The sequence below is a fragment of the Pagrus major genome, chromosome 17 (assembly GCF_040436345.1).
Source record: "Pagrus major chromosome 17, Pma_NU_1.0".
Taxonomy (NCBI): Eukaryota; Metazoa; Chordata; class Actinopteri; order Spariformes; family Sparidae; genus Pagrus; species Pagrus major.
In genome coordinates this window covers 24,335,352-24,609,317 of record NC_133231.1, presented here as the reverse complement: position 1 = coordinate 24,609,317, position 273,966 = coordinate 24,335,352, and the positions used below count along the sequence as shown (strand labels likewise).

The 273,966-nt window shown below is 42.2% G+C and overlaps 7 protein-coding genes across 11 annotated transcripts; 4 read left to right on the top strand and 3 right to left on the bottom strand.

The window, feature by feature from the left end:
• Positions 1–534: 534 nt before the first annotated feature.
• etfb (electron transfer flavoprotein subunit beta) lies at positions 535–6,593 on the bottom strand. The gene is made up of 7 exons (XM_073485292.1): positions 6,459–6,593; positions 4,302–4,460; positions 3,518–3,676; positions 3,337–3,399; positions 2,739–2,897; positions 2,266–2,481; positions 535–1,182 (listed from the first exon to the last, which is right to left on the bottom strand). Exons 1-6 carry the CDS (start codon positions 6,510–6,512, stop codon positions 2,311–2,313), a joined length of 765 nt encoding a protein of 254 aa, XP_073341393.1. The 5' UTR covers positions 6,513–6,593; the 3' UTR covers positions 535–1,182; positions 2,266–2,310.
• A 1,924-nt stretch (positions 6,594–8,517) lies between these two features.
• On the top strand, positions 8,518–25,769 carry usf2l (upstream transcription factor 2, c-fos interacting-like). 2 transcript variants are annotated; one of them, XM_073485141.1, is made up of 11 exons: positions 8,518–8,742; positions 9,245–9,285; positions 9,899–10,005; positions 11,191–11,310; positions 11,609–11,762; positions 15,556–15,643; positions 18,888–18,926; positions 22,012–22,070; positions 22,446–22,540; positions 22,632–22,760; positions 23,633–25,769. In XM_073485141.1, the coding sequence occupies exons 1-11, from the start codon at positions 8,708–8,710 to the stop codon at positions 23,720–23,722; spliced, it is 957 nt and encodes a 318-aa protein (XP_073341242.1). In that variant the 5' UTR covers positions 8,518–8,707; the 3' UTR covers positions 23,723–25,769. The 2 variants fall into 2 exon arrangements, with proteins under 2 accessions (XP_073341242.1, XP_073341243.1); XM_073485142.1 differs by lacking the exon at positions 18,888–18,926 and having other exon boundaries at positions 8,521–8,742.
• An 8,693-nt stretch (positions 25,770–34,462) lies between these two features.
• hamp (hepcidin antimicrobial peptide) lies at positions 34,463–35,512 on the top strand. The gene is made up of 3 exons (XM_073485901.1): positions 34,463–34,756; positions 34,857–34,934; positions 35,101–35,512. The coding sequence occupies exons 1-3, from the start codon at positions 34,670–34,672 to the stop codon at positions 35,206–35,208; spliced, it is 273 nt and encodes a 90-aa protein (XP_073342002.1). The 5' UTR covers positions 34,463–34,669; the 3' UTR covers positions 35,209–35,512.
• Positions 35,513–87,471: 51,959 nt separating this feature from the next.
• iglon5 (IgLON family member 5) lies at positions 87,472–195,508 on the top strand. Its single transcript, XM_073485764.1, has 8 exons — positions 87,472–87,532; positions 177,566–177,644; positions 182,095–182,327; positions 184,053–184,172; positions 190,652–190,783; positions 191,071–191,191; positions 192,455–192,606; positions 195,405–195,508. The coding sequence occupies exons 1-8, from the start codon at positions 87,472–87,474 to the stop codon at positions 195,506–195,508; spliced, it is 1,002 nt and encodes a 333-aa protein (XP_073341865.1).
• A 16,931-nt stretch (positions 195,509–212,439) lies between these two features.
• LOC141012159 (free fatty acid receptor 2) lies at positions 212,440–215,576 on the bottom strand. The gene is made up of 2 exons (XM_073485563.1): positions 215,548–215,576; positions 212,440–214,915 (listed from the first exon to the last, which is right to left on the bottom strand). The coding sequence occupies exon 2, from the start codon at positions 214,671–214,673 to the stop codon at positions 213,651–213,653; it is 1,023 nt and encodes a 340-aa protein (XP_073341664.1). The 5' UTR covers positions 214,674–214,915; positions 215,548–215,576; the 3' UTR covers positions 212,440–213,650.
• Positions 215,577–234,099: 18,523 nt separating this feature from the next.
• On the bottom strand, positions 234,100–249,416 carry LOC141012095 (uncharacterized). Its single transcript, XM_073485486.1, has 9 exons — positions 249,335–249,416; positions 249,082–249,139; positions 243,612–243,959; positions 242,175–242,441; positions 239,866–240,153; positions 239,336–239,449; positions 239,120–239,181; positions 237,054–238,958; positions 234,100–236,630 (listed from the first exon to the last, which is right to left on the bottom strand). Exons 2-9 carry the CDS (start codon positions 249,119–249,121, stop codon positions 236,601–236,603), a joined length of 3,054 nt encoding a protein of 1,017 aa, XP_073341587.1. The 5' UTR covers positions 249,122–249,139; positions 249,335–249,416; the 3' UTR covers positions 234,100–236,600.
• LOC141012096 (uncharacterized) lies at positions 248,927–261,399 on the top strand. Of its 4 annotated transcripts, XM_073485489.1 has the most exons (7): positions 248,927–249,060; positions 249,453–249,550; positions 254,761–254,820; positions 255,495–255,860; positions 258,664–258,903; positions 260,624–260,720; positions 261,026–261,399. In XM_073485489.1, exons 3-7 carry the CDS (start codon positions 254,769–254,771, stop codon positions 261,081–261,083), a joined length of 813 nt encoding a protein of 270 aa, XP_073341590.1. In that variant the 5' UTR covers positions 248,927–249,060; positions 249,453–249,550; positions 254,761–254,768; the 3' UTR covers positions 261,084–261,399. The 4 variants fall into 4 exon arrangements, with proteins under 4 accessions (XP_073341590.1, XP_073341591.1, XP_073341589.1 ...); XM_073485490.1 differs by having other exon boundaries at positions 248,927–249,550; XM_073485488.1 differs by lacking the exons at positions 248,927–249,060; positions 249,453–249,550 and adding an exon at positions 253,993–254,250 and having other exon boundaries at positions 254,764–254,820.
• Positions 261,400–273,966: the final 12,567 nt, after the last annotated feature.

The window sequence follows — 273,966 nt, the reverse complement described above, 5'->3', positions numbered from 1 at the left end:
TCCACCAAACCACGTTTTGCAAGAGAACTAATGATTATTTTCATTGGCGATCATTTTCTTGATTAATCAATTACTTGTTTGGTGAAAGAAATATCACAAAATGGTGAAGAAAAGTGTTTCCCAAAGCCCAAGATGACGTCCTCAAATGTCTTGTTTCATTCAGGACCCAAAGACATTTAGTCTAAAGTCATAGAGGAGTAAAGAAACAGAAAATATTCCCATTTAAGAAGCTGGAATCAGAGAATTTTGACTTTGTTTCCTGAAATAATTACTCAAAATGATTAATCGATTATCAAAATAGTTCTAGTAGTGACTAGTAATCTAGTAATAGCTCTAAATAACACCATGTTTTGGTCCTTAAACCTCCTGCCATGTTCCAATCATCATAGTTCTCACAGTTACAGGAATAGCTGCATTTATCTAGGGGATTTTAAATGTGTGCTGTAATGTATTGTTACTGGCAGACTACATTACCTGAGGGAAATGTTTATTGTAAGGTTAAATCAAAAGAAATGCCAAAAGAACAGTCACAGGTGTGTTTAGATATGAAAAAGACTGTATGCTTTATTGTCATGGTAATGTTCTGTACAATCAACAGAGAATTGAGGCGCTTACGGTAAAATTCAGATTTTTGATCATCTCCCCTCACTCATACTGAGAGACACCATCCCTGAAACCCAGTTACACTTACACGAACTATACAAATTACCTGTAGACTTGACACTAATCCTGAAGTTTATAATCATCTGAACATGTCTGGGTCCATATTTACATATATCATTTACAAAAACTGCACCTCTTGACACGTGCGACCACAGATATACAAGATTAAAGAGCTGAGCCAAGCTGCTGTTGGTAAACTGTATAGTACAGTGTCTTACAAAAGACAGGACGATTCTTGGTTTGAATTGTTGCATAAAGACTGCTTGTCTACAGTTCCATTAGTAGCCTGTGATGCAGATGATCCAGTGGTGTAAGTTAAAATGCACATAAAAGACGAGATGATCCTTTTTGGGGTTGTCTGGGTCTGCTGCAGGACGGTGTTTCTCAGTACTCCTCCTCTCCTGTCAGTACCTCCCTGCATATCCTCAGGAGTCACAGTCTCAAACAGAGGGATTAGACCGATACGTAAGCTCGTCCTCCGGGTGTGCTCAGGTAATACAGTCGAGTTATTCAGTAGTCCTGCAAGGAGAGAAGAGAACAAAGATATGCAATTCAAGACAAGAGTCGCAATTAAAATCTTTAATTAGTTTTGCTTCCCTCACCACAAGACACATAATACTCCTCGGCAAAGCAATTAATTAGTATTTCTACAATATAAAGGACGTAACATTGATATTCAAAGCAAACAATTCTATCATTTATCACAAGACGTAAATTTATTGCATACATACAAGAGCCTGAAACTTATCAAGTCATATTAATTAAGAGGCAGATATAGGTTTATAGAGAATAGTGAATTTTTTTAAGTATTTCCTACAAATTTTTCAGGAATGATTCACTGTCATAAAAATTATGAAGACTTAGTTTAAAAGATCAAACATTTTCAAGTAATGGAATTTGTTTGAGCTGCATCGATAACAATAAGAAAATTAGTTGCTAACTATCTGGATAATTAATTCATCGTTTCAGTCACTTTTCAAGCCAAAATGTCAAATATTTGCTGGTTCCAGCCTTTTAGATTTAAGGATTTGCTGCTTTTCTTTGTCATCTATGATAGTAAATAAAGATTCTTTGGATTTTGGACTGTGAGTTGGACAAAAGAAGCAATTTGAGGAAGTCTCAGGGAAATTGTGATGAGCATTTTTCACTTTTTTTTGGACATTTTATAAACGAAAAGATCAAGTGATCAATCGTAAGTGCCTCTACTGGCACTAACTAACAAAGGCATAAAATTACCCCCAAAAACTATTTAGATAATCGATCCACCAAACGAGTCATTTTCAAAGCAAAAACAACAAACAGTCTCCGGTTCCAGCTTCTCTGGTGTGAGGACTTACTGCTTTTATCATTTTTCTGTAAATTGAATAACTGTTTTGGACTGTTGGTTGGACAAAACAAGACATTTAAGGACACTGTGACCTCTAAGAACTTATTTCTGAAATCTCTCACCTGAACTATTAATTGATTAATCGATTACAGATTAATTGTTCATTAAAATATACATTAGCTGTAGCCCTAGCTGACATAAATCATGACAAATTGTTTGGTACCGAATCTCAGGGAGATGTAAAGGTGTATCTAGTGTCGGTCAGTGATACTCACCCTTCTGCTAAGTTCTGCGCTTCCCTCCTTTCGCTCCTCAAGCCTCTACACTGTCCCCGTCTCCTTCAGTTTGCCCACCAGGTCGTCCACCGTCTCCACCTTCACCCCAGCCTGTCTCTGTGGGGGCTCATCCACTCTCAGTACCTCCAACCGTGATGTGAGGTCCACCCCTAAGTCTGCAGGCTTCACGTTAGCGATCTTCTTCTTCTTGGCTTTCTAAAAGAAGGAAAACAAAACGACATATTTTGTACTACTTTTTAGTATCATTAACAGTCTGAGAACTGTTTGTTTTAAATCAGTACTTGTCAAGCTAACAATTATGAAAACTGAATGCTGTATAAAGTCAAAAGTTTGTATATACTGTGTTAACTTATCTGGGCTCTATGACTTTTTTGCAGTCTCATTTTCCGACTACAAATTTAAATCCATTCCTTAAAACAAGACCATTTCATGCCTTCTTCCCTGCTACCTACCATGATATTAGGCAGGGTGGCATATCGGGGGGTGTTGAGTCGAAGGTCTGCGGTAACCACTGCAGGTGTGTTGATCTTAATAGTTTCCAGCCCACCATCGATCTCCCTCACCACTTTAACCTTGTCTCCTTCCAATGACACCTCTGATGCAAAAGTACCCTGCAATATAAAGATACAATTAAATGTCATAACAGTCCATCTGGAAAACAGGAAAACATCTTCCAACATGACCATTTCTAACCCTACTCAACCTGTACACTGTGGGATAACATATTAAAGTGCTCCATCTACTGGCCAGCCTTTGGAACTTCACCTCAACTGTCCAAGCAGCCTTTGACCTGCTGTTGCTGATCTGCGCAGGATCACTGTAGCTAATACTGACTGAAACTAGTCTCTGCTAACTTTGATAAGGCGGTCAGGACAGGGGGATAGCCTGATTCCAGCACTGCTGTGTCACACATTTGAATCTTGGAAAAACAAATAGAAAAAGTAGAAACTGTAGTAATCTACTTGTGACAGTGATCACTAAGGAGTCAGAACATTTTAGCAATGTTAGCTTGGCCTTGTTCAGAAAAACTGCATTAAAGTTAGAACTTACCTGAGGCCAGTCCAGTAAGGCTGCTGTCATCTGGCCTGTCTGATTGCAGTCATCATCGATGGCCTGTGAAAGCAACACAAGTCATTCAATGAAGATAACATCACATGAGAGCAGGAAGTTTGATCTGATTTTAGCTTAAAGCTAGAGAGTTAAATTAATTAATTAATTAATTTTTTTTTACCTGTTTGCCAAGGATGACGAGTTGAGCCTCCTCCTTCTTGGCCAAAGCAGCCATGATCTTGGAGACCTGCAGGGGTCCCAGGGTTTCATAGTCTTTCCCCGTCACTTCCACATGAATGCCACGGTCTGCTCCCATGGCAAGGGCAGTACGGATGGTCTCCTAAGTAAGGGAGAAACACGGGTCAAAAAAAACTGGGAGGAAGTAGAGATATTGGGTGGCGCTGCTCCTCAATTAAAATGTGCTACAAGTCAAAAAGGATTCAAACATTTGTCTCGGTTCCAATAAATGTTACAATAACTACTCTATTAATACGTCAGTGTGTCATACTTCCTTCTCATGTTGGCTCACCTCTGATTATCACAGTATGGAAGATTTAAAATTCTGACCTGAAATCCTGGTTATACGTTACTAGTTGTTGTAACTAGTCTCAGTTTACATGCATGGGATTCCTATGATTTATCTGAAATGTAATATAAGTAAGTGTAGGCGAGGATTGACAGTTATTATCATTAAATTATTTGTATAATGACATATGCAACACAGGTAATTATTACTCTTCAGTTGTTTTTATATGATTCATTTTTTAGTCAGTAAATGTGACTTTATATCAACATTTAAATAACAGCAGGATTTCCCTAGAACATAACAAGAGATAGAAAAAAATGCTAAAAGATTGATTATATTGAACCCCACTAAATGTGGACCACCTGCTACACCACATTGTCTTTCTCTAGGACATTGCTTAATAAGACAGGGGTGGGAAGTCTGGCCCAATCCCACCCACCTGTGCTTGCTGTGGCCCGCAGCTGACAGCCACCACCTCCTTAATAAGCTTCTTCTCCTTCAGCTTGACCGCCTCCTCCACAGCGATCTCACAGAAGGGGTTCATTGAGTGCTTGACGCCATCCGTCACCACGCTGCTGTTGTCTGGCTTCACACGAATCTGAGAAAGAAAGAAGACCGCAGGACAGAGTCATTACAGGGGTGCCAGGTGACAGTCAATCCAGATAGCCTGGATTCAAGGGCAAACTGTCAGGAAGTCTGCCAGCCAAGTGTCTAAAGGTGAAAAAGTTAGTGATGCATGTTTAAACACAAACCCTGTTGCTGGCAAATATGACTTCACTTTTGGATGATTTGCATCTTCTCTTTTATTGCTCTGCCATGTTAACTAGTGAAAATGATAGAGAGGAACTTACCCTAAGGGTGGAAACAAGGTCTGGTGTTAAAGGAGCACTGATACACTACATGATCAGAAGTATCCAGACCCCTAGACAGAGTGTGTGGATATTTAATTCCAAATACCACGGTCATCGACTATTCAAGATCGACTCGATTTTGGAACATGGCTGGAGGGATTTAACCCATTCACAAGAGTCACAAGAGCAACACTGAGGTCTGGCACTGGCTCTGGTGTTGCAGATAAGGCCCGGTTTACAGCTCAGATTTATATTCATAGAAAGGCATTTGATGTGGTTATGGTCAGAGCTCTGTGCCAGGCCAGTCAACATCATCCACACTAAACTGTAAAAATCATCTTTAAGCACATGGGAACTGTTGAGTTGACACAGAAAAAAGGTTTCCCCTAACTGTTGTCACACAGTTGAAAACGGTCTGTTTATTGGGATTGTATGATATAGCTTTGAGATAACCTTGAAACTGAACTAAGGAATAGGGGTCGACTGATGCAGCTTGTTCAGGGCCGATACCGATATCAATTATTGGAAATCAAGGAGACTGAAAAGTACAATTTACTAAAGTACTGTTCTTAAGTACAATTGTGAGGTACTTTAATTCCAATGTGCCCATTTTCTGCTACTTGATGATTTTACTTACTAGTTACTTTGCACATTCAGATTATTCAGTGTTTATAGGCTATTAATTGTGACGTGTTACCAATCAGAATTTGTTGTATGTGGGACATTGTGTAAGAGGATGTTGCATCAGAGTCAAAGTAGCCTATTTTTAAATTAGTTTATTTTATCAGCAATCTGACAGAAAAATCACTGATACCACTGATTAGAAAACTCTGAATATCGGCCTGATATTCAGCCAGGGCCGACAATTGGTCTACCCCTACTAAGGAACCTAGTGAAAAACCACTCAATACTGCTGCAGACCGAAGAACACAACAGTATATTTACAGAGGATATAGTGTACCTGTATCATACAACGTTATATATGCAGAACACCTAATTTAAAATATGTATTCTTGCATTGAGTGTGATCAGTATGTAAAACACAACACTGAGAATATCAATCAAAATCCCAATAAATAGCCAAACAGAGACAGAAGGCTGAATTTGACATAAAAATGCAAAATGTGTAATTTCAAAACCACATAAAAGCAACTTTTCCTAACACAGTTTGGTCATATCTCTGCTAATGTTTGCAGCAGAGATAAGTCAGTAGTGAGCACTGAAACTATGGATCCTGCTGGAGGCAGCTGAAGCAGGAGTGTTCTTGCTGTTACATGAAACAGCTGATTATTGTGTTGTGCTTCACCTCTATGAGACGGCATAAAGACAGAGGTAATAATTGCGTAACTGCACCGTACACCATTGTCTGACAGACACATTTAAAATGGGGAAAAGCCTCTTTGATAGCAACAAGGACATGCCAGAAATGAGGTTACACAACTTGAAAACATCAGCCAGAGAGCACTTCAGGTAACTTTGCACATATCAGAATTGAGGCGTTGCTAACCATAGTATAAATATATATTCATCAAGCATAGTGTAAAGTGACCATATAGGTTTAGCTGACAGATCTGTAAAATATATGAACAGTTTGTAGCTGTTCATTCGCTCCTGTGCCACAGCCAGCTGGCGTCAACAGCAGGCTAACGCTAGCTAGCAGGACCCAGAAAGTCAAGTGAGGGAGGACAGGAAAAAAAACATTTAAAAACGTTAATAAACCCATTGAAACATTAGAAGGACATTACCTTCACTGCGTAGTCAATGACACGCTTAACTCCGACGAGAACACGGCCAGACATTGTAGCTGAAACGTTTAACTACACAGTAGTAGACAGCTAACTCAAGAGTCACCGCAATGAACCTTCACCCAAGGAGGAGAGGTCGGACTTATTTTAGGGTGATTCCAGGGGAGGGAGCTCAGGGGACCGCCTACCGTTCCAGCCAATGAGAAGCTGATATCGGGGAACGCTCTCTACAGTGATTGGCTGAGACGCGCTTGAAGCCGTTGTTAGATTCAGCGGAATGTAGTCGGCGACGTGGGTTCAGCGAGTAAATGACAAAAATAAAACTTATTTAGGATTTCTTACAAGGCGTCTTAACTCTGTATGAGCGCACACAGTCGATTGTCGGATTTAAATTGCACAAACTGAGGGAATAGCAACAAATCACCTGGAATAATGTGGTGCTCCTCATATCTGAGTCGTAAACAAAGGCCGGCGAAGAAACGTTCCGCTTTCTGTAGGGTAAAGTTCACGGCACACAGGATGATGTAATGAGGGTCGATTGTCATTTGAGCCTCAAATGACATCTGTCAAAGCATGATTTGAAAACATATGATCGCAGTTTATGACTTTACGATTTAATTCTTAGTCATATGTGGCTAATCCTACAAAGACAGGGAACATGTATTGATGAAGAGTTGAAGCTGCATATGGATCAATCATAATATCTTCTGTTTTAATGTTTATTGTATGTTAAAACGCATTTATTTCTTTTTCTCTCCACATCATTTGCTTATACATTGTGCCTGATTACTTAATTGTTTTTCCTTTTCTTGTTTGTAGGTAAATTGTTTTTGTATTTTGATTTTGAACCAGAGAGGGAAAGAGAGAAATAGTTGGATATGTATGGGATCATCTGCAAGTTGCCCTTTTTCACCTATGTGGCCACATAAACCTAATATTGTCACGCTGGACCAGTGGCCTATGCCATTTTGTATTGCAAGACAAGCCCACACAGTTTTCTTCCAGTTACCATAATCTAATTTCAAATTAGGGAAGGAGAGGAACATTAATCTGAAATGACTTGCTGTAATAAAACAACAATAATGAAATAATAATAAAAAATAGTGGCCTTTAGCTAGTAAATTAGTACCAAAACTTACTTGGTACATTCAGCTAAAATGTATCCAGTCTCTAAAGAGTCCTGCAATAAGTCTTGAACTCTTTAGGCCACATACACGTTAGCATTTGAAGGTTTGAGGGAAGACATTTTAATCAGAAGAGAAAGATCTTCATTGACATTTGATAATTTTTTATGCCTAAACAAACTAAATGAACAAACTCTCTTTGTTTTCATGACTTAATAAACAAACTGACCTTAAAGGACAACACAGTTAAATACTGTTTTACTTTGTTTATATGTGGCGGACCCTGCCACCTTTCTAGCTTCAAACGGTGTTCTGGGGACCTTATTTTCCTCTGTGAACAGCGTGTTTATTCAGTCATGGAAAAAATAAATATGTCTGAGTTTGTGTTGTTACTTCATTAATATCATGAACTACACAGTGCCCCTTTGTGTGTTGCTGGGAGATGTGCCTTTTTCTGGATAAAGTCAAATCTGATAACTAATAAACTTTTCAAAAGTAACATTACAAAATAGTGGAGAAACACTGTTGAACAATAAAGGAAACGAGAAGTAAAACAACTACAAGACAGACCTTAGCATCGAAATGAACTTCTGCATCTTGCATGGTTATTTTGGTTATAGCTAATATGCTATGCTCATATTTCTTTTCTTTTTTTTTCCCAATTCTGAGCCAGACCGTGAAGCCACCTTTCACCCCTCTTAAATTTACTTGTGCATCATTCATGCCAGCCCCAGGACACCAACAAATTATCACTGTTTCTGCCTTTAATTTGAACTTATTGTGAGAGTGTTTGCTCCTTCACACTTTCTCCTCAGATGACCATCATGGCAGATGTGAATTCAGCCGGTAATGTTTCACGGTGTCGCGGTCACTGAAGTCGTGGTCTCCCCCCGTGTGTGTGTGTGTGTGTGCAGCAAATCCCTCAGCGGCGCGGCTGGCGGAGCGGAGTCACCTCGGATCACCCGGCGGCAGTTTCACAGCGGCCTCCATTTTAACTCCGACACCGAGCCGCACCTCACGTGTCCTGGGCTGTCTCTCTCACATGACCCGAGTGTTTGTTCCCGTGATCACCACTTCCATCTCCGTCTGCGACACCGAATATCACTTTTTTTTATTGAAACACTGATGGATATGCTTGAACAGAGTCTGGACAACGCAAGGTAACTTGAGAGTCGGCCAAAATGGCTAACTGACACTCGCTAGCAACAACATGCTATTTCGGATAGCTAGTTTACGACGACAACCGAGGCCTGACCTTAAAGAAAAAAAAACCGGTTGTTAAAACGAATTCAGTGTTAAGACTGCGGATAAGTTAGCAAGTGAAGTGGAGGGACTTGTGAACTGGATAGTTGTAACCGAGAAGACTGATTTCCATTCGCGATAAACATGATTATAATCAGCTAATGACAGCACAACAGCTAAAGGTAGCTTAAGCTAGCTTTTAAAACACAAACAATCGAGCTGTCATCTGCAGTAGGTGATCTGAGGATAGTAGCGATGTTGTGTTTTTCTTTTTTTACATTCCCATTGTTTTGTTGCTTGACTGGCTTCTTGCACAAGTTTGCCATCAGTTACGAGAAAGTTTAGGGTCACAAATTGGATTTATTTTTTAACATGTTAGCTTGTGGCGTATGTTTTTAATTTATGCTGTCTGATTTGCAGCCACGAAAAGCAAGAAGAAGAGGTTGTCCAGACATCTGAAGGTAAGGATTTATTCAGCAAGCTGTCGCTGACCTGTACAACATTGATATGTGTATTTTGTATTATAAAATACGCACAGTGTGATTGGTTTTAAAGGGGCTGTGTAGCCTCGAAGATTAATTTTAAACTCACAATAATTGGTTAATATGCACAATGTTAATGAGGTACAAATACAAACTCAAAAATATTTATTTTTTCCATAACTGAATATACAAGCTGTTCTCAGAGGAAAATAAGGTACCCAGAACACTGTTTGTAGCTAGAAAGGTGGCAGGGTCCGCCACATATAAACAAAGTAAAACGGTATGAAATTGTGTTGTCCTTTTAAGGTCAGTTTGTTTATTCAGATTATTCAAAACAAAGAGCGTTGTTTGTTTTATTTAGTTTGTTTTGACATAATAAAAAAATCAGTCAATAAAGATCTTTCTCTTCTTGTTAAAATGTCTTCCACAAAACTTCATACTGCACCTTTAACTAAACACAAATTGCTTTATCTCATAAGTAAGATGTGTAACAACAAGCTCTTCAGCTGAACCCAGGGCTTGATATCTGTCTTTATTATTATTTTTCCCCCCATTCTCACAACTGGCTTTTGTGTCCTCTTTTCCCCCCGAGACGGAACAGGAGAAGAGCAGACAGCTGTTACAATAGCCAGTGTTCAGCAGGCTGCAGCGTTTGGTGACCATAACATACAGTACCAGTTCCGCACTGAAGGCGGTCAGGTAAGTCACTAATGGCACTGGAATTGTACGCTACTTATGATTGTTGTTTTTTTTTTTCTTTCTTTTTACTGTCTTTTTCAGACAGACACTAAGTGCCCTTAATGGCATGTCTGTTCAGCACTCACAAGAGAAAGCAGAACAGCCGAGAATTACTTTAGATGTCAGGTTGAACAAATGTCCAAGGGGTGTTTGCGCAAAGACGTAATTAGCAGCCGACAGAGCTTTAAATTACGTATTGATAAATGTGGCTGAAAGGGTTTGGTTGCATGCTGGGAGCATCGTGACAGTGGGAGATAATGATTGCCAGTAAACAACATTTCACGCCACACAGAGTACTCTTTGTGATTTGGGCTTTTTCATACTGCGGCCACCTCACTGTAAGGTAAGGCTGCGTTTTCTTTTCATGTTATCATGTGATTTTTCTGGATGCTTTGGCTCTCTGCCCTTTTACAAAGACAAGTCAGGAGGATAGCAGGCTCTGAATTGCCTTAAGTTATGCTTGTGTGGTTTTATTTTTCTAGTCCCATGATTGACCGGTGACAATGGTGTGTTCTTCCCATCTACTAATGTGGTATTCACACCTGCGGTGGTCAGCGATGGACACTGGGACAGTGATGCAGATACATTTTAAAAAAGGAGAAGGACAGTCAAGTTGGTTTATCCTTATTTGGATGATTTAAACTGGAGGGGGTTAAGGCAGTGATCCATGTGGCTCATTAGGCGCAAACAGGACTAGTGTGTGAGCGATCATGTGATTCCAGTCTGGTCTGGGATTGGCATGGGGCTGCTGTCACATGTCAGTCAGGAGGAGAGTCACATGATGGAGGAATACAAATACTGATTCTTGGAATAAACAAGCTCATTTTCTTGACTTGTTTTCAAATTGAATCAAGCACATTCTGAAGCATAAGCATATTACATCCCACACAATATGCTTGTGCTTCAGAATGTGCCTGAATTGAGATCAACGCGCTCGCTGCGATTAGGACTATAGTGTGAGATACAGGGCTCGGCTGAACTGAAGCAACAGATATGATAAACAAATCGACAAGTCGGGTAAGGTTTTGATCTGGGCACGGTTTGCTTGTCACAGGGATTATAGTAAATTACATAAAAGCTCGGTGTTTCATTCACTTTTCCTGTGTTTCATTCACTTTTCCTTGTGTTCGTATCTCCACCTCACAGGTGACGTATCGTGTTGTTCAGGTGACTGACCAGCACCTTGATGGAAGAGATGACGGGGGAGGAGCAGTGAGTGTCGTCTCCACAGCCGCCTTCACTGGGGCTCCTCAGGCCGTGGCTCAGGTACAGAACTCTCCCTCTTTTTTATGAATCATTGCGAATCCAAGAAAACAAGACCAAATGTATTTATTTGCAGTATAGTGATGGCTTGACTGACCTTTCTGTTATCTTTGCTAACAAGATCGCTGCTACTTCTTTTACTTCCCTTTATCCCAGCTGTCAAACAGCACTGGGTCTCACTTGGGGGTCTAGAGGGGACACCAGTATCGAGTCTGACAGAGACTGAGGTGTACGTTCACCTACTGTGACTGCTCCGTTGCTACTTGTTCAACCTCTCCTCTGTCCCTCTTATCCATCACAGGCTGTGATCCAAAACCCTTTCAGTAATGGAGGAAGCCCAGCAGGAGAGGCAGTGGGAGGCGAGACGCGCTTCGCTTACTTCCCCGCAACTGCGGTGAGCGACGGGACTGTGTCTGTGCAGGCCGCCACAGATCCCACACTCACACAGGCAGGGGGTGAGTCAGCTCTCACGCTTAATTTGGGTTGAAACTTAATACAGTGCTGCGGGGCTAATTTAGCCATTATTTTGAGCGACAAACAACGAGGATACTTAAGGAGTAGCATAATGAGAGAAAAACAGCTCTTTTCTCAGTAGTTATAAATGAACCATGATCCTGCAGTTTTGGCTGATGTGAAAGAAAGTAAGACCATAGAAGTACTGCAGATGGTAAATTATTTAATTAAATTATGCTGCCCTTTTTGCCTGGTACTGTGATTGAAATACGGTTTGTGATACAGGTGGACAGCTCCTCAGCTTTTTTGTAGACTAAGGTTTTGCTCACTTTTGAATAATGAAACATTTTCTATCATACAAATCAAGCAACACTTTTTGTTCAATATAAGATAAGATCTCATTAATACGTCAAAAACATGTTTGCCATGGATGAAATATGCTTCCTCTAACAGACAAGTAAAATATTATCTAAGGCCAAAATGAAATTAGTCATGCTGATCATATTTACTGTTTGCTTCATGTCACATGTCCACCCACTGTGCTTCTCTTCCTCTTTACTGTCATATGTCCTCGTCTGGCTGTACTAACTGTCCTTGTGGTTAAACGGTGGTGATCCAGAGGAGGCTGGTGGGCTCTGTGTGCCTGTCAGTGAGGGTGGTTGATGCTGGGTTGATCTGGAGAGCAGAATGTAGCCCTCTGGCTCTGTTACACACAGCCAGCATCTGCTCGATTGGCAGTTTGAGGAGTGGATCATCGGTGTCCTCTGATGGTTTTAGAGGGAGAGTGTAGAGTGTGGACAAGTGGTTACTGGAGGAACTTGTAATTCATCACCCAGTGTTTCTGCTGGTGTCTGTGCTTTCTGCCGCACTGTTGGCCCAGACGAGAGCTCTGCACAGGCATGAAAATGAGAGCTAACCGAGATCTGTACCTGCATCTTAAGACCCACTTCTCACCCAGTCTGATCTGATGTTACATTTTAGATTTTCCTTTTTAAAACTGAGGGAAATGCTTATGGCCATAAATCACTGCAACTAACGGTTATTTTCATTAGCGATTAATCTGCTGATTATGTTCCTAATTATTTCTTTAGTTTATAACATTTTAAAACTGGAAAATTTTGCCATTCACAAGTTGTCAGATCCATTGCAATATTTATTTTTATTTGCTTGTTTTGTCCGACCAACTATCCAGAAGCTAAAGATATTCAATTTACTGTCATATACTATATGAATCCTCTCATTCAAGAAACCGAAAACGTTTTGTTTCACAAAATAGTTGCAAGTATACAATGAGTCGATTGACAGAATATTGGACTCATTGCAGCTCTGAATGAGGCATGCACAGGGTAAAGCAGAGCTGTTCACAAACAAATGTAGCTTATAATAGCTGATTAACGTTGTTTGTCACATGTTTGTGACAGTGACGCTACACAAATTTCATCTAAGTACCTGCACACAGCACTTAAGCATTTTCCTAGTAATATACCATCTACCTGTTGTAAAGCTCGTGTTTCTAAGTTTTAGCATGATGAACCTGGCCCATAAATCCAGAACATCTTTAACAGATGAACATCACAGTTCAGTTCTAAGTGCTCTATCGTAGGCAACTGGACGCCACCGGCCTTCGTGTGGGTTTCTAGGGCTAGGCGAGCCCAGGTGTGAATGGTTGTTAAGCAGTCTGGGGAGGGAACTCAGTACTGAGTACTCAGTGAGTATTCAGTACTCAGAAACTCAGAGCTCACACATGTCCTTAACGACTCTGTAAGGACACAAATCTATTACTGAGACTTGTCAGGCTAATGCAGCACATCCACACACTCCGCCTGTGTCCCTCTCTCTCACTGAGTGTTGTGTGTTGTACTTGTATCACATGACAAATACCCAGACAAGTCAGACGCCCTTAAGGCCATTGAGCAGCATCAATTGACGCACCTCATAACTTGCATGTTACACTCTAGACGCAGCAGAAGAAAACTACAAAAACAGCTGTGTTTTGTGGCTTGTTTTTTTTGTTTTTTTCCGCCCTTCTGCTGATGCCACCGAAGGAGAAGAGGACCATGAGGTTTCGTTACTGTGGCTAGCAGCTGATGCCAGGGCCGTTCGGGAGGAAGTGGGTTGTTGTCTTCATCCTCAGTGAGCCTGGGGCAGTTTAAGCAGGCATGACATACTGGCTGAGGAGTGCACTGTAGGGTGTAGATGGAGAGTGCTTTACAAGCTGTCATCTCCTATGAGGTGAGGGATAGTGGAGGATAACAGCATGGGGCTCTGGCAAAGAACCACAATCCAACAAGACTGGATGGATCCAGGGTTTGGAAGTGCTTGACCTTTCTGTGAAATATAAGTGTTGTTCTAGTGTGAGCATCATTGTTTTTGGTTTTCAGCAATATTTTTCCACCAGAAAGAGCCTCTTTGTCAGAAGGAGCAATTCAGTTCAAACAGATTTAAACTTGGATTTCATATGCCAATAAATCTAGAAGGTGTCACCTTTTCAACTGAATCATAGAGATTGCGGTATCTAATATTATGTTACTTCAGTTGCCAAACTAGGTCAAATTTTCTTTAATTGATAGTCGGCTGCCTTAACAATCAGTTGTCTGGTAATCAGTGTTATATGAAATATGTTGGATGTTTTTCCATTACAAAACTGTTTTGATCACTGTCTTGATCTTTGTTCGACACAGAATTGAGGAATTTAAAGAACAGATAAAGTGAACACCAAGTTACTGGATTGATAAACGAAACAACACAAAATAATGACTTCATTTTAATTGCGGAGCTCCCGTCTGTCGCTATTCAACAACTGTCCGAAATGGCTAAAATGTAATAGTATCAGTTTGTATAGAATACCTTTTTGTTTTTTGTTTGTTTGTTTTGTTAACTTACAAATGGCTTTATATTGATTTATTTGAAAAGCAAGTATTTGTAATTTGTAACAACATACTTTTTGATGTATTTGTGCCATATTGTGTTTTAATAGTGCAAATAGAGAAATTGACAGACTAGTTCAAGTCTGGCTTTAGTCTACGGAGCATTTCAAAACTGAGAAAAACAAATACATTTCATGTATCGTGATAGTGATTAAATAGATTGTAATATTGTTTTTTTTGCCCAGATCGCCCGCCCCTATATGAATCCAAAAGTTTAATGTTTCTTGCTGCAAGAAGACACTTTTTCACAAAAATGTGGTAAAACCAGGCTGCTGTGCAGTCCCTCGTCACAAGTTGTTGTTATTTTTTTCTGCAAAGGGATAAACTATAGGCTGTTTAGATGTGAAACTCCATTCGTGTGTTATGTCTCTGTCGAGGAGTTACATGCTCTGTTATCTGGTGTTACTGGAGATGGTTTTGTGTGAAGGGACCTTTAATTTTTGGGCTGATTTATTGGAAATGGCAGTAAACTGTTGGAGACCCACAGGAACAAGATGAGGGCTTGTAGCAGTGCTGAAAGGCACAGTTTGCCTTAAAGTGGAGTGTGTGCATTTTTCTCTCCATTTTATATTTTATGTTTTGTTGTGAATGTCTCTGGAGCTTGGAAAAAGGAGGCTTGGCAGTTTTTCTGCCTGCGTTGATTGTGCATGAGAGGGCTTCCTGCAGTGTAAACATTGTTTTGTGTGTGCCTGTGAGGATTTGGGGGTTTGATGAGTTTTCTTATTTATTTATTTTTTTACAGTGAATACACTCACTCACACTTATTTGTTGTGAGATATTTCATTAGAGCAACAAGAGTCTTTCATGCTCATGTTTCCCTTTAGTCTTTTTCGTCATTGCTAACTGATGACTGTTGTGCGCCCCACAGGTCAGTTTTATGTGATGATGACCCCCCCTGATGTCATTCAGACTGGCACGCCACGAACCATCGCCCCACGCACACAGCCCTACCCTGCGTGAGTATCAGCTCTATCAGCTGCTGTTTGGGAAAAGGACACAGCATTGATATGAGACAGAATTTTCTGAAAACAAACTCAAGGCTGGTCAGTTCTTTTTCAACATTCTTGTTATCCTCCATGTAAATGCCACTTCAGAAAGGATATCTGGTGATTTTAGATGTTCAAAGGTGGAGTTTGGCTCGACTTCAAAAGTGGCCCCGATGGCTTTTTAATGTTGAGTGTTCAGAGTCATTCACAACGATTAATTAATTTTCATTAATTTCAATCAGGGCATTTTCACCAAGGCTTTTACTGGGGACTCACAAATACTTTGGCTGATAATACATAAATATTATCAGCTGTTAATTGGCTATGATGACAGTATAGCTGATAAACAGAACCAATAATACAAAGCCAAATTCCTTTCATTGACTCAACAAGCGCAGCATCTACACACACAACATGCACCTTTTTTTAGAGTTGCTGATCTGCCAATCAACACGAAGAAGAAGCACAGCACGCTGTTGTGGCACTCATGTTATCAAAACGCTGCACCTGGGTAGAACCATGCAGTGTAGACGAGAGATCTAAACATGTCGGCGCCAGTGTAGATGTTATTTACAGCTTCAGGAGAAGGCGACATGATTGCAATTTGCCAAATATGTTCTGCCAGGTTTCTGAGAGGAGGGAAAAAGTTTTTAACGCGATAAATCTTATTAGAGCTGTGGAATTTTAAATCATCCATGTCTGCTCACTACATCTTTGCCTTTTCTTACTCTCAGCTGTGCATAAACTACAGGTTAGGAAACTTATTTTCAAATAAATAAAATGAAATTATCAGTTCTCTGAGAAAATGAATCTATATCGTGCACCCCTAGCTTTAAACAATTTAAATAACACACATTTGAGTTTGTCAGTGTGGATCTGTTCCTGCGACGCTCCAGAGCAAATCTACACGAGCTTGACACATACTGCTTTTGCCGCTTTTCACCCAAACCCGACTGAGATACACAACATTTAAATGAACATCTACACGTATTGAGTGAACAAAGCATGCCGAGTTCACCTGAATCTAAATGCTAATGCTGGAGGAGGCTGCGAAAGTGGAGGGAGTCGGATTGCTGTTAAATGGGGCAGGGATGTGGTGTTAAGCAGAGAGAAAGAGCAGCATAACCTGTTTATATGGCCCACCTAGTTTTTCAATCAATCAGGTTGATCAATAATTGGATGTTATATGGTGATAAGGCTATAAAAACAACTTCAAAGCCTATTTAATCTACCATGAGGCTCAGTTTATGTAACATAAAGTGCCAATATGGTTGTTGTTGTTTTTAACTTTCACCGCATGCTGCGAGTCTTCCCAGGGAGTCTTCTAATCTCTCTGCTGAGTTTGCTTTAAATCAATTTTATGGCGATGATCTGTATTTCAGCCCATCTCAGCTGGCCTGCTTTCTCCTTCTCCAAAATCTTCTGATGTTATTTATCTCTAAAATTCACCACATGCATCATTATAATCATGCACCAAAAAGGGATTAATCTCAGACTCTCTCCAACTGTTAGCCACATGCTGGTGATTGCTGTTATTAAGATAATCAGCAGGCTCACCTGAGCAAAGACAAACTGAGTTGTCATCTTAATTGCATGATACCAGCCTGGCTCTACGGATAGTTGTTCAAAAAAATTAATTCCAACCAGTTTTATCTCAGATTCAGGGTTCACTTGAGTGCCAAACACTTGAGCTCAGAGATGCAGTTTTCTATCAGCTCATGTAACCAGTTACAGGTTACCTGGAAAAAGAGCCTTGAGAAATCAGCTTCAGATTCACTTCAAAAGTTTTCGTAAATAGTGTTGATTTAATTGTCCATCTTAATGTGCACACACAGGCTTGCACAACTGCATATGGTCCGTATATGGATGAGGCCTGTTGTTAATGATACAGTCAATCAAAACTATTGAAACTGACATGGTACCAAATAGGGCTGCACAATAGATTGTTTCAGCATTAACATCGCAATGTACGCATGTGCCACAGTCACATCGCAGGATGTGCAGTGTCAATTAAGGCAAATTGACTCAAATACGTCGTGCTACAACTCGCATGGTTCTCATTTAAAAGAGACGTCCGTCTAATATTGCATAATTTAGTCTGATTTAATGGATCTTGGATGCATGGTTGTGAGCCTAGATGCTTCTTGACCAATTTATCAAACAAAGCATGGCCTTATTTGTTTGTTTTTGATAAAATGCACTCCCCTACAAAATCAACCCGTCATTCTAGAATAATTATGTTTTTCCAAATAGAGCTCTTCGGGTTATTTGGAGGAAATTTCTGTATTTTTCATATTGCAATATAAAGTGCAGAAAACCAAAATATCAAAATGTAATTTTTTATAATTTTTTTATCAATATCATGCAGCCCTAGTTACGAATGACATCGCAACAACCAAGCCCACTTACAAGCTTTTACGAAACAACCTGCCCTCAAAAAGTCTATGTGTGGGAAACACCGTGTAACTGTGTTTGTTCCTTGTTTGTTAAAAGTCAAAGCATAGCTGTTTGCTTGTTGAACACATGACCCTTTGTCAAATTGAGTCAGCACCGACCTAACTGAACATTCCTCCAATTAGCACCAGGCTTATACTTAACCTTAAACACGTGAAACTGTCAGGACACACTACTAACGCTGCTTGTTTTAGGTGGCACATAAGCTCAGTGTTCTTTCTTGTTATGAAGGTTATTAAAACACACACAAACCAGAAACGAGCACCACACTAGTATTAACTGTCTTCCTTTCATCTGTCAGTTTGGCTTTATATAATGTTTGGATCGACAACAAGGATGTTGACTGCGTCTGTGATTTTCAAGAACTTTGGATTTCTTAAAGATTTAAGCTCCTTTGTTGTGGGCAGCATTACGGGGAGTTCTACATCTGCCCTAATTTTGGCAGCAGCTCTGCCGTTTCTCATCTAGCTTGATATTCACAACGTTACTACACGCTGCTTTCCAGTCATGAGTAAAGAACAAGCTTTGTTGTGGTGTACGTCTGCATTTCCATGTGTTTGAAAGTGAATTGTTTTCTCATCTCTCTGGATGCCTATCTGCAATCTGTGTGTTTCTATTTATTTCCCCTTCCATGAATAATGTATGATTTTTGACACAAGCCTCAGAGTTATATTTAAGTTTCAGCTAACTAACAGTGACATTATCATTGGCATGTGAGTGAAATGAATGAAAACTTCAACACCCTATCTGCCATTCGCAGAGATGAAAACGAGCTGCTGCAGCATGAAGGTTTAAACTGGTGAGGACAGTTTCCACATTTCTCCCACACTCTCCCCCCTCCCCCTTTTGTTTTGTTTTTACAGCAAATGAACTAATCAAATGAGCTCACAAGAAGAGAGAAGAAGCACACAAACCTCAGCTTTCCTCTCCTCCCCTTCCCTCTCAGAAGTCCCTGGTGATTCTTCCCTGCTCTTGATGTGTGAGACACAGATGTAGCGTTTCTTCAGTGCTGACCCTGATCCATTGTTGTTAGTCGTGCTCGTGGCAAATGTATTTCTCCATTAGGACTTGGAAATTAGGTCATTGTTCTCCATCTGGAAGCAAATGGCTTGCTCCACACTTTTATTTTAGTATTGTTTTCAATGTGTCATCTGTCGTTGTTGTTGTTTTAAGTTTTGTTCTAGTTTAGCCTAGTTTCGAATAAGGTAGTTTTCAAACTAATTCATTGTTTTTTCTAGGTCTGTGGAAGGTGTAGGTGTACATATTTGGCAGGGGCTTTGGGAATCCCTATGCAGGGAAATTTTAAATTTTTCAAAAAAGAAAAAATGCCTCTTCACATAATTTTATTTGTGAATAGATTTATTGGACAGGGCAGCTTAGAGAGATAACAGGAACGTTTTTATATACTGGAATTAATATTGGGACAAATGAGCAATGGGTGGTCACTATCACTGTATCTTAACCGAAAATGTATTTGCACAAAGGCAGTTAACGGTCACCAAGTCTTATCTTTGTCCGTATCAGCCACTGAGAGAATATCAAGCTCAAACTGCAGTCATTTGTATCTCAACGTACCCTTAACTGACTCATTAGCGGGGTGTCCATCAGTGTATTTTTGCATTTTGAAGTATCGCATTAGAAGTGGTTAATGGAAATGGCTACATTTTAAAAAAACTTGCTCGCTTGATTTCTTTTGTGCCTTTTTTGACTGAAAGTTATTGCGCTTTATAGAAGATGGAAGCACCTTCTCTGAATAAGTTCTGACGTATCAAACATTTATTTCACATGACTGATAAGCTCTTTCCGCTCCATCTGAAGAGATGAAAAATAGTGGCAGGTTAAAAGAGTTTCCTCATCGCTCGACACAGATTAATGTAACCTTCCGCACTTGAATACTAGAGTCCGACTGATACTATTTTCGGGGCCGCTATCGATATAAGGAGGTGAAATTTCAGATAGATATATCGGCCACTATACACACGTTTTTTGTGGTTATCAAACAGTTGTGACAAAGATACAGTATGTAATGAAAGCAGAATATTTTACAGTTTAACAATAAATTTTAACATCTTATATGACACTGTGCATTGAAACAGTAAACTTAAGTCGAAATGTGATGATTATTCATTATAACGAGCATCTTTTTCTGCATTTTAATCTCCAAAAAGAATGTTTTTATATGTGCGTATATCGGGCATTAAGTAGGCCGATACTGATATATCTGTGATAGGCCAGTATAGATATATCGGTTGGGCACTAAATAAAGCATGAAACAAACAGAAATGTCATATTTCCATAATGGTTTTCTACATTGCTTTTCACAGTTTGAGGTGTGACAGGCGCTATTTTAATTATGCTATCTTACGCCTTCTTCTGCAATGTTGTAAGATTTTCCAAATTGAGTTAGCACCACCTGCTTCTTCTGAACCAACTCCTAAATAAGCGCATAACTGTAGTGAAATGAAACGGGCATTTATTTGCATTTTATTGAAATTCCGTTTAAATTTGCGATTAATCTGGATGGAAACCTGGCTTTCGTCCAGGCTCGGGCTTGGTGTAATACTGTAGCCTAATGATAGGGGAGGGAAGAAGGAGTGACAATTGCATTTCTCTTTCGAGAATCAATATTAGATTTGTACAAACGTAGTCCTCCTCTACATCCATGCCTCAGATGATATGAATAAAGCACTTCAGCAGTGGGGTTGTGTACTGCTAATGTTCTGGATCTCTCCGGCAACAATAACTCTCGGGAGCACTTAGATGAGGTGTACCTCTAAGTTGTGAAAGAGGAAGAAAAACGACGTTCCTGTAGGCCTGTACATTTAGTTATTCATACAGTCATCCACATTTTTTTTTTTTTACACTCTGCCGAAGAGCACTGTTGGGCTGAATCCATTATACAGCTGAAATCCCATTAAGATGCGTTGAGATACAAGAGAGACTGCAGTTTGGTTTGGCTGACTATCTCAAACGGAGATATCAGCAGTCGAGTTGTGTTGATGGGTCACAAATTCACTGCTGCAGAATAAAGATGTGTCGTAGAGGGACAGACGAGAAACAAGAGTGACCTTACAGGACGTTATCAACTTCATGCAAAGCTGTAACCAGAAATGCACCCAATAAAAAATGGTAAAAACTCTTCTCACAAGATTTTCTTTAGCAAAGATGCACCGTTTTTTTTTAGTTCTTTTGGTTGTTTATGATTAATTTGAAACGGGGTGAGTGAAGTGTTAGTGTCTTTTCCATTAGTGGGACATAACTTGTTTGAAATTCAGTTGGCCACCTATATAATACGTGAGCGTACTGTTGGCCTGTTCATGTCGTGGTGGGTGGTTGGATAAGTGTCCCTGTCACGTCTCAGGGACTTAATTAACACAATACCTCAGGGAAGACACAGAGACAAGACACAGTTGTGTCATTAGCGTACGCCCAGACTCCAATAGACAGCATCTGGTTTTCTACAGTGTTGTAATTTTACAGCATAATAAAGCAGAGAGCTCGCTTCAGGCCACACCTGGGAAGCGGATGGCCAACAAGAATACAAAGGTTGGACGGGTCTCAGAATTCCAGTCAAAGCGGCCCAGCTTCAGGCCCTTGAGGGACTGCATATGCAGCCTCATATGGCCGTGCATCTCTCAGTATTTCTACCAAAGGCTCTACACAACTTCAGAGGCTCCTTTTTTAAATGGCACAGCGGCAGTGGCAACGTCTGTGATTACAAAAGACTCGAATTTAATGATAAGAGTGATGAATAGTTTTTAATAGGCACAGGATTAGGTGAATTTTTGGGGGGCTTGGTTTGGTTTTGTGCTTGATTGTTGGGTAGTCAGAGATGGGCGATATTGTAGTGTATGAAAAGTGGGTTTTTTTCTTTCCGTCTGCAGGAAAATGGACGGACCGCGAACACCCAGAGATGAAAGAAGAAGAGCGCAACATAATGAAGGTGGGTAATTAGCAATGATTGTGGCTTTTGATTTGAGCAGACAGTGCAACACAATGCGCTGTGGTGCCTAAATGGAGCATTTTTGTTGAAAGAAAATCACCAAGCCCTGTCAAAATAGTCTATTAAGAATAGATGTTTACGGACTGACCATTAGAGGTTGCTGTTGAGCTGTCAAAGTCAGGCAGTGGTTGGTACCTGCAGTGCAAACCACTGAAATGATGAGATCTAGGAAATAAAAATCTGTTTTCTTTAAACTGAAATTACCTCTGATCTCTCACTCTATGAAAAGAAAAACAAATCAGAAACTGCTGCTTGTATTTATATATATATAATATAAATAATCTTTTTAATCTGTCTTTTTAAACATTCCATCAGTTGAGAGGCGGCGGAGAGATAAGATCAACAACTGGATTGTCACACTTTCCAAGATCATCCCAGACTGCAGTATGGACAGCACCAAGACTGGAGCAGTAAGCAGTCTCACTTGCCTCAGCACTGCTGCTGACTTTTTACAGGAGTTTCGGTTTCAAACGTTCACGATTCAACTCCATGTCCTTCCAGAGCAAAGGAGGCATCCTGTCTAAAGCGTGCGACTACATCCGAGAGCTGAGGCAAAGCAACCAGCGGCTGCAGGAGAGTCTGAAGGAAGTGGAGAGGATACAAGTGGACAATGAGCTGTGCAGGCAGCAGGTATGAATATCAGTTGGCCTCAAGTGAAGTTTCCAGGGCTTCAATAATGGGCGGAGAAGGTCTATGAATGGTAATGTCAAAAACATTCCTCTGAGGTGCCCGGGTGTAGCAGATAAATAAAGTTATGTATAATAAGGCGGCCATCGTGGGCTGCATATGTGTCTATGAAGATTGCCGCTGCATTGAATAGATTAGTTTGCTTTGGGAATGCATTGCAACATCCTTTCACTTAAGTCTCAGAAGCATGAAATCCACCTTGCCCCGTACGCATCTTCATTTCTCAAAAACAAAACCCCTGAGACCAGAGTCTGTATAGCTGATCATCTCAGCCTGACAAAGAGGATAAAAGAGTTTGCACTCATAGAACGAGAGGTTTTACCTGAAATCACTGTTTGAGAGACTGTGGGAATACTATACACAGGGGTTGTGAGAGCTAACTGCATGCTAATGCAGCCAAAGTATTGTGAAGTATTGCAGCCCTGAAGCTGCCACATCTCCCCATTGAATCCCAGGCCTCCAAAGCACTCAGCAATGTATTCTTATTCTGATGCTCAAAGCTCAATATCCTTTCCTCAGTCCCTCAGTGGGGAGTCAGGGAATTGGGGAGTCACCCAGGAGAAATGTAGCAGAGATGACATACCTCAGGATTTGATAATCCAGTCGGTTGTGGACAGAGATGTCTTTGAATAGGCCTGCACATACTACTACTTTAATCCCAGGGATTGAATGGCCCTGTGTGTACATTACACACAGCCAGCAGTCTCAGTCTTCAAACGAAAAAGTTTGGTCAGTAAACTCAAAGCTATATTAAGCTGTCACAGGGATGAAGATGTTGATAATGAGATTTTTTCTTTCCATTCTTTGTTCTTAAGATTGAAGAGCTGAAGAATGAGAATGCTTTGCTCCGAGCGCAACTCCAGCAGCACGGCATCGAGATGGTTGGAGAGACGCCACCGCAGTGAAGCAGAGACAGAATGAACAGGGAGGGGCACCACCACCCAGACATCCAACCGATAGGGTGGAAAAACAACAAGGACTTGTGAAGAATCACTTTCTTTTTAGTGAATGTATCCTCTCCTGGGTTCCCAGGGCGCGATCCCTTCACCGGCCAATTGTGGCTGTACTTGACTGTTCCAATCCTATTGAGATAACCACCCGTAACAACTCAGCAGAAATGTGCTCGGAGAAAAGATGGCCACTCACCACCATCAGAGTGCTTTTCTCGCACTAGCTGTGAAAGAGAAGCGCTTCTGAACGCCTCCCTTGTTTTGTATTTATGTAGCCTCACTCATGGACTATGATGTTTGTCATTTTATTTTGTCCCCCGTCAGTTTATTTTCCTCCCAGATTATTCATTTTGACTTAGTCGATGCTTTTATTCTGTTTGTGGTTTTGAGTTCTGTATTAATATGTTGTTTTTAGCTGCTTTAATTTATTAGTCCGCTTGCTGACAGAAGCCTGGATGGAGACCAGTTACATTGAAGCTCACGCACCCCAGAGAAGCAGACTGAATTTTAAGTGAGAAAACATCAAAGTATGCAAAACATTATGATTCTACAGACAGAAATATTTTGACACACATAGTTTACCTAGACCCAAAGACAAACAAGGAGCTGTGCTGGCCTGTGCTTCTGGGCTGATTTATATAAATATGACTTCTCATGTTTTAATACAGATGTTACAGAACGTTAGAGCAGATTATCTCGGGGAGTAAACAATCAATAACTCATTAACTTTCTGCGGGCCCTATTTTGTCATGACGTGTGCAATCTTGGAGATTGATTTGAAAAAAGAAGTGGTATACTTGAATTGTTGGGCATTTGCTTAACCAGAAAGAAATAACTCAAAAGTCAACAGAATCATGTGGAAAGAAACAACTGTTCAAATGCAATGAAATCACAGAATGACATGTACATGTGTGGAACATGTAGACTATTGACAAACCTGCTGGGTTGCGGACTAGAGAGGAGAGGGGTGCAAATTCCAACTTTTGCCAAACTATCTATAGATACTGTGTGTTTTATTTCCAGCTCTTGTTCATGTGTGATTTTCCCGGTGACTCACTTTGTGTAAGAATAATCCCCACATGTTTCATTTCTAGCTGTTTGCTCTATTTTGGTATTGCAACACTTCAAATGGAGCTCAACGCACAAGGGAGGAAGGCACCCCGGAGAGAGCGGTACTGAAAGACTATGCTAACTATGGAAAAGGAGAACACCGAAATCCTGTGTTGCACTTCTTAGTTGAGCAAGACTTGTTCTCCATGAAAAGACGGAATAGTTGGAAAGTGGGGAAACTTAGAAATTATCCTGCATATTTCTCCACCCACTCAGGCGAACAATAAGTAAACTGTAATTGGTTGTACAAACAGCAGAAGCCAATATTAACATTGTTGATGATTTTGTGAATGAATATACATGATGTATTTTTTTGTTCCCCTCCGGGCGATGTGAGTGAAGAGAGATATCAAGCTTCGGAGCCACTTATTAGAGCAGGATTGCTTCTCCCTGTGTCAACAGCTCAGGATCCAGCAAAGCAAAACCAACACTCAGACCCCTGGCAAAATCAGGCAGACTATCACATTTTAATATCTCAGACTGTGCAAGTTAACAGCTTGTGCTTTGGAAGCGCTGTTCTGCTACTACTGCTAGATTCAAACCTGATAGTGCAAGTGTCTGATCTATCAAACGAGGCTCCTAGCCAAAGTTGAATGATAGATGTTTTTGCAGCAGAATCTTTTTTTTTTTTTTTTTTACACCTCGGTGCGAGGAGAGCAGAAAATGTGAATGTGAAGACATGAATAATGCTTTGGAAGACGGATGTTTGCAAATGAAAGGTCACTCGTGGCTAATTCTTTTTTTTTTTCTTCCCACGTTTCTTTTTTGAAATGGCAAAAGAAAGAAAAAAGGACTCCTTTTCTCTCTGTAGCAGCCTCACTGTTCTCAGGTTAGATTGTAAGACATCTTTTCTAAGTAAAATGGTGGAAATAAAACTTTCACTAGCTAATAATCTTCGTGGACTTGTTCTTCTGCTGAGCGTGGACATGTACAAAAATCCATACTTCATTACTTCTGTAAAGTTGGTTTGCAGTCCCTCGTGTGTTTGTCTATCAGTTAGAAGCTGATAGAGTTTTCATGTATTTGAGTGAAATTTGTGTGGGCCTTACATTAGGTTTTGGCTCACAGCTTCTGAATTGTAGTGTGTTAAATCATCTTAACATTTTCATCACCTATTTCCTCCTAAACACGCCATTGTGAATGTCTGAACACTGTTTAATTCAGCCTTTACCAAATTCATTTATTTGATATTGAAGCCCCTGATACTCGGTGTCAAATCAAAGGCTATTCTCTGACCTTCTGTGGAACTTCTGTGTTGTGCTGGAAGCCGGTCGTTAGCTTATGTTAGAAGACTGCATTTCTAAATTACCATTAGCTAGTGTTGCTCTCTGTCGGCGTAGCGGAGAACGTGCATAAAGTCACATCCTTTAGACTGTTGTGGAAAATCCGACTTGAGTCCTTCAAAAGAAATCCACAGTCCAGCAGCATTAAACAACTGAAACAAACCGTCCACAGGCTTGTAGACAACCTGTTGCAATCACACGTTACAATATGCTCACATATGGCCAATTAAAAAAAAAAGTGATGAATGTTAATGGCTACAAGTTGTTACGCAGAGCCCTTTGAATATCTGTGACTCAATTTGCATTTGAAGTTTCAGCACCTTCTTCTAATTAAGTTCTGCCCGTTCAAACCGGTGGGTAAAAACACAGATGAAAATACAAATACAGAAATCTGCCACAACAACCACAGGGGATGCATGATGTTCGGGTTTTTTTGCAGATATATCTGATATGCTGACATTTTCTCATTTTGGCTGATTGCAGATAACAATATATGCACATATGTTTCTCCATCGAATGCCAGAGAACATCAAGTCTCTCCTGAATTGGAATTAACATATTTTAATGCCTGTTGTTCAGTGATGCATAAATACCCAAAAGTCATACTTCAGCATACAATCTGCAAGGTATAGCCTGAACTAAAGTTATCAAATGTATGTGGTGGAGTAAAAAGTACAATATTTTAGTGGAGAGGAAGCTTAAAGTAGCAGAAAGCGGAAATACTTATTTAAAGTACAAGTATCTCAAAATTGTACATAAGTACAGTTACATTCCACCACTTCTACTCTGTTTGTGACAGCCCCTGCTAGATGCAGGCATACAATGCTTTTCCAAATGTACACATTCACCAGGTAAAATAAGAAAACTACAGACGGATGGCGTCAACATGCCGACATTATCTCGGATCCCTAACCACATGCGTTCTAACTTTGGCAAAAAAAACGATTGAGAAAATAAGTTTTCCTTTAAGATGAGGTCAGAAAATCTTACAAACAGAAAAATCTGACTTCTCTATCGGTGTGGCCTATTTGAGATTAGCTGCCATACTTCAGATTTAGATCAAATACTCTACTCTGAAGGGTGCAGGAACAAAATGATGACCTTTTACACCTATAGATGGCTTTACAGCAACATGATAAATTCAAAATTGCCACAAATAAAGAGTCCTGAGCCTTACAGATCTCCAATGCTCCTGGACATGCTCAGCCTATCAGCATTATTCACTATGTATTTTAATGTAATCCCAGATGTAGCATTTTTAAACATCCTCTGTTATTAAAACAACACATTTGGAGGATTATGCAACCTTGGAGAGAGTACGCGCCCCCTGCGTACCCTTAAGTTCAAACAATCGATTGATCAACACAGAAGTAAAATTAAAACCAGTGAGTGGCTGGACCACAGAGGGCACCTTGGGTGAGAGAGATCAATGGTGGATTAAAGGAGCATCCGAGCTCTCAGTGAGATTGAGTTTGAGGCATTTAAGCATCACTCTGCTGCTCTTCAAGAGGGAGCAGCCACGATTTGGATAATTCAAGCGCAGACTGGGATGCTGTACACGTCCAAACAGTCAGACTATTTATACCTTAAAGACTCTCTATCCATCAGTTTTCATTAAACTGACACTGTGTGTTAGATTTGCCTCGGCTCTGTCTTGCCTCCCCCCCCTCCCGCTCCATTGTCTCCAGGCTTGTCAGCTGCCATTCGAACACACAAACACGCGCCCACAGCTAGCCTGGCTGGCGTCTGTGTGTCCCTGTCTCTGTTTGGCTGATCTCTGATCCCACGTACCTCTCTGATTGGGACATACGTTCTCTGTCTGTCTGTCTGCCTGCCTCTTTCACCCCAAACCTGCAGAAACTCTGCAGAGTTGAAATGAAGTCAGTCTGGAAAGGGAACGGCACGCAGAAATGCAGGTTTCTTTCTCTTAACAAATGTAATATGAAGTGTGCACTAAGGGAATGTCACTTTTTACCTCTCGGTGCAGTTAATTCACTTAAAATTAATTGATGTATTAATTGGAAGAGGGAAGTATATACGCTATGAGCGATAAATTGTTATTGCTGAAATTACACTTAATGGATTTGAAACAGTGGTTTATGTCTGGTCAGTTGTGAGCAGATGTTTTCACGTTTGCCTGGAGGGCAAGGACAAATCCGCCTGATGTAAAATCCTTTATGTGAATTGGAAAATATTTTAATTTGTGTTACGGCACGTCCACCAAAGCACACGGCTGACTGATTTTTCATTGGAGTCACACTGGCCAGCGCATTCTGCTGGAAAGCCACAGCTTCATGTCCTGCAGGCTGGTCTTACCTTTGTGCTTTTGGAGCTACAGGAGCACACAGTCAGGAAGCATGCATTGTCCGCTGCCTCCGCCTGTTTCACACCAACCCCCCTTTCTCTCTCTCAGGTTGTTATTTGTCAAAAATGGCTGACAGAGGGAGTCTTATTCCACCTGACATACAATGCTCCTCATGCCTTGTACACCACACCGACTCTGATTTCTTCCTGGGCCTACATTAATAACTACACAGCTACTACACTGCTCCTGTCTCGCTCATAATGGTATCAGCACAAAGGTTTGCATTCCGCTGCTGTCAGGAGACGGGCGGGGGTTCAGGAATGAGCTCAGATTTTTTCCGGAGCAGCCGTGGTCTCGGATTCTTCGGTATTTTGATCAAACTGACAGGCAAATTCTGTTTGCATATGTTTAAAGTCAGGTTTTGACTCCACACATAGGAAGAAACAGTGGGGAGTGCGGAAACTAATGTTTACTAAAATATCTATACTGTTTCTGATCATTACTGTGTTTTATTTAAGACTTTCTGACCACAAATGTCAGATGAAAGAAGCAGAAGTTGGTATTTATTTATATCTTTAAGTGAACTTCTTTAAAGCAAGGTTATGTAACTACAGTATTTTACCTTAAAAACACATCTTCAAAATCATTTTGATGGTGCATTCACTTGTAATAGGGTGAATGGGGTCCCACTCTACGCCCCATTCGCTCTCACTTGGGTTGGGCGGGTAGGATCTCCCGGGTGAAGTGCATAACGCTCATGGCACCAAGTCACAAATCTCCATTTTTGAAATCAAACGGAGAAACACTCGACTGGAGGATCCATGGTTTAGGATTATGCAGTATCGTGGGTGCTGATCAAACTGACCCACAAACAAGAGGAACAACAAGGCCTGTTGGTCTAACTTGATATGAAAAAACTCTGCGAAAGTGCCCTCCTGGATGCCTCTATCGTACATAAAAAATAATAAAATACAGCTGGTGCCCTTTTGCCCCTGCCCCTTAAACATCCTGAGTCCGCCACTGCTGATTAACATAATATTTTGCAGCGAATACGAAAATGTCACTGTATCTGATGTCACTGTTTCTGATCATTACTGTGTGTTATTAAAGACCTTCTGAACACAAATGTCAAATAACAGATACGGATGTTAGACGCTACAGCAGAAGTTATCTTATTTATTTATATCATGAAAAAGACCTTTTAATTATCTCAGTGAGGCCTGTTCACGACATTAAATTGCTGATACCCTGTAAAATTAAGACTAAACAATGGTCGAGAAAGGGTTGTGGCATCACAGCACTGTGATTTAACAACTTTTACGGCAGTAAGAACATCATGTAAAGCAGCTGAATAAGAACAGTAAGAGGAAACAACAAGGCCTGAGGTCCTGATTAATGTTATATAGCAGCGAATGCACATTGGAAATGTCACTGTTTGTTTCCTAACCACACAGCAACATCAGACACAGCTCAGATTTAACTTCTAGATGCATTTAATTCTTAGTGAGACGTGTTCAGTCCATTAAATTGTTGATGCCCTGTACAACAACCAGATTAACAGTAATCCATATTTTAAAAAAAACTAAAAACGATTTAACAACTGTTCAGGCATCAATCAAATGGAGAAACACTCGACTTGGAGGCCACAGTTTAAATTATAAACATTTATGACCACGGCCAATCAGCTATTGGCAGACAACTCCGGGTGGGCTTTTATATTGACATGACAAATATCCAGCGCATTACACGATATTGCTAAAAGTGTATTAGACTGACAGTCGGCTATATTTCAGCTGTAGACCATTCACCAAGAGAGTAAACAAAAACAGCAGCCTTTCCAATAAAATATATTTCCAGGCCATCTATAAGGAACAAAATGCAAAAAAGCTCATTTATACTTCGAGCCATCGTCTCAAGTGGGCTGCTGTTTATGTGCACTGTTTACTGGCCTTCCTTAAAGTTTTATTGAAATAAAAATTCAAGAGTCCAGAGTTAAACAAACAGATACAGGAATCCAGTTGATTTCGTTAAAGATTCATTCATTGTTTTCTTATCTTTGCCAATTTCTATGTTTCCATCTTAAACAGATGCTTCCGGGAAATTCTTTAACATTGTGAAGTATAGTGTGTCTCAACATTTTCACTGATTTGTCAAGGAATAATGCATAGATATTGAGGAAAAAGAAAAAAAAAACTGTTGACAGGTGGCTGGTGTCTCTGAGTGAGTACAAGTTGATGTGGGTGTGAATAAAAAAAATCCAGATACAGCAGGTTCATATAAGTTGTATTTGTCAAACTGAGATCGAAGAAGGTGGACCCAAATGCAGGAGACGCCAGGCAGGCAGATCAGTGGAGGAACTTTATTTACCACAGTTAACATCAGCAACAAGAAACTGAACAGACCCGGCAAACACAACAATGACTGAACTAACGATGGGACTGAAATACAAACTAGACTAAACAGGGGCATGAGGCGCAGGTGAAGAGACGGGTGGAGGCACAGGTGTGGAGAATGATGTGAAGAAACAAAAGAGCAGGAAAGGAGCTGATAGGAACAGGGCCGGGCTAATGAAGCTGATGCAGGGCAGGTGTGGAGGGAAAGGCATGCTGGTGGAGGAGAGCAGACACAAGAACACAGGAGGGAAACGGAGCAAAATGCTGCATTCATGTTCTCCTCAGCTGGTCCGGCATGTTTTTCCTTACGTGCGTCAAGTTGGAACAAAACAACACACTGAGAGCTGTTTCCAGTAATTGAGTGACGAGGAGGAGCGATGGAAAAGGATTATGTAAGTCATGAAATATGTTTCACAATTACCATTAACCAATGTTTACTTTTGTCCACCATGTTTCATGAGTTTTCCCGTTCGGAAATGCGTTTTTCTGATTAGTCTGACCCCACATGAACGCACTAAAGGAGACAGAAAACGGCACCATGACAGTATTTGATATTGGATTAGGCTTGACTAATTTGACTGGTACAGTAGAGCCTTGGCAGAGGTGCCATTAAAGAGTCTCTGATTTGAGCAAGGAACATTGACGATCAAGATGAGTGCCTTAACATTGTTTATTTTATCTATTACAGATTTATTTTGAGTCATGATTTATCATTTGTGTTTTCTTTGACTCTCTTTCCTGTAAAACCCTACTTTTTGAGAAAAGGTGCCACATAAACATGCTTTAATCTTATCATTTTTCAGAGGAACTTTGGCTTATACTCAATAATATCCTGGAAGTTCCATTAATAAAGTGTAACATTCCTCTAATTCCTCTAATCCACACAAACCTGGGGAATTCCCCACAGTCACCAAAGTGCAGAAACCCATTAACCTGAGCGCCATACTGCCCCCTGAGTCTGAAATCTGACACTGCAGTGTTTAACCCATTCAGAAGCAGTACATTTTCAGAGGTCATCACTATTAAATGTTCCTGTGTTTATTTACAAGTGGATGTGTCTGTGATGTACCAACACTGGCTCTTGGTGTCCTAGATCTGAGGGAAGTTGTAAACACTTGAGGCGACAGTCTGGCAACTGTTTTGGTGCAGGGGAGCATTGTGTGTGTGTGTGTGTGTGTGTGTGTGTGTGTGTGTGTCAAGCTGACAGAAGATGAATATGTTGAATGTCTTGCAGCTCCATATAAAGCAGGTAGAGACAGAGAGGGGGAGGGGCGAATGGGGTGAGAAATGGACGAGGACAGGAACAGGGGACGATGATGAAACAGGGGACAGACGGGGGCAATGCCCTCGACCGGGAGAAAAAGGTGGAGTGGCGCCTGCAGAGGTGAACCTGCCCGCCACGCTGGTGCCTGGCTTTGTTTGGCCAGAAGATTCCTGCTGATAGCCTTGGAGTCTGTTAGGAGACACGCATGCTCAGTAGGAGCACAGGCCAAAACATGCATGCTCAGAAAACCCAGATCCATAAGCTCCTTTTTAAAAATTTCTTTAAATCAGTTTTGTTTCGTCTCCTCCTTCTCTCATGTGCGAACCTGGATGTAATATTTTTGTCCTGGCTCAGTCAACCAGTGGCATATTCACATTTCTCACAGGCTGAGTCACGCTTAGTGAAACATGCCAAACGAAAATGACATGTGTTCATCAAGAGCGGACATAATGTTCTCGCTCACATGGCCCCTTTCTGTCGCCCAGTCACGGAAACGCACACTATGACACACACGCGCGCACACACACACACACAAAGCAAGACAATGTGATGCTCTCTTTTCATATTTGGGAAAAAAAAGCGGTGGGTAGGATCCAACAAATGTGGAGCCATTCGTGGTTGTATTTGTTGACTCTGATGTTGTGGTCACCCAAAGCAAGCAGCAGGGTTATCAGTGAACGAGACAGACTGACGCAGGGGTCCCTGCATGTTGTTTCACTAATTGAGTCAGCGTGGGCAATTTGTACAGACTTTGAAGATATAATGAGAATTCAAATGGCCCCCGATTTTATCAGCTTGCTCAGTACATCGTTTATCAGTTTGTACCTTTTTTTTTATTTTGCCTTTTTCGTTATTTCATTTCCACCATTATTGATTTTTGTGTTTATTCACAGCCTGATGTTGCTCTGGAAGAGTTTTCTTACACTGACAGGTTAATTAATCTAAAGCTGTTTATCGCAGCTTCAGTGATAAGGAGGGAAATAATTCTTACTATTTTAGAGTTTTGCTACGGCATGTAATTGTTAACAGTCTGGATTATTATCATGTCATTGTCTTTTAAAGGTGCACTGTGTAGCTTTGGGAAAGAAACTGTAATCAGAAGATAAAGATCCTAAACAAACTAAATAAAGTCTCTTTGTTTTGAATAAACTGATTAAACAAACTGACCTTTAAAGGACAACACGACTTTATACTGTTTTATTTTGTTTATATGTGGCGGACCCTGCCACCTTTTCTAGCTTCAGTGTTCTGGGGACCTTATTTTCCTCCTGAGAACAGCTTGTTTATTCAGTTATGGAAAAAATAAATATTTGAGTTAGTATTATTACCTCATTTATATTGTAAATATTAAAATTCTTCCAAAACTACACAGTGCCCCCTTTGCATTCACACAGCTGTAAACAGTGTTTAAAATGCATGCTGTGTGGCAGGAAATAAGCAATGATAATAAATAAAATGAATATTAATACATATATGTAATGATATACAACAGATTTCTTTTCTTTTTTTTTAAGAACAATGCAACTCGTTGCCATCCAGACTTAATAAACCTCATCAGATTACTTTATATTCGTCTTTATCTAATGCATATTGAAACACCTTGACTCTCAAATGGAGGATTTTAATCCTGGCTACTATTCCGGTGCTCTCAAAGGGATTTAATTTGGTTCAACTGCAGGTTCCTGTGTATTATGCAAAAACTGAATGTGTTGAAAATGAGGGGCTAATTATTCCATTTGAGAGGTTGTAATTACATCCTTTAGACTGAGCAATGGATATTCCAAGTGGCTGCCTCTCCTTTAGTGAAGGATTTCCTGGGTCGAAACAAGTGCAGCTCAGTGAGCCGTGCGATAGATTGACCCATAGCAGTCTTGGCCTTTTGCTGTGGGAATCTCCAGCTTCCAGTTTGTTCCAGGAAAAGTCACTTTTTCTTTTTTCTTTTTTTTTTTTTAAAGCTGAATCTCTGAAGTGCGGCCTCACTACGGATTACATATTGCTCTCATATACTGTAAAAATGATGGTCTCCTCTCTCCGGCAGCAGCAGCTTGTTCATGTGTGGAATTATGTGTTCTGTCTGCAGAGAGTAATTTAATTTAAAAGTTCATAGTTGGTTTGATGTTGTTGAACAGACAGCGGGGCCCACAATCAAAAATAGATCAGAGAATTTCCACCAGTGTTGCGGCACAACTGCGAAGTGCAGGAATGAGGGGGTCAAAACTTCCCCAGTAGAGTTAGGTAACCGCTGCCAGGAATGGGCCGGGCCTCCTGCAATGATGAAGCAACACTGAGCCAAAGTGTGTATAAATACAGGAAGGCTCTGCAGACTAAAACCATTAGACAGCTGAAGGACTCTAAAGAGCTGACAAGGGTCACCAGAAGATCTGAAGAAACCCACTTGCCCTGACAATCACCATCCATCACTGGAGCTGAAGAACAAATTGAAGATATTGTGGCGCTCTTCGGTGGCCCGACACCCATGAGAAAAAAGACCCATCAGCTCTAATCTTCAAAGGATTTAATAACTAAACCGTTTAACCCACCTGAAAAATGAAGGCATTCAGCATTGCAGTTGCAGTGACACTCGTGCTCGCCTTTATTTGCATTCTGGAGAGCTCTGCCGTCCCATTGAACGGGGTAAGAATTTGACTTAAACTCACTTCATTTGCTTATTAGCTATAAATGTTTTGTCAGGATGCTAAGATGTGGCTCCTAAATGTGCATAATTCATTAACAGGTGCAAGAGCTGGAGGAGGCAGGGAGCAATGACACTCCAGTTGCGGCACATCAAGAAATGTCAATGGAATCGTGGATGGTATGTTCAATTGACTGAATGAATTAAGCCAATTACCGTGAGCAAATTAAAATTTAAGTGGATGTGTTTTCCCTGTGGAGTACCCCGGTGCTCTTCTCCACACAAGGAGAGGATGAAATGCTGGAGATGAACGCCATCACGCTCATGTCTCTTGTCTTCCGCACAGATGCCGAGTCGCGTCAGGGAGAAGCGTCAGAGCCACATCTCCATGTGCTACTGGTGCTGCAACTGCTGCAGGGCCAACAAGGGCTGCGGTTACTGCTGCAAGTTCTGAAGACTCCCGCGACGACCACAAAACTATAATTTATTACGCTTCTTATCCTAGACCCGAGAAACGACCTTTTTCTTGACCTTTCTCCAATGCATTGACTGTGCTACACTGTTTTGTCTCATTTTTACGAGGTGTGAAAAAACGAAGAGCTTTTCTTTGTATTTATTTTGTATGTTTTAATACTTAAGTCTTTTTTTAAGCTCAATGATATGTAAATTTGTTTCTAAAAATAATCCAGATGTGACTGTTTCTTCATCTAAATTGAGTTGATCTTTGATGCTGAATAAATCATGAACATTCAAAGTAACTGCAAAGGTGTTTTGTTGTTAATGAGGCAAAATTTAAAAGCAATACTTTCTTTTTATTGAATAGGTGTGAACTGAAAAACAAAAGTATAAAGATCATCTGGGCACATGTTAAATATTATAACTGATAGAGTCATAGTAAGATATTAAGTGCTTAAAGACAGTTTAAGAACTATACATTGTAATTATCATTGTGTGATTGTTGCAGTTACTCGTGCCCAAGTCAATGTTTTTTTATAATCCAGAATCACAAATTACCAAATCAAACAAAACAAATCAAGAGGCTTTAAATATGTACAGCATATAAATGAGCATCCTCCCCCTCCAAGAAAAACCCTTTAACAGGGAGAAGATCTCAGGTTGAGGAACCGAAAAGAGACTCAAGGGCGGTCAGACATGCAATAGATGTCAGAAATAGGTAGATAGTCTGATGGATGTCAGATTGTATAACATAAGTGAGGAGTGTGGATCCAGGAAGACGCTGAGCTGCTTCAGGTGTCGTCAGATAGGTAAGACCCGAGCCACACGATCTCCTCTCAACCGTGGAGAGCCGGAAGGAGGACAGACCACGCAAACACAGAGGAGGCAGCGCAGCATTCACACTGATAGAGACAGACAAACACACAGAGGGGAGATGGAGACATAATCACATGCAGACTGGGGAGAGAAGAGGAGAGGCTGCAAGTGGAAGATGTGAATGCAGCATCCAAACCCTTCAGAAAGCCTCAGGGGTGACACATTTTTGTAGGCAAAATCACTGTCCTGGTTCTCCTTGACAAAAAGTCTATAGGATTTTGGATTATTGCAGATAAACTCTGTGGCAAACAGAAGTTTATGATTTGATATGACTTTTCTTCAACAAGACAATCTTCACAGATTAACACAATTTTCAGGATTTTTAAAAGCATGAATGCAATCAACACAAGCAAAAAGCTAATGTTGGGCTGTAAATGAACTACATCGGGGTCACATGACTTCAATGTCGTCGCCACCAAACGTCTGACTACACTTTACTATAAATTGTTTGATCAACGAGTTTTAAAGTTCGGCGTGATGACGTTTAACATTCCTGATAACCTCTGTCGTCTAATTTAGCCACTTTTAAAGTCACCTCAATGCTTCATGACTCATATGTGGGTTATTTACTGATGCATTTTATATCGTAGAACAAAACATGGAAATCTCTCCAGCTTGTGTTAAGCATAGACCTTATTTCAGGCATCTGAATGAAAACCCATTCAAAAAACACATTGACGTCAAGACCTGGAAAATGCTGACTCATTCCTGCAGCGCTCTACTGGTTTTACATCTTCAGATACTACAGTTTATTACCACTTCAAAATTCAATATGCCTTGAAATAGTTGACAACGTAGGTTTCATTTACACTGGGGCTGCTGGGAACAATATTTTGTCCCCATCACTTTTTAAAAGCACAAATAGCTTCCATAGAGATGTTAACTAGCAGCTGAGAGCCGGCAGTTGAAACTAAATGCTGCTGGTGAGAAATGATGATAACATTTCAATCCAGGAACTAATTTGTACAGGATAATATACAACAGCCTACAACATGTGCAGGAAAACTGTTGTTGTTCATTAGATAATCATCAGCGTATACTGTCACATCTGAATGTAGTATATTAAACCTATACAGAGCTATACTTTCAAAAGCAGTTTCTAATGTTTCCTCCCTTTTTCACCTTGAGCATTGTGCAGTTTGGTTTGCTGTAAATAAGGCTGCTGTACTTATTTTTGAAAAATGTGTAGCCAACTTGTCAGGGATTGAATAACTTGTGGCCTTGTGCTCAGAATGAGTCATGAACATAGTGTCCTATGCTCTGACCTCATACTAATCCCCTCGTCACATGTTTAATTTGACTATTTTCCATCCGAGTCCTTATGTCCCCACCACTTTTCAACCCAAACTGACGTGCTTGGTTGACATAATACATTTCAAGTCTTATAATAATCAAACAATAATGTATAACTGTCATATACCATTAGCTCCTGTTCTTCTGTTCTCTATCACTGACAAATCCTTTACACAACAATGATTCAACCGATATAATTTATAAAGCATCAACAGTCTTGTAGGTTTTTCCTCTGTGGACATTTTTCACTGCTTCGATTTGTCATGATTTGATGAAAGGACATAAATTCTCATACAATCTCTCAATTTTATATTTTCAGCTGTCTCGCATCTAAGAGTTGTTTCGTGACTGCATTCTTCCTGAAAGAAAAAATACCTTGAAATGCTCAGGAAGTGACACATTTCATGTTTCCCGGAGTTTTGGTGTGGTATAATAATTAGAAGTGTTAATGTCAGCAGAAGGAATTTCACAATCAAGGCCAGCGGGGTCAACTCCTAAGCCGGTGCTGTATCATCACTTAACATATCGACATAAAGAGCACATTGTGATCAGCTCAACTTGATTTTTATTCGCAGCGGTGTCGCAGTCCTATTGTTTAAGACTTGCTATCTTTTTTTTTTTTGTTTTGGGCTGATTTTCAAAATCCCTCTGGTCTGATTACCTGTGTGCAGGGTGAGGAGACTGACTCCTGATTGAGGAGTGGAAGCAGCTTGGGGCTTTCACCTCCCAGCCAATCATGGTGTGACGACGCCCTTTTTTGTGAAGGCTTAAAAGAGGTGGGAACTGGCACCCAGGTGGTTCTCACACTCATTCTGGATCTGTCCCTGACTCACTGAGAACCTCATAGATTGCCAGCCAGAAACTCTGGTCTGTTTAGGACCTATCGTGTTTTCTTGGCTGCCCCACGTCATTCTAGTGAAGGAAACTGTGTTTATTCTTGAACCCCTTGAAACGCAATCCCCTATACACCTTCAGTTTTGACATTTTATTTCACTGAGGCTTGTAGGAGCACATTTCAGTTTGATCATACCCTCAAGAGGCGATGCCTGTAAAAGCACTTTACCACCAGTACCGCCACAACAGGGTCTGGTATCAATATCACACTGTAAAAACACTGTATACATGGAAACTTTAACTACATGTGCAGTTTCATACTTCCTGTCTGCTCTGTGAGACGCTCCTTCAGTATCTGTGTGAAACATATTAGTGGAAAATTCAACAAAGTACTGGAGTCCTCTGATTAGTATCGACAGCGTGCCCTCGGCTTCCTCAGCTAGTTATTGCAGCTACAACTGGTGAGAAACTAATCAGTTAACTCAAAAATGTAGCCCTCACTATTCCACTTCAGTGAGCGTGATATCTACCACTGAGCCCCGGCAAATCATTTTGAAGCCAGAGAAAAGAAAAACGCGATTGTGTTTTTAGGAGGGGTTCTTTCACCGAAGCAACGGGCGGCACAGATTGAATTCCCTCTCTGGATTACCAATCGAAAAATGATTTCAATTCGCGGACTGTCAGATTTAACAGTCACAGGGCTGATCACATGAATGAGTAGCATGTAACCCTCCTTTTCAACATGTACTCATCAGTGAATCAATATTTTTCTCTCTGACAGATGATGACAGGTTGTGTGTGTGTGTGTGTGGCATTGTATCGGTTACATTCCTGCTTTTTTTTATTAAGTAACTGCTGAGGGCAAAAACTATTTTCAGCTGTCAGTCCGGAGTATCAAGAGACATTGTTACATACACGTATTGTTGGTGCGTCAATTCAAGGTGTCGAACAGATACCTCTGGTTGTCACAATGCCACTCCCTGTATATTAGACAGAGAAAATGTGTTATGTGTGTGTGTGTGAGAGAGAGAGTGTTTGAGTATGTCTGTTGATATAAAGACAGTGAACAGCTGAACAATTAAAGGGAAGTGAACAAATAGAAACTAAAACTCCTGCCACATGAAAAATGACAGTTGAGAGAAATATTATGAAGGATCAAGTTCTCATGGGCCAAGTGCTGCGACTGTGAATGGGAGGTATAGAAATAGTATTTCTAGAAGTTCTTAACCCCCAGATTCCCACAATTTTATAGATATTTGGTTTAAGTCATGCGCCACCTATTGGCTGGCAAAGTTCATTGTCCCTTTCTTTTCTTGTTAGAACAATAAACTTGTTATATTATGATATGTTTTTATATTATAAAGATAAATTATATATTGTTTAAATGAGGAATGTTTCCTGTATTTCCATTTTCTGCTACTTTGAACCACCACTCCTCTACATTTTGGAGGCAAATATTAACTACATTAATGTGATAACTTTAGTTACTAGTTACTTTGAAGATTACACGCTGCATCAGAGCCACAGCAGGGCCTTTTTCAATCTATTTATTTTACAGGCAATCAATTCGCTACATGAATAATTTAGTTTTACTTGTACTTCGGCCACCGACACCGACCCAGAAGTTACTGTGAACACTGTGATTGGTCGTACATGAACTGGCAGTCTGAGAGCACCGTCACACATACGCAAAATCGGTTGAAGATTCGCCTCCTGTTCACTGCCATTATATGCACACAAAGGGGCAAATAGAACATTTGCATCTGGTGGCGAAGCAAATTCACATCTTGGCTTTGCTACCCTCTGACAGGAGAAGTCACCACAGCAACCAACAGCAAAATCGTGTGTGTAGTTGTCCCCTCAAGCGCACTATAAAAGACAGTGCAGGAGTTCAGTATCACATCGTGCCCACAGAAGGAGCTGGGCGAGGAAGGCGACTGCAGCTGAGGGAAGAGGTGTCTTGATGGGTGGGACAAGCGGGTGATGGAGAAAGGAGGGAAAGTCCGAGGGCATCTGGTGGATGGAAGAAAAATGGCAATGAAGGGTCCTACATAACAGGCAATGTGGCTGGAGAGGAGGAACAGAGAGACAAACTGTGACAACTAAAAATACTTTGCTAAGATTAGAGAATATCACGGTCGTAGTTGGAGTAATGACTCGTGCGAATGGTCATCTCTGCATCACAATGTTCGTTTCCACTGATAAAACTATTAAAATCATGATGACGTGACATTTGTCGGGGTGTGTGCCAAACAAAAAGGTTTTTATTACATCAGGGAATCAAGATTTGTAGGACAGGGCATCTCTGCAGCGCTACATTACTTCATTATAATCATGTTTTGTCAGACACGCACAGCTTTATCAAAAAATTGCAACTTCTGCAATTTGTATATTGCATTTGGCCATATTGCAGACACACATACACACACACATGCACACACACACCTAGATACAAACACACATGGAGAAAATTTGCAGCAATCAGTCAGTTTTGACAATTATTTTCATAATAATCAAGGCCTAATGACGGGTGATTATTTTATAAATTGCAGTGTCTTCTGTGTATTGTCATGTCATCAAAATTGCCATGCACACTCAAGAGGATGATTGCTACTGACACCCATCAACATTTATTATAATCCGACAGCAGCCATTTGTAAGTGTGGCTGTCACTCCTTTCACATGGTTGATTCATGTATAAATATTTTCTTTTAAAAACCCTGGCCTGATTAAATGTCTTTGAACGTACGTATAAATAGGAACAGTTACATCATCCCTCTTTTAAAAATTAGCTGAGAGATTGTCGTCAATGTGGTGTGAATGGAAACTACACCCCTGTCTCTATCCTGAGGGGATTTTATGTCAGGAAAACATGTTTAAGAGCACTCACCAATCACAATTACATTTTGTCAACTGGAACTTGAGTAGCAAAATGGTTTGTTGTTGAATACGTTGCAAAATACTACATCAAATAAGGAGCCACTTCAGAGAGAAATAGCCCTATTTTAAGGACAAACAAATAAGTGACTATGAGCAACATGCTTGTAAAATTGTAAGCCTGTCCTCATCAGAAAAACGACCAAAAGGACATTTTACCTGTTTGCAAAGAAAATTCAACTCTTTCTTTTTATAATCTTCTTTTGCTTTTATTCATTCATCTGTTTATTTGTTGTTTTTTGCTGCCTCCGTTGTCTGTTATCAGTGTTCGTTTGTTAGTCCTGTCATGTCTCCACGTGTACCTAGTTACGTCTTGTCTTGTCTCACTTGTTATGTCTTGTTTCACGAAATAGACGGAAACGTAAAAGAAAAACTACCATATACTGTGAAAGCAGCTTATTACGACCCATATTTACATTTGTTGTTAGCGGCGACCTCTAGTGGACATAGTAATTATTACGACAGCAAAGGAGGAAGTCAGGCAAAGTAGTATGAAGTGGGACATAGTCAGCATTGGGGAAATTGGTCAAACAAACACAAGACTTTCACTCAGAGACAAGAGGTGGCAAAAGTACACATTCTTTACTCAAGTAGAAGTACAGATACTAAAAAACACTCTTGAGTACATTTCAGAGCCTGTGCTTTCTTCTTCTACTTTTACCAAAGTATAAGAGTAAAAAGTATCCCTCTGAAGGACATCTCTACTGGCCATTTCTGTGCTAACTGAACCTCACGTCATATTAATATAATTCAAAGACTATTTAACTTAAAGGTGGAATCAGTTGGATTTGGCGATCCAGTTGATTGTTGAGCCAGGATGTCAAATACCGACATTGTGGGTCGGTAAATCGTGGTAAATAATTGATAATGAAATCAAAGTAACAGGTCTGTTTTGAAAAAGTAAGGAGAAGTATGATGTGAAAATGTATGGAGTAAAAGTGAAAAGTTGTTGAAGTATTTGTACTTTGTTCCTTCCCACCTCTGCAAGAGACCGCTGTTCTTGTCCCGTGTGAAGGCGATGTTAACGGTAAGTTATTTCAACTTACTAACGTAGTTACCTACGTAACAGCATGTTCGTAACTGAAGCCAAACAGCAATGTATTCCTAAACCTAACCAAGCAGTTTTCTTGTCTAAACTTATCCCAACCGTGAGTGTACGAGGAATTTCTGGTATGCCTGTTTTTTGGGAAGCTGCAAGGGTCCTGATGTTTTGGGAACACTGATTTGTTTTAGGAGTCATTGGCAATTGGCCTATTCAGTCATTTTGGTGTCAGGATGTGTTGTTTATTTATATGCCTGATAAAAAAAATACTAAAGACTAAAGAGCTACTTAAACCTGTCTCTCGAGTTATTTTTATCCGGAACTGTGACCTTGTCAAATGTTACTTTAGCCCAAAGCAAGAGTTATTCTAGAAATGAACTCGCTGCCAACAGCAGACTGCTGCACATCAATGTGTACTTCTCAGTACTCAACAACAGAGGCAGAGAAGCGAGAGCTCGGTCCAAGCCCTCGTTCATCCAATAAACTAATCTGAGCTGCTTAATGAACCCAGGACTTGGTCTCTAATGTGTCCAAGATATTCAAATACCAGAGAGGAGAAAAAAAAGTCATCAAAAGAAAATCAACATCGTTGAGGGCGAATACAACTTCAATAAGAATTTTTAATGATACAACAAGAATGAATGCCATCGGCATAACAAGCACAATGTTCCCTGTGTTATATCATCAATGATAGCTTAGCGGTTCCACTCCAGGCAAGTTTGTTTATTGGGTTTCATTCAAATTAAAGTTACCTCAATGAGCGTGATAATGTGTGTGTGTGTGTGTGTGTGGAGGAGGAAGAAGCAGTGAAGAGTTCAGTCTGGGAAAAATCAACAGGCAGACATGAATGGCTCAACCAACATACAACTTAAACAATCAAGCAGACACGTGTGGATGACATCCCCTGTCCTTTAAACCGGGAAGTTAATGAGCGAATGAGAAACAGCTGTGCAGGCAGGTGGTCAATCACAAAGACAGACTGGTGACAGGTGAAACTTAGTGAGGGTGCCTAGTGGACAGGTGGGGCATGAGAGGAAAATTGAACAGCACACACCACAGGCTCAACCAGACTGAATGTGGCGTTGAACCGATCAGCATCCTTCGAGGAACGAGAGAAAACAACAGTGGCGGCTCCACCAGAGGTTAGTGTAGCTGCTAAAACATCAGTTATATCAAAATTGGACAGAGCAGCACCGAAGGCTTCTCTCAATGGAAAATGTTTCTTTACTCTTTCTTTCGATCCTCTTTGAATTATACCATGAATTACACATATGATGTTTGTCAATTTAAAAAAAAAAAAATGCAACTAAGAACGTTGCAGTTCTTGACCTTAAGGTAGCTTACTGAACTGACTGAGTCTACTAAAGCACAGCTGCAGCTGTCAGCATGGCCAGGATTGTAGTTATTTTCACCTTTTTAATACTTTTTCTTTGCCAAGGTGACGGCCTTGTCGGTGACATGTATTGTAAGAAACTATGTGGCTCACTGAGCAGTTTCACACAAAACTGAGTTGTACTTCACTATCTTTGTCAAAACTGCGTCGTTCTTGATTTTCTGAATTGTCTTTGAAATGGGCGAACATGTACTTCATGTTACAATTCAAACAGGATTAACAAATATCTGACTCTCACCATATTTTTCTGACAAAGTCCTGGGGGTAACGACAAGGGGAGGGGCTTTGCCTCTCTACAGGTTTTTGAGTGTTTGTCCAGTTGTAATTGGTTTAGTCTGCGAGCAGATTCATTTTAATTATGCAGATTAAACCACCTGAGTAATGAGCGTGTTGGTGTATGCAGTTTATATTTCCAGTTCCTCTTTGTGATGCGTCCCTGACAAAGCCTGACAATAGGCCTTTCTCACTTTCCCCTTTTGACATAGCAGAAAAAGAGAAAAATAAAATATTTATTAACATTCATGAAGGCTGCATACTGCTTCACAGAGGTCCTTGTAGCCTATTGGCTCTGTTTTATTCAAGTGTTTCAGTGAGCCATGATAGTGTGATAGCAAGCCAGCACGGTCAAGACAAGGACCTTTAAACTGACGCAGCTAGAAATCAATAATTTCATTATTTACACCTGTTTTTTTTCTAATTCTTTTCTAAGTCTGAAAATGTCTTCCAAGGAAAATGTCTAAAATATCCTTGTGATTTAAAGTTCTTCTATCGAGTTTATCGGGTGACTAATAGTACATCAAATCAAGTCAGTTATGTATATATAACGCCAACTCAAGTTATCTCAGGACACTTTTCATACAGAGCATATCAAGGTTATACTCTTTAGTTTTCAGAGACCCAACACCATGAGCAAACATTTGGTGAGGAAAACTTTGTTTTTTTTCAATTGTTGATCAAGCACCTGCAAAACATTTCTGGATATGCATGCCTCTCAGCAATTTAGCCCCAACACAAAAGAATGAAACATGTGAAAAATGTCTAATACATGCAGCCTTCTTTTGTCTGAATTTGAAGGACACAACCACAGTGAATCCTCCACAGCCGTCAGGGTCTCACCATCCATTGTGCCGAGTCAGTTGTGTCATGGTGCAAAAAAAACATAGTACAAGAACAAATTTAAAACTGCAATATGTCAGAATTCTAGTTGAAAACATTTTAAAATGGTCTTAAATGAATGATTAATTAACAAAAGGTGAAAAAACAACAGTGTTGATGTTATGGCGTCTATGTATCGTGTTGCTGAGATATCTAGCCTACTAAAATTAGAATGCTAACTAGCTAACCCCCGTAACGTCTCTTGTGGTAACTTAACACTCCCCTGGTGTCCCGAGCTTTTTGTTTTCTTTTTAAAAAAGCTCAATACTTTGATGGCTGAATCTGCAGGAAACGTACGGTACAATACAATCGCCCTCTCATTCTAGGTCACACAAACAGTGATGCAATTTCAGTCAGATTATTGTACAGTTTGGATACAAAAATCATATTTTAAAATCTTTTCATCTTTCTCCTCGCCATTTTTTAAATGTGAGCTGAATGTGATAGGTGTCGTCAGTGGGCATTCAGCTTGAACTAAAAGACTATCATCTGCTTCAAACTACCTTTAACTCAAATCCATTTTCCACAATTTAATTCAGCTATATTTTACACTTGTGATATTGCCGGCAGTATCAAGAAGGTGACTATTTGTCATAATTATGGATCTGTGCTGTGCAGCCTTTGGATAGACCCACACAGTGTGTGTGTGTGTGTGTGTGTGTGTGTGTGTGTGTGTGTGTGTGTACAGTATGTATGTGTGTGTTAGAGGAATGCTGGGATGACCTCAGGGCTCCCGAGACCTGGTGTGATTTAAAAAGACAGGGATGGGAATAGACACAGCCGCTCTCTCACTCTCTTCCCGTCCTCCATTGATCGCAGGCTTGCTCAAAGGCCGAGGAGAGAACATGTTAATCGACTCCTTGGCTGCTGAGAAACATCCTCCCCCCTGCCCAAGCTTTTGGAGAACATTTAGAAGCCCGATACCGCTATTGACCAACGGCCATCATTGAGATTCCACCACCTCCACTAACAGAAAGGATCTTCTCCCTGCTGCCCATATCACTGCTCCTCACACCCTGTATAATGCATCACACCGTACCATTTGCATTTAGATCGCCCCTTTTTTCTTGCTTTGCACATTGTGTGTCGGGATCCGAGTCGATACCGCGGTGGGCTCCTAAGGAGAATGGATGGAGATGGTAATGAAGGCGAACCACCAACACAAACACGCCGCCCGGCCGTTCCCTTGCCCGGCGCCGTGCAGCACCTGGAGTCGTTAGTTTTAATTAGCGGAGGGGAGTGATAGGAGCTCCTCACGCCTCCCACCCACCCATCCCCTCTGGGGGAGAGCAGCTGAATACTGATGCTCCCTCACACTGCTGCATATTTTTTTTTCTCGTTTTTTTTTCTTTTGTTATTGGAGTTTAATTGATATAACAGATCCAAAATCACTCAATGTAGCGCAGTGATTACATACACTTAGATTTTAATCAAAAGAGATTGTTTGTTTGGAAGGAGAAATCTATAATCAGGTCAACACATTGATGAGCTCAGTTGGATTGGTTAATTAAAGATGATGTTTTTTCCTATTCTGGTGCCAATCGCTGGGATAGAATACCTCGGCTGCACTGCACTTTTTTCGTGTGAAGTCTTTGTGGAAACCTGCATTGGCTCATGGACAGAGAAAATGTCAGCTGACGGAGAACGGCGTATGATTTATCAAGTGGGCAGCGCTCCACAGATATTTCATGGCATTAACCTCCTGACACTTGCAGAAAGTTGAGCGGTAGATTCCAGCATCTTTAAACATCGCCTCCCCTCTCTCACCCTGCTCTCAACACTGATAAGACCCGTAGTCACCTACACTGCCCTGACACTCCACCCACACACTGCACACCGCCTTGTTAGCTGAAGTAGAGCCAAAGCAAGTGCACTGTCCTCTAAATTCAGGCAAAAGCATTGAGATTAGCCAGTAGGCACTGATAATGTCTCGTGATATTTCAGAAGACAGTATTGCAAATCTCCTGTTTGTCTCATATTACAGTTCCGATGATGGCTCCTCCAAGCTTTATCTATTTCATTCTTATTCAAAGCTGCATTTAGAGGATTTGGTTCCTGATAGAATCGCTCTGCTCCATCCCTCCCTCCTCTCCGCTAAGGCATATTCCATGATTTACATTACCTATCAAATCTTCCAGTCTCTTTCTGTCAAATACTCAACATAGCATTCCAGCCTTACTGGAATAGCTCAGGCTCTACCTCATCCTCGCAATGCATGTATTACCAGACTGAGGAGGGAGACGGGGGGAGAGCCTCTGTGGAGGTTTTGACGGACTTATTTCTGAAAAATAAGTCCAGTGTTTTGGAAACCTGTAACACTCTGGCAGTCCCATTGGTATGCAAAGTCCTATCTCGGTTCAGACATGTGGAACTTTTTTTCATTTTGCAAGGCTTCTTGAGTCCCAGCCAAAGTGCGGAAATGTATACAGTGTACAAGTGCATTGCAAAACTATTGTATGCTCCCATTTCCCGCCTGCACCGGGATGTGAGGCAACTTGTGTGGGTAAAGTAATGCATCTGAGGTGAAGCATAGCCATCGGGCCTGACTTCTGAACTGACTATAGCCCTCGGCAATATTCTCTCTTGGATTGTGACCATGTACACACTGTACACACACATATATACACACACCAGCATGGGCATACTGCGCTCTGACATCACACAGCATCCTTTAAATGTCTCAGTGCTTCCCAAAACCTGTAGAAAATTGTGTCCCCTCACCTGCAATATTGCACATAGCCATGTGTTGAAATCTGCATAAATCATGTCAGTGTTAGTCAGACTTATATTACCCCTGGGAGGCCTATGTGTTTGAGAGCTGCGCAGTACCCCCTGGTCCACGTTGATTATATCAAACAATATGCAGCATGACTGGAATACATAAGGAGAGCGGGCACGTCTCCCCCCATGGCTGAACGGTGCAAGAAGCCGCTTTATCTCAGGGCTCAGTTTAATACGGCAGACTTCGGAGGAGCCACCCTGGGGTGGATAGATAGGGCTTGTCATTGTTTTACTGGCTCACACTCCACTATGGAGCTGTATATGCTCCCCTGTGTGCCTCTAGTCGATGTTACGGTGCTACAAAATCATACAGCATGGATTTGTCATTCCAGCTTTCACACACGTTTCATCACCTCCCAGTCAATGAGCACCGAGACGCTAAAGTGGATGTCGTTTAGTGTCCCTGCATAAATGTAACTGTTTCAGATCAGTGTGAAAGATAAAAAAAATGAGAGATAATGAGGTTTCACGGCCCTACCTCAAAGAGATGCTTTATCAATTGGTGCATGTTAATACTCTATTGTAAAAGATTGTACCTGTATCAAAGGATCATAAAGAGCTCAACAGCGAGGTTCCAGAAGTGAAAATCTCATTCCATAATCTGTAACCATCCAAGATAGACTCACCAAGAACTATGATATTGTGACCCCGTCAACCCAATCACCAAAAAAATGTTAGCAAAGTAAGTTTCGGCAAAACCTGATATCCGATATATCAAAACTTGATGTTACACTATGATGCAACTTAATTTTTCTTTAGGTTCAATTCAAAAGACACAAAGAGAGACAAAAAAAATGACTACAAGGAGACACAAAACCAAATTGGTCACATACTGGACATGAACCTCGGCCTCTGGAGGGAAAGTGTCCATTTTCAGCCTTTAAAGCAGCAGCAGGTCACTGACCTGGCTGCTGTATCTGATGTGTTGGGAGTGAGACCAGGCTGCAGTGGAATAAATGAATTGGAAAATTCACTTCCAGAACTGGAGCTTCAAAAAGTGGGAGGCCACTGTCGAGCTCTATTGCACAAACTGGGAAAGCGTGTCCAGAGTTGAGTTGTCAAATTAGTCCTGGATTTATGTAACAAACTAATACATGTAATGCACATTGCTCTGAGATCACGCATCAGTGCATTTTCATGTAATACCATAAGGCCTTTGATGACTTACTTAATCCGTTCACACTCTCTAAAGGTCTTTCTCCTCCTCTGTCTCTCCCTCAGCCTTCATTCACATCCATCACCACGAATGGCCGGTGGCCTGAAACAAGCCTGCCCTCATATAATGGATGGTTCCGATTAGCCGCCTCTGTGTATATGCTCGGCAGAGGCACGGCAAGTTGTGCGCTGTGAGGCTGGTGATTTGTAAGGTCTCATGTGGCGGTACAGTGGGGACGGATATTAGCAGGCTGTTTGGAGTCCCAGGAGAGCTATGTTTCCTGCTGACGCCATCACATCTGTAGGCAAATATGCGCGTGTGTCTACTGCCTCACGGGCTCCAATGCCACGGCTCCTGCACAAATAACTTCCTCCCGGACTTAAAAATGAGCTTTGGGTTGCACCATCCATCGATCCGGCGTTCCTCCTCCCGCTCCCCTCCCCCACTGTTGGCAAGGCCCTCTTTCGAGGCACTTCACTTCGTATTCTTCAGCTTGCTTCGCCGTTACATAAACTGCCCTGTGTTATTTTCTTTTTTTTTTGGTGAAAAACGCAATTTCATTTCAGTTCAATTCAGATAGCGGCAAAGAAAGTCGGGATGTGTATTAAAGAAAGAAAAACAAAACATGATGGGGCGTTTTCTCTCAAAAGCAGCAGAAGTGGGGAAAAAAAGGGAAATTATTTTATCGGAAAATGGGTCAGTCAACGACGTGAAGACGCATGAATATATTTTGGTAAATAGTGCATACGCTGACTTGTGGCCAGCTGAATGTTTGCGAAACTCGTCTCTCGTGGCGCGGACTCTCTAAGGATGTTTCCGACCAAAGCATTATGAGAGAGTAGTGAAGTGCATTTGAAGCGACTGCTGGAGGAAAATCATCCTTAATTAAGAAACTCTTTGTCTGGTTCCTGCGCTGTGCTCTCATATGCATACGCCTCCCAAATTCCTTACATCCTCTTATGTAATTCTGAACTGATTCCCTAAGAGAAGGCCTTAGAGGGATTTTCTAAGCACCTCTTGAAAGCAACACGTTAATGATAACAACACGGCATTATTTGTTTTTCATGTCACCTCGGAGGGATTTCAAGGAAGGTGTTTTCTGTTTGTTCCCCGAGCAGCTTAATCCAAGCTTTGTTGTATGCATTATGTGTGTGTGTGTGTGTGTGTGTGTGATGACTTAGCACTTTCATGACAATTACAATGATCAATAAACTTGTTAGAACAGCTGTCTTATCATTCTCGGTCCTGAGGGGAAGGCTCTCATCAAAAACTGATCACACTGACAACACACACAGGGCAAAGGCCTCCTAAAGGTGCCTCTTTTCCCCTCTGGGTAGAAATCGGGTGAAGACGCCGACTTGAAGAGGAGTTATTTATTAGACACACACGCGCATCTCCGCATCCTGCTGAGTCAGCTCTTTTGTGGGGCGCTCCGGAGCATAAATCAGCAAACCCGGGCTTCATTCCCCAGTCATCCATCCCTGCTCCTGGCCCTCTGAGGGGCTGCAGTATGCGTCTGTCCCCCACCCACACCCAGGCATTTCCACGGCATGCACTGCACTACCGGAGCCAAACGGGCTACCACACGGCACAGCTGGGGGGGTCCCCTCGGTCCTCAAATGTGACTTCCCCCCTCGAAAAACACCCCGTCTGTGCTTACCACCACATGACGAGCTAAATGGAGAGGAACGGAGTTTTGGGAAGGGGAGCAGAGATGCACCCAGCTGTTCCCACAGTTTAAGGAATTGTGCCAATCCTGGGTCGAGTTATTTTACCTTGTTAATCCGCTGCAATCACACCTATCCTCCAAGTGCTCATCCACCTTAGCCCGCTTCCCATCCTGGATGAGTCCTCTTCCAACCAATCACAGGCAGGGGCAGGATCAGAGGGGTTGCCTGGGGTGAGACTGGCCCCTGCTAGAATCTGATTGGCCGCTCCTGGTTCCCCCCACATCAGAGTCAGAAGGTCGGAGGTTGTTAGCTTGTTAGTATCATGGATGGATTATTGAACAGCTGCAGGGTAGAGCGTCTATGTGAACAGACTGAACATTTCATGGTGGAAAGTCAGTCAAATAACCATAAAGAGACTCAAAATGACCACAGGGAGAAACAAAACAAAATAATGCTCTCATGTTGCTTGTCATCATTTTGCCTCTCATTCCTTCTACATGTCCAGGAGCCTGGGAAGTATTAAATCATGTGCAGTACATTATTGCCACAAACAAGGGCTTTAAATTGGTTTAATTGGTTGGTTTGTTGACTCCAGTTTTGAAGCCTCGAGTTCGGCATTATAGCTGATGTGATCATATCTGGATGAGATGGTGGAGCTGACTGTGATACAATCCACTAGTCCACACAAGACAGCCATGCCATTAAACATAGCCTGCTTTATTGTCCATTTTACTTTAAATGGGAACATCATTTAGTGAATAACATCAGGATATATTCAAGAAGACTTGAAACTAGTGATTAAGGCCATGAACTCATTAGGAAACGGATTACTGATGTAATAAATAAATCATTTTCTCATAAGCTCACATACAATTAGTCTTCTTTTCAAAAGCAGTGGTGTCGCCCAGCGGTCGCGTTAATCGAACTCACTCACTAATTGTTTTTTAACAATGACGGAAAATCGGAAGGCTGCGCCATTTTGACAGATAATAAGACCGAGGACGACCTGAAAAATGAAAAAAGTAGTATTTGTACTTTGTTATTTCCCACCTTTGGGTTCACCATATTTTATTTATTTTACAAGGGTGCCCTCCTTTCTTTGAATCTGAACCTTGTCTGGCCCCCACATCCAGAAGTTTCTGATCTCGGGCTGCACCGATGCTGTCGAGGCCAAACCTGAAACATTGACTAACTATGAAGAAAAAACACCACGCTCAGAAAGTCTTTTCATTTTCTCATCTTCTGGAGAAACAGTTTGTGGTGAGATAAGATCCCTGGGGGGGGGGGAGCCTGTATAAAAAGTCACTTCCTGCTCCTCCTGTTTTATGCTCACCATTATTCTAGCAGAGCTGATAAAGTATCGACTTCTGAGCTTGTAAACCATTACGACCTTTAGCTGTTTTTCTGTAGACTATCACGGCGAGACAACACAAAGCCACCGACAATTTACAAGTGACTGTTTACTTCTGGCGGATGCTACAACAGAATAATAAAATATGCATTAGTAACACCAAATGATTTCATACATAATTATGTTTAATTAGAATGCTGAGAACGGCACCGGTTACTTTCATTTCAGCGTTTCCTTTGGAATACAAAGACGCTTTGCCATTTATAAAAACTGAGAAATGTCAGCCAGCTTGGGACGGCAGTAAATGGATTCCTTACCATCCAACTAGTTCCTTTAAGATGTAATTCATCAATGAATCATAAGGAACACTGTTATGACTCTGTGCCTCTTTATTCTGTCGCATCCTGGGTGCTTGGGGTATTTTTATGGAGAACTTCATTTCTCAAATGTAATATCTCTTTCTTCTCCGCCTTCTGAGCCGCCCTTAAAACATAAATCCACTCCAGACTAGCGTGCTCCGCAGTCCGCAACGATTCCGCCGTCTCGCAGATTAAGGCAGAGTGATCCAAACAACTTGGCAACACTCTCCCTGACACTGCACTGATTTGCAAACTGATTACCATGTAAGAAGAAAAAAAACACTGCAGTGGATCTGAAGAGGTGTCAGGGAATTTTTTTTTTTCTCTAAAAAAAGAAGCAAATAACACAAAGTGGGAAAGAGGTAGTAGGCAGCCGAGGAGGGGGTGGGGGAGGAAAAAGAGGGGGGAGGAGGGTGAGGGAATGAAAAAGGAGGCTACAATAGCACTGATTGTGATGGTGCATCCCGCGAGATGGGGAGAAAATGGGGAGTGACAGAAGAAGATGGGGTTAGCAGCTTTAAGACAAGATAAAAAAAAAAAGTGGGAATGAGGAGGGAAGGGAGGACGGGAGAGCTTCAACTCCCTCATCCGTCCAGAAAAGTATCAAGCTAAGACGAGAGATTTTTTGAATGTGTGCTTTGAAGAAGGAAGCCTCCATAAACAAGAGGTAAAGGTACACTGGGGTGAGACAAGGTCGAAGGCACAGCACTGCCAAAGATAAATGTCATGGAAAAGACCGTGATCCCATGTTGCTGTGGGGGGGAGTCTTACATCTGTGTGTGTGTGTTTGTGTTTGTGTGCTCAGCCATAAGCCTGCAGCCGGCCTCTCGATATGGGGGCCCGGGCCACAGTCCAGAGAGCTCAGGTAATTTGACGGATCGTGCCACTCAGGCTGGTGATGCTTGCAGCTCTCCCTTGCTATGGATTGTTTCCCCAAGCTTGTTTGGGCAGGCTGGCATGCCAACATAAGATGAATAGCGGCTCCTTCTCCCGGCCTGCCTGTCTCTGATCCGTCCTCGCTGCTCCAAGGTCAGCCAGCCACAGAGTTGTGGAGAATGGGAATGTAGGCTTGGGAGGGCTGGCTGGCTGGCTGGCTGGAGGAGAGGGGAGAGAGAGGTGGACGGGGGCAGAGGTGGGTGGAAAGAGTGTGTGTGTGTGTGTGTGTGTGAGAGAGAGAGAGGGAAGACAGATGTCAGGGAGTCTACAAGCAAGGTACATGACTTGGGTCTGAGCAGGTCTGCCTGTGCCCTCTGTGTGTCCTGTGTTTGTGTGTGTGTTTTTGTGTGCGCCAAAGAATAAATGGATGTGAGAGAAAACATCAAACGTCATCAGCGTGCTGCAGAGACGGTGCCTGCAAACACACGGCCCGCCCGGCTCACCTGCTGTTCTGTGCGTTGGTCTCGCTTTGGTTTCCGCAGCCACATGGAATGAAACCAGGCACCGGCTACATGTGTTTGAAGATGAATCATTATCAACCTTGATGTATTACTTAAAAGGAGGGATGCTGTATGTTTGTCTGTGTACATGCAGTGTTTGTTCGTTTGCTTCCAGCGTTCTGAGGAAAGATTCGACTTTTATCATCTTGAGAACATTTTTTCCGAGCCAAGACCGAATGTTGATACTGGACAACTCAGCATAAACAAGGTTTAATGCAACTCTGCCGTCGTTAAATGATGTTTATACGTGACTTATTTGTGTTGCCAAAATATATTTAGAGGGAAATGTAACTGCTGCTGGTTTCCACGAGTTCTGCTTCCCTCCTGCGTTCCTGTGCTCCTCCTCAGTATGCCCTCTGTCCACATCACGGTTGGTCCCCCTAAAAGTTAAATATTGTAAAGGAACTGACATCTCAAAGCAACATTATGTAGAAATTTTGTGCGATTTGGCGCCCCCTACAGTTTGTGAGTGGAACACCACTGTCGTAAATACAAATCCCAGATCTGTCACAATTTGTCAGACCTGTAATGTAGGTGCTAAATACAAACAAAAAATTGTTGTCATGACAGTGTTATGTGTTGAGAACTTGTATGTTGGAGTAAACACGTATGTAACGCTGTGATCCTACCCTCTCACTGAAGTTACATAGTGCAGAGTGAGAGACACCACTCGCCCTATTACAAGACACTGTCAAATGTAAAAATGTTTCATAATGTTGCTTTTACCAAGTGCTCTCAGTGCGTAAACAAAACAGCATTTCATCTATATTCATTCAGGAGTGGTGGACCACCACAGTTAGAAAATTACTGCCACAGCTCGATAAAACAGGAAATTGAATGTTATAATCTAGATAACAAAACAAACACAAACACAAACAAGCATTAGGCCCAGTAGCCCTTTAATTATGATCAAATAAACTAAATATATAAAATATTAGTGCTGCAATCACTCATAGCACTAGAAACAAAAAGACCAACAGGGATGGATGAGGAACAAATAACAACAATCACCCCCTGCTACCAACGAGACGATTACAGAAGAAACACTGCATGAGCGTATAAACATTAATAACATTAGATATTTGACTGCACCGATCTACGTTCAAGATGTAACTCAACATTTTAGAAATACTTTGAATGGTTGATTTAATGTCCTGACGACCTTTGAGATGCTCTATAAATTAAATAATGTTAAGAATATAGAAACTACAGATGGCTAAGGTACAGAAAGATTATGGTTATAGTTTAAAAGAGACTTACAAAAATCCCCAACAACTCAAACGATGGTCTTTGGATTAGAGGTTTGACTTGATATGGGTTGTTGTAAGTGCAAGTGGAGATCTGGGCTCGGATGGTGAAGGTTAGACCAGAACTAAAAGCTTTCAAACACTCTATAAAATAAAAATATATTAAAGATCCAGTGTGTAAAATTTAGGGGCAGTAATTGAATGTAATATTCCTAATTATGTTTTCATTAGTATACAATCACCTGAAGCTAAGAGTCGTGTTTTATTGCTACATAAAAATGAACTTTTGATATCAACAGATCCTCCTCTGAAGCTGTGATTGGACTCTGTGCTTTGAGCCACCTCATTCCTCGTCTCTAGCTGGGAGAGGAGAACCAGATGTGACTCGCAGTGTGAGAGACTTCGGAGACATGACTGGCTGACAAGGTTTTGATTTTTCCTTCGAGAATCAAAGAGCGAGGGCTTCTCTCTAAGCATAAAACTAGAAGATATAGCATTTTACCCACCAGCAGTCGCCTTAATAAACCAGAATGCAATGCAGTGTTTCAGTACGTAGGCCATTTTTGATGTGTGGCTGCGTCTCTGTTTTCCTCTGTTACCTGACATCAAATCTCCTCTTCTGGTTTGTTTTAAACTTGCTGTCGGCTATCGCAGTTACTCTCTACACCCACCTGTTTTGGTGTGTGTTTGTGCGTAGCATCTGTGTGTTTGCATTTGCGAGGCGCGTGTGTGTACATGTGAGCGTGTGTATTTGAGTGTCAGTGTGCTTACGTGAGCCTCATGAGTGTACTGTATAAATGTCACTAGATCATCTCTTTGTGGATGCGGCTGAGTAAGTATAGCTCAGAAAAATCAATTTTGCGCCCCATAAGAGCAATATAAAATCACATAACATTTTTTTTTTATCGCAAAACGTGTTGGCTAAGCGTCAGACTTAAAGCTCGGCCTGCAAATCATAGGGCTTTTTTGCCGAATACTGCAATTTAAATAAAAATGTGGCATACATGTGGCTGCAGCTCTTTCTGCACTGGTTCGCTTATTTTTTTTTTTTTTTTTTAGCATGCAACTGCTTCGGAGCTGCTTTAATCATGATTTTCTGTGTTATGACACCTGATTTGTGTTGGTACAGCGGAGGGATTTGTTCTCTCGTTTAAGGGGCCGTGTGAAACAACTGGGAAGATGCAGCGTCTCCTAATATTGCAGCGACAGACATAATGAGATTCGGATGTTTTTCCAAATGCGCAGCTCGACATGAAGCTTGTACATTCCTCAACTTATTTCATCAGCCCCCCACTTCACCCTTGTCCCATCCACTTTTCCTCTTAACTAGCTTCCTTTGCCGCCTCTCCTCTCCGCCCTGCCACCCTCCCCTCGCCATCCCCGCACCCCCTTGTTCAATCTCTGCACTGTCAGTTTGTGGCTCTCGCCTCTCCTTCAGTCATTGATCACGGTGGCAATAGTGCAGTGTTTGCCGGTCTGGAAATGTGTGTCCCGGCGGGGAGGGAAAGGAGATCAAACACTTTAATTACTGAAGGCTGTGTAGGTGGTGCCAGCTACAGGCGGCAGTCATGTAACAAGGACAGGTAGAAGAGAAACGCCCCGATGAACACGCATGCATCAGGAGCAAAAAACTCCTTAATCCGGGTGCACTCGCTCTTGCAGTCATGCATCGAGCAACATCATAAATACCTAGCAGTCCTCTCGCTCATACATCCCGCTGACATGGATGGGCCCGGGTAGAAAAAATGAAACTCTGCAGCACATTTTTATTGGAGAGGAAATCAGTCACTCCTGTGTGCAAACACCCGAAATGCATTAGCATACGTAAACAGTCAAACCCAGCACGTGTCGATGAACATGTATACATCTTCATAAATCATGTTTCCGCTCCTCAGCCAATCTTTCACTAAAAATCCAACATCCTGTCCGACCTAAAAAACCTATTGTCATTCAGCTTTTATCGCTCCACTGATTCATTTGTAGGACCCGCACTGATCCTGCAGAGAACTACATGGACAGGAGGAAAAGGCTGACACAGACTAGCCCGGTGATTGATGCCCTGTCTCGTCCATCCCTGTGCTGATTCAGAGCTCCAGGCGTTGTGGGAACCAGCTCTCTACTTCACTGGTTTTTATTCCCACCAGGCAGTGCCTTCCTGTCATTCACGACCCACGTCGTGTCTGTGCACGACGAGGTGTCGACCATCTGATAAGATGTGTGGAGTCGACTGGACTCAGAATTACAGTGTTTTTAAGATGTTTGGGTCAAGCTGTGGCGCGAGCTCAACAGAGAGGGTTACGTCGCCTCCAAAGGTCGAGGAATTCGCGTGGAATGGTTGTGAAATCGTGTGAATGTAGCGATTGAGAGCGGGAGGAGGAAAATGAGGGATTTCTAAGTAAAACAGATAGGATCAAAGAACAGGTAAATCATAAAAAGGCAATTACTTTAACATTAACACAAAGAGAGCAAGATAAAGTATAAGCATTCTAATTACGTCGGCTACACAAAGCCTTTCGCTGGTGGGACTCTGTTATAATTGTTCAGGTCGCTTTGTTTGTGGGTTTCTGGCTTAATGAGCAAATTATCTCAATACTGAATTTTTAGTTTAGTTTGAGCAATGAAGGGTTTTCATTTTTCCCTGGGATAAAATTGAAGCTTGTGGCCAAATGTAATCAAGGAGACCAATTCCGTCTCATTGTTTGTGAACACAATTTATATTTTCATTGAGATCCTCCGCGAGGGGTGCCATCCCTCAAAGGCCACGATGAAATAGAAGAGATAATTGAAGAGATATGTAAATCATACAGGTAAAAGGATGATTGCATTCTCCCAGTGTTTCATCATTTCTTACTCGGCAGAGTATTTTATATTTTTTTATATCTGCTTAAATGTACTGTTTCTAGCAGCCCCACAGGGACTGCCAAAAACATATCAGCTTTTATGGTTGTTTGGTCCGTCTCGAACCACAGAAATGGATTTTGTTTTTCATTAAAAGGTGAGCTCTTTGATATGGTGGATCAATTTCTCAGAAGTGTTTTTCTTTGATAAACAAGGGCCTTTTCCTCAAAGGGTGAGCACAGGCACAGGCTTGGACCTAACCCAGCGCAGGTTGGCCGCAGTCAGTGAAATTATGGAGAAAATGGAGAGGGAGAGGGAGGGAGACGGAGGGGGAGACGGAGGGGGTGGGGTCCTGGAGAGGAACAGATGAAGATGGAGGCAGCAGCAATGAAGAGTAGAGAATAAATATTTATGTCCTGTAATGTTTCTGCATGACAGAGCCTATATTACATTTGAATGTGGTGCTACACCTCAACCATGAGAAATGTGTTGGCAATGAATTGAACGCCGCGCCAATAAAGCACGTTGGGGGATTTGGAAAAAGAAAGACGACGGGTAAACAGATAGGGGGGTTTGTGCGGGAAGGAAGGGAGGAAGCAATGCAAGATGAGAGAGGGAGGCAACAGAAGGAACAAGAAAGAAGGAAGAAAAGAACTGATATGAAAGGAGGAGCACTGGGAGGAGATGCAAACAAAGCACCGACGGACAGAAATTGACATCACAGGTACGGCAAATGGGACAGCGTACATCAAGCAGATCGAGATAGTGTACATAGGGAGAGATGGCGAAAGAATGAAAGAGAGAGATTTGTGGCCTGCCGAGTGAAGGGCATGAAATGAATAGAGCCAGGGGGCCCACTGGAGTGTGTCCTGGGGATATGTGCGACTGGGTCAGGGAGAGGAGGAGTGTGCCGGTGGAGCAGGGGTGGTTGCAGGCAGGGTCTATAGAGCCAGCTGAAGGGAAAGAGAAGAGACGGATAAGGCCCATTAACTCAGCGATAGTAGCTAACCAGGATCACCCAGGGAGGGGCGGCAGTTTGGATCTGCACTGAAGAGAAGAGAGGAGGGAGGAGGTTTCAAGTGCTAATCGGCAAATTCTGAGTTTTTCAGATTTGTGTTGTCATTTTTGATGATGAATGAACTAAGCTGTGTGCTGTTCTGCACTGTACTGACATTTAAAGATTTGATCCGTCAATTTTTTTCTCCATATAATTATTTACTCAGCAGCTTATTCGGCAGAATAAAATGTCGGCAGTTAATGTTTCTGGAAATCCCAGATACAGTGCTCACATTACGTGTCTATGTGCTGACTTCCTTGTCAGGAGGTGGAGGAGACAGTGGTGGAGTTACAAGTAGACAAGAGGCTATCAAGCCAGTGACTGCAGTTCAGGACTGTGTTTCAACATTTGTAAGTGTGAAACCGCTGGATATTTTTAAGGAGAACTCTAAGGAGAATTTCCAGCCGTATTCGTGATGACAAAACCAAGTTTGCTAAGCCCCAAAAAGATCTTTTCTTCTTCTTCTTTGAAACTAAACAAATGTAAAGTAGCAAAATAAATAAATGTAAAGTTTCAACATTTCCATCGTGTGCAGAAACATAACATTTATTCTGGCGATTGGGTTGTACTGACATAGCCATGGTTTGACCTTCAGATAAAAAAAAATGTGTAAAAAAAATAAATAAATTGTACCAAAATCATATCTGCAAACACAAAAAAAGGCCATTTCGTAGGCTATAAATGATAAATCAATAAACTGACCTGTAGACCAGTACGTTGCCTCGTGTCCCCAGGATAAATTGACAGAGCAGCTTCAGGTTTGTGGCACATCTCATCTAGTTTTTGTGTAAAATTCTCAAGTTTTTCTCCAGAATTTTAGTTGGTGTATCAAGGTTTCAAAATGAACTGCACCCATTTCTCATGGATTTTCAGTTCCTTTGGTAAAATATGAATTCACTCCCTTACTCCTTTTCCATTTTTGCAGTCAAAGTTCCATCTCTTCAGTCTTTTGAAAGCAGAGAATGCAAAATACAGATTATTAGCTGCATCTGCACTACACTGACTTCTTCTGAATAGCTCGTTTCCCAGCAACATTATAATAAAGAGATGGAATTTTTTTGTCATTGGCAAGGACGTAGGTTTGTTTTTGATATTAGTGGGGACAGAGGACATCACAGATATTGGAATGCGTAGCGTTTGGCAAAGGGCGCCCTGCTTGGAGGTCTGCTTGCACCAAAAGGGCAGAAAGAGAGAGGGGAGCAATTACACAAGTTACATTACCACTGTCACAAGCCTAAATTAACCAAGCCCAGAACAAATGAGTCTACAGGGCCTTACGCGAACAACAGAGCTCAACGGTCAACACCACTGAGGGTTTTCTTTTTATTGTATTTTTTTAAAGGGCACTGACCATCAAGAAGTTGCTCCGCTCTCTGCTGTCATCATGCATTTTCAAGCTTCATCGTTTTATTTATCATCTGAATATTGCGACGAGATCCAAATATGATGAAAGCCAAGACTTTGTTTATTTAAATTGAGATGAAAACCCATCCCTGCCTTGTTAATATAACGCTAAGCCTTTCAGTCATTATCTCAGGGAGACAGAACGCGAGGGAGGGAGAGCTCTGAGTAGGACCAGAGTGCGGTCGATAATCGTTCGCTGCTAGCTTTTATCATCAGGCCTTTACAAGCTTCAGAAATGTATTTGTCATCTCAATCTGGTGATAAGAGTTTCATATTCTGAAAGCCAAGGCTTACTTAAAATCAAACAAAACCCCCAAATGACCAAAAATCAAGATGCTGACATAAATCCACATTTATCTAGAAATGTGCCGTTGCGACATCCGACTGATTTTAATAGAGCACATCACAAACGTAGGCTACTGCGACTGACTGAATCAATACGAGGCGTTCTTCTGACGTTATTTATCCCCGTCCATGGTCATTGGTACACTGCAGTTAGTGATGACTGATTAGTTTGCTCATGATATGTCTTGTATAACATAAAAAACACAATTTGGACAAAAAAAACAACTTGAATTTTATTGGAGGGGCTCTTTAAGGTAAATATCAATTGGATACCAATTAAAAATGAATTGGGTGAGCTGGAAGATCCTCCAGATTAAAAGATAAAAATTGTCACACCCTCTTGAATTCTCATAGAAGACGCTGATCGGACGCCCCCATTGGGCGGGACAATTGTTACAAATCACACCTGAGAAATATCTGTTTTATGTGACACTGCTCTGGTTGAGGTTTGGGGAAAGCTCATGATTTTGGTTGGAGAAAAAAAAAGTACTCTGGTAGGGAAACGTTGTGGTTTGCATTAAAATGACCACTTCTTTAAATAAAGGGGAACTTTGTTGTCATAGTTACAATAATGTACACAAAGTAAAGCTTTGTGGAGAGTCGTGGTTTAAAGAAAAAAACCTTTGTCAGTCTGAAACACGAAGTGATCAGTGGTCTCTTGTGATGAAGGCTCATGATTTGACGCATCCATCCATTCAACCTCTCCCCACGTGAACTATGTCGCTGTGTCATAACTCCACCTCGCTTCCTCCTTTGCTAATCGTCACTTGACTGCAAACATATGATGTTTTAGGGGAAATGACTGATGCTGACAGGAAACATGCAATGTCACAAAACTGAATGGAAGGCTGTATATCTTATTAGCAGATACAAGCTTTCACGCGACAGAAAATCTTCCTGTTTAGAGTCGTTTTCAGTATTAAAGAGCTAACAATCAATTTAGAGACATTTAAAGCAGGTTCCAATTTGTTTTCAGGTTTGCTCATGAGGCATCCCAAAACTACTCCTTTAAATCAACAGTGAGGCAAGTGCTGATTTCTTTTAACTACAATTTCTGTTAATTAAGCCAGCGTATCTGCAGAGGCTCCTTTTTTGTCTGTTCCTCCATTTATTGCAAATAGCTCCGACTTTGCATCAGACAGCGTTCTTGGGAAAAGACTTCACCCAGCACAAGATGCTGCAACCGATAATCTAAAACTGGTTATGGATTGAATCACTGATGTGTGGATAAAATCCTTAAAGATCATTGTTTTAAGTCCAGGATTGATTCCTAGAATTTAAAATACTGACAAAAAAAGGGATAGGATGTCACCCAGTGCAGAGGAACAGGCACACAGGAGCCACAAGAGCCAGCAAAAAGTTCCAAACTGAGATATTATTGTAATAGAGAGTGCACAGTGGGGACAAAATGAAATATATAACAAAGACGGATCGAAAGAGGCAAAAAGTCCTTTTCGCATGGGACTAATTTTACTTGGGCGTATCGAGTGATTTGTAGTAATTGCGGGGCTCGATGGTGGTTTTAATCCACAGGGAATCTGCTGCATTTACTATTTCAATCTCGCCCGTGTCATGAAAAATGGAGGCCGATGGTGGTGGGATCAATGGAGGAGAGGTTTTGAATAGAAAGACCAGAAACTTCACACTTTGCTTTGCTGAATCAGGATATGACAAATTGTAAAAATCCTAAGATATTCAGAGCACGAGGTGCGACAGTTAACGGTTTATGAGGTAAGGTAATCATTTTGGTTAAACATTAAATCTAATGACTGTCTGGAAAATGAAACTGGTTTGGAGCAGTAACTGTAATCCCACAGACGTTTGGTAACATCTGCAGCACCAGGCAGTCTCGGCTCACTGTTTTGGTTTGCTGGTCCACATTGTTGAGTCACTCCGGCTCTCACCGACCCCCGCATATTAAACCGTGGGCAGCTGCTCTCGGCTCTCACGCACGCACAAGTTGATTGTCGGCTTCCTGCCCAGCGTGAAATGGTGGAGAGCCAGACTAACTGAGTGGCTAGTGAGCACAGTCAAACATCCAGGAAGCCAGAGAGCCAGATGTTTTTCTCAGGAGCTGGCGGATGATACTGTGGAGGAAGTGCCAGTGAATATTGGACTTCATTCAACAGGTGGTGAGAAGGAGAGCCACAGCTGAATGCCTGTGTTGCCTGCTTCCTAGAGGATGTGTAAGTAATGTCTGGCGATTGTATGCTAACATATTAGCCCTGTGATAAATCGATAGTTCCTGAAGACTTGTTGCTATGAGTTGCTTTCGGAGAATTTCTGCCCACTAAAGATTTTTTTTTTTTTTTTTTAATGAGATTTTGAACAAATCTTGGTCTATAATATAGGAGACAAACTCACTTTGGTCCAAGCCTCTGTCGTTGATGTCCACTGGACTATATGCACATGAGTGTGCCCATGCACTTTAATGCCATACAGCGCTGAGAGGAAGCACTGATGTGTGACAGAATTGCCTGACGGCTGGCGATGTGCTAGCAGGCCGTATCAATGGAAGTGTCTTCCTTGCTTCCCCTAAATGCGCTCAGACAGAGACAAAGACGGAGGCTGCCGACTGAATCCCTGAAATGGACAGCCCTGGGACGCTGAGTGAAAGTCAAACAGTTTAGTGCAGAGTAGTTAGGGGCTGTAGCTTCTGTCTGCCTGCTCCATTAATGGAGAGAGTAGAGCAGGTGAGTGCTGCAGTGGTGCAGAGGATGGCATATGCCAAGCTAGAGGGGTGAGACTGGCACAGTAGACCCCCTGCCTTCAGTGTCATCTGTCACCATGGTGAAGTAAATGTGTGTGCTAGTGTATGCATGTTTGCATGTGTGTGTGTGTGTATGCATGTTTGCGTGTGTGTGTGTGTCTGTGTGTGTGTGTGTGTGCTCAGCAGGGTAAGGAGAGAAAGTAAGATGAGGGGGAAGGAAGAGGGCAGAGTAGAGGGCAGAAAACCTGGCAGAGTCTGAACAGAGAGACACATCGCTTGCAGCATTGAGGAAGGTAGACTGGAATAATTGATAATCCAGAGCTGGCAAAGGAAAAAAGAATATAATACCAATATATATGAAAACACGCTTATAGATATCCAGTGTTTTCATTTAGATCATGCTTTTTAGCTGTAAATATTTATTGAATTATTTATACCATACAGCAAAAAAAAAGAACTCGAGGTGTAAAGTTTTGACTCTGCTGCCCACTGTGGCCCAAACCCACCATGTGAAGCCGGAGTACATCTTCTCTCTCACCCCATCCTCTCCTCCTTCACTCACTCTCGAAGAAGCATTTTGCAAAAAAAATTTAGAAAGACAGACTGAAACAGAGTGTAATAAACATAACAGCAGCAATGGATTAAATCATTAGCAGATGCCATGTTTTCAGCAAAACAGCTCTAAAACCCAGTGTACTCTACCTCTCCAGCACCAAATTGCAAAAGCGGCTTATTACGATCCATATTTATGTTTGTTGCTAGATGGTGACCTCAAGTGGCTGAAGAGGAGGAAGTGAGGAGAAGTTGTACGACTCCATATGGAGGAAGTTTGGAATGGACTTTCAGGTTATCAAGCTGAGGACTTCATTCAGGACACCACTGTTCGTGTCTTATGTGAAAAGATAAGTTGCTCAGCCTACCCTTCCCTTTTAAGTTACTAATGTAGTAAAGGTACGTCACATACATAGGGTAATGTAAGCTACTTAGGTATCAGGTATGTTTGTAAGAGAAGTGACAGAAGTGACGTTGGGATTTCAGCCCAAACCACAATGTTTTCCTAAACCAAACCAAGTTGTTTTCACGCCAAAACCTAACCAATGACAAAGGTCCGGTATGTGTGTTGCTGTTACGCTGCAACGATCATGTTGTCTTAGGAACTATGTTGTGTTCCCATTTTTTCAGCTTCCCCCCAAGGGGCCAGATAAAATTGGGTCAGATAAGGGTTGGGATTTTACTAACAATGTGTACAGACGCTTTGTAGTTAAGATGAAATAAAAACTGCCTTTTTAACCCTTTTACATCACATCCCTGGTCATATTGTGCACATATTTAACAATATGTTCCAAAAAAAAAAACCCACAAAAAAATCTATCTATAATCTATATAAGATTCATTAGTCAACTACGTAGTTACATCGAGCATTTGCCGCTGTGTTTTCAGCCACCTCAAACCTTTTTCTGTTGGCTAGGATGTATTCACTCTGAGGAAAATGGTATCTGTGACAGCTCCAGATTCTGCCTAAGACATTTTGGAGCATACATCTTCCTCTCCCTGACAGATTCCTCCAAACGTTATGTCCCACCTGAATGTCCTGTTTCATTCGGAAATACGTCACGACACAGAAGCTAGACACTCTCGAAATGCTGTTTCAATGGGGAATACAGGATGATTGTGTTTAAGCACATACAGTATAGGCTACAGAGTTAACTCACAAATACAGCGAGAGTGTAATTTAGTATTTTTTTCCCCACCCACTTCGTAGCAGCATCTTCACCTATTTGAGTAGGTTACAAGTCTAACAAAAGTCATTGTCAGTAAATCTGCATTATTCTGTCATCGGCATAGCTTTCGCTATCACAAAGCCGGCTGATAAAAAGAAAAAGTGCATTCAGCAGAGCAGAACATCAAGAAATCACACACACTCGAGCACAGAGCTACCAGGCTTTATCATTGAAGTAATGCAAGCAATTTCCCATTTTATTTGTTCTTCCCTTTTCTTTCCTTTTTGATGACAAGCTGCAAATCCGGGCCCTTACACGACATACAGTCTTTTTCAGCTCATAACACCTTATAACCCCCTCTTGAGTTCCAATTTATTATCCAGCTGCAGGATGAATAGAACTTGAGGGACTTAAAACCTATCATACGGCCTTTCTTCCTTTTGTAATCACGCTAAAAAGGACACGGCTCCGCGACGAGGTACTTGAAATCAATCCCGGCTCAATGTGAGCCCAACATGCATAGAAACATTAATACATTTATTGTGCCATCCGTGTTGTGGATGTATCCGTGCACGGGCTTTTATAGCTGGATGATAGCATCTGAGGATGTTTGTTTTCCTCATTAAAACACACTTTCTAATTCATTTGCCAACTTAATTTTCAATATAAATTTCCCATTAGCTTCCAATGCATCAAAACAGAAGGTGATCAAAATCTGTGAGTTAAAAAATGTGTGTTGGTCTGATGAGTCACTTTTTAACCACATGTAAGGGTTAGGGGAGTTTGGTCCATCACAGATGCTATTAAAACTGTCTCCCTCTCAGCTTTGTAAAGGCCTCTTTTCACCTCCATCACTGCGCTCGGAGACATTTTGTTCTGACTATAGAGGCTTCTGCCTCTCGTGTCTGTCGTGCCTATTTTTCTTCTTTCATATGCCTTCTTTACTTCTCTTTTGCCGCGAGGCACAGTATGTCATCGGGCAGAGCAGGTACTGCTGACAGGCTGTGACGTTCAGGTGAGAATGCACAATGGCCTTGCAGGTCACTTTTATTCATTATCAAGCTGAGATCAGGGTGAAATATTCTGCACAGGTGTTAATATGTGTCACCTGAGTTGTCACTGTTGAGCTTCAGTCAAATCTCCCGAGCTTAAGATAAATCAGTCTGCCAATAGCCAGATGAGCTGATCACTTCTTCCAAAATTACTTGCTCTGCTTTCCACCTTCCCCAGAGCTCTCCTGTTGTGCTTTGAAATTATCTCTCTGGATTTTTGATATGCTGCTTTCAGAGATAATGTAACAATGTGGCTCTATTAAATTGCTTTTGCTTAAGACTTGTGGCACTGGTCACTGATCGTAAATCCACTTTTCTTGGCACCTGGAAGTCAAACTGACATGATTGCTTTTAATGCAATGACATTAGAATAATTGCTAAGAAATCCTTTGTGTTCGTTGAAGTTTTTATATTTACATACAGTACTGTATTGTGTATCGTGTGGGTGATGACTTCACTTCCAGCCAGTGGCCACACAGGCAGTTAACCAGTTGGCAAGTCAACATGGTCAGCACCTCCCAGTGTTACTCTGGATTATGTCACTAGGGGTGCGTTTGTAGATAGCCAGTCCTCCGCACACTTGTAGTATACTGTTCAGATATTCGAAGCACTCTCGGAGCAGCGGAGCATAAAAGCATTTTGCTATTCATGAGCGGTAGAAATAGCACTCCTAACTAATAAAGCAACTGTGGACTGATGAGGTGAATTCACCAAATTGAAAAATCAACACACATGCTTGGATATCAACCAAAGAGGCATCGGTTGTTGTTTATGTGTTGTGTTGAAACGCATTATTTAGCTTGCGTTACATTAGAGAAGCAGCCGTATTGATCTCATTTGTTTGAACTGAGTTGTCGGTTAATGTTACAGATAAAACAGTAAAACTTTTAAGTATATTTGGCGTTAAGTTGTTTATGTTTAACTTTAACTTAAGCTACAAATGAGCCGTTTGTTAATTCATGCAGAGAGAGCACACTCTACTTCAGTGAACAGCCCTGCTCTTTTCTAAATGTGGAGCATCAGATGGCGTTTATGAAAGTTTTGCCCAGATGGGTTTGGTTTTGCAAGACGTAGCAGTGCATGGTTCAGCGAGCTCCATGACTGTCTCAGCCGGTGCTCTGAGTGCACGTTGTTTCTCAATAATTTGTGTATTTCACCTCATCTGCATGGAATTCAATGAAGAACTGAATGTTTTTCAGGTATGTAAAAGCATATTTCCACTTTTCATTTGCAGTTTATTTTAGGTTTAAGCAGTAAAAGCTACTTGTCTGGATTAAATTAATAAGTGAGCATTCACTTCTTGTATCACACTGGACAGAAGTAGCGATGATTGCCAAAAATAAATATAATCTCTGTTTGACCTAAGTGATGAGACCCAATGCAAGCCGATGACGACCTGCATCAGGCACACAAAACTCTGTGTGACACAGTACGGCAAGTCAACACCAAGTTTTTAGAGAGCCCAGTGAAGTAACAGGATCACTTCATGCCATGAGCTCTGACAGTAAGGTCAACTGCTGTCAGCACATCTGGACATTTGAAAGAGAAACAGCTAATGCTAACCAGACCTCCTTCTCCGTTTCATATGGAATGATAGTACTGAGCGTGCAGGCTTGCCAAATAGTCGGCAGGTGAAACTACTTACAAAAGAGTAACCGGTGCAAACGTTAAGCAAGCTGAGCTAACTGGCTTCCATTTGAGTGATAGAGACACCATTCACCCTGTTACAAGACACTGGACCATCAACATGATTCTGATGCTGTTATTTGAAGGTAAAAACGTGACATAATGTTGCTTTAAATTGTTAATTTACCAATATTATGTGCTGTTGAAGAGTGTTTGTAGACTGCACGGTCAGTAGGCTAGTGCACCATGGAATGAAACGGCATGTCTCGAAACCAGTTTAACATAATTTACAGCCAAATAAAATATGAAAAAATTGAGCACTGCATAACTCACGATCCATCTCTGAGCATAATGATGCAGCACAGTCTCCATTAAAAGCAGACAGAATTACAAGCGAACTGGGCATAGCAGGGAAATGCATCCCGCTTGGATGGAAGACCAGCAGTGCATCTTGAAGCTAAGCTTTTGGAAGCAGCCACCCAGAAGTGGTGCCTGAAGCTAGAATTATACTGCTTCACTCTCACAGTCAATCTTAACTATGGGGAAATGGGCACTTGGCCTCCTTAAGCAGGCTCAGCGTCCGACACCTGCTGCAGTCTTGGGTTACAGGTGCATGTTGTCCCTTCAGGGCATTAGTAAGCAGCTCAGACCATCTTCCAGGCGCGAGGGCCTGGGAGAGACAGCGATGAAGCAAATGGATGTCAGGAGTTATCTGATGGACTGTAGGTAGTGGTGGATACATGTTATGAGATTAGTGGATGTTAGGAATTGCATTTGACATACAGCCCAGTTATTGGGAGCTGAGAAGAACACGAAATTTAAAAAGATATCGCTCAACGATGTTAAGACTCTAAAATGTTTTTTCAACAGCACGTTAAATGTTATATTACGCTCTTATCCTGTGATGAGCAATTTACTTTAGCACACCCTGGAAGTATATTAAGCATGTCAGTCTCGAGATTTCTGTCACAACGCAATCAGCAGAGCACTGTGATGAAGTCAATACCTTCAAAAGAAGACATCTAACTGCAGAACCTTGAGCGAAATTCTTTCAAGGCAGCTTTTTCATCGCCTGCCTTCCCTGAGAGGAGCTTTTCACAGCGAGCGCTAAGTGCTCGGGACTGAACATGAGGGCCATCATTCACTGACGCCTTCTGCCAGAGCCACTTTTCACCATACTAAGTCAAATTCCAAGCAGCATTTTGAGAGTGTCAAGGCCCTGTGTCGTGTTGCTTCAAAGACAATGGCCCAGAGAAGTCCTGGAGAAGTCAGATTCTCCGCTATTATTCAGTCACTCAGAAGACAGTGCCGCTGAGCGTTTCTGCTGTGGCAGGACTTTTCTGAAAGCACTGGGGGGGAAGAGGACACAGAACAAGATCAGTGAACAGCTTCTGCTTTCCCAGGGAGGAGTTTTCCAAAGGTCACAGTGCCCATTCACACACCAATTTACATTGATCAGCACTCTCCACTGTTGTTTATGCACCAGGAGTTTTGCCCAGAAACCCCGCCATAAATCAACCGCGGGCCGAAAAAAAAAGCCCTTTTTCGATATGAAGGCGGTGGCAACGATGGCTGCAGCAGGAGCTTTCGCCTGACATATCTCTTTGTGCTGTTCGACACCGTTTGGTTTTCCCTCCCCAAGTTTAGTTTGCATTTGATGTAGATCAAAGCACGGCACACTTCACAAAGAATCCGGCTGTGAATTCTCGGCGGTCACTTGAAAGCGCTAACAAAATAAATAAATAAAGAGGGAAGATAAATTCTACTTGACATGTATTCAGTCAGTCTGTTTCAGCGGTGTGGAGCTATTTGTCTAATTAATATATCAATGTTCGGTAGTGTAGTTGGGGTAAAGTGGATAATTACTGTAATGACTCAATCAGGTTTCGCCCTCTGTTTTGCTTGGAGAGGCACCTATGTGTCTTTTTCTCCTTACCCCTGTGTACCTTCAGTTGATTTCCCAGGATGATGGATATTAGACTTTCATGTGTACCACAGTGAGCTGAATATATACATAACACACACATAAGCCCATGAATATGGAAATTGTGCAAAACAGGTGGTGAGTGGCTACAACAAAGTTAGGTTTTCCCTTGTAAATGTAACAAAACAACCTGTCGCAGGGAACTCAGTCGGTACCACGTTGAAGGACGAGTCTGGCGACACAGAATTGAGCCTACTAGTGTTGCATGTCTAACCAAAGACTGATATTTCTTATTCCTCTGCGATAGACCTCCAAAAAAGTGATTAAAAACACTTCAATGAGCCTCACTGTTTCACTGGGAGACGTGTTGCTTCATTAGCAGTCAATCTCCCAAACACAGTCCTGCTGCCGTCAATACTTACTAGTGAATCAAATGTGTATTCATTTGCAGCTGGAGATATTCCCCAACAAATGCACTTTTCCAATAAGGTCCACAGTCATGCCAGAGGCTATAATTAAGCACGTTGGTGCTTTGAGCGAAATGCTCTTGTAAGCATGCTCACAGTGACAAATTGATGATGATGGTTAGCATGTATGATGTTTACCATGTTCATAATATAAGTTTAATGTGTCAGAATTGTACAGCAGAGACTGATGAAAATGTCATTAGTTTTCATCCCGTTTGTTTGTTTCTTTGTTGGTTGGTTTGTCAGCAGGATTAAACAAAAACTACTGAAACTTTGATGGAGGATGAGTCTCAGGCCAGAACAGACCCTATTAACTTCTGATGCAGAGTCAGAAAAAGGGCTTCAGGAACTTTGTTTCACATTTCTACAACATTGTGAGGCTGCTTTTCACAATTTTTGTTCATTTCTCAGGGGATTTATGTATGGATGAAAAATTGGGCATATATATATATGTGACTGGAATCAATGAGTGAGTACAATTTAATGCAGATTTCCATGTATGTAGTCATAAACAAAAGAAGTGGACAAATTACAATTTTAACCCCATGATGGCGCTAGACGAACAGTCAGGGTGTCACCACATTAATCAAACTGATTACAAATATGATTATGATTATAACTGATGATAGATAGATAGATAGATAGATAGATAGATAGATAGATAGATAGATAGATAGATAGATAGATAGATAGATAGATAGATAGATAGATAAGACCAATTTTTAGAGATCCTCTTAGAAATTAATGTGTTTGCAACATAGACAGGGTGTGGAGGGCGGACTACTGTATTTGGTGATAATAGTCTCTCATGGGATCTGTTTCCAATAATAAAAATGTAATTTATAACACAACCATTACCCTTTTACTCAACAATTTTGTTAATTAAAGCAAAAACATTGTTTCCAGAAAAGGTTGCCTTTTTTTTGTCGACAGGTGGCCCACCGCCATGGTCCTGATGCCAAAATAGATTATTCTGAAAGGTGATGCAAGTTTGCAAATGCATGATAATGAGATTCACACTGAGTTGCAAATCTGTTTGCTTCAGAAATGTCAGTAAGCGACGTTATAACAGCTGCTGACTCTATCAAACACGACAAAGCATCCGGTCTCAGCATGCATTTTTGCTCCAAACTGTTTTCGTATCGTTTGAGTAAATGATATTACAGTACAATCTAAAAATTAGAACTCTGATTAAAAATGATCAATGTCTATCAAGCGGGGAATCATTTAGGGAGGTCAAAACAGATGGAGGGAAACGGCTGGAGGAGCTGGGAGAAAGAAGATGTCGGCTGAGTGATTGAGATGCAGAGCAACGGGGACGGACAAGTTGAGAAGCTGGGTGATCTGCCATTGATTGGCACTCTCATAGAGCCAGGCCAGATCCCCCCATCAGCACTGAGGAGTTCGATTGAGAGAGTAGCGATGAATGTTCCCTCGTGATCGGCAAGAGGAGGATGTGTTTAATTAATGGGTAAAACAAGGTGTACGTTAAGAGGATTAGGCAGGTGCAGGGCAGTGTTGGCAAAAATGTGACTCTTGTACACAAAGTGTAGAGCAGCTTGCAGGGTCGACAATCAATACAGTAATTACGGAAGTGTGTGATAATCACACAGAGATGTTGATGACAGTCCTACTTTGATTAATGGTTTTGCTGGGAATCAGTCCAAGAGCAAAGCAAATGCGCCAGAACTGTGACATTAACAGCATAGCATATCCGGTGTACGACTGTTTAAATGTGTATTGATGGACCGTGGTAAATTGGTTGAGAGACAGCCAGCGAAATGAATGGCAGCGCCATAAACAATCAAACATTTAATTGTACATTCCATTCCACTTAGCAACTCGGTTGGCTGAAAATAATCAATTTTAAAAGCCGGTGTGTTAAATCTCAGGAGTGCAGAATCTGTTTTTGGATAAATTTAATGCGCTGTAGACTTATCACCATCATGTTGTAACCCCTTAATACTTCAACTGTGCACAAAAATGATTGCATTTCTGAAACCCCCCTCTCTGTATCTCCCTTCACCTCTCAATTCAATCTCTTATTTTCCTCTCCTTCTTTCTCTCAAAGCATTACAAACACAGCAGAAACCTTCTGAGAAAATACAACATGGCACAGATTGATTATGGGTCTCTGCTAATACATCGGAGACCGCCACATTGTTCGGATGTTCCTGAGCGTTGAGGGGGAATGGATAAATCTACCAGTATATACTTGTCTGATTGCACTGCACAAACAGCTGACGGTAGCTTCTTATTCTGCAGCTTCTTTGTGAAAATCTGAATTAAATAGTGAAATGTTTTTTGAATCAACACACTGAAGAGAATTTACTTGCGATGAAGCGCCTATACGTTTTTGTACATATGTCTGGCTGTCAATCCGAACGGTGCTTATCAAGTCTCTTTCATTTCTCCATCAGTCAGACATACAACACTGCAGCACTTCTTCAGGGGAAAAATGTTTCCAAGCAACTGCTGCAACAACTTACTGAGAGACAGCTATCAAAGAGATAGAATGAAATCACAACTCATTCGTGTGCAGGGCCATTTAGCTGCTTCTCTAACACCGTTCGAGGGTTAACTTGAAGGAATCGATATCTGCCCTCTCCCGTACTTGTATGGATGTTTGTTATACAATGATGCAGCACTGAAGTTAATGGTACAAAACAAGCGAGTGAATGTTTAGTGCGCCTTTGTAGTGTTGAAAGCCTGATTCATCATTCGCGGGATGTTTTCAGATTGGAGTTCCAGGGTTACAAGTATATACCTGTGGCAGAAACCATCTCTTTGGTTGCATTAAACTGAACCAAGGATATTTTTTTCAATATTAGCGTTCATGTAAGGCCTCAAGAGGTAGTCACATAAGACTGTGTCAGGATACTTTAGATACTTTATTTGTAGTAAGACATAGAATTCTTCAGTAGGCCATGAATATGAGTCAATATAGTACTCAGATATTGAGCAAGTTGTCCTTCTCTGTTGAAACTCTCCATGTGTTGCTGCTCAGCAGAGATAGATTCATCCATTCCCTCCACTCATGCATCTTTTATTCTGATATTCAAGGATTATACCAAGGTTTGCAACCTTGTTAACTTGTTTACTATATTGGTTTTGAAAAGTTACCTGCAGGAGGATGGTTACGTGAGTAGGCTCAGTCTCCAGATACATTACGTGTACAACAGATACAGGTTGCTCATTGCAGTGGCTGGGTTAAGTTTTTCTTTTAGGGATAGGAATCCTAAACTTTATAACACATTTTTCCAATTTTGTTTTGACTCTTTTAGATAGAGTTGACAGTTCCCTTTACATATTTTTTTCGCAGCTGGGTTGGCTCTGTAGCTCCAACCCTATCACCAGACCAAGACATCAAATTTGGATGAAATGTGAAACTCCAGAGTACTTCCAGTAACAATCTTTGTATGTCCAATGCCAACATTGCTTTCTACAATATCTGCACATGGGTGCTGCAGTCTGCTGAAGGTCAGAGACAGATAAATAAAATATGAGTATGATGGAAACTAAAACATTTAGTGAATGTTAGAGTAAATAATGATTACAGTTGATAAAAAGGCATTACTTGCAGGTCTGTAATGGGATGCAAGATCTTGTTTCCTGCGTGGAAGTCAGACGGCAATACGCCCACACCACCGTAACCTCCAGGCACTTACTTTCCCCCTGGCTACATCTAGGGCACGCTCCTTCCTGCATTAGTACTGAACATTAGCCTCGGATGCAAGTCGTGATGTGCAGAATCGCCCAGTGTAAGCACTAGAGATGGTGGGCTGGTAGCTCTGACATGACATGTGACAAATTTCATTTAGTGATTTTGGTGGGGGTGATGCAGACTAATTTATCAGGAATTAGTTACTCAGGTTATCTATTTTAGGCCCATTGTTGTTTACTTTTCACCTATATTATTGTTGACCTAAGAATTAATGTTGGCAATGTACGTTTCTGCATTTCCTGATGTTGCAACTTTATGTTTGTTCAGGTCCAGTTTTCAATTTTATGTTGGCACAATGCTGTGCTTATGCGCTGGTTAGGTTTAGGCACAAAAGCCACTTGCTTTTAGTTTTGGGGAAAAGATCATGTTTTGATTATAATACCCAGGCAGGAAATTGTCCTGAGACCTTGTTAAAAATATCCAGCAGTGTCATGCTGACAAATATTGAAACCCAGTCTCGAACTGGGGTCACTGGTTTGACACCAGCGACCTCTCTTTCCTTTCAGCTGTAGAAAACTGATTGTTAAACATCAGCCGACTCTGGGATGTTCTGATATTGTTACTACAGATATGAGCTCCGTTATATCCAGAATGATTGATTTCCAGTGTTGAAGTTATTCAGTGGATGCCAGCATTACAGAATAAAAAATATCAATTATACAAAGTGTCTTATTCTTTAATAAATGTCATCATATTTGGATATTTCTCAAAAAACTAAATGAACAAAAAGCATGTTGCTCTTGGCGGCTTTTTAAAAAAAAAGTTGTTTTGGAACAAATGGCCCAAGATATAGTCATCATAGCTTCACAGCTGTTTCTTTTTTATGAAACCGTTGTTTGGGAGGAAATCTCTTCGGGCCTCGAGCATCACACGACTTGTATGTGCACCTTGTAAATTTGCCCACACTGCCAAAATCACCGCAGCTCAGCTATGTCCCCGGGTTCTTTGGCTCTGCCCAGTCGACAAATGTGATTGTTCTGCTGCCAGAGCCGCTCTGTCTCTGAGAGTATTTGTATAACTAAAATTACAATCTGTAGTATATACAGGCTTTATGTACACATGTTAATGAAGCAGTCAGAGGCAATACATATCGTTGCTACCTTCTACAAATGGTGTTTTGGAGATGTAATTACAGCTGCAGCTGTTAAAATACAAGGTATTAAAATGTTTGAGATCAATGTGAAGGCCGGATAATTTGAATTGGAGTGCGTCACAACCATCCTGACTGATTGGTAATCTATCCCCACAGTACTGTACATCAGTGCTGTGGTGATGATACACTGCTGGCTGCCAACGTAATATCTTATGCACGGCACCAATTCTGCAGCACAGAATGCTTAGCAATGCCAGCCACATCCAATCAAGACATTGTTCCACACCTCTGCGGAGGTTACCAAGTAAGAGGACAGAGCAAAGGAGCCCCATTTGTAATGAGTCACAGTGGAATGCAGAGCGGGGTAGATAGAGAAGCAGATAGAGGGGGAGAAAAAAGAGCAAGATTGGACTGGGTGAGTTAGCGAGAGAGGATTGGAGGATTGCGTCGACGATAAGAGACGGCGAAATCAATTCTCGACGAAATGAGAAAGATTGATTTGGGAGTGAAACAAAAAAAATAGTGACAAGGGGCAGGTATGGGGCAGGAAGGAGGGAATGAGAAGGAGGGGAAAATGGAAAGATGACAGCGAAAGAGATTTCACTTAAAGGTGACTAAAAGTGACAGGCCGTCAAAATTGTAAAAGAGTACGAGACCCATTCTTAATGCGCACACATTTAATGTGTCAGTCAAGGATAAAGCTGTTTCAAAGTTTATTTTTTCCTTTTAAGTTGCAGTTGAAGTTGAGGTTATCTACTTTAGTCTAATTCTTACTTTGATATCTGAAGCACTGCCTTCACCTATTAATTCATTGGCTACTTTATTTCCACTTCATCCATCTATTTTCTTTCTCACCATCTCATAGTAATTATGAGTCCCCAGTGGTTGTTTGGATGAATGGAGAAGCCCACAGAAGCAGCAGCATTCACTCGCCTCCTCTTGGCAGAGCTGCTGGACTGTGTGGGCTGCTTCATTTTTATATTACTTGACACTGCGCGTCCTTGTTTGATTTTTAATTTTCTTAACCGTAGGAACCTTGGCGAGGCAATTATTAAAATCTTTCAGAACCTTCCAGATGGCCTAATACTTCGTCATGGTGAAATTATAAATACATTTATAGTACAATAACTGTAGATTTATTAACTATAAAAAGTTGTGCACATACATTTCTGTAAAGGAGTTATTGATTTATACATATGGTCTTTATTTTTGACCCAAACCCACCACCGCAGTTTTTGACCTCAGCTGGCGGTCACACTGTCAGACACGAGTGCAGTTTGCATCAGCTAAATTCATTATTGCAAACGTTAGTGCTGTGTGTCAGTGTGTCTGTCTGTCTGGCCCCTCGCTCTCTCTCTCCTTCACTCGTCCATTTACTCTCTTTTTACACCTCAGGCAAAAAGCGAGGTTGCTATCCTCATTAACCTCCCTGCCTCTCTCCAGCTCACCTCGGGCCAGCCCCACCTTAAGCTGCACTCATTACTGCTGAATCAAGCTGGGGAGACGGAAATTGAAGCTGGAAAGCAGGGAAAGTAAGAAGGGGATGGACAAATAGTCGGCTGCAGAGGGAAGACGTTAGAATGGGCGACGGAGAGGGAAATATAAAGAGGAGGGAGACAACAACTGGAAAAAAAAAGAAAAAATCAAAGACGGGCAGAGAAAAGGAGTGTTTCACTTTAGTGTAGTTAAATGAAAAAGGACAAAAGAGACAGACGACAAGGGGCAGACAATCCATTAGGGAGCTGGAGAGTGGCTAAGATGATGTGTGAGCCAGTCATAAGCAGACAAGCTCAAAGCTTAAAACTATGGCACTTGGCATGGTTATCCATGATAGATACCTACCTTCTGATACCAGTTATTCATCAATGTCACATTTCTGTTGGCTGAGACTACCAATTCAGGCCGTATTTCATGGCCTCTCCTATCTTTTCTAAGGATTCTGACTGGACTAATCTCACCCAAACTGCTTTGGTGGACTCATGCTGCTGCAGCCTTATGGCTGAGTCAGAGTTCAATAATCCCTACAAACGCATCATTGATTAATGAGTTGCTGCTTAAAGTGCAACAGTTATGGATACAAATGGATGCAAAAATACTCTTGATGATAATGAAGCGCAGTTTTTTTCTCCCCAACACTGAAAAGTTCAGCTTTTTGCTGCCTGTTTGTTACAAGATCTATGGGATATGCGGATGATTAATGGCGTTGGGAATGCTCTTGAAGTACGATCATTAAGAATTTTTTTAATTAGTAGGGGATGGTTTGCAGAGTGAGACGCAGCACTTATTCCCATGCTGAGGGGAAAACGACAGAGCTCAGCAGCAAAGGCCTCCTCGTGGCCAGAAGGCAACCAGCGGACGCTAACTAAGGCACTGATGTGACATGAAACACGAGCGGGCCGATCCAACATCAGTCTGTACTAATAAAGTAATTACACTGATGTTTTCTCGTGTCATTGTATTTCAATAGCCCACGTCAGTGACTTGCATCTGGAAAGTCGTGCAGAGTGTTGCAGTGATGGAGAAATTTGATGGAGTGGCGAATTAAAAATGAACGGAAAATCGTAGTAGCATTTTGAAAGCCATAAAACAGAGGGGGGGAGAGAGAGAGAGAGAGAGGGAGAGAGAGAGAGAGCATTAGGCAGCAGACATGATTAAATTCCATCATCTATTACAGCTCGGCTCGTGGCTTTGATCTGGCTTCAAGGCCGCACTCTCTGACGCGCTCAGGCTCCATTCCCTTCTTAAAAGGTGACTCTCTCCGCTCTGTGTTTCATCATTCATTTACTATCCATCATTTTCCGCCTATGGGGAAACACATCCGTGTATATGCGGCTGCATACACTTACCCACAGACTCACTCTTTGGTTAAAGCAATTAGCAGCCTCGACCAAGATGGAGTACAACATTTACATTTCGACCCTCAAAAGGGAGAAACCTTCATTTATTTCTATATTTGACTTTCTCTTCTCTCCCTTCTCTTCAACTTCTCTCCATTTTCTCCATCTCTTTGCAGGCCCTCGTTGTCATCCCCCTCTTCAGATTCAGATGCAGTTCCCCAATTTCAAGGTACTTTACAAGCGTGGCGTGTTGCGGCAGCAGCAATCAGCGGTGAAAACAATTGTGTGCTTAAAGTGGATGTAACAACATCAACTTGTGAGGCGATAACAGCAAGGGCTGTAACAGCGGTGGAAATGAACCAAATTAATAGGTTATGGTTGATAAATCAATTTTCCTGAATTAGAAATGTGAGGCTTGCTCCTTCCTGACTTTTTCTCTCAGTTTGGAAAGTTTACAGAGGATGAAAACCAATGAAATTACAACAAGTGGAGCTCTAATGTCAACTGACCTCTGTCATCTTCTTCTGACCCAGCATTCCCTTCTGTTTCCTCTTCATCTTCTTCATGTCGATCAAACATCCTTATCCCCATCCCCCTGCCCTTTTTCCCCAACGATCCAACTATCAATCTCCATCCATAATCCCCTACATGAATTTCCCATCCAATTCCTCTCTGTCCATCTGTACTCCTCCATTTCTCCGGGAACAAGGGATCTCACATCACAATTTCCTTTCAAGCTTCTCCCTTTCTTCTCCCTCCATACCTTCCTGTCTTGCTTTTCCCCTACCTGTCTTTCTGCTTCCTTGCACCTCTTGGGATAACATAACTCAAGCCTTTCGAGACCAAAAGGCACTTGCTTCTCCCTTCGTCCCTCTCTCCTTCAATCCTTCTCAGTGGGATTCTCCAAGGGACAGTGATTACAACCAAGTGATGCCGCCTCTGCCATGCCAATTAATGTGGGGGGCTTAAAGACGGAGCAAGGGGAAAGAGGGAAAAAAGTGCCCGTGCCCGCGCCCGCATCTCCATACATTACCATACTAAACAGGCTGGTGGGGTGTCTCAGTCCAACTGGTAGCTCTACAGCAGACACTTCAGGGACAGGTTCCCTCAGCCAGACGCACTCCAAATCAGACATGTTTGCATAAACTGTCCCGCTCTTCAAACAAGCCCGGCGAGGTGTCCTTCTGTGTTTGTCCTTACAGTCAAGGTGCCAACATCTGACATTATAGTACGGCTCTGCTTTATACTCTATTAATTGAGTGTGAAATTACTGTCATCCAGCCCACGCACTCTGGGTGTCTCAGTGACTCTCACATGGGTAATAGGTCATAGGCTCAGGAGTATAGCCTCCCCTTCCTGCACAACACGTTCTCACTCCCAGCTCGTCAAATGCAGCAGCTTTTGTCAGTGGCCTTGTGCTTCAAACTGTGGCGTGCTGCCCCTCTAGTTTCTGTTTTGCATGTGAAGAGCTCCATGGTAACGTTAGCAATAATATGGAATATGCAACAGCCTCTTACACTTTCAAAATAAAGCTTGTTGACAAACAGTTCACATATTATGAAATATTACAATTTTTGGACAGTTATTAACATTGTCAAAAGGTCGTGCTTTGGTTAGGTTTAGGCACCAGAACTGCTTGGTTAGGTTTAGGCACCAAAACTACCCTTTTTGGTTTAGGCACCAAAACTACTTGGTTAGGTTTAGCACAACAACTACTTGGTTAGGTTTAGGCATCAAAACTACTTGGTTAGTTTTAGGCACCAAAACTACTTGTTTCAGTTTAGGCACCAAAACTACTTGGTTAGGTTTAGGCACCAAAACTACTTGGTTAGTTTTAGGCACCAAAACTATTTGGTTAGTTTTAGGCACCAAAACTATTTGGTTAGTTTTAGGCACTAAAACTACTTGGTTAGGTTTAGGCACCAAAACTACTTGGTTAGGTTTAGGCACCAAAACTACTTGGTTAGTTTTAGGCACCGAAACTACTTGGTTAGTTTTAGGCACCGAAACTACTTGGTTAGTTTTAGGCACCAAAACTACTTGGTTAGTTTTAGGCACCAAAACTACTTAGATTTTGGAAAAGATCATGCTTCTGGTTAAAATAATTTACGTTCAGTCTTCTAACTTATTATTCAACATAAGTTAGGTAAGTGCTGTACCTTATGTCACGTAACATTAAGTGATGAAAGTACGCCACTTATGTAACATGTTACATCCTTTACGCACGTTAATTTACTTACATGACATAAATCAAAATCGAATCACTTTTCGGGATGTAAACCTCTGTCCAGTCCAGTGTAAAACCCATCCAACCATCCCCTGGCTGACTTTTCACGTCTTTATTCTACCCTAATAGGTGGGGACTGAAATGTAGGGCCACTGATGCTTTGGGAGTTAGAACCTGCTGTCCTGCACATTATATTATAACCCTATACAGACAAACATATGCACACAATGCATCTTGCAGAGCTTAAAATAGCTGCCTGCAAAGTACGGTTAAGTTACAATCCATCACACTAACCTCTCTGTTCTTCCCCCTGATGAGTAATGATGCACTCGGTGGCATTGTGGCCAGTCAATCACGCTTTAGTATGCATCATGACCCCATCATACATCAAACAACCCTGATCACTGTGACTCGAAGGTTTCACTTCGTACCCGGGGAAGCCAGAGGAATTCAACAATCAGTCTATTTTGCAATGACAGCGCCATGAAGCCTGTTAGCTCAGTACAAGTCTGCCTACAGGAAAATGGTCACTCACCAAAGTCATGAAAAACAGAGATAATGAGAGTGGAACATTTTTGCAGAAATGATTGGGATTATTAAGTCAAACATTAGTCACAATAACTGGTTGTTGCAGCTATAAGAACCTACACTTTCGAAGAAATTAGAGACTGAAGGTAAAGACAGAAAATCTACAAAAGGTCAGAGCTCTGAGATGACTGCTCTAATTAGTGTTACCGTCAAAGCAGATGAGGTCTTTCGTCTTCAGAAAAAAAGTCTCCTGCTCTTCTGTGAATAAGAGGGCCTGAGAGAAGCTCTGAAAAAAGCTGGAAGCGAATTTCTCCCCTGCTCATCTTAAAGTATATTATTGTACCATTTTCTTTTAGCCAACTTAAAAAGCTGCCTTGTCCATTACATTACATCCTATTTAAACATTCCCCCCTGTATAAAGCCTACTTGTATCCACTTGCCTTTTGATAACTTTGCCTTCAGCCAACATTTGAAAATACTGAGTGAGCATATACACACTCATTTGTAACGTTAAACATGTGGGTCCACTATCAGTCGACTTCGTGAGTCTCTACGGGCCCTCCAAATCTCCAGGAGCCCTGAAGAACAGTTCATCGCTACGTATTAGTTCTGCACATTGATGCAGGACTAATACGATCTGTTATGTTCTTCTTGGCAGTGTTGCCCTCAGGGACGAAATCACACTGAGACAATAATGCTTTTAGATCAAAAAATGAAATTAACACGCTGAATCAATGAAAGTTTTGAAAACGTTGCACCAGACCTGACAGCCGATATGAAAATAAACTGCAGTTTATGAGCAGTCAGTGATAATAAGAGATAGGAACTGGCTTTTCTCCATTCCTGCTTATTAGGTTTAACTTTTGCATTCTTTATAGGCAGTCTATCCTTCGCACCCAGAGCTTCTCTATCTCACCTAAAGTAGAGAACCACTGTAAGTAATGTGACCAGGGGATTCTGATTAAACCAAAACATAATGAAGCGTAAAACAATTATGTTTATTTAATACACTAAAAACGCAAATGGCAACATATCTAAAACAATTAAATTGATGATGTAAAAACCCCTTAAAACACTGTCAGGATGAGCAACAGCCAGAAATAAAAGAGGGGCTCTGATAAGCGGCAAGATAAGAACTACTCGGCAAGGGTCAGCTCGCTGTCTACCAAGCGGGTCATTTTGGTGAAGACCCACTACCAGCGAATGGAAAAAAGGTGATGAACTTCACGCAAGGTGCAAACAAGGCGTCCGATAGAAGGAGTAGTTACTTTGCGGATTAGGCCCCAGCTTGAACAGGTACATGACCCCCCTGCATCGGGTTCTGGCCTAGAAGGTAGAAAACAGTATTAGTGTCAGTAGATGGGAAATTGAGACACGCTCCACTACTATTGGAAAATAAAAAATCCCTCTTACAAACTAGACCAAATATAACATACTTAATGATAAAATCTAGGCAAAACAGCAATCAGTACTGCAAAACAAAAACAACAACTTGTGTTTCTTTTATTTTACTAGCAAACACAAAATGAGGTAGGTCGATTTATATGATATCACTGTGTTCGTGTTGTCCCGAGAACATCATATTTTGTTTTTTGCAAGACCATCATTGCAACTAACAATCTCGTTATGATTTCATACCTTTGCGACATGTGTCGGTGTTTTTCCTGGAACATCATAGTTAATGTTGCTCCAGGGTCGAATGATTATTGCAGCTAACCAAAAAGGGACAAAGTCTGCATTCGGAGCGAGCTGTTGGGTTAAGTACAGGACTCTCGCCCGTGGAGAATCGAGCAAGGATACCCAACCCGACCCTGACGGGCAAAAATGTTGAAATGTTGTCTGGGTTCAGGTCGGGTTCATTCACGTCAGTTGTTGTGGTTCTTTCAAGTTCGTTCTTCACAACAACGCCAAATAAACCACGATGGTTGGTTTATCTAAATCAGGGTAAACAGGTAAACTGTAACCGTGGTCACAACTACATTATATTAACTACAACTCAGTACTTACATTAACTACGTCCAGCTCTAGTCGGGTTCGGATGTACAAAACAGAATGCCTGTCGAGTTCGGGTCGGTCTCGGTGACTACACTCTCGGGGCCAAATGATAATTTCTCCCATGTTTCCTTAGTTGCATAGCTATGACTTTACAAGGATGGTATTAGATCATGCAAGTAAGTCACACGCAATCAAGGGAGTGTGCTGGCAGTCAAGTGAAAAATCTGGCCAAAATTATCAGTCATTCTAAGCCAAATGTGTGATGCAATGCATAGAACAAAAAGCAGCTGAAAAGAATACCAGAACACAGATGTGGGGCGGTATCTTTACAGCCCTAAGGGTTTGCCTCCTGCATAAACCCATAAAGGAGCATAAATGAGCTACACCTGTTGTCCATTGGCAGCCGATCAGGCTCAAGCAAGGCAGTCTGACCTTTAAGGTGGGGAAGCCAATCCTACTGCAGTAACATGTCTACAGTTAGTGTTGCATGTGTGTAAACGCAGCACCATGTCCTCGCGCTGATGCATGTAAGTCCTTTTTGTCTGTCTCAGCGCGCCTCTTCCACGGCGCTCAGGATGTCACGCAGTATGATGGGAGCTGACGAGGTCTGAAGGTAATTGGCTTTGAGTCAAAATGCAAATTTATGTCAACATTTTCACAGGTGTTTCTACTTTTATTGAATAACTTGGGAAAAGAGAGTACAAACAAACTGCAACTCGTGGCAGGTCTATAAATAACATCCATGCGTACACAGAAATCCAGCTGAATTCCTGATTGCAATCATGGGTACAATTAATGAGGCTTTGCAACTGCATATACAATATGTTTTGTTTGGATCAGAGTTTTTGGTGTCATGCAGAGAAAATGTTTCTATGCTAATGTGGGAGCTGTAACATAACTGTCCCGCGGCATTTCAGTGCAAACACTGTATGTCCAAACGAAGAGGAGGAGGAGGACATGGTGATTAGGGGAACAGCGTACCATACTGTGCTAGGCCTAATTGTTTTGTACAAACAACTGCATATAGTTAAGGAGGTATAAGCCATGTTGAATTGGGGTTTCCCTCGGGACAAACATTTCATCTAGTCTCTTTATTCAATTTAATGTATGTTGTCGTTCTCACTGTTTGTGTATGCGTCTTTGCTGCCAGAGTGTTGTAGTTACAGATCAGGTCTACACGTAAATGGGATTACATAATCAGATTACAAAACGTAAGTAACTATAATAGATCCAGATTGCATTTGAAAAAATGTGTAATCAGATTAAAGACACATCGTCAAGGATTACGAGACTATATTCTTTATTAGGTCTTTAAATTTGGGCAATTCTTTTTAAAAAAGCATCCGACAGTACACCTGAAGTACTGATTTTGGACGGGTAATTTGTTTTCATCCGTTCATTGGTTGGTTGGTTTGTCAGCAGGATTACACAAAAACTACTGAACTACTCGACAAAACTTGGATGGAGGATGGGTCTTGGCCCAGAATAGACCCCATTCACTTTTGATGCAGATCCAGGAATTATTTTGTTATTTTCTTAAAGCATAAAACATGTCCCCCCTCCTAGCATTTCCCTGTGGTATCACTGTTGGCGCCGCTGTTGTTAACACAGGGTTACCAGCAACATGGCTATGATTAGCAGCCTGGCTACTGTTCAAGGCAAAAAAACAACTGCATGAATCTAACAGAGAGAATGTGGGTTTTGAACCATCAGCAGCAGCCAACCACCATGAGTTGCGCTGACCAGGGCGAACACCTATCGGCGGGCGAACAGACTTGACACAACACCAGAGCGCTGTCCATTGAGTGAATGCCCGTCTGTTCATGCTTCTTTACCTCTATCACTCTCCCTCTTCACCTTCTTTGCTTCCTCCATCAGCAGGGCTCTCTTTCTTTTGCAGTGTAGAGTTTCCACAGTTATTCCAGTAGTTCCACTGTTACCTGTGGATTGTGACCGGGGAAAACGATGCTTCTTCCTGTTTTGGTTGCAGACTCGCTTCCTTTGTCCTGTAATTCATCCTTCCTTTTTGGGAGGATTTATAGGTGGCGTCATTTTTCCACAGGCATTACACTGTGCAATCAGTATTTACATCAGAATGATAAGTAGAAGCAAAATAGTTGTCTAATGCAAGTTTAACATTGTGAGATTATCAACGTTTTTGGTAATTTCTCAGTGAATAATGCACGGATCTCGATGAGATTGCACCGATGTCGCCGATTGGTCACATTCTAGTTTAAACCAGGTGTTTAAACCAGTAAACAAATAGCTGTTGAACTCAACTTTAGGTAATTGCCATATAATTTGTATTCAGTAACTGACTACATTTCAAATGTTCATTTCATGAATTCTTCATCCCATCTTTCTGCAATATCCATTAATCATAAATCATTAATTTTGCATCACTTAGCTAAAAGTCATAAAGTAGCACAGCACCATTACAAACCTGAGTGGCTCCTGATTCATTCCACTGTGTCACGTGTAATTGATAGTGAATAATAAAGTATTTACAAGCAAATGACACACTGTAAGTAACCAATGCTGGGCTTTGATTATGTGACTCATTAATCAGTCCTAGGCTGTCTTAGAGCTTGCCCGTTCATCTTACTCCATCTTTCATCTGAGGCAGATATGCCAGTCAGTTAATCCCCAACTGTATTTATTGTAATTCTGTCCGAATACCATAAATCAGCAAGCGGCGCTTTGTTACTTATGCACTCAGCAGTAATAAAGCATTAATTGGCTATTCGGGGACTAAAGAAACAAGTGTTATCGTCAAAAATAAAACAATACATCAGCTAATGTGGAATAATCGTCTCAGGCGTAATGTAAATATAGCAAAAAATGCACCCAGGGGTCAGTTTATGAGCTCTATGTTGTGTTTTTGACCAGGAAAGTCCGCTGATGTGATGCAACATGACTGTAATGAACTGACAAATGTTCGGGAAGCGAGCGTAAATTTTACAATTGAGTTTTCTGGGAGTTTTGCAGCCTCCTGTTTAGTAGCTGGTGTCTGTCTCAAGCGTCTTTCATACAAGATGATTAGCTCACCATGTGAATGGCCTTTTAAAGAAAATGAGATCCTCGCTACAGGCAACTGCCTCTCACACTTTCAGTACCACTAAGAGAGTAACATGTTTATAAATGGCTCATTAACACTTCTGCATAAATATAAAGTGTCTTCCTACATGGGGTTTATGTTGCCTGCCATTATGTCAGCGCTGTGACTCAGTCAGATGGTGCCTTTTCTGCAGTGCTGTCAGAATCAGCTCTCTACTCAGTTGACCCAGTCTAACCACAACTTACAAGTGCATCTCAAAAAAATTTGAATATCGTGGAAAAGTTCAAAAAGTGAAATATTTCAAGCCTTTTTTTAGTTTTAATTTTGATGATTACAGCTCATGAAATTCATAAAATCCAGTATCTCAAAATATTAGAATATTACATAAGACGAATAAAAAATAAAAAAGCACAGTAATACCATGGTCAGCAAACCAGTTACTACTCCTGCTGGAAAAGGAAATCAGCATCTCCATACAGTATGGAGATGCTGATTTCCTTTCCCAGCAGGGCTTGGCATCTGCCCACAGTGCCAAAACTACTAGTAACTGGTTTGCTGACCGTGGCAGCTTGACTGGCCAGCCAACTCGCCTGACCTGAACCCCATAGAGAATCTACGGGGTATTGTCAAGATGAAGAAGAGAGACACCAGACCCAACAACACAGACGAGCTGAAGGCCGCTATCAAAGCAACCTGGGCTTCCATAACACCTGAGCAGTGCCACAGTGCAGATCGCCTCCACCGCACTGATGCAGGGATTCGTTCAATAGCAGCCCTGACCAAGCATTGAGCGCATAAATGAACATACTTTTCACAAGGTCGACATCTCTGTATTATAAATCCTTTTATTGATTGGTCTTATGTGATATTCTAACATTTTGAGATACTGGATTTTTGATTTTCATGAGCTGTGAGCCGTCATCCTCAAATTTAAAACAAAAAAAAGGCTTGATGAATCTAGAATAATGAGAAAGTTCCACTTTTTGAATCAAGTTATGGGAAAAAAAGAACTTTTGCATGATATACTAATTTTTTAAGCACCTGTATAGAAACATGTGGGCTATTGTCTCACAGTCTTTACAGCTTCTCCTCTTGTAGTCTGACAATATTCATTTCCAGCAGTTGAGTAACATCTGCTCATCAGCAGCACTTCGTTCACTTAACAGCCACCTTCGCTAAAAACTCGGCGCATATGGCTCCACCTGCCCCCCCTGCTCCCCCCACCTCTGTCCCTGTAGTTATCATGCCTGCCTGTCCCCCTGTGGACTGTTTTCTCTGAGTACTGCAGCAACACCGAACCGGCTATAAATCACATTGCATTATCACCGCGCCGCGCTTCGCCTCGCGCTCCGCCCGCCCAGTGCGCGCCTGCGATTGGCCGGCGCGGCTCCTCGGCCGGCCTCTCCGAGCGGGACATCGGTGCAATCGTAAATCCCGCCTCCTTCCTTGGGGCCGGCGATTGGGAAAGGGGCTCTCCTTGAACTGTCAATCATGCTCTTTCTTGTGCGCCTCGCATTCAGTGCTGCTCCCTGCGACGCGCTGAGTGCGGAGCGACGAGACGCGCTGCATACCAACAGAGACACACGGGAGCAGGCTAATTAAGGCTCAAGTGGCGACTTGCGACCGGCTCAGGACGCACAGACTCCATCCTGTTCTCTGACAAGAAAAAAAAAATAGAAAAAGATTCACGTCAAGTCAGTGGGCAGTTTGAATTTTGCCTTTTTCTTCCCATGCATTTGCTAAAATATTCCCTCTGTCCTTCAAGGCGCTGAGAGCCAAACTAAGTCTGGGATATTTGTTGGTTTTTTTTTTCTTCTTCTGCTCTGATATTTTTCTGGTTGAGAGATTCTTCTGCACAGGAGAAGACAAACAGCCCTCTCCGTCTCTCTCTCTCTCTCTCCCTCTCTCCCTCGCTCTCTCCACGACATCACAAGGAAAAGTCAAGTGGACAAGACTGATGTTTTCGTCCAGTCACATGTAGAAGCGTTGGACTATTGCTGTTGACATTCATTCACCAGGTCGGGGTTTTTTTTATACACACAGATCCCCCGCCACGCTGCCGTACAGGAGGAATACCGAGGCGTTTGGCTGCAAAAACAAGCAGAAAATCAATCAGAACTCCATCATGGGCTGCCCCCTCTTGCGGAACGCGTTTGCTGGTTTGATCCTGGTGCTGCTGTCGAAAGGTAAGTTCTTACGAGCTACTTTGGCGATATGTGCTGCTGCGCCTCTTCTATCTTCGCCTTTCATTTTTCCGAAAAACGCTCGTGGAGGTGAATACTAATGATGAGGTGTGTGTGTGTGCGTGTGCGTGTGTGTGTATGGTGGTGGTGGTGGTGGTGGTGTGGGGGGGAGGGATCTACCTGCCTGTGAATCACGCGTGTCTGCATGCTGTGCCACTGCGCTCCAGTTTTTTCCATTTGCGCACACGGAGATGTATACAAATGTAAAAGAGAGGCGAGAGGCTGTATGTGCGTACGTGCGCGCCTTGTGTGTGCGTGAGAGCGCAGCGCCAGGTTCATCTCCGAGCCAACCTCGTGGTTCAGTGTAAGCAACGGGTGATGCATGTTAAGATGTTTACTATGAGGGGGAGAGGAAAAAAAATAAATAAATAAAAAATAGACTCTCATCCTCAGTCGTCTGTGAACATTCCTTTACGTGACATGAATGGCCTGGTATCCCACGCACATGACGCACCACCAGTGCAAAAAGAGGGAGAGGGAGAGAGAGAGAGGGAGGAGGGGGGGTAGTAATGGTGGTGGGGGTAACATAAGTAGGGGTAGAAGCAATGCAGAGAGACTCGGGAGAGAAAGCCGGTGTTTTGTTCTCTGTCTTCAAACCCAAGGTCGAGCGAGACAGAGAGAAATAAATGGTGAAGGATGGACAGTTGGAGGTCTGATGGGGTCAAAAATCTCCTCTTTTATCTCTGACATAAAACATCTCCCCCCCTCCCACCACAGCGCAACAAAATAGACAGACTTCATTCATCTGCTAATAAAAAAACAAAAAACATTCCTGCAGTAAAAGTCAGTGTTCGTCGGCTGAGATAACTTCAGATGGCATTTTAAAGAGCTTCGTTATGAAAAACACACACAGACAGTGCTGTTGTCCTCAGGGAACGCTGACCAGGGAGTGTTCAAAACCCATTTTTCATCATGCCATCCTCTAATATTCTCACCATGCTATGGGATGTCCCAACATATATTAGTTGCGTTGTGCACGGCATCCTCAGCATCTAATCTAGCATGAACACACACACACACACACACACTCACACAGATACACACACCTGGCTCAATTAGTCCAGCCTTCATCCTGTGGGAAATCAGTATATAAATAAATTACTCCGGCCCTTAATAACAATAATTGATGTGTCAGTGCAATAAGACGTGAGGTTAACAGCCTGCAGATGCAGACGGGCTATAGCCTCCTGCTCCGGAGCTCCTTGTGGGCAGGAGAGCCCAGCTGGTCATGGTTGGCTTGCCACAGCGAGCCCCTTCTCCACACCAGGCAGAGAGCAGACGGACAGCCCTGCAGGACGCACACAAGGCACACAAACACAATGATCTCAGCGCCTCACAAACCAACCCCACAGCCAACACTGAGTCTCATTTCAGCTTTAAGCTCTCTGAATTTGTAACCTGTGGGGGGTTTTTTTGGGAGGGGGGGGGGATATGTGAAGGTGTGACCAATCATGTAAGCCACAGTTGTGGAATGATTGGATATTGATGCGAGCTGTGCACATTGCAGCGCATGTGAATCAGTTTTCATCTCGGAGTGGAGTCCCGCCTGCTGCTCCGAGTTGCTGTAGGTCCACAACACGTCCGTCTTTAAAGGTAGAGGAGCATGCATTATAAAGGAAGAACATGACTGTTAAAAGGGCACCGTCCGCCGCTTGATAAATCATGCAGCGGTGGAATAATCCTTTTTATCCGTGCCCCTTAGAGCCGGGCCTGTGTGGTGTGTGTTTGCCTAAACGCTTCACCACAACTGTGCAGATTGCGCGTGACTTATTATTGCCAGGTTAATGGTGTTTAAGACAGATTCCTCCGAATGGCTGACAGTATTTTATTCATCGGAAGACATTTCTTCCTCTTGACACAGATAATCACTCATTTAGCCACTTCACATTATGCCTGACAAATATTTATTAAGAGAGGGTGCTGTTTTATCTGTAACACCCTCAGAAACAGATAGTAAAATGTGTTTCAGACCTGCTCAGTGCCACGTCTGCCAGGTTGAAAAAGGGCCTTTTTCTGTGCCGCAAAACACAATTAGGCTATTCAAAGGTTTCCTACTGGCCTAGCGTGTGAATGCACAAACCACTCCATGGGTGAGATGGCCAGCTCCTGGCTTGCCATCATGCCTTCTCCTTCCTCAGTTATTCTCCTCTTTTTTCTTCCACTTAAAATGTCTGAGAACCATAACTCCAGGAAGAAGCGTGGCCAAGCGCCTACAGACACATACAGTAAAACATCTACATATTTCTGGCACGCAAGCTGTCTGCAATTAATCAAAACCTGTTTCATCTATGAGACTGTGAGACTGTGCTGATTTCCCGATGATGGAACATTAAGGCTGCGAATGTATCCGTGCACACACGCACACACACACACACACCTCCGCACGAAATTAAACAATTTACCCTGCGCTCAAAGGATTTCTGTTATGACAGAAACACGCAAGATCTGATAATGAGAATAATGCCGTCATTGATTCAGTGAAAAGTGAAGATGACAAGAGAAATTGCTTCTGCTTACGGTGGTACATTAGGTCACAGCAGAGGACGTTTAAGGTTATACATCAAAAGATATTGTTTTAATACTTCATTCAGATGTTAAAGACACAAATTTCCATCATGCAGATATCCAGAAATGCAATTATTGCAGTGAATCCCATTTTCGCAGCATGCTGTAAGCTTTACATATACGCCAGCAATGTTCAGTTGGTCCAACAGATGGGTCCTTTCACCAATGCCCGCTGCTGTGATGGAGGTTCTGGTAAGAGGAAGTGTACGGGGCGGGAACACAGGTGAAAACAGGTGGGGTCGCTTTGTAGCTTGCCATCCTTCTTGTCTCTGCAACATATGGGGGCCAAGTGGGGTCAATGCGCATTGCACATGTTAGCACGTAGCCACCCAACATCCCTGCCCTCTCACACATACACATACACAAACGCACAAACACACACACTCGACTGGATCACCAGTCTTGGCTTGGAGATGAGGGGAAAGGAGGTGCCAGCATCAACAGATGCCTTGCGCTCCTATTCTGGAGGGGCTTCTGCTTTTTCTCCCTCCCTTTGAAATCCATGGTTTCTGTGTGCTGTTGTTCTCCATGTTTGGCTTAGAAATGCTCTGCCATTTTGGCAGGTTTTATTTATCTGCGAGTGTTTGAGTGAGAGGGCCTGGATTTGGTCTCAAGAGCCTCGGGGACATGGGTTGGAGGTTTAACCAGCCTGAAGTGGCTCTGTGGGTTGAATGTTTCTCCCTCGGGCTTCACTTTACAGTTTCTCGAGCTGCTCTGTGGTGGCCTATGGTGCTGCAGCTCCAACATCTTCCACTGAATCTATTCCTTACACATTGTGGAGACCAGATGGTACTGTAACAACTATCTCCTCTCCAGCTGTGTTTTGACCTGGCAGAGACAAATGAAATGAAAATGAATAGTTGAGTTTGGCGAAGAATAAAAAGTGATTTTTTTTTTTTTAGGAATGGTTGAGGATTGGCAGGTCGCCACCCTGTTAATGACAGAACGCTCGGAGAATAAAGAACGGTGTGAGTTGTGATACGTGTTTTAGGGGTGGGGGAAAAAATCAATTCTAAGACGCTTTGCAATTCTCGAAAGATTATGTTTGATGCAGACGAGTCCATAATCAGACATTTCAAACCCGATTCTCAACATGATGATCACCTGTAACATTTTTCTGAGACCAGACTGTGACCAGCTGGTGTTTACGCTCTAAGCTAGGCTTCTACTTGAGTTTCGGTGAGGATGACCAAGCGTGGGCAAAGACAACGGAAGTAAATTCATTTGATTTTAACAGTCACATGTTGACCCTCTGAATCTTAATCGAATAATGAGATGCCTAGAGATTCCCACCAATAACATGTTTTCATTTTGACTGATTCTTGTATGTACTCCAGTGTTGTTGGGTGCAGCAATGTTAGGAATTCATGTCATGGTTAAAGGCATCAGAGAGTGAGAACAATCTTGAGATTTTCTAATATTATCGCAGTGGAAACATTTTGAAAAATGTACCAGAAGTTATTGAATGGAGTCAAATACCACCCACTGATGATTTTGGAGAATCCCTTTAGAAATGAAACAGCTATTGTACCATGACTTAAACCTTCTGAATACACTGCAAAGAATCATGTCATGCCTAGCAACCACTGACAGTATTTTTATTGGATTTCAAGGTGTTAAGGATCCACATCAATGAAGGTAAAATACAACCGGTTCAGTTCAGTGTTATTGTCTCACATGGGAAAAATGTTGCCTGCAGAATGGCAAAAACAGACACACTACAGCACACTCATCTGTCAGTGAAATATGATTTTGAAGGAAGAACACACAACACATATTTATCCAATATTTCAGGGCCATTTCTAAGCCCTGTCTTTTTATTTATTTATTTTTTTGTCTCTCCTGGCAAACATAATTTGCCTGGTGCTCAAACTTTGCTATGAATCATCATACAGGGATCCATTATTTTTGTAGTTTTTTCTGATGTTACTCTTACAACTTGACAGATTTTCTATGAAACACGATCTACACACATAATCCGTAAAAAACTACGCACAAATTCAAACCACCTGTCACTGCAACCTGGCAACCCACAACCCAATTGAAGGGGTGTGTGCGCAGCTGCTCTCTGCGCAGGCAGCTAACCTAACATTAGCTCTTGTTTCACTCCATAAAAACGCATATTTACATCTGGGGGTGGCACCTCACGTCCTGCGTCATACAGACTGTTTGTGTCCTGTGTTAAACCAAAAGTGAATGCTGACTTATTTTAACCCACACAAGGAATTTCTTTAAATAAGCCTAGTGAACTACTTTTGTCATCTGAACCTGACCAAGTAGTTTTGACACCTGAACCTAACCAAGCAACTATGTAGCCTCAACCTAACTACATACATTTGTTGCCTTAACCTAACAAAATAGTTTTGTTCCCTAAACCTAACCAAGTAGTTTTGTCGCCTGCATTTAAATAATTAGATGTGCTGCCTAAACCTAACCAACAAGTTACACTGTTTATATTTGTACATATTATGTATATAAGAGTCTATTTCTATTTCTTACCTTTTTATTATATTATTTATTTTTTACTATTATTATTGTTTATTGTAATATTACTGTCCTTTGGCTGCTGTGACGCACAACTTTCCCCGTTTGCGGGACTAATAAAGGAATTCTGATTGTGAACTGCAACTGAAAATTTAAAAGAAGATTTTCGCATTCACTAAGTCTACAAATAAACGACCTTGTGCAGGACACAAACTCCACTTGCTCGTGTCAAAGTCCTCTACAAGACCCGTTTTTATCTTCTTTATCATAAGTATTCAGCCTTTGTCCATCTTTATAACATATCACCTACTTCTTAAAAGCTTTCTGGCAGAAAATCTCTGAAATAACCACTCAAATGGTGTTACCAGTCAGACTATCACTGCACATAGGATTCACATTGTGAGGCCAAACACACAAATTATAGGAAAACAACGTGCACTCAGAGCACGGGCTGAAACGGTCACAGAAGCGCACACTGCTGCGTCCTGCAAATTCATACCCATCCATATCCAGGTGAAATACCACGTTTTTTGTGATGCCCGTTGTTTCACTGGAAGAACTAAGTACCCCACAGCGAAAAAAAGACCTCCTGTCTTTTTTAAACCTATACATTGGCAGGTAAGACCAAGTGACTGTAAAAACAGTATGTAAAAATCAATTTGTAAGAGTAAATAAAAACAACTAAGACCAGTAAGTAAGAACAAGTAAAAAAAAAAAACCCAATAAGACAACAGGACAATAAGACAGGGACTATCTTTTTGGCAGCTACAAAGGTTGTGAATTAAACGACCTTATTGCACACACTAAAAAGATACGTTTGAATCTATTGCACCTGGCTCTGGGGAGTCTTTACCTCCGCCCTAAAGGAGACAGCTCAGACTCTTTTTTATTTAAGGGGTGGAAGATATCAGTGACAATACAAAATGACCAGAACTGGGAGGAATGTTGAGTTGCATTCATTATCATGCCCTCGCTATGTGGGTTTTGCAGCATTTCCAATTACAGTCTAGACAGAGATGAATAACCCCTGAGCTGGTGACCCTTCGACCCACCGGGCTGAGGCTGAACTCTGCGTCTCGTAGCATTAGCGGCTATCTGGCCAGAGCGGTGACTGAGAGGTCACGGGTTCAGCTCCTTTGAGGATGGTTAGCCACGGTGTTGCTGCGGACGAGAGGCGGGTGCAGAACCACCTCGCCGCCCTTGAGATTTCTCCTGTCGGTTTTGATAAACACTTCACTGGGCCTCACATATTGGTTCGGGGGCTTTGGCAATTACACATAGTGTCAGTGTCATAAATAATGATTACAGCGAGGCTTGTTTGCAATTATAATTACAGTTATAATATATGGAGTTCAGTGTAATGGAAAGGAACTGGGACCGCTTTCAGCTCGGGACAGGTAGTTATACTGTGTTTAATTACTGTAGTAATTCGCTTCGTTACAACCGCCTCTCGTCCTCCCCATGTCCCAGTCCCAGCTTAAAGACCTGTGTCGGTCCGGGTGTGAATATGAACATTAGCTGTGGGTTCTAGGAAAGAGGGCTATGTTTTATTTAGTGCAGGGGAAGGATCATTCAAGAGGGAGCAGAGTGGCTGTAGGAGCGGGAGTAAGTGGTGGCTCGTGTGCTCACATCAACCACCACCCACGCAGCCACACACACACACACACACTCTAATAAAGGTATGCATGCATACACTGTGGAATAGCTTCCTTACTTGGGCCACTGGGAAGATGAATTTCAACAATTCCCTCACTGAAGGTGTGAACGGTAAATCAATGGAAAGCCAATGGACCAGTGCCATAAGGCAGGCGAGGGGACATCGTTATATATATATATATACATACACACACATATCAGCGTGGATATTAATAACTCACATTGATCTCTGCTCAATAGTGTTCATATGGAGAAAATCGAATAAGTTTCAGCACAGTGCAATTTTCTTCTCTTTGGTTTCCAAGGCTTCAGTCCACACTGCAGATTGAGCTGTCTGCAGGGAAAAAGAGAGAGGGAGAAAAAGAGATGTTTTCTTGTTTGGTGATGTGCAGATGTTACACATTTAAGAGGAATGAATACTGTAAGAGAGGGGAGGGAGGGTGCTGTTTGATTTTCTTCCCTCTATTCCTCTTCCTTCTAGTCTTTTTTTGTGCCAGGGAGTTAGCATCATTGGAAACACGATTCAGATTAGTGCAGGCGGCTTGTCCTCTGGGAGCCGGGAGGGACGAGGGTCCCGCTTCTCTCCCTGTCCTCATTACCAAAAGACAAGGAGCTCGCCGGCAAATCAATGGAAAAGGCTTAGGCACTAATGCAGGCCATGCCTGGTGATGGGACTTAGCTTTGTGTGTGTGTGTTTTTTTGTGTCTCACTGTGTTCATGTGTTTATGTGTGTGAGCCTTCCCTAGTGCGTGTGTGTGTGTGGAAGTTTAATCATTTGTGCTACAACAGAAGGCTGGAGAAAAACATTAGTTTCAAACGACTGCTGAATCACTCGCCGTCAGAGTAACCTCAAAACTCCCGGTTAGCCGCGCTGATATTTACAGAGGGGACATACGATAGCACGGAAGCCCTTTAATTACGCAGAGATAACGTCAGATTCATCAGTGAATCCATTTAGTCCAGTACTAACACTGTTACCATTGTAATTATAATTGCTCAGGGCATTGTTGCCATGACTACTACTACTTCAATAGCCTGCAGTTGTGTACAACTTCCTTTACACTGACAAAAAAAAGAACAGCACCTTGGTGTTTCCTGTCAACAACCCCCTGCAGCAGATCCCGGCATCAAAATACGCCGAACAATCGACCTGTCTCACGGCTCAATCTGTGCCGCATCTGTCCTCGCTGCAACCGACGCTGTTGTTGTTGTCACATTTGCCTTCATCCCACACGCGCACCTTTTGTTTTGTTTACACAGGTGAAACTACTGGGTGCAACAAATGCTAAATAATGGTTTCATGTCGTGGATTTTCAGCCCCTCCGCCGCCCCTGACATCTCATGGCGCTGGAGGTGTTTCTAGGTCCGTGCAGAGGGGAAGGGAGGGCAAGAGGGAAGAGAGGGAAATAAATAAAACTGAGGAAAACAGATCAATAAATATTTCAGCAGCTGCTCCCTTCACAGACTTCTCCTGAAGCCATAAGAGGTGGAGAGAGAGCCAGAGTGAGCGAGGGATGTATAAAGTGCAAGAAAGAGAGAGAGGGAACAGGCGTAATTGTGTTCCAGACTCTCATTCACAGTGAGTGAGAGAGATGGAGGGTGAAAGAGAGAGACAGAGAATGGGGAAAATTGTGTGCTAGACTTTAATAGACAGAGAGAGAAGGCATGAGTGAGGGGTGGAGAAGCGACACGGGGTGTGCTAATGAGCACCACATACCAACATTGTCTCCTATGGGAACACAAAGAGGCATACGAGAGGCTGGGTCCCCCGGACTTTGGCACTACATAATAGTGACTATAAGAATCTGTCTCGTCCTGACTTTCACATAATTCTAATTCCTGTCAGGAGTTAGCGACAGACCGTGTGGGTGTGTAGTTTGTGCAGCGAGCGGCTGTAAATGATAATGAGCCGGTCAGCTGCTGAGACGGCTAACGTGTTGCTGCGAATCGAGTGCGGCCAGCATCGGGTGCCACCCCACCCACCCACCCACCCTCCCCTTCTCCAATCATTAGCAGATATGTTCTCACTTCGGCACGAAATTTGCAAACACAAAAAGCACATTACATGCAGTGTGTGTAGTGTGTTATGTATGTTTAATGCAGAGAGTGGTGGGGGTGGGGGGTAAGACAGAGGGAGCTTATGAGGGTGGACAGGCTGGAGAGATGGAGGAGTTATGAAAAAATGATTGAAGGAGGGCTGCTGGGAGGAAGCAAGGGAAGAGAGACAGATGGTGTGAGGGAAGAGGGGGAGGAGGGATTCAAAGACCGGCAACAGGCAGTGATCGAGATGGATTGATTTTGCAGACAGATGATTAGGTAGACTGAAAAACATGGCAGGTTTATCCTACCAATGAAATCTGTGTTTGGGTGATTCTGCGACTATGAGTGGGAGTAATAAAATTGTTTCAGGGTCACTTGTTGTGTGATATTGCGGCATTAGGGAGCTGGTGCTAATGTGATCTGCGACTGGTTAGGGAGTCATTCCAGCGAGGCAGCACACCTCTAATAAGACGCTCATGCAGTGCGCCCACATCATAATAAGTGGTTCGGTGCTTGTCAAGAATCCACAGGTTACATAAAATATTAGATTTAGACACTCTTTAAAATTGCCAGCATACACAGCAAGCAAATACTAAGGCTGCGTTCAGAGCAAATCAGGCGTTGCAGCGATTAGAGCAGAGTTGTGCGGCGGTGTGAGAGGAAAACAACCAGGAGAGTGTCATTGTTTGGTTTCCGACTCCTGACTCTGGAGCAACAAGTCTTCCAGAGAGACTTCCTCCATCCGTATTCCTCCTCCCCCTGCTGCTGCTGCCATGTCCTGGCAGGATGAAGTTGTTCGAGGCACCGAGCAACATAAAAGAATTCCGGAGCAATTTGGCAAACCTCTGAATTTTTTGTGCCTCCGTGCTGGTGACAGCTGCAGTCGGTGGTATTTTGTTTAGCGGTTGTCTGTCCGTCTCACACAGTCTTGTGAACGCGATATCTCAGGAACACCTCGAAGGAATTTTTCTTAATTTTGGTACAACCATCCGCTTTGACTCGGGGATAAACTGATTACATTTTGGTGGTCAAAGGTCAGGGTCATTGTGGCCGTTACTAAGGAATTCATACGGTGATTGCAACAAAACGTCCAACAGGATAAAATGATTACAATTCAAATCCAAAGGGTCAAAGGTCAACTTCACTGTGACATCATAATGGCGTGCAAAAACAGTTTTCTGGTCATTATTCAACACAAAACAATGACTCAGGAACAGAAGGGGAGATTGTGATCATTTCCAAAATAGTTTCAGAGTGAAGAAACAAACACATCCACCATAGTGATAACTTTCATTTTCACCAAGAACCACACTGGATACTTAACGCACCTATTTTCATTGGATATCCTCAAAGTCTTCTAGGGTATATTAATTGAGTCAGGACAGACATGGATTTAAACTATAACTTGACTGGTGCACAGAGGCGTACAACGGCATCTGTTTCACCCTGACACTCAAAATGCCAAGCCAGCAAGCGCTTACAAGATAGCAAGTATTATAATAGTGGATTATATTTATAGTGTCTTCATATTAATTTGGTGTAAACGGCTTGAGAAACAGTACAGTTGACTCGGGATGAGCGAGTACGCCAATACCTCTATCTGTTTGACCAACTAAATTGTCTGTCTTCATAATGATCCGGACTTAAACCAGAAGCGGGTGTAAGTCTGAAAGCCTGACATCGATATGGATTGTTCAGAAGTTCCTGTATTTATTATTTATTAGAAAACCTTCGACTTGAGCTTGGGATCACTGTTTTTAATCACAAGAGTGAGAGAAACAGGATTTTCCCTCATTACGAGGACGGATATTGACACATTTGTGTCATACCCGTAAAAAGGTCATTATCTGTACCAGACACTTGTTTCAGCTGATTACTCGCTCAACAGCTGGTCTAATCACCAGCTTATGTGACTTGCGATTTCAGCCTGACTCTGGGTTCCATTTCTTTAAAACCTGATTCTGTTTCAACTACCCCACATTAATGTGCATATTCGCTGCAACCCCTGATTTGGTCCAAATGAGGCCTTAAATTGCATGTTTCGGCTATTAGAAACAACAAGCCATGCCTGGTGGTAGTCAGCGCTTGGCATAGTTGTTGCCCCACACTCAGATCTTATGCCGCGATTGAGATACATGCCAAAATTCTCCTTTACTTTAAAGCTGGTGCAAGGTTGCAGCTCCAGCTGTGAAGGTGCCGGTGTGATTTCCTTGTAATATAGTGTCCATATTAGCGCGACATCCTGACAGAAAGACTCAATGACGGAGAATTTCACTCAGGATTTGTCTGTGACAGTCCATAAATGGACTTAAAGGAAATATTCCACTGTCTTGGAAGATTTCTGCTTCTCCACGTCCTCGGGGTATTTGATGGTTAAAATTGCCTCACACATTTTATAGCACAAGATCACAGGAATACTTTCTAAACCAAAATATATTTGCATTGCTATTGTGGTAATTGGGATGTTAGGTGAGATTTCATCAAACATTTGTACTGCAATAGACCATTAATTGGGTTTGGGAGAGGATGCTGCTGTGTTATTGTATTATGATATTCACTAATTAGATGTGGGGATGGATAACGCTAAAAGCCTGAGCTCCTCTTCCCAGTTTTCTAATGCAATGAGTGAAATATCCCATTAGTGCTTGGACCTGCATGGGGGAGGCTGTGAGTACAATATTCGACTCAGACATTATTTAAGACATTTCCCTGCTATGGAATGCTTTTAAAACTGTGCTGCAATCACATTTCGGTCCTTTATCCACGGATGGAAGTGGTTGAATACTGCCATCTAATTTGTTGTGTAATGTCATTCCTGTGGTGCCAGCATGATTTCCAAAAACTGATCAAACATATTTTTTCTTTACACATCTCAAGGCTGTGCTTCAGTTTAAAAACACATGTCAATTACTTTTTTCATTCCCCTTGTGTTAGAGCAGCACATTAAGGAATTTGGCCAAATTGTGCTCATTAAAATGCATATCATTCCTGAGATACAAGTCAAACTTCCAATTAAAATTCTTCTGCATTCTGTCCTTGTTGAGCCGCTGTTTGCTCTTTAGTTTTGGCACTTAATACAGAACTAAAGCACATGTAAATGTATCAATAAAAAACGATTGCCAGAAACCTATATTCCCCATCATTCAGAGTGGTCTGGGTTGATCCTATGTGCGAATGTTTGATTGGCTGGAAGCGCTCGATTGGTTTAGTGTATAAAAACAAAGGCAAACATTTTAGCAAATCTCTTTTCAGAAATGGCTGTGAGATCATTTTGTCACAGCAGCAAAAACATCGCGCTCTCTCCCCATCACGGGGGCACAGAGTGTATCGACGTGACCTTTCTCTGGCCAGCAGACCTCCAATTCCATTAAGAAATAATGAAGGTGTCAGGAAAGGGCAATTAGCTGCTTAATGTTGGGCAACAGTACTCTAATACAACATATTTGTGCTGACAAGTCAATATCTATACCTGACAACGACTGCTGTACTTTGAGACGCGGGAAGAGTTATTGGAACGGCTGACATTATAGAAATGAATTTGTTTGATTTAGGTTCCACTTTAAAGGAAATCTGTTATGGGTTTCTGCTGCTGGAGAAAAATCTTCTATAAATATGCCTTTAAACAGTGCTATAAAATGAAAAATTATAGCCGTAGACTGAGTGATGATGCGATGAGAGGCCAGCGAGATGAAATAAAACGTGAAAAGGTTCGAGATAAAAAGAAAAAAGCGGAGTTTTGCAAAACAACAAAACAAAATCCATATCAGGGTGATGTCAGATCAAGACCCACAGTATTGAAGATTTAAATCAGATGATATCTGAGCCATAGAAGATAAACAACCCCATTCAACACCTTTATTAAGCGTCATGTTGGCCTATTTATCGTAAATACCTGCTTTATCAAACTTGCAGTTACCTTTGTTTGTTATTACGGGTTTGACAGCTGTAATCAGAATTGATCTGTATACTGCAGGGAGGCAGCTAAATCAGACATGACAAATGCGGGGCAGACAGTGCAGGTGTTTTCTCAATCAGGCCGACGTGATTGATCCTCCCTTGAATCCATCATGATCAAGCCATATTGACGTTGGGTTATCTATTAAGATTTTTTTGGGGGGGGTGGGACGGGAGAAAGAGGAGACAGACAGCAGCCGGTCGACAGCAGTGCGAAAAAGTTTCGGCAAAAAAAAATTGCATTTCAGTTTGGTCCTCTGCAGCATTTATAAATCCAAAAATGTTGGATGGAATTCTATTGATCTTTTTCTTTAATTAGATTTTTTTTTTTCTAGTTTTCTGTGGTGAATTAATGTGAAGAGTTATGATGGCAGGAGCAGACTCGCCTTAAGGTTTGGTTAAAGCAGTGACATCACATGTGTAATGAATTGCATTTGATTGAATGTTTTGTCTGTAAAATTTGGTATGCCGAGCTGAATATGATGCACTTAAGCAAATACGTTTGATATCATGAACTGAATAAGAAATTCTGTAGCCATCGCCTGCCGTTTAATGCCTCATTTCTGTTCCCTTCATCACGGCGAGGCTTTTATTCTCAAGTATATAGATGTCCGTTGTCAGCGTTTTGACAGTGCAGTCTGATGTAGCGCAGTGATTTTTTTTTATTTTCTTGAAGCAAAGACTTCTAAATGAGCAGAGATTTTCTTTTATACAAGTGTGCTGCACAGCCTGAAAGCAAAGATGGCACAACACAAGTTGTCAAGGCATATATAGTGTGAATGGCTTTGAAATACTTTGCCTTTGAAACTGCAACATTTCAATACAGAGGACAGAAATTATGCAGTCAAACATGGAAGTGGACAGAATTGCATTAAAGCAGCGACGCGTTTATCATAATGTAAAACTCGGCCACTTTGTGTTCTATAAGTTGTGCTTTGGCCCTCCGACTGTGCCCGCTCACCCGTTTCTACTTCCTGCTCTCCGCTCACACTTCAGACACAAGCGCAACAACCTGAGACCATCTGTTTGCTTTTTCTGGGGCGACTTGGTGCCTATAGGTTTATGGACATATGTGATAAAAAAAGTGCTATCGTAGTTGTCAGCACTCTGAGTCTGCCCTGATTACCTGGGGAAAATCACATCTTCGCAACTTGTAATAAAAAGCGGTGCCTCCCCTGCTGCGGTGTCCCCAGTAACACACTCCCTCTGCTGCAAGTTTAATGGGAAAGAACACACATACTAATAACTTAATAATTCATGTCGTGCTCGTTTTACGGATGACACCATCCAATAGTCTATCAAAATAGTTTATCACAGCAGATGTTGGTGAATGTACTCTCCACGATGACGAGCTGACATCACTGTATGACGTGTCAGTGTGGTTATATAATATCACAATAATGACAAAAATATCTTTCCAATACCTCTATATGTCTTAATATGTTAAATGTAGGGCTGCAACTCTTAATCGGTTGATTATTTTCCTGATTAATCGTTTGTCAAAATGTCAAAAAACTGTCAAAAATTCTAATCACAATTTCCCAGAGCCCTGAGTAAGATTTTCATATTGGTTGTTTTTTCCAACCAGCAATCAAAAACCCAAAAAATCTTCATTGATCATCGTAAATGACAGCAAATCAGCAAATCCTCACATTAAAGAAGCAGGAACTAGCAAATGAATGACAATTAATTTACTTCCAATCAATAAATGGACTAATTGCTTCAGCTCAAGGTAAATGTATGTACAGTTTCCCATAAACTCTTTACTAAAACAAAACCACTTAATTTTGTTGGTTTTTAATGACAGTTCCTTATTTTGTACAATTACATTTTCTTCAGTGTGTGATTTGTGAAGTTCTGATAAAATAAGGTTGAATTACTGCCCAACCTCAGAGCCCTGACAACTGGGCCAGTGGTGAGCGTCTATAACCCTAGTTGTCGTGATGTGCCCCTGACTCATGGCGCTAGTCGGCCGTCATCAGCAGCTTTTTGGTCGATTGAGCGTGTAGAATTGGGGCCAGAGTCCGTCGGTGAGGGAAATCTCTCTGATTGGCCGTTCAGTTAAGTGAATCACTGCGCGAGAAGAGAAACGGAAGAAGAAAGGGAAAGCCCGTCGAGCCTGTCGCTGGAGCATGCATGATTTCACCCATTTACTGCGGCTTCTCCTTGTTTTTGGTGTCATTTGCAACTTTCTATCAGACTTTCCTCATTAAAAGTTGCTTCATTTTCTGTGGAGAAAAAAAAGGCTGGTTTTTGATAGCAAACTCCAGAGTTCCATCTTCTGGTTTCCTTTTTTGAATGATAATTACACACTAACGCCACCTGGTGGTATGGAGAGTTTTCCCATGCAGAAGTATGTATTACTTTACTTGCGGGACCATTTCAAAAACACAGGTTTGGTCCCTGATTGCGGTGATCTCAGCTTGGCTGGTTGCTCCTTTGTCCAGATATTAGTGCTGCATGATGGGAAGCCAGCGAAGGATCCACGTGTATCGTAGGAGACACCATGCCTAACACCCTCCGCAGGACACAACGAGGAGTTGGCAGTGGCAAGGATTATAACATAAGGACAGGTTGCCTTTCTAAAAACTGCATAAATAATATTTTTCATATTTAAATTTGTAAGTCATTTCATAGACACACGGGACGACGCATTCAAACTGCCAGCGTTAGGATTCATCAGCTCCCAAGGATCCACTCACTGTCACCCTGTTTGAAAGAGGGTCAGTTGGAAGGCAGCACAATGTGTAATGGCTCCTGCATGTAAGGAAGTGGTTGTTGAGAAGAATGCCGCATTACAGGAGTTAATTGGCTGGCCTGGAAAGGGTAAGGCCACTCCTGGGACGCCTTGCACAAAGGTTGGATGAGCCAGACAGAGTTGGTTGAGGCAGAAGCACACCATATGGAGGGCTGTTTCTGGCCGTGGTTGGTTGTTTTATTTATTAGCTCTGCCAGGTTGGTTGCCACATTCATTTCATGCCTGTGTTACCCCACCTGCATCTCTGGTTGAAGCTGCTGATTTAAAGTAGCTCCACAGTCGGGGAAAGCTTACTTTCCCTCAGAAAGACTGCAGGAGAAAAGAAATACAATAAAAGCAATGTGCTGTTTATTGTAATTACATGTGATTAATAATAGGTTTAATTTTGTCTGTGTTAGCTTTAAGCTTTTGATCTTGTGCACACACTTGCCTTTTGATCTCATGTATTCCCTTTTCAGATATTCTGGGTTGTATCGTGGAATACTGATGCGCTTAGATATATACAAAAAAAACGTGATTTGAGCAGCAGAGGAGTCGCAGCATAACTAAACGTGACAAATCAACTCAGCGGTGCCGCACTGATTAATATTACATCATGCTCGCTGACATGTTAGCTTCATTGCCGTTTCTCGCCAGTGTTCCTTGCAGTTACTCATCATAATGTCAATCACTTCTGAGTAGCTGACGGATTGAAGGAGAAATTGTTAGAGCGAAAATAAAAATATTTTAGGACTAAATATATCGAACGCGACAGCCCTCCATTTCCAAAATAAGAAAAGAAAAGAAAATATCCGGGTGTTGGATTTGAGCTGAAAACAAATCACTGACTCACACATCTGTTGTATCGTGTTCTCAGAGAGGTGGGTCATTCCAAATTCATCCCTGGCTGAAAGGTGAGTTGTTCATGAATTGATAGCGACAAACCCAACTGGAGGGTGGTGGAGTCTAGTGGCTGGAGAGTGCAGTGGAGTTAAGTGAGGAGTCTGACCTCTTGGCCAATCAGTGAGGATCGGTTTGGAGGCGAGGAGAGGCTCTCAGCTGCAAGCTTCTTCTCTCATATTGAAAACAAACTCTGAACAAAGAAATAAGGCCAGCCTCAGCAGCCGAAACATAACTCATGCTGTAAGATTTGACACAAACATTAAATCTGGACCCCAAATTTGTTGTTTCTTCTTTGCAGGCTCCCATAAATAAGAGAAACTGCAGCAAGCATGTCTGAGAACTAAATCTCCACTCTGCCTCTCTCTGTGTGTGCAACAGGATGACCTACCTGTCCAAAAGATTGTCTGAGTCCATGATCCAGGTGCTCAACCCGAGTCTCGTCTCATGGTCCGTCAAAACCCACTAGGGATACAGCTCGCCGCTTTCTTTTTTTTCTCTTATTCCTTCTCCCATATCAAACAGACAGCCACTACTAAAAGATTCATGCATGTGGACTTTGGGTCATTAAAGAATGATCCACAGCAAAGCTGTTTTTCACCCTCATAATGAAATCCAATATTCATGAAATGGATTTTCCTCTCTGCTCTCTCACTCACTCGAGCCACAGATGTGTGTTTGCTCGTGTATTTAGTCCGTGTTTGCACAGCCTTGTTAGGCTAGCACGGGTTAATGGTATCCTAAAGGCGCATTTTCAGGCCACCCAGTTAATTACACAGGGTTGACGGATGACCTTGCCTCACATTACCTGTGTAAAGCAACGCAGAGTGAGGGCATATCTGGGCTTTTCTGAGATTGGGGTCAGCGTAAAGACCAGTTAATCAAAGCTTTGTTTACGCAAGTGCAGCACAGCTCCCAGTTAGAGGTATCAAGATAACATATTCAGATTGGTACATGTGTATCTGAAACCTACACTATGCAAATTTTGACATTAAACTAATACAAACGTCTGTTTCTGATCTTCTCTATTTATTAATTTATGTAGTTGTTTTTTTAAAAAATAATAATAATTGCACCTAATATTTATTCTAGTGGCCATTTATTTTAGTTTTATTTTTGTCTCTTCTTTCTTGAGTTTAGATAAGTGGAGACATGAGTACTTTAATAATGTTTGACAGCTGTGGCCGGAGGCATTATGTCTCCGGGTTGTCAGTCCATCCCATATTCTTGATGTGATATCTTAACGTGATATCTCACAAACACATTAAGGGAATTTCTTCAAATTTGGTACGAATGTCCACTATGACTCAAGGATGAACTGTTCAGGATTTGAGGGGTCAGAGGTCAAGGTCACTGTGACCTCGCAAACCAAATTTTTTTCAATTCATATGATAATTACAATACATTTAGACATACAACTGTAAGATAGGATAAAATTATGAAGTTATGACATTTGATATCCAAAAGGCCAGAAGTTAAACGCATTGTGGCATCAAAATGTTCTGCAAAAATAAAGTCTGGCCATTATTCAACTCTGAAACAGCAATTGGTGACCTGTGTGAGGCTGTGGCTCAGGGGTAGACCCAGTGTCTTGTTATCGGAAGGTTGCTGGTTCAATTCCCCTGGTCTGCATGTTGAATGTAAATGTGTGCTGAGGCATACAATCCTGATGCTGCCATTCTAGTTTTGTTTGTGTATCGTCAGGGTTATGTCACATCTTCTGCTGCAAATCAAATCTACCTACAGGCACAAATAAAGTAACCTGAACCTGAACCAGCTTATCTGCTTGCCTATTTTCAAATATGTTACGTTATAAACATTGTGGATGTGGCGTTTCATAATTAATTCTCGCAACAAAAGAAAGGTATATAGCTTTTTTACTGCAAAACAAGAAAAAAGACGGATGCCAACAAGATGGGATGTAAACTATAGTAAATGTTTCCTTTATTTTGTGGATGAATTGCTCATGTCATCCTCTGATGGTTTTTGACTTGTCATTTTGAAGTCAGTATATTGTGTTTTTGTTTGGTGCTGTGTCATTGTTGGGAAATGAAGCAGCCAGATGGATCAGTACAGTAGGTGGAACCTAAATCCACTGACGTGTCAGTCACTGTCAGTCTTATCACTTTCATTTCGTTGGGCCTTATTGTTTTGTTTTGGCACCCTGAACTGTTTGATTACCCTTAGATCCTATTTCAAAATGTAATTATTTCTCATGTTGACTTTTGAAATGTATTTCTACCCAAACAAACGTTATATTATAGGGCTTTCCTTACCATTATAATGCTAAGGTGCAGCACACAAGCCTTTTTGGGCACCACCTAAGCCAAAACTGACTAAATGTCTTTACCTAGATCTAATGATTGTAGTCCAATAGTCCAAAATAATGTAAAAGTCCATATTTTTTTATAAAGAAAAGTCTTCCATAAATCAGGGATAACACTGACTTGAAGCTTTGGACTTCAGGATCTTAATCCTGTGTGAATCCACCATGTCTGTAATTTGTAAAGTAAAAACTCCACCGAATATTACCTAACATATTTGGCCAAACACAGAGATCCTGTGACAATATTAGTGCCCCGCGAACTGGCATGTCTGTGATTTGGGGTTGTATTGCTTTTAAATGATTACATTTGATCGCGGCTCATAACATGTTTAACAGCAGTCAACAACTATGCTGTGAGATCGCAGGGAAGTGCAACACGGAAAAGCAAAGTTATTCATTCTTGTGCGGAGTAGTGTCACTGAATTCACTCCACACATGGAAAATCAACAACGTTCTAATCCCCCAAGTTCAGCTGTATAACCAACGGGAGAGCACGGATGTGTAAAATCATTCTGGTGAAAGTTAGTAAATATTTTCTTTTTTTTCCAGTGTTGCACTTCGTAGACGGTCCCTGCATACTCACCTGACAGCTGCTGCAAATAAAGACCGATGATTTTGTCCAGCTCGTTTGGATGAAAATTAGGTTGTAGCTCATTGTCTATAATGAATAAATAAGGCATTATTTGTGTTTTGACAACATCTTGCCTATGAGTTATTGATCCCCGAAGTCAAATGATAGCGTTGACAACAGGTCCAGGAGATAATGTGAGTAAATACGAGTAAAAATACAAACTTTGCTTATCCCGTGCGAATGCGCCACACACAACTTAAGCATCGGATGGTAATTTCTCAATCACGTGAGGTCCCTTGATAATACTAGATTGTGCAAATAGGGCTTTGGTGTCAAAATACATTAACACGTTTAACTGTTGTCAGTATAAAACATCTCTCACCTTCACTGGTGTAGCTCCAGTTTGTGAAAACAGGTTTGTACACAGTAGAATTAGATTCACTGCATGTATGAGAATCAAATTATCACACAACACGGGTTCCTCCACACTCAAAACACTTGATATCCCCAATCCAGACAACACGATGTAATAACCCTCCTGTAATACCCCACGACTTGAGATCCTTCCTTCAATCAGCCTGTAAAACTGGATCTGGATCAGACCACTTGATGGCATGTCCCATGGGTAAAACATACAAGCAAGCAAAGAACCCATTGGTACACGTGAAATTATTTATCTGTATTCCCAATTTCCATTTCCCCGTTTTTCCGCACGTGTGCTGCCCTTTATGGATGCCGGTTACCTCCGCCTGAGGCTAGACGGTGGACAGCTCATCAGTATGGGTTACAGGAGTTGGGGTGGGACCTTCACCGAGTGAAGCGAGCGAGGGTGGACAAGCTTAAAGACTTAAAGTTAATTAAATTAAAAATAATTTGCTTCTGTAGGTGTAAAAAGGCCATGCAGCTCCGATTAAAATTTTTGGGTAAGCAGTCATACTAGATTTAAAATAAAAGCAAGTGAGTGACACTAGTGTTTATACCCTAGGGCAGTATTGGTGGTTGAATATTCATGAAGTCACATGGGGGATTGCGTTTCTAAGATGCAGAAAAAAAACCAAAGGGAATTATGTGATGCAAAACAGCCTTCCTGCTATACAGAATTACAGCAGAATATGTAAAAATCAGGAATCTCTGTGATTAAAATTGTGCCAACAAAATACCACTATCATCACTGGCATCAGTAGCAATTTTAATCAAGTCATCTTTTTTTTTGTCATATCATCAAGACATTATGCCACGTTTGATCCTCACCACCTTCATTATGATAACCACCAACACTGTTATCATCAACACTGATAATCAGCCGGATCTTTCCTCCCCATCTTCTCACTGTTATCTCCATCTTTATCGCTGCTGCTAATTCCCGGCATCGCACTCGGCTATCCGCGACACTATTGTGTTTTGTTGTCACATCGAGTCACAGCGTTTTTTACCACAATTACATACTCCACTGAAGCAAAGGAGGCAATCCTTTCTCTCACTGTCTTTATTATATTTCATTTCCCTCCAGCCCACACACCCTCCTCTGACATCTGCAGACACCTCCAGATGTGGACATCTGTCCTGACTGCTTTCGGTCCTTCTGTTCTTCATCTGCATCTATGTCTTCTTTAAAACCTGTTTCCATGTTTCTCTGTCTCTCAGTTTTACTTCTAAAGTCTCTTTCTATGCCTTTGGGTGTTCCTCTCTCTCAACCCATCTGCTCCCCATTTCTTTTTCATTCAATTTGCCCCGTCTCTTCCTTGTTATGCGCTGGACCTCTGTTGCTCTTCCCGTCACACGGTGTCATAAACTGTGAGATTGCGGTGTAGCACCGAGCATACTGCTCTGCATGGAGCTGTTTAGGGTGTGTAACAGGGGTACGAGCTCTTGAATTGGAGAGGAGTGTCTTCGTGCATGCCTCTGCTTGTACGTATTTGTGTGTGTGCATCTTTATTTATTTTTTATTTAACCTTTATTTTACCAGGAATATTCCCATTGAGATTTAGAATCTCTTTTACAAGGGAGTCCTGGAGGAGACAGCACCATAAAAAGTTTCACATAAAGGAACAACAACTTAAACAATATAAAAATGTTCACATAAAAGAAACAAGCAACTGACTTAAAGGGGCACTGTGTAGTGTTGGAAAAGAAATTCAAACTCAGAATTTATATATTTACAATATTAATGAAGTAATAATACAAACTCAGAAATATAAAACTTTCAATAACTGAATCAACAAGGCTGGGTCCGGCAAATATATATAGTAAAACAGTATGAAAATGTGTTTTCAGAGAGTTTATTTAGTTTGTTTAAGCATATAAAAAAAAATCAGTCAAAGAAGAAATTTCTCTTCTGTTAATGGCCTGATATCAGCAGGGCTATGGTTGTGCATGCACACAGCTGCAATGATTAATTGATTATTCAATAAGTTGATTGAAAGAAATGTTTTTTATATTTATTTATTTATACAGTTCAGAGTTACAGGGATATTGCACATTAAAAACAAGTCCGTAAATGATCCAGTTTATCAATCCTTGCTAATTTTCAACTGCAGTCCCTTGGCAGGTTTAATAACATACAATAGACACATTAAATCAGAGGTGCCAAAAGTACACACATTCTTTACTTGAGCAGAAGTACTTGTGTAATAAAAAAAAAAAGATTGGTAAAAGTGGAAGTACTGATTCAATTTCTTTAATCAAGTAAAAGTAATAAAGTACAGGCTCTGAAATGTACAAGTATAAAAGTAAAAGTATCCCTCTGAACATTTCTACTGGCCATTTCTGTGCAAAGCTAACTAAACCTCATGTCGTATTAATATAATTCAAAGACTATTAATTTTATAGGTAGAATCAGGATTTGTCCGAGCTGTTCGTGAACGCACCATAAAAGCTAGTTAATTGTTGAGACTCATTCCCAGGATGTCAAATAGCCACATTTTGTGTTGGCAAAGAGTCCTGAGTAGCAAAAAGTGAGAAAATAAGAAACACCAGGCAGAGGGCTGCAGAGTCTCTGCAGATACGAGACACTAACACGCCTTTTCTCCCCATCCCAGTCTCCCTCTCTGTCTGATTCTGTTTTGTTACCTCTATTATGTCATTTCGTCTCGCTGCGTCTGCCGGGTGTGATATGCACTGACAGGTTGAAATCAGTGTTTTGATGTAAGGCGGCGTGCAATGACACAAAATAAAATTAATCGATAATTCCACTTAACTGCATTAAAACTAAAGTGACAAGCCTGTTTTGAAAATGTTAGGGAGTGTAGAAAGATTTTTAACTTGCGCTATTTTAACCTGCAATCTACACATCTAGTTATGCAGGCTCAATGAATGTGTTATTTACTGTATGTTGCACACTGATCACAGAGAAATGCTTTCCCATGCTGCCTTCCACAGAAGTGTATGGTGAAATTACAATACACTTGATTTAATTTGATTTGATTTGTTGTTTGTTTTTGGACTGTTTGTTGGACAAAAGAAGCAACATGGAGACAACTGGGAAATGATGATGAGCACAATTTTTTTAATACTTCATAAGCTTGATTAATTGATCATCATTGACGAGATGGGCAGATTAATCAATAATGAAAATAAATATGAGTTGCAGCCATATTCATACGTGCTTGTGTGGAGCATGCGCTCATGGCTGCAGTAGCATGTGTATGTGTGTGACAAGAGATGTACGGGTCACGTCTCTGATGCCTCAGGCTTTGAGCACAGAAGGAGGCAGGGTTAAAAGGTCAACGCAGGGTAAGCGCTCATCTCTCTATAAAACATGAGTCACCACAGGAAGTGGAAGCCAGCGGAGGGTCCAGCGCAATGTGCACCCCCCTCTACACCCCTCAGGGGGCCTCCACCCACAGGAACAAACACCTCGTTATCTCCTTCATCGTTATCTCTGTTACTGTCGTCCACACCTCCGTTGCTGTCACTGCGAGGGAGAATAAAGTCATCACACCCACACGCACACGGAAGCGGTACGGGGAGCGCTCACTCCATTAACAAGTGTTTTCTAATTGGCTCTGAGCACTGACAGACAGCCACGCACTGAACAAGAACAAGAGCTTTCTATAAATACAGTCTAACAGGCTTGCTTCGCCCCAATGTGAAGTGCGCTGAGAGGAACACGCACCTGCCTTCACAGGCTCACATATGCGCAGACACGGCGCACAAGTTAGACAAACAAGTGAATAAATCAGAGCCGGAATAAATCGGGAGATCTGGGTATGTATTTTTTTTTTCTTCCCCCTCTTTTCTTCTGCCTCATCCGCTCCTGCCTTCTGCTTGATCTTTCAGCCTCAACAGGAAAAGAGAAATTGAATTAAAAAGTGCTTTTGATATCTCTTCCTTGCTGCAGATAAATAAAATGATCAGACTCTGTCAACAGGATGACTTCCGCCCCTGTTTCACCCTCCTCCTTCCATCTCTGCGCTCCCACCTCCTATCCCACCCCTCTCCTCTGATTGGAATCTGGAAACCCATTTGCTGTCTTGCTCTCAGACCCAACTCAGGCCGTGTCAGGTAGTCTGCGCACGTCCCCCCTCAGTGCTTCTCCCCTCCCTCTCCCCTCTCTTCCCTTTTTTCTCTCTTATTGCTCTCTGCTTTCGTCTTTATCCCCCCGCCGTCTGCTGCAGGCTCTGTGGAGAATTTGCCCAAATTACCTGTCATACTGGCAGCTACGTGTAAATAAGCCCGGAAAGTGTGTCGCTTTCTCAGTGTCGCCCCCCCCTTCTCTCTCCCTTTTCCCTCCCCCCACCTTGACGCTATCTCATCTCACTTCAAACCGCCCTTCCCCTTCTTTTCAATCCATCACATCTTTTCCCCCCTTTTTTTCATTCTTGCCCTCAACCTCAATCTCCCCTTGCTGTTTATACCTACTTCTCGCTCTCTCCATCTCCGCTCTCTCGGTTTGCCAACAAAGTCTTTGTGATTCTTTCTAGTGGGGAAAATGAGTTTGTTACCGACTCCGTGGGAGATATAGCATGCAGGGAAACAGCGCATTGACTACCCGTCATTTAGCCTCGGGGCTTAGTGAATTAGAAATTGCAGCCTTTGGTCCACTGTCCTGCTGGCTCCAAACAGCTTCAGGTGGTGGGGGTGTGTTGCTTGTTCTTATCAGTGGATGGGCAGGTGCATGTCTGTTTTAGATGTATCAACTTTACGCTTAATGTAATTCATGCTGTCTTATTTACTGTGCATTTCTGCAGGTGCTCGCCTCTGTTTAGCGGTTCTTGTTTTGGTGTTTCTGCACATTGTTAGTCAAGATGGGTGGAGGTGGAGGTGTGCGAGTGAGGTCAGGGCCAAGCTCTCGGTTCAATTTCTGCTTTGGAAGGTGTAATCATCTCTCACCCAGGGGTTACAGGTGCAAAGACTGTGATTTGGAGGGAGGGAAGTGGAGGCAAAACCTGGAGGAGGATGTTGTAGCGAAGTGGAGAGAGCGATAAGGAGGACATGGAGAGAGGGAGCTCTTAAACCCTGTCCAGGTAACAGAGCCAGGCTCTCGCCAGCCATCTTGTAAGATTTATCGAGCATCCCTCCCTCCAAAAATTATAAGCCAATAGGGATGTGTCATCCTGATAAATGAAGAGCGTTCCTGGTTATTTCTGGGATTTTTAAGGAGCCTATCGGGAGCAAACACTCCCGACACCGGTCTGAATTCAAGGACGGGCGCCTTTTAAAAGCTGGACCGCTTCATTCATCAAAAAGCAGTGTCGATTTCATGTCTTCAGACTGATTCATTACGGGCCAACAGCGCTGGAAAACACCGGGGTTTGCCTACACAAATCCAAGAAACCACCTCCTACTATGAAATTCTGCACTTATTTTTTTTTCTCTTATCCTGAAGTCAGAAAGCCCACTTTCAATTATCATTCAGCCTGGGATTCCACGCTGTGCCTCCCTTTCGTGATCAGATAATTTATACATTTGTTCTCCTTTTACACCTTTTGTGGGGACTATGAGTATTCGGCACCGGCGATGGTTTGCAGAGATGATAGCACCTGTTAGCTAAAGAGGGCTCAATCATGAGCAGTCACGCATCACCTCACTGCGATCCCACCGTGTGGGAGAGAGGGCAAGATGTGTACACTGGGCCAAAGCTGTGGTGGTGGATCAGGAGAGCTCTACTAATTGGAGATGGCCTGCAGCTCTGGTAAAATATATACAGAGAGAAAGGGTGGAAAAAAACAAGGGCAGGTATATCAAGACCTCGGAGCGTCTTCCGCTGATATGTGTTTCTCTGAGGGTATGCAACACAGAGCTTCTCCACAAACATACGGATGCAAAAGTACATACACACACATGCATATCCTTCTACAAACTCATGCTAATCCATGAGCAGTAATGTAATATATGCATAGCAGTCCCCTGAGGCGTGGCACATCCATGAGGAACGAATGCTAAGAGAGAAATTCCTCCTTCTAGTGAATCTTATTAGCATACCTGTTGGAACAGCGCACCTCGGGGCCTTTTTTCACGTGTGCAGTTTCCTCACACATGGAAGGACGGAGGAGATAGAGGTGGGTGAGCCTGCGTGGCGGTACACTGAAAGAAAACAACAGGCGCTGTTCCCCTGCTGGACCATCTCTTGCCTTTGCAATTTTTCCTCTGAACTTAAAAGACAACTGTGGATCTAAAGGCAACATGGGGCAGCGGCAAATGTGAATTCCAACCCGCTGCACCTCCACACTCACACACACACAAACAGATTGCATATAGTGGTGTGATGCAGGCAGTGTCTTCAGATTTTCTTTTGGTGGCTGTCCTCTGTTCACATTAGTCCAGTGGCTCTGCCAGTCAGTCAGCCCGGCAGGCAGGCTGGGCAGAGAAGCAACAGAGAGGACGTTAGAAACTGGTGCAGCAAACTGAGATAGACGCCTTTGATCAGGGCAGCTTTGTGACTCCACACAGCCCTATTTACTCTGGTCTCACTGACACACAGCTGCCCTACTGTCACAAAGCACGGAGAGGCCTCAGGACTCTCTTCCTCACCTCCTCTATGGCCCACTGTTAGTTTGACAAGCTGAAGCCAGGCTTGATTTCTCCCACGGCTAGTGTGCCAAAGAATATCTGCAGAACAAAAGCCCAAACAAACATTCACAATTAAAAAAAGCATTCATGAAAACACTGGAGGCAGACAGAGAGAGAGAATATTCTATCAGCATATTGTGCACCATTACGGTGCACGAATAAGAAAACATGCTTTTCCTAATGAGCTCAGGATAAAATTCCCGACCATGCCATGTTGGCTTTTCATGGCTTGATTTCACATCCATTTATCCACCCCCTCACAGCAAATGGGCTTGAGAATTTATGCTTTTCTACAACAGTGGTGCTATCAAAGCGGAAAGCTGCCTTTGGATGGGAGAAGAGATAATAAAAGGGGTGTACGACTGGATCAATACCACAGCACTCGCTTGTGTTCAGCCAACAGCATAAAGGTGTAACAGAGATTGAAGTGCTTGAGCCAAATGGCAAGAAGACATGCTCTTATAAAAAAGTTTTGTAGGTTTAATTTTGTTTTCCATTTCCTGAAAGAGTAATTTAGGTGCTCGCAGCCAGGACATCCTTGGCTTTTTCCGAAACGGCACTGCATTATGTTTACGCTCTGCTGCTGTTTGGATAAATGTCTTCTCTTTTTTTTCCCCTCTTTTGATGTTTTTTTTATTCTTTTGTTTCCTTTCTCACTCGTGTACGCAGGACACAGACACCAAGGCGGAGCTGGATCACATACAGCTTTGGCTCTCCAAAGCTGATTGAATTCCTAAGCCCATTTCCCTTCAGAAAGAGAATGAGAGAAAGCAAAAATGATGCATCTCCCGGGCGCTCCAAGACTATCTGCTGCCTTTTCATTCTCTTCCCAGTTTAAGTGCGTAACAAAATCCCAAACTCAGATTGAATGATATGACCTCCTTATTCACTAAAGATAAGCAGGAGCCTATTTTTTTTTTCAGCTGTGAGAGTAAAAACAAAACTTTCATTTGATTTCCCCTGCAAACCCAATTTTCCTTTTAAAAAAAGACAAGCTGAGAGAGGGCAGGGTTTGAGTTATTGATTTCTCCATGTTTCCTCGAAGGGAATGCTTTTGCAGCTGTACAAATGAGCACATAATGGTATCCCCATGATGCATTTTGATTGGATTACTCCAGTATCCAGGAAGATGCTTGCTCAATATGTTGGCAGTGCAGTGAGAAGAGAGTAAGTGGACATGCTCAGATTGGGATTGATTTGGCAGGCCGCGTCACTGGAGCGCTTGTTACTCAGCGGCGTTTCCCTGGCCGCCAAATTATCCTGAAAATCCAAGCAAATTAAGAGCTCAACTGAGTGTTTGTGCAGCGCTGTCCAACAAATTCGTCATTTCTGCCGACTTGTGGTTGAATTCTCAGAGAAATCACGGTTGCAGTCGGCTTCGCCATTTAATGACGGCGAATCTCTTGCAGGAAGTACATCTGCAAGGACTATTAGTCATGCTTCTCGGTTTTTTTCCCATACAAATGACACATAAGGGCATTTCTATTTGATGTGATTCCCCAGGCGGATTAGCGCTGCAGCTCAGCGGGAGACCGAAGCCTGTCCACTGTAGCCTTCCTCTGCTGCTAAGAGGGGTCGTGGACGTGCTACAGAGAATGGCCGGGGTCCCGTCAACTCCCCTGCATTTTATCAGGAACAAAACTGAGTGGGAGAAAAAGAGGAAAAAGATAAAGAGATCAGAGAATGGGGAGATGGGAAGACAGAGGGAGAATAATAGGAGTATTGGTTGTAATGGAGACGAGAAGTCATGGCAGTGTCGAGGGAAAACACTTTGTTGATGATGGAAACACTGAAGAGTATTGTTAGCCTCGGCGGAGTTAGGAGGAAAAAAGCATTGGTGGAGGGGGATAATGAGGTGGTCAGGGTTGAAAAGACAGCCGCGCATTGTATGGTGAGGATGAGAAAGAATCGGAGAGGGAGGCGAAGAAAAGGTGAGACACAGATACAGAAGCGAGCTCGACTCATGTATTATTGCTGACCATATTGATTGAGCTGGGAAGGCAGAAAAGAGAGAACCACCGAATGTCTGGAAACTAAGCCCTGATGGATGGGAGGATGACAAAAATGTTATACAGACGAATGAAGCATTCATTCTCCCGAGTGAACAACATAGTGAGTGCTGTCAGCGGTGTCTATAGTTCATCCTAACTTTGTAAACGACATCCCTTCATAGGTTTACATAAGGGAGTCGCTGTTATCCCTCCAGGTTAGAGGCAGATGATCTACTAACAGAATGATTGTCATCAACACTCCCAGCGAGGGCAAACTGCATGTTTACCGTCGCTGATTGTTTTTTGAATGACTAATACAGGCAAATACAAAATGGTTGTTGTCTCTACCACTTTCCCCCCACAGGCCACAACATCTCACAGAGGCAATTAGAAGTCGAGCGCAGACATAGACATGCGAACACAGGGAGTTGCACGTCTGTCTCCTTCCCTCCCCCCCAGGGGAAAACCCACTGTCGGTGACCTTGAGCAAGGTGCGCAATTTTCAGTCAGTAAGCATGTGACAAGTGCAGCAATTGCGTTGAACAGAGAGCCTTATCAACGCCGGAGCCATCTCGTCAAGCTGACATGCAGATAATAATATGGCTGAAACAGGAGAAAGACAAAATGTTTGGGAAGATGCGTTTCCGATTGTGTTTGTGCGCGTGTCCCGCGTCGAGTCTGCGCGTGAGTGATCTGCGGCTCGAGCCATCCCTCAGGTGTCTGATATCTGATCGCCTGGATTGATCGGCCCAAGGAGAGCGTGACATTCAGCTCGTACTATCATGCCGCAAGCTCACCCAATAAGGCTGTGGAGCGACGGCAGTAGAGCCCTTTGTTGCAGAAAGTTAATTAGGCCTGCTCGAACCACACAAGTGAGGAAAAAAAGGGAAAAGACAGGGTCGCTACAATGAGGTGCGTTGATTTCCCAGCAGTGGATGACTGTACGATGGAGCTTTCCACCGTTATGATGTAGGGAGAGGCGGAGGGGGGGGTTCCCTCTTTATGCTATAAGGCGAGTCCCCGGGGATGCCAGCTCCGTCTTCAGACGAGACGCAGAGGCTTTTAGTGGGGCTCCAGGCAGCACAGGTGCTGCCCCTGCATGCATTGATCTCTCAGTGCTTTTACTATAGGGAATGTCAACCGTGACAATGGAATACACCCAGGCAAGGCTATAAGACATGCTGCATTGTAACCACATAGTGCAGGCTGAGCATGGAGTGGATGGCATTACTGTCAGTGCATCTTAATGTCAATATGAATACTGCATGAAATGCTGACTTTACTAATGTAGTTTAATGGTCAGAGATAATGTACAGTACTTTTACCTTAATGTATGCATTACAACAAATTCTCAGTTATACTCAGTAGTTTTCCAGGAAGACATTATCGTACAAATACTAAGAATTTTCCAGAGGTGGGAAGTAATGAAGTACAAATACGTCATTGCTGTCCTTAAGTGGACTTCTCAGGTATCTGTACTTTACTTGAATATCTATTTCTCTGACAACTTTTTACTTTTACTCCCTTCATTTTAGCACAAATATCTGTACTTTCTACTCCTTACATTTTCAAAACAGGCTTGTTGCTTTATTTTTAATGCATTTGAGGGGAGTGATCGACTATCTTTATTTTGGGGTCACTGCATGCAGCCTTCACAGCATCACAAGGCTGTTTTCAACCTATCAGTGCATATCACGAACGTAATAGACATGACAAGATGGAGACAGACTGAGAGGGATGGTCGAATGGGGAGTAAAAGGTGTGTAGTGAAGTAGAAATGTCCTCACTGAGGGATCCTTTTAACTTTTATACATTTCAGAGCTTCTTACTTTTACTTGAGTAAAAAAGTTGAATCAGCACTTCTACTTTTACCTGTCTGTTTTAATGTAGAGTATCTAAAGTATCTGTATAGCTGCTTGCCAACCCTGAAATTTTCAATACACCTCTGTGGTTTTGGAGTGAAATAGTAGAAAGTAGAGCTGCAATGATCAATTAGTTGTCAACTATTGAATTAATCACCAAATATTTTGTATAATTGTTTAATTGGTATTATTTATTTAAGTCCAGCTCCTTAAATGAGAATATTATCTTGTTTCTTTACTCCTTTATGACGGTAAACTGAATATCTTTGGGTTGTGGACAAAACAAGTCACTTGGGGATGTTATCCTAGGCTCTTGGAAACATTGATCCACATTTTCCCTACGTTTTCTGACATATCATAGACCAAACAACTAATCGATTAAACGAGAAAAATGATTGAAACTAGGGTTAGGGTTAGGGTTAGGGCTGATGTATCGGTTGGCTGATCTTATTGACTGTTATTGGCCTGTCATAGATATATTGGTATCGGTGTATATGTTATCCATTATACGCAGATATGAAAGTGTTTTGTTTTGAGACTATAATCATTTAGACATTTTTATTGTCATCATCTAAAATATCCTTTCTCTGTTAAATATCTATGTCACAAGTGTTTGACAACTAGATTTGAGGGATCGCTGTAAAAAATGTGTGCATATCGGCTGATATACCAATATCGTAATTTTTAAATCCCTAATATTGGCACCAGCATCGGCCCCAAGAATCAGGTATCTGTTGTGCTCTAATTGACAATGAAAGAAAGATGTTAGTTGCCGCCCAAATTTCATGTTCTCCTCTGCCCTTGACTGACCGTTATCCATTCTGAGCTGCCTTCTCTTAATCGGTTTTCATCTTTCTAATTAGCCTGTTTACATTGTTTGAATTTTAAATATGGCCTGTGCCTTATGCTGTAATTCAGCACAAGACTTATGCTGTACTGTGGTTGCATTTGAATTGCACTTGAACTTTCCTCAGTTCTGCTTTTGTATTACAGCCCGATGTGATTTAATATTCCTTTATGCGAAGGCATGTTGGACGACGGTTCATGCCCGGGCCATCGATTCAATGAATGCTCTTTTCTCATGTGGTCCACAGGGCCGCCTTTTCACAACAGAGCGCTGGGACATCATGGCTGCTATCTCCCATTCACTCAAGCTGTTTTTTTCTTCTTCTTTAAGATCCCTCTGACAATGGTCTCTCAGTCAGTGCTACTGGGAAAACTTCTCCGTCTGCATACCAAAAACGACCAGTGCTCACATAACTTGACATGATAGATAATCGTTCCATGGACCTTTTTTTTTTATCAAGAGTTTAATTCTATTAAAGAGGAATTAATAGTGGGAGCTATCGGGGGCTCCAGAGTGATGACAGAAGTCGCAGTGGATCCCCCTGGATCTAGATCAAGAGTCCTTCTAGTGGAGGATCCCACAAGACATCATTAACATTATCTTGGCAAACTGGCTGGAGGGACATATTCTCCCTCTCATTCCACTGTATCGCCCTGAGTAATCCCGAGTCATGAAACCCTTTATAAAATGTGCAACCAAAGAGCGGCCATTACCGACTAAACGGTGGAAACTCAAGGTTAGTAAAAGCAGACAAAGGATTTCATGGATAATTGATGAGGCATTATTCAGGTTTTGTTTCTGTGTGAGATCCAATGTGTTGTTGTAGTGCCAGCAGTAATAATATTTTTCTAGCTGGCATTGCTTTGATACGGCTCATCTCTGCTGACATCGGAGTCCGCATTGTGCATTCGCTCTGGCCGGCAGCCACGGTCATCAGTGGCAGTTATGCCTGTCTTTGATCATCAGCTGGGAGGGCAGAGCCTCACACTTCACAGCACCTGGTTGCCTCACGCCCCAGCATACCGTACACCTACCTGTCTTTCCCTGCAGTCTGCTGTGTCCTTCCAAACTCCTTTAGCTACTGCTGCACTCCAGATGTCCACCACGGCGAACAGGATGGAGGAGGAGTGTTGTTTTGAAACGATTGTAAATATAGTCCAGTCACAGGGACATGATGTAAGACTTTTGTAAGAGTCTTTGCTTGCACCGCGAAAGTGCCTTGTTGCTGAAAATGTTTCAACTTGCATAAAAATCTATGTTTGCTATTAAAAACAGTGTCAAAAGTGTGCAACCTCTGCGTTCTGACACTGATTAGTGGCTGTAAGAAGCAGCAGGTTCACAATGAGATGAATAACTTTGTAGTGAGGCAGACTGAATGTGACATTGTTGAACATGTGGCCTCAGAGGCTGCTCAGCTGATGTAATTGCATATGTTTCAGTCACTCCTTGTACAACCTCCTGAGATCAAAGGCCTACAACCGACATTTTCTTAATGTGTGTGTATCCTCGGAAGGTCAGCGCGTCCTCTTCTCACCCGTCATTTCATGCAGGGCACCTACTAAACCTTTCATAATTTGCTAATGTGGCGCTTTGGTTTCTGAGGTCAGCTGTAACGACGCATTTCTCTGAACATTTAGCCTTATCCGGCGTTTTGCTCGGAAAGCACTATTAATGTTCCATTCCAATTTGTTATTGGTAAACACTGTGAAATTGCATGAGTCAACAGCTTCACTGTGGACCTGATTTGCATGAGTTTGCCTTTTGAAATGACATCCTCCCTCTTAAAGTATGTTTTAGTCTGCGCCATCTGGTCCTTAGTTCAGCTCTGTATCAAGCACTGAATAGTCATTCTCCCACCAAGAATGGAAGGTTTCAATTTTCTTCTCGCTATGGGCGTCTGCAGCGTCGAGCGTCAAAAACGAGAGTAAATTACATGATGTAGGAATGTATTTCATCTGCTGCGCTGAGTAAATGCTAATGACTATTTTGTGGATGGACTACCATCTGTCTTCCCTGTAGATCTCTGATTCGTCTCTTTTAGTTTTTGCTGTGAAGAGTGTTTATTTTTCTCATCCTGAAATGCCAAACTTTACAGGCCATAAAATCCTCTGCTACATAGCAGTGGCAGTGAATGTATCTAATGTGTATTTTTATCACGCCTTTGAAAATGGGTGGCTGCCAAGTGGAAGGATAATAAGATGTGGAACGTGCGGGTGAATTTTAAAACAATTCCAATTTTGCCCTCCGTTTCCATTATCATAATCTTCAAAGATGCTTGTCTTGTTCATTTTGCTCATGACCCTGGCAAGTAAGTCATTGAATTTCCTGAAATAACTGCAAATAAGAGAGCCATCATTAAGATCCCCAGCGTGTAGGAGTGATAGGACAGCAGAGACTTAGGATATGAAAGGACATCCAGTTGATGGCTTTGCAAATGATCTGAACTCCACTCATGACATGAATGCAAATCTGTCAAGTTTTCCTCTTCCTTCTGCAGTGCTGACTGACCCCCGTAATTAGATGAGTGCTGAGAGATGTGCTCAGCTTGTGGCAGTGCTGATGTGAAAGAGAGTGGAGTGTTTTTATGCACGGTTTAAAGGATGTAATACTCAGGGCTGCTCTGATAGGCAACATCGTACCTGGGTCGACTCGGCACAGTTGTTCTAAATCTCATAGGAATATCCTATTGAGAGGAAATATTTGACTTCTATTTTTATATTTTTTTAGATATTAGATTTCTTCCGTCTGTTTTTTCATACTTTGATGCTTGTTGCCAGGTCTGCTCTGCCTCTAAAATGGGCTCGGGTGGCTAATGTTTGAAATTTTTCTGCATCCGTGCCAGCAAAACCTGAATTTTGGAGCCGATACTGAAACTAATACTTTCAATGCCTTAACTGAGACGTTTTACAACAGAAGCTTTTTGTTGATCTGAAAACATATGCCAACCTTACAAAGCCTGTGATGTCATCTTTACACAGGAACAAACACATACCGGTTTTGCTTCAATAGTATTTTCTAAAAGCAGCAACGTTTTTTTAGAGTTGGAATTGGATGCTGACTTTTGATGCTTGATTGTTTTCAAAAAACTTACTGCTACACACACATTTCAGTCGATACTTGGAGCTACGATACCCGGCCCCGGTCACCCAAAGCAACAGCGAATAAGAGTCTTTTTTGGGCAGTGTAGAATCAAAATCAAAACTCAGAGAAAGAGCAGAGAAGGTTACAACAAGGTAAACATTCAAGTCCAAAAAGAGATGGCAAAACTCTGACGAGGCAAATGTGCCTCGAAAGACAATCAGGCAGAGGATTGGTGTTTGTGTGTAGGTACATATACTGAGTGGGGTTAATGAGAGACAGCTGAGGCCTGATGCAGGTGCTGGTGGGTGTGGAGATCATGTGAGTGGGTAAAAAGCTGAGATCATTTGGCAGGAAGGTGAAAAAAAGTGGCTCATATCAGAGTTTGGTAAAGCGAGAAAAAAAAGCATAAGGATACATGTCTTTATTTTGAACAGACGGTAGTGCCAAAGTGTCAAAGGCCGACAAAATCCTCTCGCTTGCTTTGGAAGAGGAACAGTTGATCATGAGGAAGTTTGGAGTCTATACAATACTATCTCCTTTTACTACAAAGACTTAAATCAGGTGCCAGCTGGCTGGAGCGAGATCTACAGGAAGCTGAACGTTTTTGATGAGAAAAAAACAGCATCTCTGCTTGCTGTTGGGTATACTGTATGTCAATTTCAGGAGAGAAACATCTTAATATCACAGTATAAAGCATGTGTTTTCTCTTTGAATAGTAGAAACGTAGGAAGACAGGCCGTCTTAGAAAACTCATCCATGTTATACCTGAGTGGTTAAGTCTCCAGTCTGACCTCCAGGGGCCTCATTTATGAAACCTGTACACGTGTCTACAAATGAGGAAACGCATGTAGAATAAAAAAAAAAAAACACTGATATATAAAACCCACCTGCCAGTGCTCAGCTTCCTTTGTGATGGTGAGACAGCGCTAATCAAACAGGCGTACTGATTTAAGATTTGAGTTGGCTCATATCTTTTACAACTAAAAGGTGTTTTATGAAATATATACCCTTCACTCCAAGTACAAACAACACTGCCGGTTTGAATGTTTATGTTAATGTGGATGTATAATTAATGTTTGATATTAATTGGAATCAATGTGAGATGCATCCTTATGAGCAGCATTAATGCCTTTTAAATTCTTCACATCTGCGTCGCCAATTCCCCTCACCTCCAAATGGGTCAAGGTAAATTTACTCATATTTCCACATCAATTATTTATGTATTTTTTTTATGAATCCCAATTTTGGCTTAGAAAGTGTCATACGCACATTTCAAGCCTTTTTGTGCATACACAATGTTTATAAATGAGGCCCCAGGGCACAGCTGACAGGTACATAGTCTGTTTACATGACTTTACAGAATGCATATTTAACAGACTTAGGGTGGACAGCAAACGCCAGTTAGGTTCATCCACTTATGACCTGCCATAGGTGTGCATTTCTTGATTTTGGGGGGCTTGTCTGGATCTATTTACGGATTTTTGACGAAGGTGGAGAAAAACTGTATTTTTATTTGCTGTTTTGTACTTATGATGTAGTTTCATATTTATCTATTGTTGCTTTCTTCACTTTTCTTGTAGTTGAGACGTGCACTTAACATGAATTTATGAATGTAAGATTTATAGTGTTTTGCTTCTTTAGGCCTCTTTTCTTTACAAACTGGTTGCCTGGTAAAGGTCTAGTAATGGAACATAGCAAATAAATGTATTTCTGCAAGTTGTGCAGGAGTTTGCTTGCAACTTTTGATCAAAAACGAACATCCCAGATTGCGTTGCATCGGGTTGCAGTTAGGAAGAGTCGGAAAAATGTTCCGATTTGTTCCATCTTGGTGGTATTTTTATATCTGATTATGTGTTGCACAACAGTGGAGCAAAACCAACATGCAACGCAACTCTCTCTTTGTTGCTATTGGAGGTGAAAGCGAACCTGAATTGTTCCCAAAAACACTGATTTAAAGGAAACAGGTTTTGATGTTTAATTTTTGAACTCGCCGTAATGTTACTGACTCGCATACGAAGCAGCTTGTTTTGCTAACCTCAGCACATGTTGCTAACAGCATACAGCTAAAAGTAAAACTCATGCTTATGAACTCTGGTTTTGCATTTAGTACATCAATCTATATACCGTGTAGGCTGCACGCACCAGAGGGTGACCCCTGTACCGTGACGGTTCTGCGACATGATGCATGGTTAAAGCCCGAGCAAGGACTGAAAAGTTCCATTAATAAAAAGCCTCTAAGAAGTATGAGAGGTCTGAGGCTGAAGGGAAGGACAGAGAGTCGGGCTGAATCCAAATGTCTCCCCTCTGGATATGCAGACTGAGCCCTGGCAGACTTTGGTCACACATACCGAGACAAATTCCCCGTCATCACATCAAGTCTGTGATGCTGCAGGACCACATGGGGGTAAATGTGCTATGAGATGGGGCGCAAGACCTCCAGATGAATTGAAATTCCTAACCCTGTGACTCGTTTCAAAGTATCTTTTTACTCAACTTATGCACAGGTACATCGTAGCTATGGCAGAAATGTTCAGAATGCAAGATGAAGTATTTCTCTTTGCTAAGCTCTGCTCGTATTATATTCACATCAAACCTTCAACTGAGTCCCCTCACACAACAGATGGATGGATGAAAACTAAACTTTGCATGCTACGGCAAACATCTGCATATTCCTTGTGTGCATTATAAAACCTCTCCTCATTTTTAATAAAGCCTTAAAACAAAAAAAAGTCTTCAAAAATATTTAGCTTTTTTACATTTGCACACCCATATTTCTGTGGATTATGGGTAATCTTCTGGGCGAAGTCTGATGTGTTCCTAGCAGACCTTCTGGAAGTCAGCTTGAGGCCTCTTATGGACTTAAAGAATCGTGGATTCGGACAGCCTTCAGCACTCGCAGACTTCCCGGGAATGTAAGTCTACAAGTCTGCAAAATACGGTTAAGTCCGGACATTTGGATTCAGCCACAGACAATGGAGCGTACGGATGTCCTCTCCTGGGAAGTTGGTATTATTCTAAACTTTTTATAAATGCCAAAGTTCAGCATTGAGCTAACGGCACCCTGAACACTAATATCCTGTGCTGTTTTTTCCAACTAGTGGAGATAATATATAACCAGTTTCGCCTTTCGGGTCATTATGAGGGGATCATTAGGAAAGGATCATTTCAGACCATCAGATCATCAAGGGGAACAGGCCAATGAACCAAGCTAAAGCCGTTCCACTTGGAAACAAATTAATGATAATTCTTAATTCTGTTCCATTGTGTTCAGTCTAATTCGCTGATTGTGTTGTGATAGTCTACCGGCAGGACCTTGAAAGAGTTATATAAATGGGAGGATGTGCCACACCAAATCTACTTGATGAATCGCTTTTTTGTCTTAATATTGACTCATTAGATTCAATTATTTTCACTCTGTAGTAATATATTTAGAGAATGTTATCACAAAAGTAAATATTGAGATAAAACAGGATATTAACAACCTCTGCAGCAGCTTTCCGACGGGAATATGATTGTGGTAATTGCATTGGACCCTTTTAGTAACATTATTCACCATTTTACTCAGACTAAGGAATCACTGTCTGCATTTTTGCACAATATACATATGGTATATTTGCATGGTATCACTCATTATCCCTCTACATTGCTATTTATGTTACATAAGCGTTACAGCTGCAGAACTTTGTTTCTGTTTTTGAAGATAGGGGATCTTTGGCAGGCCCAGGGCTCCCACTGCACAGTTTTTACGAGCTTCCACCGAAACACACAGAGCCCCAAGGTGAGCGGGAGCATCCACGCTTGACCTACTTAGCTGAACTTTCCTCGTTCTCTGCTGCTCTCGCCAACATCTCTGCTCCCCCTCACGTCATAGCATCCCAAATTTATTCTAATGTATTCCCTACATGTTTATGATTGAATGTCTGATTTCAAGATGTGGTCACATTTTGACCGGCCCGCGGCACAAAATGATAATATCGAGAGTGTGTGTGTAGCTCTTTAGTCTTGCAGTTGATCGACAGTATGCTGCCAGTTTCTGAGGCTTCGCCCTCGTGTGAATAAGTGAGCTGCTGTGAAACACATTTCAAACCATGGAGGCAAAAAGCCTCATTCTGGAGATAAACTAAGAGATGGCAATCAGTGATATATCATCTGTTGAGTAAATGATACTTTTGGGTCTCTGCTCTAATTAGCTAACCTACTCGTCTCTATTTTGAGGATTGACTTTATTATTTTGTCAGTATCAGGCCACCAGAAGCTGTGACAGAAACAGTTTAGTTTTATACAACTCCTGAGCGACTGCAAGAGATCAGAGAGCATACATTTGGAGACACAGTAAACCGTTAAAGGAGCAGTGTGTAGGATTTAGGGGCATGAATCGGTGAGGCTGCAGATTGCAAACAAGTGAATACCCCTCACCATAGAGATACCTTAAGGAAATATTACTTTGAATAGTACTTGATTAACATTAAATGTACTTAAATATCAAAAGCACAAGTAAAAGTGAATTATACACATATTGATATGTTTGTGTATCAGATCGGATATTCAGCATTTTCTTGATTATTGGAATCAGTGTTTCTTTTTTTAATCTGATTGGCGATAAAATATATTAATCTACAAATATGGTGCTTTAGCTCTGATACACGTAATCTGCAAAGTAATCAGTAACCAAAGTACTGAAATAAATATAAATAGTGAGTAAATAGTACAATTTTTGCCTCAAAAATTTTGTGGAATGGAAGTATAAAGTAGCAGACAATGGGAATACTCAAATAAGAATAGTATTTCAGTACTAAGTTACATTTTGATGCAATGTAACTAAGTGCATTTACTCAAGTACTGTACTTAAGTAAGATTTTGAGGTATTTGTACTTAATTGCCATTTTCTTTTACTTCCTACTTCCACTCCACTACATTTTGGAGGCAAATGTTTTACTTTTTACTCCATTACATTAATTGAATAACATAAGTTACTAGTTACTCTGCAGATTACATGTTGCAGCAGAGCCTAAAGCTAATTTGATATCGGAAACCTAAAGTCTCATTGTGTTAAAATATTACTTTGGAAAAAGTGAACGTGACCCATATATCTTCACTTTTACTCAATTAGGACTTTTGGGTACTTTTTACACCACTGGTAGAAACATGGTGATGCAACATGGAAGAGGACCTGCTCTCTGTTTATATAAAAGACTCATTCTCAGGTAATGAAAAAACAACAACTAATAGTGTAGGGTGATTATACATCAATAAGAAATATAATTATTAATATTATATTCTGTTTCTGCCTGTGGATCCCACTAAATCCACCTGAATTCTGCACCTTCAAGTTGTGATATTTTCAGTTATAGATGTGCAGTGTCGTCTTTCATTAGCAGAAATGTGCGCACACATTATGTAACAGTATGATTCACACAACCTCAACATATATAACAGTGCTCCAAATCCCTCCTTTCATCTTATTGAAAACCCTCTCATGCTACACTGCACTGAAGACTCACTGTGTCCCATCTGCAGCCTTGAGTCTAACATCCTATACTTATGTATAGGGGAGTTCGTCCTATAGTTTCCCCTTGCACTGTTCACGTCCTTGTTTTATAGAACATATGCAGCGAAAAAAGAGCTGGTGTAGAGGTGAATCACTGACACACATACACCATATTTGTGTCCTTACACTATTGTCACCCAGACAATTTCCAGGACTGCTTTGAAGGAGTTCATAAAAGTGATGTTATTTCAAAATATGAATCTAAGAGAAGTGCTTGGTGCTACTGTTATCCTTTGGTGAGGGCTACAGGGGTGATAAGTGGCGTATAGAAAAGCTCAAATGTGTTGGGAAGCAAAACCTGCACTTTCACTCAAGGTTCCTCGCTGTAAGACTTGGTGCATAGCAGTTTGGGATTAAGGGACACAGCTGGGGACAAAGAAAACTGAGTTGGCTATGATTTGCTGTGTAACATACATACCAAGCACAGTTCTACCTGGCACTGCAGAAAACTAGAAAGCAGTGGGAAGAAAAAATGCAATGCAGCACTTTGATCCATTTTCAGGTGCGTCGCGGCCACATGGCGCTCCTGTGATATAAATTGCCGTGGAGCTACAGTAAATAAATAAATAAAAACACAAAGTTGCTAGACCACGTTTGAGGTTATAGGATTGTAATTTAACTCAATATTCACACAGAGGACAAGGTAACAAGCATAAAATCCTCTACACCTGGCTGTGGCGCGTGTCCAACTGGCTGTCGGCAGCATGGAGCCGGCAGCAGCAGGCCTGGGGACTAAAGCGACATGCCACATGCGTTTTTTTGTTTTTTTTGTTCCCCCTGCTGGTGCTACTCCCATTGAGACTTATTGTTTTATTCTGTCACTTATTCGCTTCATGGCTGCCCTAATCTAATGCAATTTAAACCACTTACATTTTTCATACAGTGCACATTAGCGGGTTAGTACTGCCTGAGTGGGCCAGGTTAAGGACCTTCCTGAAGGGCATTGTCACTGTTTCACACATCTCTGGACTTATCCGCTGCCTTATACACTTTGTTCTACTCTCTCTTTCTCCCCCTGAGCGTGGAGTGGATGCAAGGGCTACTTCACGCTGGGGCTCCTCAATGTGTGGCTCAAAACCCATTTGCAGGCTTGAATGGCCTGGTTCCAGTCCAAAATACAGCCTTTTGTTTTCGTGTCTTTTTTCTCTTTTATTGACTGGACAGTATATCACACTGCACGAGAGGAAAGGCCCAGAGTGAGGTGGTACTGGAAATAAAGACAAACATAAATCTCTCAGTGGGCTCACCTATAAGCCAGAGCATAATGCTATCTAGTAAATGACAGAGTTGTGGCTCAACATTAACATCACATATACAGTAGCTGGCAGGACGGAGATAATGAATTGTGAGGTGACTTTATTTGTGTGTGTTTATGAGGGTGTTCAGGCCCGATGAGCATGTCCCACCTTGTAAAGGGACCCTCCCCTCGCTCACTTTGTACAGCTTGTTAACTTATAGGGTTGGCAGTGCAAGGCCAGGCCTTACTTTACCTTCAGTATTCACGATTATACAATAGTTATGCTTTAATTATGGAGCGCTGTGTGTGGATTAAGGTGAGATAAGTCTATCAGGGGCACGGCACAAAAAACAGATGTAAGCTGGCCTTTTAAACATTATCGAATGAATATTATTTTGTAATCCTGGCTGCAAAGGATTAAAGGGGACATTACAGGTGATAACAGATTTTTCATGCATGGGTCAGTTTGGAGACTTGGAGCTCCATTTGCCTGTCTTCTTTCAGTATAGTGCAAAGATTAAAAAATGTCCCAAAATGCACATTTAGGTGTTTATTTTAGTTCAAATTTCTCTTCTGGATATGTATGCAAATCCTGCACATATTTAATTAGTTATCCTCATTTGCACATTTAAACATAAAAATCATCAGAACACAAGAATTTTGAGCCTGGCTTTATCTAATGTTCAGATTTATGTTCTTGAAATGTATGCCAAGTGGTGCATTTTTAATTACACCATTTGCATATTTGAACATGAAATTTCAGAAAACGTGTAATACATAAATAATCGTCTAAATGTAAGTTATCGTCTGGGGAAATTTCATTTTGATGTCTATTAGTTGAACGTTTTACTCTATTCACATTTGTCTAAAGTAGATATATTTAAATGCCACTGATTGGTTGTTTCTCAAACTCTGAACCAGAAAACTACACTTCAGTTGCACTGCACCTCACCAAACTTCCCAGATTTATTCCTGTCAATATTCTGAAGGTTTTTACAGAGGGGTTTGCTCATATATCATACATAGCCTGATTTATATAACACTTTAATCCTAAAAAAACAGGGCAGAATTTTTATGGCTGCTGAAGAGTGTTTTTTTGAGTGATAAATAGCGATATCCAAAATCCCCTCTGTAAGAACCTTCGACTCTAATGTGTCAACAAAAAGAGCTTCATCTAATGTTCAGATTTCTGTTCTTGAAATGTATGCCAACTTGTGCATTTTTGATTAGCGAATGCCTAATTTGCATATTTAAACGCGACATTTCAGAAAACCTGAAATATAGAAATTATGTTAATGTAAGAAATCAACTGGGGAAGATTCATGGAGGTATTCGGTATATAGTTTTTATTATTTTTTAACCAGAAATCTACACTTCTATTACATTTGCATGCACCAAACCTCCCAGGTTTATTCCCATCTATATTATGAAGGTTTTTCCAGAGGGGTTTGTTCATATTTCATTCATAGCCTGATTTATATCACATTCTATTCATAAAAACATGGTGAGAGTGGAATTTTTATGGCTGTAGAGAGTATGTTCTGATTTATGGAGTGATGTATAGAGAGATCAAAATTCCCTCTGTAAGAACATTTGACTAATGTATCAACAAAAAGAAACATGAATTTTGAACCTGGCAGTGTTCAGATTTGTTCTTGAAATGTAAAAATGGGGCATTTTTGATATGATAATGCCTCATTCAACATAAAAATATCAGAAAACTTGTAATACAAAAAAAATAATTGTCTTATGTAAGTAATCAACTGGGGGAGTTTCATGGTGATATCTATTAGTTAAAATTTTCACCCCGTTCACCTGTAGTGTCTCCCCTGGCCTTGCACTTCATCACTCTCTTGCCCTCCTTCCCCTGTTTTTGCAGCCTCCATCCTTCTCCTCCATCCCACTGGTCTATCACGCCAGCGTGGCGGTTGTCAGAGATGGAGGAGAGTATTCTGGCTATAGAAACTCGCATCGATCCGCTCGCCCGCAGTCCACACCCCAAACCTGCTGACTCCTGGCAGAAAATAAAAGGAGACAAAAAAAAAGAAAAAAAATTCAACCCTCAGCTCTTTCCTTGCCTCTCCACCCCTCCGCTATCACAACCATCAACAATACAGGTCACTCCTTCACTCTTTGGTCCCTCTTCCTTCCTCACGATCATACCTGCCATTTTCCATCTCGCCCTTTTCTCTCCCCGACAACACTTCTCCTATATCAGATGTGACTTTCCCCTGTGTTTGCTCCCCTGTTCAGCATTTTTTTTTTTTCATCCCGGGATCCAATTTTCCAATTCCCCTCCCCATCTCTCATATTTCCACCTCCTGCCCATCTATCTTTCAGCCTGTCCTCTTTGCATCTCCTCCTTTCTGCTACCCTCTGCACATCCATTGCTCTGTGTACACAAACGATCAAACACACACTCACATACACACAGTCATTTCTCCCTGTCTCCCCCCCTGCTGTTTGCAGCACATATTGGAGGCTCAGTCATAGGGGATTAGCCACAGACTTGATCAGAGTCTCTGTGGTTGCCAAGGTTGAATCTGTGGCATTAAGATTTACACCAGACACTTAATAACACACACGTTGGGGTCTTGAGCCTGATGTCTGTATTACAGCTTTACGGGGCAGGCTGGACTGCTCATTGTTTGGTTTCTTGTCCTTTTTGAAGACATTTCAATAATGAGAGACCTGCAAGTCACACATCACTTCTGCTACAATATTTTAATCCGAGTTTTTTCGCATGTGCCAATTGCCTGATCGCATTATCTTTCATTACCTGGTTGCCCTCTGGGTGTCACATTATCAAGTGAGCTGGTACAAGTTACAAAAATACTCAAGTTCATGAAACCAGTTAACAAGCTGTAGTTCAAAAGAGAAATCTGTCATAAGAACAAAAAGACACCAACCCTCACATGTTTGGTAAGGGAACAAAATTAAAAAAGACAAAAAGACCTTAACACTTTGCACCCTTGGTATTTTCAAGATATTTAATCATACATTTCAGATAATTATTTGCTCATTCAGAACACTTTGAAAAGACTCTTCAAATATTTAAAAAAATCCAGGATTTCAAAGAGAAAGTGCAAAGTTTCTTTTTCATGAAAGATACAGAGCTAACCCACTGCTGTGCACACTGTGTGCACATGTGCCCTAGAATATCTAACTTTTTATCTCTCTGCTAGAACAAAGGTGTGATTTATACATTACTGGAAAGGCCCCTTGAGGCAAATTGTGATTTGTGAAATTGCAGCCCAGTCACCTCAGTCTGCATACAAATAACAAGATGAAGCTTTCAAATTGCGTGCACTTTCATTCTGCGTGCAGGTGATTCACCTATCATTTCCATTAATTTCTGTGGAAAATTGATGAGCCCAAATGGCATACATGCAGAACGTCGATATAAAGAGTGAGAATATCAAACACTTAATCCTGGTTCTCATTTTCCATGTGCTCCCTTGAACCTCAGAACAGAGTTACAAGGGGTAGTCGTTGAAATCCCTCCCTATGAAATGGGACACCCCTTCAAGACATCAGTTGTGATCATGTACGTGTGAACAGAAGCAACCAGACCTTTCCAACATGCTGTCTTCATCTGTGGTGATTTCTCTAACAGGCTAACATTAACAACCGTGCTCCAACGCTGCCAGTCTGCACTGATGTTAGAGGAGCGATATCGAGTGCAGCAACTTCGCTGTTGGAAGTTACATTTCGGGCATCATATAGTCTACCTGCAAGCCGGAGAAATGCAATATTGAAAAGCAGCAAAATGCAGGACTGTCAGCCAGTGATAACAATTTAATGTTAGCTAGCTGGCTAGTTGGCTACCAAGACAAACTTGTAGCAATTGTTTTATGCTTTTATAAAGAGAAAGACCATCATACATTGAAATGACAGAATTCTCATAATCCTCGGTTGGAAGTGTGCCTCTGTTTGGAAGGCCGTAACACTTTGTCTATATCCCAACGAGAATCGGAGCACCCTACCCCGAGGCTCGAAAGTGCAATTTGGAGGGGAAAGGTTAAGTGGTAGGGGCAAAGGGTGTATTGGGATTGGGATTGGGCCCAAGTAGGGTGGAGGTAGGGGTTGATTAATGGGTATAACAAACAGAAGACTTTCAGCCAGCAGTCCGGTGTTTGTGTCCTGTGCGAAACCAATGGTCAAGGTTGTTTCAGCTTATGTTTAAAGGTGAATGAAAGTAACATATTTAACTTCTGTACATTTTCCTGTCCAAGTAGTTTTGTTTCTTCAACCGAACCAAACTGTGACTGTTGCATGTTTAATTTTATTAACATGATGACAGAGGTCTCCTGACTACTGTTCTTTGGAGAAGTTAATGGAAGGATTGGTGTGTAACCTGCATGCAAAATGTGACTTTTGTGTATGCACTGCAAGCAATTTGAGAGAGTAAAGTTGTGTTATTTGTATGCAGATTGATGAGACATGGTTGGATATTGGGCTATATAAACAAGACTGAAAAGACATACTAATTCTGCTGATTGGTTTGTCAATATGCTCTATTTTTCACCCATCATGAATTGTATTTGAATTGTGAAAAGACTCTCAGTGACCCTGTTGAGAGCTGCTTTTGCCTGTGCGTTGTGCATTAACACAGAAGCCCTGTGATTTGATGTATTGCATATTCACTGTCCAATAAGCAAGGCGGGAGCACATTAAACATTCAGTTTTCCATCATACAGTCCTAATTTATAGAGCGTTTTCATCAAAGTCTGTGCCAAGCTGCAAGATTAATGGGTGTCGTGTCTTCTGATGTGGATTGATGCTGGACGACAGGAGAATCAGTAACAATTCAGCACGCGTCTGTTTACAGTTTGGTATGCAGCCATGCTATTACGATACAGCGGCTGCCAATGAGTTGACAGTCAGAAGGCTAAGAGCTTCCCTTCTCCCTACTCTGATAAGACAGATCTGATCCGCTCCTATGCTTGGCTGATGTCAGCAGTATCATTAGAATAAATGAATCACCATATTGCACTGTCTCTGCTTCTTCGCTTCATGCATACAAGAGGAGGCGTCTGTTGGCAGAAACCTGTGTACACTGTCTGTTATTTTGTTTTTCATTTATTGACCTCTGCGCAAGAACACACGCGTTCAAGCTCTCCAAAAAAAGCCTGTTTATTTACACAAATGAGTGTACGTGTTCCTCGTTAGGCCTCCAAACGAGGTCTTAATTAGTTAATTGGCTTATTACGCCCATTGCTCCCAGGGCAGCCGGTGTGGGTTGGCTGTCATTCATCGGAGGCCTCTGCAAACAGTAAAAGAGGGGGAGTTTGTCTGCACCAATGGCATACACGTGGGGGAGGGTACGGGAGGAAGCGCCGAGAGAAAAATGTGGCGGTCGCTGGTTGATTTAATAAAGTGTGGCAGTTCAGTGGCTCGCCATTCCAGAGTGGGACGGTCGCAATCTCTCAGTCTGCCCTCAGTCTCACAGCCGAACAGTGGGTGAGGGGTGACTTTCAATTAGCAGAATGAGCCTAATTAATCAGCGAGGAGGTGATCTGTAATGGGAACCAGCAGCATCGCCCGCTCATCACTGAGACAGGGTGAGAGGTTTTGCTGCTTCTGTCGCCATGTCGCGGTGACCTTCACTGCTACAGCTGGGGACCCACAAAGTGCACACATGACAGCCCAGAATCACTATCACACTCATTAACGAGCAATATGCTAGAAATTTCTTTCGTTGTCGTACATATTGCAAGTGACCTGCGCGGGACGCCTACACGGTTTGGAGCATGAAGGGAACGTTTTCCCATCGCGTCGTCTGTGTTAAAAATTGACTCCTCGAATTCATCACATGGTGTTTTCCCTAGATGTAACAACCTCTTGGCTCTCGAAGAAAAAAAAAAAGAAAACATACTTTTACTTTGTGCAAGTTGCAGAATATTTTCCTTGATGTCTCGCTCTTAAAATTGGCCAAGCAGAGGGGCTGCAAACATTTCAGACTGAAGGAGATTTATGTTGATTGACGGAGCCTCCTGAAGCGGTGACTTGGAAGGACTGAAGAAGTCTCTCAGAGCCGGAGAGTTTATTAAAAATCTCAGAGGTTATATTTCAGGTTAAGCCCAACATTCGTTTTTTTTTTTTTTTTTATAATCCAAAGAAGCTGATTTAAAAAAGATGAAGTCCCAAGGACCGCCAGGCATGTTTGGCTCTGCAGACCTGTCAGGGTGTAAAGACTGCACTCACCAGAAAAACAACTGCACCAGTCATATATTCAAAAGGCAACCTATCTCTTCTCCTAACCCTAACCAAGTATCCTCAGTACTGCATTCAAATTCAGTGCTTTATTAATCCCACTTGGGGTCATACATGAGTAGAGCTCAATAATACGGCTCGCGCATCAGAAAATGCTCATACGGTCGGGTAAGTTTTTTGGAAAGGTCAAAAGGTTTAATTCAACTTATTTGGTTGTGGGTGTGATGATATGTCAACTATGAAGGAGGAACTCATTAAAAAGTCCAGAAGTTTTATTCAGAAATTGATTATGATTCTCCAGAAGCATCTGATGCAGGGTTTATCTGTAATTTTTCTGAGTCATTCAACGGGACTCAGTGGTTAAAAGTTATTTTCCATTATTTATATCAGCCTCTGGGCTCTGCACTGTAAGCATTGATATAATACACTAATTACCCTCATATGTGTATTCGCATGTTTGCATGTTCATACAATCCAGAGGCATGTTGTAATGCACATGTGAGCAAAGACGTATTTAGTCATGAGTAAATGTATGTAGGGAGCTTGCGTGTGTGTGTGTGTGTTTGCGCCGTTCGTATTTATGAGGTGTGTACTTGAGTTACTGGAAACGGCGTGGGTGTTGATGGTGCATTCATATTGGCAGTGGACTCCCTCTTAAGGCTAAAATGTTTGCACTTGACTAAAAGCAGAACACCCACACGCGCCCAGGCTTTTCATAACTAGCTGGCTGTTATACAAGTTGAATGCTGATGCTAGCAGCTCCATGGGATCTGTCCTTTTCTTTCTGTTTCTGCTTCTTTCTCTCCGTGGTGATACCAGCAGCATAGGTCTCCTCAGAAGCAAAGTTTCACAAATGGTGTTACAAGGGCACAAATTATCGTCAAATCCATTTGCTTTCTATTCATCACCGTAGCATTGTGTTTTGTTTAATTGACTGTGAACCTGCTGGTGTGCATCCAGCTCGTGTTCGGCAGACGCCAGGCCTTACAAATGAGTCTGGGGGGAAAAAAGAACCGGCAACAAATTAGCCAATTCGCATGCATGTCAGGGCGCTGCATTTAGGGTGATGGTGGAATGATGGACAGCAGAAAAAGAACAACAGAAAAACAACCTGTACTGTGAGATGATCTGATGGCAGCAGCTTTTCTTCTACACAATCACCCAGGATTATTGACTACATTTACATGCACACTGTATTTCTACTAGTATTCAGAATATGACAGGTCATGTCAGCAGCATATTCCAATTTAGATCTTATTTCAAATGTAGCATTTTCCCTTTTTTAAAACATTTATTTATCTTTATTAGCCAGAGGTACCCAGCTCAGACTAAATGGTGCATATTCCAATAAAGACATATGGGATATGCTGATATTATCTGGGCTTTAACAGCCCGTTCTGTATATGCGTCTCAATTAGGTTGGTACAATTAATCAAAATATTGTCCAGTTGCAATATCTCCAAGTGCACTACCCTAATTATATAATAATATCCACCAGCACTGTTGCCTCACAGCAAGAAGGTCCTTGGTTCGAATCTCGGCTGGGGCGGGGTCCTTTCTGAGTTTGCATGTTCCCTGGTGCTCTGGTTTCCCCCACCAACGAAACATGTATCCAACCATTTATAGTCTGTAACCACTAATCCTTTGCAGGATTCACGGGGGCCTATCCCAGCCGACATTTGGCGAGCGGCGGGGCGCACCCTGGACGAGTCGCCAGTTCATCACAGGGCAGAAGGATAAACAACCATTCATGCACACATTCACACCTACAGGCAATTTAGAGCGACAGCTTAACTTCACATGCATGTCTTTGGATTGTGGGAGGAAGCTGGAGTGCCCGGAGAGAACCCTGGCACACAGAAAGGGCCCGCCCCAGCCGGGTCACGAACCCAGGACCTCTTACTATACAGTGAGCCCGGCCCTGTACATGTACATTAAGTTCATTCTTTTGGCATTGGCTGCCAGCCGCTATTGTTGGCTGTCTATTGCTCCTCCGGGATGGGTTAAATGCAGAGAACCAGTTTCACAATGTTGTACGTTGTATGATATGAGTCAATGTTTGATAAAGGTAAAATATGTGACAAGATGACATTATAATGAAGTACTGTAGTGCTGCAGAGATGCTCTGGCCTGGCCTATAAATTGTGTTCTCATGATGTAAGAAAACATGTCTGTGGTCTGAAGGCGAAACCAACTACTATTAAACATTGTGAAAGGATAGGATATCAACAGGTTGTTGGATATGTGACCTTTTCAAGATGGTATTTCGAAGGAGAAGAAAAGGAAGGCTGTGTAAACACAATCGAACGAGTCTGCCACCAATGGAAAAACCCAAACGGCTCCAGCCTTTACTTTTCCATATTCTCACATGACAAACGGCACATTAGGGCATGCTGATCGGAGTATGCACGACTGCATGTTAACAGGAAAATTAGTGGAATATTCAGTTTCATCAGCCATGTAAACAGCTTTGTAGGGATGCTGTCTTTTTCAGAGTAAGAACAAAAACTGGAATATTTTGTGCATGTAAATGTGAGGAGTATCAGCTCTGCTTCTCCGAGTTCATTTCTCCCCAGTCTTCTAATTACAGAGGTACATGCTCATAAAAACATGCTTTTCTGTTTCTATCCTGTTGCATTTTAATTTATGCTCATGCACTTAAAAGAGGCAAACACTCGTGACATTGAAATTCATTTGCAAGACTCTGAGTGGAAGGTGAAGAGACAATGAGCGAGAAAGCAAGAGAGAGAGAGTGAAAAGACATCGTGTGAGTGACTGCAGATATTTACGATTTCTTCACTTGATTTGACTGTAGCCCTCCGAGAGAATGAGTCTCTGTGTATCTCTGCAACCAGTGACATGGAGTGGCAAGGAGGTCACAGATCACTGGGTTTAATTGTCCCGGATGGGCGGCACCAGGGGGCAACACTGGGACTGCTTTACTCGACTTGGTCAATATGTGCTGCCTGTGTATGTGTTTGCGTGTGTGTGTGTGAGAGAGAGAGAAAGACAGTAAGATAGAGAGAGAAAGAGATGGAAAGTGAGTGGCATTTTCCTCCTACTTGCTTTCTGTTTTAACTCTCAACCCATCAAATGTCTCATCATGTTAGCATCTCTTTGTCACTCCCTCCACAACACAACTCCAGGGCCTGTTTCATTAGCTGCTATTTTCAGCTGCAGCCCCTGTTGTCTTCCTTAAATTATACTTAGTTATGAGTTATGAGCCCGCCGACTTCAAGAATCCTGTCAGGAATTCAGTCTCATTTGACCCTTTTCCCAGAAGGTGGTTTGTGGAGTGCAATCATGCGTCGGCTCGGGCTTGCCGCCTGTCGCTCATGTTGACAGTTTTTTCTTTTTTTTTTTCATATGCTCACACTGAGCGGCAGGCCACCATGCATTTTTATGCCTCCATCAAATGGAAATGAGCGCTGATATACCCATCTGAACGACATTTAAAAGTTTACAAGTGTGGTTTGACTTGGCAGGGGAGATGCACTAAAAGCCAGCTCGGGACTTCTTTTGACAGTGGTGAACACAAGCTCTTACTTGAGCACTCGTGTTTTCAGGAAGCTGTATGAGTGGCCCTGGCTGTTCAGATAATTAGCAAATCAAGTGGTTTCTCTATAAGTCAGTAAGCCCATCATGTTCGCCTCCTAGCAAGCTGATACTGACAGGCATGCATTTAATAACTATAATTAGCAATATCCCCTTTTCCCTCATTCTGACACGAGTTCATCTGCACGCAGTACGGATTGTTGTGCAAAGATTTATGTCCAAGCTAATGCATTGCTTTGCAGTGTAGGAAATCCCCATTATCCATATAGCTACGGCGGAGCTTATCAGAGCAACGCTGTATCCATTCGTTTTCTTACAAATCGGCTAATAATTACACAGAATTGGTAATTATCCACTGTAATAGTTACCAGTATCACAGTATCAATAACTTTGATCCATGATCACTGACTTTATGAAACACATGTCTACAACTGTAACTGTTTGCTCTTACTGCAAAAATTAATACAATGAAATGATTTCTAACAAGACCCGGGCTTAAAAAAGTGTGTCGTTGCTAATTTGCTTGATTTAATCATTATTTTGAACTTTTCTTACATGATCCAGCTTACAGTACACGAGGTCACAACATATTTTGATAATATCCCAAACTCAAACACCCTTTCTTGTCATGTCAGAAGAAATTAATCACCTGGGTACTTCTCAGATATTCTTGAAACTTAGTAAAGAGCACTGTACTTGAACTATTTCACAGGGTAAATTAATTAAAACTCTCACACAGACAGTGAGTCATTAAATTTCATTTGTTCATACAGCTGGATAGGATCCTACTGAGGACAACTATATCCAAGTATTTTTCCCACAGAGCAATTCACCACCTGGCATCAAAAGCCTGGTCCAATATCAGCGTCTCCTGCATCAGCCCGAGCTGTGCCAAAAACTCATTAGAACTTCCACCGAGCAGAAATGAGTGTCGCGGGACATGGGGAACGGGGAGTAAGCGATACAATTGACTTTCAAACATTTTGAGCGAGTAGAGCCCACACAACGATACAGAACCAGAATTGTTATCACGTGTGGAACCGGATGAGTCACTTTGGATTGGAGAAGCAATTCACAAGGGGGAGCTCTAGGATGGCGCTGTGGGCTTAGCGGACTGATCAGCCGGGAAACAGGTAGAATCAGAGGCAGGGAGCATCAGGAAACACCAGCTATGATGGATGAGCTTTAGACCCACGCTAATGCTAACTCCTGGCAACGCCGCATCGCCTGTCCCCAGCCATATTCAACTGAAAGGAGAAAATGAGGGGTACAAAAAGCGTTAAAGGAAGGAATCAAATTGAAGCACACCAGCAACCCTTTCTTATCTTGTAAATCCCAGCCTGCAGTTCATTGATGCTGCCTGTCCAGTGCATGTGTAATAACTCAGCTCTGCTCTGCATGGCAGAGTTAGTAACACGCTTGAACGGACTAATTAAAGGGATCACTGTAAATCATCTCTGTGGATGCCTAGCGGACGAACCCCATCCAACTCTCTGACCTTTAGCCTATGCCAGCCAACTCTACTCACTACAGTTGCCCGCTGACTGGTCCACTGGATTCAGGCTAACAAGCTATTAGACCATCCAGATGGTTCCGGTGGCTGGGGGAACAGGCTTAAAACAAGGCTGGTCCATTGTCTGCTACAGCGCTGTGTGTGGCAAAATGTCTGAAGCCATTTTGTCTCCACGGAAGCCGTCTCAAGCTCATGGTTGCAGGCTGATATGAAGTGAAAAAAGACAATTCCATGCGCTTTTCCTTGAAGTCATTTCACACGCACTTATAATCTCTTTAGAGGGAAGAAGAAGAAAGCTACTGCTGCTGCTCCTTTTGTTTCCCCTCTTCTCCATCAGAAGCATTCTGGAAAGGAAGCAAACTGGAACAAAGAGACAACAGGGACCAACACAGAAAAATAAATCTGCTGATTTAATCAGGCTGCTAGGCCTGTCTCTCACCAAGTGGGCTTTATCCCTGCCTCCAAGACAGGAGGGAGCTCCGACAGCAACAACCAGCGTCTCACTGATCTAGTGTAACCAGAGAGGAGATAATGTCACTCCTCTGGAGGGCATGCAAGTTCAGGTACTCTTTAATTATCAGCTCATTAGGATGTGTCTTCAAGTCTTAAAAAACTGAATAAAACAGCCAGTGTGAGTTATTAACCAAATGACCAGTTGAATTTGGTAATTAAAGCCGGGAGTGGAGAGGAAATAAGCAAGCCAGTTGGACACTCGGGAGGCAGTCGGACCACACCTGGTGCTGGCTAACCTTCTCCTATGAGACGCTCTCGCCCACGGAGCCTCAACATGCTCCCACAGCTGCAGGCCCAGTAGGAGATCCCGGCACTAGAGGACCAATTTAGAGCCAAGTTGGACGATTGAATCGTAGGAATAAGACTGGCTGAGCATATGAAATGCATAATTTCTCACCAGTCCTACTCACTGATCTCATCATGAAATCCTGCAGGAGAGAAACTGGGTCTCGATGTGCTATTCAAGTACTCCAACAGCGCCTTGATGTAAATACATGTTGGGTAACAAGGAGGAGGAACACAACAGAGCCAGGTTTTCCAGCCTCTGGGGAAATCATGGCTTCAAGCAGCGTCCACCATCCGACAGAGAGAGGCCCTCAGATTCATAAACAAGACCGGGGTATTTAGGCGGAAAAGGAAAGCAGGGGGCTTTGATTTAATCTTCGTCAATGTCAGGCACTTTGTGACAGCTGATGGGGAGATATACAGTGGACTGTGTACCATTTAACCCACATGACACACTCTCTGATTCGCAGTGGCTGTCTGACAGACACCCTGCTTCAGCCAGATGAGCTGACTGACACAGTGACTCACAGCAACACCAAGTCTCATTACAGGTGGGGGAGGAGAGGAGGCCCACGAGGCTTTTCTTGGAGCCTCGCACCCCTCTTATACTTCTGGAGGCGTGGGCCGGGATGCTAAGGAGGCCAACAGAGGAGGTTGTGTGTACAGATTGCTCTTCTCTGGTCTAGAGGTGAATGGATCCCAATGAAAGAGTGAGTGAACGGCGATATCATCAATGGAGGCAACAAGCGGTCGTCTCTCCAGACCTGAGGAGGTGTGTTTGTCTTTTTCAGATCAATAGCCCTTACAATGATGCCCTGAAAGACAATTTATGAGGCATAAAGGACAGACACATTGGTTCAGCTCCAACTGCCCACCCCAACCCCCTGAGATTCCTCTCTCTGATTCTCTTCTATTCTATTTTTTACCCTTTCACACACTCTCACCTCTGATTTTTCCCTCATTGTCATTTGGCTTGCGCTCAGGTTGCTTATCTCCTGATTTGGCAGTCACATTATCTAACTACTCCTCCATCTTCTAGTGTCGTCTTCCTCTGTCCCTCCTTTGTCTCTCCACAGCGACATCTCTTTCGCCCTCCTTCCTTCCCCTCTTTCATTAACTCCTCCTCTCTTTCGCCTTTGCCTCTCTCCCTTCTCTCCCCTCTCTCTGTGTGCCACTGTGCCAGCTGTGTGATGAGCCAGGGGCTGATAAGCGGTGGTCAGCCTCTCTCCAGATGGCAGCCTGAGCAGCAGCTGCCTGGGGGGTGGGAGGGTGGGTGGTGATGAGAGGGAGGGAAGGGTGGGGGGGGGGGGGGGGTGTCAGGGAGGAAGATGGGGAGCGTGGGGATGATTACAGTTTTGTTGCATTTCCAGGTGAAAATGGGCACACACTAAAGAAAATCAATTGTCGGCAGCATGCTATGGTCTGCCTGCTGAGCCGCTGTGCGACACACACACACACGGGCTGCCTCGCTGCTGTGTGGTTTCCGCTCTGTCGCCGGAGGTGCTGTGTCGATGGTTCGGCTTTGTGGAGTCGTCACTGAAGAACGCCGCCTCTGGTTCTGGAAGTGGCGTGCATGCCTTCCCATATGACATCCCTCTGCCATGGTTGCCTGGAGGAAAGAGTCTCAATGGGGTATCGCCTCCATATGCGGAAGAGGCAGTGATCTAAGTGTGAGCAACGCCATTTGTTCAGGTTAAGCGGGCTTGTTATGCAACCGCATGAATTTGTCAAAACGAAGTCTGGAACAAAAAACATATCCTCCTACAACATTCGCTTCGATGTGAGTCACTGATGTGCCATCATACCCTAGTACGTGATGTAACCCTAATTCCTTTCATCTGCAGAGCTGGATATGAAATCAGTGGCCTTTTGTTCTAGTCAATGTGCTCAGTCACGGTCCTGGCTTGTTTCTATGGGTATTCACTGTGTGGGTCTGAGTGAGAGGCCAATGCAAGGGAAGAACACTTAAAACAGTCAATAGTTTAAGCAGTTTCAGCAAAGCCAAAGTGGAATTCCTCACATGACCAACTTCTGCAATTGACATTCTCATAAATCTTTGAAATAAAAGTGAAATTCAATACAAACTCTTGTGTAAGCAGTGTCTCTTTCTACCTTCCACACTGAAAACTTGCCACACAGACGATAATATGACACATACTGACTGGCACCCACTCATGCGCATGTTCACCTCACTTGCTCTGTTGATCCCCTCAGAATGTTTATACCATTTCCTCCAATTCCTCCCCTCTCCTCAGCCCCCCCTTTTAAATTTGGATCCAAACAGGGGCTAAACTCTCTCAGCAGCTCCTCCATCCACTTCAAACAAGGCCTGTTTTCTTAGAGCTGGCGGTGGGAAAAGCCAGCACCAATGGAGAGTCTCCAAGGGACTTGTATGAGAGGCATACAAGAGAAAAAAAGGATGGGATAGTCAGATTGGAAAGAGGAGGATTGGGGAGAGAAAGGAGTGAGGAGAGATACCCCTTGTGCATTACAATGAGGAGACCATTCAATTAGCGTCGCTTTATGGCCCCTGATGTTGATTACCTCAGACAGGCCAGCAAGTCCCATCCTTTTACTGATTAAAACCAAGAGGAGCACAGCAATGAGACACTTGGAGGGATTGGTCAGACAGTGGAGGCTTTCTAATTTCTGTTTCATAAGCAAGGAGAAACAAGGTCAATATATTCTTGGAAACAAAGCCCACTTGTGTGTGTCACTCTCACCACCAGGTAATTGGATGTAAATGGAACACAAGCTGCGAAAAGCACAGTCACTAGGTGTTTTTGTGAAATGGTCTTAGTATGTATGTCTCACATCGTTCCCGTCCGACAGGGAAAGTGGCGGTCGACACGTGATTAATTACACTCAAAAATGTCATTACCACCTACGGGGTAATCAGACCGGCCTCCGGAGGGGTTCTCTGCTGATTGCCAAATGTGTCAACAGTGACAGTCTTTGATGATGGTCCGGTTCCATGTGCATCATGGCAGATGATTCTCAATTTAGAGAACGGTGGCAGCTCTGTGACTCCAGTTCATCAAATCAGCAGTCATATTATTTACCCTTTAAATGGGGCAGTCACTACTGTATGCAGTCTTTCAAGCCATAGCAGGTATTCCTCACTGCACTGCCTGTCCTCCTGTGTGTGCACGCTGATGTGATAATTGGTCCCATTGTATTTTTTCTGCAGGAAAAGCACTGTCAAATACGATAAAAGCTGTAGATATGTGAGTGTTAGAAAAGCTAGATCACTGTTGTCTGGTTGGGAGTTTTGCGCTATCAGTTAGGAGACATCCAGTGGCAGCAGGTAAATCAGAAAGACATGCGGTGCACCCGCATGTCTTGCGAGTACCTAAAAATATTCAGCATTTGTTTGAGTTCTCACCTGCTTTCATGTTTGTCCCACAATGTTTTCATGGCATCACTCAAGGTGACACTGCCATCAGATGTCAAGTAGAATAATTGTGGGCACCGGAAAATAAACACAGACATTAGCGCCGCAAAGGCCACTTGCAGCAAAGTCTGTGTCTTGTCTGCCTGCTAAAAAGAACTGTGACAGACAGTTTTGACATCCAATATGGGGGACGAGGTGAGAAGCAGTGGGAGGAAGGGAAGGCGAGGAGCAGAGTGAGGAGGCAGAGCTGGCGCGTGGGGTTTTTAATCACAGTTTTGCCAGTGCCGCCGCCTGCATGTCAGCGATGTTTGTTGCTTATTTAATAATTCATCCCAAAGCCACTGACCCACTCAATTAAATCCCCCACAAATACATCTTACATTTTTTCCTTTCCTCCAAGAACGTGAAGTAGAGAAGACAAATAAATATTGCAATTTCAATATTCAAACAGTTGCGGGGAGGGATAAACAAGTGGGGAGGATTGGTAAATATGATTGCTTCGGTAATTAAAGAAAGAAGGCGAGGAAGGAGTCCGGGAAAAAAAAGGGAAAGGGGAATGGACAGGAGGATGCGTTAGTCATATCTGAAACGCTTTTTGTGACAAGATTACACAAAGAAAAATAGAAGCGGATTACAGAGGGGCGAGAGGGGAACAGGAGGAGAAACTGGAGAAGGAGGAGGAGGCAGGGATTGGACGAGGTCTCGGAGGCCCTGGGGTGTAGATTTAGACCGCCATGACCTCGGCGCTGAAGCCCAGCAGATGAGGTGTGCGTGTGTATTTGTGTATAAGGGTAGATATTTCTGTGCACAGATTTGTGTGGGCGTAGCGAAGAGTGTGTGGAACAAAGAAAGATGAGAGGGAATAAGGGTGAGATATAAAACAAATATACCGTGAAAGGTTTATGTTGGTGGTTCTGTCTACTGTACTGTATAAATGCGTGGTGGGTGATAGCTGCTGTTTGTGTATGCGTGTGCGCGTATGTGTGTGCGCGCATGTGTGTGTGTGTGTGTGTGTGTGTGCAAAGCTTTGATTGAGTGTGACTCAGTTTTCAGTAGGGGATTTTTTTTTCAGAACGAGGATACCCATCAACCTCCCCATTGAGTCCCTCATGGCCTTTGCTGCCACAGCTTTGATGGGGGGCATAAGCCAGCGCTCGTGTGCGTGTGTGTCACTGTATGTGTGGTGTGTGTTTGCATGTGCATTTTGTGTGTGTTTATAAGCGTTATATGCGCGCGTGCCTGCGGGTGCACTGCGGTTCACCGCTCTTCTGAACCCCATTCAAAAGCGTGGGCAGCGATGGAAAGTGAACAGCGGGCGGACGCTCGCTGAGGTGCAGGGAGGGTGGAGAGGTGTTTTTCGCGGGGCGTCGGAGGGTGGGGTGCATGAGGTGGAGGCTGGCAGCTTGAGGTGACGCTGGCAGCAGTGCAATGATGGCGGAACAGGGAGGAGGAGGGTGCAAGCGACGAACTAGATCAATGACACGGCGGGCACGGCTAGAACAAAGTGCTCCGGCCCTGTGTGTTGATGTGGTGGAAATTGCATCTTCAAGGAAACGTGCTTGATGAGATTGTGGGATCAATAGAGGATGGGGGCTGCCAGGCTGCTGAACGGCTGGAGAGGCGAGGGAGGCCGAGGCTGGGCCTGAATGAGAATGGGGGGGTGCAGACCAAGGCTCCGTAACCTTCCTCTGATGGTCTAATACAATATGTCACCTCAGTCACCAGAGGGGCCGAGCCAGAGGAGAGAGGGGGGAAGGGGGTCTGCCAACAGTAGAGGCTGTTAAGGTCTTTGGAATCCAGAAGCAAATTGAACAGATTCAATTCCACCACAGCAATCTTTGGGATTGGCTGAGAGGCTTTAAACAGGCCGTGGTGCGTAATGAGCCTGCCATGCATGCAGCAAATGTAAGTGATGTCAAAAAATTATACATCCTGTCTCATTTACATTAATGATATACATTAATGGGCGGGAAATTGGATCAGTGACACACATTCACATGTCCATGGATGCACACAGCCAAACAGACTCTCAAAGTGGAATGATGGACAGTTCAAGGTTCGACTTTACTTCACAATTTACATGAAACATAATTAATAAGCGCCCTCTGTTTCTTTTTCCGTCGTTCTTTCGGTCTCAAACACACACATACAAAAACACGCAGCGAGCCGTCTCCACCAAGTGCCTGATTACACACTCATTCATAAGGTCTCTATCAGAAAAACACATGCACACACACACACACACACGCACGCACACATACAAAACACTCATCCAAGTCGAGCAATGCGGCAGAGATTTTTCCCCCCTCCCCTCCTATACAAGGCTGTTTCTATGGCAACAAGCTCCAGTTTCTGGCACAGAAAAGTGGAAACTTACAGGAAGTACGAGCGGCCTCCAGGCGGCGGGCAGGGGGATGGTTGGAGGACCGGGGTTAGTGGTCATAGGCGGGGGAGGGGTGTTGCGTTGAGAGAGTTGGGGGCAGGCTTTGGGAATGGAGAGTTCAATGTATGGTCTCAATGGTAGCCTCTTTCTTTCTTCCAAGGCTTAAATTCCATCGCTGTTTCTGCATTTGTTTGCGCTCCTCATTCAGCTGAACCATTTTGTTTAAATTCATCATGGAGGCCTGATTGACATCAGAGCATCTGCTGCCAATATTTATTGCGATGCAAATGGGGCGGAGGCTTTGTGGCTCAGCTTCGAGGCCTGACATGTAGGTCAAGGGTGCTTGGATACAGACGGCGTGCTCATTTCCTCCAGTGTGTCTATTTTCCATCTCTTTCTCTCCCATTGAAATTCCCCAGCAAGCCCTTTTCCCTCCTCCCTCTGGGCTTATAGAATTATTCTGCTCATTTTTGAGCTGGTTTCATGGAAGATTTATCAATGTCTCACCTCTAATCTTGACAGCAGAGTGACCAAGGCTATGTGAGTGCTTGAGAATCCTTCAGTCTGGAGTTATAACCCTAAGCATGAGAAAACACATTACAGATGCAGCACCATGCAACTGCAGCTTGATTATCTGCCGCAAGAAAAGTTTTTCTTTCCCTGAATATGAGTGTCTGTTTGTGTTGTGGAGAATTTGCCTGAAGGGGACAGGCTGATAGCTTGGCAGTCGTAGTGGCGAACAAACTGGAGGCCATTTTCACACCTAAGTCTTGCTTGACTTAGTGCAATATTAATGCCTCTCTTCATCGCCATCCTCCTCTCCCCTTCACCTCACTTCCTCTCTGGAGAGATTTGCAATGTGACTGCGACAAACATCTAAGCTTTCCCATTTCTATCGTTTCGTTGCTCTTGGTTGCCTCGGCTTACACTCCCTGTGTCTCTTTCTTTCACCTTCTTAGGTTTTTTATTGTTGTCTCTTTTTCAGCTCATTTTCATCTCCTTACCCTTCCTTCTATTATGGAGTCGTTCTTTCTCCTCTCTTTCAGCCTACACTTCAAAACAACTGATTGACGTACCCGAGTGCAATCCCATAGCACGCATAACTTTCAAAAATGAAGTTTCTTTACATTAAAGCAAGACGTACACATATGTTTAAAGACATATTCACAGAATTTCCCCTCCCACTCAATCCCAATGGATTTACAGCTTTGCACACTTAACAGCCGACTCACGAGGGGAACGTGTAGAGTGTGTAGGTGTGAACTGACTTTATTTATGAAGGTTCAACTCAAACATTGCACTCGCAACAAAGATAGACATTTGGGATACCTGACAGTGCTGCTCGGCAACAGTTTATGTAAGCATTGCGGATTGAGCAAGGACTGCTAAGACGAGGCCGGGGTTTGGAGCATTTTTTCATCATGGACTTACACCTCAATCTTCATCACACAGTAAGCTCTGCTTTAGCACCACAATTCCACAGCCCCTCGGGGAGTAAATAAAAAATCTGGGCAACTTTCCTGCCTTTTCTGTTAAAAACTGTCAAATCACTATTTCGAGCCACAATTCAAACAAGAAAGATTGCAGCGAATTGTTACTTGGACGTGCAATTTTTGCAACTCCATAAGGCGTCTCTGTCTTCTGAGCCCCTTGAAAGGAAAGAGATGTCTTGCTCTCAGCGGACCAGTATTTGGAGTGAGTTAGCTGGAATCTGGCTGGCCAACTTGAAATTCTGTGATCGACTCCAAAACTTTGAAGATGCCTCTGACCGGCTTCTGTAAATGAGTTTTTCTTATTTTTCCTCCACTGCATTCGGCTGCTAATCCTCCCATGAGTCAGTGTTTCTCTTTCCCTCTGTGTTTCTTTGGCTTATTTCCCTCCCTACGTTTCATCGCCACACTCCCTCTACCACTTTTTCTCTCTCTCCCGCTCCATGTCTTCCTTGTTTACCTTTGTTCTCCCTTGATCGGACTTAGACAAGCCCAATTCTTCTGACCCTTGGTACCCTGTCCCGCCTCCAGCCTTTCCACTGGAATGAGCAAATCTGATGATCAATTCTCTCTCTCTCCCTTGCGCAGCACACTGATACACTCACACACACACGCCAAACTGCCATGGAGCGCAGAAATCGGCTCAGTGTAGCTGCCTGCCAACCAATTACCACACCACATCACCAGCCCTGCCACCTGTCCCCACCCCCCACCTATGTGCCTCCGTGCCTCAATCTATTCGCGTCCACTGCCTCCTTCCATTCCACACTTAGAGGAGTCTGCTTTTGTCACCTTTAATTACCCACTGTGCCAAAGTTCTGCCTCATACAGGGCTAGTACCCCTGATTGTCTAGCACCTCCACCTACTCCATCAACCCTCCAACAGCAGTTTACCCGTCTCCAACTTGTTAGCAATTACTGCCACAGTTTCTTCCCCCCCCCCCCCCCCCCCCCCCCATATTGTTTCTTGATTTTTTTCATCTCTTTCCTCCACTCCCGAGCCCATCCAACCCCAAGTCCCCGCTGAGTAAGCTCCCTGGTCCTCTAGATGTGTTACACTCAGCTCTAATTAAAGGCTCTCTGATATGAACACCCATTTTCTACTACTCTGCATCCTCTTCCTTGAGTGTGCGTCAGCCATGTAGTGTGATCTCATTAAATACGTGTTACATAATGAATTCCTACATCTTGCTAATGGGTATATCTGCATTTAGTCATGTCTCTTATGTTGTACTACACCGGGGCAATATTTTCTCATATCAGCGGAAAGTCTTGAGTTGCTATTTTATTTTTTTAGCCAACTGTTTAGCACACTGAGCCAAACTTGTTTTTCTTTCTTCATATGTGTGGGTTAAGAAGCTGGGCGGTTTTGCAGACTGTGGTAGTTCTGAGGTTTTTTTCCCTAGTTTGTCTCGACAGAGCCAATCAGTCCTGTGCTTTCTCGCAAGTAGTCTTCCCTTCCGTTCCACCGCTTCATTATATAAGAGATATTTTAGTGTGGGGCCCCAGCTGCTTTTCTTGCTTCTCCACTGGGGTGTGGGCGTGGTAGCAACGGAAAATTGAATGCCCGACCGAAACTGTTGTGGCTGGAGCTTTCAGCTGGGTGCCTCCAGTCCTTCTGCTTGTTTATTGCCTAATTTGTTTGGCCTTGTGTAGTTGGTTTAGACATGCCACTCTGCTAACAGGCACTCTGAGCCACAAGGTCAGTGGTTAACAGCTCTGGTGAACTATCCTGCTGCCTCCCAGAAATACACATTTCTCAATTGAAAGGTGTATTAAAAGCTTGAGGAGACCCAGGGGCTCGGAGGTTAAAGGCTGTGTCAAACAGCTACAGTTGTTTACATTTGAGCAAGCCTCGAGGACAGCAGACAGGTTTCTCGCTGTTTTTGCAGGAGGATTGTACAGCCTCCAAGCAGAACTCAAAGAAAAAGCTAGAGGAGACATAACTACTGCAAGTCATTAAACTCCAGTCTGAAAAACCAGGCCCATTTTACAAGCCTTTGTCCAGAGAATAGTCAAAAACAGCTATGTTGAACAAGCTTAGCCTCTCTGCACAGGTGTCAGGTTGTGTTAACAGCAGAGCACTTATTTGTCCCATTCATCTGTAGTGTTTTTGACCTCTTATCCTCCATCTGAGCAGCCACCATCCTCCCTCTGACTCCTCACCTCAATTTGCCGCTTCACATCCACAAGGCCCAGGCTTCAAAAGTTCTTCTGACTGGCCTGTCCGTCTCTTCCCCTGTTTCAGAAGTTCCTTTTGAAGTAAAAGTTCAGTCTGGAACATTTCACGACCAACTTATTTTCCAGCAGTTTCCTTGATTTTCTATTGATTCCCATCTGCCTTGGTTGGGTGGAAAAGGAGAAGAAAAAGAGAAAAATACGGCGTGGATTGATGTTAGCTTGACCTCCCGATGGGGGATGGTCGGGCGCATTTCAGATGAAAGTCATCAACCAGTTCTGGTTTGCAGGTCTGAACTAAATAATAATAATAAAAAAATAACGATAATGCTTTGGTTTTTATTCGTTTCCAAACATCAACATTCAGATTTCCATGCAATTTTCAGTGCTCTTCCTTCATTTTGAACTTGCAAATGCTGTGACCGTGGTTTTTATTGGAAATCAATAAAGGACATCAATTTGTGAGCTCAAGGCCAACTTTGGAAATGATAAAGGCAAATATTTGTATCCAAAGTAAGCGCTGAAGATGTACCGCACTGAATTACTAAATCTTCCCCTGCAGCCATTTCTCTACTTTCATCTCGTCTGAGACTGGTGTCACATGCTTGACCCACAGCATACAGAAAAAGGGAACACGTTCCATTGTTTTTCCTATATGACGCCAGTACAGGAGGAGAGTGATGTGGAGACCCAGAGCCATACAAATCCAGAATCCCAGATGCTTTCCATTAAAAACACAATCAAATTGACATGCTGTTCATGGCCATGTAATCAGGCAAGCCAGTCATTAATTATGGTAGTGTAGTAGACCTCAAAACCTCAATCCACAAATGGCACAGCTGCATGCAGCAGTCTCCTCTGTGTACTCTGTATCTCCATGCTGTATTCCTAAAGCGACTCCATACAGCACTCCCTCACCAGTCATCCTCCATGGCTTTGGCCAAGCGTGCAAATGGCAAATGGACAGCGGGCGCCCCGGCAGCCCTCTCAGCCCATGTCTTATTCATGAGCAGGGGGTCGGCGTGATGCCCCTCGTCACACACCATGTCAGAAATACACTCTGCCCTGTGCACCAGAGCCTCTTACCACATTCCCCCCTCCAAACCTCTTCCTAACCACTAAAACCCCCGTGACATTTTCACTTTATGTGCCGCTGTGCTCCTATCCGGCCTAGCAAGGAAAGTGATAATAGTAATAGCCGGCCGTAACGGCAAGAAACACTCAGCTGAAATGTAATCCAATGCAACATCCAGCTCGCAGCTAGTCACCGCTCCCCTATAAGTCACACAGAGGCTGCGTGAATATAATAATGTGATTACTTGTGCTGTTTTCTTATATTGCAGCACATCAGCGAGGAGAATGCAATGTTGTGGTCAGGCTTCGGGCCAGAATGCAGGCTGCCCCTCCCACCAGGCATCTCATAAAGAGCAGAGAGTGGAGCTAAGCGAGGGGGGAGTGAAGGGGGTTGAGATGATTACATGGCTCTATGATTTTGTGAAGATGGGTCCAGCTTCCTGTGCAACTATGACATCAGCAGTCTGACATTCAGAATGAAATGTCTACTGTGCAGCAGCGGCACTGCTAAGCCAGTCTAGTCAATAAAGTAATAAAGTTGTACTGAGCACCAGGCTTCAGCTTAAAGGTCAGGTTATCTCGGTGATCGGGCGAAGGTGTTGGCCAGACAGACGGTGGTGGCATTACCAACAATGATGTCTGGCTTTCAGAGGGACGACAACTCTAATTGTACTCATTCGGATATGTTTACAAAGATCTGCCTCACTCTGACCTGTTATTAAAGCAACAATATTGACAACATGTTTCCCATTGAGACTTTTCTTCTCTTAGAGACTGGGGACAAGTCGGATTGAGGAATTTCACCTTTATAGCGGCTTCATCCTTTTTAAGATCTGGCAGCTTCATTGAGAATCCACTGATCGATTAAATTTTAACAAGGCCGCCAGTGATGGGCTCACTGCAGGGTTTAAACATCCAATCCATCACGGCCGTGGCGCTCCTTCCTCCGCCTTCCACTCAGCTCTATCCCTTCTTCTTAACTGGTACGGGAGAGGGAAAATTATCTCTTGATTAAAATTTAATTAAAAGCCATTTAACTTTTTTTCCCCATCTCCTTCATTGCCCTTAACAGAAACAACTTTCCCCTCCGGGTGGGGAGCATCCTACTTCGATGGCCGAGGAACCACTCAACACTCCCTGGGACGCTGATTATTTCTCAGCTTCTTTTATTACACCTATAGATCAGTGCAATTAACGTCCAGAAAGGGGGTCATAAAAAATGCTTTTACCCCTCACAATGGTAAACAACCACTCTCTGGTGGTCTAAATGGAGATGTATTGCCAGGCCAACTATTCACGATTACCCATCCTGTAGCCACCCCACCCCAGGTTCAAAGTCCACGGAAGGAGAAACCAACTCTAATCCACTTATCTCATCGATTCATCCGGTTCTGACCCCCCTCGCTCTGACTCTGTCTTGCCAGCAGATCATATCTTGGGCCCTGTCCCCATGCCGTCCTTTTTGGCGTCAGTAACATGCAGTGACAAGGGTCAGGATGCAGAGCAGCACTGGGGATGCGGCGAGGATCCCATCCTCTCAATTAGCCACCTCCTGTGTCTCCCGGGCCCTTGGGGGCTCGAGACTTAATTAGGTAATTGAATAGATGATTCCCATTTGGCTTACTCATGCCATGCCGGCTCCCTCTGTGGAAGGTGGAGGAAGTAGCATGTGTGTCTGTCTTTTGGTCCCCTTTAACCACCCTGGTGGCACACAAACACAATATTTTTTTTTCGTATGTGTGTCAGTGTGCCTCTGTTTGCTTGTGTGTGTGAGTGTGGTCATCCTCCGGCTGTGCTGCTGCTCCTTAATGACCCGTGCAGTGCCTGGGAGCTGGGGGTGTCACAGCGTCGTGACTAACAGCCTGGGCAGATTGGCTGCTGCCAAAACCCCGGCCCCGGCCAAGCCCCCGTCCCCGCACACACTCAAACACCACTGTGACTCCTGGTGCTTTGATTCCTCTAAATGTGTTTACGTTGCTGTGGATGGCTGCCTTAAGATGTTATTATGAATTTATGTGTCTGCAGGGTAGAGATGTGTGTGTGTGTGTGTGTGTGTGTGTGTGTGTGTGTGTGTGTGTGTGTGTGTGTGTGTGAGTGCAGCCAACATGTATGTGCTGAGTGCATCTTTATGGACGGATGAGATTGATTGTGCAGCGAAGAAAATGTATGTGTGTTGCATTTCAAATTGCTGAACCAGGTCCGTATTGAGCTGCTAGGGGGCCCTGGGGTACACAGAGCTATCGAGGCCCCTAATATGTCCTACCTGAAGTGTGCTTCCTGTCGCTGCTAAGTACCTGAGTGTCGGAACAAAAACGAAAACAGTTTTGTTTTTTTTTTCCCTTGTTTACCTACAAACAGTGGGGGAAGAAGTATTCAGATCTCACTGTAGAAACACTCGTCGGGCAGAATAGCCATTTCAGAATAATGCATTGTCTTATCACTTGTTGCAGCTGGTAAAGGTGGGAATAATTTTAATGTACTGCCGGGTAGGTTGTGAATCCACCCCAGCGATCAATACCTTATCTTAACCTGTAATTTATTTGTTGATTGTACGCTGTATTATTGATCTGAATCTGCAAAGTAACTCCACTGGACTAACATACCTGCGAACGCACCCGAGTCTCTCTATTTTTTGACACTTTCTCCCGCTGTGCTCCCGACTGGTAATTTCTCAAATCAAATGGGAGTGCCTTGGTTTCTTGTGTGGTGTGTGTCATGGTAACTGGTAACTCAACCCAGATGCGGACGCGTGCCACTCGTCCCTGCGCTTGCTCAAGCCCTCCGCTCCAATTTGCCGACGGAAATTGACGAAACAGGTCCCACTTAGAAGAAATCTTCTTCCAAATTTCCCCTTTATTCCCCCTGTGTCACATGCTCGTCCTCTTGTCTCCACTCTGCAGACGTATCCAGCATCATTTTATCCTTTTGTTCTTTTTGCGGCGTCTCACACACACTGTAAACTCTCAGAATTACCAAGTAAAGTAGACTATTAAGTTTATGTTGTACGAGCTATAAAGTTTTAGCAACTTTCAAATTATTAGGTCATTTTTAGGTAATCCCTTTGCTTGATTTTTTTCTTTTAAAGTAAAGTCACTCTGTCACAGTTTTTCCTGATGTAAATTTGTTGACTTTTGATTGCTTTTTTGTACGTTGTTTAACTGTTTTTGTTAAATTGATATTACTGTGAGCTCTGAAGACTTGTATAAAGTGATTTTACTCTCATAATCTAGTGTTGGCATCTATGGACTTGATTATTAAATGGTGTTGTTCTTTGAGGTCAGTTTGTTTATCAGTTTATTGGGTCATTAAAATGAAGAGAGTTTGTTTATTTACTTTGTTTAGGCATAAAAATACCAGTTAATGAAGATTTTTCTGATTAAAATGTTTTCCCCCAAGCGACATAGTGCACCCTTAAGGCTCGTGTCATTGTTGTTGATATTATACGTATAGTAAATTGTGCATATTCTCTATCGCTACACATGAACATGAGGCCTCTTCTCCTAGTTAGTATTCCAGACTTACACCTATAAGTTGCGACCTGGAGTGACAGCAAGTGTGTGTGCATACGTGCGTGGAAATGTGTAGTATTATCTGTGTGTGTGTGTGTGTGTGTGTGTGTGTGTGTGTGTGCGTGTGTGCGTGTGTGCGTGCGTGCGTGCGTGCGTGCGTGCGTGCGTGCGTGCGTGCGTGCGTGCGTGCGTGCGTGCGTGCGTGCGTGTGTCGTGTACATACTGGGCAGGTGAGTGATGAGCACTGCAGTGCTTTGGTGTAAGAGCTTGTGGTTAGAAATCACAGGGGGACCGAAGTGACTTGATTCGCCCCGTGCCTCATATAGATGCACACCCCCCTCTTCACCACACACACACACACACACACACACACCCCTTGCAGATATGAAGAAAGAGAGAGAGAGGTGAAGAGAAGAGAAAACCCTCACATCCTTTTAACTGGGTCTCATAAATCACAGACAGCAGCATGGCAGGATTATGTTGTCAAGTAAAAAATGAGTGTGTGTGTCTGTGTGCGTGCATGTCGGTGTGCGTGTCTGTGTGTGTGTGTGTGCACACTCCCCTGTATATATCTAGTGCGGTGCTGCCTACAGTAGGACAGGTGGCGAGGCATTGACACAGCATTGTTCAGTTGTTGTTTGTTGGAGAAGGGATACACAAAGCCACCTCAAGCGGCCGAGACAGCTGAACAACCTGAAAAAAGGCTGATCTGAAAAACTGAACAGGTGGATGAAAAGCTGAAACAGAGATGTAAAGGTTTCACAGTGGCGCAGAGGAGGACACGGAGAGTGTTTGCGTATGTATGAGAGAGACCGAGAGTGTGAGAAAAGAATTAGGATGGCTCAGTAGATTCATCAAGAGAGAGAATGAAGAAGAATGCTAGAAAAATGCATTTTGATAGCATGGGGGAAGTGAAGTGGGAGTATATTTAGAGGCGGAGGAGAAAAGATGGAACGAATGAGAGAGAGAGAGACGGAGGGGGAGAGAGTCCATCATACATCTGTGGTTGCAGGCTTCAATCAATTATTAACGCCATGCAGATTAGCAGCCGTGCCGACAAACGATGCAATGATGGCTGTCAGTTTCCCCCGCACCGCCGCCTACCTCGGGGAATGATGGAGAATGAGAAAAACGACAGAGGGAAAGAAACAGAGAGGGGAAGAGCAATGATGAGAGAGATAAATTGGGGGGAAAAAAAAAAAAAAAGTTGGAGCAAACTTGTTTGGTGGTTTATTTATTCCTCCGGGAGAGAGATAGGAGGGACTGTGACTGTACAAGCAAGTGAGGAGTGTGATCGTTAATATGAGAGGAGATGAAGTACAGTCATCATCTGTTTGTGCAAGTGTTTGGTTCAGTTTAGGGAGGGGAGAAATATAGATAAATATCCTGAAGTGATAGAGATTTGTCAGCTTGTTAGAGATGTTGAAAAGTTATTTCTTTAATGTCACCGCTTGTTGTCCATTTGGAGCAAATTTGACAAATCAGAGAGAATCTCTTTTGCAGCTTTTCTGCAAATGTAACCTTGATAATTTATTGATCGTTTAACTCATTTGTCAGGAAAATCTCTAGTTTCAGTTTTTCAGATGTGAGGATTTGCTGCTATTCTTCATTTAGTATCACTCAGAAGTGAATATTGTTGGGTTTTTGAACTGTTGGATGGAGAAGATAATCATTTAGAAGAAATACTGCTCTGGAAAACTGTGATTTCTCTCTATTTTCTATCATTTTAGAGACTAAATTGTTTGTTTAATGATTGCGAAAAATGACAAATTGATCAATAAATTAGACCGCAAGAGGATTTCATTGTCATATTATCCACCGGTTAAGCCAAACAACACAGCGCCATCTGTGCACATCTTTTAAAACCACCTTTAATCCAACTTGTTGTCTTTAGCTTTCTGTTGATTTTGTAACTTTTATTTTGTGGGTCGAACACTCCTTGTTCTTATTTTATCGTCTTCTGTCTCTGTTCTCCTTCTTTCACACATATATATATCACTATCTGGAAATAAAACAACACATAATGTGATAGATGATTTTGTCCACCTCGCCCACTGCTTTGTTGGTGAGCAACAAATGGTGATTAGAGGGAGCAGCACAACGAATGCTCTGTTTTCCTAAAAGAAGTGCAAGAACAGGTGAGAATGTGATTTAAAAAATACATTAAATACATTATTATATAATGTGTCCGTTGATGTTTCGGCATGTACCCCCAACCATTACACCTTCGGAAAAATGTGTGAGATTTTGAACGGAGTGCAGCAGCCACACAGAAAATCATGTAACACCAGGGAGAACAGATATAACTTCAAGTCCACATCAATACTCTGTGTTGTTTCCCTGAACAGCCAGAAAACCCCTGAGTCTGGCGTTTTCTCCCTCTCTCCCTCTCTCTCTCTCTCTCTCTCTCTCTCTCTCTCCCTCCCTCTCTCTCTTTATCACCAGTACTTTGTCTAAAATGTCAAGAGAACAAAGCACAGCAAGGTGATGTTGCCCACTTTTTCCGAAAAGTTTGGGAGTAGACAGAGGACTTGAACTTCTGACCTCTGTGTGGGAGAACAGCTTTCACCTGGAGCGCTGAAAGCATCCAGCATTGTCAGGGGAGATGATGATGATGATGACGAGGCAGTTTGTTTGCAGAGTGGGGAGAGAGAGACGGGTGGAAAAGGGGGAGAAAAGCGGAAAGGAAAAGGTCTGTTTGGGAGGAAATGCTTGGGAGAAAAATATATAATGGTTCAACTCTCAGGGGCACCACAGCTGTGGCGCCCTTGAGTTAGCACAATTAACCTACACACCCATTGGTACCATACATAGCTCCCTATAGAGGTTATCATAGGATAGTGTAGAACAGCACCATTTGAGCTTGTTAAATCTCCCAGAATTCATAAATCATTCAGTGTTACCTCAGGATGTGCTGACCATATAGTGACGCCCACACAAGACACACTGAGTACAGAGTCTTCTCTCTGATGTCCTGTATTTACAGTTTCCTCTGTATTATAATGTGATGATAGAGCTGACACTTACAGAAGGGAACCAGATCGGCTCACTGGTGATTATACCTGAGTTCAGCACAGCGACAGGCTGCAGAGAATGTGTCTTTAAAGGATCATTTTGGTGGATGACGACAACATTTTGCAGTGAGGGGCCCTTTTTCCTATCAGTAACGATAACATTGCACTTAGCAAGTTAAGTACTGAGATTTTTTAATCTGGGGATGGGACAGAGAACACACTTTTACCTCCAAGTAATGTGGTTTAGACAGTGACTATATAAAACATGGACAGAGCTTACCTGTCTGAAAGTGAAGCCAATCCTGGAGTGACTTAAACCTGCATTCTGTCTAATAACAAACAGGGGGCGACTCCACTGGTAGCAGAAAAAGTCATTTTATATGTAAAAAATAATGTGAAATGACTTCTCGCTTAATTTATCACTGCAGTAAACAGTTTCCGAGTAAGTTTACAGTCTCAACTTACGCTAGTTTGAAGTCTTCTTCAATGCAGCATGATGTTCATTTTGTAAGTTATGGTCCCATTTAGAGTAAAGTAGACAATAAAGCAGGGAATGCTTTAAGGCTTAGGCCTAGCTACCTTATGGTGTGTCCTTTATCAGATTACATGCAGCTACCTCTGGAGCCACAAAAGGCTTTAAGACCTGTTAACACACTTTAATGTGTACATTTTTTGAGTTACCCTTTAACATGACAGTAATATGTGAAGCCAATCAAAAGGGTTACATTTTCCAGTTTTTAAAACAACAACGCACACAAAAAAAAGAAAAAAAAGAAATGTTTTGTTCTCATTTATTCTGTAAGTCATCTTGTGACTCTTCAGGTTTATTCTGTGACCCCTTGGAGAGGTCTGACCCGTAGGTTTGACAACCACTAGCTAACCCATCTAGGGAAGTAAACACTCGTTTCCTGCCACTGTCTTTGGTGATTGCCAAGTACAATAGTATCGCGTTTGAAGGAGATGATGGACAAAACCAGAAAAATTAGATCCAAGATTTTAAATCAGTTTTCATTTTCATTAAGACCTTGGATGTTTTCTTACTGAATAAGTAATCTCTCCAAACACTTTCCTCCTCCGTCACCTTTTGCACAATTCCATTACTCATGCCTTCACCCAGTCTTTGATGCTTTTTGCTCTCACAGATTCCAAGAGCAGAATGAATTAAGTATTGAAGCATGCAAGGTGTGAGAGTTGAATAGCGAAAAATAGAAAAAACAGATAAGGGCGTGGTACTGGGTGAGGGGGGGGGGGGGAACACAACTTCGGCGTTGTTTTCCTTGCCCGGAGGCAAGGTTTCCAGCTTGCCAGGAAGAAACAGGGCTTTGCAATTAACAAGAGAGCCACTCAGAGAAAAGAAAAGAAAAGAAAAAAGAGAAAAAATACATTAAAAAATTAGAAGATGACGCATGTGCTCACACTGGCTGTCAGGTTGCAGTGTGTATGTAAGTCTCTCCGTGCAACACCTGAGGAAGTGAGGTTCAGGTGAGGGCATATTCAGCGATGTGCCGGTTTCTATACTCCTTTTAAAAGAGGTGATGGCAGACGGTCCATCGGGCAGCGCTCTCTTCCCCCTCTTTGCTAGGCCAGGCCCCTGCCGCCAGCGGCTGCCTTCTGCACCATCTGTGGCTGCAAAGTGCCCAAAATTCATTAGTGTAGAGAGGCGAGGGAGATGAGGAGCAGAAATCCACCAGGAGAGTGACACACAGGGAGGGAAAGAGTGTGGGGGGGGGACCCAGAGGACGGGAGTGGACAGGGCATCAGACGCCGACTTCTTAGGCTTTTTTAATGAAACATCTCTCTCAAACGAAGTGTGGAAGAGAGAAAGAGTTGTAGGAAAAAGACGTACTGAGAGCGTATAAATTGAGTCAAGAAGGTTGGGGAGCACTGAGAAAAACGAGAGAAGGGAGAGATGATGCAGAGCAAACGAGAAAAACCGGGAGGAATGGAGTGAAGCAAATGGAGAAACGAGGCAGAGAGGAAGTGACAACAGAGAGAGAGAAGCGCGAAGCGGAGGGGAGATGATGAGGAAGAGGGGGAGGAGGCCGACTAACGGGGGGCCGCCGCGTGGCAGCAAGATGTTCTTTGTGCCTGTCAGACGCTGACTAAAGATCAGGATTTGTGTGACACATCTGTACTAAATCTCTAACAACGACAATCTGTCTGCCGCTGTCTTTATCTGGGGAGCCGTGTCTCTCACTCTCCTTCCTCGCTTTCTCCTCATGTTTTTTTAATTTGTATCCATTACCTCTGCTGTGTTTCTCTCTTTAAAATTACTTAATAGCGTTTCTCCCTTATTCGACATAATCTGCAGTTATCGGTGACAGGAAGCACGGGAGAGCAGATTAAATGCAGCAAAGGTCCCGAACCCGAAAACTCAACGGGTAGATGGATTTATCGTGTCCGTCTAACAGGATCTCACTCCTTTCCCTAAAGCAGACATTTTTGTACTCGTGACCCCTTCAGATTTCTATTATCTTTGCCCTCCTTTCTGCACTTCATTGCATTTCCTTTTCTCCTCCGAGCTCATTCTCTCACTTCCTCAACATTCCCCCACAACACTTCCTCCACCTCCACCTCCACCTCTCCGTTCTGTCACCTCCTCAACCTCCTCCCAACCTCCTCAACACCGTCATCTATCTGCAGCACTGACTCACGATTCCCACGAGGGCTGCGAGGTGACAGGGATCATACAGCTTTGTGGAACTTGTATGCTCAGATAAGCTGCTGAATTAGAAAGGTGGAGAAGATCAGCTGTGGCGTTGCAGGGCACAGGAGATGAGCGGGGGGGGTGAGAAGATAAGAAAGTCGGGAGGTGTTAAAAAGGAGAGGAGGAGAAGGGGTTGAAGTAAGATGGCAACAGGAGAGAGAAGAGGAGACAGGTTAGGGTAGGGGTTGGGTGAGAAGAGGGTGAGCAAAGTATTTGGAAGGAAAAAGGAGGAGGATAATTGGAGCTGCTACTGTGGCTGATTTACAGTTTTAAATTTTAATCATTTTTTAAATTAGACCCCTTCAGTTCAGACAGACGTAGACAAAAGCTCCTCGCTTTTTTGCCAGCGACCGTTTTGTGGGCTGAAATCTGAAATGACATCTGAAGTACAGGTGTAGTTAGCTAGCTAATTAAGCTAACATTTAACAGCTCCGAGAATTAATTAACATTCTGACTCCAGCAGATTTCTTAATGTTTCCAGTCGACTTGTTTTAAAACAAGAAATCCTGTTAAGGGGGTCGTAACTGATGGACACATGCACGGTACCGTCCGAAAGAACCGGGACTGAGCTATAGAATTGGTCAGCATCCTAAAGAAACGGCTTGTTTTTGATAAAAATCAGACGTTCACTTCGTTCTAACAAAAGCATGTTTGAAAATATGAACAATAAACCTCCAGTTTTATCTACCAAGAGAAAAGGCTTTTAGGATGACAACTAACTGAAGTGTTCAGCAAATGCAACAGCATCTTCGGTAACACTGGCCTGGGGTTGCTTCAGCGTGAACTTCCCCAAATTTAATAAAGAGCAGAGCTGCTTACGTTAGCCTTAGGTCTGATAACATCCAGGAACAGCTATCATACAGCAGATACAGGCTGCCTGTTGTGAATTGGGTTTTTCTTTGAAGTAAACTGTTACCTCTAACTCTAATCCAAAAAATGATGTGGTTAGCTAACCTCTTTGATCTGCTTTGTAACCACAGTAGGTATTCCTACAGTTTTAAACTAGTTAGCTGAACAATGTAATGTTTAATGCATTCTTTATACTTTTGCCAGCCCATCCTCATCAGAAAAACAACCGTAGGTCGTCCCTCAAAGCAGCTTATTACGACCCATATTGACATTTCTTATTAGGCGGCGACCTCTAGCAGCCGTAGTAATTATTACAGCTGCAAAGGAGGAAGTTACAAGAAATACTATAGGCTAAAGAGTGAAAAGTCTGTACAGGGAGGAGTTCGGGTGAACCAAGCACAGGAGACCACTGTTTGTGACCAGTGTGAAACCAAAAGAAAAGTCAGTGGTGAGTTCTTGTGACTTACTAATGTAGTAAAGTTACATAACGTACATAATGTAACTTCCTGACGTTAACTGAAGTTATAGAGGAAACATAGTTCTTTAACTAAAATCCTAAATCTAATCAAGAAGTGGTTTCCAACGATGTCCGGTGTGCCTGTCGCTGGTACTCTGCAACAGTCATATGTCGTCCTAGGAGTCGCTGGCAATTGAGCTACTCTGTTGCTTTGAGACTGTGCTGACTTTTTGCATGTGTTTTTCGGTTCTGGCAATTGTTAAAAAAGATGCCACCTTCCAAATTTTTGTAAACATACTACAAGGGCTTTTTCCAGTCTAAATGTAATACTGATGCCTCTGTATGACCTACAGCAAACAAGACCATCAGCGAAAAGATTGGCTCATTATAGTTATCCTTAATGCCCGTCACCGAGTCAGATTCCGTCTTATCCTGTGGATAAGTCATGGAGTTAAAACTATTTTTTACGGCGGAGTGCTGAGGATGAATTGAGGGGTCTCACAGCCCGAGGGAAAAAGCTGCTCTGTCGTCTGGTGGTACGGCACAGCACTAAAAGTTTATTTTGTTTCACGGCCTCCACGGAGGCAGCCGAAATCGACAGACCTTATCACTTTTACTGCAACCCCATGCACACTGTGTCCACAGGCTATGATTGGAAAATTGCTGTTCAAGGGAGAGGTTTAGCGAAAAGCCAACTGACATTTCTGCACATATCCATAAGTACATGTGGCTTCTACATGCAAGCTCACAACATTGTATGCAAACATAAAGAACACAGCGACTCACAGCCATACAATGACACAGAGTTAAAGAAGTATGCAAATAAGTATAGAGCTATATCGAGACGTAAAGGCAGCAGAGTGAGAAAGCATCAAAATTCATTTAGATTCTGACAATGTGTCCAACTGAGTGCATAAAGGACTTAAACTGAGAAAAGTCCCACTGATAAAAAGTACAGCTGATAAAACAACCGCTGCAGGAGCTTAAGCGTTAGGCTAGAGGTGTGAGGTCAGAAACAGTCTTTAAAAAACAGGGATGAGCCTCCGCTTTGACTCCGCGCCCATTTTTATTTCATCGTCCTGTCGGCTTCTTTTCTTACATCTTCCTGATCCTTCAGGAACATCCATTTTTAATGCTGTTAACACACTCAGCCCATTTTGTGGCTTGATGTGTTTGTGTTATTTTTTTTAACTAACTTAGACAACCAGCCAAATGTAGATGATATGACATCATGCAAATTGGTGAGCAGGGCAAGTTTTTAGCTTTGTACTGTCCATCAATAGTTTTGGTTTTAGTTACAACACTGTACTTATGCTCTTGTTAGGTTTACGCACACAACACTTGGATATGTCTAGGAAGAAATCACGGTTTGGTTTAAAATAACTGTTTCGGTCTCCACGATTACAGATGGAGATGGTCCGACTTCCCGTTACAAATAGCCACCAAAGATGGCTGCCAATTTCTCCTGGTGTTCTCAAAAATATCCAGTGGTATGACTCAGACTGCAGTCGGCTGTTTGGCAGCCTTCATTGGCTGTGATACCGCCACAAACATCTCCTCCAACTCATGATGTGGAAGGCGGCTAATAAGCATACAGTGTGATAAGTGAAAACGTGATAAGCCGTGCTTGGGACAAATGTTAAGCTTGGACACATCTGTGGTTTGCAGAAAGTTAACTCACAAAATGCAAAGAAGGTTTAAAAACCGTTACATTTCAACGACACAAGTAATTTTTTTCTCAGTCTTACATCTCACTCTCCTCCTCTAGCTCCGCAATTCTGGGAACCACATCACCAGCTCTAATAGAAGTACATGAGGCAGATTGCGGCAAAGTGGGAAGACCGAAAAAATAAATTACTTCACCACAAAATAACCCGTGGAACACACTGAACATCACAGATTGATGATAAGTTATATAACAGTGGGAAAGAATGTGAGGATGGATTTTTTTTTTTCTTTGAAAATATTCAACTCATCATCTCTATCGTCTTGTCTTTGTTCAAAAAGTTCTTTCAATCAGGCTCCGAATGTACTGAGTCAGGCACAGTCATGTCTTGCTGGAGGTTAACTTATGTCTCAGGGGGGTTGATTCTCATCTTTTTACTCCAGACTGTTGTGCAAATGCGGGGAATAAACATCTGGCTAATGTTTTGTCGGGTCATTTGCAGATGAAGCCGGTGCCGATGCAGTACGGCGCGGGTAAAGATAATGAGACAGCTTGTAAAAAGGTTGGGAATTATGTGTTCAGAAGCGTTCTCGCTATGACACATTCACTTGCTACCTCGCTGAATAGGAATAATGAATGACGTGTAAATCAAACAGTCTGTCTGACCTTATTTTAGCTTGTTTTACACTGAACCGAAGCTATATACAAACATTAACATGCAGATTAAAGGAGGAGAGCTCTATTTTTACTTCTCAAAGTTTCTGTTAGATTCTGTATTTTCGGAGGCGAAATATTCAGCTTTCACTTCGGCAAGATTCATTGCCAGCACGCTCATTTTTTACTCAGTCTAGTGACATTTGCAGTACATCCTGGCAGCTGTGTATGTTTCATTATTAATATTTCAATTTATGTCACAGGAAGATGGCTACGTTTTGATATCCTTTTGTTCCGTAGTGTATTGCACGCTGTAAAGTGAGCAACGCTTGAAAAATAAATGATTCTCCAGGGCATTTTGTGGAGGTTACTGACAGTTATGACTGGTGACAGAACAAGTGGGAATGTCTGTGCATGTGTATGTAATAGCTATTATATTTTTTATAGAGGTATATGAATATGCATAAGGAATATCTGCAGTCTTCACATGCTTGTGCATGCTTGTGGCACAGTAGTAAAAATTGTTTTCGCAGCTCTTTCACACATGAGGGAGACGGGAGCCAGAGATCATTTTCAGTGCTCCACATGAAGGAGCATTAATCCAATTTAAACAGCTCCGAGGAGACGGCCCTCTAATAACTTATGGTGACTTAGGAATTTGTTTATGTTTGTAACGGTGCACTGAAAGATTAATAACCTCCACAATAGGAGTTACACAACGCTTTCTGCGAGAAAACATAATAAGAAAAACACACAGGAAACTGATGTGTGGAGATAAATGAAAGGCAAATTAGCCAGTGGCATTGTATTTAATTACACATTACTTCTGTCACAGCTTTAGTTATGCTCCTGATTTTCTCATATTCCTCGATAGCCTCCGGCCTTGGTAAAACAGCTTCATCAGTAACATGAGCTAGCAGATTCATCAGTGGCTCAGTCCACTAGGGCTGGCGTAAATGCACAGCTTAGCTTCGCCTCAAGTCACTGGTTGCATGCTTGTTTCCTCCTCAAACAGACTATGACACATTAATTCACCTTTACCTCTCTTCTCATCTCTCTTTTCTTGATTCTCAGTATTTTTTTTCTGTATGTCATACACGAGACTCCTCTCAGCTCTGCTCAACTGCAAAGATTAAATGGGCTGTCTATCGATTGCTCTTTTCTAATGCAGCGGCCTCTCCGAAGAAATACCAAAAGCGTGTCATCACCCAGGGTGAAAGAGGAGGTTGAGGCTGAAATGGGAGAGGAGACTCGTGTCCAAAGTCGGGTATATTTTTAACTTCATCTTTGCTCCAGAAGATGAAGAGAGCAACCAGGGAGCGAGACTATCACTCTGTCGAGGGAATGGCTCGCAGCTTTACTGCAATTGAGCAGCGGCAGCACGCCGCCGGCGCCAAAAGCTACCCAGGGTGTCATCCGGCTTCCATCTGCTCTGAGACAGGGAGGCAGAGAGAATAGAAAAGGGGGCTCCAAGATTTGTTGAAGGAGAGTACACTCCAGCCCAAAGAAACCAGGTAGCCTACAAAGAAAACATGACGTCAAGTTAAACCTTCTCCAACTTACAGACCAAGGCCCGAGCTCGCGGTCGCAGTTTGAATGTCTGCCACTGGCTCTCCAACACAGCTGTGGCCAAACATAACTGGCACAGCAGCGATGTGTGCTGGAGCTAGCGGTGCCGAGTCACAGCGGTGGAGCAACAATAGGAAAGAGCTGCTGCGATTCAGAATGCAAATGAACCTCATCCACAGCTGTAAGGATGGCTGTGGGCACAGCCAGGCGGAATCCAACTGCACACAAACAGACGGAAGTATGCAAACACATGCGCGAAAACACACTTAAACACCCCCCCACACCCCACACACACACACACACACACACAGATTCACGCACGTAGCAAACGGATTTACACAGGCTTGCAAATACACATATGCACATTCATTCTCACTCTCTCACACACGCACACACACACTGACGCTACTTCATCTGTACTTGCCAGCATCTTAGTGCACTGCACCATGCCTCCCTCCTTTTTTTCCCCCTCCTTCTCCCATTCCATCCCTCAGGAGCTCCCTCCTAAGCAGTTGTTAGCTGATTTCTGTTCCCTCAGGTAGTCCTGTTTTGTTCTTCGCAGCAAGTACTGCTGCTGTGAATTATCCTGACATAACCTTACTCCTGGGCTCTGGCCCTCACCTTCTCCGCCCTCCCACCCCAGAATCCTTTCCTTCTGTCTACCCACACCCTGCTCCTCCACCCTTCCCCTCCCTGCCTGGATCTCCTCCTTTCATCCTCACTCACTTACCCAAACCCCCTGTGGTGAAGGTAGCCAGACCCCTGGACAAGCAGCCCAGCGGTTTCTCAACAACACATCGGCCCACACACACGTACACGTACACATCCAAACAGACGTGCATGCTGAGCTGAACCTACACACACATGCACGGATTCATGGACACACGCGTGTTTAGATGTCACTCAGGTGCACTTGAACGCACCACATTGCAGCAGTACACGCAGTTATTTGTGCATTAATTGAGATTGAGTGTGTTGATGTGAAAATGTTGCTCTTCCCCTGTAGCCAAAATGTTGTTCCCTCTTGTTTTGCTGTTTGCAAAAGGCACAGACAAAGAACGACTTATAATAGATTGCTCATTACTATGGCGGCTTCAGACAGCGGCTAATTGCCCTCCATTCAGTCATCACAATTAACTGGTCTTATAACTCTGTTTGACTATATTACATATTTTGCATAGTTCCACAGAAATGTGTCATTATCAGTATGAAATGAATGGTGATGGTGGGGGGATTAATAAGCTAAGTCAGTGGTGGGGCCGTAAAAGCTTATGCATGCAAAAAAAAATTGAAACAAAAGCAAAATGAGATCTTTTCTACAGCCCCACACTGACTTGAGATTTCGTTCAAAATTCTCTGAATGCTTTTTTCAGCACGTCATCTTTCGCCTTTGATGGGAACTGCATGATTTCAGCTCTTTCAGAGTAAGCAATGTCCAAATTAACAACAGCGGCAGTAATTCTCAAGCTCTCGCCAAACCCTGTTTTTCTCATTAGTCCTACTTTTCAAGCATGTCATAAATGACCACTGGCAGCTTGTGTTGCCTGGTCATCCATTTCACACACATACCGCCCAACACTCAACTGACTTTTTGATGCCTCATTCTTTTTGACTCCACTTTACAGCCAATGGTCCTATCGAAAATAACTGCTCCCATGCTATTACACTCCTTTGTCTCCTGTCACTATCGCCCGGTAATTGCTGTTTTTATTGTAGCCTCTTAGAGGCTCAAGTGTAAACTATAGGGTAAGCCTCGCCACTGTGCTGGAAGCTTAACCGCATGGCTGGAAATATTTGTTTAGTCTCACAGCATTTGACAGAGCTCCTATAAACAGCAGAAATATGGAACAGCAGAACATATTCACAGTTTAACGACACAGCTTTATTATTTACTAATTTATTTATTCTGACATTATGGTATAAGGCTGGACTACTATTAAATATTATGGCTTACAGACTTCATGCTCTATTATCTTTTAGTGATATGATCATATTGTTTTAACATTTTACAAATTCTTACTCTAAGCAAATCCTGATTATGTTTGTTTTACATGTGGGTCGTGGCTGATGCACAAGAGTGGAGCACAGTTTAAACATTGACATTATGTCATTTTGTGAGAGAGTTCAATAAATGCGTCAAAACCACTTATGGCCGAGCCCCCGAGCAGCTGTAGAAATTATGACTCTTGTCAGTTGGGGGCTAAAAGAGCGCCGCTGACTTCTGGTTACACACTGGACATGAATAGCTGCCTCTTGAATGAAGGTCCTGCACTATTCGCTCTCTATACCACTCACTTCCTCCTTTGCTGCTGTAATAATTTACTATATAAGCTGGATTTCACCACCTAACAAGAAACGTAAAAAATAAATCATAATAAGCTGCTTTCCTAGTCTACCTTTATGTTCGTTTTTTTGATGATGATGGTCCGGATATGTAGCAATATTTTGAAGAACAGATCCCTGTCGTGTTTGTGTCTGGTGGTTTTCTATATGCACGCATGGATCCAATAAATATTACTGCTACTGTGCTCGGTGACTGTTTGGCAGAAAGAAATATGGGAATAGACCATAAAAAATCCTGGGAAGGAGAATAGTGCGAGCATACAGACAATGCAGGTTTTAAAACATGAATAAATGTCAATGCAAATGTTCTCTGAGGAAGGAAATTAAATAAACATGTCTGTCAGACCGTCAGCACGCACAAAATGTATTACACTGCATGTAAACATAATTTTGCATGTAAATATTTTTGTCTTTAATATAATACAGATTTTTTTTAATCATAATGTCCAGAAAAATAGAATACAAAGACAATGATATTGTGCCTTTACAGTAAGCTTTTACAACAATATAACACGAAAATGTGGGTTTATAGCTCAGATTTGCTCAGTCAGTGCCATCGAAGGCACCACGCTGCTGGTGGATTACATATTGGTATTCTGTTCCTTTTTTGTGGCTTATAAAGTATGTGATTGTGAGCGGATGTTAGATGCTGAGTTACTTGGGGTGAATCAGTATTTAAAGCTTCTCTTTTAAAGCAGTGACAGCACTTGCCCACAAATCTGTCAAATTACCAGTGCACAGGGTGTATTTAGGGGAGTCTACAGGGCCCTGTGTAAGGCGGGCGTGTGTGTGTGTGTGTGTGTACTCACTGGGAGAGGAAGTAACAGTTTAACTACTGTATTGATTTCAACAGTGCTAAGGGGTTTAGGCGCTGGTCCAAGGAAAATGGGGGGTAAAAGAAAGCCGAGTGCGGCTCGTCCCTGGTTTCAGCACGCTCGGCTTTTCTCCCACGCTTGATTCAATGGTAAAGGTCTGTGGCTGCCCATTGAAGTTGTACAACTGCGGCATTGAGTACTGTATGGCTCTGTGCACTCTGCAGTGCTCTATTGATTGATGTGTGAAGAGGGATTAGTGAGTGGGAGGGGAGGGAAGGAGGGAGAGGAAGAGATGCTGGATGGGAGGAGGGAGGGAGGGATGGATGGGCAGAGCGACCAGAGGCAGAACTGTGGATGCAGCATGTGTACAATAAAAAGGGGCAGATGTCACGTCTTTGGTGAGGCCAAGTTAGACACCCGAGGGTGATGCCCTGCTTTTCTGTAAATGTGGATGGTTTTGTCGTGTCTAAGATCAAGCTGTGTTAGCAGTTTTATGTGTGTCACAATAGTTCGGGGGCCTTGTAAGACCAGCAAATGTGTGACCTTGAATAGATAGATAAATGTCCGGCCAATCCTCTTGATGCCTAACAACAAGCTCACCAGAGCAGCTAATGTGTAAGCCGCAGTCACACAAACATTCATTTTAGTCATTCCACCACATTTGTCAAAAGAGAAAAAAAAAAAATCTTTGCTCTGAGAGGGGGAAAAATGACATTACCAGACAGATTCAAAACAATTCATTCACTGTGACTTCTCTGACATTTCTTAGATTTCCTGTCAAGTGGAAACCCGCTGACATCCATTTTGCTTCACCAGCAATCGTGAGAAGCAGGCGACCTGCATATCCATCTTGTTGTGCTGCATGAGCGAGTCATCCAGGTGGTTTCTAACTCCTCGCCCATCACTCTCACCCTGCTCTCCTGTTGCTCTGTCCCTGACAGGTGGTGCGGAGGGGTGGATGGAGTCAGGAGGGGAGTCTGGGCTTCATCGATAGGGAGTAGAGGGGCTGAATGAGTAGTGGAGTGGAGTAGAAGAGGAGGAGGAGGAGGAGGAGGAGGAGGGCAGGAAGATGGGGCTTGAGAGTGGTGGACATGAGGTTGGATTTGGGCCGTTCAGAGTAAATGGGATCAGACGAGGAAGAGAAAGGGATATCTGTGCCGGTTAATGTTTAATCCCCAACCCACAACCCCTTGTCTCCTGCCTGAGGCTCCCGGCATCTGATAATCCTTGGGCTGCCTCGCTTCATCATCAAGGTGTCGGAGGGAAGTGCCTCTGTAAATATTTAATTGGCTGCAGCATGCCGGTGTTAATTATGCGGGTGTGTCTTTCCTTCGCTTTGCTCTCTGCCCCAGCGTCACTGACTGTGTCCTCGCACTATATATTCTCTCTTCTTCAATCTGATGCCGCTCCATCACTTCTTCTCTTTCTACTACAACTGAGTAACCAGAGATGTGGACTCAAATCACTGTTCAAGAATTTCAACTTGACTAGAAGTTAAGACTCGTGACTTGACTTGACCTGAGACATGATGACTTGTCTGGGTTTATTTTATGTTTTCAGTTTAGTCTTCACCTTAACAAAAGAGGCTGTGTTTTCACCGGTGTCAGTTTATTAGTTCTTTGATTGGTTTGTCAGCAGGATTAGGTAAAAACTACGTAACGGATTTCGAGAAAACTTGGATTGAGGACGGTCGTGGCCCAGAATAGATCAGTATAAAGGGACGGATCCAGGAATTTTTTCTTACGTTTTTCGACAATTTACGTTAAATTCTCAGGGAATAAATGCGCATATTTTGGTGGCTGGTATCTAAAAATCAATACAATTTGATGTGTGGCCTAGATCTGTTCAAATTAAATTAGGGTTAAGCAGTTATGTGTGGTTTACAGGGCTGTTTGATATTGGATTAGACTTGATTGTTTAAAAGGGAACTGTTAGGCCTTGGGTATGCACTCTACTGAGTGCCATCCTAATTTACTAGTCTATGATAATGGGGAGAAAATATGTTAAGATTTTCATGCCATTGTCATAGCTTTTGAACAGGTTTGATAAATTAATCAAAATTGTTATTATTTGACAGGTACTAAACCTTGTCTTCTCTCTTTATAAAGACTGGATACTGCAAGCAAGACTTGACTAACCCGAGAAAATATGTCCTGGGACTTGCTTGAGAATTGACCGATCCAAAGTCTGACCCACCTTAGTTACTGTTGCTAGGTCAGACAAGCTTAACAATAAAAACATGGCGAAGTCAGTCCCATTAAGCCGGTTGCCACACCCACACAGGTGTTTATAATATAGCTTCTGGGAGTCGGGCGACATAGCTTCAACAAGCCAACAGCAAGTTTCATGAATTCGGCAAAACGACCTGCTTCCAGAGTCATTCCAAGCTCGACAAAAACGAGAGAAGCCTCGATCTTTTCTGGCTAACCGTTATTCATTTCATCTTAAAAATATGTCAGCAACCAACCGGTCCTTTCCCAAGTCTTTATAACGTTGCCTCATAAATAAGGAGGAAGCAAATCTGGCTGGAGTTGGTAATCTGACATTAGGCTAACTCCTCTCGATGTTGCATTGCTAACCATTGTATGATAGCAAGCTGGTTAGCTAGTGTGATGATGGTGAGGTCTACCACACAGCCTAATCAACTCTTTACATTGGGCGAAATTTGTCTTTGAGTAGAAAAAAATCCCGCCTTCCCCAGCAACATCATTTTACCACCTTCTTCACTTGTTTTTCTTTTCGACATAGACAAGCCTAATACATAGCAAAAGCTTAACAGGAAATGAGGAAGTAGTTGTATGTACATCAGGATACAAAGCTTGTTCAACTGTTACTGGAGCACAGAGTGAATATGGGTGGGGATTGAGGTCAATCCAACCAAATGACTTGAAACACATGTCCGTGTATAACTACCTCTACACGTGCTACGCAACATCCTGTAATTCCACTTTTCAAAACAACTTTCCTTCATTCTCCTTCAGACGTTCCTTTCAGGGCCTCACCTTACCCAAGCTATCTATTTTCACCTCTCCCTTCCAACCTTGTGTGATTCCTCCTCTCCTTTCAATTTCCAAACCACGGCAGCCTCCGTTAAAACGGATTATTGTTATGGGTTTCATTATAGCCTCCGCTGTTATCCGTCCTGACGCCAATCATGCTTTCAGAAGTAGCTTTCCCTCCTCTCTGTGTTTATTTGATCGTCAAGGGCAATGTAAAATAGATGAACAGTACAAAGACAGCCTTGCAAGGACTACGCAGGCTAAAGTTGTACAGCTCAATAGAGCTCCACTCATAAGTGTCTGCCAGTAGCAAGTGTAATTACAAACAGGCGCATGTAAAAGTCAAGAGAATACAAATCACATAATAGATGTCTCGTTGCAACGCTCTAAAAACACTGGGACTAAAACAGTGGACCACAAGCAGAGGGGATGATGTGAATATCAGCAGCAGTAGATAAAGTGTAAGACGAGGACAACAGATTTCTGCTTTTCCAGGTTGTATAACAGCTGGAATGACCTATAGCATAGCTGAATTGATGGTCTTACTAGCCCAGTGCTTTCCTGTGTGAAATCCCTCAGGCATGTCCATAAAATTTTATTCCCCTTAAAAATGTCATTGACCGGAGGCTTGATACTGTGCGCAGACAAAGGCTTAAGGGTTTTTTGGGGGGTTTTTTGGACAACAAACAAGTGTGTATGTGGGTGTGTGCGCATGTATGGTATGGAGATGGGGGTTCCGTTTTTGTGCCAAGCAGCAGGTCATAGCAAGGACAAGAGATACCAGTACAGGCTGTATCTGCTGTGGACAACAGTGAGCAGGGTAATTTAACACCAGCACCAGGGGCCACCGCAGTGTTCACCACCAACATTGCCCTGCATGGTTTATTTATCATGTCTCTTTTCATACTCATGCACAGTGTTTTATATAGGCTCAGGATTTCTCTCTCTCATAAACAAATCCAGTTTTGTTTTAGTAAAGTAGTGTACTAAAGCAGGACAGACAAAAAGCTCTCCGTTGGGATTCGCATTGTTTTTGTGTTTCCGCATTTAGAGTCTGCATGGTAGGCCGGTGGTTTAAGCTTCCCCGTTGGCAGGCACCCTCCTTTCTAGAGTGTCAATGGGCAAGACTCCTGAATCCTCCTGGTGGGTGCAGTTCTTTGGGCTCCATGCTGAGCCCCGGGAGGGAGCGGAGAAAAAGCTGAATTTGAGATGGGGATCAATAAAACCAAAAGCGGCCAAGAAATTGCAAACGATGGCTGAAGATTCTGTTTCGGCCATGCAACAGCTCACTGATGGTTGCACTCTGGACTGATTACTGTTCTGTTTGATCATGTCCGTTGTGTTTGGCTGGCAGCATTTGAATTAATTGCCTGAAAGGGATAAATAATGTGGATTACATCAAAGGGTGGGAGACACATGCTGTCATTCAGCCAGATGATGTTTACATTTTGTTGTTACACCCAACACTCCCACTCACCCATTAATCAGAAGCTGCAGATCCACTCTTAATATGCCCTTGTCAGTAGAAGCCCAAGGAACAACCATTTACATCCATGTGTTATGAGCCCAGTGGCTTAAATCTGCCATACAAATACCACGATTTTACACTTTCAAATAGTGTGCAGTGTAAGCCAAAGTCCACTTTTGCGTGAAGGTGATACGCAAGAACTTCCGATTAGGTTGCGTTCAAATACCATGCATAAAAAATGTAAAAAATTGAGGATAAAGAGCAACATACTCCACGCAGGGTGACAGTTAGGGGTGATGAATGAGTCAAAAACATGCAGGAGACCGGTGTTTGTGCCCCTTGTAAAACCAAAAGTCAACGTTGACTTGGTTTAACTTAAAACATCCGTAAGTTAACGGATGTAAAATATTTAACTCGTATTACATTCAGTATATATCGCATCTTTTCCTAAACCTAACCAAGTAGTTTTGTTGCCTAGGATAAAGGTGCAACGTGTAAGATTTAGGTTGAAAAAATACAAAAATGGTCGGGACAGAAGAAAAAATAGAAAGAAATGAAAGTTTTGACGTTACGATGTCTATGTACTGTGTTGCAGAGATATCTACTGAAGTTAGCATGCTAACCAGCTAGCCCTGGCCTGTCTCGTTCAAAAGCTCCCCTGTTTGTGGTGAAAACATCAACACTCTCCCAGTGCTCCCAGCTCCAGTTCGGGACCGCAAGCTCCATGGCTAACTGAGCTAACTAGCTAACAGCAGCTACATATAGCAGCAATTAATGGTTACAAGACCAATGAGCTGCCTCTATTTGTTTTGAGTATAAATTTGACAGGTGGCTAATTCTTACACATTGCACCTTTTATTGGCACTTTGGGCATTTTCACAACAGGATGTCATTATTCCTAAACTTTGGGCTCAAGATCACATCTAGTTTGAAAATAGCTGTATCAGATTAGGAAAATTCATGTGTTTATCGTCGATGTTGTCAAGTAGATTTTCATCAAAATAGCAGCAAAACTCTGGAATGTCAGTCAGTCGGTCCACCAACCTGGTTCAGACTAAAATATCTCAGCAACTATTGGATGGATTGCCAAGAAATCTTGGTGCAGATGTCCATGGTGCACTTATCTTTACATCTATAAGCAGTTCTAGGCGGAAAGCCAGTCAACATAACTGAAACTTGAGTAGTATACATCATGGTCTGCATAAGGTTTTGGATATTTTTTTGGTGCCAAAACAAAGTTGTCCAGCTGTCAAGCAAGTAATATAATTGCTTCTGCTTGCAAGATGAAAAAAGGGGGAATTCAAGTGTTTTCAATTCAATTCAAACTTAATTGCAGACTCAGGCTCCATAAAAAATACATGACATAAATTACATGCAAAATCACAACCAAAAATCATGGTTCAAAAGAGGAAAACAAGACACAAAGAGACAGCTGTACCAGTGTTTCCACAGCTGGGATTGGTAGCCTGTAGTGCTAAACCTTACGTTTGATAAAACCAAGATGATTTCATTTTCAGAGACATTAAGATGGCAAATAAATTAATTTATACATGAGATTTCTTAAAACAGCTCGGAAAGTATTGACTCCTGCAGCAACAAACATCTCACTTGCACTATTCCATCTTGGTCTGCTAAGTAAAAATCTCGAGACATCTTTATGAGCTGCTTGAAGTCTCCGCAGGCTTGCTTTTCTGTAGCTTGACCCTAAGTGTGCAGTATAAAGTGGTGTACAATACGCTCTGAAAAAAGACATCCTCGCCCCATTTGCACACATACTACACTTGTGTGAAAGCACGTTTGCTTCATCTGTAATTTGTTCTGTAATAAAACGTCCAAGATATTTAATCTTTTTTCTGACCACAAGATTATTATCGGCCAATTTGAAGTCAAATTTCTTTTAGACATGTGTCCTCTTTGGTTCTACAAATTAAGACAACACTCTTACAGCCATTGTATTCAATAACAAGACCATAAACAGAACATATGGTAAGGAGCTGCTGGAGACCAGCGTGTTTGTCTCAGGGGGGTTTCCCTTCTCTCAAATCAGATGCTGGGCCTGTTATATTTACCCGACATTTTCCATTTTAGTGATCACCTCAACCTGCGCCAAGGTCGAAGCAATACTTTCACTGGACGCTGATCATTCAAAGTGAGTGACGGAGGTCAGGAGGGGTTGTAAATGCAGAAGAGTGAATGCATTGTCTGCATTTCGACTTTGTGCTTCGTCTAGGTGAAGTCATGATGTGAAGTGAATCTTTTGTGTTTGCTGTCACAATGAACTCAGACGGACCATCTCTGCTGGTTTTGGCTCATCGATGAGTGTGTTTGCGTGTGCGATTGATCCTGTGATTCGGTGTGTGAGAGGAAGTGTGGACTGCATGTGTTGACCTGGTTATCATGTTGTGCGGCGCCCGCGAGAAGAGGCAGGGTGATACAGGTTTTAGAATGTGAGTTGCCAATCGAGCTGTGAAAATGGGAATTGAGTAGGGAAATGGGAATAGCTCCCTGCTGGTTTGTAACCTTCGCAATGTTGTTCGGAGCATTCAGAGTATGCATTCATCATTCATTCAATCAAAATGTGTGTGTCGGGTTTGCGTCCCTGTGGTTACATTATGTGATAGGGAGCGTCTTTTCTCCACGTGTGTTTCTTTAATTGCGTATGTGGGGAACTGTGTATTTATGACAGCATGTCACACCCATCTCTGAGCCCCAAGCCCTGGAACTGAATTGAATTAACCTAAATAAAGTGTGTAGAGTACAGAACACTTGAAAGGGAACAGCTGAGGGCTCGAGCTGAGGACTGTCTGAGTCTAAGACAGGATGCATGAGCGCGACGATTGCTATGCAGCATTACTCTGTAGTAAGAAACGCAGATAAATGAAAGCTTGTGACAGTTTTTGAACATTGGACACAATGGTTAATGTGCTACGCCCCTCCCCCAAGGCTTAGAGTGAGAAAGAAATGGAGCCAGTTCTGGGATCCTTGGCCGGCCTAGATAGAACCGCAGCAGCAGCAGCACCCATTAATGCGATTACAGCTTTTAGCGGGAGATTTTCAAGGCCAGTTTTCTTTTGAGGCGTCATTAGTTTGTCCTCTCTTCTTGTTCTCCACCGGTATGTGAGCAAACAAACAGACGTATTCACACCCAGGAGCAACAGACGGCTAGATACTGTAGCTGCTTATATACGCAACCACGAGCAACACATGCAGTGCTGCACACACACACAACAATACATACAAGAATATATGAATACAAAAGCGTGAATACAGCCTGTATTTACTGTGGCATATCCCCACAAACACTCAAAAACACAGAAAAATAAGAAAGCAGGCATAATTAGTCTATATTTTAAAGATGATAAATTATTATTTAGTGTAGTTGGCACTTCTGGTGACTTTCTGCTATGCAGTTTGAAAATCTTTTGATTAGCAATCCATGATGTTCATTATAATTCTAAAGCCTCTCTCATTATTCTTTGTAATCAACCCATGATTCCACATAGGCTCCCCCTTCATTTAAAAACCCACAATTCCTGGCACACTTCGAGTCCTTTAAGTGGTGCATTGCCATCGTTTTGGGGCTCATCTCTAAGCAAACTCCCAATCCACTCGCCTAACATGTCTTTGACTTTGCGCGGCTATTTAACAAACCCAGAGGTGCTTCTTAGCTCCTCGCTGCAGCTGCCTCGTTTCATAAAGTCACCATTTATTAAACCTCACGGCTAGACCACAGCAGAAGCCTATTGAGATATTGAGGTCATCTTGCAGGGAGAGGGAGAAAGCGATTGTTGGAGATAGAGGGAGGACACAAGCTGAGGTACCTGGTGTCATGCTGTGATTTGGCAGAGTTTAGATGGACAGAGCCAGGTGTCTTAGTGGGGAGCAGTCTGCCTCAGTGGGCAATATCACTGGCAGCATATAAGGTCTTCGATTTTTCTTTGTTTGCAGTCCGAGCGAGTTCACAAAGATGACTTTGACTGTTTTTTTTTCTCACCTGTCTCAAACACATCTCACAGATGCAGTGTTTGTATTTCCTCTTCAACTAATGGCTCTCAGGATGTGTGTCTGTTCTTGTATGTGTTTGTGCTTTTATGAACGTGTGCCTCTGTTCTCCAAGTGTGTGTGTGTGTGTGTATTGGTAGGCAGGATGAGCATCCCTTCTGTTACCGTTGCTGTCCCTTCATTTCACGCTCCGGCAGCTCCGCGTGAATCCTCTTCCCTTGGCTCATTATCAGTGCTGTTCAATGAACGCGCACCCCACCAGAATGCAGGGTAAAACCAAATCATTATTCAAGTATGGGGGTCAGTGCAGACGTTGTGACTCTTTTGTTGAGTATATTTATTACTTTCCCGTCAGAAATAAGTAAGCAGGGATGCAGAGCACATCCCCGCCCCAGCTGATATGGTGAGGTAGTCGATCACGGAGCAACCCGACCTGAGATTGATGAACACCAGAGGGGCGTCTGGTACCATTGTTGGATGCTCATTGGTCTCCTCTGTCATTTCTCTTGGCAGGGTCCAGTGTGCACGCAGCAGAATTCGGACACCTGCCGGACAACATTACAGTGTTGGAAGGAGAAAGCGTCATTTTGAGGTAACTCTTGATCCTACACCTGCACCTACTAATTACATGAAAAACATGTTTGTTTTCCCCCCCACCTGCCATGCAGCTTTAATTGCCAATTCTCTGTCACATAACTTCAATTACGCGTCCCACATTGTGCCATATTTTCCATCTCTGTCTATCCTAAAGCTAATTGAATGATAATACCTGTCAGGTGTAGCTTAAGTCATCACGTCTGTCTGCAGTCACCTGGGGATGCACGATAGTATCGGTACCGGCTGAACAGGGCATTAAAATACCAGTATCGGGCTGAAATGAACACTTCTGGTAGGTGGAAGGTATGTGCATATATCGCTGTCAGCATCAGCAATCAGCCAAAAATGAGTTGGGAAATATCTGCATATTGAATATCGGCAGAAATCCAAATTATGCAGCCCTAAATTCACCCTTTTCTTTGGCTCAGATGTAACAATCACGATGCACAGGTTGGTCCAGTGGGTGTACTTTCCCTCTGCCTCCACCAGCACCTGCTTAACTGAGTGATAAAAGTAGAAATCATAGCTTTCCCCAACGAAGCAGAAAAACAGCCGACTTGCTTTTTTCCCTCCCTTGTGTGGATGTGACCTGGACATGCTGTGCAAAAAAAGAAAAAAAAAAAAAATCCAAGTCAACATAACTTTCATCAGCTTTAAGCCTGCACCTCTCCATATCGCTGAACAAATTCCTCTTTTAGTCCATTTTTCCCTTGAAAGAAGAGTGGAAACAAACATGTTTTCCTGAAGTCAAGAACAGTTCTGTCAATATTTGTTAACATCAACAAGTCTCTCTCAAAGTTGGAAATCAAAGGAGCGGGATGCTGATCTATAATGTCATCAAGACATGTAGCCTGAAGCGACTCTATTGATGCCTCTGTGACGTCAAATCTCCAGAATTCACCTGTGTATTTTCACAGCTAAAACTCTAAAACTGCACACACCTGGGAGGTAAAAAGATGCGCTGTCAGCTTCATCTTTTATTCTTTCACAGTAGTTTTACATTACAAACGTCTCTTTCTTGTTTCAGTGGCGTCTCCTCTCACGACTAACATAGATCATTAAATCCTGAGATAATCACATTTAATTTGTTTTAATATAATAATTATTCTATATTAACTTTCAGATCTTCTGTATCCTTGTTAGATTTACACTTTTATAGGTTGATACTGCACAAGGCTCAATCCATTTCCTTTGTGTACAGAAGTTAGGACCTCATCATGTGGTTGTGTTCAGATCTCAGTTTCCATTCCAAGAAAGAAAATGTAGCTTTGTGTTATTGCAGAACTGCACAAACATATGGATTTTTTACCTCGCCTGGAGTCTCAATTCATATTTAATTACATGCAAACATCTCTGCACATACACGTCCACACTCATTCCAGCTCGCTCAACCTGCCCCCTCAACACACACACATCAACGTATATGCACCTGCACACTATCCAGTGCAAATAAGGTCGGGATGTGTCGTTCTGTGGAGATTCTTGGTTGTACTTTGTCCACTCTGACTCTGACCAGACTGAAGCCGCAACGATTAATTCACTTCTTGTCAACTATTAAATGTTTCACCAACTATTTTGAGAATCGATCACTGAGTTTGAGAACATTCTTAACAAAAAAAAGTTTAAATTCTCTGATTCCTGCTTCTTAAATGTGAATATTTTATGGTTTCTTGCCTCCTCTATGACAATGAACTGAATATCTTTGCATTGTGGACAAATCAAGAGATTTGAGGATGTCATATTGGGCTTTGGGAAACACTAAACAACATTTTTTTTACAGAATAATCGGCAGACTAATCAACAATAAAAATAATTGTTAGTTGCAGCCCTAGACCCCTAAATTTAGAATCAGCTTGTTGCCTGATTTATTTCAGCCAGATCCTCAGACCCTCAGCTTAAACATTTTCCTTTCAGTGGTAAAAACTTTACCACTACTTGTGGCTGGATAATTCAACCAAAGGCTGATTATTCCCTCTGACTTTGTTTTATTTGAATACTTGTTAGAGGCCCAAAGAGGGAACAGGATCCAGTAACTTACAGCCCCAAAAATGATTGCATTAAAGGAATTGTTCACCAAAAATGAAAATTCAGTCATTATCTACTCACCACCATGCCAATGGAAAGTCAGGTGAAGTTTTGTTGTCCACAAAACACATTTGGAGCTTTACGGCAAAATGACATTGCAGCATTTTCCGAAATAACTGAAATAACTTAATTACAACTGAAAAAAACAAAAAAAAAACATTAAAAAATCTAAATCAATTTGCGATCTCTGGGCTTCCAGAGAATTTGATTACGCTAGGAGAGCTGTATGGAGCCATTTTATGGATTGTTTTGGTTGTTGTTGTTTTTTTACTTTTTAAAAGTCCCCATCTAGAAACATGTTTTCCTGCTTTGCTCTCCCTTTAACCATCTCACGAACCCGCGGGTTTGCGTTGCAACCACTTGGGGCATCCCACCCCCAGGCTGGAAACCACTGCTTCAAACTGTACTCGCAATCTGCTTTTTATTCTGTAAGTGATTTCACAGCACAGAACTGCCTTTATCACTTCATCAGTAGAGATATGATGGCGTATTTCATAATCAGATTTTTAAGTTTAGTCTGCACTCCACGGCCCACAGCTGACAAACAAAAGACTAAAGAGCTTTATAAATAAACTCCATTTTTATGTAAAATCACTTTTGCCCAAGTGGCACAAATACTTGTGTTATGCTTGAGACAAGGCTGTTGTGTTGTCTTTGATGCGGGCCATTAAGACGAGGCACATTTGATGCTATTATGGTGCTCATTTCCTCTGGGCTTGCAGTCCTGTAGCAACATCATCAGTGGAGAAGTGATTAATTTTAAAAATAGATTAATAGAGCGCTTGTAAACAGATAATGCATTTTTGTGGTGGGATTTCTCTCTATATTGTCTCTTTATTTAAGCCCACCAGCCACAAACCAAACCTAATCAAAATAAAAATAAAAACGGCTTCTTCTTTTCTTTACTTCCTAAGCTGTCAGGAGTGGTTTGGCCCCTCAGGTCATGTGTCAAGCTGAACATCAGCCTTGTGGCTTGTACCCGATTTGTTAAAGACTTCCAAGCTTACCTGCACTGGTTGTTATGCTTTGTGGTGTCACTGCTACTGACTTGGCAGGTGATCTAAGATATACCTCAACAGTGATATTTATCCAGGTCATATCAATTAAACATGAGGACGACTGAGGCATGTCCTTACAGCGAGTTGAAGCAGGGTAAGGACATCTAGTGGCCAAGACATGAACTGAATCACACCTTGGGGCCATGGTTTGAAGCATGTCACATCTTTTTGGAACAACACTTGTGATTAACTGCGCTTTAATCATCACACCATTATAGTGTTTTGCTTTCTGACACCGGCTCTAATTTCTACACATTTTCCCACGTCGTGCCATTTACTGTAAGAGTTTACAGCCAGTTTTAATGGCCAGTCAACATACCTTTGGACTTGAATTGTATAATCTTGGACTGCATTCATTTACTGACAGACAAAAACAAAGCAACCCGCTTCCCTTGCAAACTGTTGAGTTCTCTGTAGCTATAATTTGACCCATTTTCTCTCCTGCTGTGTAACAAGAATGACGTAATTGCTTGTACAGTGTTACAGACAGGTGACAAATAAAGAAACCCCTGAATCAGAGTGTAGAGTAGGGCTACAATTTAAGACTATTTTCATTATCAATTAATCTGCCAAATGCTTTCACGTTTAATTGTTTACTTATATGCTATATAATGTCAAAAAGTTGTGAAAAATGCTCATTACAATCCTAGAATCCAAAGGCTTTAAATTGCTTTAAAATGTATTTAACAAAATTTATTTTTATTTAACATAATATAGGCAAAACTAAAAGGGCAATCATTACAAAAGCCAACATGTTTCAACCATCAGGGCACCAAGCAAACAACACCATGTGGCCCCAGCGATATAGTGGCCACAGCCAATAGGAGGCATTCACATGACCAAGATAATGACATACCAGCTGTAAGAAATTCAAGTTCATGAAGCAGTGAGTTAACAACAGATAAATGTTTACATGATTACAATATACAAAATAGACACTCATATACATAATATACCCCAAATATATATATAATACCCCAAAAGGATGTTGATATTTATTTTTTTGGAGTGCCTGGATTGGCTTTAAATTGTTTCTTTTTTTCCAATCAACAGCCAAAACCCTAAAGACTCTTCATTTACTATCATGAATGACCAAGAAAAGCAGCAAATCCTCTCATTTTAGAAGCAGGAACAAACAAACGTTTGACATTTTTGCTTGAAAAATGACTGAAACGATTAATCAATTATCAAAATAGTTGGCAATTTCCTTTCGACTAATTGTTGCTGCTCAAACGCAGAGACAGAATATCACAAAAATGCCAAATTGTGGTTGCCTGTTGATCACTTCCTGTCTTCTCACAGGTGTCGGATCGACGAGGAGGTGACCCACAAGGCCTGGCTGAACCGCTCCAACATCCTGTTCACGGGGACGGACAAGTGGTCGCTGGACAAGCGCGTGACGCTGGCCAACAGCAACAACAGCGACTTCTCCATCCACATCGACAAGGTGCAAGTAACCGACGAGGGGCCCTACACCTGCACCTTCCAGGCCAATAACAAGCCCCGCATCGCCCATGTCTACCTCATCGTTCAAGGTAAGCAGCTCAGCTGAGAAAGAATACAAATCTGCTGTGTTTACTGTATCCAGTGCTGTCTCATTTCCTTAATATACCCAGAGTCTGCAGATTTGATTGCCACTGCGCCTGCAAAAGAAATATGTGTGCACCCGTGAAACTGTAAGCAGCCTCGGATAAAAACAGCCGCTTAATGGCTTAATTATGCATTTCGTCATTCATGGGAGTCTGGTGCTATCTATTAGGAGTGATTGAGGTTTGACATCAGAGGAAGCGTTTAAGATTTTCCATGGTGACGTTTCTTTTCTGTTAAATCGTGCTTAAATATATGCTTGAATATATGATAGACAACTTAGTGGTTAATGTTTATGTGGTGTTTGAGTATTTAAAGTCAGTATTTGTGGTTGCATCAAAAATGTCATTACTCGATGGTGTCTTGAAAGCTCATTTGGCTCATTTGCAAAGCAAGCTGAGTGCAGGTGACAGATAACCAGCAAGTCGGTCGCAGCAAAAAGGCGCAGTCCAAACCCATTTGATATTTCCGTGTGGCCAGTTAGAGTTACTTGTCTTAATAAAACAGAAAGTTGGGCAGATCAGATGGATGAGGATGTGTGTGGAGGAGATGGAGGCACACAGGGGGGCTGTCCAACTGGCTGACTAAATAACTGACAGTGCAGGACCACCACTGCGGCTCAGTCATCAAGTCAGCAGCTAAGTGAGTGAGAGTCTGACTGATCCTGAGTGACACAGTGTATTTGGCGCAGGACTGCCCAGAGGATGGATCTCAGACCTTTTCCTCCTGCATGTGTCAATTTTTATGCATATTTTGGACGGTGCGTAGCTCAGATTTAAGTTATTCATCACCGGCGAAGTGAAACTGAAAACTTTTAACAGGATATATTAGGTACATTCTGCTGGAACGAAAACTCGAGGCCTGGCTCACAGCTCACAGGTGGCAGAGACAATGCTAGTGGCTTACTAACAGAGTTTTCACATCGCATTGCAGCCAAACAAACACTCTTTGTCTGCAGGGTCCAAAGCTTGGCACAGATGACCATACATACCTAATTCCAAGTTGCCTGCAATTTCAGCCCTAGCTTGATATCACACAAAATAATTACACCCTCAAGTCAGTGCATCAAGCCGGCGCAGCTTCACCGCCACTCCAATCTGTGCTTTATCGCTGCAAGTATTCAACTCCAGCAAGATAGAGAAAAATAGGATCCTCGGAAGATGTCTCAGGAAAAAAAAAGAAAAAGCCATCTCAGGGCCAAGCTCATTAAAAACAATGATAATGGGCCATTTAAATTCAAGGGCCATCTTGTTATCAAACTAACTACATGCATAGCTCCAATACTTTGTGAGTTCGGGGCAAAAACGTTGTTCAAGGGTGGTCCTTCACTTCCAAAGTAGTGGGAGAAATTCAGATTACTGCTCCCACAGATGTCCTTTTTTTAAAGATCAAATTAGATTAGATGTCAAGAGATGGAGATTTTAATGCCCATTTGCAGCCATTTAGAATTCAACGCATTTTAAGTAGATGGTCAAGCATATTGTTGCACAGTCCAGTAAGCACTTGGGCACAGATCATTAATCAACTGATTGCCTGTCTGTCTTAGGTGCAGGGATTTGCATCATACTTTAAACACCTTAATAGGCTGTATGGTCGTACCTCATCAATAATTCATGAAATAAAAAAAGGAGATTTCGAGGTCATATTTTAATAGCGTGATCTTTTTTTTTCAGTGCCGGCCAGAATCGTCAACATCTCCAAAAACGTGTCGGTGAACGAGGGAGAGAATGTAAACCTGTACTGTCTCGCAGTGGGTCGGCCTGAGCCCACCGTCACCTGGAAAGACCAGAAATGTAAGCTACCCCTTCATGTTTGCTTGTCTTCAGATCCAGAGATCTCGTGTTCACAGCTTCACCTTTATCTCCCTGTCTTCACATTCATCCCCAACCCTGTTCAGTGTGTTTTTTTTTCCCTCCGTCCATCCTAAAGGCTTATCAGCATTCAGCTCATGTCCACGTCTTTATCCCCCATTCCTGTGTCATCATTCTTAAAACCCAGCTGTTTAGTCCGTCCCCATCTTAAATTCATGGTCCCGTATTTTCCCTGTGTCCCAATGTTTTGTCCCAAATAACCACACATTATACATAATTATCCCCACTGCGCCACCTGTAATCATCAGCATCTGTCTTCATCCACCCTGTCAACCGGCATCACGATGCCAACTGACGCCTAACAGCCACTTTTGGCATTAAATCAGCTATTTTTAGCTTCCATTGGTGCATTGAATCAGAACTGGTTCGTGGTGGTCGGGATACACAGCTTGATGGATGGAATCAAAAACATGATTTGATCAGCACAGCATTTATTCCCTATCTGTTCCCCTTTTTGTCAGCACTAATGTCCAAAGTCAGCCAAATAACCATTACATGGCCTCTGGGGATTGTATGGTTTTAAGTTCTATTAGAGCTGTAATGGTAGTGTTGTGTCATCTGTCTGGCACATAAAGAAAATTGCCATGCACTGTGCTATGACTCAATATTCCTAAGTGTGTTTTAATACAGTAATTGTTGGCATTTAAGCAGAGAATGCTTGTCTCTTTAACTTATGCTGTTTTCTAATACAATGGCAACACTGAATACAGGTGCAAGCTGTTTTGTTTTAAAAAGACAAGTTAGCATATTGTCTATATTGTGTGATATGGTGCTTTGAAAGATAATGGGGCTGCTTTTTGTTTGTTTTTTTCCATTGACAGGGATAAATTGCGTGCACACTGCAGGAGCTCTGCACTGTAGATTTTAAAAGGTGACTTTGATTTAAACGGATTACCTCCGAATTAACAAGTAAAGTAGACTATTGAATTTAAGCACTGCGAGCTAAAAAGTTTAAACAACTTAAGATTATTCATCTATTTTACTTGGTCACTTTCCTCTTTGCTTTTTTTTTTTTTAAGTAAAGTCACGTCAGCTTTTACAGTTTGTGAATTTGTTGGTGAAATATCAACTCTGGTGGTTGTGTGTGATGTGGGGGATGAGCGTGCCAAGAAGTTCCAAAATATCTTAGGTTGATCTTTTTCACAGAGATGTAACAGAGCAAGGATTGTCTTTTTTAAGGCTTCAAAGTGTTTTGAAAGTCAGATAATGGGTTCTTTGTGAAGCTGGCACTGAGTCAGTGTCAGTAAAGTCATGGTGAGAGCATTTCTATCACGCAAACGGTAACAGCTCAGTTGTAGCTTGACTACAGCAGCAGCAAAGGAAATCAAATGCATAGCAGAGACAGCGTTAATAAATAGGTCAGTGTGAACAACTACTCGACATGATGTAATTATACTGTGAGGCCAATAAATGCGCAACCTACTGTATATTGTACTGCTGTACTTACAGACAGCTTTAGGCTTGCTCAGAGGTCTGTTCCTCCTTGTCTCTCCTCTGTATGTCCCTGGGTTAGCCTGCTGTGCATGCAGTGTCCTTCTCTGCGCAGTTTGTGTTTGTGAGTCCACACAGTACAGTACCTCAGGCAGGGACAGGCAGGAGAGGAGCAAAGGAAAGCATGCATGGACGCACACCTGCAGCAAACACACACACACACAACCTTACATCACAAACTCTGTGCAGTTGTCCTCACTTGCAAGCCTACAGCATTTCTCCTCTGTCAGCAGTAATCCTCCCTCTCTAACCGCCCCCACCATCTCACACTGCCTCCCCCTCTCTCCCCTCATAACCCCTCAGCTTGCAGAGAGAGAGATAGGGGCCGCATTGCTATTCTGTGGGAGTCTCTGCAACCGAGCCATCACTTGCAGGAGACCAGGGGCGGCGGAGAAAGTGGGGGGGTAGGACAAGCCCAAAGAAACAGCAAGAAGCTGCCAGCCATCTGTCCCCATTACTCAGAAACTGCATAGAGAAACTGCAGGGAGGGGGGTTGAGGAGGAGAGTGTACGTGGAAAATGTGTGTGCGTCAGGAGGTGGTGGGATAGGAGGAGGTGCACCAGACAGAGATCTGTTAGAAGTCTGTGCAACTGGTCCACATAGTTACAAGAGTCCCCACTCACAACCAGATAGTGATGCTGCCGCCTCCTTCATCTTCACCACGGCAAAGATACAATCTGTCGCACCCATTCACCGTCACTGGCATCCATCAGTTGACCCACTCAGAGACATACAGGCATTGTGTCTCATTCAGTTAAATACACCAGCGCATCAAAGCCTTATCATTTGACATCCCATCCGTTAAAAACACACAGAGGCACACAGGCTAAGCATGAATGAATGAATGCTAGTGATGCTGGGAAGGAGGAGTGATGTGCTTTTCACTAAAAAAGTCATACGATGATAAGCACATACACATTCGGCAAGAGGTTTATGATTTTGAGATTGTTTAAATGCTTTGGGAGTTGTCACATTACTGGTATGTGTTGTGTGGATCCAGGAGCTGAAGTAAAAAAACAGAGCAGGTACTGAACTGTGTATGCAAACAAATCCAAGAAGGAAACAGGCAGGAAAAAACAAGAAATCATGAGCAGTAAGGACCAGAAGCTGGCAGGGATGATCTGGCAGAGGACGAGTGTTTGTGTGTGGCTATACTTAATGCTGTGTGGGGCTGATGAGGGACAGGTGTGACTCGATGAGAGAATGAACAGCAGGTGTGCAGGTTGGGTGTGGAAATCAGATGATTGGAAAAGGCAGGAAAGTGTGAAGGCATCCGGTCAACAGGTGGAGTAGCAGTGTTGCCAAAGACACTGACAATTTATTTTTCAACTGGAAAAATGTCCCACTCAGTAAGCAATTCTTAGATAAACAAATGTAGGGGCTCCTGTATTCATCAGAAACATTTATCTGCTTATGTTTAAGGTTAAGGCAAGCAATATTCCGTATTTTTGTTGTTATAAACACATCCTATTCCCTCTTTGGCTCTCAGCCCCAAACCCACGTGTTCATACAAAAGACATAAATCTTATCTAGGTCCTATGTTCCCTATAGGTAACACAATAGGAGGGTTAATGTTTGCTATCCGAATGTTTAATTGGGGAACATAGGGCCTAAGAACATGGGACCCTGGGAACATAGGATCTTAGGAACAGAGGACATTGGGAACATAGGGTCAGTGGAACATGGCACCCTGGAAACATAGGACACTATTCCCATATCCTATGTTCCCAAGGTCCTTCTTTGCTGAGACCCTATTTGTACTATGTCCCCAGAGTGCTACGTTCCTCTGACCCTATGTTCCCAATGACTTCTGCTCCTAAGATCCTATGTTCCAAGGGTCCTATGTCCCAATGTCTCTGTTCCCAGATCATATGTTTTTTTGCTGAGGCTCTATGTTCTCAGAGACATTGGGAACTTAGGGCTTTGGGAACTTAGGGCTTTGGGAACATAGGACCCTGGGAACATAGGACCCTGGAAACATAAGGCCCTGGGAACATAGGACCCTGGAAAAAGAGGTCATTTGGAAGATACGAACTGAGGAACATAGTGCCTTGGGAATATTGGACCTGGGAACATAGGGGCTTTGGAACATAGGGCACTGGGAACACAAGACCCTGGGAATATACAACTCTAGGAACAAAACATTAGATATATCAAATATCAGAAGGATCAATTCATTGTTTTTCTTTTTTCCCATAGGAATTTTTTGACAATAATAAAATGTAATATATCATTATATTTGATATATAAGTATCACCCTCAAAAGAAGTATTGGTCAGGCTCCACAAAATGTGAAATAAACTCCTTGGATAAAAGGACTAATTTAAGGCATGTGTGAGGATCACCAGGGCACATTGGCCTCCCTGTTAACATTCTGCTGTTCATTTAGCTGAATTGACACACATTTCAGACCTTTACTCTTTCAAATGACAGGTTTTACAGTCTGTCAGCCTGTCCATTCTTCTGTTTTAACCCAGCATCAGACCTCTCTGCCTTGATGGTAGTTTTTGTAATGGAAATGGATAAAAGGAGCTGAGAAATCAAGTGCCCTGATGATCTGGTCAGGCTCAAAGTGCTGCCAGGGAAATAGAGCATGGTTTCACTGTAGGGCAGACTGGAACCCCTGATCCCTTTTCCCCCTTTTTATTCATACACCCCCGTCTCCTCTCAGGTGCAATCCAACTATCTCTGGTGGTCAGGAGTCAGGCTCCTTCAAAAGCCATAAGTGGTTGATGGAGCTGTATTTTACAGGCCATTGTAGGAGTGCCAGGGGCCGGCTCCAGTCAGATATGATCTTCCACCAAAGTAGAGAGAGGTGTGCGATGCTGGTCCAGAGATCTCTAGGGATGGCGAGTGAGGGAAAAAAGAGAGAGTGAGAGGGCTGCTTTGCACTGTCATATTACATCACACACAGGTGCTGGGGATGAAAAGTCCATGAAAGAACCGACACACATCAAATACCCCTCTTGACATCTCTGCGTTTCCCTCTTTATGTTGCTGTTTCTCTCTGTTTCCTCTATCTTTATATCTGTGTATCTCTTTCACTCTCCTGCTCGGTATCTCTTACAAATTACCGCTCTGTGTCTGTAATGCGCTCTCTAGCATTCACTTGCTCTCGTTTTTTATTTTCTTTGTCCTTTTTATTTCTTGGAAGTCATCTGTAACAGCCTTGTGTGTAATTTCTGCAGTGCTAGTTGTCTGATTCTATCTTTCACTCCCCTTTTTCCCCCTCTACGCCTTCACAGCTTCCCCCCCTCTGGCAAAGTTGGGTGCTCTGCCTGCTTGACAGAGATGTCACAAGAGAGCTGTATTTATTAGACTAATGGAATGAGTGAATAACATCGCACCCACCCCACCCCGTCACCCGGGCGCCCGCCCGCACTCGCTCGGGTGGCACAGGCAGCCATCACCGCGCTTGTCGCTCGCTGCTCAGCCTCTGCCGCAGCAGCTGCAAATAATCGTCTCCAGCTCAGTAGCCGCACTAATAATCCTCCAGTATAATCTTCAATTAGAACCGCCGCGCTAATCTCTGACAGGAATAATCATGGCGTTTAGTGTCTTTTTGTGTGTGTGTGTTTGCGTCGGTGTTGCTCACAAATGTGCTCAGGAGCCGTCTGTGTGTTTGTGAGGGGAAGTAAAGGTCCACTGATTGACAGTGGTTGTGTGGATGTTTGGGGGGGCTTTGAAAGGGAAAAGTGAGCTGCAATTTAAGAGCTGGATTTCCTTGTTAGTGGTGAGATTATATATTATGTCGTGTTCCACTGTCTGACTTCTTTAATGGGGTAAAGGGGAGAAAAAAAAGGCCTAATGGTTTTGGAGGCTGTGAGACAGCTGGCTGCTAAGACTTACAGGGAGGAGGGGATGCACTCTCATTCTTCTTCTTCTCTCTCTCTCTCTCTCTCTCTGTCGATCCAATAATACCCCCAACATCTATTCCCTCACATGAAGGAGCAATAACTTGTAGCCCGTCCCTACGACTCCGCTCTGAAGAGATTCTGTGGCTGTTTGTCGCCTGCGGAAAAAAGCAAAAAGTGTGAGACTGACTAATTTGGTTTTGGGGGCACCTGGGAGTTTGTCAACATCAAATAACAGCCAAATATTCTTCTCACTACGAAATGTAGTGAGCAAGCCGTCACCCCCTGGTGTATCTACTGCTTGAAAGGAAAGCTTACAATTTCCCCCGACGCTATAAAAGTAATGGTGTCACTGCTGTCAAATCATGTTTACTTATTTGCATCTATACGAACATTCACCTACTTACCCGTTATTTTACTGAAGGAACCAGTTCGGGCTGTGAGACGAATATGAACCCAACATAAACTGGTCACAGACAAGTTTGTGTTGATTGCATAAGCAACAGTGCTTGAACTGGTTCCCTGCCCTGGGAACGTAGGACTCTGGGAACATAGGACCTTTGGAACATAGGACCTTGGGAATGTATTGCCTTGGGAACATAGTGCCCTGGGAACATAGTGCCTTGGGAACAAAGGACCTGTGGAACATAGGACCCTGGGAACGTAGGACCTTGGGGACATATGATATTGGGAACATAGGACTCTGTGGTGAAGAAAATAACATGGTGCTCAGTCTTTTTTACTGTTCCCAGAGTTTGTTTAACATGTTGAATGTTGCGGTGTGTGTTTGTTAGCTTGTTAGCAGTTGTCAGCTGGTCTTGTATGTTACTGCTGACCGCTGCTCCGCTCTGTTAACATTATGTCATAACGCCTCTTAATGGCATAAAAAGTATTCACAAACATGTGGCCTGCTTAATGTTCGTCTTGCAAAGGTAATTGTCCAGTTGAGTGTCGGTCCACCTACAGCTGAATCTCAAGTAGCCATCCTTAATCAGTAGCCTGAGTGTCCTCGCATTTGATATATAGTGAACCATGACATCTGCCTCATGTCAATAGATGGGCTGGTGAGTGAGGGGGAGTTCCTCGACATCACAGAGATTAAGAGGCAGCAGGCCGAGGACTATGAATGCATCACCAACAATGGAGTGGCTCCGCCTGATCAGCGCAAGGTCAAGGTCACGGTCAACTGTAAGTATTCCTCTCTGCACCCAACACCAGCTCCAGGGTGATAATTCAACTCACACCATACCTCCCGTGTTACAGCACAGCGATGCATTAATGATACTGTAGATGCATTATTATGTATGAATTCATGCATCTTAATTTTGTTTTCTCCGGGAGGGAGGGGGGGTTTCAACCTTGTCTGCAACTCTGGGCTGACCTGACTCGACTTCTCCGCAGAGAGAGATGTGTACTAATTGCTGAATTTTCTCCTTCTCTTTGTCCGTTCTTTCCTCCCTTGTTTCCTCTGACAGACCCTCCCATGATCACAGACATGAAGAACATGCCGGCCCATTTGGGTAAGACAGCCATCTTGCGCTGTGAAGCCATGGCGGTCCCACCAGCTTCCTTTGAGTGGTACAGGGATGACCACAGGTGAGACCAACAAAGAGTTCAGCACTGTTTTTTGCTTTCTGGACAATGTCTACCAGCTAAATCTAAACCACATGCTTTTCTCCTTCATAAAGCAGATGTTTTTTACACATAAAGATGCCAAAAAAGGCCAAAACATTGGCCTTTTGCGTTAATGTTGATGTGGAAAACTGAGCTTTTGAAGCAATCATGTAAATCTGCTTAGACACAGTTGGAGGCTGTAGTGTTTAACTGTAGAATGCAATTCTTCCTCTAACCCACTCATTTTAAATGTCAGTCGAGCCGATCACATAGGTGCTGGCATTAACCGGTAATTTTGATATGTGACATTTATTGTTTAGCGTCTCAGTGCAGCAGCACGGAAATAACAGTGTGCCCGGTTAACATGTAGCATTTGAAAGCATCAGTCATACCACTGTTTTTTTACCAGTTGTCAGACAACAAAAACAAATTACGTTAATGAGAACAGTTAAATTGTAAGTTCAGTGATATTAAAACACAGCATACAGCAGGTGATAATCACAGCGAAATGAAGGGAACAGAGATTTAACCAGCTGAGGCTCAGCAGATTAAGCATCCGTCTTCTTAGATAATTTGTTGCTTGCCAACCAAAAGAGGACGAGGAGGAGATTATTGTTTTGGCATTTCAGTGTGAACAGATATCTTTAGAAAAAATGATCCCAAAAAGCAAAGTCATTTTTTGCACATAAACAGCATTTTTAGATTCAGCCGGCATACAGCAGACGTAGTCTTGGCCGCCGTCCATTCGCCTAACCTCTGACACGAGTATTGGTTTAAGATAATCATGTATGTTTTTGCCATCTCCGGAGAAATATTGGCTTGTTGGAAGTCTATTTGCTCTCTATTACCTACACATAATCTGTCCTTCCAAGTTTGAAAAAGGTCCCAGAGAGCATAGCGGAGTGAGGGTGATTTGGCATCAGGCAAAGCAAGACGCACAAGTACTTAGACAAGCTTTTGCCAGCCAGAGATAGCTGTTAATAGAGTATAATGGGCCCCAGCAGGAGGTCTCTCTTATTTATGGACTGTTAGATTTCACTATTAGTACAAGGTGAGACAGAGCTGATGTGTGGAGGGGGGGACTGTGTTGCGTGGTTGTCTCTGGAGGGAAGGAGAAAAAAACGCCTCTTATGCGAGCTGAGTCACCAGGTGTGATGTTATCTCTCTTTTTTTTTGTCACACTCTTCTTCTCTTTCCCTTCCCGCTTCCTTCCTCCGCTTTTACACCACCGCCGCTACCACCCAGGCCGGTGGAGAGTGACAACACCCTGAGGATCAAAAATGAGAAGACGCGCTCGCTGTTGCTCTTCACTAATGTGACAGAGAAACACTTTGGAAACTACACCTGCTTTGCCTCGAACCGTCTGGGGGCTTCCAACGCTAGCATGCTGCTGTTTCGTAAGTTAATACAGAAGTACATGCAGGTGCATGCACACAATGCACAGTTTACACTTGTACGCAAACGCGAGCTTTCACAAAGTACGCTCACTTTTATCCCACGTGGCTATCAATCAACGTGCGGGAGTTTGAACAGATGTGACACACCAACACAAAACGATGCATATGCACTGACACACTGTTTTTCCCTATTCCCCCTATCTCATTTCTGCTCTGCACACAGCACAGCATTTTCTCAGCCCTCTCCTCCCTCCTTCTCCCCATTTTCGTTATTCTCCGCCCCATTAAAGCTTTGCTTGCCTATATTACCGTTTCTCTCTCTCTCTCATTCGTCCGCGCTCTCACCCTCCATCTCTCGTCCATACACATTGCTGCATGCACACACACAGTCCGTTGCTCTGCTCTGTCCCGTTACGCAAGAAGTTGTCATTTCACTCCAAGCCCAATTCACATTAACTGTCCCCAATGAGCGATTTCCTACCCTTCCATTTCCCGTCACCCCCCCCTCCTCCCCCTTTAGTGCATTCGGCATTACCATCTTAAGTGAGTCCTTCATCTATCCCCTTTCTTCTTTCATTCCTTTACCCATTATCTCGGCCAGTCTCCCTTCAATGACTCACTCCCCCGTCAGACCCATACATCTTCCTGCTCTCTTTTTTCCACCACCGCTGCCTCCTCTGTCAGCCTATCTCTCCATCATCTGTCCTTCTGCCTCCTCTTTCCTTCCTAATCTCCTCCTGCCATCATTAGAACACAACAAACCCCCATTCTGTTCCGGACCAGGCACGAAAAATCGGCTCATAATCGGATACTTTTGTGGCATTTCTATTCAAACGCTGTCCCTCACTGTCGTTGCCTCCCCTGACTTTGTTTCCCTGCTTTTGTACCTCTTTTGTTCACCATTTTCAAAGGTGCCACATGTAGCATTTTAACATCAACAACCCACTATCACATCAAAATTGGCTTATTATTGTAATTACCCTCTACCAACGAGGCCATTACTGAGACCATTGGCAGCCTGTACTACACTGTCACATTATGAGCCACCAGGTTAGATTTTGGAAATCTACTAGACTGCATAATGGCACCAAACAGCAAGAGAGAGGGTTTATTAAGGTTTTCTTGCACTTGTCCTTTCAATCAAAGTGTAATTTTGTGTCCCAAATACAATATTCTTGATTGTACATTGAATGATATTGAGTTTTGTTTTGCTTTCTGGAGAACAATTCTCAAGTTATCGCTACAGCATTTAATGGCTTTTGTAACCTGAGATTAGCCGAGTAAACATACTGAATCATATTGTTCAGAAGACTTCTCACAGTGGACGTTTAGACTTGTCAAACACGGGTGTAACTTCTACTGAAGCATTAATATACATTCAATTCCATTTAGGTGTTCCAGTTCCAAGGTCTAGTGGCTCTGAACTCTGGCACATGTGACTGGAATGGAGCCATCATAGATGTTATTAGTTTGTCCTGTGTTTGGCAAGTTAAAATGTCCACCTTTACGGTACACAACATGTTAAAGGGAAACTTTCTTTGGTATCCTCATAATGCGGGCGGTACATGCAAATGAACAATGGTAAACTTCCCTCACTGTTGCCTGCAAGCAGAAATCCCCTCTCACTGGCCAATAACTGTCTGCCAAGTGATGCATTTCACGCAATCCAGCAGACTTTTGCTTTTGCTGTTGTTTGAACTACAGATTGTGCTTCTGCAGTTTTGTATGCCTGCTCCCCCATGGACACAAAGATTAAAAAAGTTGAATCAAGAGAGGGCCGTCTGGTAACTCTAGTTACAAAATAGACTCATAATTACTAATTACTTAATCATTAGTTAATCTTTTTGTGTACCTTCATGTAAAGGGAAACATAATACTGGATAGTTAGCAAGTAGACTCATTAATTACTAATTAGTTAATCATTACTTACTCTTTAAATTAAATACTAATTAAGTAATCAGCAATCATTGAGTCTACCTGGTTAATTCTCAGTAGTATGTTTCACTTTACTTGAAGATGCAAAAATATGATTTAGTAATTAGTAATTAATTAGTCGTTACTAGTTTGTACTTCATTCATTAATATAGTATCTCCCAGTCCTTATTGTAAAGTGTTACAAGCCGTCTCACCAAACTCACATCAAACTGTAAAACGAAGCAGTGCTGATCAAATATAAAGCAAGATTCTGTTACTGCATTGCCTGTTTCTCACCTTAGATGTTCTCAAAAACATATTTTACTGTTCAGCTGTAGTAAAATAAGTAACCATATTATTTCCTATTTCAAAGTGGATGAGCCAAAACCGAGCATTGCCCTGATCTCAGCACGTAACGCCGCGGCGCAGTTCTTTCTAGTTGCTTTTGAGCAAAATGGAATACTACAGCCATTTTCTCCCTCTTTTCTCTCGTCAGGTAGTACCAATTTCAAGAATATTGAAGTCTTTCTACTGAATAGACAGCTTAGTATTATGAAAAGACTTGACTTTTACCTATGTTACAACCTTCTATATTTATCTATTATGAGTACACTGCTTGAAAAGGGTCCTGACTCATATAAAAAGATACGAGGCTTCAGATGCTGCGATGAGTGTAAGGCTGTTGGAATAAAGGAAAATGTAGTTCTACAGTAATTATGCCAAGGTTTCAGAATTCATTTGGTGAATTGTAATGTCTTTAAAAATGTATACAAGCCTTCACATACAGAGACACCCTTACTTCTAGCCTCCCGTTTGTATTTAACTGTGCATATTTTCCCTTCCCCCTCTTCCTCCTCTCTTATTGTGGTCACTCTGTCTTCCAGGGCCGGGGGCTATACAGGGGCGAGGGACCGCTTTACACGCAGGAATGAGCGTCGGCGTGTGTGTCTGGGTTTCCCTCTCTGCGTTTCTTCTGCTGAAGGTGTAGACATCCACCTGGAGTCGTCCCTAAACGTCCCCGGAAAAGCCCCGCCCTCCCTCCCCCTCCTCCCCTCTACGGAAAGGAAGAAGGAAATGAAATTCTTTAATTACGAACCCATCACTGTGAACAAAAATAATATGCATTAATCCAGGAGCCATTGAATCATTGCATAAAACACACAACCGCATTGCTCCCCTTCCACAACCTCAGCACCCTCAATTCAATTTCGAGGTCAAATCATTGTCATTATCTCTTCCTCTCTCTCACACACTCACACACACACACACAGTCTCTCTCTCTCTATTTGTCTCCCAGAATGCCTTGCAGATTTGTCTGACTTGGTACTCCCCCCCCTCTCCCCCTCTCCTTGTTCCCCCCTCATCATTACCACTTGGCTGATGTTGATAGAGAGTGTATATTAATGATTATTGTGTCGGTGATCAATGAGAAAATAGATAATCTAACAACTGGACGATCATTTATGTAATATACTACATAGACTAATGACTCACCTACGATGTTTGCCTTATGGAAATGATAAAGTCACAATATAATGGTGGATATTTATGGAAATTATAGTTATAATGTGGTACTGGCGGTCATGTGACCTTTTTGAAAATTGTCTGATTGGTGGCCATGTGAAGCGTCGCCCGTTGATCACACACCTACACACACACACGTATGGATTTTTAATTTTAACTGTGTAGCAGTGAAGCTGCTATGAATGATGTCAAAATGTATTTAAAAAAAGGGTGGGTGGTGATGGCGTCAGTCTTAACTACCCCTTTATGTAATTTGGGGGGTTTATACTGAGCTTTCGCATGTGGACACCCTCACTACCCAAACCTTTTCAGCCCCCCGCCCCCTCCACCGCCCCTCTGTTCAGTGTGCTCTGTCTAGTCCCCCCCTCGCATCGCTATAGTGTTCTCTGCTCCGTGTCACCCCCTCCCCTCTACTCCCTCCGTCTTCCTCCCCAGTGTAAATATATGCAGTACAGAGGCCACGCTGGCAACCTCCGGTTGCCCGGCGCAGAACGACATCCCCCACCAGCCTCGACTACGCTCCAGTTTTCTGAAGCAGCAAGAGACTGTCCGGTGACAACAAAATCTTCTGTTTCAAAAGCTGCAGCTCCATCCTCTTTGTCGCTTGTTGATAGCATGTACCGGTTAGAAATGTTCCTGTCGTGAGTCCATACTCCCCTACACTCCCTCCCTCCCCCTCCCCTCCCTGCACTGTGTCTGTTTTACTCTGCAAGGTTACCTGCTTTTACTTTTTTGGTGTTAATAATAGTACAGATGATGATGATGTTAATAAGTATTTGAATAACTATGAATAGTAATTCCATGTGAGAAAAAAAAATGAACAAAATCTGATGGTAATGAGCCGTGCGTGGGGAAAATAATTTTTGTACTTTACTCTGAGAAGTCACACACATTGAACAATGAAAAAAAACAAACAAAAAAAAAAAAGATGTAAAGTTTTTCGAAGTGATGTGCTCTATTTTGCCATGACAAGCTTTTTAAAAATGCATTTGAAACAGTCTGAGGGATTATTTCATCCGAGTCCAGAGGCAGTGAATGATGATGTAATTTATAATTTGTAACAGTTTATGTATTGGACTCTTTTTTCTCATGCTGTTAACTGCATCACACACACACATTTACAGCATATTTGTCCACTTATCATAGTGTGTGTCTCCCTCCGACCAGCTAGATAAATGATTTGGATCCATGTCGGTCTCTGGTCGTGGCCGTGAGTCGGTTCTTGTTCGGCCAGACCGCAGGGAGATAAAGATGTAATTAGCCATTACCTGTGGCTGGCTAAGTGAAGGAGCCTGGGCTCCACCTGTCCCTCCTGCCAGCTGGTGATGGCCCCCATAAATCAAGCTCAATCCTGCCACTGACAGGAATCCTCTTCAAGGACAACCTCGCCTTGGTGCGCCAGTGCTGCCTCCAATGTGTACCTGTGACATGCAGGCATGGGCACTACAAAACCCCCATGGCACAATTATCCATCCAGTTCCCCTGCACAGCACAAACAGTGGGAGGTAAGCCCATGTTTCAATACGGTGGCACTCGTTTCTCCGCTGAAACACTGTTCCACTCACATGCAGCGACTATATGCAAATTTGCCATAACGAGCCTGCACGGAGAGATGAGTTTACCCCGGCTGAACCCTGACTACTGCGACCTTAAAGGGGAATAACTCCGTATTGAATCAATTGTCTGAATGTGTTTTGTTTGATTTTGTTCAAACCAGCAATAACCCCTAACTCTACTGTGCAAGAGGTATCAGATATGGTTAAAGCTGTGGTGTAATATCTGAAAATTTACCATTAACAAGGTATATCAAATAAGTCTGTTGTTGTACTTTTACTGTGTACAGTACTATGAAATGATTGTGAAGCTCTGTTTAAATGGCCCTTACTCTAAAACACTACATGTTGTACTGAAAAAGTCTTGCCATCCGCGATGTAGTTGGGTTTTTCTTGTGTGACAGAACACACACTGTTTGTGCATGCATCTTGTTGCTCCAGAAATAATGACGGATTCCATTTCAAGCACAAGAGCAGGTCGTTTGGTCAGTGCTTCTTTTCTCTTTCTCCCATCACATTTTCATCCTCTCAGCATCTGTCTTTCATGCTGTATTTCTTTTTTTTTCCTTTTTTTTCCCTGTTTTCAGTTTCCCACTCACATCCTGTACACCGTTCAATGTGAGCGTCCCACTGGATTTGTCAGTGGAATATAACATCTGTATGTACATAATCTGTCCTTGATGAAGAAAAAGAACAAAAAAAAAAACAGAAGAAAACATCCAAAAAAAACAAAACAAAACACGGACAAAAAAATAACACACTGTCATGTTTCTCAATGTGGGTTTGAAAAAAGCACGTCAATGTTCGTGTAAGGGTGGATTTTGAAAAAGAAAAAAAAAAAAACAAGCAAACATTGTATGTTGTGTTCAGATTACTGGGGAAAGGGGTCCGGATGGAGGCGCAATATGACTTGATTGACATGGAGTGGTGATGAAAATAATGTGGGCATTTGTACAGACAAACAAACAGCAAAAGAACATGTTTTTATGAGTCATGACGTATGTAAATGTGTCACACTTCTGGCGCGAGAGAGGAGGACTGGAGAGGGTGTGGGCAAGGAGGCAGCAGATCCCCCCCTGTGGGTGCACAGTTGGAGGGTAGCTGAGGATGCTGTTGAGAGAGCACCCGGTCCTGTGGGAGGATACCCTGACAATGCAAATCCAAAAGCTGAGAGCCAGAGGGAGATGGGATGACACTAACCAGACAGTGAACTCTCCATTCAGGGGATAGAAGACAGACAGGCGCTCATATTGCATTTCCAAACTTTTGCCGCTCCCGGGGGAAGGTATACCACGCACTATTTATGGTTCCACTATGTAATATGAATAGTATTACCATAGCCTTGCTCACAAACACAGTCTGGCCTACTTCAAGTGTATAAATAACACCCCAGCTGGGGTTCAATGAGTTTACAGTGATATAAACAAGACGTTTGCTCGGCCCCTAATTACATTTGGCGCACCCTGATGAGAAGCTGTTGATTGGCTCCTGTAGCTGGAGGCTATGATGATCTGTTTACAGAATCTTTGTTGATAAGGTGCCATGAAGTTTTTGTTTAGAGCTCACAAATCCAGCACGTAGATTACAGTACAAAGCGTCGCATTGCACTTTAATAGCTGTACTTTTGTTTGTCCGTTTGAATTAAGATTTAATTGATGGGTTTACATAACTGGAGAGGAGGTGAACTGATGTAGTTGTAACAGAATGGCACTTTCTTTGTTTACAGGTCAGTGCAGTGACTTTTTAGAAATAGGGTTTGTACAATATATTAACCGTTTCGGTGCACTGTGCCTTTGCTGAGAAGAGTCGGGTAATGAGGCTCTTTAGTTTGTCAGGCCAGACGCTTCAGTTCCCGAACTGATGCCGTGATATAGTGAATAAACATGGTGCTTCAAGTCAAGACTGTAGAATAGCAGAAGAAGTGTACAGTCAGTCCGGAGAAGGTTTGAATGTACTGCTCTCTTTGTTTTATATGTGGCAGGCTCAGGCTGTAGTCCTTCTTGCGACACCCTCCCGCCATAGAACAGATCCCGGACAGACTTTCAATTCAGAATGGAATGGTTAATCAATACATTCGACTGAATGGCTTTGGAATAGAGCAATTGCTCCCCGGGCCTGCCTTACCAGGTCCCCAGAAGCTGAATTGATCAAGTGTCTATAGACCAGCCTTAGAACAGAGAGCATAATTCATCATGCCTGATACAAGACACCCCTAATTGCACATCGATTTTAAGCCCTTCTCTGAAACTATTTGGGCAAGCTGTAATGTCAGCCCAGTAAACTATGTGTTCAGAGCTGCGGTACAGATCCAGTGAATAAAGAATTAATCGCTTGTTTTTCTTTCAGTCAGTCCTTATTGGTGTTTGCTTTGCTGCAAAATATAGTGTTAACCAAACCTGCTTCCGAGACGCACAATTGGCTGAGTGCTGTACTGTTTTATTTTACTTTATTAGTAATGACAGAGATGTAACCAGGATCATTTTGCAGTTGCCAGTGTCAGCAGCTATTGACACTGTGTATCTAGAGGCTTATATCTGGGTGTAAAGTACACAAAGATAAGGTGTGCGGGTGCAGTACAATATTATATGAAATTATATTTGACGGATTAAAATTTAATAGTGTTAGACAGAGACATGCAGACGTTGCAGCGCAGAGTCAGTAAACCAAAAGGATACGCTACACAAGTGACAATTACATATGAATGATTATCATTGTTCTAAATCCCCTGCTCACGTCCTTTACGGCAAAGCATGCCTAATTCCCATACATTATCCTAATTATCCATTGTTTACCAACTATCTACAGGCTCATTCAGTTCTCTTGGGCAAAGTCAATGTTGCAAGTCTATTAAGGCCCAGTACTTTTCCATTACCACAGCTAATGAGTGCATTAGTATACAGCATGCTGGACAGGAGTGTGATGAGGAAAGTATCCATCTGAGCAAAAGCACACTTCAGGTGTTTGAATCATTGTTAATTAAAAAGTCATCTGACAGTTGCAAGATGTAACTGTACAAGTTGCGCCGCTGTTTAAAACCTAAATCAAAACAGAATGCAAACATTTGAAAACGAACAGTTATACAAGCCCAGGTAGTAATAGTGTTTAACCCAATCAGCAGAATAAATGTTGGCAATGCAAGTTTCTACAAACCACAGATACGGAAACTTTACATTTCATTATGTTAAAACTTTTCAAATTTAAATTTCATTTTGCGACAACGCTGTCCTTATCATCTTGTTAGGTTCAGGCACAAAAACAACTTGGTTAGGGCGAGAAAAATGCCAGATTTTGGCTGAAAAATACCTGGTTCTTTCAACATAAACAAGGCTGTCTTGAACAGTGGTCATTGGCATGGCAGCATTCTTACCACCATCCCCTCTTCAGGGAGATTTGGTATGACAGTACATGAGGTTTAAAAATGTTGTCTTTGTGCTGTTTTGAATTGCACAGCATCCCAACTTTTTTGGAAATCTGTGTTTTGCATGTAGGTCTAGATGAAGATTAGTGTTCTTTAATTGCTGTAGATAGATAGATAGATAGATAGATAGATAGATAGATAGATAGATAGATAGATAGATAGATAGATAGAGTCCAGGTGTTCTGTATATTATTAAAACCTCAGCTTGCAGCAAAGATGTTGGGGCCACAGAGCCAGCAGCCTCGCCCTCTTCCTCACCGCGACCACAGATGGCGCCTTGTCAATCACTCACCTCTCTGAGAAACTCAGCGTCTGGCTAATTAACAGCGTGTCGCACTCCGTCCGTCGAGCGACGGCAACGTTCGCGCAGACCAGGCAACACAATGGAGGCATCTCGCCCACCACGTCTCCCCTAGTCATTAAGTCGCCCACCTCACATCTCCAACATAGAAAGAGTCCCATTACTTGGCCTCTCTGAATCACCAGCCCACGCCTGGCATTTTCCCTGTCAATCAAGTGGGGGGTAAATATTGGTTGTGGTGTTGAGAACTGACAGGAGAAACTTGGATTTCTTTCACATGTGACAGCACCAACTGGTGTTTTTGCGCTGATTTATATTGCAGTTATGAGACGGTGGGGATGGCGGGCTGCAGTGAAGTCACCGATGTGGGATACAAGTGTCTTATTACGGTGCGCGGTGCGCTGGAGGCTGGGATACATGACAGGATGTTTGATAGGGGCTGGTCATGTGCTGTGTGCCTCGAGAGGGCCATAAGAGTGAACAGACTGCAGGAGACCTCGCTGCAGAGTAATGGAAAATGTCTCATTTGGAAACTAATAACAAATTTTACCAGAAGAGAACCCACCGTGTATAATTGAGGGAATGAGTTGGCTTAGGTTAGTGTCGAATGAGGAACCCATCTCTCTCTCTCTTTGACTCTTATTCTCTCTCCTCTCTCTCTCCACACACACACATTTAGTCCAATTCTTCACATGTGGAGATAACCTGTAAGAAGCTCTGCCCTCCCACCCCTCAGTACCCCAGTTTGCCCACTCTGCTGTTGCTGATATAAATGGCGTGTTTGTATGTGTGTGTGCGTATGTATGCGAGCGTGCGCGTCTATGTGCAAGTGTGTATTGAGCTCCGTAATGAGCATGAGTAATTCAAAGGGGCTTCATATTCTAGCATCTAACAGTACGCGAGCGTGCGTGTGTGTTGTCTGAGCTGCACAGGGCAGGCTTTGAGTGTTTCATTCATAACACAGACCTGAATTACAGGCGATTGTTACATTTTCTTCAAGATCTCATCAATGTAAACACACGAGACCGATCAAAAAAAATGAAAAAGAAAATAAGAGGAAAGGAAGAAAACATTTGTCTCCCACCCTGACAGATGCTCAGCGCTGTGAAGCGATGATTGTACTTCTTTTTGATTCGTCTGGTTGTCTTCTTTGACTTTTATTTTTTCCGAGTGTGTCTTTTTTTCTTTTCTTTCTTTCTTTCTTTTTTTTTTTTTTTTTCAAAATCCATGAAGTGGAGTTAAAAATCATATCAAGTGGAGGGAGACAAAAAAATAAAAATCAGTTTTGTTTTTAACAGAACTCACTGTGTGTGGTTTGTTGCTGGAAGCGGGGCTCTCTCTCTCCGCCGGCCCCTGCGGTTGGAAAGGAGGCGAGGTCAGGCGAGTTGCTTCAGCTCGCTGTTTGCTTCCTGCTGAGCAAAGAGCCTCTGCTTTTGTTGTGTTTGCAGGTTTATCTGAGAAGGTTGTTTTTTTTTATTAAAACGTCTGCATGTTTGGTTTGATGAGACTCTGTCAGAATAAATGGCTCATATCAAATCACTTGCCAACACATGATATAAATGTTATTAGTGGGTGATAGCTTCATAATAGAAATGATCTGCAGTCATTACCAACCATTAATATGGAAATTAGTCATTTTTAACTAGTATGTCAGGGTTCATTTTGATTCATTTTTAACTGGGTTGTAGCTAGGCCGTGCACACAAGAGGAAACTCTCCACTTGTCCTCCTCTTGTCAACGACTAACATCTGTGTCTCCTCATCCTCAGCTTCAACACAGCCTCACATGTTTAGTCGTTTACTGTCAAACACAGTGATAATGGATATTTGGAGCTAATCTGCTCCAATTAAATTTGATAACAAAACAGTATTCCCTTTGTTTAAATCCGCCCAGGGAGGATGAATTTATTTAGTCAAGAGAGGAAAAGCTTTCTTTTTCAATTTGTGTGAAATGATGAGAATATTAAATACACTTACTGAGGATTCAATAACACAAGACTTTGCATTAGTCCATACGGCTACATTAAATATGCTATTTGACAAGGCTGCTGTGCAACAAAGGAGCGTATTCAACGGATAACAGGGTTTGAAAGGGTGACAATGACCTTTACCAGTACTGTTAAGTATTATCACTTTAAAGGACGCCGTTAAACTGAAACGCAATGAGATGATTTCTTCAGGCCTGACATTTGTAGCTCACGCCAAGTGATTCAATCTTATTTGAAACCGTTTTCTGTCAAAAAAAAGTGACATGACCGTTAAAGTTGGGTCACAACTTCCTTAAACTTCCTTCTGTTACAAAAGCAAAGTGGTGCATTAGGTAACGCTTCCTTTAAGTCACTGCAATCAAAGTGTTTCACTTAGAGGATCCCATGTAGCTTTTCAATTTAGAGTGACTTTTTATCTCAAGTTGAACTCACATTATTAAACTTGTGTGTCTTTTTTTTTTTTTAACAATAATGCCACTTGGAAAACCTCGGGGGGAAATGTTGAGTGTCGCCACTTTAATAAGCACTTGTTTCTCAGATAACTGGCTGTAAATACAAAAACATTGCATTCATTCCTGAAGTGATGTGTGATCACTTAAAGCAGCTTCAAGGAACTTTAATATTTTCTTGATTCTGGCGGCCCCTGTGGACACAAGTGGTGTGATCGCCACCGCCTAGTTTGAGAAAGATCTTGATCTGGTTAGTGTGTGTAGCCTACTTGTCTTGGAAACAAGTGAAAGAAACATGCACCATATTTATTTTTTGTACTTTTCTTTTTTAAACACCTTAAAGGTACAATATGTAAGAATTTTAGCTAAAAACAACAGAATGGGAATAACATTTCTGACGTTATGACCTCTGTGTATTGTGTTGCAGAGATATCAGCTGAAGCTAGCATGCTAACCAGCAATAGCCCCAACCCCTGCTGGTTCAAAGCTGCTGTGCTGGCGGTTTAAACACCAACACTCCCACGGTGCTCTGAGCTCCCAGTCAGGACCGCTAGTTGCACGGCTAAATGCACTAACTAGCTAATGGCAGCTACAGTTAACAGTTACTCTAGTGACATGTTCCCCCCTGTTTGTTTTGAATATTAATTCAACAGGTGGCTAAATCTTACATATTGCACCTTTAACACTGTTTGCAGGATGTATAGCAATGCAGTAGCTTATCTACTTGTGGCTATGTAAGATAAATAACTGTAATATGACGATGATGAAACTAAATAAACGTTGTTTTATTGCAGAACTGTACCACCATTAAAAGTAGTTTCAATTTTTAGCATATCTGATAAGTCCAAATCCGACCCAATGACAAGCATTAGGAATGACTATATAGAGAAAGTTCTGTCCTGGTGGTTTTGTTTGCTTATGATCATGCAGAGGCATCAGTATTAAAGGGGCTCTGTTGAACTTCTGTGTTGTGCTGGAGGCCGGTCATTAGTTTATGTCTGTGGACGTGGACAGGTCTAAACTAACATTAGCCACTGTTGCCCTCTGTTAGCAGTTAGCGGAGAGAGGCGCTCGAGAACGTGTATAAAGTCAAATCCTTTGGACTGTCCCTGAAAATCCTACCCGGGTCCTTCACAAAGACATTCACAGTCCAGCAGCATTAAACAACTGAAACAAACCGTCCACGGGCTCGTATAGACAGCCAAGAGAAACGGGGAAGGTCTTATTTTTCACGTCGTGTTACAATCTGCTCACATGTGGCCAATAGAAAAGTCATTAATACATGTAAATTGCAACAAATTGCTACATAAATCCCCTTTAAATTGAGAGTATTACACCAGTTAAAAGTTCCTTGCAGTACATTTGAGTATTATAGTATGTTTTAAAATAAAACTCCATTAATAAGCACTTGTTTCTCACACAACAGGCCATAAAAAAAGCCTCTGTGATAAAATACATTCCTTTAATAATATGTAATTACTTAAAAATGAACTACCAATCTTACAAATCAACTATTTTAATGATTTAAAGAGTCTTGGCACGGCTGTAGAAGAACTAACTGCTTACTGTGCACTGTGGTTTCTTTCAGCTAGCAGACAGAGTACCTAGTTTTTTTGTGTTTGTTTTTTTTTTTTTTTTGCCAAGACACTGAATGTTTTTTTCACCCCGATAGTCTCTGAGATTCAGGTTTCTGTTGAAGAATGACCTATTAATGAACCATCACCTCTAACCATAGAGTGCAACAAAAGAAGACGCTGACACCATCACATTTTTAAGCACAGCGAGCCTCAGACTTAGGGAGAAACTCGCCTGAGAAACTATATCACCGCTCGAGGTCGGAGTGGGGAACAACGGCGGCATGGCAAAACTGCCTCGACTGTGTTTGCTTCTTTTGTTTGCGGGTCAACTACCAGGTCAGTGTGAATACGAGTCAGTCGTGATAAATAATATGTTGGCATTATATAAACTCTCGCCCAGGTTCATATATAAGCATTTATTCTCTTGTGTTGTCCTTAATTTCTGCGAGTATCCATTTCAAACATCTGATTTGTCATTCTAGACCCAAAGAATATATTTCCATATATATATATATTTACATTATAACTTGTGTTAAATGTACCATCTGTGACAAAAATCAGTGTTGATGCAATGAGACACAACATTAATTAACATACCGCCTCCAAAGATGTAAAAAGTGATTTAATAAGTGTAAAAACTCGCGTTGTGACTTCCTTTAATGACTAAAAGTAGAAGGTAAGAGGGATGCAGCCTGTTTTTGGACCATCATTTCTGTGCTCGCCGGTCGTCTTTGTCGCCCGCACTCCAATTGAGTGTTTTGCTTATCTTATCTGCAGCATTTCATCATCGCACTTAATAATCACTTCATCACACTTAGCCAGACAAGCAGTCGCTACAATCACACAGATATCCCAAAGCTTTTCAAATCTTTTTGTACTCGAGTGTCTCCGTGTTAGAGTTTGTCAAAACAGCATTTGTTGTTAAGTGAAGTTTGTCTCATTGGGAGCCATTCAATAAATGTTTGGTGCATTGTGAAATTATGCTAAATGAGACTTCCTATTTTGTCATTCTGGCGGTTGAGTTTTCTGTCTGATTGTCTTTGTCTGGCAAGCCTCGCTCTCAGCTGTCACCCGAGCATACTAAACACACGTTTAAAGTATTAGTAGTTGACCTGCAGGTCTGCGCTGGACTTTTTAAAAGTTCCTTGTATGACACATTGTATTAATGGCTCTGTCTTTAGCCCTGACAGCGACCCCAGAGGGACTGAGGGTTAGACAGTACCCTCCCTCTCTCGGTGTGATGCGGGGTGAAACGGCAACCCTGTCCTGTCATTTCAAAGTTGAATCCCTCAAGTACGGGGTTCAGTGGTTCAAAATGAAGTCGGAAAAGCAGCTCATCGCAAAGTCAGCCAGGCAGAGCGTTGTGGAGAAGAATCAAACCTCCTCCCTGGTGATCACAGAGGTAGCACTGGAGGATTCTGGGTGGTATTACTGCGAGGTGAACGTCCTGCAGAAAGAGCCAGAGTGGGGCAACGGCACCGAGCTGGTCGTCCTGGGTGAGAGACAAATTATTTGTTACAGAAATTCACGCTCGGGTTATATTGCCCTGTTGGTAATTATATCTCATTTGTATCTCTTGTGCACCAGAGCCACAGAGTTGAGTGTGAGGCAGCTCAATACGAGCGCCGGTGTGGACCATCACCATAAAAAGAAAGGGCCAGGATGAATCTATAAAAAATTCAAGTCACGTGAAATTCCCTCAGAGTTCATCTTTTTGCCTGAACAGTTTCATGACAGATCTAGAAATAATCACCCCGGCACCATGCGCAGTGCCTTGTATCGATCTTGCCCAGGGAATTGAAACTCACCAGAAAACAAGGCAGGGAGGGATGGTCAAATTATTATGTGGAAATCCTTCATGCGGAAAAAAAGCTTCCTTTGGATTTTCTCTTGATGCAAACTTAGGTCCACTAAATAACAATTGACATTTTGTGTTTTCACCCATTTTATTCCTGTTTAACTGTTTTATTACAGACTTACTCTGTTTTATATCTTTTTCACGATTCATTTTATAATAATGGCTTTTTCATTTTTGTTGTAGGCAAATCTTGTAACATCCATCTTAAATGCGGCCTATACAGGGCAAATTGTAATTTTAGATACTAGAAGAAGTAGAAGAAGAAATAGTCATAATTGAGGGATGATTCAGAGCAGCAATTTAGAAAAAGATGCTTCAGTTGTGCAGTGTCTTTTTGTGCTGTATGTACTGTTGGACATCCTTTTTTTTATGTCTCAGCTTTTACCAATGTGCATTTTCAGCCCAGTTGCCATAATAAAATGTTGGCGTTGTACATTTCTGCAAACCACAGCACGTTAGGTTTGTATGTTTCGTACATGCCGTATCAACATTTCTACAATGTGTTTGATAGTACGGTTACACCTGGCTGAGACGGCTGACAGACAACAGACTGCTGTCTGAGACCATGAATGAAAAAAACAAAAACAAATGGGGATTTTTGACGAGAGGTCAGGACAATTTCCTGCCAAAAAACAGGTATTTTTAACCAGACAATTACCAACTGTGTTTGTGGCAACAAACAGGTACTTTTCAGCCAAAATATGATGTTTTCCTCACCCTAACAAAGTGTTTTTTGTGTCTAAATCTAACCATCAGCACAGCTGTCACAACATAAAACTGAAAAAAGTTTTGACTTATCTGTGGTTTGCAGAAACTTTGCCATGATTTATTCTGGTGATTGTGTTTGTGCAGTTTGTGCACCATGCTTTGATTTGTGTATTCTTATACTTTTCATATTATTAATAATACTACATGAAAAAAGAGTTCACGTAAGTTCAGTGTAAAGGGTCACATTAATGTCAGGTCAATAAATTAAATAACTAGATATGTGATTTATTACAGGAGAAAAATAAAAACTTGAAAAGCTCATTATTTTTATGTAGAAGTTCCTCTTAACTTTTTACGTAATGACTGAATAAACACATGGAGTTTATGTATGAGTCTGAATTAATTTGATTTAATCAGACTAAGTTATTTAATTTATTCACATTGACTCAACATGATAGAGAAACTTCACCCTGACATTAAACGTATGTAATAGAATTGGATAAAAAAATGTACATGTAATTAAAATACTTATTGTTGTTTTTGGCAATTATTTTTGAGTGTACATTTGCTCTTATCTCTATTAATGTCCTACTTTTGTTGCTGTATATTATTACTTGCTGCCGCAGTGACCCAATTAACCAGTCTGAATTATCCTGATGTGTTTACTCTGTGTCTGACTCCTTCAGCTCCACCCTCTGCTCCCAGAATATACCTCCAGGTTCCCCCGGACCCGCAGACTGGCCGGTGGGCTCTCCTCTGTCTCACCGGGGGATTCCACCCCAGCCAGCTAACCCTCACCTGGACCTACCAGAGCACAACGGCCGATATCGATCACCTGTCAGTCACCAATTGCACCCTTCCTGCAGTCAGCCCTAAAGGTAACCTCTCTGAACACCCGGCTGACGGAGCCCTGCTGTCTGCAGATTGGTTGGTGGACTCGCTGCCTCCACACCAGCCACAGTGTTTCCAGGTGATGGACAACCGCAGCCAGGAAGTGTTCCTCTTCAGTGTGTTTGCCCTCCCACAGAAACAATCTTTGGACGCGGGGATCACCTTCACATGTGGGGTGCAGGACCACCCCGCCATGAGCACGGCCCTGACGGCCTCCTTCACTTGGGGTAAATAAATAACGAGCCTTTTTTTCAAATAATATAATCTTGTACATTAGAGAGTCATCTTGGAGGCACAGTGCCTCTGTGGATTTTTTTTTCCCCAGCTGGAAGTTTTCTTTTAATTATATCCTAAATGTTTTTCAACATGAAAATTACACCCATCAGTTTTGATCATTTAACTTTGCTTAAGAGAAATCATGTTTTTCTTCAGTCAAATTGGTGCGACAGATGGCTCCAAATATTATGATTCACACTGTGTGCTTTGGAGAAGAAGTCTGTCAGAGGTATGAGTCACTGCTGTAATATATGTAATGCACATGTCATTGCAATTTGGAAAAAAAATAAAAAACATTGCACCTAGTTACTGAACACATCTAACACTGAGTCACTTGAGTTGAGATCAGATTCTGGGTCAAACTGCTGAATGCATCATCAGGTTAACCTTTAGCTTCCACCTGCTGTCAGCCTGAAGGAATACTCCTTGGAAGTTGACTTTCGCCCCGAAACCTCGTAAACAAGCTGTAAACACATTATTGACATATTACAACCTTTAAAAGTTAACATTCGCTTGCAAAAGTTGCTCATTTAGACATCCAGCAGTGCTAATGGAGCAAAGCTAGCATTCATTTGAAGTCAAGCAGACCTGACAAACGTAAATCCAGTTATTGATCTCATTTTAGGGAGGGAACTATCTAACCCTTTAAATGCTAAACCCTAAGCTCACTAATCGTTGCTAACTTTGACTGTCTGCCGTTTTGTGCTTAATAAAATCCCCCTAATGTTTCCAAAGTTTACATAAAACGGTTTCATTTGGTTGCCTGCTGCTATAACTTCTGGGATAGAGTCAGAGAGTGAGACTAAACATAAAGTGAATAATGCTTGAATGCATTACCTTGTGCAAACATTAGAGCCTCAGTCAGGTCAGCTTTTCCTCAGCAATTATGGTTGTTTAATGGTATGTTCACCACCAGTGAAGGATAATGCGTGTTTATTTGCATTTCTCGCATCAGTTTTTATTCGTCTCAAACAGCCCGGTAACTGTACATTAGCTGTAAGCTAACAAGCAACATTAAGTACCGACGGTGTCTGCGTGTTTGAATTCAGCTCTGAGCTCGGCACTCACCAGGAAGCCCGCTTCTCTCTCCTCTTTTCCCCCCTCTCCCATCTGCAACGCTACCTTCATGAACTGGAGTACATTTCCCCTACATCCGCATTAAAATGTATAGAAAACAAGAGACATTTGTTATATATTTTCTTGAGTTGGACGGTGCGTTGTATTTGGTCACCTGTCGCTATGACTTCTGGGAAAATACAAAAAACGACATGTCAGAAACTCCTTTCACACTGGACAAAAAACCTGCTAACGCCTGCTAACATCTGGCTTTTGTCTTGACTATGAATGGGTTCAGTTGGCATTCACTCCTACGCATCAGTTGACACTGCAGAAGTCACAGATGTCCAGCTGTGATGAAAACGTGACACTAGGGTGGACATGCTAATTTTAAAAAAAGAAAGGAAAACCTGTTAATTTTACGATAGGAAACCGGCAGCTGTGGTTGCCAGAATTTTACCGTAATAAATACAGTAAGCCCTTTTCTGCTTTTATGGTAGAAGCATTAGTACTGCTGATTTTACAGCAAAGGTCGGAGTTTACAAGTTTTTACAATATAAAAATTGTGCTGTTTTGCTGTATAATTAACATAAAAATCATGTTTATTATATGGCTAAACAGCTACTAATATCTTATTGCAGTAATAGTAAAAAAAGTTCTGCAGTATTTATTAACAGGGGTTTTTTTACAGTGTAATTTTAACCCTTTCTCTGGCGTAATGCAATTACGTGCGTTGCAGTTAGGGATGCTGGCTTGTTATGTGTCATTCAAGCTTTGCTAAATCCCAAAAGGATTTCTTGATCTCTGGAGACCCAAAACACCTTGTGCCGACTGAGCCAGTAGGAAACTTACCTTCCAAATAACCCCGTCTGTACCGACACAGGGATCAGGGACGACAGGGGCCTCACATACCACAGGTCATTTGTTCAGTGTTCCCCCTACTTGACTGCTATGTGGGTCAAACATTGATCATTCCAAGGCAACAGATTGCCTGCAATACTGCATACTTGAACAAATTAATGATTTTTTCCGATCAATGTTTAAACGCCTCTCCTCCCAGGAAGGAGGCGAACGTCCATCAGCCAAAGCCAGTTCAACCTCCGTGATTTAATTCCGTCGTGCTCAATAACGTGATAAGTCGGTGCTAATCAGTGTTTGCCTTTATTTCACCCCATTTTCGCTCTACTTTCCAGATGCCTCTCCTAACGAGCTGATTTTGCAGTTGAATATCCTCAAGATGTGCTTCCTCTCTGCGATGACAGTGGTGTTTTTATTGGAAGGTGAGTGTGTAAACCTCCGAGCAAGAATTACAGGAAGTTGTTAAAAAAACGATATTTAATTTATGTGATCTCGCGCTCCACAGCGGCCAAACATTTCTGCCTGCAGGGAAAATGATGTCGGGCCATGTGAGTACAATATTCTCCCTCTGCCTTTGGCAAACACGTCATGTACACACACACATGCACGGGGCTGTTTTTCTTATTGCCTTATCCTTGTAACCTATCGCACATTGTTAGGAGAAAGTCAACACTGACGCAAGGACCAATTATTGTCTTCCAGGAAACACAGGGTGAAATAGGAGGGGAAACAAAAAGAGGACCGCCGGGTGTTCAGTGTGGCTCATCTCGGACGGCCAACCTTTGACAAACACAGATCAAGAGAGTCGTTGCTGAAAAATGAGAATTCATTCTGACCAAACAGTTAATCCAATGCCATATAAAGTAAATGTGTTTCCCTCCTGCCATTTTTAAAACCTCTTGCTCTACATCCCGCCTGGCTTTCACACACTGTGTGTCCTCTGAACATTGATGCAATCCCGATTTGCTTTTGCACATCAAAAGCTGTTTATCTCTGTAACTCATTATCGCTGCTTCGTGCTGACTAGTGTGGGGTTTTATTTTTTGTATTTTTTGATTTGCTCATTGTGTCGGTAGCTGGTAGTACCGCACGTCTTAGTCATCAGCTCAGGTCTGTGTGTCAAAATGAATGCTTCATGCATGATCCACCTGTCAAACTGATACAGTGATCAGCTCAACCTCCGCGCGGGCCTAATCCTCACAGAACAGGATTACAGCCGATGCCAGCGCTCGCTCGTGTGATAGCATTGTCTAAGTGTGCAGCGTGTGTGTGGGGGGCCGAGATCTTGATACACGTGTTGGAAGAAGTTTGGTTTAAATTTAGGCCCGCCCACGCACAGGCCAACAGCGCGAGTGCTGCCAGTAATAATGACCAATAAATACAGAGCAGGGTGATGAATGTAAGGTGTAACCATATTAGTCATAAACAGGTGTTTTCTGATCAATAAACTTGCTTCGGCTCACATTTAATCCTCATTTTTTATTTGAAACCACTTCTCAGGATCTTCACACAACACGACCGGCGATCTGGTGATCACATCTGAATCCATGTAGCACAGCAGATATTTACATGCGGCGCTCACGTTCGTCACTCGCTCTTTCAAAAACAAATTAGTCCTTATCTCTCACTTTCCACGCACTCGCTCACTCACTCACTCGCGCACACACACACAATTTCCTCGCACCTGACTGCCACCCATGCAAAACAATCTTCGTCGTAAATGACGTAAACGTGTTATTATATGGTGTGTTTATGAAAGTGGTGCATCTGTGGCTTGGTGCTTCCTTGTCTCGCTCTCGCATGTATAAACACACGCACACACACAAACATCATCAGCAAGTAAGTAAAATGTTTATCTTATTTGCGTATGAAAATGTTGTTATTTTTCTCATAATTACAGCCCCTGTCATAAAGCTTTCAGACAATATATTACATCCATTCGTACATATTTTCATACACGTTGACAGCTTTAGTACCACATAGTAAGAAGGCCTGTAATCATATAATATAAATACAAAACTGTGGGAACTACAATCTCAAGGAGAATACAAAATACAAAATAGGCACACAAATATATTTTGACATAGAAACCAAACTGTGTGACCTGCATGCTGTACGCAATCTGTTTTTTGCGACACTAATCAATTTCAGCACACTTGAGCCTTCCTCCCGTGCTCACACTTCACACTTCTCTACAGTTCTCTGTTTTTTTCTACTGCGATATGTGACAACAAACGAGCCTGTTGTCACAAACAGACCACACGGTCTGTTTAAAAGACGGTAGCAAAGCTTTATCTCTTATTGCACAAAGATGGCGTCCGAAGCTGTTCCTCAGATATTTATTTTGTTGTCGTTTCTGCCGCAGCACAACACCTGCAGCTGCATTAATGAAGATCTGAAATCCTGCTGTTGTGTATGAATATTTCATTTGCATGTGACAGTACAAAGAAGCCCGTCTCCGTGGCTGTACACATTACGCTACATTAAAATCTGCGGCCGGCTCAGACGGAGGTTTTCCTCTTGTTTCCATCGGAGAGACAAACAAAGTCACACTGCACCGTTTACAGTAAGTCTTACGTGTAAAAATATAAACATGTCATTAATTTCCTGCTTCCAGGGATGAAGATATAACAAATTAGTGAAGGCAGCTGCTCACAGCTTCCTCTCAGTCAGCTTAGATAGTATTGATCTCCTCTTGTTTGTGCTCCTTATCTTTTGCAGTCTTGTTACTTCCCCCCCACAAGGCCTGGAACATGTGACAGGACAGGCACTGTTGTAGGCGACTCTTAACCCCTTCCATCACACTACCCACATTTCCTCTCACGGCGGAGGAGGACAGGTAGAAAATAAGTGGGTCGAGACAAGCGTTGAAGGTGCTGCAGAGCAGGGCCTTGTCTCTCCAGTCGGGACTTTTCCATGCAATAAAACCGACAATGTGGGAGACGTTATAAGGGCCAAAACATAAAGCGAACACGAGCAGCGTTCCCAAAGCCATGCCAATGGCCCTCAGGCGCCGGCGCCGGTCAATGTGCTGCAGCTTGGACAGAATTCTGATGAAGTTGATGTAGCAGAAGCTGCAAATGAGCAAAGGGATGCAGAAAAGTACAATGCAGAGCTCCAGACGCACAGGCAGGAGGACATTCAGCTGGGCCGCAGTGAAATTCTCATAACACACGTCCCTCCTATTTTCAACAGGGGCATAGGTGGCCGAGGAATTGTCGTCTGAAGTGGGATTCGGAGAGTCTTCATTGCGGATAAAGGGCACAATGAACACAATGCTCAGGTTGAGGAAGGAGAAAATCCAGAAGAAGATGCTGGCAGCGACTGCGTACACAGGTCGCCGCTTCAGGGTGTGTTGGATAGGGAAAGCCACACCGAGGTAGCGCTCTACGCTGATGGCGGTGAGGAAGAAGGTGCTGTTGTAGATGGTCATGTAGAAGACGAACCCAGACACTGGACAGAGGACCCAGGGCATGTCCCAAACCATGTCGTTCATCACCTCCTGCATCTTGAAGGGCAGGAAGAGGAGAAAGAGGAGATCGGAGATGGTCAGGTTCAGGAGCAGGATGTCGATCGGTGTCGGTTTCTGCCTCACTTTTCTGCAGAAAGTGTAGAAGGCCAGGATGTTGGCCGGGAAGCCCAGGACAAAGGTAATGATGTAGATGGACAGACACAGTCCAGTGTGGCACTGCTGCATGGTGGCCTCTGTGGAAGTCAGTCGGTCAGGAGATCGAGATGTGTCACATAACGTCCTTGACTCCGGAGGGAATGAATACACCGCAGCACGGAGAGGTTTGATCTGTCAGACAGTCGGAACCGCAGGAGACGAAGGCTTCTTATTGGGTCAGTGGCCTGGAACAAACCCAGTGAGACAGCGTGGTTTTCCTGTCCCCACCGATAAACCAACGCTCATCGTTTCCTCGAGGGCTTTGAGCTCTGCTGATAAGAGAGAATGGAAAGAGATTACCACACTGCACAGCACGGCATTTCGACCTAGTGTCCGTCTGACACTTGGTTTAAGACTGTTACACTTTTTACACATTAAATTTTAGCCTACATGCTGAAAGAAGCCGGAGATAAACTCTTCTTCCTTTTTTTTCTATATTCCCTCTTAATTTCTTTCTATATCCCTACTTTAGAGTTTATTGCAGAGCTGAATTATCTCTTAATGAGGAGCCAGTGTTTTGGTCTGGCACATGGGTTTGTATACAAACCGTAATATTGTGTTATTGCTTCCTCCCTGTCATAAATACAGAACATTGATGCTTTTATCATTAACTTCCAGCCCCTGTTCTCCATATAAGCACAAATACTGGACATGTTGTGAAAATGATGACCCTCATAAACATAATGACTTAACTACAGCGAGGAAATGAGTCTCTTGAAGCCTCACAACAGGCTTTTGTCACCAAAACAATGTCTATATATATCTAATTCCTGCATCTTATTATGAAAGAAACAGAAAAGAAAGACCGAAGGAAATTAGTAGATTCTAACAAAAAACAAAAAAAGAAAGGGAAAACATTTATAAAGGAACTTGTGATGTTAGATTAAAGAAGCTAGTTTCTTACCCTTAATGTAATGAGCATCGCATCAAAGTGAACGTGTGTGACAGAGGCTCGGCTCTTATAGTCCTTACAGTCCAGTGACAACGCAGGGGAAGTTTTTTTTTTACTCTTCTGCGAAGGAATGTGACGAAACCAAAGAAGTACCAAGCAACTTTGAGACTTCCTCTTTCTCTGAGGCAGCCCTCAAGCTTCCCATATGAGTGTTTTTTCAAAAGAAACCGGCAGAAAAAAGAGAGTGATTGTGGCTTACCTTATTCCACTGCGTGTTCCTTGGCACACCCACATGTGCTGATTGCTCAACTGTTTTATTTGATCTCCTCTATTCAGCAGCCCTTCAGCTCCTACCTACTGTCGCCCGGCACGTCCCCCTATTTACATGATAATCTAAACATCCAGTGCAGATAATAGAAATTATTATTAGGGAGATACTGCAGCAATTTATCTCCCACGCTAGGCAAATACGGTTTCCGTGGCAACAACTGGCCTTTTTGCAGTATGAGTGGTGTACACGGTCTCTGCGAGCCCGTCTGATCGTAGGTTATTAAATCATATTTAGTTATCCGTGCACACTGCTCCTGCACTGTGACATCAGTGAGGAGGAGAGAAAAGGCATTTGACACAAAAGAGGTGACCTATCGTCAGAGCAGTCCCTCCCTTTCACAACAAGCGGTGAGGGCAGCAGGGCCAGCTATATGGTTTTCCAAACAGAGGGCCCCTGTTAGCTATTGCACACAAACATAATAAAAAAAAAAAAAATACATGACGTGTGGTTTATTCAGAGAAGATGGATGAGACTTTCCACATTATTCTACTGTATATATCCGGAGCCAGACATGTGACTGTGGCCTTTGGTTTTAAGTCTTAAACAAGACCCAGTTATGAGCAAGTCAAGTCCTGAGTCAAGTCAGTTGAAACTGCAGCATACAGAAATAGAAAGGACAGGGTGTGAGCAGTGTTGTGAAAGTACCCAAAACTCATACTTCAGGAAAGTATGAGTAAGTTCATGAAGTCATTCATAAAAATAATAAATAGTAAAAGTCTTACAGCGTCTAATGTTGAATGTACTTAAGTATCAAAAGTAAAAGTAAATAATACATATACAGGTATGTACGGAAGCCCTAAAGGGCCATGCATTCATACATTTTATTTCCTCCGTTTTCCCGTGACAACGAGTTAATTTCATTTGTTTTCTTGAGATCTCGAGTTATTTTCTCGAAATAACAACTGCCGTTTCCCCGAGATAACGGGATCATTTTCTTGAGATCTCGAGATAACGAAATTAACTCGTTATCACAGGAAAACGGAGGAAATAAAATGTATGGATGCATGGCCATTTAGGGCTTCCGTAGATATGTATATATGATGTAGTATTCTGTAGATCGACCGATTATTGGCCTGGGCAGGATAATAGGTAATCAGTGATTTTACCCGATTACTTTGGCTCTGATGTAACTAGTAACTAAAAGTATGAAATAAATGTAGTGAAGTAAAAAGTATTTGCCTCCAAAATGTAGTGAAGTGGAAGTTTAAAATAGCAGAAAATGGAAATACTCAAAGACAAATTCCTCAAAATTGTTCTTAAGTAAAGTATTTGAGTAAATGTATTTAGTTACATTTCATCGCTGGGTATTTGTACCTGTCTAATTATGACATAATTTATCCAACCTGTTCCAAACTTATGACAGTGAAATGAATTAATGTTATATACCTATTGATACTGAGAAAAACAAATGACCTTATAAAAGATATTTTTGATGTGGGACCACTGGAGACCTCACGAAATCTCCAGCTGTGTTTGTGACGACCAGCGCAGGCATTTTAGACCAAAACATGATGTTTTCCGAACGTTAACCAAGTGTTTTTTTGCCTAAATCTAACCAGATCGTAAACACAGTACGGTCACAACTAGAAATGGAACTTAAAGAAACCTGAAGTTGCGAAATAAACAAAAGTAAAGTTTCAACATATCTCTGATTTGCAGGAATGTACTTTCCCAACTTTATTTTGGGCGATTGGGTTGCTACATGTTCTGGGCTTTTTAAGCAACCATGTGCAGCTTTGTGGAGAAAATAACCCAGAGCATCGTATACTGTACGACCACCTGGAGATGAGACTCAACATTCAACCATCTTTCTCCAAAAAGTTGCACATCATTGCTCTAAGCCATATATGTGTGCCGCCACACTATTTGAATAACCATCAATGGAAATCAATTAAACATTCAAGTCATCACATCTCAAGTCAAGTGACACGTCTTTAACCTCCGAGTGGAAGTTGAGTCTTGAGTCATTTATTTTCCGTGTGCAGCAACATGTGGATGTGGATGTTTCGTATTTACCACGTCATATCACAACAGCAGGGTCAAGTTTCAGGTGAAACAGGTGAACGCTGGCGGTTAATTTTAATGAAGTGATAGAAAAGAGCTTTTGAAGTAATATTGACTCAGAGGTGTAGAAAGAATCCTTTTGATGTTGCTTAATGTATGTAAATCACTCTGAGACACTTTCAGTTGAGCCCAGTCTTTAAACACTTGATTCTAATGTGTGAGTTTCGGATATTTTGTCACCATCTGACTTAATACATATTTGTCAGTCAGTCACCTCCTACCCCACCTATTGATCTTATTTAAAAACCTCCTTTTAACCTCCTCCACCCCTCTGCACTCGAGACAAACGACACGGACGAGAAAAACGTCTGAGTTTCAGACATCTGCTCCCATCTGAAATCATCACAATCACAATGTATTATGCAAGCTGGTTTGTTCCACTGTGACAACTGTTTTCTACGGAATGACATCAGGGGTTTTCTAAGATGCTGTTTGAGCACAAACTTCACTGTAACGCTCGCTGATATTTCATCACCGCAGGACAACCCGCTTCAGTAATTAGCTGGAGACAGTTCCAACCTCTTGGCGCGAGACGGAGGAGCAAATCAAGAAGGAAATGCAGACGGGGTCCCATTTTGCACTTTTTGCATTGCATATTTCACTTTTTTCTTATCTTCCAAAATGATATCAGAGGCAGGATATTATTTTTCACATTAGTCTATTAAAGTTGTCTCCACTGCCAAAGGAAAATCGTTTCCATGGGGCTGAATGTGTAATGTTAAGCATGTAAGGTTGGATCATTGAGCTTTTTCCCCATTTAGTTAATAGCTTTAACTGCAAGAATTATTGTCAGTGTGAGACAAGAAAGAAGGAAGAGGTGGAGCGAGGCTGTAGCCGGGATTTTAGAAATGAGGTCCCCTCAACACCTAACCACACCGAATGTGTATTTTTCACATATATAAGTCTTCATTGAAAACTTTTTTTAAGTAGTCAAAGATTAATGGGAAATATCCACCAATATTTTAGTATTTTTTATATTCTTTAAAAAAAATTATAGATTATAAACAATACTCCCCCAGGTTGCTAAAAATCCCCCACATGACCTCAGTGTTCGAAGTGATGAGTACAACCCTGAGGAGGAGTACGTGCAGACTGTCCTCGCTTCCAATGCATCATATATGACAGCTTAGTCAGTGGTCCAGTGCTTCAAGCTGTGATGTGGTGCATAGTAGTATAAAGAGTGAATAAAGTCCATATCTGAAGGTAACCAAGTGGTTTTGGTGTGTAAAACCTAAAATCTACAACCATTTCACATAATTCAATAGACCAACTCAATCAATTTATTCTCAAAAGATCATTATGGGGGGGCTTCGAGTCAAAACAAAACAAAAAAAAGGTAAAAAACAAAAGAAGAAGAATATAACGACAAAGAGATATACACAATAGCCACACAATTGGCAAGTAAAGGCCATTTAAGCTATTGTTTTACATTGGATAATTTGATTTTAAAACAAAAATGAATGTGGAAAAAAAGTTTTTTAAAAGAATTACAAGTAGAGGTTGGGAGGTTTAAAATCTAATTTATAAAATGGCCAAAAGGTAGAAAAGTATTGATTTTAACAAGCTGATGTATTTGGTTCAAGGAGTCAGATGAGCTAAAATTAAAGCAGTAAGTTCAGAACTAACTCCAGGAACATAAAGCAAAGTCATGATATGCATTAAAGTGTTTGTCAAAAAGCGTTAAAGTCCAACCAGACATTGCATATTTATTATTGCTAACCTGGCACAGAGCCCTGAAATGCAAAACTTAATGCTAGAGGGGTGAGAAAGACATCACAGGCTGCACACAAGCTGCCGTATTTGACAAGTCGGGAGTGAGGCCATGTTGCTCAGGAAGAACGACGCCATTTTATTATGGTGTAGTGACAAAACCATGGATGTAATAAGGAAAATCCGGATGTAGCATCAGTTGGTGTAGCCCCGGTCTTTTAAGCTGCTCAGTGGCGCGCAAAGCCTGAAAAGTTCGACTTAAGCGGCCTGTAGAGCGTGCAGACTAGAGACTTCCTAGCTAGCTTCTGGTTTAGCCCTCCTTTAACTTGAGATGTGAGAATAAAACAATTTAAATTTCAAATGTAATCAGACGAAATTGATCAAATTCTGAGAGTGAAATAAGCCATTTCACAGGGATTTTGACACTCGGAAAAATTTAACAAGGGTTTGACAGCCACTCTTTTAATGTACATCATGGCGTCACATGGCATTGTAATTACACGGTTTGGCCACCATGTCAATTGGCTTCAAAGCACGGCGCTGTTCCTGGGGGAAGTGACAAAGTCCAGGGTGGATGGAGGGGTCAACAACAGTTCAAACTTTAACACCAGAGGCTGCTGCTGTTTCCCCATTTTCTTTTTTCAAGCATAAAATTGTTTTTTGCACTGAAACCCAACCAAACCATAGCACTGTCCCATCTTAAACCGAGTAGGGCATCGAGAAATGACACGTTTTGTTGTTCAGCTTTTGAGGACTTGTTCCGTGCTACAGAGACACATACAGTATTTCAAAACAGAGGTGGACTATGTGACGTGAAACACGTCTGATTCTTATTTCCCCATGTTTTATGATGTAGGTCCTGATCAGGTGTTGCAGGCATGTGTGAGTAAAAGGGGATTTTCCCAGCAGCGTCAGACAGGTTGAGTGGTGTGAAAACAGGTCGTGAATGGCAGCGGCAGACCCACGACCCTGCGGTGCTTCTCAGAGTTCGGGGACACTGGCGAATGAAGTCAGACAAAAGCTGATGCAACAGGATGATATTTGTGTAAGAGCGTACAAAATAGAACGAGGACATGGCTCAGATACATCGTGTTGTTGCACAGAGAAAAGCCTCCAGAGCAGCAGCGTGTGTGGTTACTGAAGCAGCAGGAACAGAATTATACAGTACACAAGCGAGGAGTGAGATTTATTAGCGCGCCGACGTATCAGGCTCCGATATCCGAAACAAATTTATGCAGGTTTTCTCTCTCCTCATCGAAACAATCCATTAAAACATTAACGATTTTTTTTTTCTCCTTCAATTTTACATTTTTGTAGATTAATATTTTATTTTACCAAAATAGATGCAGTTTATTGCTCTCACTGATTCCTGTTAAGAATCCCAGAGGCTAAATAGAGAGGGGTGGGCAATAATGCTTAATGGGGCTGCTAAACTATAAACGAATTACATTAGTGAGTATTTTAAAAGGAGTCTTTTAGTTTCCCGTGGGGTCTTCTGAATATTTCATCAAAAATAAAAAGTGTGGGAAACAGCAAATTGTTCTTGTATTAATTAGTCACAAACTAATATTGTTAATTGAAAAATATGACAATAAGTGGCCTTCAGAAACCAGGCGGCGTACTGTAGCGTGATGGTACCCTGGAAATAAACCGACCGTCAGCGTGTCCTTGTGCTCACTGGGAAAAGGCTACTTTGAAGTTCAATTGACATGCCTGTTATGAACAAAGTGTCAGAGTGCTTGTGTTGTTACTGAGCACAAACATAGGCAGCGTAGACAAGAGCTGCTCTGAATGTGGTCAACAGCCCTATGAAGAGCAGATACGGGGGGGGGGAGGAGAGGAGAAGAGGCTGGAGATGATCGAGTGTGAGAATAAGTGGACGTGACTGCGTGCTTCCTCTTCTTGATTTATTGTAAATGGGGTAAATACAAATAAAAGCGTGGCTCTCTGAGGTCTTATGAGAAAGAGGAAGGAACTAAAAAAGTAACAGATAAAATATGCAACACTGTACACGTCTGAAGAAACCGACACTGGACCTTCCATTTTCTCATCATCTGCAGTTCTGCTGCTGTACTGAGAAACATTATTATCCATCAGAAGAAGCACTTACATCCTGTACTTGAGTAGAAGTTCCAGTATAACGTTTAAATACTATTATTAATCAAATATACTCCTATATATAATTCTAAGAGTAGTCATTCTGCAGGAAAAATGGCTCTTATTGGATATATTGTTAGACTGTTAGTACGGATACATCAGTGTGTGAGCTGTATTTTACTGTTGCAGCTGCTCAAGCTGGAGCTAATTTTAACTACTCTACAATAAGGTAGTTTAATTCAGTGCTTCCTAGGGGTAGGACCCGCCCCAAAGGATGATAAGATTAATCTGAGGGATCATGAGATGATTAATGGGAGAGGAGAAGCAGGAAAAATAAGTTATGCTAAACAAAATTCTCTCACACATTTCTAATAATCTTTCCCTTTTGGGACTAGAACAGTTGAAACAATTGAAACCCTCTGATACTCCTTTTCGACCGAGGCGGTTCACGTGCAGGTTCGGAGCCAGTGCCTGCTCTGGAACAGCCAAAGAACTGGCTCTCGGTCAGGAGAACTGGTTCCAGAGCGGCACCGACACCGTGCTGGTCTAGGACAATGGAGGAGCCGAGCCAAGCCAACCCAAACCACTTATGACTGCCATTTTTAAAAACCTGAGCTAGTGTACCTTGTTCTGATTTCTCCACTAGAGAATAAACACAAGATTTTTACTATGGACGCAAAATGGAGCAACAGTGGTCCGAGGACCGGTCATGTTTGGATGCCAACGTAGGTTTGCAAAGTCAGGAGCAACACTTATAAAGAGCTGATGTCGTTGTCGTCGATAGTTGTTCCTAGCAATGCTGGGAAATTGGAGACGGATACAGTGACTGAATGATGTGACGCTCGGGTGGCTCTCATGCCTGTGGAAAAGCAAACCGGTTCTTAAAAGGTTTGCAGGTTGGACCAACTCGGAACCAGCAGACCTTTATCGTGGTCGTACTTATTTCTGGCCTCTGCCTCTTCGCCAGTGCTATTTGCAACTATTTATCAGACATGTTCTCAACAAAAAAATGTCTTTTTCTATCGAGGGCAGTGTCATCATGGTGGCTTTATCATAACAATAGTTTGTATATTCCCAGTCCTGAGTTTTTCTTTTCAAATGACAAATACACACTGCCTCTACTTGGATGGTACAGAGATTTATTTCCTCTCACGCAGTTGTCCGACGTCTGTAAGAGGCGACATGAGGCGACGCAGCAGTCAGCCTTCATCAGCCCAGAGGTCCTTCAAGTCCGTCTGGTGTGTCTGGGCTCTAAGAGCTCTGAAATCGACAAGGTTGGAAACCATTGGTTAAGTCTTTATCTGTGCATTGTAATATATAAGTCTACTGAATCTTTATCTTAAAAGAAATGTTTCCTGCTGCATTGTTGTGGAGTAGAACTATAAAGTCACATATAATGGAAAATCTCAAGTGCAGCAGAGTTATACTTAAAGACAGTACTTGCAGTTCATCGATCTGAGGCCTAATGGGCTGTATCAATTACAGTATGTTGTTGACAATCAGCTGTACATTAGCCACACTATTTTCAGCTGAACGTGGTAGACAGAGCCAGGCTCACTAGCTCGTGCAGCTAATTTGTCCAATTTCACACTTTATCTGTCCAGCATCTTGCGGCGGCAGACTCATCTTATCAGCAAATTTGTTTTGGTCCGGAACAGAGGAGACGAACCGGCCACAACAGGTGAGATGCGACGCATGGAGAGTGATTGCCACTGAAATCCGCTTCCATCTTTTCCTTTGTAAGACCTCAGTGCATTTGAAATAAATAGTTAATTGCGTTACATCAAGTAGATATCTCAACAATGAAGGAGATTGCGGCTCTGTGCTTCATGGACTCGAGCGTCCCAGAAGCCTCCACGCTAATCCCTCTGTTAATACCCAGAGCATGAACCTATAAGCTTCCTTATATTTTCGGCGAAGGAAAAAAAAATAACAACATAATTCTCCCGTCCCGACAGAAGAGTTCAGCGCCTGCTAAGCCACCATATTGCTATTTGAAGAGTGACTTTGCATCCAACATAGCTGGACTCATTTTATTCCCAGTGACACATTCATAAAATAAAGCCTGCTATGTTGAAGAGATAATCTTTTACATTTGGATGGGAGCCTTATCAAGTACGACCTAAGTCCAAGGAACAACTGTTGGAGGACAGAAATCTGTGAGGAAAATAGACGACAGTGTGAAAGCCCCAGAGGCAAAATAGATTTCCAGCCCCTGGCTCCCCGCCCATTCCTACTAATCAGTTTTATAATGATCACATCAATTCCTTTTATAGAGGCGTACCAAAAGGAAACTTTCCCGTAGTCCCATTTCAAAGAGCTGTGCAGTTTACTCTCATTGCCAACATGCGTAATTAATATTTCAGCCAACAACATGTGGTGATACCCTGCTTTGTGTTAGTCTTGTAAACACAGAAACCAAGAGTCATTTTGCGTGTAACTTTGTGAGCTAATGATCAATGTGCGCATTTTTCAAACTTCTCTCACGACTGGGAATGAGGCCAAGTCACACACCTGTACAATGAATGCCGGCCGTGGGTGTTTATTGGGTTATCTGCCGTTGCCGGGAACTCACAAAGTGGTTGTAAAAGCAAAGCTGATACCAAGGCTGCTGGATGTATGGATGTGTTTGGAAAAGTGGTCAGAGATCACAGTCGCACACGGCGTTAATGTTTGCGGTTCCGAGGTAATAATGCTCCCGCGTCACCTGCCCCTTGACTATGAGCCTGAAAATGATGAATATGCACGACGGGAGACTGCTTGTTGATTGTTTACAGGGCTCGTTGACCTGTGCTCGGCGCCGGCCGATCTATTATTACACCTTTGTTTGAAAACCGGCCTCCATTGTTTGTCTGCTTTTTATATACAGTACAATTAGATCCTTGATTACCAATATTTCCAGTCGTGGCTTTCGCACAAAACCTGTCTCAATTAATCAGCCACGATCCAAGGTCTTGAACAGAAAATGCTTTTAGTCAGTTCGGAGCCGATAAAGAGAGTTTGGTTTTTATTATTCATCAGTACAAGTGCAGAGAACGATAAAAACACTGAGCTGAACTGATGGAAAGCCTAGATGTTTTAAAGCTGCTGATCCTCAGACCACGAGCTCGGATCATGGAGATATAAATGTCTTGAAAGATCAAAAAGCACAGTACTTAAAATGCATCTCATTATAGGAGCAAAAGAGAGTTGAATCAATGGTTTTGTCAAACAGTGGGTGATTGGCGAGATAAAAGGAGCCCCCGATTGGACCGGAGCTGCGAGACGGAGGCATCGCACTCATTCTGAGAGGTCGATGAAACTTGAAAGTCACGACTCTTCTGATTAGAGGGTAAAATTGCTCTATAGATGTACAAAATACACCTCTTTAATATCTTAGCAGCGCAATAGCAAGAAAACAACTGGGTTTCGGCGTTCAGGTGAAATTTTAATGACCACAATTTAGGGAGCATTTAATTGAGAAGTTAGCTGCTGATGGCCTGACATCAACACTCTTCTGTAAAATAGCTCTAATACCACTAAATTCTCAGCAAACTCTACAACTACATCTGGCCTTACTCTGGCCATCTGTTGGGCCAGACCGTCCAGACAGATATAAGATGTAAGCTTTAAAACCATTCTGCAGAGGTGTGAGCAAGAATTTGAGATAAATTGATTGCTCAGCACATCAAACATCTCTTCCTCTGAAGCCGACCTCAGGTCGACTGCAGGACAGCTGGTAGGAGAACCTGCGATGGATTCGCACGGTGACCCTTCACACTGCTTTAATCTTCCACTTTGATCACTTTAGTGTGGGCATGCAGTGCGATATGTTGCCGAAAAAGGGCCAAAGGATCGTCGCTGTTGTTATTAGAAGGCGTCGACCTGCTGTGAATCATGACCCAGCAGCACGTTCAGGTGTACATTAATGTATTTAGTCCATTTTTCAGGTATCTGTACTTTTATTTTAATGCATTTGAGGGGAATTATCGATTATTCTTATTTCGTGTCATTGCAAGCCGCCCTCCCATCATAACAAGTCTGACTTCAACCTGTCATCAAGTTGAATGAGTTCTTCTACTTGAGTAAAGAAATATGTGTACTTTTTTCCACCTCTGTCATCTTATAAATCAGATGGTGGAGTAAAAGAGCATTTGGTCTTCTTACATACAGTTGGCTGAGTAATAGCTTTGTCATGGCCATGCCAGATGTGGCCCCCTGTTCTGGCTTTCAGATCTGGACCATCTGTGGACTGTGATTCATTGCTGTATTCGGGATGAGTAAGTGGGCGGCGTGGCCATTTTTGGAAAGCAAATTTATAGATGAAACACTTTCAAAAATATATTCAAATAATTCAAGGAGGAAGAAGATAGACTGCAGTTTAATGTGTGTCTTAATGTTGTTCTAGTTACGTGGTTACCTCGATCTCAGTGCTATGAGAAAGGCAGAGTTAAACACCTGGTTGTGTTAAGAAGTCGGCAGGTTTTGTTACTTACTGATCTTGTAGAAGGAATGCTGGTTTCGAACCGTCTCGAGTCCCACCAGTAAGGAGAAACACATATCAACGAGAGAACAGACCGTCCGATCACTCTTGTTTTATCTCAGTTTCTATCACTCTCCCTCTTCGCCTTCTTTGCCTCCTCCATCAGCGGTGGTTCTTTTCAAGTGCAGAGTTTTCACTGGTATTCCAGTTGTTCCACCGGACCAAACAATTTCCCTTTCTGTTTTGGTTGCGCAATCGCAGGCGCACTTCCTCTGTGCCGTAATCCAACCCTTGTTTTTCTGTGAAAAATCCAGCCTCGGTTTACATCCAGGTTCAATATGAAAATGTTTACACTGTTTAGGAGTTACCTTTACATGAAGTTATTTATTACTGTTGAAACTGGGAATAATGTAATAAAGGATATCAATAGTACACCCCACGTGCCTGTGAAGGCCCGTTCGAGTCCACTGCAGGAACAGCAACAATGAGAACGACTGCATAGAGAGGCAGTTACAAAAATCAATTGAATTTAATTGAATAGCTATTGATTTTAATTAAGAACACTCCTTCACCTGGGCTGTGTAGGTGTGTTTTCATCTGATTTGACAGCGTTGGCGACTCCATCACATTTGTAAATGTATGTGACGTCACATCAGACCCAGTTTAGCGCCACCCACCTTAAAATGGTGAGAAGAGCACTGACAGAAATAAAAATGGGGAAAAAAAATACAGAAATTTCTCACGTGAAATAACCAAAACTGTCAGAATTAACAGAAAATGATGTGTTCATGTAGGACCCGGACGCTTGTATGTTTTTAGTCTCAAAACATAGATCAGAGGAGCTTTGAATAACTGCACTGATTACTCCTAAATCAAAGCATTCATATGGAAATATTAGTACTGACAATAGAAAATGCATTAATAATTTAATCCATTATAGACGTTATACACTATAGAGCCTTGTAAAGATTCAGGCTTTTAGAGTTTCTTTATATAAGCTATTAAACCTTCCTCTGCAAAATGAAAAGATGAATAAAAAATAATGTACATTACAGTGTTTCAGGCTTTGCTTACTCAGCTCCTTCTGTGAAGGCACATTAAAGGCTGATAGGACAAACAGCACCTTTTATAGGTCAGCAGAAATGTCATTTCCTAAAGACCTTCAACGTCCCCTTAGAAAAAACTGTCCTTATCAAAAGCTGTTCAAAAATATATGATAGTGAGCAATTTTATATGAGTGAATCCTGCCAAAAAAAAAATGTGTAAATGTCACCGTTCACTCCCCCAAAGGCATGCTTAATACGAGGTCACGTGGCAGAGCAGTGGCATTTTGGAGGGCAAAGATATTCAAAGGGTCTGTGGGCCACATTTTGCAACAAAGAGTAAAAAAATAAGCAGGAACATGTTGGTGCTCAAACGCTCTTCAGCTTATATTTGGTGTCATGATCAGTTATATTTTTTCTGATCAATCATTCCCAGAAGCAATTACAAATGCCTATCACGGGTTAGCAGAGACTAAAGAGACGCTTGTAAATGACTCAGTCTGGAAATTAAATGATCATAATTTCAAAAAATGAAATGAAAACCAGCAAAGGCCTCAGAGTTTTTAATGTACGTCCACCCACCTCCCAACTACCACCCCTGAACAGCAGCAGTGTCCCTTGCAGATGTTTGCTCTCTGCAAGGGTCAGAATTTCTTATTGTGACCTGTTGTCCACAGATCTAAGAGGAGGAGGAGTGCAAAAAAAACCTGCTGTCATAGAGAGAGGAGAGTCATGATATCATTTATCATATTGTGTATGTGGAGAAAAGAGCACGCAGCTTCAGACCGTCTCTGCTGGAAGGCTTTCATTGTGCTGCATTCGGTTGTTGACATAAAAACTGTCAAAAGAGAGCTACTTTCTCAACTCTGCACAGTCAGTATGTCATTGTGTGGGTGAAGCCGGCATGAATGTTAGATGTGAGAATGTTAGATCCTGCGTCGGAAAGGTGCGGGGGCAGGGGGTTTCAAGCCATTCGACCATCCAACAAGCAGTCTTGAAGAGAAGAGTCAGTTTCAGGCCCTGAGACGTGCAGTGTATCTATTTAGTTTAAAGTTTTCAAGGTTTCTGTTGGTAAGACTTTATAGTGACCTTCTCATTCAACATTTACAAGCAGGATACACTTAACACTTAAGGCCCTGACATACCAATCTGACATCAAAGAACCAGCTGCGATGAAGGCAAACTGTTGCGGCGCCTCACATCTCCTGTGTCTCAGCCAAAAAGATGCAATTGAACACACCGCAAAGACTACAGCCGGCAGTCAGGTTTGTTCGCTCTGCGCCTGCATGATGGGAAATACCACTCTGCGGATACACAAACCATTGTTTTCATCAAGCATGGTTTTTTGACAGCACTCTCACTAATACAGCCGCATCTAATCGAGAATATATCTGATGAAAGTTGCAAAAATGGCACTGGCAAAGAGGCAGAGGAGAGGAATAAGGAGAAACTGTGCTTAATGTGTGAAATCATGGATACGATAGCGACAGGCTGCACTGATCTGCTTACCTGAACTGCCAATCACTTGCTGACGAGCGGCTCTGCACAGATTCTGCATGCTCAATTGGCCAAACTTTTTCGCTTGGAGGGCCAAAAGGAAAGCTAAATGTTGGATCAGGGCCCAAAAGCAAACACTTATTGTATTGTTAGGGTGCAAAATGGTACTAGGATCCCACGTTCCCTTGGATTATGACACAAAATCAATAATCTGCATATTTAAAGTTCATTTTACCTCCCGAAAAATGCATCGACAGCAATTTAGGCTTCATGTTTTAAATCTTTTTTTTTTTTTTAATTCACTAGAAACATCTGGTGGGCCAAATAAGAATAAGACTGAGAATAACTTTCTTTCTGTAGCACCTTTCAAAACCAAAATTACAAGGTGCTTCACAGAATATAATAGCATACAGTACCAGAAAGACAAAGTAAGCACATAAAATGCAATAAATCCAGATGCCTCACAAAATCCAATACAGGTGCAAAGAGCAGTAAACAAGAAATATAAAACACAGAGATAAGACAAAATGTAAAAGAGCAAGATTATGACTTTGAAAATACGTTATGCAAATGCTCGTCTGTACAGGTGTGTTTTTTAACAGCATTTCAAATCGCGGCACTGATGGTACTTTGTGGCCAACCCGCATCGATACTGCAATCTGAATTGTTTGATGAGTTGCTGAGATTGAGATAACTTCATTACGGTTGACAAAACCGTCAACCAAATCCATTCTCAGTTCCTCCTACGGGCGTAAGAGATATATTTAGAATTTGAAAGTAGTCAGGCTGAGCTGCTGAGCCCCAATAAGTAGGGCAACACATCCATATCAAATAACACACAGTCAGGCACGGGGGCCACAGACTGCACTTAATGAGAATGCAGGGATGTAAACAGGAGGCTGACCCAGACTATCCGCTGATAACAGGTTACTGATTAATGTGTTGGCATGGATGATGGCCGACATACTGTACACACTGCAGTAAGTGCACATGAGGCAATTTAGAAACAGTGGCGTTATTATTGTTCGGCAGACTCCATGGTTTACAATACTCTGCAGCACGCGCGTCGTGGAGCAGCATATCAGCAGCTGCAGCTGTGCAGATATTGATGCAGTTATACAGCAGTTCAGCTGTAAAACACCCTGCCTTCAGCACATACACTATATCTTTGTCATGACTCTCTGATAAGCAAATCAGAGGGATCCCTGCTCTTTCTGTACTGGCCGGGCTTTAACAAACACCTACAGAGTGAAAGGTTTTGCAAATGTATCCTGAATCTGGCATCTGCATTAGGATGAAGAACTATTTTTGATTGTGTGTGCTGAACCAGTCAAGGGAGTGAAGTCAAGCTAACAGCAGAGTGTAGCCTGTGTCCTGCAGGGTATTTAAAGAACCACTGACAGCCTTATGATAAAAGGTATGTGGGTCTTCACTGCAGGCATGGCATGTAGGACAGAGAGCGGCCTGCTTGTTTTATCAGCTGCATAGAGCACCAAACCTCATCCTGACACTGTCAAAGGAGTCGAGCAAGGCAATCTCAAGTCTCACTTTTGCTTCTTCTGCTTCCATAGTTATCTGCACAACGAACTCGAAACTCCCCTGAGCAGTTGGTCCTGCACTCCCCACGACTGGATTCATCCACTGATCTCTGTTGGTATGTCGGGATATTTTAATCTCTTGTCTACTTTGTCTTTTGGTTTGTGATTAATAACACTGGATTGGTTTGGAATGCACATTTGCCCTTTTTTGCAGTGGAAAGAGTTATTCATGAACTTTCATTTGAAATACAGAACATAACTAATTTTCACCCAAAATGTCACTCATGCCCCTCTGGCTCGCATCCCTCGCAATGTAACTTCGGCAAAACAAAAAAACTAATTTGTCTTGATATAAATGAAAAGTCGAATTTGTCTGAAATATAACACACTGTTCTTCAAGTCAGTACACTCAGGGTTTTTGCAACCCAATTACCAGAATAAATGCTGGCAAAGAACATTTTTGCAAAACCAAAGACAATTTCAAACTTTTCGTTTCATTAGGTTCAATGTCTAATTTTGGTTTTGGTCGCCACGAACGCGGCTACAGATGGCCCAGCCTTAAAGACGTCCAGTAATGTCACTCTTACAAATGTTGAAACACCACGGTTGCTCATTAAAGATATCCAGTGGTTTCGCTCTGACATGCTTTGCAGCTTTGTCGCCTCTAATTTCACGACTTTTCCCACCACCTCCTGACATAAAAGTCAGGTAATAACCATGAAATGAGAAAATGATACGACACATTGTGTGAACATGACACGTACAGATTTCATGATGTATCGGTGATTTGCAGAAATATTGACTGCTAACGTTTCATCCTGGACGCTGGGCTGGATTTTTGCTGCCACAGCCTCACTTGGTCAGGTTCAACCACCAGCTTATGGTGGCTACTGTTAGCTAAATCCCCTGTGACTTGTTCACTCACTTCCTACTAGCACACTACATTTTAGCATTTACATCAGTTATTGTCCCGGTTGCTTGTAGTATCGCTTTGAATGAACAGTAACATCCATCAACTGTTTTTTTCGACGGGAATCAAACCCAAACAAGTAAAGGACAGAGCTGTAAAAGGGAACAAGAAGCACTAGATGCAATATGAAATGTACCATCATGCACCCCATTCTGTTAAATACCCTCCCTCTAACTGTGATGCTTCCATTTCTCTTCTCGCTCACATATATTTTTAATGACTCGTGCATCTGCTCTGTTTTGTACAATCATCTTTCTTTCCTTCTGCTGACTTTGGATTTTTTGCTGCAACACATGGCTTCATTATAAGCAGAACTATCTGCATTTCGAAGAAACGGCTCATTCTTTGAACTTGTAACAGATGACGTCTGTGCGTTTTCATCTGGCCACTTCCTGTCTGTGGTTTCAGTTCGCAGCCTGTGAGCCTCCGTCACGTCCAATATAGATTGCATGTGTGATATTTAGGGTATTTGGGGCGTTACAGTTGTGAAGTGAGATATGTGTTGTTGGTGCAGTTTTTTTTTAGTCCTTCTTTCACTGCAGTGCATTGTGTATCTGAACTACAGTATCTATGACAAATTGCTTTTTTCATTGATGTATTTTCATGCCCCGGAGGAAATCAAAGATCTTTTTTTTATTTTAAAAGCTTTATAATGCAAAATCTCTACTGAGACTCCTCAGTTTGTTTCTGATTTTCTTTTCTGAGAAACATCAGTAAAAGTGCCCGTCTTTATTTGAAAGCGAAAGCATGGTGGCGATGCGATATGAAACACAACATGATACGCTCAATTGAATCAACAACAGAGTACGATAAAACACACAACTCTTTGAAGTGATTGTGTTTGATATGTATCCCTGAGGGCAGCACTTCACCTTTAAGCATTTATAAACAAGCCAGTGACAACTGAGGATTTCCTTGTTGCTGCACACGACTGTATTTCTTTCCTGTGCTTTTTTGTGTGCTGGACTACAGACAAGAATAACTTTGCCTATGGCTTGTTTTTTAATTTCAGCATTCACCATCAAAGCCGCACAGATGGCGAAGGCCTTGAGGTAGAAAGTGATCAATAGATAACCTCTACAGTCCTCTCACATGGCTCCCCCTGGTGGGATGATGAGGCATGGGGTCCGTGGCTGCCACAGTGCAGTTTCGGTGTATGATTTACATTTTAAGACACTACCATGTAGAGCGATTTACAGTTAGTGACCTGTTGGGGATTCACTGTCCTGCTCAAGGACATTTTGACTCGATGTGGCACAGACCGCAGCTATAAATTCAGGGTCATGCCGCCACTTTAAAATATTGAGTTTTTTTGCAGCCGCCCTGGTGTGCAAAGTTTAATGATGAATTTGTTTCATTTCATATTCCTCTGAGACTCGTATTCATGTGACATTTCACTAAAGGGGGTCAGTGCACAGAGGCAGAGGTTCAGTGTCTCGCTCAAGGACGCTTTGACAGGGATGGACACATGGTTCTCTTAGGACTTACCACTTCATTTCAACGGTGATATGGACTTATGAGGACTATCATGCCTGACCTCTTTCTTTTCCCTGTGCGGTGAGGACACATCACCGTCACTGCAGCGAACAAAAGAAAGGCGGCATCATGAATTTTTATTCACTTGGAGATGGTAGGTAATTGGACTGAACTCCGTCTGGGCCTTATGTTATTTCAAACTATAAAATGCCATCAGATCTGCAAAAATATGTGCGCCTGCTGAGCAAGACTGAATTTAAATTAAAATTGGATTAGGATTATATTGGCCATCTTGTGGTATTAAGTCTTCCTGCTCAGGTCTACTGCAGTCTCCTGAGCAAAATCAACAGCAGCTCTCGACAGACTTGAGACAGGAACGCTCTCTGCCGCAGTTTGACACAAACCAAAATGAGCATTCATCAATGCTAAAAAATGCCCTATTTGCACACACTGCACTTGAGTTATGTTTGCCTTTAATTTATGCCTCCAAAGGGATGCGTAAACAATTACAATTACTTGCAGCAGTCACAGTAAATCACGGTAAATCAGTGTACTAAAACAACGCGAGCAGATTTACATGCAAATTGGCCCAGGGAAGGTGGCCACATCAGTGCTTGGGGTTTACTGCGTTGTGTGTTTCAAGACTACAGAGTGTCTTGTAATTTCAGCTGTTTAGGCCATAAACAACACACTTCACTCCAAAGACAGCAGGGAGGAGTATAACACACAAAGTGCTGCATTTGTAAAACTGCTCCAAACTTTTCATAAATCAGAGCTTTCATCTGGAACTCATAGGCAACGCAGTAACCTTTTCTAGTACCAGGTACTCAAATGCACTCCATCTCCACTCATTACAGTGCTAGACTACCGTGAAGTGTCTCCAATAGTGAGCAGCAGGACTGTTCATCTGAGGTGACGTGCAAGTGGGAGCAGGGGATTGGGAGAGTGATGAAGCCGTGATCCAAACACACGCGCCGCATCTCCAACAACAAGCCCAAGGAACAGATTCCTCCGAGGAGAATCAACAACCGCGCTCGGTGTGCACAGGCGCCATGCATAATTAGCACTATAGACACAGTGAGCAGAAATATGCTGCAAACAGCAAACAGCTCTGTGATTCAGAGGAACGGCAGAATAAATAGGTGCTTTTGTTGTCTGACTTACTGTCAACAGGCATGAGGAGGTATTTTGTACTGAAAATCAAAACATCCTTATGTTTGGAAGAATGCGTTCACTTTGAAAAAGGAGGCAAAGTAAGTCGTGATTGTGCATTCTGCTGTGAACAGACTCGACAAGTGACTTCTACTGTGATGGAAATAAGACAAACAATGTGCCGGATTTAAAAAGTTCTTTTCATTTCCCTCAGTAGGCTTCACCCTGCTTTTAAGCAAACACACATTACAACAAAAAAATCTTTATTGTCATTCATCAAATAATCTCTGAACAATTTATAAACCGCAAACAACATACAGATCTTTCCTGAGGATATTTAATATCTGTATAAACTATTTACAAGCGTTAATTTTCCCAAAAATAACAGCAATTTTCAAGGCAGTGAAGTAAATCATATGCTTCAAATGTTTGGTTGGAGCCAGAATATGTGCTTTGTATTCATTCATGGTGGTTTTCAAATTTGGGGGTCGAGTTTATGTATCTTTATTCTGAAGAATAAGGCTGCAATTATTCTGTGTTCTCCTTCAAAAAGACAAAAAAACAAGTATGCGTCTGTCTCCGAGTACGTTTGACTTCCTTCCCCTGTTATTTGTTCTCAAGGTCTCAAATATATCATTTTGTTTTCAAAAACGATTCAGTAGCTTCCAGCAATGCCTGGATACTGTAGCCTTTAGCAAATGTTGCTCAAACAGCAGTAAATAGTGCATTTGTTGGGGACTATTTTCACCTGGGGATGAACACACATAAGGTGCTGATGGACCGTGTCACCCAGTGGAACTGGGTAACAATGGAGCTCTATGGACCTTATTCACATGGCGGCCATTTCCCTCCAACATCACACTCAGGGTGGGAAATCTGAATGCTGGGATAATGTGGTGTCGTATAAACGTAGGTAATCTGACAAATTGTTGTCATTTCACAGCTTCACAATTGATCAGCAACTGAAAAGAGGAAATTTGGAGGCACATTCAGCCATATTTCGAGGTGAAACAGCATATTTGATAACTCGTTAGCTGATGTTAGCATCTCGATTACTTCCTAGCTAACGTTTGTTTCACTCCCAGGTTTAGACAAATGTCTCCAAGATGTGTGTGGATATTTCTGGATTAATTGACACCTTTCCTAATCGTATCACATCAAAACAGTATCGTACCAAACAGTAACTTTAGCTAGAATGTGGCTGAATGCTAACGTTAGCTGTTGTCTAATGGAAGCTAATCGGTTATCAAACGTGGTTTTACCTTGAAATATGGTCCGATGTCCCTCCTGATTAAACTATCCGTTTGTCTTTACAGTTGCTAATCAGTCAGGACGCAGTGAAATGATAACAATTTGACAAATTGCCTACTTTTATACGACTTGCACCCCAGAACACAGCAGTACGATGTTTAAGCTTCCCACCTTGAGTGTGATGTCGGAGGAAAATGGCAGAGAGAAATGAGGTATAAAACATTTGGCTACACGGAGAATACTTGTTAGTTGGACCACTTCATGGTTGGTTTTGGTCTCGTCATTGGCTTTGCTTGACAATGAGAGAATTATAGAATAACACCAGCCGTATCCTTGAAATTCAATATTAATTTAGTCATACTTGAATCAATCACTGCAATAATCCATTTTCCCTGAGTTTAAAAAAAAAACACAAACATAAATCAATAAATACATAAAAGTCATAATGAAATCCCATTGTTTTTAGCCGTCTGTGACCCAGTGCAGACAGTGAATTATTTCACTCTGCTTTTTCAGCAGAAAGCAGCACCAGGTCTTTGTGCTGACCTCATTCATGCGCGGGCGTGATTATTTTCCAAGTCATTTAAGTCGCATAAAAGCATTTAATTAATAAGCAGCCCATCCATTCGTGGGATCCCCTTCATAGTCAGCTGAGCATTGCGTCTGAGCGCCACTGAGGCGAAACCTCTTAATTGAGAAGTGTCACGAGAGGCATCTGTAAACAGAACGCATAAAATAAATAGTTTCATGTATATCAAGACCTTCCCCGTGGCTCATTTCTTCTGCCGTAATTGTCGCTGTTCCCAGGGGGGCGAGTCTGTCTTGTGCAGAGTCCTTTCTCATTTACTCATTTTAAGATCTTCTTAATTGTCAGATACACACGGATCGACATGCAAGCACCTTGGAAGCATTTTGTCAAGGAAGTGTTGTTTTAGTTTTGATGATGAATCGATGAGGAGATGTAATTTTGGTCAAGAGCTATGGATCACCGAGTCTGTCTACTCTGAGCAGGCTCTCGGCAAAGTTTGATGCATGACCACTGCTTCAGAAGTCAAAACAGTACAATACATGTGGGTGCAGGCATCAGTGTGTGTGTGTGTGTGTGTGTGAGATGGAGTTTAATGAGGAGCTTTTTTTTGAAAATCCTTCAGTATGATTTAGCTTATTTTAGTATTTCTTTTTTTAAAAGGGCACATCAAGTCTCCTTCTTTGAGATAATTTGTTGGTTCTTTCTAGGAAAGCAGGGCTGTATTCCCAAAAGTTACATTTTTTTCATCCCCATGGGAGACATGTTCATTTCTTTTATAAAGAAAACCGACTTTAGCACCGAGCTACCAGGGTATGACAGCTTTTTTGAGTGCAGAACCTTGTGCAGTCAGTCTTGCTTGGTGGTATATTGGATCACATCTGTCAGCTGTTTGTTTGTGTCAGTGGATGCGGGACATTGTAGAGTGTAGTCTGCTGACATCTGTCATCATCTTGGTCTCCCTCTGTGAGCCTGTTGCTGGAAAGACACAACAAACCCTTCATTGCCAACATGTCATGCAGAAGAGGCAGAACCTCTGACACGCAATGCTACTTTTATAAAACTGCCACAGTGTCACGAACACTCAAGACTAAATACATTTTTATGGCACTGAGAGGCCTGTCAATCGGAAGAATCCGAGTGCCGTCAAGCATCCTTCAGGAAATGCACATGACAGACAAAAGCACAAACTGTTGAGGAGACAGTGCAGGTAGAAGGAGGCACATAACACTGCACATTTGAAAGTGAACAGAAAGTATGATATAAAAAGTAAAAGACATGATATGACAGCAGTAAGTGCTCATCTGAGAGAGAACCATGCACTGGAAATCTGTAATATCATAAACATATGGCAGCTGTTGGCTGCAGTTTCAAACTGAAATCATGCTGTGTCGCACTCACCTGCCGTGGCTGGGTGAAGTGGGCAGGGTGCCCGTGGCCATGGGTATGGGCATGGGCATGCCTGTGTCCGTTTCCAGTATGGTGGTGACGGTTTGCTGGCATCGTGGCAGGATGTTGCTGCACATTGTGATGCTGTCGTATTTGGTGTCGTTGAGCCACTGGTATGTTAGCAGGAGGTCTTGGAGGCTGAGGACCTCTAGTTGGAGATTTGTGCTGGGTGCTCTTCTTGGGGAGGGTCTGGAATTCTGCAAGGGGGATAACGGGAGGAGGAGCTGGTGGGTGTTGAGCCCCGGCGGCAGCAGCAGGAGCTCGCGCCTGTGGCCCAGGGTGAAGCAGGGCGGCCTGGGTCTGTTGTTTCCGATTCTGAAATGTCTGACTCCTCTCCGTGTGGGCTTTGAGTGTAGCCTGGGTTAGGTTACTGGGATTGGGCTGGGCAGAAGAGTGTGGGACTGGAGCGTTGCCTCCTTGGCGGGGTTGACTGGCACCCTGTATGACAGGCTGTGTCTGTGTGCCCAGACCTTGTGGTGTTTTTTGGACCGGTGCTGCTCTATGTTGCTGGGCCATGTGTGCCTGTGGAAGGTGATTAGGATCAGCCAAAGCTCTTGTATCTGCACCCTGCAGTGCAGTCGATCCCTGTTGTGTCGTAGGTCCTTGTGACACCACAGAGCGGCCTACAGAGGCCTGCTGGCTCATGACAGGCCTAGCCTGGGGGTTATTGCTGTGTGTGGCTTCCTGCCTGGGGGCACTCTGGCTACCAGGCGAACCTCTGATGTCTTGCTGAGCACTCTTCCTTTGTGTGTGGGGACTTCTCTCTTTGTGGTATGAAGCCATAAACTGTGCTACACTACTAGTGTTTGGGACGCGAAGATCAGCTGAACGACTCCGTGTCTGTCTGTCCAGTGACGGTACGTCTCGTCTGGATGGAGCTCTGCTCCGGGAAGTGGTTCGGCTCTGAGGTCGAGGCTGAGATCTGTTTGTTGTTCTTTCCTCTCGTACGGGGGGAGGGTTAGTGTAGTCTGTACTGTCAGAGGTGTACTCAGGCGATGTCTGTCCTCTTTGACGTGTACCAGAGGGGTACGCTGGTGTCCCTCGGAGGCGATCCCATGGCAACTGTCGAAGGGAGGCGTTGGCAGTGGCATCATGTCTACTTGAGTTTCTATCAGACCTGCTGTGACGTTCTGGCTCCCGCTGGTAAGTCTGTGTGTTGGCATTTCGCTGAGAAGTGTTATTACTGTTATGGTGTGTGTATCCAGTCGGGATAAGTCTAGTCCGATCATGTTGAGCAGCTTCTGTGTGATCATTAAGCCAGGGGTCACCATGATAGGACTGCCCATTTTGCAGTCTGGGATCTGACTGTGCTGCATGTTGGATTTGTGAAGCGTTATTATTGGCTGTACTGCTGAGAGGAAGTGATGTGTCCTGCTGAGTCTGTTGGCCATTGGTTGGGTACGAGTTAAGGTTGACATGAATGGTGGGCAGTTGTGCATTGTTGTTTTGCTGGGCGGTTTGTGGCAGAGCGTTAAGGCTGACGTGGACCGCCGGCGGCTGGGTGCCGCCCTGGGCAGTGCCAGCCTGTATGAAAATGTTAGGATTTTGCTGCTGTGTGTTCGGGAGGGTGTTTGCATTCTGAGCTTCAGCGTGTGTGAAAGCTGGGTTGTCAATGCCATTGTGTGGGTATGAATTGGTGTTGTGAATAGAATTGTGTAGGAGTCTATTTGTGTGGGTGCGACCATTGTGCTGATGTGTTTCAGAGTCATGCAGGCCGTTCAGCGGCAGTGTCTGCGGGTTGCCACGGTTTTCACGCAAGGTTGTGTATAAGCGGTCAGGGTTGCGCGCGTGTGTGTAGATGGGGGGGTGAGGACCTTGGCCCAAATCCCTTGGACCATTAGGTTGTGGATCTGGAGGCTTAATGGGAGCAGATGAAAAATGAGAGGAGGGAGAGAAGAGACAGCAAAAGAAAGATGAAATGAGAGGGTTAATTTGTGAGAAGCCCTTTAGCACCATCACATGGGCAAGATAAACACAAAATCAATAGTGAATCATATATAAACTTAAATGTAGCTTACTATAGGCCTGGGATTTGGGTTGGTCTTCTGCACTAACACATTATTGCCTTGTCTCTGCTGTGCTGTAATAACAGATATATCACTTTAGAGCAAGAAAACATACCTGAGCTGTTATGCATTGACATAGAGATCATAAAAAAACCTTTTACAAAGTGTTTGTCTTAACATAACACAATAAAATGAAACGAGAGGACAAACAATATGTCCATGACTTACCCCTCCTTCTTCGCACAAGAAAGATAATGAGCACGATGAGGAGCACGATGATTATGATCAGCAGCAAACAGCCAATCACAATCCCCACCACTTCCCCTACATTTAGACACGTGTCTGAAAGAGAGAGAACGGTGTCAAAGGGGGAGAATTAATAAAGATAATGAGTCTGGAGCTCAGACAGACAAGGGAAGGAAACGAAAGAAGAAAATAGGAGGAGAGGAGGGCACGAATCTAAAAAAGGATGATAAAGTAATAGCAGATAGAGAGAGAGAGAGAGAGAGAGAGAGAGAGAGAGAGAGAGAGAGAGAGAGAGAGAGAGAGAGAGAGATGGCGAGAGAAAGAAATGAAAATAAAGGGAGGAGAAAGTATGTGTGAAAGTCACTGAATGACTTTGACCACATTCTCACCAGATCAATCTCCCAGGATACTTTCTGTCCCTCTCCTGTCGAGAAGACAGATACAGGGACGCCGTCCAAAACCAACTGTCATCATTATCAGTCACTGAGAGGTCAGCGACTACCATAACTCACCTACGATGGCCAAGACCGTCCCCTGCTCCGACGTGCCTTCGGTAATGGCGTTTCTGGCCGCGCAGACGTACCGGCCGCTCTCATCTGTTGAGAAAGTCTGAATGCTGAGCACCCCGCTGTCCGGCTGGCCTGATGCGACCGGCTGTCCGTCAAGTGTCCACGTGAAGAGGGCAGGGGGCAGCGAGTCAGACATGCAGGTGAGACGCACCGTCTGTCCCACCAACACATCGCCTCCGCCGACACACTCTTTCGGGGTGTCCTTGGTCAGCACAGGTGTGTCGGGGCCATCTGGTTTAGTGATGATCAGAGGACATCATTATCAGCCTCAAAAACATTTTGTTCAACGAGGAAAAATCTGTATTCCAAAGAAGCTGACTCAAATGTACAGATTATATATGCTGCTGAAATGTTTATCATTTTGTCAATTTTGGGTTTAAGTCGCCTCCTCTGGCGAGAACATTTTGATGAGTCCTCTCTGGCCTTGTCAGCATATTACTCAGCTAATGAAGGAGCTGTGCACTTTCTGGTCGGATGATAAATCTAAAATCACTATGGCTGCCACCTCTTGAGTCAAGATGCGTCTCAACAAGTCATATTTGCAGTGAATCCTACTGGCAGGCGAGGGGCATTGTGCATTTAAAAATCCTGCACAGAGGCTGAGGAGGAAAGTACTGCAGAATGTGGAGACAGTTACCGCAACCTGCTGTTCAGCACAATGTGCTGTTGGCGAGTCTATCACTTGACATACATACAGTCCTGTCCTTTCTTTAAAACCGCATTGTCTGTTTACTACACTCAGAAGTACTACAGGAGATAGTCCAACACACAAGCTACTTGTTGGTTTCTGTACAGATTACACAAACAAGAAATAACATGATAAAATGTGAGCTCTGCAGGAGCTGCCAGGCAGATTTAGTAACCTTTGGACAAACACAGTCTTACTGTTTCCCCCCGCTTAGCAAAGCTAACTGGCTGCTGGTTCCAGCTTCATATTAACTTGACAAATATAAGTGGCATTAAGCTTTTCGTCACCTTTTCCTCAAACCGATTAAGAGCATATCCCAAAATGTTGAACTATATTGATCCACAAATAATTGGTCAACATTAATTTTGATATTAAATTATTTGTTCAAGTAACTTATCATACAAGAATTATTTGCAGATTCTAGCTCTCAAATGTGAGGATTTGTGGCTTTTTTGTTTTATATCATTGTACGATGGGATAATTTGCTAATCCTTTTTGACATAGACACCATATTTAATGTTTTACCTCATTCACTTCATTGATTTTTGTAAATATATGCTTATTCTGTATTTGATACCAGCAACATGTTTCAAACTAGTTGGGACAGGGGCGAGAAAAGATCGGGAAGATTGTGGAATGCTCCAAAAACACCTGTTTGCAACTTTCCACAGGTAAACAGGTTCGTTAAACAGGTGATAGTATCATGATTGGGTATGAAAGGGGCATCCTCAAAAGGTTCAGACATGGGAGGATGGGGCAAGCGAGGTTCACCACATGATTGTATAAAGGATATTAGTACGCGGGCTCAGAAACACAAATATAGTTTCTTCGCAGATGAGTGCATCCTGTTTTTATCTACATGATAAACTTTTCTGGAACGAGGGTTGTAAATCACATTTTTGGTGGTCAGACATAAACGTGCCATTTCAAAATGTCACCCTGGCTTCCGAGAAACTGTGAGGGGTATTATTCACCATTTTATGATAATTCATAGACTGAAAAATATAATTGAAAAAAGAGATGACTCTATAATCAAATACTCTTTAGCTGCACCTCTAGTTTTATGAGCTTCAATCAGAAAGCAGGACTGCAGCAGCCTTCTTATGATTGTGATATCACAGATTCTCACTATATGAACTAATTAAAGTCTGGTGTCTTGGATTAACACTTCTGTAGGCACAGGAAGTGCACTGAAAATTGACTAGACTGACTTACTTATAAGTGCTTTTGGTATGAATAACCCCAGTATATACAACCCCACAATCTGATGTGTTTTTCCATCGTCTGTTCGATGTTAGAGGACAACGACGTGGAACCATTTTAGTGTGCCGTTGGGGTGATTGGGCGTGTTGGGACATTACAGTGAGACTGTCACATCAGAAATGAGGATGCGATCAAGACAGAGCTGGAAGCAGTATAATAAGATTATGGGTGAATGTCCTGTGTAATGTGAGTGCATTTCAGCACACAGTGTGCGGTGCAATGTGGATAAAAGATAAGCTGCTGCTATTTGCAGTGGCTACAGCAGATTAGCTGCCACTTTTCTTGATCAGTTCAAACTCACAGAAGACAGTGAGGCTCTGTGTGGCAGTTTGGGCGCTGACAGGGTTGCTGACGGTACATGTGTACTCCCCGGCGTCACCCCGTCTGGCTGGGTTGATGACCAGAGAGCCGTCAGAGATGGTGATCCTGGAGTCGGCGGTGACGGCTACACCTCCTTTGCCCCACTGGACTGTAATGTCTGTCCCGGCGGTCCACGTACACCTCAGAGACACATTTCTCCCCTCCACCGCTACTGAGGGAACAAATATAGTCACCCCGGCCACTGCATCTACAGGAAGAGTAAAAAATATTTTATCAAAGAGCTGCAAAAGAAGAATTACCCAGAAAAGATTTTCTAAAGGCACCATTACTGTAGGTATGGAGTATTAGACTGTGAAAGAGCTCACTTCAAAAAGTTGGAGTGACAGAACAATAGAGGGCAGTTTTACGTTTCTGTTGAGGATAATTTGCTGTAATCAAAGCAAGTGAGAGCTGAGAAGGGACAGGATTCAGATAGAGGCACAGATGGTGAATAAGGGGGCAGACGGTATGAGTGGTAGCCTAGATGCCTCTTGGCGGGCAGCCTAAGTTAAATAATTGGAGAGGGAGAAGAGGGGGCGTGCGAGCTGAGGAGGCAGTGACTAACAGAGAATCACGGCGGCGACAGCAAACAAACAAAAACATTTGAGCAACTACCAAATAGCTCTAATCACTTCCATTTCTGCACACTTTCCATTTGCCTGTGACTCAACAGAAGGATTTAGTTTTTTTGGGATTTTAACTGGCTCTAATATCCAGAGTAAGTTATGCGACTAAGTAGGAGGTTGAGAGTCGTGCTCAAGGATGCGGATGTTCCCTGACACGATCTAGCTGGTTGTGAGTTTGGAGGATGTGACCTTTCGGCAATAATAGACTAGAGCTTCTAACAATTTGGTCACCCCGCCACCCCATTAGCGCTGGCGGTAAGAGGGATGAGGAAGACTGTACGTCATCCATCCGGCGTGGGCTGATGACTGAAACTAAAGAGACACACTCAGCTGTTCTGAATCCATTACTGTACTGAATATAAATGAATGCAAATGCTGTATGTACTGTACGTAGCTGTGACGCTACATTTAGACTGCCACGCTATCAAACATCTAAGAGCATGAGCACTGCATATCAAATGAGTTTTAATTAGCATAAAGCCCTGAGCCACTAGCTTCATCCCTCCCCTCCTCCTTTTTCATTAATTTTACCTCGCCTACTATGGGTCACTAATTTCATTATACCTCCCAGACTAATTCTCTTACTCCCCAAATCCTCCCTCTTCTCTCTTTACTCCCTTCTGTTCCTCCTTAACATTATCTCTCTCCTCTCCCCTCACACTTCACCACCCTCCCACCTTCCCACCTTCCCTTCCCTCGTCCTCCTCGTCTTCTCTCTTAAGTGAAGTCACAGGCACACTCCTTTATCTTACCAAACACACTCAGCTGTATCGATCTGGAGTTCGGGGCCAGGCCTGTTGCAGCAGAAGGGGTCACCTGCACCGTGTAGCTCCCCGCATCTCCGAGCTGGGCACCTCCGATTCTGAGCTGGGTGGCAGAGATGGTGACCCTGCCCTGGAATTGGGGCACCGGGTTAACCACCGGGGCTCCTCCGGCCCACAGACCCAGAGTGACTCCTTCATACAGCCATGTCATGGACAGGATGTCGGACACTGTCAGCACCGTGAACACTATCTCAGTACCGGTTTGAACCAGCACCGGGTCTGTCTGGAACTGGATCTGTACCTGGTCCTGAGCCAGCACATTGGCAAAGAGAAGGACTAAACAGAAAAGAAGAGAGAAACCAGTTGTTGTAAGTCAGAGTACACTTACAAATACGTACAATACTTTTTTGATTAAGATCTTGAATTGAAAACGTGTTAAGTTTACAAAGCACAATGCATTGTTAGAGAATAAACCAGTTTCAAAACTCTTTGGGTTGTGACCCCTTAAAAAAAGCAGTGTTCTTCATGTTTCACCAAAGAATGATTTCCACTTTAAAGGTCTGATGTGTAAGATAGCATATCACCCAAGTAACCAACAGCTGGTTAGCATGCTAACTTCAGCAGACATCGGTTTGTCAGCTGGATTGCACAAAAACAACTCAACGGATTTCCACAAAATCTGGATGGAGGATGGGTCTCTCCCTGTATATTAACTGTATGTTCAGTGGTTATCTAGTGTTAATGGGTTGTCCTTGTGTTTTTCTCATGGTTGGTTTGTAAAACAAACAGCCAGCGGCGGAGCTGATGCAGCAGATTGTGTGCCATTATTTCCTTAGTAAACACACAGACCACTTTGCCTATCGCAACTGCAGTGTCTCCGGGGTCGGTAGGTAGAGACGACATGCAAGGTTGCGGACCGGATGCGGGGAAGCCCAGGGGCAGCACGCCCTGCGGACAGACAGCCTGTCCGCTCTATCTAACAAGCCCCATAGACGATGGATGGATGAGTGATCCCAAGTGGAGCAGCAGAAGACCAGGGTTGAGAGAGTTTCAAGTATTTTAGTCATTAAAAAAAGATTCAATGAGATGGTGGATAAAGTTGAAAGATTACTGAAGTGATGTAAAATTCATCATGAGAGGCACATGAATGCTTGCACCAAACTTCAAGGCAATCCATCCGATGGTTATTCAGATATTTCAGTCTGGATCAGAGTGGTGGACAAACCAACCAACCAGCAGACCGACATCCATGTACATCCACGCCACCGGCATGATTAAAAACACATAAGCTGACGCAAAACAACTAGGCTGTTGTTATTCAGCTTGCGCACCCTACAAAAAAAGCAGTCTGAAGTTGGGACCCCTTTTTACAATTTAAATGTCTATAAGAAGTTAGCGGTTCCACAATTTCCGCTAAACTTATCAGATGGCCTTATTTAAATAACTGTTAGAGGCCCAAAGAGGTCAAATTATCCAATATTATTGTTGCAATTAATCATCTCACGACCTCAAAGATTTATCTTGTGACCTTTTGAAAGGGGCCAAACACATTAGTAGGGAACCACTGGACAAAACTACTTCACTGGATATAAAATAGTGACATCTAGCTCCACCAGGACCAGCTACAACGGGAAAATGACATTCTTCTGCGGAAAGAGCACTTTTACTTTTGACGATTCAAGTACATTTTTTGATAATACCTCTGTAATTTTCAATGCAGGACTTTGACTTATAGTATTTTTAAGTTAATGTATTGGTACTTTTTCTCATGCAAAGGGTCTGAATACCTCTTTCACCACTGCAGAGAACAAAATCTATAGATACACACAGAGTGGGCTCAGGGGGTAAAAACCCATTAGCAAGGTACACACTCTTTCCTCCCTCCTAGATTTCGCAGCATGTTTTTTTGGATTGTAAGTGATCCCAAGCTAAACATCTATTTTGTGTTTTTGTTAGCCCGACTTAACGCAAGCCATGTCCAAATCAGATTTGCTGTCTCTCTCCTCAAGACTCAGTGGTGCATAGGCAATTTTTCAAAAAAAACAATGTTGTAAAGAAGCATTGATTTTACACATTCAGGCATTTAACTGTTGTACGCTGTTTGTCCATTTGTGAGTGAAGACGGGGAAAAAAAGAAAGTGAGCTGTGTTTTTGTATTTGGCTGCAAGTCCTCCCTCTTTGTTTATGTTGATATTGTGTAGACTCAGGCAGGAAAACCCAGGCTGAATTTTCAATGACCTTTTATTGGCATATAAAGCTACCACGCAAGAACGGTCTGGCCAATGAATTATAGTGAATCAAATCAATATGGTCCTGATCAGTCTCGCTGGACTGCCTCGACACGACTTTCACAGGGGAGCAGAGTATAAAATGACAAGAGCTAACAGCGAGAAGGATTGTGGCTTCCCACACTGAATTGTTAAATGCAACAGAAGTGTTTCAGCGCCCGATTAAAAATACCAACGGGCTTGTTGCCTTTTCAGTAGAGACTGAAAGATAAAGAGTCATGAGTCAGACGTGAGAAACACCCATGAGTGACGCAGCGCAGTATCGATGATGGATTGTTTTTCCAAGGCCAGAACACGAGCGTGCAGATATGTAACTTGACTAAACACCAGCAGAGAGCTCAGAGGTCACGACAGCAACTGTAGTAACGCTGTAAACCTCAGAGATTAACCGGCAGCCAGGAAAGTTTTCACTGTCAGTTGCTGAACTTTAGGTTTCTATAGGGGGGTCTAATGGGTATTTATTCCAACCTCACCACAGTTTCTAAAAAATCTAAAATAAATCACTTCTTCATTTGTCCAAGACACATCCAACAAACAGCAGGCACTGAGAATATATAAAAAAAATCAAAAAGTGAACCCTGTCGGTCGAATCACTAATAATTTGTAATATCAGTTGCTGATAGATAGCAGCAAAATGAAAAATTATATGAGAACATAGCTGATGATTATTTAAATTATTATCTTTCATGCATGAACAGCAACCCTTAATGAACGAATTAAAATATAATTTACATTTTTGCTGCTAGTTTTCCATTTTCACATTACTGCAGCAACAGAAAGACACCTAGAGTAGAGTTTTCTGTTTGATATTCATAATTTTTATGAGTGAGGATTGGAGAATTGATACCACAGACAGATATACTACTCGTTTGGTACACATGATGAAAGATCTTGACAATTACAAATGCAGTGTTGCAGTGTCTTTTAAAACTGGACCTTTTTATTTAAATGTTTTGATGTGTACCAGGTTCATATCTACCAAATGTTTTGGAAGCGGCGCCGTAGATCGTCTCAGCTGGCCGCCTCGACGCAGCTGCAATGTAATCCTATGGGGCAACTCCGACCTACTAAAAGCAGGCTACTTGCTTTTTGGCCACTGACGGGCTGGGTTTGTGTCTGACAACATTATGGAAACAATTCTCAGCCTGTCACTGGCAAAAACGAGCACTTTTAGTGGACCGAACTTTGATGGTTGGAGGTGTCCCTGATGATTACGTTGCAGCCAGTGCAGCTGCGTCACTGCTGCCAGCTGAGGCGATCTACTGGACGACAGGGCCCAAGGTTTAAAAAATAGAGGAATTTCCTTTTTAAAGACCAAAACCAGAAATGTGTAAGTCTGTCTTTCTTTGGCACTCAGCGACAAGCCCATTTGTTGTCACTGTTAACAGGCAAGTTAATTTATTTTGGAAAGAGCTAGGATATTTCCAACAGCTGATCATTGTAGTTTTTTAGCAAATGATACTCAAACAGGTGTAAATAGTGCATTGATCGGGAACCATTTTTATCTGCGGAGTGATATACACATCAGGGCTGCACAATACGTCGTTTCAGCATCAACATGAGCAATAGTCACATGTCAAGTAAGGCAAATTAGCTCAATCACGTTAATTGCACAGTTCTTATTTTCCACCACTAACCTACAAGACAAGTCTGATTTGGTCCTATTGTGGCTACGTGGTAGTTTGTTGCTTGAGAGTGACGTGCAGACTCAGAACGCTCAGCGACCCATCAATCACAATCACTCCCGATCAGTTTATCAAACAAAGCAGGGCTCGCTTTGTTTCTCTCACGCACTCCTCTACGAAATCACATCAATCACTCTATAATGATAAATTCTTTCCAAATATAGCTATCCAAGTTATCTGCTGATTATTATTTATTATTATTATGGCAGATGGAAGGTGTTTGTAGGACGGATTCACAATAAACTGTGTCCACAGCGTGTTTCACTATTGTGTTGCTCATTGTTTTTGGACGACAATGACTGTGGCACAGAGGACTAAGCGACAGGCTTTAGAGACACAGATAATACTTGTTAGTAGGATCGAATCGTTGTTGGTTTTGTTCTTTTCATGGGATTTGTTAACAGTAATTAAAAAAACATAGAATATCATCAGACTTGCTCTTTAAATTGTGCATGTTATGCCAATGATGGACCATTTTTGATGTTTATTGCAGATTACACTGATTAAAAAGTCTTAAAAGTGGTTTGTTATCACTGTCTTTTGCCAGTTGTGTTTGTTTTCATTATTTTATCACAAAGGCGAGGCAGGATGTCTGCAGGCTGACCTGGAGTAAATAATAATAATATCTTTAAAGTCACATTTTCATAAACAAAAGTCAATATTTGTATCATTTACTTTCAATTTTGATACTTAACTACATTTATTATCAGATACTTTAAGACTTTTAATCAAGTGCTATTCATATGGGTGGTTTCACTTTTACCAGTTAATAATAATAATAACAATAATAATAATAATAATAATAATAATACTTCTGTGTTTTGACTCTGGTGGGGTTTTGAATGCCAGACTTTTACTTGTCGTGAAATTGCGAATCACACAGATTAAAACGTCTTAAAAGTGTTGTGTTACCGCTGTTGTTGCAATTTTGCTTGTTCTCATTATCTTACTACAAAGGCGAGGGAGGACGGCTGCTGTGATTTTTATCATTCAAAAGCAGGCTGGCTAAATCATAATAACAATATTTTTAAAGTCACATTTCCGTAAACAATAGTCGAGAACCAGTATCGAGAGGAAGCCCATTGTTCACAACCACGTAGCCTATTATTACTGCATTCAAGAAAACCTGCAAACTCGCCCATCCCTGATACCAAACGGCACACAGACACAATCACCACTCGAGTCAGTGGGTCTGACTCATCCCCGAGAGCTCGGATGTGAGAGCCTGGGAGGAGGCCGTGAAGGCACCACGTCGCTCAGCAGTCGGCGCACAGGCGGAATGCAGCCGCGCAGGTTTGAGAGCGGTGAAGACGAGCTTTCTGCCTGAAATGCATTTGTTTTACAGACGTGCCAGGAATACCACAGCTCCTCTGCCCTCTGTCTGTTGTTCTTTCCCACAGTAGGCTTCAGACACTACCCGAGACTCTCCTTCTTTTTAGTGAGCGTCAGCAGAGGAAACAGTCGGTGTGTGTGTGTTTTTTTTACCTGCCAGAAACAGACTGATAAGAAGCAAAGGTCGTCTCATGTCGTCAGTCAGGCCGGTCTGCGGAGAGATTCAACTCTTTAGTACTCAAAAGGACTCGTGTGTGAGACATTATAGCAGTTTAAGATTGTTTAAACAGACTGTCTCCAAAAACACGTCGTGTATAGTTCAATGACAGTCGGATTATTTGGCTAAACTGATTAAAACAATTCTGTGTTGAGCATCGATAAGAGGAGTTAAGTGTTTGAAACTCACCTAAGTATTCTCCCCCGACCCTCATGTTCATTTTTGGGCTAAAATAAAGCTCCGTGTCGGTTTGTGTTTGCCAACAACTGAGTCTACTTCCTGTTTCTCTTCTTGTTACCTGTCAAAGACGCACCTGTTGTCTTAAAGGGCCCGCGCTCATTTATCTGCAGCGGACTAACCAGCAGTGATGGGATGTAACTAAGTACACCTACTCAAGTACTGTAGGTAAGTATACTTGTACTTTACTTGAGTATTTCCATTGTTTCTGCTACTTTATACTTCCACTCCGCTGATTTTATTTGATAACTTTAGTTACTAGTTACTTTGCAGATTACATGCTGCATCAGAGTCAGAGTAGGTTGCACATTTTAAAATTCAGCATTTTTATTCATAATTAATCATCAGAAAAACGCAGAGTATCAGATCTGATAATCAGCCATAAATATTTATATCATTTACTTTCACTTCTGATATTTAACTACATTTATTATCAGATACTTTAAGACTTTTACTCAAGCATGACTTTTGGATTCCTCTTACGACACTGCTAACCAGCGGTGGAAAGTAATTATATGCTCAAGTAGTGTTCTTAAGTACTTTTTTATGATAATATAAATGGCATAATAATAATAATTCTCAGGAGTAATTTATCTGCCACTAATGCTTCAACTCTGGTGGGGTTTTGAATGCAGTACTTTTACTTGTAACAGAGTATTTTTACATTGTTGTACTGGTACTTTTCCTGAAAGGGTAACTCATGGGTAAATGGTGGGTTTACAGGTCTTAGGGACGCTACTGCATGCGTGAAAAAGTAGTCTTTTGTGGCTCCACAGGAAGCTGCGTGTAATCGGATAAATTGCCTCCATTGATGTCACTTAGTGGCTACGTTGCATTGTGGGTAATGTAGGCACCGGGATTTTTTAAAGGAGGAAGAATGCGTAGAATAAAACAGGAGATATTTCTGGTTCTGCTGTATCGATCATTTGTTCTTCAACTGTCTTTAATGAGTCCAACGGTGTTACAAGAGCACGATGCAAAACTAGTCGACTGCTTTTCAAAACCTGACGCCTCCATTACCCACAATGCAGCTTATTAATTGAGTGACATCACTGGAGGCAGTGTCTCAGATTACATACAGCCTCCTCTGGAGCCACAAAAGGCTTTATACTACTTTGGTGGCGTTAACCTTTAATGTGCAAACACACAAATTCCCCCCCCTAGCAATTCCAAGTGGTATTAAACAGCCAACAGGACAAAATCTGAGTTTATTCATTCATTCATTTAGTCAATAATGGAGATGTGGAAGCAAATAGAAATGTTACCAGGCTGCCAGCGTTTGTTTTCCCGGGAGATTTCGTGGCTGGTGGCAGACTGAACAGCTCACTGAAAGTGAGGCTTATAGGGAACCAATCTAAACGCCCATGGTGTGGTTATTCTATAGCCTTCACCTTCTGCAATGAACATTTACTTTATAATGATGAGTTAATGCAAAGAAAAATCGTGATTTTAATAGCCTACAATCACAAGTTTATATAGTGTTAATGTTGGCCTTTTCACCACCAAAGGTGTATCAGATCACAAGATGATGATGTGGATTGTGTGCAGTGAAATGTATTGAATATAAAATAGCATTAAGTTCCTCAAAGCTGTATTTAAACACAGTATTTGAAAAAATGTGTTATTTCTTTGAATCAAGTACCAGAAAGGAAAGTATCTTTTCTACATACAACAAAGACGTTCAAAGAGCGGCAGAAAATATTAGCGCAGGGTTGTGTTGTAGTACTCGAGATCAGTCTCAGCGAGGACTTGACAGTATTTTCACCTGGCCTTGTCTCAGTCTCAGACAAAGAGGGCTTTATTTCATGACTAGTCAAGACCACATTTCACGGATGTCACTGTATTGATTTTTTTTCCTTCATACATTCTGTACTTTATGGTTTGTATTGAAAGACAAGAATCACCTGGAAAACCTGATGCATGCACAAAAAAAATGTATTGTTAGCTGGATGGTAATGGGAATGTGGGCATTTTTGATTCATTTGAAGAGTGCCTAGGGTTTACATGCTCCACTTTTTAGCGTTGGCGTGTCCTGCAGAGCGGGACTGGCATTGATCTCGGTCTTGACCTGTTCTAGATACACTCTGGTCTTTGTAATGACTTGGTCTTGGTCGAGGTGGTCTTGACTACAACACTGGTGCAGGGATCTTAAAGGTTTTTCTACTACATATTTTGTGTTAGGACTCATCCTCTGCAGTTTCTCTGGTGTTTTCTGAGGTGGAGGGCATGTCAGATTCTCCTCCTTGATAAGTGACAAAACAAAACTGTGGCTCAGAGGGACGACTGCACACTTGGGAACTTGCACTTGCAAATATGCGCTGTATGGACAAGTGCTGCACAGTTATAGGTTAGTTTTCTCACATGATTGCACAAGGGATTATGGGCAGACCATCGTCAATGTGTAAATTAAAGTGGCTCTGTGGAACTTGTGTGTTGTGCTGGAAGCCGGTCGTTAGTTTATGTTAGCGGACTCCATTTCTAAGCTGCTGTTGCTCTGTGTTAGCGTAGCAGAGAGAGGTACTGACAAGAAGCGTGTATAAAAGTCACATCCTTTGGACTGCAAACTCCGACCTGAGTCGTCCACAGGCTTGTATTGAAAATCGAGAGAGACGGAGCGGGTCTCATTTTTCACGTCGAGTTACAATCTGCTCACATATGGCCAATAAAAAAGTGATTAATACATGTATTTACAAATTTATCTTTGATAATAATATGTTTTATCCATTTTGATGTGTATTTTCATGCACATAGCATTTTTGAAAAAATCAAAAATATCAACAATAACTTGGCGGTTCCCTGCAGTAACTCTGAGGACCCCCTAGGGGTCACTAACCCCCTGTTGAAGACCCAGGATGTGCTGTATTTTTAACTAATTGTTTCCTTTTTTGAATGGTTTTTGTATTACTTCATACATGAGATACGGTACCTCACTTAAAGCGACTACAAGTAACTTTGATATTTTGTAGATTTTGGAGGCCCCTGTGGACACAAGGGGGCATGTTTCCACCATCAAAACCACAAAATATATCGTCAAAAATCAAATGATCTAAAGAAAAATCTCCTCCTGCATCGTTTTAACTGTCTCACGTATGACTCACTGTAACTGTGCCTGGGAAATGTAAACACAGGCAGAAAAACTAGATAGAGTTAGAAAATGTTCTTGCTGAAGGTCATATAGAGACATCAGTATTAAACTGAGACTGTTTCATAACCAGTTAAAAGCTCCTTGTAGTTGCTTTGAAGTAGTTTTGCAGAGATCGTCTCTACACTTTTCAGAGGATGCAATTATTTTTCCAACATGCTGATTGTCATGATTGAAGGTCATTTTTATCTGCCCTGGTTACAGCATTACATGGCAGCGCTGAAGTGGTTGATGAAATTATGCGAGGTAATAACACCCTTATACATTCAATTCTTTGCTTAATCTACTCACTTATGTGATGATATGGATTAATGTGAGGCAAAAGCAGACACGAGTGATTTTGCACATGGAATCAGTAGCACATGATGATGTCTGTTGAAGAAAAGGAGGCATAAGTGAGGGCCAAGTGTTGATATTTCTCAGCTGATGTATCAGTGCCACCCACTGGTTAATTCCAGCTAACAGCAGTCCTTTGCAGACAAAGAGCTCCACAGCTGCGATTCCCATGATTATTCATAAACCCTCGGCAAATACAAATGGATTTATAATCAGTTTAAAAAATCACTCGTTGCATCTGTGCCCCAGGATGCATTTCATAAAGTGAGAAACTGCAGAGCTAAGCCTTGAATAAGTGATGTCATTATGTTCCAGTGTAAAAGACGTGTGTCGCTGACAAAACAATCTCATCTCAAGGTCTATTTAGTAGCTGCTCTGGAGCTTTTGATCACATTACCTCATCTTGTTTGACGAAGGGGTTTTTCTCTGAGAGATCCTGCAACCAGCTGAGGCTTAAAGTCTGATTCATGTGTTGGAAAACGAACTTAATTTGAATGCGACTCCACCGAATCAGCAGCCTATTTAATGTCTGTGAAGTTTGAATTCAAGTTTTTCCACCACTGAACTTTCCCAGGGCAGCGGGAACAAAAAAAAAATCGTCTGCATTCCCCATCCCCTACATGCTTGAAGGTGTTTCTCAGTTGAATGCGAGAGACAATTATTGAAAATAAAAAATAAGAATGGAGTAATTCATGTATTGCCTCCTCTTTACAATCCCAAAGCCGAGACAATGTTTTGAGTCTGCGGGGCAAATAGTGTTCACGGAGGATAAGAAGCCTGCAGTACAAAGCCTATTTCATAAGACCGAGTTCCAACATTGTCATTGGTTTCCCTTCAAAAGAATACCATTGCATTTTATCAGTGTTTACAAACAGTGGCGTGAAAACCCCAAAAAATCGAACATGCTGTATTGTTGTGCAAGCATGTCTTTGGACACAGGCCAGAGAAGGAGGAGGGCGGGAGGCTGGGAATAAGACTTGGGGACTTTACAATGGAAAGTTCACTTATTTAAAGCACAAATGAGTGATTAGTGTACAGGAAAAAGGGGGGGAGTTGGAGGGGGAGTCGGAGGGGAGGAAGTCGCTTAAAAACAAGGTGACGCCTACAGTGTACGTGACTCGCTGACAAGAAGAGGAAAAGGGAGAAGAAAGCCCTGAAACCTCCAGCTTTACTTCCATTTAATGCTGTTTGCAGTAACAGCTGTAGATCAAGGAAGTGTCACTTCTAACTAGATTATTTCTCACAATGCGATGGCAACTGCTTTGAAGATATTGTTTTATATTGGGCCATAAATCTACTCTGCAGAGTGAATTGCGTTGCACCTTAACCCCAGAGAAAGTGAACAGAAGAGCGGCAGAGCAACGCTGTTGTTTGTCTCAACTTTGGAGAGGTAGGTGAATCCCACTTCAGGAGGCAGGGTGGGGGGGGTGATGCGGATAACCTCAAGGGAAACAGTAATGGGAACTGCAGGTTGTATTAAAATGCATGCAGGTTGGGGCTGTGCTCTCGCACTGCTATCAGTGCTTCCTCTCTCTGTGTTTTTGTTGTAGCAGCTGTGCTTGAGGGGGTTCATTTTAGTTTTGGCAGCAGACCCGACCCTATTTGGTTCCAAGTTCTGATTCTAGTGCGGTCTGCGGGTGCCAATACTGTTGTTCTTTGGATACTTCACAAACAAATTGAGAAAAAAAAGAATACCCTAAACATTTGGATTACATTTTCTAATAGAGGGACATGCTTCTTTAATTGTTTTTTGCTCTCATTTTAATTTCACATTTTCTCTGGAGGTGGTGTTATTATTCTTACTGTAGTGGCACCCCTGCTGCATTGAGTACAGAGGAAATGGTGTGTTGCCTTCTGAGGTCATGGACAAATTCCTCTCTCTGTTCTCTCTCTGCATCAGCAGGTGTTATGGATCTACAGTGTTTCCTGTGCTGGAGAGTTGCCCTGCTGCTTCTCGTGTGTAAGTAAGGCTTTTTGTTCTAAGCACCACCCTAATCTTGATTTCAGTTTTCGGGAAAAAAAAAAAAAAAAAAACCTGCAGGAAGAAAAACAAAATATCATTTCATATTCTCCCCCTTCATCTTTAATGTGTCCCCGCGTGCGAGATAAGACTGCAGCAGTCTTTCATTCTCTGCAAACACAAAGAAAGATCACAGCGGCGGTTCTGTGATGCACCCCGACACAAATGCAAACAAACTCAGGTTTTTGCATTAATGGCCACACCTGCATTATTTACATCCCCTCCATCCTTTGCCTATCAAGTTAAGACGCATGATTAATACTCTTTTGTGGTTAACGCAGGGAAGGCTTACCAGGTCCGGTGGAGTTATGACACAGATTTTAGGGTATTGATGTGGTTTGATGGATATCACATTAGGCATTGCTGTCATGCGCTATAAATCACTGCTTGACATTGTTTGACAGGACGCAGCCATACATATTCATAAAGTGCATTCTGAGGACAGAGATGAAGCATTACGCCATTGTTTGTTTGATTAGCTTCTCCTTCTGCCCAAACAATGCAAACCCTCCAAAAGCCAAAAGGTCAACGCTGGTCACCTGAATTGAAATACAAATGAGGCAAGTAGAAGTTTTGATGAGCGTGCAATAACAACCGGTCCAATCTGTCCTCAGCGCCATGCGGGCTTCAGTGTATGTCAGTGCACGTCATCAATAAGGAGCCCGTGCATGTCATCCCCGGCTCCGATCTGGTTCTGAAAGCTCACATCGAGCAGGGGCCCCTGGAGAATATCTCCGTGCTAACCTGGGAACGGGAACCCGAAACTGGAGCTGACCCCAAGAGAGTGACGCTGGGCACGTGCCTCGGCAGGAGCATCAAGTGCGCCGGTACGAGGTCGAACATCCACGTGAACGTGGCGCAGAAGGAGGCGACCCTTGAGATTAAAGGATACAGCGACGAGGACAGCGGAGTGTACATTGTGACCGTGACGGATCACAAAGGAGTCAAGACCAGCGCACAATGCATCGTCAGGATATATGGTACAGTATGACTCGCTGCATGTGGAGGATTTAGTTTTAATTATAGATTATGCTGGAGCAGAAAATGTAGAACACTCAGCTGATCCTGGTCCCATTACAACAGAAGTTACTTTTACTTTTAAACTTTACTCATAATCTGACATCTCCTGGTACGAAACAAGGACCTTAAAAAGGAAAAAAGGGTCATTACATCACTGAATCTTGCTTTGGTGCCAGATTGTTATTGAAGTCTATGGGGAGATGCATGGAGAAACACACCAAGACATATCTACTTCATTTGACTTCTGATGAAGAAATTTCGCCAGGAAATGAAAGAACACACTTCAGAGAGTAGGCTAATGACGGATTTTTCTTCCACATGATTGACAGGGTTGATAATATTGTGACCAAACGGGGCAGATGATTGATTATTGCTGATGAGACTGTAATTACACTGCAGACAGGAGCCTTTGCTACACAAAGCCGAGGGACGAAAAACATCTCGATAAAAAAAAAAAAATCAGTGGTTAACACACTCTCTGAAGTGTGTTCTTTAATTTTGTTGAGGCATTTCTTCATCAGAAGTCGTACGACGTAGATATGTTGGGTTTGAGTGTGTTTCTCCGTGCATCTCCCATAGACTTCAACTCGGCTGATGTCACAGTCTGCAACCAAAGTGAGGTTCAGTGCAGTGATGACCCGCCCCTGAAGTTAAAGGTGCACTACGTAGTTTTGGGGAGGAAACTTTTATCAGAAGTGAAACATTTTCATTGATTAATATTCTGGACTGAATAAACAAACTGTCCTCAAAGGAAAACACATTTTAATACTGTTCTAATTGTTTCTATCTGCAGAGCCACAAGTCGTCTTTCATCAGGCGCTGTTCTGGGTCCCTTTTGAGGACAGCGTGTTTATTCAGTTATGAAAACATATTAATTAAATACATATTTCTGAGCTTGTATTATTACCTTATTAGTATTGTAAATATTGCCTTTATGAGTTTGAATTTATTTTCCCAAACTACATAGTGCACCTTTAAGGCAAAGTCAACATGAATTAATTTACTGAATTTGTGAAGGAGGCACAGTATGTTATTTCTGCTGCTGGGGGTCCCTTAAATCAAAACAAAACAAAAGATGCAAGTAGTGTTGGATCATTGGAGTTGTTGTCTTTAATTAAACAAGCAGCATTGCAAATGATAATCTGTCCAACCAGACTCAGGCATAAATGTTCACGGACAAGGAAATGTGTAAAAGTTTTATTTGTTATGTTAGTCGCGTTCGCCGATTTCCTTACTCTCTAGAAGTTCGAGCGACAGGCGACCGGATGAAATGCACCATTGCTTCAATACAATTCTGCATATGGTTTGAACATTGTTGTAAACATTTGGGATGATGTTAAAGGTCCGGTATGTAAGAAAGCAGGTTGTCGAGTCTCATTCCCAACTTCTCAGTTCCTGACAGTCCGGGTTGGTAGATCGGGTCGGCCACCAACCCAAAGCGTCCGCACTTGACGAGTTGGGAATGAGACTCAAAAATCACATTAGACCTTTAATGGTAAAGTTCATAAGTCAACGCCATTTAGAAGAAATGTAGTAGCTTTTAAGCATATTTTATTTGGTTTATTAAAAGATGGAGTTTGGCAATAAGGGCATACAATTAACATTGGGCACCAGCAAAAATATGCAAGTGGCTGGTAGCTTTGCTTCTTTAACCATTTAACAAAACAAGATGCTGGGGAGGAAGAAAATGAACATGCACCCGCCATTAGCCCGTGGACAAAAAAGTTAATTTGGTAGATTTTCAATTTTCCATTTTTTTCTGAGCTGTTTTCATCTGTGTTGTCTTAAAACCTGAGGTTGAAAGTTAATTGAATCCATTTGGCTTTTTAAAAACAACTAACTGAAAGGCGACATGAGTCAGGGATGTGCATTTGTCCTCATTTTCTGATATTTTATTGACTAAACAATTGATTAAATGCACAAATAAGCGGATAAACTAAGAGATAATACAGAGAATCATTAGTTGCAGCCCTAATTATAGATAATTGTGTTCTCCACTATCTGCGGGCTATAGGTTAGAAAGATCAGCGGGTGTTTGGAGGCTGCCAGCTAGCCAGCATCTGAAAACATATCGTCTTCTTAATCATTTTGAAAAGCTTACAGAGGCCGTTTATGCAGAAATGTATTCATATATAAATCTCAGAGTGATGATATGAATGCAGAAATACTCCTGACTCCATCCTGGCCTTTCTATTATTTACCCCAACAATTACAAACAGTCTAATGAATGTGTTTTAATTTCACGCCAGTCTGCATTGTTTCTTTTCTTGTCTCATTTCACAACAAAGCGCTCAAAGTTAACATTTGCATATAGGATTTACTGTCTGGGTCTTCCCTTTTGTTTCGGAGCTTCTAGACCATTCCACTCTCGTCGTGGCTTTCTCGTTATGTGTCAGAGCTGCTTTCCCTTTACTCTCATCCGTCTGCTCTAACAGTATCAATTCATCAGCCCCACTCCTCTCTACATCTGCTCGCTCAGCTTTCAGGGTTTTCCATCATCTCATTTTCCGACATTATGCCTCACTCTCCGGTCTCATTATTGTCTCTGAAACGGAGCCAGTTTCTCCTGACAGCATTAAACGTCTCTCATGATTCTTTGTGTTAGACCCTCTTGGACAGCCGTGTGCCATTATTCTTATTTTTACAACAGATAGATGCCCACGGCTGAGCATTTCATATCTTGTTTCTGTCCCTTTTTTTTACCACCATCCTTATCACCTCTTTTCATTTTTTATCCTCTCCATCTTTTGTCTGTCTTTACAGAGCCGGTGCACCACGTCTCAGTCAGCATCAACGTGTCTCACTCCTCGCTGGTCTGTGGCGAGACCTGGGGGACGGACCCCCACTTCAGCTGGCTTCATGAGCGAATCGCCATCACCAACACTGTGGGGACCGTCTCCAACGATGGAACGACTTTGATTGTGACCAAGTCTCCCTTCTGTGGCCACTTCACCTGCATGGTCAGCAACAAACTGGGCTACAGCTCTGCCACCTACACTGCAGGTACAAGCTGACACCATTTTGTTTCTCTGTTCTTCAGTATGGCTAGAGTCCAGTTTGCATAATGAATCAGATACAGAGGATGTTTCAGCTTATTGTTTTGTTGTTTTTGTTTATATCCCATAAAATTCACTCTCGTAGTTCAAAGTCAGCCGCTAGCTGGTGAGCATAATGCCACATTCAGCATCTAAAGAGCCACATATTTCCCTCAGGAGCTGGTGGAGACCAAAAAAGAGCAAAAAAGAAGACTAAACGTTGGATTTAAATTTGCCACGTGGCCAGAAACACGACTCCAAATCAATACTAATGTTCCTCTTCGTCTGCTCAGTGTAAATAGGAATCAGTTTTGCCGTGTTAACTTCTCGACGTGCTAATACGTCAACGTTGTGTTTACAGCTTGTTCAAACGCTCCGCTAAATTAGCATCCATTTGTTGTGCTACTTCACCCCCCCTACATTAAACTTTCTACAAGGAACTTTAAACTGGTTATGAAACAGACTCAATTTTATTCTGCCTACATAAGAAAACAAGACCATCAGATCATTTTAGATCAAAATCAAAAATGCATGTTTTTCCCCTTGCCTGTAGTGCTATTTATTCAGATTATTTTGGTGTGATTTGAGTTTTGGAGATATCGGCCATAGAAATGTCTGCCTTCTCTGAAATATAATGAAACTAGATGGCAAATCGGCTTTTGGTGCTCAAGGTGGCAAAAAAAAAAAACATTTGAGAAACAATAACCTGGTTACTCAAGATAATCCATAGATCTTGTTGTGGGCAGTTTCAGGTTGGGATTATTTTCTTTCTACCCAAACTGCACCTTATTACCGCGCAGAAGGAAGCGTGCAGATAGTTTAGTCAGCTAGCCTTTCGTCCATGAGTAGTTGCACACTTCCTCCTGCGTGGTGATACTGAAAGAAAATAGTTTCTACTTGAAACTGCTCACAACAAGGTCTGTGGACTGTCTTGAGTAACGGGTTGATGATTTCCTGAAGAAGACACTGCTGTTGACTTTATTTTAGAGAGAAGGAACTCCAGAATATCTCCAACACACAGCAACTCACACCCAACCAATCTAGATGATGTGTCTCGACTTTGGGGTGAACTGGGCCTTTGAGTAAAATATCTGAATCCAAAACTTTGACCTGTAAAGTCTTCAACACTGCTGCACTGCTACTTTTTACTTACATAAAAAACACCAGAACACTTCATTCACCACAGAGATTATGAGCTCATCTTAATCTTTATTTGTCTAAGCTGGCTGACTGGATTAAAAACTGTGGCTACGCCTGTTCACGTCTCGTTTAAAGTTAGCTCGCTGTGTCGTGTCATCGATACTCAGAAATCAAACTCCTTCACATCGCGCCTCGTGTCTATCTTGAGCCGTGTCCTGATTGCACTTTGTTCTGTGTATTGTATCACTGGTGGTGTTTCAGTGATAAAGGATTTTCCATGGTGCGATCAATAAATCACTACCGCCACGACTGCTGCTGCTGCTAAACAGGCGAGACAAATGCAATTCTTCGTATCTGCCAAGAGGCGTGATGATCCAGAGACAGCCGGGGTATTTTTAGGATTCCTCCTGTTGGCCCTTGCCGTTCCAGTCAGTTTAGTGACTGTACTAGATGTGGTACAGTGGACCTTTCTGGCCTTTCAGGGTCAGCCATGTCACATGACTTGTGTTTTTTTCCCCCTCATTGGGTGTCTTTTCCCTGGTTGACAGCACCTTGCGAGACAGGGGGGAGCGGGACAGCAGCTGTTGTAGTGTGTCTCATCTTCCTGCTGCTGTTCGGAGGAGTGCTGGCATTTCTTCTGTGGAGGTACAGTAACGCGCACATACACCGACAGGCACAGACACAAATCTCATTTCAGGCTTTGCTCTGATGATAAAAGCCCATTCGCCGAGAGAAAATAAGACACCGGTGGTAGCTGCTTCATGAGACAAAAGAACCCAAATGAAAACAGCTACACAGCTAGTGTCCTCCCACGTGAGGAGTGATACACATGAGGGGTGACAGGCCGAGGTGCGTGTCCGCTGACAAAACAATTGTCGCGTTTACTCGGGCCTGTTTTTGGTCTGTCACCGCTGTTTGATCTAAATTGGACACTGGGTTTTTCTTTACAGGCGGCGCAGGCACAGCAACAGAGGAGAGAGGCTGCACGAACACTTGGATGCCATCTGAAAAAAAGGTCTAAGATACACTTGTGTTACTCAGAGGTTTCAGAGCGGAGGTCGGGGAAATAGACTGGAGCTTCCTGTCCTGTGAGCAGTATGACCTTACACTGGAACAATGTGAAGAGTGAACTGCTTGCTGGCAAATAAAATATCTAAAAATGGATATTCAGCTGTGAAGTGCCAGCGATGTCTTTACACTGCCTCCTGCTGGACTGCACCTGACACTGTATAAGCAATAATCATTTTTATATTCCTGTGTATTGTATTGAAATATACTGTATTGCCTTCTTAATAAAAATCCCATCACAGACGGGGGAACAAAACTCAGTGATTCAGCAGTTATTTAAACACATCTTTTTTAAAACAGGTTGTGAGAGATATTTTTTTGGTTGGAAATTGTTTCCACAGGGCGTCCTTTTTTCATAATGATCCCCATTATCTCTTTTCTCAAACACTTTGAGTAAATGTTGGAGCGGGATAAAAGATTCAATGACAGGTATTAAAAATGTGGACAGAATTAGATGATATTGTAAAAATGAATTATTACAGTGACAAGGAAACGGGACAGTGTGGCTGTCACATTAGTCCGATTGTCCCTCCTGCTGGGAAACACATCAAATCCCCAAATATTTCTACATCAGAAGAAAGAACAACACTGTAGTTAATCTAGCAAACTCAAAAAGACGGTAAAGATGACTGTATTCAGAGCACATCAGCCTCAGACAGTTAGTAATTGCTCGCTTGGCTAACAAGAAAACAGCTACACTGGTCCAACAAGGGCATTTGGAAAATGGAAATACGTCTTTATTTGTTTGGTCACGGATCTGACAGACTGTTGGAAGCAGCAGCGTCGGTTCAAAACCCCTTTCTGTCCCGGGCCAAAACCTGCATGTTTGTGCTACTTCCATTTATAAGCCCCTCAAAGCGCCGCCTTGGCTCCAAATACAAATGGATTGCACATTTTTCTTTTCAGAATAACCAAGACTATTTGAAAATGAAGATTTATTTGATGCGAAGAGTTGCAGTAAAGATTTACAGTGGCTTATATGAATATGTAGAATTTAGCTTCGCCTGGAAAATAATGTTAGAGAATGCAGAAGCTGACAGATATGACAGCTCGTATGAGGGTAATGATTCGATCAGAAGGGTGACAGGAACTATGTGCAAGCCTCATAACAAATGAATGAAAGTAAAACAGCAAAAGATTTATTTAAAGTAAGTGTTACTGAGGTTTTACCTTAAATTAAACCATGTCACCAACCAGGAACCCAAAAAAAAGCTGGTATTCCTTCATCCGATGTGTCATTGGGCGTGTCAGGTCCTGCAGCTTGGAAAGAGAGGAGATTATTCATCATGCACGTATCAGTGTTGGAAGCACTGAAAACAAATATCTGTAATAGCAGAAGAAAAGCTTGCAGTTAATCCAACATATTGCTGATATTGTTCAAACACCCTCCGGAGATGATGCATCCAGTTCTGGTCCAGTTGATGTGTGAAAAAATCGCTCACTTTTTGTTAAAATCTGGAATATTTGGTGCAGTTGCACAGTTTGGGAGTCTGAACATTTTCAGATATGGATCCCTTGTGGCAGCTATTTTACTTTCCACCATAACTGAATTATGTATTTACAAGGTTACAAGGTACATTTTGCATCATATCTGCTGAACTGAACATGATAACACAGAGAAGGTGATGTCTACCCCTTTGTTTTAATGGTCAAGGATTACAATGATGCCATAAACAACACCGTAAGTTGCTCAGGTGAACAGTTAACGGTGAGTTCAGGTACGTTGTGAGAAAGAAACTAGATATTCCAAGAAGTCTTCATCGGGAAAGAAAGCACTGAATGTCATTTATTTGCAAAAGCATCACGACCAATAAAAAACTACTGCCTACTATTGCTATGCCGTGGCACCACAAGTCATTTTCTGTTGTGGATTTAGATTGTTATGTAATGAATGGTTTGAGGAAAAGGAGACAGAATATAAGATATTTATTTACTTGACAAAAGATCAAAGTGGCTGAACCTTTCAATTCCGGCCAAAATGTTCAGGAAAATAGCCTTTCTTACAATTTTCTCTGTTTGTTTTGTCTCTGTTTGGGTGCCAATGAATACAGCCAAGTGTGTATCAACCAGTCATGGATAAAAAACATGCACACGGATCATAAATGAATACAAAACCACTGCAAGAATGGAAGTATATACCTTAAATTTGACTTCTTGATGTTCAGACCATTTTTACACCATATTAGCACTATGATAATACTAAATTTAACTCTCATACACTGATCACTTGTTGCCCAAACATATGGCTTGATGTGTTTCTAGGTTTCATTTCAATATGGTCCAGACCAATTGTGGATCAAGCTTCAGTGTTTTCAGCGGCAAAGTTATTTTCTGGGATTCATTTCAGTTCTGTTTTTTTTTCCCTCTTTTGTTAAAAATGTTCTTGGTGTTCCTCCAAAAACTGCAAGTTGTTTGTGATAACATAACTCTGGATCATCTTCGCTGGCAGTGTTAACTCTCACAGTACACCCATCACGACACGCAAGAAATGAACTCTTTAGCCCCCTGCGGTGTTATGGCTGTGCTGTGTGGAGCTACGTGGGACCACATGGAGGAAACAGGGACCGGAGAGCCAGAGGCCAAACGCGGGACAAGTTATATCGGGGTGTGGGAGGAAAAAGCAATTGAACATCTGCCATGAAAGTTTAGGTGTGCCTCCGGGAGTTTTAGCCAAAGATCGTTTCTGCTTTCTATGGCTATAACTCCAAATATATCAAAGAAAAGAAGCTCCATTTGCAGCTACAAAAGTCCTCTATTTCCAGACTTTAAAACTGATTCAAGAGCAGTAGATACAGCTTATAGCTCCCTGAGGCTGTACCCCGAGGTGGAAAAGACAATGATGAAATATTATGAAAAAGGGAATGAGAGCTGTAGAGTGATAAGCGTGGAATACAGATCACTCACTACTGAAGTCAGACTGTCTGTTCCCCGGCTTCGTGTGAGTCTGTAAAGCTGCAAGTATAGGCGATATTTAAACCATACATCACCGTGGTAAGATTATACCTCTCAAGAGCACTTTTGAAAAATATAAGGTAAGACGAGGGCAGATTTGAGGCAAATCCCCCTGTCACAAGCCCATTAGCACTGCTCGCCCTGTGTTGTTGGTCTTACCCTGTGCTCCCTTGCATTCTTGTGTCTCCCATCAGACTCCAGAGGAGATGGAGGTGCAGGAGAGGCACATCCATCATGTGGAGCAGAAGCTGGCACAAGATGGATGACAAAAGGTAAACGTGTGGAAATAATCAGACTACTCCTCTATAAGGTATGGATCAAATAGAACCATAATCCATGTGATGTGACTTTAATACGACACATTTTGTACAAATTGAATATGGTATGTAGCCTATGACTTGTGCGTTTGGACGTATCTGTGGTTTGCAGAAACGCTAACTGCAAACATGTTCTCCTGGCGACCCATGAGGGATTTGCCATTTTGAATTTGGGCAAACGTCAGAAGGACCGCCCGACTATGGGCCGCTTGGGCTGCTCAGGATACAGTTCCCTAAGGGTGGCGCTCAGCCCTGCTTCAAATCCAGCCTGGTGGCCACTCGCAGTATTGCAAGACATCTGTAAAACTGTTGACGGGACACCAACAACTGCAAACACCATGTATAATTATCCATCCTTGAGTTCTCCTATAGAAATCTACGCTCAGGAAGGCTGGGTCAAAACATAATTTTTTTTCTTTAATGATCTTGATTCAGTAAGTTATTTTGTTCATACATACGGCCCAAAGCTTTTGAAAACATCTCAAATGTACCGTTAAATGAACGTTTTCTCTGAACATTGAGGGGATCTTGGGAGGATTCTTCTATCATCCCCTGGATGAGTGGAAAGGTCAACAGAGGCAGAAATTAAATTCAGCTAGCGTCGCGACGATCATGACTTGCCCGGACTCGCCAGGCTAAAAGAGAGAAACAAGTGGGAAAAAAACAAAAACGGAAAAAAAAAACTCTTTCGGCTGAGGGCGAAAAATGTGTTAAGCTAACGGCTTTATTGACACGAGGATGAGAAAAACGGAGAAAACTGAGACAGGAGTGGAGCAGCAGGGGTGAGTGTGGCGCCTTCAGAGGAGGCTCCTTTCGGTTCAGCCTCAAAGGAACCGTGCTGGAAATGTGCAGCTATTTCCTACAGCAGCTGAACTTGTTCGCTCGTATCACTCAGTAGTCCTGGCCGACATGTTTTGGTTGACTCTCTCAAAGAAAGAAGATTTTCCACATTGAAGTTTATCAGTGTGGAGGCCCTCGTGCTGATGGCGATGGAGAATGAGGGGATGAGGTCATTGATTAGGTCGAGGAGAAGAGCAAACTCCTTCACAGCATCAAGTAGACACATTCATCTATGTATCTATTATCATTATTATTATTATTATTATTATTATTATTATTATTATTATTACATACTGTGGCTGGTGCGGTGCTGTTTTCATAACTGTCCAGTGAAAACCACTTAGCTGCAACTCTGCTATTTCTTAGGCCAAACAAACGATTGAGAATCATCTGAAAAATGCATCGCCACGAGGCTGAAAACATGGCTGTTTTCCTTAGCTCATGAAAAGTTGACATTTTGGTGGTTTCCACTGGAGAAGCTGCTGTAATATGTGCCTACACCGGTCTGTTGCAAATGCCAGGGCCGGCTTTAGTCCCAGTCTGTCACTGCTTGGAACTGGGCTGGGCGTAAAGCAGAGCACCAGCTGAAAATATGGCCTTAACTCCTGTTTGAGTAGTGTTTGTTAAAAAACCACTGCGCCCAGCTCTATCAGGAAATCACTTTCCATGAACGTATATATTTTAATAACCCAATTTTAAAGATTTTCATCTTCGGTTAGAAGAAATGGGTTTGGGCTGAGTGCCGAATCTATCGAGAGACATACTCATTGTTTTTGGTGCTTTCAGGGGAATTGTTGACAAAGACCAAACAGAATAGAGTATTGACAGCCTTCTCCTTTAATGGAAAAAAAAAAAGAAACTTCGAATTGGAAGTCTACAATTGAACTGTCTTCCACAAAAGTTCTGTCAGCAGTTTGCCTAAAAAGAGATAGATGGAGCTGAATTATTCTCACCCCATGCTCGAGTGGAGAATTGTGGCCCAGACCAGCTGTCTGCAGAGAAAAGGTCAAAGATATCCAACATGGCTGAACTGTAACCCAGAAATTAGCCTGCTCCAGAAATCTGCTTTTTGTAAAAACAACACCAAGAGTCTGCAGCCACATCAACTGTTCTGTACTAGACACAATGGTGCTTTGTTAGCCACTTGTTACCAACCGATGTTTTTAAGATACGTAAGCGCTTTATAATTAAATTGTGGGACATTTAATGATGTATTTTATGTCGAAGAACAAATTATGTAAATATCTTTAGTCTGTGGTAACCACAGACTTTATTTCAGGAATTTAACCGAAAACCAATTGAAAAAACCCATTGACTTTGAGACGAGGGAACCAGATGTGCAACAATGCTGACTGATTTCTGGGTTTTAGGACTACAAGCTACACCAGTCTATGCTCCCTGTGCGTTCATGTGGTGTTGAAATAAGCATAAAGATGTAAACGGCCCCTCAATTTGGACCGATAACTCGGTAAGTCAGAGAAATGTATGGTACACAGGTCGCAGAGTTGACGTTTATCAAAGTCATGTCGCAAATCAAATCAGACAAACTGAAATTCTGACCTGATGGAGGCAGTGGTGCCCCCAAGAGGGGGCCATGACCCCCCGGATACAATTGTTGGCCACCCTACTAGCACCCCTCTCGCGAGTGCAGAATATACTAGTATCTGATATTTAGATATGATTTATTTACAGTAAATCAATATTGAAATTAAGGAATAAGAAATGCATAGCCAGCCAATAGCTTTTGACTGTCTATCAACACCCATCCCCCGACCCCTCCCTGGGCCCCTCCTTTTGGTGGCCACCCCAGGATTTTCAGTAGCCCCTTCTGGCCCCCCCATGAAAAATTTCTGGGGGCGCCCCTGGATGATGGCACAAAGTGAAAAAATCAATGGAACACCAAAATTATTCCGATTTATAGTTGCAAAGTTTGATGGCAATCCATTCAATTGTTAGCCATTAGCCATATTAGCTAGCTCTTGCTTGAGAAAAGACCGAAGCAGTTCACTTTCTTAATTTTTTTCTTGCCTAATATCTCCATTAAGATTATCTGTAAACTACTCTGATTCACTAAAGAAACAGAGGCAGACTCTGAGGACTGACGCTACAATAGTTGGAGACTGGCTGGGAACTAACTGTGAGAATAATCCATTACAATACATGCAGTCCATAAAATAAAAACGACTGCCTGCTGATTCCTGACAGCTCAATATTATCTTATCACCATCTCTGCTTTCAGTGGCGTACACACACACACACACACACACACACACGTACACAATAGCTGAGTCATAGATTCAGATTGTTGTTTGTGGGATGCATTGTACTCTGGAGCTATAAGAAGTACTGCAGTGATCCATTAGACATCCATGAGAAACATCAGCGTCCAGTCTTCCCTCTCTTGACCCTCAATTATTCAACGTCGCTCGGTGCATTCCAGTTCGTCTTATCACAGCTGGGTTTCCTCTCCAGAACTATACGTATTCATGCTTATAGAGATGGGGACCAGCGAGGGGATAACAAAAGGTGAATGGGTGGTGTGGTGTGGTTAGAGAAAAAAACGTGATCGAGCTATTTATAGTCGGAGTTGGTGATCTCATAATCTAAGCATGTTGTTATGAGCTTCTCACACACGAGTTAAGAGGGATTGACACCACTCTCATGTGTACGGTAAATACGAAGCTACAGCCAGGAGACAGTTAGCTTAGCTTAGCATAATGAAGGAAAGTGACTCAGGTATATCTGTCCATCCATCCAGTGGGCTTATATTTCCTTTTAAGACCTTTTAATATCGCAATTTAAGTAAACTATTGAAGTGTAAAAAGGCAGAATTCAAAAAGCAGAATATGTCCAGCAAAGTGCATGGATCTATTTTCAGCAACAAAAAGATGTTATTGAAACGTCAACAAAAGCATTTCTAACATCTGATTTAGTTTCTTCTTGAGCCAATCCAGAGAGAGGACTTGGTGTATCTCGTCTTCCTGCCACCATTTTGAATTTATGATGCCATATCTCAAAATGGCAGAGAGATACAAAGGTAATATTTAAATGGACTTGTTGAGAAGGCTTCGGGGTCCACCAGCTGGTGAGTGGGACAAAGTACTCCAGCTTCAATTGTTAAAAATGGTCTTTGTCTTAAATATTACCATAAATATTACCATAATTTAACAGTTTTTTCTGTAGTCTTTTAAAGAATGTTGTATTAAAAATCAAAAGGTCTTTACTTTTATGAACAGATGTAAACTTTTATAAGTTTTAATATGATTCAAACAGCCCAACTAAAACATTTTTTACATCCCAATTAAAAAAAAAGAAAGGAAAACCATCCATTGTGTTGGCGGTGCCAGCTGTTGGCAACGAGAGTGGTTTATTTTCATTTAACTCTCGACAAGAAAGTGAGTAAATGTATCCCCAAAGTGCCGCACTCCTCCATAAGTGATGCTCATTACGCTTAAATTTCGAAAAAGATGTTCATGAAGTTTAATCAAAGTGCATCAAGACAGATGTGGGTTAGACTATGTCATCACTTTCCAGAGACTTTAACAGAGCCAAATATTTACTCAGCAGACAGTCAATCACAAACTCTGCTTACATACACAAAGATTGTGGTATTATTTAGTCAATATTTGTTGCTGACTGTGCCCAGCAGACGCCAAGTCCTGTGCTGGGATGGCCTTCTGGGCCTTCTCTGATAATTCCCTGCGCTACAGAGTCATTTGTTATCTTCGGGACAGAAGAGATAGTGGTGTGCAGCCTGTGAGTCAAGTTGTTTTCCCTGTATATCATCCTCCACCCTTCTGACAGGATCAATGCTGGAGGTTAAAGGTAAAATAAAAACGTCACATTCGAGATACAGCACCGAAATACAGACGTCGACATCCTGCGATGGGAGAGGGAAAAAAAAGTGCCATCAGGTCTGAACTTCTCCATACGTCTCCATCTAACACGTGCACACATCCTTCTGTCCTTCTTCTGTTTCCAGTTCCGCCCTCGGCGTGACTTCACTCCGGTACCTGACCTCTGGCTTCACCTCCCAAACACACACACCCTCCACATCCTATTGTGCAGACTACACTGAGCCCTGAAGCAGCACCTCCTCCATCTTCATCAGACCAAACCTTCTCTTGGTGAACTGCGCCTTCTGCTGGCGAGAGGTGAACCTGCAGAGGAGATGTGAATACAGCTCAGTGATGGATGTAAAACCAACAAGACATTTCACACGGACACAGAATGACCAGCAAAACAAACTCAGTCGTTCCTTTAAGAGATTTTGCTAATAATTTCTCTTTGTAGTGTTGTATATGGCGGTGGAAGAAGTATAATATTACTTTATATACCGCTATGTAGCTTTCCAATTTCTCCCTATGGATCAATAAAGTCTTGTTGATATAACAATATCATATTTTATTCGTTGATTATATTTGTATACCGTCTGGAAAGTAACTTATCAAATAAAAAAGAACTAAATATTATAATCTAAAAAAACAAAAATCTGATATATAGTGTAGTAGAAGTAGAAGTAGCATAAAAAGTGGAAGTTAAGTTGTTTGAAACCACAGCTGAGCTGGTTTGATGATTATGGAAGCCCATTTCTGCCAGTAAAAGAAAAAAAAGCTGAAAACTAAGGTCAATAAAATAAAATATTTCCATATTTGGTCATAATTATGAGATTTAAAAGTCAAAATTATGAAATAAAAGTTTAAATTATCAAATAAAAGTCACAATTTTGAGATTAACAGTAATAATCATGAAATACAAAATCCAAATTATGAGATCAAAAGTCAAAAATCTATCTCGTAATTTGGACTTTCTATGTTATAATTTCAATTTTTATCTCATAATTTCAGCAATTATCTGATAATTATTAGTTTTTTCTCAGAATTTTAGACTTTTCCTCAACATCATGACTTACCATGGGAATTAATACAATTTTTTCCAATTAATATAAGTTTTCATCAGTCTTTTGTTTTCTTTTTATTGGGGAAGTGGACCTCCACAAGTGATGGACAGAAAACAATAGATAACAGGTTGTAGCTGCCAGCTTGAAGTGACACAGCTGATTATCATTTTAAAAAAGGAGGCAAATGAGGGCATGTTTTAGTGTTTGTATTAATTATTGGAGTTGATGTCTTCAGTCAAAACAGCCTTCAATGAGCAGAAAGAAAGAATATGTAGCCGTCCATCCTGCACACATAATCAGCTGTATGAGAGACACCTGCAGTTCAGGCAGCAGCTATCAGACCTGTTGGTACATTCAGATGCCTGTAAAGTCGTTTATAAAAACTGTGATTCAGAGGTGTATTAAAACTGACACATACTTTCAGCCAGTATTCATTTTAATTAGAATCATTCATGTACCTGTTCTGGTAATTATGATAAAGTGTTGGCTGCCTGAATTGCCGGTGCATCAATAGTTTACTTTGCAAAATTGTGAAATGTGGCAAGGGAGAAATTCTTCAACACACAGGACAGATGGCCCCCACGCTGATTGAAAGACTTTTAAATGGACCTGCCAACCATTTCAAAAACCCTCACTCTCAGACACGATTGAATTAAATCCTCTGACAGTCTAAAAATTTAAAAATTCCTGTCAAAAGACAGCAGGACTCAGCTGTGATTTTTATTTCCCTCATCCTTTGGTGATAAATTTCAGCATAACTTAAATCTTATGTTGTTGGACAGGACAAAATGTTTCAATATGTTGTCAAAATCTGTCAAAGTGGCTGTGAAAGCTGGCAACAGACCGAACCCAATATTTACTGCCATTTCACTTGATACATAAAATCGTTAAAGTCTTAAACTGAGAAAAAGAAAGTGTGAGCAAAGTGAAAAGTACTGAAGCCATGAGGGGCGAGTGAATTTTTTTATTCAGCGAAAATTCTTTTTTTCTTAAATTAGAAATTAGAAAAAGTAAAGAAATATTTATCTTTTTCATGTGTGAAACCGAGTGGGAAAAAATATTTTTGTTTTGTCATGAAAAAAAGAAATTTGAAAAGTGTTTTTTCATGTGTGAAAGAAAAAAAATAGAAAATTAGAGATGGGGAAAAGTGAAGATTTTTTTTCCTTTTTCATGTGTGAAACCAAGTGGGGGGGGAGTTTTTTTTTTCAGGAAAAAGATTTTTTTTACAGGACAAAAGATTTTTTTCCTTTGATTTTTTCAAAAAAAAAAATTTTTTTTTCATTTTGATTTTTTCAAAAAAAATTAAGTCTGTTTTTAAAAAAAAAAATCTGTTTTTTTTAAAAAAAAATCTGTGTTTTTTTTAAAATATCGTTATTTTTTCTCCAAAAATCTGAGTTTTTCAAACAATGTTGTTTATTTAGTTGTGCAGAAAACATAGGCAGACTTTTACACAGCTCAAGATGGGTGCTACTGGGTTTTTTTTCCAAACATCTGGGGGGGGGGGTTTTCCAAATATCTGTTTGTTTTTTTCAAAAAATCTGTTGTTGTTTTTTACAAAAAATGTTTGTTTGTTTTTTTCAAAAAACTGTTTGTTGTTGTTTTTTTCAAAAAAAAATCTGTTTTTTTTAAATCTGGGTTTTTTTTCAAAAATCTGGGGTTTATTTAACAAAATCTGTTGGGTTTTTTTTTTCCAAAAATCTGTTGGGGTTTTTTTTTCCAAAAATCTGTTGGTATTTTTCAAAAATGTTGTAAGGTGAGGTGCAGGATAGCATGTGGAAGATAAAACATCATACTGGCAGGGAGTTGTGCAGAAAACATAGGCAGACTTTTATTTGTAGTCTAAAAAAACACGAATCAAAGAAAAACATTCTTCACACAATTTAATCTTGTTATTTTTCAAACAATGTTGTTTATTTCAAAAATCTGTTTTTTTTCTCCAAAAGATCTGGGGGTTTTTTTTTTTCAAAAAAGGTGAGGTGCAGGATAGCATGGTGGAAACTAAAACATCGTACTGGCAGGGAGTTGTACAGAAAAAATAGGCAGACTTTTATTTGTAGTCTAAAAAAAACATGAAACAAAGAAAAACATTCTTTACACAGCTCCAGATGGGTGCTACTGGATTAATTTTTTTCAAAAAATCGTGTTTTAAAAAAAAAATCTGTTCGTTTTTTCAAAAAATCGTTTTTTTTTTTCAAAGATTAAATCAAAAAGCGTTAAAGAATGAATAGCCTGCTGTTCATGTTTCACCAAATACGATTTTAGTTTTCATGTAGTTTGTGTGTGAAATCGTTGCAGTGGACACGACTGTGCTGTCACCGCACACACACTCTGCCTTCTCCAGTCAGCTCATCTGGATCATCCTCACCACCTTGCGAATATGGATTCTATGATTTATGAAAGCCTGTAAATAAAGTCAGTGACAGCTCTCACAGAATTGTTACACTCCATATCCACATTGTGAGTCCTAATCATGACGCAGGCCAATTCACCGTAATGAAGGAAAAACAAAGACATTTTGGGGGAAAAAAATAGATTTTTGGAAAGAAAAAACCCAACATTGTTTGAAAAAAGAATACATTTTTTTGAAAAAAAAAAAAACTGTTTGAAAAAAAACAAGGTTTTTGAAAGAAAACAAGTTTTTTTGAAAAATAACAGATTTTTTGAAAAATAACAGATTTTTTGAAAAATAACAAGGTTTTTTGAAAAATAAGTTTTTTGAAAAATAACAAGGTTTTTTGAAAAATGACAGATTTTTTGAAAAATAAGGTTTTTTGAAAAATAACAGTTTTTTGAAAAATAACAAGGTTTTTTGAAAAATAACAGATTTTTTGAAAAATAACAGATTTTTTGAAAAATAACAGATTTTTTTGAAAAATAAGTTTTTTTTGAAAAATAACAGATTTTTTGAAAAATAAGGTTTTTTTGAAAAATAACAGATTTTTTTTATTGTGTGAAACAAAAAAAATTCTGAAGAGAAAATGTTTTTTCATGTGTGAAACTTTTTTTTTCATTGGTGACAGAGAACATCTTGTGTATTTGGTTATGGAAAAGACCAACATTTCTGAGTTTGAATGTCTTCACCAAAACTACACCAAAACTACATGATGCTGATACGAGAGTGGCCTTTACGGCCACTCTCGTATCAGCATGGGTTCACTGATTAACTTGATTAAAGCAGCATTAAACCTATATTTGTGTTTGCTTATGTTTTGTTTGCTAAAATGTTTGTTGCTTCGCTTTAGAAAAAATCGCAGGAAACTCATGATGCTAATCTACAGCTCAGCATCGAGAAAGAATCGAAACCAACAGCAAACAATCATCGCCGAGCAGCAAACACGTCCCATCATTTAAAACTCGGAGTGACGGATGCTCTGTGAGAAACCAGACGCTCTGCAGGGTGGGTCTCAACACTGATTATCTTCACATCCTAACTGTCATAAACAGCTCGGTCCCCCTGCGCCCAGCGACGCCCAACTGACAAAATGATGCTGTTAATTTCTGTACATGATTTCAATGAGGGAGAGCCACTGTGTAGTCAGACAGGCCTCCCTCTGTGGGCCTGAATGCAGCTGCCACTGCCTCCCTCTCATGATGGTGCAACAGCGCTGTGACCAAACCCGCTGTTAAAAAGCTAAATCGACTCTTAATCACACAGAACAGAAAACGCACTGCTCCGTCTGTCTGTAATTACAACCATTTTACACTTCTGGCCAATCAGTCACGTCAAATCAGGTTCTGCATTTTTGGATTTTTGTCCGATAAGTAGTAAATAGTTGCATGCACAACAACCAACTTCACTCTAAGCTGTAAACTG

What these genes read in the sequence shown, in the direction of transcription:
- etfb (XM_073485292.1), bottom strand. Translation starts at nt 6,512, where the DNA reads ATGTCTGGCCGTGTTCTCGTCGGAGTTAAGCGTGTCATTGACTACGCA. An exon ending in GCGGGCCACAGCAAGCACAG is followed by an intron (nt 3,677 to 4,301) that starts GTGGGTGGGATT and finishes TCCCTTACTTAG; the next exon opens with GAGACCATCCGTACTGCCCT. An exon ending in TCGTCATCCTTGGCAAACAG is followed by an intron (nt 3,400 to 3,517) that starts GTAAAAAAAAAT and finishes TTGCTTTCACAG; the next exon opens with GCCATCGATGATGACTGCAA.
- usf2l (XM_073485141.1), top strand. Translation starts at nt 8,708, where the DNA reads ATGGATATGCTTGAACAGAGTCTGGACAACGCAAG. An exon ending in GGTTGTCCAGACATCTGAAG is followed by an intron (nt 9,286 to 9,898) that starts GTAAGGATTTAT and finishes TTTCCCCCCGAG; the next exon opens with ACGGAACAGGAGAAGAGCAG. An exon ending in CACACTCACACAGGCAGGGG is followed by an intron (nt 11,763 to 15,555) that starts GTGAGTCAGCTC and finishes TGCGCCCCACAG; the next exon opens with GTCAGTTTTATGTGATGATG.
- hamp (XM_073485901.1), top strand. Translation starts at nt 34,670, where the DNA reads ATGAAGGCATTCAGCATTGCAGTTGCAGTGACACTCGTGCTCGCCTTT. An exon ending in CTGCCGTCCCATTGAACGGG is followed by an intron (nt 34,757 to 34,856) that starts GTAAGAATTTGA and finishes ATTCATTAACAG; the next exon opens with GTGCAAGAGCTGGAGGAGGC. An exon ending in TGTCAATGGAATCGTGGATG is followed by an intron (nt 34,935 to 35,100) that starts GTATGTTCAATT and finishes TCTTCCGCACAG; the next exon opens with ATGCCGAGTCGCGTCAGGGA.
- iglon5 (XM_073485764.1), top strand. Translation starts at nt 87,472, where the DNA reads ATGGGCTGCCCCCTCTTGCGGAACGCGTTTGCTGGTTTGATCCTGGTG. An exon ending in CCTGGTGCTGCTGTCGAAAG is followed by an intron (nt 87,533 to 177,565) that starts GTAAGTTCTTAC and finishes TTCTCTTGGCAG; the next exon opens with GGTCCAGTGTGCACGCAGCA. An exon ending in CACCTGGAAAGACCAGAAAT is followed by an intron (nt 184,173 to 190,651) that starts GTAAGCTACCCC and finishes TCATGTCAATAG; the next exon opens with ATGGGCTGGTGAGTGAGGGG.
- LOC141012159 (XM_073485563.1), bottom strand. Translation starts at nt 214,673, where the DNA reads ATGCAGCAGTGCCACACTGGACTGTGTCTGTCCATCTACATCATTACC.
- LOC141012095 (XM_073485486.1), bottom strand. Translation starts at nt 249,121, where the DNA reads ATGAGACGACCTTTGCTTCTTATCAGTCTGTTTCTGGCAG. An exon ending in ACAGAGCCTCACTGTCTTCT is followed by an intron (nt 240,154 to 242,174) that starts GTGAGTTTGAAC and finishes TCACTAAACCAG; the next exon opens with ATGGCCCCGACACACCTGTG. An exon ending in TCTTGTGCGAAGAAGGAGGG is followed by an intron (nt 239,182 to 239,335) that starts GTAAGTCATGGA and finishes CTGTTATTACAG; the next exon opens with CACAGCAGAGACAAGGCAAT.
- LOC141012096 (XM_073485489.1), top strand. Translation starts at nt 254,769, where the DNA reads ATGGATCTACAGTGTTTCCTGTGCTGGAGAGTTGCCCTGCTGCTTCTC. An exon ending in CTCTGCCACCTACACTGCAG is followed by an intron (nt 258,904 to 260,623) that starts GTACAAGCTGAC and finishes CCTGGTTGACAG; the next exon opens with CACCTTGCGAGACAGGGGGG. An exon ending in CTGGCATTTCTTCTGTGGAG is followed by an intron (nt 260,721 to 261,025) that starts GTACAGTAACGC and finishes TTTTCTTTACAG; the next exon opens with GCGGCGCAGGCACAGCAACA.